The sequence below is a fragment of the Heptranchias perlo genome, chromosome 3, assembly GCF_035084215.1.
Source record: "Heptranchias perlo isolate sHepPer1 chromosome 3, sHepPer1.hap1, whole genome shotgun sequence".
Taxonomy (NCBI): Eukaryota; Metazoa; Chordata; class Chondrichthyes; order Hexanchiformes; family Hexanchidae; genus Heptranchias; species Heptranchias perlo.
Window position 1 is genome coordinate 56,499,140 of NC_090327.1, and position 288,358 is coordinate 56,787,497.

At 43.6% G+C, this 288,358-nt stretch overlaps 3 protein-coding genes across 5 annotated transcripts; 1 reads left to right on the top strand and 2 right to left on the bottom strand.

Annotated features, from left to right (window-relative positions):
- Window positions 1–1,312: 1,312 nt before the first annotated feature.
- On the top strand, window positions 1,313–31,686 carry tatdn1 (TatD DNase domain containing 1). Of its 2 annotated transcripts, XM_067979752.1 has the most exons (12): window positions 1,319–1,401; window positions 2,582–2,647; window positions 4,838–4,887; window positions 5,649–5,712; window positions 9,175–9,318; window positions 11,036–11,078; window positions 12,700–12,785; window positions 16,995–17,035; window positions 18,672–18,748; window positions 25,656–25,726; window positions 26,431–26,557; window positions 30,615–31,686. In XM_067979752.1, exons 1-12 carry the CDS (start codon window positions 1,350–1,352, stop codon window positions 30,715–30,717), a joined length of 924 nt encoding a protein of 307 aa, XP_067835853.1. In that variant the 5' UTR covers window positions 1,319–1,349; the 3' UTR covers window positions 30,718–31,686. The 2 variants fall into 2 exon arrangements, with proteins under 2 accessions (XP_067835854.1, XP_067835853.1); XM_067979753.1 differs by lacking the exon at window positions 4,838–4,887 and having other exon boundaries at window positions 1,313–1,401.
- Window positions 31,687–46,346: 14,660 nt separating this feature from the next.
- Window positions 46,347–85,152, bottom strand: rnf139 (ring finger protein 139). The gene is made up of 2 exons (XM_067979754.1): window positions 84,642–85,152; window positions 46,347–48,546 (listed from the first exon to the last, which is right to left on the bottom strand). Exons 1-2 carry the CDS (start codon window positions 84,802–84,804, stop codon window positions 46,712–46,714), a joined length of 1,998 nt encoding a protein of 665 aa, XP_067835855.1. The 5' UTR covers window positions 84,805–85,152; the 3' UTR covers window positions 46,347–46,711.
- A 20,829-nt stretch (window positions 85,153–105,981) lies between these two features.
- Window positions 105,982–206,414, bottom strand: adcy8 (adenylate cyclase 8 (brain)). 2 transcript variants are annotated; one of them, XM_067979755.1, is made up of 18 exons: window positions 205,064–206,414; window positions 202,815–202,964; window positions 192,779–192,909; window positions 192,090–192,201; window positions 180,877–181,004; window positions 175,608–175,766; window positions 175,204–175,474; window positions 154,525–154,722; window positions 153,919–154,019; window positions 140,972–141,173; window positions 138,668–138,757; window positions 121,098–121,270; window positions 119,287–119,368; window positions 117,669–117,827; window positions 115,609–115,755; window positions 113,642–113,734; window positions 113,401–113,515; window positions 105,982–106,553 (listed from the first exon to the last, which is right to left on the bottom strand). In XM_067979755.1, exons 1-18 carry the CDS (start codon window positions 205,919–205,921, stop codon window positions 106,066–106,068), a joined length of 3,657 nt encoding a protein of 1,218 aa, XP_067835856.1. In that variant the 5' UTR covers window positions 205,922–206,414; the 3' UTR covers window positions 105,982–106,065. The 2 variants fall into 2 exon arrangements, with proteins under 2 accessions (XP_067835856.1, XP_067835857.1); XM_067979756.1 differs by having other exon boundaries at window positions 106,066–106,553; window positions 202,815–202,987; window positions 205,033–206,414.
- Between the last annotated feature and the right edge of the window lie 81,944 nt (window positions 206,415–288,358).

Below are 288,358 nucleotides of genomic sequence, written 5' to 3' on the forward strand. Positions count from 1 at the left end.
ATGTGAAAGTTAACCTCATTCCTATGAATGATGTCACTGTGGAGCAGTATGTAAACAAGGGGAAAAAAGGACCAAGGATGTAAGCTTAGGGCAAACACAATGTGACCATGTAGGGTGGGAAGAAAAACCATTACAGTAGATGTGTTGGTTTTTTTTGGCACAGGTAGGAATAGAACCAAGCCAGAATAATGGCACAAAAGTTGATCATAGAAGAGATATGGTGGAAGAGGATGGAGTGGTTAATTGTGTTGATCACTGAGGGGAGGTCAAAAATGACGAGGGGATAGCACATCACAGTTATAAAGGACGTTGTTGATGAATTTGACTTGGGCAGTCTGCAAAAACATGATTGAAGGGATTTGAAGAGAGAGTAATGGCAGAGGTCGGCGGCGATATACATTCAAGGACTTTAGAGGGGGAAGGGAGATTGGAGATAGTGTGGTATCTGGAGAAGATGGAGGGTTCAAGGTAATATTTCGAGGAAGAGGTCATGATAACAGTTTTGAAAGATGGGAAACGAACCAAAGGGAGGGAGCTATTAACAATTCAGGGAGCATTAGGTTGATGATAGGTAATTGTGTGATGAGGTGTTGAAGTGGAAGGGGGTCAAGAGCACAGGAGATAAATCATGGGGGGGTGGGGAAAGAGAGGAATAGGGGATAAGTTACACAGTAGTATGAGGTTGGCACAATGGAAATCCAGGGAGGGAGAGGAGGCAGCCAAATAGATGGTCTTAATCTTTAAAATTAAGTAATCTAGGAACACCTCACATTTCACGTTGGAGGTAAAGTTGGGAGGAGGAGAGAATGGGGGTCAAAGTAGTTTGTTGTCGACAAGAGGAACTTGGGGTTCCCCTCACCCTCCTGGAGCAATGGAAGGATTTGGACTTGGAGAGGGATCCTAAATCCAGGGCCACAGCTTACCTGACACCAGAGGAAACAAGAATGAGATTCCCTGGAGGAGATAGTATCACTCTACTTCAAAGTCAGTTTCAACCTTAACACATCATTTATACTCCACAGGTTTATGGTCAAAACCACTTGACACCGACGTTAAATATTTGTGAATGCACCATTAAGGAACACACCAAGGAAACATTATCAGATCACACAAACTGACACAGATTGAAAACCGTTTAAATGTAGGACCCACAGTTATTTTTAACAGATAGTTTGCATTTAAACAAGCCACATTTTCAAAGACAAACGAATGGTTGGCCGCTATTTTTACCAAGCCTTGTCCTGGTGTCGGTGCAGTGTTTGTGCTGGTAGATTCTGTGGTTCAAACTGCCCGCCTCCTGGGGTCAGAGGTCGGGGGTTAGTGCTGAGGTGAAGCAGTTCCGGGAGCGGATGGCGGCCCGCTTCCCCGCGGTGCGGAGGTTGGGGACCTTCACCTTTATCGGTGAGTGTTTAACGGAGAGGAATACGGCGCGGCCTTAGGCCGACGATAGCCGCGGGGGGTAAGTTTAATCTCAGTGGGAGTGAGATCCGCGGACGGGCTCCCACCTAAAGCGGCGGAGGCCGGTCTGTGGGCGGGGCTCATTCGGCTTCCAGCTCCTCGGGCCGCTGCCGGTGTCTCCTTCTCGGCGGGGACCCGCCCAGCTGGGACTGTCCCCACCCCACCTGCTAATGATTAGTGACAATCCCACACCCCGGTTCATCCAGCAGAAGGAAACGTCGACATCTCCCCCCCCCCCCCCCAATTACAGCATCAACTGGAGGGTTTCTGTCTTCACTTTGCCTGGAAATTTATTCCAAATATTGATTACTCTTCCTGACATCAGTCCTAAATTCTGCCCTTTACCTGCCCTGCTGCCATGGCTCTTTACCTTAAAGTAATGGTCCAGATCTACTTTTTTTTTTGTTCTCGGGATGTGGGAGACGCTGGCAAGTCCACATTTTCCCCCCCATCTCTCGTTGCCCTTGAGAAGGTGGTGGTGAGCTGCCACCTTGAACCGCTGCAGTCCGTGTGGTGACAGTTCTCCCACGGTGCTGTTAGGAAGGGAGTTCCAGGATTTTGACGCAGCGACGATGAAGGAACGGCGATATATTTCCAAGTCGGGATGATGTGTGACTTGGAGGGGAACGTGCAGGTGGTGTTGTTCCCATGTGCCTGCTGCCCTTGTCCTTCTAGGTGTTGGAGGTCACGGGTTTGGGAGATGCTGTCGAAGAAGCCTTCGGGAAATGTTCTTCTTGATAAGTGCAGAGGTACCTGGGAATGTGCATTGCCAATCAGGTTGCTTCCTATGATGGTACTTAACATTATGGGGGCCAATTCATGAAAATTTAATGACAGCACTTGGAGGATTTTGTCCTCATCTGAGTAATATGTCATCGTTCTAGAACATGTGAGGGAGTCTCATAGAGGCAGTCATGGTACAAAGATAATAGCTCTGAGCACTTTCATTAATCATAATAGGTATTAGACTATTGTGAATGTAAAATAATTGACTTTGATTTTCTCAGTTCTTCCCTTTGCCTTTCAGTGTGTATCCTTTCACTTGTCTATATTTTGTTTTATTGCCTTTTATTTTCCATTGATCTCTAATTTCTTTAATACTTTATTTTATTTTTTTAAACAGATATTGGTATAAATCTGACAGATCCTATGTTTCATGGGATTTATCGTGGTACTCAAAAACATCAAGGTAAGTCTTGACATGTAACCTACAGCATTTTCATGTTACGTTCAAAGAATATGACCATCTAAACCTTTTGTGAAATGCTACTTTTTATGTTTGTGCATAGAAGCCTAATATACTTAAAGTGTTATTTTGATCAGATATTATTGAACCATGAAATTTTATATATAAACAGTAAACTAACCTTTTGGTCCCTTTAATGCTCAATAATACTGGTGGTGAGATAACCAGCTCCAATTTCATATTAGTTTCTTGCCTTGCTAGAAGGAGTACGGTGGTGGGACTATTTAGGATTAAATGTATTTAGTACCATTGGCATAGCTCCAAGAATTGCCACTTTATCAAATGATCAGGGATAAGAATTTTCAGCCACTTAACAGACTTCAATCTTTTTTCCCTTGGGACATGGTTGCCTGTGAACTTTTGTTCTGGTACGTTGGCACCAATGTACTTGGAGCGGCCCCTGGTGGTGGTTAGAGTATCCTAACTCCTTGTATAGGTTTATCTTTAGTAATTCACGCTTATTGGCAAATCCTAACTCGTGTCCAAATGACAAAGTAATAGAACACGACTTGTTTGCTATAGGTTGTTGTTTTTTTTCCAAAGATAATAACCTTCTTCAAATATTCTGCATTACAAAGCAATTTACCAAATTAGGGCAAAATACTGAGAAAATATCAATTTCTTCCAGTATAAAAGACAAATATAAAACATCCTCTTTTAGGTGCCACCTATTTAGCTGCACGATATCAGTTGGATTATTTCTATAAGCTTCTTCCAGATAATCTGGATGTTCAAGAAAACCTACGGTTAGGAGATAATATTGCCCACATTTCCAACATTAATTGTACCAAGTATACCTACTGAATGGACCCCCTCCATATGCTGTTAGGGTATTCACTCACTGGATTCAGAGCTACATTCTTAAAAGAGTCACTGCATTTTGTTTACTGTGCGGAAAAAGTGCACTTGAGGGAGACATACTCGTTTCTTTGCATTTTAATTGTCTCCCAACTGCTCAACTCAGTTCCAGCTGAAGATTGTATAGATAAAAAAGAAAAAATTACAGATGCTGGAAATCTGAAATAAAACCAGAACGCACTGGAAATACACAGCAGATTCATTAGCATCTGAAAAGATAGGCTAATGTCTTGGATATGGACCCTTCATCATCAGAACAGATGAAAGGTCTGCTGTCCACCATTAATCCATGTTTTCATTTTTCAGATGCGTGTATTTGCTCTGTATCTGGATTTATCCTTGCTTAAAATTCTTCTTCGCTCTCCTCTTCACTTCCTGGTTTCTATGTTTTGCTGCTGCATTTCCTCTATCCAGTTCATCCTTTAGATCAAACCCCATTTTATTAGTACATTTTCATGCTTTTTCTTTGCCTATTTACCTACTTAACAGTAACTGCACTTCATATTTATTTATTACATGTGAAGCACTTTGCAACATTTTTGAGACATGATAAGCTGCTACATAAATGCAAGTCCTTCCATTCTTAGCTGCTTCCTCACTACCTGAAAAAAAGAGAGAAAGTAAAGGAGATAAATTCTGAAAGAATTTTGACGTCTGACAGAAGGAGAAAAAGAAGGAAAAGCGAAGATAACAAAATTAGTTTAACTGAGTGTCTAAAGGGTAAAAATTAGAGAGAAAAAATGAACTGGGACAAACTTTAGAAATACAACTCTTCCCTTTGAAAAAACAAAGCAGCGTCCTTAATTTGCAGTTTAAATCTCTGCCGCTCAATGTGTGGCCAAGAATCCAGCTAGCCAGTACGTGGATCCTCCAGTATGTCAAGAAATTATGAGGTCTTTGCTTCTTTTATTACCTGTTGTAAACAATTTTACAACACCAAGTTATAGTCCAGCAATTTTATTTTAAATTCACAAGCTTTCGGAGGCTTCCTCCTTCGTCAGGTAAATTTACCTGACGAAGGAGGAAGCCTCCGAAAGCTTGTGAATTTAAAATAAAATTGCTGGACTATAACTTGGTGTTGTAAAATTGTTTACAATTGTCAACCCCAGTCCATCACCGGCATCTCCACATCTTTTATTACCATAATACTAACTTCATTAGCTCCTGTATTAAAAACATTATTTAATTACCAGGAGCTTGGACAGTGAAAGCACCTGATCACTTGTCTCAAATGAGAAGTTTTAGGACACAGAATCTGTTTGTGCACTCTTACAGATGACTTTTTGGATGTAGTACAGAGAGCTGTCAAAACTGGAGTTCAGAAGGTAAACAAAATTCTGTTTTATGTCAAGGAGAAAAGAGCTTTCCAAATCTTGTTTTTAAATCTTGTTTGTATACTGTTTGAATATTGAAATAGGTTGAGATTGAGTTACCAGATCACTCAGTAAAGTTAAATCAAATCTTGTAGGAATGCACTGAATTTTGAGGTATCTGGACAAAATATGGCTACAGGCCTTGATTGCTAGAACTATACAGTGAGTGACCTGGCAGGAATGAATTGCAGCAGCTGGGACACACATTGTATTTTGGGTATCAAATACCCTGTCCTGCAATATTCTATTTACCATGAAACCGTGGGCTAAGTATCAGCATTTGTTAAAACTTGTGTTGTATTTTTTAACTGTACCTTGTGTAAATGCTCTTTTTCACTGGCAATGCTTGGTGACCTAGTAGTGTGTTGATTCTGAATTGTAATTTGGAATATTTAGCACTTTTGATATACTGCATGCATTATTATGTATTAGATCCTACAGAAAACTAGATCTGAATAATTGTCTGCCATGGAATGCAGTGATCACAGAATTCATAAGAATTGTATTGAAAATAATTCTCCCATCTCCCAATAATTATTCCCCATCTGAGTGTCAGGATAAAACTCTTGTTTACTAAATGTTTTGTTTGTATTCTGCGAGTCATTTGCATGTTTAAGAATACACATTTACCTCCAGATAAATATAAATGGGGAAAATTGTTAAAAGGTATGCATTAAACTTTGTCTTGCCTAATGATTTTTTCTTTTGTTCAGTTCATGATTACAGGAGGCAGTTTGCAAGATAGTACAGATGCACTGGAACTGGCAAAGACAAGTGGTAAGTTAATAAACCTGTTTTGCGTCAATATTTCTTTTGAAAATGAACCAGGGATGCATTAACCTTGCCATAGAATTCAGTGTAAATCTTGTTGCTGATTTAATTTAGTCTTCAGATTTAAGCTGTTCCAAGGAACAGTAGTGTTACTGAAAAAAAGTGTAACAGTTCATTCTTTTGTGGGTTTTGTACTGTGAATTAAAATGTGTTCCTTATGTCCCTACACTTCACTAATTCCACTGTACAGTTACAATTTGGAAAAATATAATGCAACAGAATTGCTGTCTATTTTGAAAGTTTCAAACTTAAATTTTAATATTAAAATGATTAAATTCTGCCTGCTACCTAGCCCAATAGCAACTCAATAAAAACTGAAGAAATTAATTTGAGTAGTGAAATGGTTCAATCATATCATTTTGGTTATATGTTTGCTCAAAAAAAGATTTTCTGTGTGAAATCCATTGTACTGAAATGGAGCGGGTCCTATGGTAGCTTTTTATATACTGAGGGAATGCTGCAGAGATGTTGTCCTTTGGATGAAACTTTAAACTGAGTCTGTCTGATCCGATGATTCAGGTTAAAGATCCCATAGGACTATTCGGAGAAGTATGGAGTTCTAGGAACATAGGAACAGGAGTAGGCCATTCAGCCCCTCGAGCCTGTTCTCCTGACCAACATTCCTCCCTAAACCAACACCAGCAAAAAACAGATAGACTGCTCATTCATCTCATTACTATTATTAGGATCTTGCTGTGAATTAAATTGCTACCTTGTCTACCTACAAAATAGTCACTGCAATTCAAAGTATTTCAATGTAGGGGAATTACCTCAAAGTACTTTAGAGAGACATGATAAGATGCTATATAAATGCACATATTTCTTTTTCTTTCTAATAGCAAAGGTGTGTGTAAGGTACCAGCATATTACTGGACATATGCAGAAGTGCTGCCACTGCTGTTCATTGATAATCTCACCATTATGTTAGTGATGTGATTTCTTTGCTTGAAGGAATATCAGAATGCTATTTGCAGTAAAGAGTATCTACTAGCAAAGTACCATTACAGTATAGTCCTGTGCCTGTGGTGAAACCATTAAGTCACTAATATTTTGTTAAAAGTTGCAAATTCAGATATTCTATTTGGAGAATGATGTGCATTTAAATAAGCACTTCAGTTAAGGATGCAATGTTACTGCTGTTCTCCCATCAATTTGAAGCCGTTTCAACCGTTCATGGATGTGAAAAGTAGCAGTATGAATTCTGTGTTGAGTCCTGACCTGACATCTGAGTGCACTAAGGCAAAATGGTGCAAGACTCACTCTAAAATGGCTCACTCCACCTCCGGTTTGTGTCAGCTGCAGTATAGCACCAGATTGCTGTGAAATTAGATTTCAAAAGTGCCCAGAGGATCTGTTGGACATCCTGGGAACTTTCAAAAGTTTGAATGGAATGTTTTTAGTTTCGAGAAAGCGGGCACAGTGAAATTAAAAATTAGCTTGTTTGCAAAGTGGTACTCTGCACAAGCAACAAATAAAGATCTTCCATACATAAGAAAGAAAGACGTGCATTTATATAGCGCCATTCATGATCTCAGGACATCCCAAAGTGCTTTACAGCTAATGAAGTACTTTTTGAGGTGTTGTAATGTAGCTACATGCAGCGTAGCTAGTAGATACTGGTTTCAGGTTGTTAACTGCCGTACAATGCCAGCCTGAGAACTGGCTAAAATACCCGATTACTTTGTATAATAGTAAAAGACACAAATAGGATGAATAATCTAAATTACTTAGAATTTTAAAAGCTCTTCATACTTAAACAGCTCTCCTTAAAGCTCCAGGAAGCTGCTGAATAACTTTCTGATTACTGATTGTAACACAAGTCTCCAGGAATGTTTTTCATGTAGGCAAGCATTTGTTTTAAGTTGTGAATTGCCAGATCATTGTACAGGGCTTTGGTGAGACCTCACCTGGAGTACTGTGTACAGTTTTGGTCTCCTTATCTAAGGAACGATATACTTGCCTTTAGAGGTGGTGCAATGAAGGTTCACTAGGTTGATTCCTGGGATGAGAGGGTTGTCCTATGAGGAGAGATTGAGTAGAATGGGCCTATAATGTCTGGAGTTCTGAAGAATGAAAGGTGATCTCATTGAAACATATAAGATTCTGAGGGCCTTGACAGGGTAGTTGCTGAGAAGTTGTTCCCCTGGCTGGAGAGTGTAGAACTAGGGGGCATAGTCTCAGGATATTGGGTCTGCCATTTAAGACTGAGATGAGGAGGAATTTCTTCACTCAGAGGGTTGTGAATCTTTGGAATTCTGTACCCCAGGGGGCTGTGGATGCTGAGTCGTTGAGTATATTCAAGGCTGAGATAGTTGGATTTTTGGACTCTAGGGGAATCAAGGGATATGGAGCTCGGGCAGGAAAGTGGCATTGAGGTCGAAGATCAGCCATGATCTGATTGAATGGCAGAGCAGGCTCGAGGGGCCATATGGCTTAGCCCTGCTCCTATTTCTTATGTTCTTATCAAATAGCAACAACGAGCTCAAAAGTTGGTTTTTTTTTAACTGTTTAAGTGAGCCATTTAAATGCCAAGGAAACATTCTTCATAAAAACAAAACCACCCTGCCCATTATGGAAAAAAGATCCACTGTCTGATTGCTTTTGATGTTTGGTTAAGTTTTAATCTTCGAATGTAAAGTCTTAACTCATATTGGTTTATTGGCAAGTTGATTGCAGTTTTATAATTAACATTTCTGCCTTTTTAATAATTCTGCAAAACTTTGTAAGTCTGTCTTTATGGAAGGTAGAATGTTTTAGTATTATTCAATATAATCTTGTTACTGAAGATCTATGTCGGACAATCTACATACACAAAATAACAAAAACGTAAATCTATGTTTTTAATTTGTCCATGTAACAGAAAAATATGCCCAATGTATTCCTCTTTAGGGAATAAATACTCTGTGACACTGAACATTTATCATCAGTCTTTCAAAAAGATCCTGTTTAAATGCCTATTAGATAGGAACAGTATCACCCATTGCTATGTTTAAGTCGGGAAGAGAGGAACAGGAATAGGCAGTTTGGCCCATTGAGCCTCTTCTGCCATTTTGTTTGCTCTTTACAACCACAATTCCCTGTCCTTTCTCCATATCACTAATATCGTAACTTCCCAAGTAAGTATCTATCTCTCTTTTTCTCACAACTCTTTGTTGAAAAAATCTTTCCTGGATTTGCTTTGAACTGATTTAGCTCTATTTTAAGATTATATCTACATATTCCTCACTCTTTTACTAAAGGAGAGTCATTCCTTACATACCTTGTTAATTCCCTTTATTATTTTAAACACCTCGTTGAGATCACCTCTCAACCTCCTTTGCCAGGTTTACATAGTCTCTCCTATAGTCATGGGGTATGGTTTTACCCAAAATTTTCTGATGATTTCTGTTTAATGTCACTGCTTCACAGGTACTTTCTACAGTACAGTTGGTTGTCACCCCACACGCTGTGGAGAATTTGAGCAGAATAATCCAGAGCAGTACCTGTCTGATCTGAAAACACTGGCCACAGAGAACAAAGGGAAAGTGGTGGCCATTGGGGAGTGTGGCTTGGGTAAGTTTAAAAAATGATGCCTGTTACGTCACAGGGTTGTTTTTGCACTGTTTTCTAATGGAAACAGCCCATTTTGCAGTTTCCGTAAGTGGACTAAATGTGAGACTTATGATTTTTTAAAAATTTGTTCATGCGATGTGTGCTTCGCTGGCAAGGCCAGCATTTAATGCCCATCCCTAATTGCCCTTGAGAAGGTGGTGGTGAGCCGCCTTCTTGAACCACTGCAGTCCGAATGGTGAAGGTTCTCCCTCAGTGCTGTTAGGTAGGGAGTTCCAGGATTTTGACCCAGCGACGATGAAGGAACGGCGATATATTTCCAAGTTGGGATGGTGTGTGACTTGGAGGGGAATGTGCAGGTGGTAGTGTTCCCATGTGCCTGCTGCCCTTGTCCTTCTAGGTGGTAGAGGTCGCGGGTTTGGGAGGTGCTGTCGAAGAAGCCTTGGCGAGTTGCTGCAGTGCATCCTGTGGATGGTACACACTGAAGCCATAGTGCGCTGGTGTTGAAGGGAGTGAATGTTTAGGGTGGTGGATGGGGTGCCAATCAAGCAGGCTGCTTTGTCCTGGATGGTGTCGAGCTTCTTGAGTGTTGTTGGAGCTGCACTCATCCAGGCAAGTGGAGAGTATTCCATCACACTCCTGACTTGTGCCTTGTAGATGGTGGAAAGGCTTTGGGGAGTCAAGAGGTGAGTCACTCGCCGCAGAATACCGAGCCTCTGACCTGCTCTTGTAGCCACAGTATTTATGTGGCTGGTCCAGTTAAGTTTCTGGTCAGTGGTGACCCCCAGGATGTTATTGGTGGGGGATTCGGCAATGGTAATGTCGTTGAATGTCAAGGGGAGGTGGTTAGACTCTCTCTTGTTGGAAATGGTCATTGCCTGGCACTTGTCCGGCGTGATTGTTACTTGCCACTTATCAGCCCAAGCCTGAATGTTGTCCAGGTCTTGCTGCATACGGGCACGAACTGCTTCATTATCTGAGGGGTTGCGAATGGAACTGAACACTGTGCAGTCATCAGCAAACATCCCCATTTCTGACCTTATGATGGAGGGAAGGTCATTGATGAAGCAGCTGAAGATGGTTGGGCCTAGGACACTGCCCTGTGGAACTCCTGCAGCAATGTCCTGGGGCTGAGATGATTGGCCTCTAACAACCACTACCATCTTCCTTTGTGCTAGGTATGACTCCAGCCACTGGAGAGTTTTCCCCCTGATTCCCATTGACTTCAATTTTACTAGGGCTCCTTGGTGCCACACTCGGTCAAATGCTGCCTTGATGTCAAGGGCAGTTACTCTCACCTCACCTCTGGAATTCAGCTCTTTTGTCCATGTTTGGACCAAGGCTGTAATGATGTCTGGAGCCGAATGGTTCTGGTGGAACCCAAACTGAGCATCGGTGAGCAGGTTATTGGTGAGTAAATGCTGCTTGATAGCACTGTCGACGACAACTTCCATCACTTTGCTGATAATTGAGAGTAGACTGATGGGGCGATAATTGGCTGGATTGGATTTGTCCTGCTTTTTGTGGACAGGACATACCTGGGCAATTTTCCACATTGTCGGGTAGATGCCAGTGTTGTAGCTGTACTGGAACATTTTGGCTAGAGGCGCGGCTAGTTCTGGAGCACTAGAGTTCTGGAGTTAGGATTTATAATACTAACTTATTGAAAGCTCCCAAATGTTACTTACTGTTCCTTGTTATTTTAACTTTTCTTCTACAGATTTCGACAGATTGGAATTTTGTCCTAAAGAGACTCAACTGAAGTAAGTCATTTCTTTTCCTTTCTCCCACAGTCTACTTGAGCCACAGACATCTTGTTCTCCACCCGTCCCAAATTCCTTTCTGAGCCATAGACTGGAAACACATACTGGTGGCTGGATGTGGCTGCTCCTTTGTTGGACCATCTCCCCACCCTCATCACAGGAAGGCTGAGTTTGGAAATTCAGTGCTGTGGTGAACTGAACTTGTGTCTTCCTACTGTTGTGCAGTGTGTTGATGTTACAATATTCTAAGCTGCCAGAAGCACTGTTACAATTTATTCATTTTTTATGTGAAATGAACTCGCTGTAGTTCACTGAACACTCGCATGGGTAACCATTCCTATCTAATGTTCCTACAGGGATAGTAATGGCCAAATGGTAGTTACAAAGTAATGAGAAGTCTCTGTGCTCAGAGATAGAAATTGCTAGTGGAAGTCCTTAAATCATTTTTGTTATGTCTATTTTTAAATTGTTCTCATGTGCCTGTTGTTTGTGATGATGTGCAGGTAGTCTATTGGTCTCAGCAATTAAATGTGTCCAGATATTTAAGACAGGTATCATGACATAAGTGGTCTCAGTTCTCTTATTTGATTGTATCTTTTCTTCACATTTGCAACTGTTAGGATAATTTGTTCTGTTGGATAATGCAACAACTTCAACTCCATTTGTCAAGAACTTGCATTGAAGCTTTTTTTAAAATTATGATCTTTGATCTAAAATATTTAAAGGTCAGTGATAAACCTTGTGTAGATCTTGGCCAAGTTTAATAGCACATGATGACTTTTGATTAAACAGTACAAAAAAGTATGTCATCACTGGTTTTGTGGGATTTGTTGGGCACCATAATTTCAAGGAATAAAATTGAGATATCCCTTTTACATCAGTAAAACCAGGAATGCAAGCTGCATTCCTTCTTTGAGGTAAAAGAGCAGAAAGAAGTGATTATAAAATAAAGCCCAGAGGAAATCATTATCACTTGGTACGCCAAGTACATATTCTGTACTGACTTAAATAAATTAAGTTACCATGCCAAATTTTAGATAATTCATAGCTCTATGATATGCAAAACAGGTTGGTTAAGAGGATAATGTACGGTAGAAGTGCAATGTCGTAACTAAAGATGTGAAACATAGATCACCAGCTCTTATATGAAAAATTATTCCCTTCATCTTCGTCAGAATTTCTTGTACACAGTGTTTGCTGCTCAGCAGTAATAGCAATCATGCAGATTGGATAAATGAATTGCTGTTAACTGTCCATTCTGACATCAAGAAGTTATTACACCCTAATCCTGGCTAGTTTCCATGTATATAGTGCAAAAGTCAAGCACTTGCTTCATATTAAGCCTATTTGATAAGAGATATTGGCCTAGGCTTTCTGTTTCTGTTCCTCTTCCGTTCCATTCGTTGGGTAGCATCTTTTTCTTTCACCACCCAGCTCAAAACAACTTCTCAAAAACCCTAGGTTACATTAAATTTTACTCTCATATTATCATTGAATAGCATAGGTAAGTTGACATTAACATCTTAATTGGCTGCTATTTTTTTTACATGTTAACTGTTTGTTTATCCTTAATTGGTAAAGCTTATTATTAGAAATAATGAGAATATACTTTTTCTTCCAGATACTTTGAAAAGCAGTTTGACTTGGCAGAAGAAACTAAATTGCCCATGTTTCTACATTGCAGAAATTCACATCCAGAATTTTTAGGTATGATTGAAATGGGTGGCAGTGTTTCTATCAAAATACTAAATCAGGTTCTCCAATAGATAAATGCTTCATGTGGTGTAATACTGAGCCGTACATACTAAAAAGGTTCCAGTTTGATCAATGACGAATTAGCTGATCTCAACTGGGGCAGGAGTGGGATGCTACAATTGACTCAGTGCCCTTCAAGTATAGAGAGAGGAAATATCAGCCATGGTTTCCACTCCCATGTGCTTGCTGACACCCCAGCTGGGCAATGTGTGTGTGGATGTTGGTTGAAGACAAGGAGCAGGCTTGGCTATGATAATAAAATAGTCCACTGTTATGTTTCTGTCCCTCATCCTGGGGTCCAGAGTGGGGCAAGTCATAGGATCTGGTATCACTGGGAGAGCGGTCCTGGGGGTTTGGTGCATTGGGTGCAGTTCTGGGATCAGAGAGGGATTCCAGGGATCTGTGAGTGGGTGAAAAAGTTGTGAGGGGGGGATGGGGGGCTGTAGGGGGGGTGGGTGAGTGGGGTGGGAGTTCTGGGGTCGTCAGGACTTGGGAGAATTGGGGGCTGCAGTCCAGCACTATGGTGGGGGTGGGGGGTGCTGGGACCTGGCAGTGTTAGAGTGGGGGTCAGTTTCTAGTAGCCTTGTGGCGGAAGCAACCCAGGAGAATGAAATTCATCACAGGAACTTACTCTGAGTGTTTTGCAACATGCAACAAGTGTTTAGTGCTATTTTTAGCTTTTCAGTATGTTTATAGTAATGAAAATAAGAATAAATAAAGCTCCCAAAATGCATCTCGGACATTTTTCCCTTTATTTAGTATCCACATTCTGTTGTTAAACTCTCTCCTTCAGCCAGGTGACGTTGATGCTGAAAGGTTAACTATTGTGACCTAATCACTAAAAGTTTACAGAGTGATGATTTACAGTTGATTACTGGAAAATAAATCCATGTATATTATACTTATTTTATTTTAAAATGCAGAGTATCACTCCTGCAGCAAGGTGCCATTAACATTTGTGTAGTAATTAATAATTACAAGGAATTGCTAGACTTTATAGAGGAGGGTATTTCTAGAAATACCATGACATTTGTTGCTGACACCAAGTTATGTACTCAGGTGATTCATGTCAGAAAGGATGATAGCGTTCAAGAGGAACTGGGCAAATTAGGTGCATGGGCAGGTGGATTTTAATAGGAATGTAGAAACATAGGAACAGGAGTAGGCCATTCAGCCCCTCGTGCCTGCTCCGCCATTTGATAAGATCATGGCTGATCTATGATCTAACTCCATATACCTGCCTTTGGCCCATATCCCTTAATACCTTTGGTTGCCAAAAAGCTATCTATCTCAGATTTAAATTTAGCAATTGAGCTAGTATCAATTGCCGTTTGCGGAAGAGAGTTCCAAACTTCTACCACCCTTTGTATGTAGAAATGTTTTCTAATCTCGCTCCTGAAAGGTCTGGCTCTAATTTTTAGACTGTGCCCCCTACTCCTAGAATCCCCAACCAGCGGAAATAGTTTCTCTCTATCCACCCTATCTGTTCCCCTTAATATCTTATAAACCTTCTTAACTCTAGAGAATACAACCCCAATTTGTGTAATCTCTCCTCCTAACTTAACCCTTGAAGTCTGGGTATCATTCTAGTAAACCTACGCTGCACTCCCTCCATGGCCAGTATGTCCTTCCGAAGGTGCAGAGGCCAGAACTGCTTACAGTACTCCAGGTGTGTGGTCTAACCAGGGTTTTGTATAGCTGCAGCATAACTTCTGCCCCCTTGTACACTAGTCCTCTAGATATAAAGGCCACCATTCCATTAGCCTTATTGATTATTTTCTGCACCTGTTCATGACACTTCAATGATCTATGTACCTGAACCCCTAAGTCCCTTTGGATATCCACTGTTTTTAACTTTTTACCATTTAGAAAGTACCCTTTTCTATCCTTTTTTGATCCAAAGTGGATGACCTTACATTTGTCTACATTGAATTCCATTTGCCACAGTTTTGCCCATTCACCTAATCTATCAATATCCCTTTGTAATTTTATGTTTTCATCTACACTGCTTACAATGCCACCAATCTTTGTGTCATCGGCATACTTAGATATGAGACTTTCTATGCCTTCATCTAAGTCGTTAATAAATATTGTGAATAATTGAGGCCCCAAGACAGATCCTTGCGGGACTCCACTAGTCACATCCTGCCAATGTGAGTACCTACCCATTATCCCTACTCTCTGTCGCCTTTCGCTCAGCCAACCTCCTAACCAAGTCTGTACTTTTCCCTCGATTCCATGGGCTTCTATCTTAGCTAACAGTCTCTTATGTGGGACCTTATCAAATGCCTTCTGGAAGTCCATATAAATAACATCCATTGACATTCCCCTGTCCACTACTTTAGTCACCTCTTAATATGGATCGAAGTATAAGGTGATGCGTTAGCAAACTGAGAAAGGAAAGGGATTTGGCTCCAATTATTCACTAATGCTCTGGTCAGCAACAAGTGCCTCATCATCAAGGGGTATGGGGAGAGAGTGGGAATATGGTATTGAGATAGACGATCAGCCATGATCATATTAAATGGCAGAGCAGGCTCGAAGTGCCGAATGGCCTACTCCTGCTCCTATTTTCTATGTTTCTATCCTTGGGGTCCAAAGTGGGGCAAGTCATGGGATCTGGTATCACTGGGAGAGCGGTCCTGGGAGTTTGGTGCATTGGGTGCAGTTCTAGGATCAGAGAATGCTGAGAGGGAGTCCAGGGACCTGTGAGTGGGTGAAAAGGTTGAGGGGGGGTGGGTGAGTGGGGTGGGAGTTCTGGGGTCGTCAGGACTTGGGAGAATTTGGGGCTGCAGTCCGGCACTATGGTGGGGGTGGGGGGGGTGCTGGGACCTGGCAGTATTAGGGTGGGGGTCAGTTTCTAGTAGCCTTGTGCCGGAAGCATCCCAGGAGAATGGGACCCAAACTACTCCGGCTCTTTTGGACCATCAGGTGCCACTTCCATCACCATCCCCACCATGTTCCTTCTCCTCAACCGGTTTGCTACCCTTTTTGTACCCTTGGGCACTCACCCTGCTACTTTCTCAGTGGTGAGCCATTTCCTGTATTTACATTCTTGCCTTAATGCACTTACTGCATTAGTAGTCAGTTTGCCAATTTATACAGTCTTTAATACTAAATATAAATTGCAAAGGACAAACAAAAATGACTTCATAAAATGTACAAATGTTCATCATTAATGCAGTTTCTAAATTTTTATAGACATTTATTCATTTGAGAAATTATCCTTAAGGCCCAAAAAATGGTTCAGAAGAGAAAGCATTTTTAACTGAATTTTTAACCAGAATGAAGAGGGATGTGGTTCTGTCCGTGTGGGATTTTCCTGGATCAGTATAATTTTAACATTTACAGTGGCCTTCCAGCACCGTTTGTGCTCTCTATTGGCAGCTTACCTCGGTGGTGTGGGGGGGGAGGGGGTTGTGGGAGTGGGAGTTGAGGGAACTATGGCATTGCCACAGTGTTTAAGTGGCTCCAGCAGCTTAAAGGGGTAGGCCAGCAAGGAATTGGACGACAGCGCACAATAAGCATGCCTGAGAGTGCTACAGCAGGACCCAGAGTCCCCACATTTTCTGACTTCTCCGTAAAGCTTCTATTTGCCCAAATAAAGGAAAGGAAGTAGCAGAGATCTGGAACAGAGGGAAGTAGACCAACCAAAAGCATGGTACAGGCCAATTGGAAGGAGGTGGCCTTGATGCACCCTGGTCCAATTATCCCCCAGCCTCTAACCCACTCCCCACCTTTCACCTGTATTAATTAGTATTGCTTGTCTTAAATTTTATTGCTTCCTCCTTGGATTATGAGGGTAGGCAAGCTATCTGATCTCGCGCATCTGACTGTGTTGCTGTTTATCTGATCACATGGAGTTTGTTACTGCTACATGCACTGATTTGCTCTTGGTTTTAATTTACTATCTCATCTCTCTGTGAAAGCCTGGCCAAGTTCAAAGAATTTTGGGATCAAACCCACTTGATTTCTTCATCTTAGTCTTTGTTTTCTCTACTATGATTTTTTTTTAAATAAAAAATGTGAAAGTACATTTTTTAAAGAATTGTATAAACAAGCGATTAAATCCTTACTAATGCAAATATCTTAGATTGAGCAAAATGCACTAGACTTGATCTGCAGTAGAATTCTTATCAGTTTCAACTGCTTCATTTGTAGATATAATGAAGAGAAATATGGACAGATGTGTTGGAGGAGTGGTAAGTCTAACTGGAATGCTTATGTCAGTCCATCGGGCCCATTATAGAAATTCAGGAAATTGATTATCACTGTATGCACTTTTTTGTAATATGATCTTATACTACATCTTAATTCAAGAATTGTGTAGAAGTTTCCACATCTCCACACCAATGAGGAGGTTTACTGATTTACTTACGTGATAAATACGTAATTTAAATCAGTAAACCTCCTCATTGGTAGCACAAGTAGCACACACGGGGGTAAATTTTTGTCTTCACTATATGGGCGGTAATGTGGCTGAGTGGACCACTTACCTGTTATAGAAATTAATGGAATGAAAATTGGGAGGGTTCTATAACAAGTGATCCACTCTGGCAGATTATCACCCATGTGTTGATGGTGAAAATTTACCCCCTGGTCTTTGGAACTCAGGAACCATTACATATTAATTATATTCAAAACAAATATTTTTTGGCTAAAGTATGTTAAGTATTGGATCATATAAAAAAGAAAGAACTTGCATTTATATAGCATCTTATTGCCTCCTCAGGATGTCCCAAAGCGCTTTACGACCAATGGAATACTTTTGCATTGAATTCACTTGTTATATAGGCAAACAGCAAGGTCCTGCAAAAAGCAGATAAATTAATGACTAGATAATCTGTTTTTGTTGGTGTTGCTTGAGAGGGGAATGTTGGTCACATCACAGGACGAAGTCCCTGCTCCTCTTTGGTGCCATGGCAGCTTTTACATCAATCTAAGCAGGCAGATGGGGCCTCAGTTTAACATCTCACCATCTCACCTGAAATTCGACACCTCTGACAATACAGCCCCCTGCCCTGTACTGCACTGGAGTCTTGGCCTAAATTTTGTACTCCAATCTGTGGTGGGCTAAAATCCAGAATCTTTTGACATAGATATGTTCTTAAACATGTGTTAAGATCTTTTCTTCCCCCTAAATTTGATATAGGTCTTGACTGGTGTTTTCCACTTCTGCCAGCCCATAATTTCCAAACCCCCCCTCCCCCCCCCAAATTCATTTTAATGGATAGAAAATTGTGGGCTAGCGAACACACAGTAACAAAGCCTCGGGCCTCCTGTCATTTAATTTCTATGTATTGTATTCAATATTCTGATCCTTACCTTTGCTTGTGGCTTTATCTATCTTGTCTGACAAGCTTTTATGCATCTTTCATCACCTATCTACTTTTTTCTCAAGTTCTTGTTTCCCCCAACGATCTTTTATTTTCCCCCCAGTTTCGTCTATTATTGTCATTCTTTATTTTTTTCTCAGTTGATCCTCAGTCTGTCTTGATAGTTTGCATTTTGTTTTTGTTTCCTTATTCTTTAAGCCTTCTCAAATGACATGTATATCACCTGCCTCTTCTATGTGACCTTGTAGAATGCTTAAGTTGTCAAAGCTGAAACTTGATTTGGGCCTCTGTTAATGTGGTCAATAATGTCTTGGTGTGTTAGCTGATTCTGGGAGGGAAGATTTAGAGTAACAAATATTCACATTTATTTTATCATATTATCTATTCTACTTAAAATTATTATTTACCATCTCATGAAAGCCAGCATGTTATAGTTAGTGCATTTTAAAATCAAGAATTATTCAAGGGTGATTTGTAAATTTCACACATCAATTTTCTTTAGGTGCACTCTTTCGATGGTACAAAAGAAGAAGCTGCTGCACTTGTAGAATTGGGTCTCTATGTTGGAATCAATGGCTGGTAAGTTTCAATACACAAATTCAGTAGTAGTTACTGTGAATCTGGGGCCATCATAGTACATAAAGCAGCTGAAGTCGTAAACAGACTGAAGCCAGAGCCTGCTAGTCACGTATCTACTAAGCAGGATCCTGTTAGCTACAGGGATAAGGGGAGTTATTAGGCAACAGCAGAAGGCCTTCGAAGAGGTAGTTGACATCTCTTTGGAGCAATCGAGCTGCTACAAAGGTGAATTCTTATGCAGCACATCATGGGGTCATGAGGGTTATTGGGGAACATAGGAATAAGAGTAGGCCATTCATAAGAACATAAGAAATAGGAGCAGGAATAGGCCGTACGGCCCCTCGAGCCTGCTCCGCCATTCAACAAAATCATGGCTGATATTCTACCTCAACTCCATTTTCCCGCCCTATCCCCATATTCAGACCCTCAAGCCTGTTGCGCCATTCAATTAGATCACAGCTGATCTGTATCTCAATTCCATCTAACTGCCTTGGTTCTGTAACCCTTAATACCCTCGTCTAATAAAATTCTATCAATCTCAGTTTTGAAATTTGGGGGAGAGTTCCAGATTTCCGCTACCCTTTGTGTGAAGAAGTGCTTCCTGATATCACCCCTGAATGGCTTAGCTCTAATTTTAAGGTTTCGCCCCCTTGTTCTGGACTCCCCCTCCAGAGGAAATAGTTTCTCTCTATCTACCCTATCAAATCCTTTAATCATCTTAACCATTTTAATTAGATCATCCCTGATGAAGCAAGATCAGAGGGTTGTGTAATTACATGAAAGTGATCCACCAATCATGGTCAGTCTATTGACAATGACTAACTCTCCAACAGACCTGTGGGGGCATTGTCAGGGTCTGGAGAGAACATTATATTGAAGTGGCATCTGACCCAATAGATCATAGTAAGGACCATCTACGTGGAGGCTGGAAAAGCCAGTGGAGTGCACTAGACACATCGAAGACTTTAATGAACCAATTCAGTGGGACGAAGTAGACTCTTTACTGCACTTCTAGTTAACAGTAGGATGGAGGATTTGGATGATATTCCTTCCAAATTTTTAAAAGCTGCTCTAGATGAGAGCTGGGGTTGGTGTGGTGGTGGGGGGGGGGGGGGGGCGTCAGCAATGGTCTTGGAGAATATAGGAACAAGAGTAGGCCATTTAGCCCCTCGAGCCTGCTCCGCCATTCTATTTTTTTGATTCGTTCATGGGATGTGGGTGTCGCTGGCAAGGCCAGCATTAATTGCCCATCCCTAATAATGTTCTATGAGAACATGGCTGATCTGTGACCTAACTCCATATATTCGCCTTGGCCCCATATCCCTTAACAAGGATTATGGTTAACAAAAATCAATCAATCTCAGATTTAAAATTAACAATTGAGCTAGCATCAAATGCTGTTTGCGGAAGAGCGTTCCAAACTTCTACCACCCTTTGTGTGTAGAAGTGTTTCCTAACCACTCCTGAAAGTCTTGGTTCTTATTTTTAGGCTATGTCCCCTAGTCCTAGACACCCCAACCAGCAGAAATAATTTCTCTTTATCTACCCTATCAGTTCCCCTTAATATCTTGAAAACTTCGATCAAATCACCCCTTAATCTTCTAAATTCCAGGGAATACAACCCTAGTTTGTACAATCTCTCCTTGTAATTTAACCCTTGGAGTCTAGGTATCATTTTAGTAAATCTACGCTGCACTCCCTCCAAGGCCAATATATGCTTCCTAAGGTGCGGTGCCCAGAACTGAACAGAGTACTCCAGGTGTGGTCTAACCTGGGCTTTGTTTTGCTATAGCATAACTTCTACCATCTTGTATTCTAGTCCTCTAGATAAAAAGGCCTTTTTGATTATTTTCTGTACCCGTCCATGACATTTTAATGATCTATATACATGGACCCCTAAGTCTCTTTGGACCTCCACTGTGTTGAGCTTTTCACCATTTAGTAAGTATTCTGATCTATCCTTTTCAGGTCCAAAGTGGATGACCTCACACTTGCCTACATTGAAATCCATTTGCCACAGTTTTGCCCATTCACTTAATCTATTAATATCTCTCTCTAATTTTACGCTTCCATCTACACTGCTTACAATGCTGCCTATCTTTATGTCATCGGCAAACTTGGATATGTGGTTCTCTATCCCATCATCTAAGTCATCAATAAATACAGCGAATAGTTGAGGCCCCAACACAGATCCCTGTGGAATACCACTAGTACTGCCCATTATCCCTACTCTCTGTCTCCTGCCGCTCAGGCAACTTCTTAACCAGGTCAATAATTTGCCCTCAATTCCATGAGCTTCAACTTTAGCTAACAATCTCTTATGAGGGACTTTATCGAATGCTTCTGGATGTCCACATAAACAACATCCATAGTCATTCCCCTGTCCATTACTTTAGTCACCTCTTCAAAAAATTCATTCAGGTTTGTCAGGCATGACCTACCCTTTACAAATCTATGCTGGCTCTCTCTGATCAGCTGAAAATTTTCAAGGTGTTCAGTCATCCTATCCTTAATTATAAACTCTAGTAATTTCCCAACAATAGATGTTAGGTTAACTGGTCTATAATTCCCTGGTTTCCCTCTCACACCTTTCTTAAATAGCAGAGTGACGTGCAATTTTCCAATCTAAAGGAACGGTTCCTGAATCGAGAGAATTTTGGAAGATTATAGTTAGGGCTTCTGCAATGTTCTCACCTACTTCCTTTAAAACCCTGGGATGGAAACCATCTGGTCCTGGGGATTTGTCACTCTTTAATGCCATTATTTTCTTCATTACTGTTAATTTGCTTTTTTTAATTAAGGTCAGTCCCCGTCCCTGATTCAAAATTAGTTTCCTTGGGGTGTCCGGCATGCTACCCTCTTCCTCTACTGTAAATACTGACACAAAGTAATTATTTAACATGTCCGACATTTCCTTATTTTCATTTACAATATCACCATTATCAGTTTTTAAGGGGTCCATGTTGCTTCTGACCATCCTATTTTTTCTAATATAATTGTAAAAATGTTTTGTGTTGATTTTGATATTCCTTGCAAGTTTCTTTTCATACTCCCTTTTTGTGGCTCTTACTATCTGCTTTGTCACCCTTTGCTGTTCTTTGTATCTCTCCTAGTCGTCAGGATCAGTGCTATTTTTTTGCATTTTTGTATGCTTTTTCTTTTAATTTTATGTTGTCCCTTACCTCTTTTGTCGTCCGTGGCTGTTTCTTTTGGCAAGTAGAGCTCTTGCCCCTTAGGGGTATAAACTGGTTTTGTATCACGCTAAATTCTTTTTTAAACACCTCCCACTGATCTTCTGTCGTTTTACCCATTAACAGATTTGCCCAGTTTACTGTGGACAGTCTCTGTCTCATCCCGTTGAAGTTGGCCTTACCTAAATTTAGAATCTTAGTAGCTGTTACGGGTTTCTCCCTTTCAAGCACAATGTTGAACTCGATCATATTATGATCGCTATTAGATAAATGTTCACACACCTTTAGGCTGTTAACTCAATCTGGCTCATTACTTATTATTAAATCTAATATGGTTTGCCCCCTTGTTGGTTCTAGGACATATTGTTACAGAGAGTTGTCCTGAACACACTCAAGAAATTCGCTACCTATCTGACATGAGCTTGTCTGCTTATCCCAATCAATATGAAAGTTGAAAGCCCTCATTAAAACCACTCAGCCTTTGCTATGTGCTTGTCTAATCTCTGCATTTATACTTTCAGGAACCACTGACAACCCTTGGAGTGGCCAATTTGAGGCAATTGAATAGGATTCTGTTTGAAATAATTGGTTGGGTGGTAGGAGACAGAGAGTAGGGATAAAGCGTTTGTTCTCTGATTGGTGGGATGTGAAAGTGGTTTTCCCCAGAGATCTGCTTTTCACCATATATATTAATCACTTAGATAAAGAAATAGAAAGTTGTATATCCAAGTTTGCAGCTGACACTAAACTAGAATGCACAGTAAGTTGATGGGAATTCAACATGAGAAGTGTGAGGTTGTCCACTTTGGATGGCATCATAAGTGTCTGTTCCAGGTATTTCTGAAAGTATTTCAGCACTCCTTTTCCCAAATGATAATGTGTTTAGGCAGAATCACCTGGGGATCTAGTATGCTCTCCTCACCATCTTGAACAATGGGCTAACCAGTGGGATATTGGAGTGGTGCCTCCAAGTGTAGTATTTATGGCCTTGTAGAGTTGTAGAAGGGACCTCAAATGTATTGATTGGAAAATACAAGGGGCATGTGTCCTAGTTGTTGATTCATATCGGTAGATGCAACTTCACCCCGGACACAGTCCATCGGGATTCCGCTGAGAAGGGGTGAAAAGCACTTTAGTCTTATCTATCTTCAACAATAGCAAAATTGTAATAAGCTTGTTGCATATAACGTGTGTCCAATCAGTTCGTCATGGTTCAGAATTCCTAGACATGCAATGGAAGGGTTTCCTCTGCCCAGGTTCAAGGTCCCCATTCAAGATCTCTTCTCTCCCCATTCTATGACTAGTTGCTGTCTCTTCTCCTCTATCCCCATTCCCCAGTTAGCTTCTACCTCCTCGAGCCTCCAATCTGCTGCTGCCTCCTCATCTTTTTCCTCAAGTTCCTGATCAGCCACTTCCCCAATCGGCTAATCTGCAAAGCTCCCACTGTGAGGGCTACCTGTGTACCCTCCTAGCGCAGGGTCTAATTATAATGTAACATATTAAAATATAAATATTTAAAATCCATAACAATAAATAGGAAATAACCCATATGTACCACAGACCAGGATTTAAATCCCTTGAGGATTCTTTTAAAAATTAATATAAAATGTTAAACTAAGAATTTTTACTTTAAAGCTTTTGCCTCCAGGAAAAGCAAATAAGCTAGTACTGAGGAATAAAGGTTTCCTTTCTCTTTAAATGTAATTCATCTGCTAAATATCTATTTGTATTATAAATCTCATGTATGTACGCATTTGTTATTTACAAACTTCGCTTCCTCTCCTCACAATCTTTTTGATCATGCTTATGTCAACATTTAACAATGATATTTCCTATGTAATCAGTTATAGTGGGAATTCCCTTGTAAATAGTCCTGGTGATGCTATAGTTGCAGGCTGTGTCTACTAAGTGACATTGTAGCTCCACCATATCCTGTAACATTGCATCCTCTTGACACGCCATAAGTAGTGCCACGGGAGATCTACGAGTAACATTTAAAAATCTTGCATATAATGCACACTTCCTGAGTCACATTTACTTCCTGTAACACTTTCCCCTCTCACATTTTCCAAATTAAGCCCATATTATTAAAAAAAACGCATATCCACTGACTCGTGAGCAATACCATGGGAGATCTGCTAATATATTTTAAAATCCTATTTTATACTAATAAAAGTAGCCTTTATTGGCAAATAAATGGATTGGATACCAAAAACGCTGGTCTTGTATCACAGTTTCTTGCTTGCTGTCTCTTTTGTCCCATAATTTTTTACTGATTGTTCTCAATGAGGGTAATTAATGTTGGAATGGAACAGTAATAAGAAACTGGACTAACTGCCGTTGCCATGGGACCAATAGCGAGAAACTACAGGATGTCGAGACTATTTTCAAGGATGCTCTTGTCAGTTTATAAATTCTAATGTTTCAAGTAAATTGATCTTTAACAGGAATTATTGTTGCATTATTAACTCTTGAGGATTGGAGCAGCACTTGTGCAGCAAATAAAAACAATTCATTTGATTGACTACTTTTTAACACAAGGTATTGCTTACAATCAGAGATGCGAATCATGCTTGGGAGAAATTATCTTTGTCTTGCAAAATCTGCCATTATATCAGTGGCCTTATTACTTTATTTCAAATGGTTCATCACAGGTTTTAAAGGGTTTACTCAAACAGAGTTTTCAAGAATTTTTCTTATCACACCCGTCCCACAGATTTAAACCCCTTTTTCCTCGAGCTCTGAAAATTAAATGGAAATTCATCTCCTTCCCCCCCCCCCCCCAACTCCTCCATCTTAGCTGATGTTCCCATCCTTATCTGCTTTGCTTTTCAAAATTAAAGGAGAATTTTTCTACTGGTCATCCTCCAGACTGATAGATTTAAGACAATGTCTATTCCAGATGGGGGTGTCAGTATTTTTGAAAGTCCTATGTTAAGACATTTATTTGCACTGATTTTAGATGTTCAAAAGACATCCAATAATTGCAGCCTTAATACTTCATTACACTTTTCATTGTAATAAAAAGACTCCAGTCTTAAATGCACAGCATTTTTTTAAAAAATGCAAAATTCTACACTGCAGGTGGCAGCAAGTATAATAAATGTAAACCGAGGACAGTAATTTACAGCTAAATAGATTGTTAGAATCAGATCCTATTTTCTTTGTAATTAACATTTCTGGTCTTTTAACAAAGATAATCAGTATCTTGTCAGTTAAAGTGAATAAACTCAATCTACCCCAGTTTAATAAAAGCAAACCTTTTAGTATGTGTGGAGTTCAAATTTTCTTCCAGTTTTACTATTTAAAAAATACTTTTTTAATGTCAGAAGCAATTGAAATATTTAAGTTTATGTTATCATGGCTACTTCTGCTCCTGCAGCGCCAATTCTTTTGCTGGTTGAGTTGGTAGGTGTATTTATTGTGAATAATTGACTGATGAGTGACTTCAATGAATTCAAGCAGAATATTGATTGAGTAGATTTGAGTTAATAGAATGATATATGATGGAGAGCATGTAGCATGTGTAGAAATTGAGGAAGGCTGGGACAGAAGGAGTTTAAAAATCAGTAACGTTAATTATATCTATATAATAGCAGCATTCATTAAATTATTTGAAACATTATCCCAGTTAAAATTAAAATCTAGGATATTTGAATAATGGGATTACAGTTCTTAAATACTCATTGTGTTAAGTGCAAACTTGATTCTTTCAGCTCCTTAAAAACAGAATCCAATCTTGAAGCCATGAAATCTATCCCGAGTGAAAGGTTGATGATAGAAACTGGTAAGTTACATTTCTGGAGTTATCCAAGATGTAAAATTTAGATATAGACCAACAATAGAACACTGTTCCTGCACCCACTTCAGAATTGTACCATTTAGTTTATATTGCTTTTCCTCATTCTTCCTGCCAAAATATATCACTTCGCACTTCTTTGCGTTAAATTTCATCAGCCATGTGTCCCCACCAGCCTGTCTATGTCCTCTTGAAGTCTATTGCTATCCTTCTCACTGTTTATTACACTTCCAAGTTTTGTGTCATCTGCAAATTTTGAAATTGTGCCCTGTACACCCATTACTGTACAGTCATTAATATATATCAAAAAAAGCAGTGGTCCTAGTATCGACCCCTGGGGAACACCACTGTATACCTTCCTCCAATCTGAAAAACGACCGTTCACCACTACTCTCTGTTTCCTGTCACTTAGCCAATTTCGTATCCACGCTGCCACTGCCCATTTTATTCCATGGGCATGAATTGCATCTGCATCCTTATGGCTGAATTGAGGCAACCTCACTTCATGTAGGATCTTTATTGCTGGCAGAGAAAGCTCATGAAGGGTTGAAAGCCCATGATGAGTTTAAATCCAGACCCCAGAAGTGAAAGGATAGTGTATTAATAAAAGAGGGTGTCCGGATGAGAAACTAATAGAGAGGATCTTGTTGTCTGTCCTTTCATGTAATTATTTGTTTATATTCTTTGAAAAGACGCACCATGGTGTGGAGTAAAGAACACTCACGCAGGTGCTAAGTTTGTGAAAACAACCTTTCCTACAAAGAAGAAGTGGGAAGAGGGATACTGCCTCAAGGACAGGAATGAACCGTGCCATATTATGTGAGTACCTGTATTAAGAATAGTTCCCACACAGCTGACTCAAATGTTCAACATCTTTTGTGTCCGTGCATTTTGCTGGGACTATCTCTCAAGGTGATTATTGTAAATGAGGGACCATTAGGGACACATTTCCAAGATACAGCACACACTAGAGCTTAGTAATCATAGAATCATAGAAGGGTTATAGCACCAAAGGAGGCCATTTGGCCCATTGAGTCCATGCCAGCTCTATGCAAGAGCAATCCAGCTAGTCCCGCTCCCCTGCCCTATCCCGGTGGCTTTGTAAATTTTTTCCTTTCAAGTACTTATCCAGTTCCTTTTTGAAGGCCATGATTGAATCTGCCTCCACCACCCCCTCAGGCAGTGCATTCCAGATCCTAACCACTTGCTGTGTTTAAAAAAAAAGCTTTTCCTCATGTCACCTTTGGTTCTTTTGCCAATCACCTTAAATCTATGTCCTCTGGTTCTTGATCCTTCCGCAAATGGGAACAGTTTCTCTCTATCTACTCTGTCTGGACCCTTCATGATTTTGAATACCTTTATCAAATCTCCTCTCAAACTTCTCTGTTCCAAGGAGAACAACCCCAGCTTCTCCAGTCAAGAAACAGCTATTCAGCGTGCTCCACTACCCACATTGTATTTTGGTATCCAGTAGTATCACTTTGTTTCCTAGATGGGGAATTGATTTAGTTTTCTTCCCCGTGCATCATCCAAGATAGAATGCAATGCACTAGGCACAATCCTTCCACAAGTTTCTAAATCTACGTGGACAAAAGTTATTTCTTAAGTTTAGCTTATAGCCTCTGTAGCTTAAAATAATTCATAAATTGTCAACCTCTGATCCCAGCAATCAGGTACACAGCTTACAAATTGGGGACACATGCTCAAAAAAGGAGAAACCTTTTTTTTTTGGCTGTGCACACTAATTTTCATGATTTAAACAGGGAATCTATCTATAATACGTTACAAGTATTGTGAACATGTGCACTCCTTCTTTAGCCACCCTTTATTACTTCCTCCTGACATGTTCTTTTTAACCGTACTTGTCTCTCATCTAAACTATACCTATCTAAACTTACTTTGAGTCTTCCCAGCTCCTATTTCCAAGGAAGGTGGTACTGCCTGAGGTATACTTGGCCTTTCACCTCACCTGTCTCCGTCCAGCCCCAACTCCCACCATCACTTCAAGCCCTAACCAGACTGTCCCAGCACTTATCCAGTTTAAAGTTGGTTCCTTGTCACTACAAGAATGCAGCTTTTCTTTGTGGAGACAGGATTGCCTGAATGGGTTCCTTGTATTAGCTTATATAAATGCTGTTTGCCATTTAAATAATTTGGGCTTTTCCAGCTTACAAGGTGGACAAGCATTTACTTTTTAAAAAACATTATGGGGAGAATTTTCCATCATCCTACTTCTCCTCCTCCAACCCCCCCCCCACCCCAGTACTCTCCTGCCACTCCTATCGACCCTGAGCACCCATTTTTTTTATGTTCCCCTAATGCCTCTTGCTACTCCCATCCTCCTGTCCCAAGAGCCTTATCTCCCTCTCCCTGCCACACTCGTTTCTTTCTGCCATGTCGCTGCTTCCAAACTAACTACAGTCCCCACCACTTACACCGTCCCCGTTTATCCTGGACAGCCACCTATATCGGGCAAATGGTGCAAACCATTTGCCATCACAATAGGCGTCCATTACTAAGGCGCCGCTTAAACTGTATTAAGCAGGCCAACTATTTCAGGCTATTTAAGCAGCTGTTTGAGTGCAATTACCAGTCATTAAATCCTTTCAGGCAGCCCCAAGTGACAAAGCCTGCTGAAACTTGAGCTGCATTTACACTACCTGCTGTAGTGGTGAAACTGACCAGATCACTGCGTACGTCAGTCCCATTCAGCTCATCGTAGCTGAGTAAGGTGAAAAATTTCCATCTCACATAGCTTGTCTGTAGCCAGGAATATTTTCCACAAATATAATTATAAGAAATATTAACAATGTAGAAGCTCAGAAATCCTCTTCAGATCACCATCAGCAAATTCCGACTGGAGCGGGAGAGAAATGGAGAGATTGCCTGCAAGAAGCCACTTCCTGACCGCTACTTTGGAGAATCACCTCCATGAGAGAGTGGAGATCTGAACTCAAATCCCAGAGCTGACAGTACTTAATCAACGAGTTAAGTTTTAATTTCTGAAGTTGTGCAAATCTAACCCGATACACCGGCCATTGTGTACAGCGAGCAAACCACGTTCGCACAAACCCGCCCGCTACAAATGGTGGGGACTGTACCTAGCCCTTCCCACTCCATCTTGTCACTCCCACTCCACCCAAGCTTTTCCCCATACTTGCCATTACGGATCCTTCCCCAACAAAATCCCCGTCAATGTGCTTTTCTCAGCCACAGCACACAACCAGATTCCCCCTCTCAATACTCCAAACCCAATTTCCTATCTTCCCCAATGTTCCACACCCTGCCATTGATATCCAAGTGCTCCCACAACTCAAGACACCCCTCCCACCCACTAGCTTAAACATCCACTCCCTCCACCATCTGCAGCAACTCGCCAAGCACCTCCCAAACCCACGACATCCACCACCTAGAAGGACAAGAGCAGCTGGGTCAAAATTTTGGAACTCCCTACCTAACAGCATTGTGGGAGCACCTGTGTACAGTTTTGGTCTCCTTACCTAAAGAAGGATATACTTGTCTTAGAAGGTGGTTCATGAGATTGATTCCTGGGATGAGAGGGTTGTCCTATGAGGAGAGGTTGAGTAGAATGGGCCTATACTCTCTGGAGTTCAGAAGAATGAGAGGTGATCTCATTGAAACATTGAAGATTTAAGCTTGACAGGGTAAATGCTGAGAGGCTGTTTCCCCTGGCAGGAGAGTCTAGAACTAGGGGTCATAGTCTCAAGATAAGGGGCCGGCCATTTAGGACTGAGATGAGGAAAAGTCTCTTCACTCAGAGGATTGTGAATCTTTGGAATTCTCTATCCCAGAGGGCTGTGGATGCTGAGTCGTTGAGTATACTCAAGGCTGAGATCGAATGATTATTGGATGCTAGGGGAATCAAGAGATATGGGGATAGGGCAGGAAAGTGGAGTTGAGGTTGAAGATCAGCCATGATCTTATTGAATGAAGCAGGCTCGAGGGGCTCTATGGCCTACTCCTGCTCCTATTTCTTATATTCTTGTGTTCTAAATGCCGGCCTTGCCAGCAATGCCCACATCCCGAGAATGAATTTTTTGATAAAAAATTGTGCTCTCCTGGAGTTAAGATTAAGATACAGTATTGAAGCAATTTAGATGGATGTCGATTTGAGTGTCTTTGTGTCATCAATTATATCATTATACTCTTGACATTTTGACCGACACCATCAAAACGACAACACTCCTTTATATTTTAAAAAAACCTCAATCAGCACTGTAGTGTTAGTGTTGCAAGTTCTAATCAATAATCAGCTGAATACCAACATGATGAAGTGTGGCAAAGCATCTGAAAACAATCATGACAATGGTATCAATGGTTCAACAGCATTACGTCCAGATTCAACAAACTGTGTGCCAAGGCTGAAAGAGCAAAATTGCAACACTTCATTATGATAAATTCAGTAATCATTTTAAAATCTCAAGCAGTTTGCTGATTGTGGATATAACTGAGTGCCAGTGTTTTCAGGAGTCCCCAGGTCTTCGGTCTCTGCAGATCTGCCCAAGTGCAGTTTGAAGGCCAGTGTAGATAATCTCCCTTGCAGGATATGTAAATTAGGATCAGTTGCATGCAGAAACAGAGACAAAAGTGATGTAGAAGAAGCTTGTGCCAGCTAAACGCAGGAAATGAAGCTATCTATTTCAATGTGTATGAATATTCAGCCAGAAGACAGACCATCAGTTGTGACCAAACTAGCTTTTCAGAAAAATACTGCTGCAGAAACTTTGTAATGTTTCATATAGAACATAAAGAACACAAAATCTGAGTTGGTTTAGAAATATATAGTTTTCCAATATTGACAGTCTCTAATTACCAGTTACATTAGTCCATACTAATATTCATTTTTCCTTAATAGTCAAATATTGGAGATAATGGCTGCAGTGCGAGAAGAGGACACACGTGAACTGAGCAACACCATGTACAATAATACTGTGAAGGTGTTCTTTCCTGATAGTTGATAAGCAAGCATATCATTCTGATCAGTTTATTTTAAAATCAAAACAACTTAACGGGCAGCTGGCAGTGACACCCATCTCCAGGGGTACTACCTAGTTTATTCCATTGTTCAAACTGGATGTTGAACTCAATGCACGAGCTACTATAGAGTCAAAGTGAATTTACCCTCATCCATTATCATACATTTTCTGTTTAAAGTGAATGAACTTTGCACATTTTGATAACAAAGGGAGATCCTTTTGAAAAGTTGCAATTTAGATAGGAGGGAAAATAGACTATGCCTGTGATGCATGGATGGCAGTTTCCCTCCTGTGCCTACCTGAACAAGTTTAAAAAGTCTAATTAAACTGACATAATATTAATTAAAGTACCTTAAAGTGGGATTTTTAAATATATATAATATATATATATATAGTACCTCAATGTATGAAATCAACATATTGTACATTTGCCATATTATTGCATTATAATCCTGATTGCTTATAACTTCGTTGTAATACATCTCTGGCACAGAGATCAGTATTGATTAGATATCTAGCCTTATGTAAAGAATCAAATGGTCAAAGGTATATTACGTGGGCTTGTTTGGTTTGGAGCAGGATGTGTACGTGTGGCATAGTCCAGAACAAACAAGGAACCGCATCACATTAGTATGCAATTCTGTCTGATCAGTTTTTTAGCATATATGGGAAATATATATGTATTACGATCTTAAAATGTATTGCAGTGCCTCATGTTGAGCAGACCTTTGTAATTTGTGTGCATATATGGATGAAGATGTTATGTTACAGTTTTGTTCTAGTGCCCATTGAGATAAAAATACAAATGGTTGAGGAAGATGTGGAACAATGTAGTTATCATGTTGTACAGAATCCATGTTAATGACCCAACATTGGGACAAAATTACTTCTGGAATCTTGATTAATATGATCATTTGTTTGAAAATAAAACTCTTGTGCTTAATTATAAAACATTCTTTTGTGCTCAAAATCTCTTAAAGTTGCATGTACCACATGTTTAATGAAAACTACAGCTGCACTAAGTCACATTTTGAAACAATGTTTTTTTGATATTACAGAAAGGCACTATATAATTGCAAGTTTTATTACATCTTTCACAAATGTCCCGAGGAGCTTCACTTACAATAAATTACTTTGAAGTGCAGTGATGACCAATTACCTTAACGTTGGTGGTAGGAAAGATAATGGAATCCCAAGATGTAATAGAAAAACATCTAGAAACTGCAAATATAATAAAGAATAGTCAGCATGGATTTCAAAAGGGAAGGTCATAGTATCATAGTAGGTATAGCACAGGAGGCGGCCATTCGGCCCATCGTGCCTGTGCTGGCTCTTTGAAAGAGCTATCCAATTAGTCCCATTCCCCTGCTCTTTCCCCATAGCCCTCTAAATTTTTTCTCTTCAAGTATTTATCCAATTTACTTTTGAAAGTTACTATTGAATCTGCTTCCACTACCCTTTCCGGCAGTACATTGCAGATCATTACACTTCTGCGTAAAAAAATGTTTCCTTATGTCGCCTCTGGCTCTTTAGCTGATCACCTTAAATCTGTGTCCTCTGTGTACTTACCCTTCTGCCAATGGGAACAATTTCTCCTTATTTAATCTGTCAAAACCGTTCATAATTTTGTTTTGAAATTCAGAAGTATCAAATGTCTCTTTCAAATGTCCCCTTAACCATCTCTGTTCTAAGAAGAACAACCCCAGCTTCTCCAATCTCTCCACATAACTGAAGTCCCTCATCCCTGGTACCATTCTAGTAAATCTCTTCTGCACCCCATCTAAGGCCTTGACATCCTTCCTAAAGTGCAGTGCCCAGAACTGAACACATTCAATACTCAGGCTGAGGCCTAACCAGTGTTTTATAAAGGTTTAGCATAACTTCCTTTCTTTTCTACTCTATGCCTCTGTTAATAAAAACAGGATCATATATGCTTTTTTAACAGCTTTCTTAACTTGTCCTGCCACTATCAAAGATTTGTGTGTGATCAAACTTGACCTATCTTATTGAATTCTTTGAAGAAGTAACAGAAAGGGTAGACAAGGGTAATGCAGTAGATGTAATATGTTTGGATTTTCAAAAGGCCTTCGGTAAGGTACCGCATAGTAGACTCATGGCTACAGTCAGAACATGTGGAGTTGGGACAGGTAGCAGAATGGACAGCAAGCTGGCTACAAAGCAGAAAACAGGGAGTAGGGGTTAAGGGTAGCAATGCAGATTGGCAAAAAAGTGGGAAGTGGTGTTCTACAAGGATCGGTGCTGGGACCACTGTTGTTCACAGTTTACATAAACGAATTGGACTCGGGAATTGGAAGTACAATTTCAGAATTTGCAGACAACACCAAATTGGGGGGGGGGTGGGTGGTATAATTAATACTGGATGACTGCGACACACTTGGAGCATTGTGAACAGTTCTGGTCTCCATATTATAAAAAGGATACAGAGGCACTGGAGAAGGTGCAAAAAAAAAATTACTAGGATGATCTCAGAACTGAGAGGTCATATCTATCAGGTAAGATTGAACAGGCTCGGGCTCTTTTCTCTAGATAAGAGAAGACTGAGGGGTGACCTGATAAGTCTTTAAGATTATGAAAGGGTTTGATAGGGTAGATGTAGAGAAGATGTTTCCACTTGTGGGGGAGATCAGAACTAGGGGCCATAAATATAAGATAGTCACTGATAAATCGATTAGAGAATTCAGGAGGAACTTCTTTACCCAGAGAGTGGTTAGAATGTGGAACTCGTTACCACAAGGAGTAGTTGAGGCAACTAGTATTGATGCATTTTAGGGGAAGCTAGATAAACACGAGGGAGAAGGGAATAGAAGGATATGCTGATGGGGTTCGATGAAGGGTGGGAGGCGGCTTGTGTGGAGCATGATCACTGGCATAGACCTGTTGGGCCGAAAGGCCTGTTTCTGTGCTTGTACATTCTATGTAAGTCCCTTATTACCCAATACAGCAACCAATTTAGCATGATCCCATGAACAGAAATTGGATGAATGACCAGTTTTTGGTGGTCATGACACCAGAATAATTCCCTGCTCTTCCCATTGTACCATGGGATCCTTAACATCCAACTGAACCACAGAAACAGGCTAACAATGTCTTGGTTTAATGTCTCATTTGAAGGATTACGTCTCTGACAATGCAGTACCACCTAGAAAATGTCCTGGAGTGGATCTTGAACCCATAATCTTTCAACTCAGGTGATCGTGATGCCAACTGAGCCAAGCTGATACTTCTAAATTTGCAGGTTTTTGTGTCTTCTGCACAAGCACTAAACTAGGAGCAAAGAGAGAGTATGAGAATAGATTAGCGGCTAACATAGAAGGGAATCCAAAAGTCTTTTATAAACATAAATAGTAAAATGGAGGTTGGGGCTGATTAGGGACAAAAAAGATCTTGTGGAGGCAGAGGGTATGGCTGAGGTACTAAATGAATACATTGCATCGGTCTTCACTAGAGAAGAGGATGCTGATAATGTAGCAGTAAAGGAGGAGATAATAATGATATTAGGATAAAAATAGAGGAGGTACTTAATAGATTGGCAGTACTCAAAGTAGAAAAGTCACCCTGTCCAGATGGGATGGTTACTGAGGGAAGTAAGGGAGAAATTGCGGAGGCTCTGGCCACAATCTTCCAATCTCGCTGGTCTTTACTAACTCCCTCATAACTGCAGCATGTGGGAATTGGTGGAGGCCAGCGAGATCCTGAGCAACCACATCTGCTGTAAGAGTCTGCAACTCGAGGAACTTTGGCTCAGAGTTGTTGAGCTGGAATCCGAGCTGCAGACATTGCGATGCACCAGGGAGGGGGAGAGTTATCTGGATACTTTGATCCAGGAGGCAGTCACACGCCTTAGGTTAGGTAGTAGTTTAGATCTGGTCAGTGGTCAGAGACCGGAGGATGCGCCTGCGAATCAGGCAGGTATGGCGACCCAGGATGCTGTGATGGGGGAGCCTCAGCCTTTGACCTTGTCCAACAGGTACGAGGTACTTGCTATCTGTGTGGATGAGAACAAAGGCTGCAGGGAGGATGGGCAATTTGACCACGACACCATGGTACAGGAGGCCATTCAAGTGGGGGGAGTAAAAAGAAATGTGGTAGTGGTAGGGGGTAGTATAGTCAGGGGGATAGATACTGTTCTCTGCAGCCGTGACCGGGAGTCCCGAAGGCTGTGTTGCCTGCCCAATGCCAGGGTTAAGATATCTCCTCGCGGCTGGAGAAGAACATGGAGCATAAGGGGAAGGATCCAGTTGTTGTGGTCCACGTAGGAACCAACAACATAGGCAGAACTAGGAATGAGGTTCTGCTGAGGGAATTTGAGGAGCTAGGGTCCAAATTAAAAAGCAGAACCTCGAAGGTAATAATCTTTGGATTACTTCCTGAGCCACGCACAAATTGGCATAGGGTCAAACAGATCAGAGGTAAATTCGTGGCTCAGAGTGGTGTGGAAGACAGGAGTTTCAATTCATGGGGCACTGGCACAAGTACTGGGAAAAGAGGGAGCTGTACCGTTGGGATGGGCTCCCCTTAAACTGGGCTGGGACCAGTGTCCTGGCGAATTGAATAACTAGGGCAGTAGATAGGGCTTCAAACTAAAAAGGTGGGGAGGGGGGTGGGAAGAGGGTTCAGGTAAGGATAATTTTATAAATCTAAAGAGAAAAGTCAAGGCCATAGAGCAGTATAGCGACTTGGGTAAAGATATGCAGAGTGTGTCAGGAAGAGACAGAGTTTAATGGTAATAATCCATCAGTGAATGAGGTCAAATCAGGGAAAAATAGTAAAAAGTTAAAATTAAAGGTGCTTTATCTAAATGCATGAAGCATTCGTAATAATGTAGTCAAATTAATGTCACAAATAGAGATAAATGAGTTTGATCTAGTAACCGTTACTGAGACGTGGTTGCAAGGTGACCAAGGTTGGGAACTAAATGTTCCAGGGTATGTGACTTTTCGAAAAGATAGTCAAAATGGAAAATGGTGGGGTGGGGGGGGAGGTAACCCTGATAATAAAGGATGAGATAAAGGCAGTAGTGAGAAAGGATCTTAGCTCAGAAAACCAGGATGTAGAATCAGTATTGAATCTTAGAAAGGCTACAGCACGGAAGGAGGCCATTCGGCCCATCGAGTCCGTGCCGGCTCTCTGCAAGAACAATCCACCTAGTTCCACTCCCCCACCCTATCCCGGTAGCCCTGCAATTTTTTTCCCTTCAAGTACTTACTAATCCCTTTTGAAAGCCACGATTGAATCTGCCTCCAGAGCTATGAAATATCAAGGGGCAGAAAACACTGGTGGGAGTAGTTTTTGGGCCCCCTAACAGTAGTTATACTGTTGGACAGAGTATTAATCAAGAAATAAGAGGGGCTTGTAACAAAGGTAATGCAATAATCGTGGGGGACTTTAATCTTCATATAGACTGGGCAAATCAAATTGGCAAAAGTAGTTTGGAGGACGAGTTCATGGAATGCATTCGAGACAGTTTCCAAGAACAATACGTCATGGAACCATCCAGGGAACAGGCTATTTTAGATCTTGTCTTGTGCAATGAGACAGGGTTAATTAGTAGTAAGGGATCCACTGGGGAAGAGTGATCATAATATGATAGAATTTCAGATTGAGTTCGAGAGTGACGTACTTAAGTCCGAAGCTAGAGTCTTAAACTTAAAGCTAATTATATAGATATGAGGGGCGAGTTGGCTAAGGTTGATGGGGAAATTAGATTAAAAGATATGACAGTAGATAAGCAATGGCAAACATTTAAAGAAATATTTCATAATTCTTAATGAAGTGCAGCGGAGCACAGAGTGAACACCTCAGAGTTTGGTGAGTGCAGGAGTTCGGTGAAGTGGGGGAAGGAGGTGCTGCTTTGCCTTCCTTTTCCTAACTTTTTCGGCAGAGCGGCGGCGGACCTGAGCAGCAGAAGACTGAGAGTGGGGATAGAAGCAGCAGCAGACCTGCAACAAGAGAAAACTACTGTGCGACATCACAGGTGAGGCAGGAGAGTCCGGGAGGTGAGCACAGTATAAATGGAGAGACCGAGAGTGGGAGGAGAGTCTGAGAGGTGAACGCAGTGTAACTCTAAGGCAAGTCATGGCAGCAGAGCTCGCACCCGTGATATGCTCCTCCTGCACTATGTGGGAAGTCATGGACACTACTAGTGTCCCTGGTGACCATGTGTGCAGGAAGTGTGTCCAGCTGCAGCTACTGGCTAACTGCATTTTGGAGCTGGAGCTGCGGGTGGATTCACTGTGGAGCATCCACGATGCTGAGACTATTGTGGATAGCACGTTCAGTGAGGTGGTCACACCGCAGGTAAAGACTACGCAGGCAGAATGGAAATGGGTGACCGCCAGGCAGAGTAAAAGGACTAGGCAGGTAGAGCAGGAGTCCCCTGGGGCCATCTCCCTCTCAAACAGATATTCTGCTTTGGATACTGTTGGGGGAGATGGCTTATCAGGGGAAAGCAGCAAGAGCCAAGTTCGTGGCACCACGGGTGGTTCTGCTGCACAGGAGGGGAGGAAGAAGAGTGGCAGGGCTATAGTGATAGGGGATTCAATTGTAAGGGGAACAGATAGGCGTTTCTGCGGCCGTAAACGTGACTCCAGGATGGTATGTTGCCTCGCTGGTGCTAGGGTCAAGGATGTCACGGAAAGGCTGCAGGGCATTCTGGAGGGGGAGGGTGAACAGCCAGTAGTCGTGGTCCATATCGGTACCAACAACATAGGTAAAAAAAGGGATGAGGTCCTGCAAGGTGAATTCAAGGAGTTAGGAGATAAATTAAAAAGCAGTACCTCAAAGGTAGTGATCTCAGGATTACTACCAGTGCCACATGCTAGTGAGTATAGGAACAGGAGACTAGACAGGATGAATGCGTGGCTGCAGGGATGGTGTAGGAGGGAGGGATTTAGATTCCTGGGACATTGGGACCGGTTCTGGGGAAGGTGGGACCTGTACAAGCGAGACGGGTTACACCCGAGCAGGACCGGGACCAATGTCCTCGCGGGGGTGTTTACTGGTGCTATTGGGGAGGGTTTAAACTAGAGTGGCAGGGGGATGGGAACCTTAGCAGGGAGTCAGAAGGGAGTAAAGTTGAGAGCAGCAAGAGAGGGGAAGACCCAGGGGAAATTTACAAATAGTACAAACAGTTGTTCAAGAACAAGTGAAAGGGAAAAGCGTAGAGCAGCAGAAAGAAAGTGTACTATAGACACTACAGATAAAGTGAAAACTAGAAGGCGTAAGGCGATTAACCCAGCATCAAAGCTGAAGGTCAGGCTAGGGTGTGTGGCCCAATTAAGAGTTCTACATACAAATGCACAGAGTATAAGGAATAAATTTAATGAACTACAGGTTCAAATTCAAGTTGGAGGGTATGACATGATAGCTATTACTGAGTCATGGCTGCAGGATGGTCAGGATTGGGAACTAAATATACCGGGTTATAAGGTCTACAGGAGAGATAGGGAAAATGGAAGAGGGGGAGGAGTAGCCTTAGTGATTAGAGATGAAATCAATTCAATGATAAAGGAGGATATTACGAGAGGTAAGCAGCCAACAGAGACCTTATGGGTTGAATTGAGAAAAAAGGAAAGGATCTAAGATTATCGTGGGAGTTGTGTATAGGACCCCTGGCAGCAGCTCTGAAGTGCTAGATTGTATAAATGCAGAGATTAGACAAGCGTGTAAGAAAGGCATAGTGGTCTTAATGGGGGACTTTAACCTTCACATAGATTGGGGAAAGCAGACTAGCAACTGTCAGAAAGGTAGTGAATTTCTTGAGTGTGTCCGGGATAGTTTTCTACAGCAGTATGTCCTAGAGGCAACAAGGGGGCAAGCCATACTAGATTTAGTAATGAGTAATGAACCAGATTTAGTTAACAGCTTAACTGTGCGTGAACATCTATCCAATAGCGATCATAACATGACTGAGTTCAATGTAGTGTTTCAAAGGGAAAAAAGTGAGTCAGCTGCGAAGATTCTAGACTTGGGAAAGGCCGACTTCAATGGGATGAGACAGAGACTGTCCACAGTAAACTGGGCAAATCTGTTAATGGGTAAAACGACTGATGATCAGTGGGAAATGTTTAAAGAAACATTTAACGGGATACAGAACCGGTTTATACCCCTGAGGGGCAAGAACTCTACTTGCCAAAAAAACCAGCCATGGACAACTAAAGAGGTAAGGGACAGTAAAAGACATAAGAAAAGGGCATATAAAAAGGCAAAAAATGGCACAGATCCTGGCGAATGGGAAAGGTACAAAGATCAACAAAGGTCACAAAACAGATAGTGAGAGCTACAAAAAGAGAGTATGAAAAGAAACTTGCAAGGGATATCAAAACCAATATGAAGAACTTTTATAGTTATATTAGGAAAAAGAGGGTGGTCAGGAGCAGTGTTGGCCCCTTAAAAACTGAAAGTGGGGATATTGTCATTGACAATGGGGAAATGGCGGACATGTTGAACAATTACTTTGCATCAGTATTTACAGTCGAAAAAGAGGATAGCATGCCGGAAATCCCAAGAAAACTTATATTGAATCGGGGACAGGGACTCGATAAAATTAACATAAGTAAAGCAACAGTAATGAAGAAAATAATAACACTAAAGAGTGACAAATCCCCAGGACCAGATGGTTCCATCCCAGGGTTTAAAAGGAGGTGAGCACATTGCAGATGCCCTAACTATAATCTTTCAAAGTTCTCTAGATTCAGGAACTGTCCCTCTAGATTGGAAAATTGCACATGTCACTCCGCTTTTTAAGAAAGGAGAGGGAAACCGGGGAATTATAGACCAGTTAGCCTAACATCTGTTGCTGACCAGAGCATTAGTGAATAATTGGAGCCAAATCCCTTTCCTTTCTCAGTTTGCTAACGCATCACCTTATACTTCGATCCATATTAAGAGGTGACTAAAGTAGTGGTCAGGGGAATGTCAATTGATGTTATTTATATGGACTTCCAAAAGGCATTTGATAAAGTCCCACATAAGAGACTGTTAGCTAAGTTAGAAGCCCATGGAATCAAGGGAAAAGTACAGACTTGGTTAGGAAATTGGCTGAGTGAAAGGTGGCAGAGAGTAGGGATAATGGGTAAGTATTCACATTGGCAGGATGTGACTAGTGGAGTCCCGCAGGGATCTGTCTTGGGGCCTCAATTATTCACAATATTTATTAACGACTTAGATGAAGGCATAGAAAGTCTCATATCTACGTTTGCCGATGATACAAAGATTGGTGGCATTGTAAGCAGTGTAGATGAAAACATAAAATTACAAAGGGATATTGATAGATTAGGTGAATGGGCAAAACTGTGGCAGATGAAATTCAATGTAGACAAATGTGAGGTCATCCACTTTGGATCAAAAAAGGATAGAACAGGGTACTTTCTAAATGGTAAAAAGTTAAAAACAGTGGATGTCCAAAGGGACTTAGGGGTACAGGTACATAGATCATTGAAGTGTCATGAACAGCTGCAGAAAATAATGGAATGCTGGCCTTTATATCTAGAGGACTAGAGTACAAGGGGGCAGAAGTTATGCTGCAGCTATACAAAACCCTGGTTAGACCGCACCTGGAGTACTGTGAGCAGTTCTGGGCACCACACCTTCGGAAGGAGTGCAGTGTAGGTTTACTAGAATGATACCCGGACTTCAAGGATTAAGTTATGAGGAGAGATTACACCAATTGGGGTTGTATTCTCTAGAGTTTCGAAGGTTAAGGGGTGATCTGATCGAAGTTTATAAGATATTAAGGGGAACAGATAGGGTGGATAGAGAGAAACTATTTCCACTGGTTGGGGATTCTAGGAGTAGGGGGTACAGTCTAAAAATTAGAGCCAGACCTTTCAGGAGTGAGATTAGAAAACATTTCTACACACAAAGGGTGGTGGAAGTTTGGAACTCTCTTCCGCAAACGGCAATTGATACTAGCTCAATTGCTAAATTTAAATATGAGAGATAGCATTTTGGCAACCAAAGGTACTAAGGGATATGGGCCAAAGGCAGGTATATGGAGTTAGATCACAGATCAGCCATGATCTTATCAAATGGCGGAGCAGGCACGAGGGGCTGAATGGCCTACTCCTGTTCCTATGTTCCTACATTCCATTGAGGAATAAAAACTCCATGGAAAAGTGATCCATCCATGGCTAACTAAAGAAGTTAAGGATAGTATTAGTTTAAAAGAGGCTGATAATGTTACCAAGAAGAGTAGTAAGTCTGAGGATTGGGAGAGTTTTAAAAACCAGCTAAGGATGACCAAAAAATTGATAACGAGGGAGAAAATAGAATGAGCGAAAACTAGCAAGAAATATAAGAAGATTGTCAGAGCTTCTACAAGTATGTAAAAAGGAAGAGATTAGCGAAAGTAAATGTGGGTCCCTTAGAGGCTGAGACAGGAAAAATTATAATGTGGAATAAGGAAATGGCAGTGATGTTAAACAAATATTTTGTATCGGTCTTCACTGTAGAATACACAAAGTACCTGGGTACAGAAACATAGTGGTTATGTTACTGGACTAGTAATCCAGAGGCCTAGACTAATCTTCCTGAGTCTTGAGTTCAAATCCTGCCACAGCAGCTGGGGAATTTAAATTCAATTAATTAATTAATTTTAAAAAACTAGTATCAGTAATGGTGGCCATGATCAGATTGTCATAAAAACCCATCTGGTTCACTAATGCCCTTTAGGGAAGGAATCCTGCCATCCTTACCCAGTCTGGCCTATATGTGACTCCAGATCCACAGCAATGTGGTTGGTTCTTAATCGCCCTTTGAAATGGCCTAGCGAGCCACTCAGTTGTTCAAGAAGGCAGCTCACCACCACCTTCTCAAGGGCAATTAGAGATGGGCAATTAAATGCTGGCCTTGCCAGTGATGCCCACATCCCATGAACAAATAAAAAAAGTGAGGAACCAAGGGTCTAATGAGAGTGAGGAACTTAAAATAATTAATATTAGTAAAGGTACTGGAGAAATTAATGGGACTAAAAGTCGACAAATCCCCTGGACCTGATAGCCTACATCTTAGGGGTCTAAAAGTGGTGGATGCATTGGTTGTGATCTTTCAAAAATTACCTAGATTCTAGAACGTGCCAGTGGATTAGAAGGTAGCAAATGTAATCTTGCTATTCAAGAAAGGAAGAAGAGAGAAAACAGGGAACTACAGGTCAGTTAGTCTGACATCAGTAGTTGCAAAGAAATGCTGGAATCCATTATTAAGGACGTAGTTACAATGATTAGGCAGAGTCAACATGAAAGGGAAATTATGTTTGACAAATTTATTAGGTTTTTTGAGGACGTAACTAGCAGGGTAGAAAAAAGGGAACTAGTGGATGTAGTATATTTGAATTCGATAAGGTGCCACACAAAAGGTTGTTACACTCAAAGGGTGGTGTCTGGAACGAGCTGCCAGAGGCAGTAGTAGAGGCGGGTACAATTTTGTCTTTTAAAACGCATTTGGATAGTTACATGGGTAAGATGGGTATAGAGGGATATGGGCCTAATGCAGGCAATTGGGACTAGCTTAGTGGTATAAACTGGGCGACATGGACATGTTTGGCCGAAGGGCCTGTTTCCATGTTGTAAACTTCTATGACTCTATGACAAGGGCTCATGGGGGTAATATATTAGCATGGATAGAGGGTTGGTTAACCAACAGAAAAGAGAGTAGGTATAAACAGGTCATTTTCAGGTTTGCAGGCTGTAACTAATAGGGTGCCGCAAGGATCCGTGCTTGGGTCTCAGCTATTTACAATCTATATTAGTGACTTAGATGAAGGGACTGAGTGTAACGTATCCAAGTTTGGTGACGATACAAAGCTAGGTGGGAAAGTAAGCTGTAAGCAGTGGTATTGGGTGTCCTTGTACATGAATCACAGAAAGATAACATGCAGGTACAGCACGCAATTAGGAAGGCAAAATGGTATGTTGGCCTTTATTGCAAGGGAGTTGGAGTACAAGAGTAAGGAGGTCTTGCTGCAATTGCACAGGGCTTTAGTGAGACCACACCTGGAGTACTGTGTACAGTTTTGGTCTCCTTACCTAAGGAAGGATATACTTGCCTTACAGGTGGTGCAACAAAGGTTCACTAGATTGATTCCTGGGATGAGAGGGTTGTCTTATGAGGAGAGATTGAATAGAATGAGCCTATACTCTTTGGAGTTTAGGAGAGAGATAATCTCAATGAAAAATATAAGATTCTGCGAGGGCTTGACATGGTAGATGCTGAGAGCCTGTTTCCCCTGGCTGGAGTGTCTAGAACTAGGGGGTGTAGTCTCAGGATAAGGTGTCAGCCATTTAGTACATAGATGAGGAGAAATTTCTTCACTCAGGGGGTTGTGAATCTTTGTAATTCTCAACACCGGAGGGCTGTGGATGCTCAGTCATTAAGTGTAGTCAAGGCGGAGATACAGATTTTTGGACACTGAGGGAATCAAGGGATATGGGGATCGGGCAGGAAAGTGGAGTTGAGGTCGAGTATCAGCTATGTTATTGAATGGCAGAGCAGGCTCGAGGGGCCGTATGGCCTACTCCTGCTCCTATTTCTTATCCTCCTTAGATATGGACAGTGCCAGAGAACTGGAGGATTGCAAATATTACACCTTGTTCAAAAAAGGGGAGTGATAAACCTGGCAAGTACAGGCCAGTTAGCCTAAGTTGATGGTGCAGAAACTTTGAGACAATAATCTGGGACAAAATTGATTGGCACTTGGAAAAGCAAGAGCTAATAAATGAAAGTCACACAGATTTGTTAAAGGAAAGTCGTGTTTGACTGATTTAATTGAGTTCTTTGATGGAGAGGGTTGATGAGGGTAGTGCAGCGGTTGATGTGTATATGGACTTTCAAAAGCCGTTTGATAAAAGTACCACATAATAAGACTTATTAGCAAAATTGAAGCCCATGGGATAAAGGGATTGTGGCTGCGTGGATACGTAATTAGCTAAGGGACAGAAAGCAGTGGTGAACAGATGTTTTTCAAACTGGAGGGAAGTGTGCAATGGTGTCCCCTAGGGGTCAGTGTTGGGATCACTGCTCTTTTTAATATATATTAATGACCTGGACTTGGGAGACAGAGTATAATTTCAAAGTTTGCAAATGACACAAAACTTGGAATTGTTGTAAACAATGATAGCAACAGAGTTCAGGAGGACATAGACTGATGAAATGGGCAGACACATGGCAGATGAAATTTAACACAGAAATGTGAAGTGATACATTTTGGTAGGAAGAATGAGGCACAATAGTATCTAAATGATACATTTAAAGGAGTGCAGGAACAGAGAGAGCTGGGAATGTACATACACAAATCTTTGAATGTGGCAGGACAAATTGAGAAGCTGTTAAAAAAGCATTTGGGATCTTTGGTTTTATTAATAAAGGCACAGAGTACAAAAGGAAGTAATACTAAACCTTTACAAAACAGTGGTTAGGCCTCAGCTGGAGTATTGTGTTCAATTCGGGGCACCACACTTTAGGATATCAAGGCCTTAGAGATGGAGCAGACAAGATTTACTGGAATGGTACCAGGGATGAGGGACTCCAGTTGCATACAGACTGGAGAAGCTGGGGTTGTTCTCCTTAGAAGAGGTTAAGAGGAGATTTGATAGAGGTGTTCAAAATCATGAACAGTTTTGAGTGTAAAAAGGAGCAACTGTTTCTAGTGGCAGAAGGGTCCATAACTAGAGGACACAGATTTAAGGTGATTGGCAAAAGAACCAGAGGTGACATGAGGAAACATTTTTTTAAGCACGGAGTTGTTATGTGGAATGAACTGCCTATAAAAGGTGGTGGAAGCAGATTCAATAGTAACTTTCAAAAGTGAATTGGATAAATACTTGAAGGGAAAAAATTTACAGAGCTATGGAGAAAGAGCAGGGGAATGGGACTAATTGGATAGCTCTTTCAAAGAGCCAGTACAGGCACAAAATGAATGGCCTCCTCCTGTGCTGCACCATACTTTTATAGCACATATTGCTTAATTGGACTGCTTGTTTCAGGTATCTGAATCAATATCCTGTTTTTCTTTAAATGGCAGTCTAGATCTAAGCTTTGCTGATAAATAAGCAGTTGTGGGGCAACTTCAACTTTTCAATGAACAAAGCATCCTTGCAAATGTTCAGAGTGTGTTTCTGGAATAAAATTAAAATGCAGCTTCCTGTGATGACTCAATTTTATCTAGTGATTAGTAGAGTCATGTAAGTCAATAAAGTCCCAGGCTGTGATTAGTCAGCCAACGTATTCCAATATTTTTATTGGATTAGGAAGAGGGAAAATTGGCCGGGGTTCTTGCTCCTGATTGCCATCTAGCAATTTGCTAGATATTGCACGTGGCTGTTGAGGAAGGACAAAATTGGGCTCAGTTGTGATATCCCTGCAATTGAACGGCTTGCTGCCATTCACCATTAAGGCTTATAGATGAATAATGGCCTTATGGGTGAGGTATGCCCAAAGGTTGAAGTCAGTACTAATTAAAATTATATGAATAAATAAGGTAGGCTGAAGTAAGCCAACACCAAATGCAAAGTAAAAACCTTTTGTAGTGGCCTGGTAATGTGATTCAATACAAACCAAGACCAGACCTACTTCACTAGTGTGAATTTTTTCATTTTCCACAATTATCGTTATGACCTCTCAGTGAGAAGGAGGACATGGACATGGGAGAACTCTATCATGGTTGAGAGGAGAAAGGGGAAAGTGCAGAAGCACAGGAAATAGGACACAGCTGCTCAAGAATCCTGTTGGCCACTGCAAAGGGACTCAGCTCAGGATAAGAGGTCATTTCAGAGGCTCTGGTGTGGAAAGTAGAGGCATCAGAGCAGGTGCAATAGAGAAACAGAAATGAAGTATTTACAGGAATTTGGGTGAGAGTTAGTGGACCAATCACCATAAATATAGGAAAAGTCAGAGATGGTTAGCTACTTGAAGGTGAGGAATGGGTGGGAATTGGAATCATAGATAATTACATTTTCAAGATCAATGGTATAATACAGGTTTACATGAAATAGCAAATATTATGCATGCAAGTATAGGAGAGACATTTCTTGAGTTGTCATCAAATATTCACCCAAGGCCGGCTTTGCACATTTCCTTTGAGGTTGCTTACAGAACAGCATTGGCAACAGCCTAGGACTAGGGAGAAAAAAAAACCAGGGAGAAACAGCATGTTAATCATTTTTTGTTTTGAAGAGCAATGGGTCTTCCACTGGCTTTGCAGGTCAGATAATCTGGGTACTAACCCTACAGACCAGTAAGGTCACAAAATCAATCCTGTACTGAATTAGTTGATTCCAGTTGAGACAGCAGTGGGGGTTATAATTGGTCTCAGCATCATTAGGCTAAAAGCAGAGGGGCAGAAGCTAGGGTTCCTGCTCTTTGAGCATTATCCAGTGACTTTTGCTGTAAAGTTTGTTGAATAGCTCACTAACATTTGCCTATAACTCAGGATGGGTCACTTCAGAAGAGGAGTGAAAAATAAAACAATAGTATCCATGGCAAGGTCCTTTCTTTAATGTCAAGTTGGCTCCTGAAGCAGCTGGCATTAATTATATCACATGTAACTTAAATTTTCTTTTTATATTAAACACACCCAGCAACTTTATTAGCAAGAATTTTATGTAAGTCAAACTTTTTATTTCATGTACAGTATACACAAATTTTTATGGTTGCACAAGAGGCCAGCAGTTTTTAAAGAGGTAAACAGTACAACAGCAGGTCGTAATAAATAAGTTGGCTGAAAACCATTACTTGCCCATAACCAGTGTCTTTTCACAACTGTTGTGCTTCGTCTATTCTGCACTCCAGTGTTAAGTGGAATGTAGTTCTTCATTTCCTAACCCCTTCTGACCACTGGTCTGACATAACTGAACAATCACCTAAGCAAAAGAAAAATCACTTTCTTCCCTGATGTTTGATTGATGATTTTGGCAGTCATTTTTTAAAAAAGAGTTGCAACATATCTCTACAATCAGCAGCCTCACTCATCACTTGCATCTGTGTCATCATCGAGGTACTCATCCTCTACTCCTGCATTGCCGTTTTGAGTTGCCCACTCTTCTTCATCATACTCAATGCTGTCATTGTCTTCATTGAGATCATTGTCGGCATCAACAGCAGCAGCTGCCACCACCAAGTGTTCCACCACTTGTTGGTGCTGTGGAACATTGCCATTGTTATTAACAAATACTGCGCTTTCACTCTGGTTCTCTTCGATGTACACTCCCTGATGGCACATGGGACATGTGTCCTGAATGTACAACCACTTGCGCAGGCAAAGGGCATGGAAATAATGATTGCAAGGTGTGATGCGTGCTGAAGTGGTGAACTCCTGGTAGCAAATTGCACACACATCACCAATGTCATGCAACCTGTTGCCTCTTACTTCTGGCAGAGAGTTAATTTTCTTAACTGCAGTCCTCCGGTTTATAAATGTTTTCCATCCATTCTTTGCTTGCAAATAAATGTTAAAATAAGCATGTAAGCACATCATACAGGCACGAATTTTACTACCCGATTCAAACATCATTGTGTAAGCTCCATTTCCAAACATTATCACTCCAAAAATGAATTCAATAACATTGCCTGTTGAACGAACATAGTAAATGTAATCATCTAGTTTTTCCCATAACACATTGTAGTATCCATCAATTATAAACAGAGTGTACACAGTGAGGGAAACAATTACTTTTAAGCACAATTCAACACAGAATGCTGTCACAGCAAACAGCCAAGTGTTTAGTGTGTGGACCTGCCACAAGGTGCAGCTGAGTACAATTGGAAGAATGAAAAGGCTAATGGAAACCATAAGTACAGGCAAGTGTCTTCTGAAGGAGGAAACATGGGAGGCACTAAGTGACATCAGCACAGGGTCCGTCATTCCATGGATGAAATGCAGGATTGCAGTCAACAGAAGGCACATGTTTCGACTGAGGCGAACTAGTCTTTCTTCAGGCTCCAGTCCACTCAAACCAGTCTGCAGAGCCAAAATGAAAAATAAAACTGGGGCCACAAACCCCAAGCGTTTATCTTCTTCCTCGGTAGACCCAATGAAGGCCAAGATTCCAAGTCCCAAGTAATGTGCTAATGATGAGATGACTGCACTCATGCCAAGGACAGTCAATGTTGAATCACACCCACTTATTATGAGATTGCAGAGCACTTCCCAGCTGTCACTCCAGGAAATAAAATAGCTTTTGTTCTCTGAATCACCTTGTGTTACTTTAACAACATAAACTAAAATAATGGCTTGTGCCATTAGCCGAGTCAACCAGAAAACCCTCAATACATCAGGAAAACGAATCCTCTTCCATGTGTCCTCCACAATAACTTGTAATCCATATATACGATACATGTGCCTTATCAGCAAATAAACATATCTTATTGTATAATAAAACCATTTTAAATTCAGAGTTATGTAAAATACAGTCTGTGCTGTTATATACATGCCTGAAAAGGCAACTAACAGATTCTGAATGTCTTCTGGTAACTCCAAGGCCAGGCCTAGTATAGGCAGTAAGAAGTTTACCATAGTCAATGCAGAAAACACTGATGGAATGCTGAGTAATGTTGTATACCCAATGCCAAATGTGAGCTGAACTGCAATAAGAGCCAACCACAATGTTGGGCCATTGCGTGGTAACAGCTGCATGCCAAACACCGCAGAGTAGTATGCATTGTAGAAGTCTATGTGGAGCGTGGTGTAGTAGTTCACTAGGACAGAAGTTGCAGCAAGGAGAACAACACAGCCAAACACGTACAGTCTGAAGAGTGCCCTTTGGGATAAAACAAGGACAACACACGAAACTAATAAACCTGAAAAAGATGGGAAAAAATTAATTTCAGAATACATTACATACAATTCCATAAGCCTTTTCACTTGAAATCATTCTTACAAGATATATAGTAGAAACCAGTTATCTGAACACCTTGGGACTAGAAGGGAGTCTGTTAAAATTTACATTGTATATAATCAGAAAATAGCACAACAGGGTAAATAAGACATTGACCCACCTACATATAGGCTAGAACAGTGACCCAAAACAAGACCGCTAATTGGCAAGACCTCCTGTGTACCAAACCCAAATAACTGAACAAATTACTTCAGCTCTCAAAATGGTCTTGTTCCCAAGTCAAGCACAATCACTCAACAACTTGCATTCTAAGAATCATGCTTTCACATACTTAGTGTGTACGAGTGGCCATACTAATAATTGAAGTCCCCCAATATCACTACTCTTTAATTCTTGCATCTTTCTGTAATTTGCCTGCAAATTTGCTCCTCCATCTTCCCCCCCCCCCCCACTATTTGGTGGCCTATAGTGTACACCCAGTAGTGTAACAACTCCTCTATTGTTCCTTAATTCTAATCACATAGATTTTGTCTTTGACCCCTCAACTACATCATCCCTTTCTAGTGCTATAATAGTTTATTTGATCAATACAGCCACCATCCCACCTCCTTTCTTTCCTTCCCTATCTTTCCTGAATTCCACGTAGCCAGGAATAGTCAGTACCTAATCCCACCGCCGCCCCTTGTTTGAGCCAGGTCTCTATTATTGCCACGATATCATAGTCCCTTGTGGCAACTTGAGCCTGCAGCTCACCAACCGTATTTACCACGCCACGCGTATTTACGCACATACACTCCAATCTCATCTCAGATTGCCTTGCTTTTGCCTCCCATCTGATCCCCGTTTCTGAACTATTCTTTATTCTTGTGCCACTTGCCCTTCCCAGTCCTCTGTGCACCTTGTTTCTCCTCTCTGATGTTTCATCCTGGTGCCCATCCCACTGCCAAATTAGTTTAAACCCTCCACCACAGCACGGGTTAACCTCCCCATGATGACATTGGTCCCAGTTGTTGAGGTGCAATCCATCCACCTTGAACAGATCCCTCCTGCCCCAGAACTGGTCCCAATGCCTCCCTCCTGCACCATTGCTCCAGCCACATATTATCCTGTCGTATTCTACTATTCCTATATTCACCAGCACGTGGCACTGGAAGTAATCCAGAGATTACTACCTTTGAGGACCTGCTTTTTAACTTCCTCCCTAACTCCTAAAACTCCTAACAGAATCTCAATCCTTTTCCTTCCTATGTCATTGGTTCCCACGTGGACCATGACTTCTTGCTGTTCCCCTTCCCCCAAAATATTCTGCACCCTCTCAGTGATGTCTTTTGCCCTGGCACCAGAGAGGCAACACACCATGTGGGATTCATGTCGGCGATTGCAGAAACACCTGTCTATTCCCCGACTATCGAATCCCCTATAACAACTGCATTTCTTTTGCTCCCCCACCACCTCGTGCAGCAGAGTCTCCAACAGTGCCATGGATTTGCTCCTGACTGCACTCCCCCTAAGTGTCAACACACTCACTGTTAATTAGCTACCCAAAAAGAGACACATGCTGGCTATGAAACTGTTTATTTATGTACATTTTTGTTGCTCCGAGACAATGTGAACACTCCAGGAGTCCGTTAAAATGGCCAGTGACAAGCATTCTAGGGTCATCAGCAAAGATGGTTTTCATTCAGTGTTAAATCGACAGCCATTCTGTCTTAACTGAACAATGAATGACATATTATTTCTAAGGGCAGGTTACATTTCTAGCCCTTTATGAAAATAGCTTTTTTTTTTATATATTTGTTCATGGGATGTGGGCGTCGCTGGCGAGGCCAGCATTTATTGCCCATCCCTAATTGCCCTCGAGAAGCTTGGCAGACCAAACCCCGACTACACAGGGTCTCAGATACAGAAATGTGTGCAAACCCGTGCAGCCTACAACAGATGGGGCAGTTAGCTTGGGACTAAGTATCTTGAAAGAGCGTCAATAGAATTGCGACTTCGCTATTTCTCATGGAATGAAGAGCATAGGAACTTGAAGGATTTGCTTGTGAAAACTGTATTCTGTTCATTCAAGTACTTTATGTTTTAAAAAAAGTTTAGTTTGCAATTGTGCCTCATCTTGCAAGTGCTTTTCAGTCCACCTTCTATAAAAAGACAGGAGCATTCTCATAACAGCACGTGAGTTTACAGTAGCAACAAGGGATCTATGTTACAATCGCAATGTCACACTATCATTTAAATCTATACCGGACAGTAAAGGGGGCGCTTTGGATCATAAGAGGATGGAAGGCCCACTTACAAGTATATCTGGTGACATAGAGCCCAAGAGAATATTTATCACAGAACCCGGAAAATTTTAAACACCACATATAATTTAATTAACACCTAGAACAAAGCCCACGTATCCCAATTTCCAGAACAATTGACCTGAATGGTCCTGTAGACAATTAGTTTCCAGGGCTCCATTTTGAAATGGGTAAGGAAAGATTAATTCCACCCAACTCTATCTCTACAAAATCCAGAAATCTCCGTACTCTTGTCTGTTACATTCCATGTTTGGAAAGAGGACTTATAAATAGCTGATGGAGAAATGTTTTATTTTTACCAAGCAATGAATCAGCAGCAAAATTCTAAATGTTCTTGACAGTTGTTTCCTATGAACAATGGCCTTTTAAAATCAGCACACACTAGGAATGGGAGAAGAATGCGAGACAGTGCAGAATCCAGATTTAAAATTGTTGAAAATAAAGCAAGTCAAAAGTCACACTGATGGACTACAGTCTACTCCTCGCAATTCAAAGTAACTTAATTCTGATGAAAGGTCATCAACCTGAAATGTTAACTGTTTCTCTTTCCACAGATGCTGCCTGACCTGCTGAGTGTTTCCAGCATTTTGTTTTTATTTTGGATTTCTAAAATCTGCAGTATTTTGTTTTAGTTTAATACAAATTGAAATCATGCAAAAAGCAACTCCCAATGCAAATGTGGCCGTGGATTTTCCACTGGGGTGCTATCAGCAAAATGCACCCAGAATGCACTGGACACTGCACCAGTTTTGCCGAGGTGAAGTTATGCTGAAGTATCCGTGCAAATCATTAGCATAAGCCCGCACATAAAATCTCCCATGAATCAGCACAATCGATTAGTCACTGGAACATGGCATTCAGTAGCATCACAGAGGAGTGGGATTACCAGGAAATGAGCCATTCTTCAACTTTTTAAAACTAACTGAACAGCAGAAGAGCAGGGCAGATCAACTGACTGATTTAATGCCCTTGGTCTTACTTTTCAATTGACTGGTAGGGTGAGTAACGCTGGATTCATGTGACCACAGGTGCCCATGCGCCCGAGAGCCTGGGCATAATGTGATGAACACCCCCAAATGGGTGCAATCGGTGGAAACTCGCCATTCCGACCGGGGCGTGGGCCAGATTTGTAGGCGGAGACTGCTTCGAAGGAAAGGACTTTTGAACCAGCATAAAAGATTGCAGATACTCCAGCGTAAAGTGGTTATGGGCGCAATTCACCTATGCTTAAAGTTCTGCGATCTTTAGCATTATTTCATTTGATTCCACCCAGATTAAGCTGATATCTGGAAAGAAATCATGCGGAAACTCCAGGCCTTGTTTAATTCAATTCAATCATTGGTTAATTTGAATTCCCACCCAAATTGGTCTTGACCAAGAAAATCTGCTGCTTAATTTGAATTAACCTGGTTCAAGCAGGTCAGAACAGCTAACTTTCCTGGGCTACACAACTTCGTCTTGTTGGAAAAGGTAAATGAAATCACCAAAGAATTTGCAGCCAAATACGTTTCCACATCATGGATCAGCTGCTTTAAAAACTGCCCCACAATCAAGCCCAGGTCCAAACATGGGGAGGCTAGCAACTTTTCCACAAACATATAGAAATTTTCTCATTATAAGCTTGAAGGCATTTTTAATGCAGATGAAACTAGCCTATTTTAGAAGCTGCACCCAAGTAGGATGCTAGCTTTCATCAATGAAAAATACTCAGATGCTAAAATAGGCAAAGCAGCAAAGTACTGTCATGGTACTAGCATGATTGGGGAAAGAAAAAGTTGCTAAATTCCAAAAACCCTGATGTTTTCATGGGGTTGTTACTTTGCCCATAACCTACAGAAATAGCAACGGTATGGATGACTGGTGCTTTTTGCAGAGTGGCTACACTTTGACCGAATCATCACATTGTAAGTAAACAATTGTGGCACTCAGTTGATGTGCTTGTGTCTAAAACTAGAATTCACTACCACTGCAAATTCATCCCACCAGCAGAGGAAGCATCCGACAGAGTCAATGATCCCACACAGGAACTGACAACCAACTATGATGCAGTGAACCTGAGTGCATGAATTCTCTGTTACAACTGCCAACAGATGAAGTTTGAATCCACTGTCAGTATTGCTAAGGAAGTCCTGACTTCTAGATTGCTGACCAACTGGCAAATTATTGATACTGTGGAGAAAGATGTTGCTGCGAGTGGAAATAAGGAAGAAACCCAAGCAAGTGGATCCAGCAAGTAGATGGAATGAGGGGAATCAACCCCCATCATGGCCATGGCATGCCAGGAAGCAAACCATCATCACACAGTATTTTATAAAATGACTGAACTTTGCATTGCACAGTGCTCAAGTTTCATTCGCATGTATTTCAATAGTTGCTATAATGCTTTATGGCATTTTTTTAGTGCTTCTATAGTGTTTTGCTGTCCTGTTGCATTAAGATGACAATGCAAACTTTGAGTAAAAAATGACATCAAATTAGCTATTGACTAGAGATTACTATATCAGTAATTTTGAAACCTACAAAAATATAAATACCAAAATTATTTTTTCTTTCCTTCTGGCTCAAGGTTTCAAAGGTTGGCCTGGAAAGATGACATACCATGAGAGGGAAAGCCATGCAGTTATGTCAACACAATTCTCAGATGTATTACGTCCTTGAAATACATTTGACAATGACTCTTCCTGTTCATGTAGGGAGATGCTTGGCCTTAGCTAGAAGTGTACATGTAGCAGTATGGAAGAGATTGGAAAGTTTATCATTGGCTTGGGGTGGATATGGCTTGTGGGGGGGGGGGGGGGGGGGGAGAAGAGAGAAAGAGAAGAAAGAGAAGGAGGATAGGAAAGGGACAAGAAGAGAATTTAAATGAATCTTTCCTTCTACTTATTCATTCATTCTCTAACTATGATACTAAAACAAAGCCCTCAGCCCACTACAGTATTCTATAAGAGTTTTACTAGTTATGCTGCAAGCAAGGAAAGGCCATGAGATTGATCTCTCACTTCACAGGACTGAGTTAGAGAGAATTAAGAAACATGGGTTTCTCAAGTTTGAAGGAGTTGACTGCAGTGAACTTATACACCCACAGAACTGGACAAATGGATGTTTGGAGTAGTGAATTAAAAAACTGGTTCCAAACCAAACAGTGAAATTATTCAGTAAGTGTTTTAGTATGGCTAGTAATATAAAACCATCACTAAAAACAGGTTATGCTGCTGTGTCCTTTAGATCAATTATGGAGTGTATTAGCAATGAATAACAATGTAATGTAATAGTTTCATGTTGAATTCCTCAGTAGCTACTTTCTGATGTGTTTGAACTAGTTTTACAGGATTCAATTTTCTTCTGAGCCGAAGGCATGGAAGATAACACGACACTGTACCTTTTGCAGTACTAGACATCTGATCAACTTCTACCCATTACCTTTGTCTGTCTTTTGCTTACTGATTTGAATACAACTACTGCTTTCATTTATATAGTGCCTTTAATGTAGAAAGTATCCCAAGGTGCTTTGTTGAGGCATCAGAAAAAGGAATGGAAACCAAGCCATGGCAGGACAATTAGAAGAGGGAAGTGTAAGCTTGGTCAAAAATTTTTAAAGGTAGAGAAAGAACTAGAGGGGCAAATGTGCTTCAGGAAGGAATTTCAGAACGTGGGGCCAAGGCAGCTGTAGGTTCTGCCACCAATGATGGGGCAGAGAAGTTGGGCCGGGGGGGGGGGGGGGGAGGGGGGAGGGGGAGGAGAAACACACAGAAGGCTGAAGTGACAGAACTCCAGGGAGCACAAATAGGGCTGATGGTGTATGGAAGTAGGGTGTGGCAAGGCATGAAAGGGTTTGAAGATGAGAATGAGGATTTTATGTTAAAAATGCACTGGGAAGGCATGGAACCAAAGTAGATCAGTGGTAACAACAACAACTTGCATTTATATAGCACCTTTAACGTAGTTAGATGTCCTAAGGCGCTTCACAGGAAAGTTATCAAACTAAATTTGACACCGAGCCACATAAGGAGATATTAGGACAGGTGACCAAAAGCTTCATCATAGAGGTAGGTTTTAAAGGAGCTTCTTAAAGGAGGAGAGAAAGAGAGAGCCGGAGAGGTTACAGGGAGGGAAGTCCAGAGTTTAGGGCCTAGGCAGCAGACAGCACGGCTGCCAACCATGGAACAATGAAAATCAGGGATGCACAAGAAGCCAGAATTGGAGGAGCGCAGAGATTTGCGAGGGTTCTAGGGCTGAAGGAGGTTACAGAGGTGGGGAGGGGTGAGGCCATGGAGGCATTTGAAAACAAGGATGAGTGTTTCAAAACAGAGGCGTTGCTGGACTGGGAGCCAATGTCGATCAGCGAGCATAGGGGCGATGGGTGAATGGGACTTGGTGTGAGTTAGGATATGGGCAGCAGAGCTTTGGATGAGCTCAAGTTTACGGAGGGTGCAAGGTGTAAGGCCGGCCAGGAGAGCATTGGAACAGTCGAATCTAGAGGTAACAAAGGCATGGATGAGGATTCCAGCAGATCAGCTGAAGCAGGGCAGAGACGGGCGATGTTATGAAGGTAGAAGTAGGTGGTCTTGGTGATGGAGCAGATATGGGGTCAGAAGCTCATCTCAGGATCAAATAGGATGTCAAGGCTGCGAATGGTTTGGTTCAGCCTCAGATAGTGGCCTGGGAACGGAGTTTGTGGCAGGGACCAAAGACAGTGGCTTTCATCTTCCCAATGTTTAACTATAGGAAATTTTGCTCATCTAATACTGGATGTCAGACAAGCAGTATGACAAATCAGAGGCAGTGGAGGGGTTGAGAGGGGCGGTGGTGAGGTCGAGCTGGGTGTCATCAGCGTACATGTGGAACCTGATGTTACATTTTCGGATGATATCTCTCAGGGGCAGCATGTAGACGAGAAATAGGAAGTGGCCAAGGATAGATCCTTGGGGGACCCCAGAGAGAACGTGTGGGAGAGGGAAGGGAAGCCACTGCAGGTGATTCTCTGGCTACGACTGGATAGATATGAATGGAGCCAGGCGAGGGCAGTCCCATCCAGCTGGGCGACGGAGAGGTGTTGGAGCAGGATGGTGCAGTCAACCGTGTCAAACGCTGCAGGCAGGTCGAGAAGGATGAGGAGGAATAGTTTACCACAGTCACAGAGGAAGTCATTGGTGACTTTGACTAGGGCCGTTTCAGTGCTGCGCACAGGAGGAAATTTGATTGGAGGAGTTCAAACATGGAATTGCAGGAAAAACGTGCAAGGATTTGGGAGACGACAATACGTTCAGGATTTGAGAGGAAAGGGAGGTTGGAGATGGGATGGTAGTTTGCAGGAACAGTGGGGTCAAGGGCTGTTTTTTTTTTGAGGGAAGGGGTTGGTGATGACAGCAGATTTGAAGGGTAGGCGGTCAGTACCTGAGGAGAGGAAACAGTTAACAATATCAGCTAATGTGGGGGCCAGAAATGGAAGTTGGGTGGTCAGCAGTTTGATCGGAATAGGGTTGAGGGTGCAGAAGGTGGGTCTCATGGACAAGATGAGCTCAAGAGGGCATGAAGGATGATAGGAGAGAAACTAGAAAAAGATGAGAGTTCAGGGCTAGGCAGGTGGGAACCTTAGGGGAAGTTTGGCTTGGTGGGCTAGGAGAAGGGAAGAAAGCAGCAGAGGCAGATGAATGAATAGTCTCAATCTTAATAACAAGAAGTCCATGAGCTCCTGGCACTTGCTGGAGGTGATGGTGGAGAGGGCAGGGGAGAGGGGTTTAAGAGGATGGTTTGTAGTGAAGAGAAGCCGTGGTTATCTTTGCAATCCAGGATAATCCTGGCAGTTTTGGCAGAGGAGAACGGGACCTGATAGTGCTTTGTGGCCCAGCCAGATCTAGCCAGATCTGGCTAAACCAGTTATTTGTCCTCCATAAACGTTCAAGTCTGCGTCCCTTGGACTTAAGGGAGTGGAGACTAGGGCCGTACCGGGGGGGGGGGGGGGGGGGGGGGCACGACCAGGGTAATGGCTTTAATGGTGACAAGGGAACCAAAGGTGGCGGTGAGGGTGTGACTGAGCAGATCGGTAGCTGCAGAAACGTTGTGAATAGTATCAGATACATCACAGAAGGAAGCCCTTTGAAAGAGCTATCCAATTAGTCCTACTCCCCTGCTCTTTCGCCATAGCCCTGCAAATTTGCCCCCTTCAAGTATTTATCCAATTCCCTTTCGAAAGTTACTATTGAATCTGCTTCCAGCACCCTTTCAAGCAGTGCATTCCAGATCGTAACAACTCTGCATTAAAAAAAAAGTTTCCTCGTGTCGCCTCTGGTCCTTTTGCCAATTATCTTAAATCTGTGCCCTCTAGTTACTGACCCTTCCGCCACAGAAAACAGTTTCTTCTTATTTACTCTGTCAAAGCCGTTCATAATTTTGAACACCTCTGTTAAATCATCCCATAAACTTTTCTGCTCTAAGAACAACCACCCCAATTTCTCTAGTCTCTCCATGTAACTGAAGTCTTTCATCCCTGGTACCATTCTAGTAAATCTCCTCTGCATCCTCTCTAAGGCCTTGACATCCTTCCTAAAGTGTGGTGCCCAGAATTGGCCACAATACCCCAGCTGGGGCCTAAACAGTGTTTTATGAATGTTTAGCATAACTTCCTTGCTTTTATACTTATTTATAAACCCAAGGATCCCGTATGCTTTTAGTTCAACTTGTACTGTCACCTTCAAAGACTGGTGTACATACAACTGCGGGTCTCTGTTCCTGCACCCCCTTTAAAATTGCACCATTTAGTTTATATTGCCTCTCCTCATTCTTTCTACTAAAATGAATCATTTCACATTTCTCTGCATTAAATTTCATCTGCCACGTATCTGCCCATTTTACCAGTCTGTCTACATCCTCCTGGAGTCTGTTACTATCCTCCACATTGTTTATTTCATTTCCGAGTTTCATGTCATCTGCAAACTTTGAAATCATACCCTGTATACCCAAGTCCAGGTCACTAATATATATCAAAAAAGAGCAGTGGTCCTAACACTGACCCTTGGGGGACACCACGACACACTTCCCTCCAGTCTGAAAAACAACCGCTCACCACTACTCTCTGCTTTTGTCTCTTAGCCAATTACATATCCACGCAGCCACTGCCCCTTTATCTCATGGGCTTCAATTCTGCTAACAAGTCTATTATGCGGTACTTTATCAAATGCCTTTTGAAAGTCCATATACACATCAACTGCGCTACCCTCATCAACCCTTTCCATTACTTCAAAGACCTCAAGTTATTCAAGCATGATTTGCCTTTAACAAATCCGTGCTGGCTTTCATTTATTAACCCATGCCTTTCCAAGTGCCAATTAATTTTGTCCTAGATTAATGTCTCAAAGATTTCCCACCACCGACATTAGGCTGACTAGCCTGTAGTTGCCAGGTTTATCCTTCTCCCCTTTCTTGAACATGGGTGTAAGATTTGCAATCTTCCAGTCCTTTGGCACCACTCCCATATCCAAGGAGGATTGGAAGATTGTGGCCAGAGCCTCCACAATTTCCACCCGTACTTCCCTCAGCAGCCTAGGATGCATCCCATCTGGACCAGGTAACTTTTCTACTTTGAGCACCACCAACCTTTTAATTACCTCCTCTATTTATTATCTTATCCAATTTCTCTACCACCTCCTCCTTTACTGTGACGCTGGTAGCAAATGGAGGGCCAAAGGCTAGACAGTTCGGAATTTGAAAGTGCTGTTTTAAGTGACTTGCGGGGAGAGTTTTTTCCATGGGCGGACATAGAAGAAAGTGGGGCTGGGAGAGGGAAGGGGAATTGAGTGGAGAGGGATACAATAAAGTGACCAGAGATGACCTTCTCTATGATTGACACTATGAAAGCAGAGAGGCCACATCAGTTGGCAAGGTCATGAGGGTGGCCGTGAATCTGGGTAGGTGAGTTTATATGGAGGGAAGAGAATAAGGGAGGGTAACAGGGCAGTGAACTCAGGAGAGAGGGCATGATCAGTTGAGATTAACGTTGAAATTACCAAGATTGAGAAGTTGCTTGGTGCAGAGGCTGGGGGATGAAAGCAGTGAAGATATTTCGAGAGAAACTTGGCGTGGTTCTTGGGTGGGCAGTAGAGAACGAGGATTTTAAAGGAGAGGTGAGAGGGGTGGAACAAGGAGAGATGCTCAAAAGGAGGAGACTGTGCCAGAGGGGGACAGACCAAACTGTGATTTGATGAAAAGGGCCACACGCCACCTCGGCATCTGGGGGGTGGGGGAGGGGTGGGTGTATAGTGGTGGAAGGTATAGCCAAGCGGGGAGGCTTTATTAAAAAGGTGGAAAGTGTCATCACCCATCAAGGCCAGGATGTCAATGCAATCATCCACAATAAGGTCACAGATGGCAAGGGCCTTGTTCACAAGTGAACGGACATTCTGGAGGGGGATGCAGAGGAGCGGTGATAGCTGATCCGCCGGCAGAGTACACAGGGTTACATTGGGAGGGGTGAAAGGGACGTGAAAGAGGGTGGCAAGATTAGCCCCCAGTGGGTGTGCTGGGCAGGAAGGTCGGTGAGAGCATGATGGGGCAATTGGGGTTGCTGCTTGTAAGGAGGCAATGACTAGTGTCTTGATGGGCCCTTCGGAGGATGTCAAGAAAGGCATAGAGGGAAGATGTAGGCTTATCCAAGAGGGACCCAAGTCTGGGACAGTGGCAGGAGAGTAGGAAGGTCGAGGAGTGAAGGGTTGGGGTAGGGATTTTGGGGGGCAGAGTACCCGAGAGGGGAGAAATAAAAGGAGGCACGACAACAGGAGAGAGGGGGCAAAAAGAAAAAAAGGGAAATAGAAGTGATGGGCTCGGGTCCAGAGTGGCAGCCAAAACACACATGCGAATGGACACAAGGAAACTCAAGTTACATAGGCATGGTTACATAGCAAGATTAGGATAGATATGTCCTAGTAACAAATGGAGAATAGAGAGGAGACAATAGGAGAGAGTCCAAAGTTAAAGTCAGAGGTCCCGTGGAGGGATGAAGTTGACGAAGATAGGGTGGAGTCAGCGGGAGCATCGACGAACTGATGTCCTGGCTCGGAGACAGGTGTGGCGGGCAAGTGAAGCAACAGAAGCCATTTGAAGGGTAGAGACACGGAGGATGCACTGCTAGTGGTATTTCTGGAGAAAAGAGCAGCCAGGAGATGTGCAGAATCGATCGTGGGGCAGAAAAATTGTGGCAAAATTGGAGGTCACCATAATATCCAGAAGCAGCAGAGAAACAGGCTTCGGCCCAGGAGAATAATTTTTGGTCTGGACCCACAGTAGCAAAATAAAGCTGAAAAACCAGTAGGACAGTCATAAATTCAGCAGGTAGCAGCAAAGGTGGGGGATGGGCTGTAAACTAGACAAAGTTACCTTAAAGCTTAAGCAACTGAATACATTAGAGTCACAGCAGCCAAGTCTTACAGTGTAGTCCAGTGGAGTAGCGTAGTCTTGATGGCAGAGAAGTCCAGGAAGTTGGAAGCCAACTTTGAGCAATGTTGTAGTGCTCACTAATGAAAACAAACAGCATGCATGGTCAGGGAATGGGAAGTGGGCCCAGGTAACTTTAAACTTTTTGAACTCGTAGTTAGGGCTAAAATGCACCTACCATTTGAGCCAGTGGAACTTAAACAGTGGAAAAGAGGAGATTGGGGGAGGAAGAGCAAAGGATAGCAACAGATGGCCAAGGATAGAGTTGCATAGCAAAGGAGCTCTCTGGGAAGCTGCCAGCCCAGGAGCCATCTTTACTAGGGTGATGGGCAAGGGAGAAGTGGTTACGGACTTCTGAGTTTAACAAGCTAGAACTTATGGAGGGAGAAGGATGAGATGCCAGGAAACTTTGTTTTGAATGGCTGAATGTTTTTTTTAAATTGCAGAAGACAGTCAAGATTGACTGAGAATGTTCTCACCCTCATGTGATAAATAGTTAGGCAGTCAGCCCTCACAAGTTCTCATCAGAGGCAAGGGAGTATTAGTGTGCTAAAAATGGTACACAACAAAAACTTAACTGTTTGTTTTTTATCCCAAAATTTTAATACTCATTTAGAATCCTAGCTGCAAGACCAAATATTGCTAGAGTTGGATTAATATTTTCTGAAAGCAAATAAGCAAAAAAGACAACTTTTCAACTCCAATACTTAAACATTACATTTTATTTACATTTGCACAGAGCACTAGAAATTGCAAAACTAAAAAGCTCCAGTTACAGACATGCAATGCCTGTGTATACAATTGGTTTCAAATAAGAAACACCAGCAGAAAAATGAAAATGCACAGTAGCACAAAGTGTTTAGAACATTTGTCTAGCAATTCCTGGTGCTTAGCATAACATTCAAAGTTTTCCCCTTGAATAATGTTGCCTAAATGGTATTATTGCTTTTCTTTCCCCACAGATGCTTAGTCTTAATTGTCTGGTAAAACTAACAACAGTAATATTAGAACTAAAAGAAGACAGATGCATTCCCCAAATGCATTGATTCTTTGAAGTAACAGAAAGGGTAGACAATGGTAATGCAGTAGATGTAATATATTTGGATTTTCAAAAGGACTTCGATAAGGTACCACATAGTAGACTCATGACTATGGTCAGAGCATGTGGAGCCAGGGGACAAGTAGCAGAATGAATAGTAAGCTGGCTACAAAACAAAATAAAATCGTTGGACTATAACTTGGTGTTGTAAAATTGTTTACAATTGTCAACCCCAGTCCATCACCGGCATCTCCACATCATACAAAACAGAAAACAGACAGTAGGGTTAAAGGTAGTTATTCAGACTGGCAAAATGACATTCCACAAGGATCGGTGCTGGGACCACTGTTGTTCACCATTTACATGAACGATTTGGACTCAGGAATCGGAAGTACAATTTTAAAATTTGCGGAAGGCACCAAATTGGGTGATACAGTTAATACCGAGGAGGACTGCAACAAAATATAGGAAGACATTAATAAACTTACAGAATGGGCATGTAATTGGCAAATGAATTTCAATATAGCTAAGTGTGAGGTATTAAATTTTGGTAGGAAGAATAAGGGGGCCACATACTGCTTGGATAATAAGAGTCAAAATGGGGTAGAGGAGCAGAGGGATCTGGGACTACGGATACACAAATCACTAAAAGTAGCAACGCAGGTTAATAAGGCCATTAAAAAAAAGCAAAGCAAGCACTGGGGTTCATTTCTGGTTATGTTAAACTTGTATAAAACCTGGTTAGACCACACTGTGAACAGTTCTGGTCTCCATATTATAAAAAGGACATAGAGGCACTGGAAAAGGTTCAAAAAAGATTTACTAGGATGATACCAGAACTGAGAGGTTATACCTATCAGGAAAGATTGAGCTACGTGGGGGTCTTTTTTCGAGAAAAGAGAAGACTAAGGGATGACCTGATAGGTTTTTAAGATAATGAAAGGGTTTGATAGGGTAGACGTACAGAAGATGTTTCCACTTGCGAGCGAGACCATAACTAGGGGCCATAAAGAAAAGAACTAATAAATTCAGTTCCATTCGCAACCCCTCAGATAATGAAGCAGTCCGTCCCCACATGCAGCAAGACCTGAACAACATCCAGGCTTGGGCTGATAAGTGGCAAGTAACATTCATGTCAGACAAGTGCCAGGCAATGACCACCTCCCCATGACATTCAAACAGCATTACCATCGCCGAATCCCCCACCATCAACATCCTGGGGGTCACCATTGACCAGAAACTTAACTGGACCAGCCATATAAATACTGTGGCTACAAGAGCAGGTCAGAGGCTGGGTATTCTGTGGCAAGTGACTCACCTCCTGACTCCCCAAAGCCTTTCCACCATCTACAAGGCACAAGTCAGGAGTGTGATGGAATACTCTCCACTTGCCTGGATGAGTGCAGCTCCAACACCACTCAAGAAGCTCGACACCATCCAGGACAAAGCAGCCCGCTTGATTGGCACCCCATCCACCACCCTAAACGCTCACTCCCTTCACCACCGACGCACCGCGGCTGCAGTGTGTACCATCCACAGGATGCACTGCAGCAACTCACCAAGGCTTCTTCGACAGCACCTCCCAAACCCGCGACCTCTACCACCTAGAAGGACAAGGGCAGCAGGCACATGGGAACACCACTACCTGCACGTTCCCCTCCAAGTCACACACCATCCCGACTTGGAAATATATCGCCGTTCATTCATCGTCGCTGGGTCAAAATCCTGGAACTCCCTTCCTAACAGCACTGTGGGAGAACCTTCACCACACAAACTGCAGCGGTTCAAGGCGGTGGCTCACCACTACCTTCTCAAGGGCAATTAGGGATGGGCAATAAATGCTGGCCTCGCCAGCAATGCCCACATCTCATGAACGAATTTTTTTAAAAATCCAATAGGGAATTCAGTTCCCCGGCCCTAACCGTCTCCTTTTCACCATGGATGGCCAGTCCATCTACGCCTCCATCCTCCACCAGGATGGCCTGCTCCTTCCAGGTGAAACAGCGATTTACTTGTACTACTTTCAATTTAGTAGTGCATTCACTGCTCACGATGTGGTCTCCTCTACATTGGGGAGACCAAATGCAAATTGGGCGATCGCTTTGCTGAACACCTACGCTCAGTCCGCTAGCGTGACCCTGACCTGCCGGTCGTTTGCCATTTTAATTCCTCATCCCACTCCCACACTGACCTCGGCTTCTTACAATGTTCCAATGAAGCTCAATGGAAACTCGAAGAACACCACCTCATCTTTCGATTAGGCACTTTACAACCTTTTGAACTCAACATTGATTTCAATAACTTCAGATCATGACCACTGCTCCCATTTTTTCAGACAGAAATGCTGGTAATGGTTCTGATGTCACCATTTGCAGCTCCTCTAGACCCATCTTTTGTTTCTTTACTTGTCCCATCACCACCCTCCTTGCCTTGCACCATCATCCCTTTCACCATTTAATCACTCCTGTCCCCCACCCAATCATAGACCTTCCCTTCCCTCCCCCCCCCCCCCGCTTTCCCTGGGTCTGTACTTGCTTAAAAACTGTATAATCTTCAATTTCTTCCAGTTCTGACGAAGGGTGATCGACCTGAAATGTTAACTGTTTCTTTCTCTACAGATGCTGCCTAACTCGCTTTTCTGTTTTCTATCAGCGTTTTCTGTTTCTATTTTAGGGAATTCAGGAGAAACTTCTTTACCCAGAGTGTGGTTAGAATGTGGAACTCGCTATCACAAGGAGTAGTTCAAGCGTCTAGCATAGGTGCATTTAAGGGGAAGCTAGATAAACGCACAAGGGAGAAAGGAATAGAAGAACATGCTGATAGGGTTAGATGAAGTAGGGAGGGAGGAAGCGCCCGTGGAGCACAAACACCAGCATGGACCTGTTGGACCGAATGGCCTGTTTCTGTGCTGTACATTCTATGTAATTCTACGTAGATAGCTTGGGTCTAAACATTTAATCCAACCACCTGTATTCATTTCTAGGGATTGACTAGTGAACTCTGCGCAGCTGACAGTGAAATCAGCTTGGACCAGCTCTGACCACAGATTTCTGCTCTTCCTCAAACAACTTCTAAATATATATCACTCACAAAAAATTTTTTTTCCTCCAGCATGGTGGTAAATATTGCAGGTTATCCCATAAGAAACATTCTGTAATCCAAAAGAATAAGGACAAGAACAGAAGGTAATTTCTTCAGCCCAGAGATGAAATGTTGTTCACCTACTGAACCAACTCAATGTTTCTTAGTGTTGAGCAGTGGTTTAGTTAGCAAACAGTGCAGAGGTCAAAGTTTAATTATATTTCAAACTGCAACTCATAACGTAATGCAAATGTTTGGCTTTCTTTTTAAGTGGGATTGTTAGGGCTTTTAAGTCACACGTCAAGAAAATCTGTTGGCTGCTGACTTTCTCTATATTTCAAATACCTGTAACTGTTGTTTCAAAGATTGTTGAAAGAAATTTGCCCAGATTAAACATGCCTGTAGTTATGTGACACCAAGACAAGGAATAGGCACATAATTTTAATCTACTAGCAGATCTCACATGGCATTGCTTAAGTTGTCAGATACAGTGTTTTATAACAATAGAGGTGTTTATGCCATGTAAGGATATCAGGACCACTGACTTAGTGACTGTACAAGTCAAATTCCATTTTTATTAATTGGTATTGAGATTTTTACTGGTGCTTTGGGGGATTAATTCCATGACTCTGCAATATTCCATGTAAGCCATAAATGGGTGGCCTTTATTTTATTCTTTGCCTGTGTATTTAATTTTTATTCTTACCAGCTTTAAAGCTGAGAATACAAAGCAAGATGATATGCAAAATGTACCAATTGTAGTTCTACATGTTATTTAGCAGCACTGGGTAGGGTGAGAGGCATTTAGTTCATTGGAGGACATGGTCTTAGGTTTTGGTAGCACTGTGGTGGGAATCCTAGAGTTTGGCAGCACTGTGGTAATACTGTGAGGATTTGGTAGTGAAAATGATCTTTTAGTAAGGCATCACAGTGGAGGAAGAAACTGGGATTTGACAGAACTAGGGATATCACTGGTGGCTGTATGTTGGTCAGAAATGAGGAGCAGGAAGGCTTGGGCTTGACATTACTGGTTGGCAGCATCCCAGATCTGGCAGCACTGGTTTGTAACTTCCCAAGAGTCATATGCTAACATTAAAATTGGCATTTTGTTATTGAATCTTGGAAGTGTTTGTGTCTTGCAGCTTCTCTTTCCCCTTTGACACAACCTGTGTCTCAAAGGCATTAGTAATTAGAATGGGGGGGGGGGGGGGGGGGACTCTGAACAGGTAATCAGCAACTGTAGAAATCAATGTGGGGGGGGGCAGCAGCAAGGAAGTTTACCTTCCTCCCAGTATCAAATTTCTGCTTAGTGGGGGAGGGAGGAATTTCACTTTATCCACAGCCTTATGTCATTTTAGCAGAGGGGCAGTGTCCTACACTCGGAGAATTTATAGAAACGTCTTGCATTGACACACGATTGGTGCATCAAGACACGATTATCTGGGGTTCCAGCAGGACTAGTGTTTTTGCTAGTTTCAATGGAGATGTGTGAGGTTTTGTCAGGAGATTGCTTTCTAGCAAGAAGGGATGAAGCAGTGAAAATTCAGTGATGAAGTGACAATGGTGATAACCAGGAATCGACTCCAGGAAGCAAGTGCCTTTTTGAGAATTGCTGCCTATAGTTCTGGTTTATGTTGGTTGGGATAATGAATTATTCTGAATTATTTTACTTACAAGATTAGTGATATTCCAAAAATACTTCACTGTCACAGGATAATCTAAAATCCAGGAAGTAGTCATATAATGTTGCAGAGCCACATATTGCAATCCAGTAGAAACTGCTCAAACATTGGAGGGGAGCCACCCAGTGTCTTTATAGTGGAACTGCATGCCAACGAGGCTAAAACACAGTAATAGTCAAGAGCTTTGCTCCCGACGTTATAGAATCATAGAAAGGTTACAGCACGGAAGGGGGCCATTCGGTCCACTGAGTCCACGCCGGCTCTATGCAAGAGCAATCCAGCTAGTCCCACTCCCCCACCCTATTCCTACAATTTTCTTCCTTTCAAGTACTTATCCAATTCCCCTTTGAAGGCCATGATTGAATCTGCCTCCACCACCCCCTCGGACAGTGCATTCTAGATCCTAATCACTTGCTGTGTAAAAACGGTTTTCCTCATGTCACCTTAAGTTCTTTTGCCAATCACCTTAAATCTATGCCCTCTGGTTCCTGACCCTTCTGCCAATGGGAACAGTTTCTCTCTATCTACTTTGTCTTGACCCATCATGTTTTTGAATACCTCTAGCAAATCCCTTTGCTACCTTCTCTGTTCCAAGGAGAACAACCCCAGCTTCTCCAGTCTATCCAAGTAACTAAAGTCCCTCATCCCTGGAATCATTCTAGTAAATCTCTTCTGCAGCCTCTAAGGCCTTCACATCCTTCCTGAAGTCCAGTGCCCAGAACTGGACACAATACTCCAGTTGTGGCCATACCAGTGTTTTATGAAAGGTTCATCTTTACTTCCTTACTTTTGTGCTCTATGCCTCTATTTATAAAGCCCCATATGCTTTTTTAACCGCTTTCTCAACCTGCCCTGCCACCTGCAATGATTTGTGCACATATACCCCCAGATCTCTGTTCCTTTACCCCTTTTAGAATTGTGCAGTTTAGTTCATATTGCCTCTCATTTTTCCTACCGAAATGCATCACCTTGCATTTTTCTGCATTAAATTTCATCTGCCACGTGTCCGCCCATTCCACCAGCCTCTCAATATCCTCTTGAAGTCTATCACTATCCTCCTCACTGTTCACTACCCTTCCAAGTTTTGTGTCATCTGTAAATTTTGAAATTGTGCCACGTATACCCAAGTTAAAGTCATTAATATATATCAAAAAAAGGCTAAGGCTACCAAGATCACACACAACTACAGGCATAACCAGCACTATAGATACAGGTTGATTCACTCAATTTTTAATATATAACTAGTCAACCTCCTATGGTGTTGCACATGAGTATTCAGGACCGATTTAATTGTTCTCATTTATTGGAGAGGTTTTGGGGTTGAAAGCTCAGCTCAGGTCAAATAGGGGACCAAGGTTGTGAACAGTCCGATTCAGCTTCAGACAGTGGCCAGGGAGGGGGATGGAGTTGGTGGATAGGGAACGGAGTTTGTGGCGGGGGCCGAAGTCAATGGCTTTGGTCTTCCCAATATTTAATTGGAGGAAATTTCTGCTCATCCAATACTGAATGTCAAACAAGTAGCATGCCAAATCAGGCAGTGGAGGGGTCGAGAGAGGTGGTGGTGAGGTGGAGCTGGGTGTCATCAGCATACATTTTGAATTTGATATTGTGTTTGCGGATGATGTCGCCAAAGGGCAGCATGTAGATGAGAAATAGGAAGGGGCCAAGGATAGATCCTTGGGGGACCCCAGTGTGGGAGAGGGAAAAGAAAAGGAGATTTGCTGGTCATGACTGGATAGATAGGAATGGAACCAGGTGAGGGCAGTCCCACCCAGCTGGACAACGGAGGAGAGGCATTGGAGAAGAATGGTGTGGTCAAGTGTCAAAAGCTGCAGACAAGTCGAGAAGGATGAGGAGGGATAGTTCACCACAGTCAGTCATATAGGATGTAATTTGTGACTTTGATAGGGCCGTTTCAGTACTGGGGAAAGGGCGGAAACCTGATTGGAGGGGTTCAAACATGGGAAAGATGGGTATGGATTTGGAAGGCGACAAATTCAAACCAACAAAGGTTTTTATGTTGCTCTTTGTTCCTGGCTAAGGGTTAGTTTTTCTCTTTGCTGTAACAGACTTCTATTTCTCATTCTATTAAGGATTTTTAAAACATTTTTGGTTTAATTTCAGCCTTTCAATTTTTAGATGGAATGGGAGTTGTATTCTCGTGATGGGTTTACCACATTCAGATCAGATATTATAATGTAATGTTAGATTACCAACACAAGTGCAGTTCCAATGGAATGTTGCAACCACACAGCATTTTTAATCTCTAATAGATTTAGAATTCTAAACTAACCAAAGCTAATTTATAACTGAAGTCTTACACCATGTTGTATCCAGTTCAGTGATTTATGGTGACTGATTAAGTCAAATTGCAATTTCTTCTATTGTAATCTGAAATGCGTGAGGATCTGAATTTGAAATGGTCAACTTTTCACTGAAAATTATAAATCAGTGGCCTTTGTTATTATATGTTCCTTTAACTATGTACTCAATTTTTACCCTTTAGTTTTTTGAAGCCTAGGTTACATGGTACAATGGTAGGCAAGATGCATCAGATTGGAGGTAGTACATGGCAGCACTATGGAGGGCTCCTGGGTTTGGAATCACAGAAGAGGTTCCTATGGTTTTTCCAACACTGAAGGAGGAAAATTTGGTTGGAGGAAGGAGGCCGGGGGGGGGGGGGGGGGGGGGGGGTGGAAATGAGCATAGGGTTTCCTTCAGTTGGAAATTCCTGAAGTCTGGCAGCACTGGGAAGCGTACAGAAGGCAGCTGATAATTTTACTACAAAATATTTTTCCATATTTACTGAAGATGCATAACTGCATAATTAAATGTTTTTATAAAATGAATTAAGAAAAGAAAGCACAGGTTATCCAATCAGTGCCTCTTTCTCACCACAATGGATCCTCTTTCTCTGAAATGTATCACACATGTATCATCTTGTAGATTTTTGCAATGAAAAAAAAATAAATCTTTTGCAGACATCCTCCTCAAATTCCAAGATTTCTTTTCAAATGATAACAATGAAGCACGGGTGTTGTTAATCGCACCCTTTCCCTTGTGTTTTTCTGTCTCTCTCTGCTCATTTATGTGATTGGAGTGTGTCTGAATCAAAACCAGACAGATACTTTTTTCTCATGTCCAGCACAAATTGTTTAAGATGACATAATATTAAACAGAAGTCAGAACAAACCTAGATTTTACTAGATCAAAAGGCTTTATTAAACTTACAGTCCCCATTCAAAATAAATGTCTCAAAATTCTAAGAGATATTGGGACCAATACCATTAGTTTGTACCAGGCTTCCATAATTCAGAAGATTTTATGCAAGGCTAGAGCCCTCCAATAACCCTGCCTTGTCAGCTGCTAGCTAAAATAGAAATACACACTAAAGAATCATTGCTGCTAGCCATAGTTATACCTCTATCTTTGCTTTGAAGTCCACAAAGGACGAAAAATCAAGAAGGAATGCTTCACAATTAAATACGGTAACCACAATGCTACCAATAACATATAGGTTTCAAACAGAGACTGCGTGATGACATACCAGCCAAGCACTCCATGCCCATTCAGGATATAGCCACACTGAAAGCATTCCTTAAAGGGACTCCCTGATGGGACAATTTTAAAAGCCACAGACCACTATACAAGTGATTAATAGCTCAGTGATCAATCCTAGTTGTCTAACCTGGATGGCTGAGAGTTTTCTCATATTTGTTCAACACAGTGAAAGAACATCCACTTCTATAACTTGTCTAGTCATGCATATTTTCCCCAAATGTAATTGGAGAAGGACAGAAAAACTTATTTACAGAGACATGAGTCAGATGGAGTCCTGGCCCAGATGCATATTCCATGTGCACTTGCTGCTCTAAGCCTTGCAGTGATCAATTTAAAGTGGGCACAATTCTAGCAAGCTATAAACTTCCACAAAGAAAAATGAAAACAGAGAATCTCTTGTGAAATCAGACACATCTCTGGCCTATCACATTCATGATCCAGTAATATAACCACTATGCTACTGTAATAGTAATCCAGAGATCTGGACTAATAATTCGGAGAATGCGAGTTCAAATCGTACCATGGCAGTTTGAGAATTTGAACTCAGGTTTTAAAAATCTGGAAATATAAAGATGGCATCAGCAGAAGTGATTATTGTAAAAACCCACCTGGATCACTAATGTCATTTAGGGAAGGAAACCTGCTGGCCTGTATGTGACTCCAGTCCCACTGCAATGTGGTAAGCTCTTAACTGTCCTCTGATGTGGCCTAACAAGCCACTCAGTTGAATCAAATCATTACAAAGAACAATAAGAACGCCCTACCCAATAGTATTATTGGAGCAGACCGTTGTGGTTCAAGAAGGATGCCCAACATTTTCTCCGGTTATGGGAAATAAATGACAGCTAGCAATGCACACATCACATGAATGAAATTTTTTAAAAATTCAACAGCAACAACCAGCATTCATATATATTTATATAGCTTCTTTAACATTGGAAATGTCTCAAGGCACTTTACATCAGTCTTATCAGACAGAAATTGACATAGCCAAATAAGGAGATATTAGGAGGGTTGACTAAAAAAGTGATCAAAGAGGCAGGTTTTAAGGAGGGTCTCAAAAAGGAGGAGAGAGGCAGAAAGGTTTGGGGAGGTAATTCCAGAGCTTCAGACCTAGAAGGCTGAAGGTGCCAAATGAAAACGTTAACAATGGCACTCAGACACAAAAATCAATTTTATAGGCAAGTTTATTTTAATCTGAAATATGACATTTTTCAATGTTTGTTAGAAAACTTATTTTGAGCTTGGAGTTGGCAGGCTGAGTTGAAAAAAAGGAAACATTTTTTCAAAAAAGTATTTTGATCAACTTGATTGGTTTGTTGCTGTTTCTTTATCGGAGTTGTTGCTGAGTGCACATTTTTGATGTGTAGTTTTTCTGAACTTCACAACAGTGGTTTTAATTCCAGCTTACTATTTGCTGATTGGTACAGTGTCCACACTATACAATGGCGATCTTTCTCAGTAATCGTTGATTGGTAGATTGGCTATCCATTCTGTTGTGAATATGTAATTTCAGCTAATAAAGTGCAATATTAGAAATTTGAATGAGTTATTGTGATAAAGTGTGACAAAGGAAGTGTGCACATATACACACACAGACAAAGTAAGTTGAAATAGTCTGAAAATGTTTTGCTGCTTTTCCTTAGAACTGCTTTTGCTCTTCTGATCTATCAGTACCAGTGATAGTACTTGAACAACATGTTGGCTTGAAATGTTTTATACTGGACTCTCTTCTGACAGATCTGGTAATGCATCTTGCTTCAACTATGCCTACTGCTCAGTTTCATAAAAATTCTGTCTACTGCAGTCTAAAGCATCCTGAGCCAGCTTTATCTCTGATTCATTTTAGTATCAATTACTCCACTAATCATATAACTGTACCCACTCTTTTGCTGATTCACCAGCTTCCTGTAAATTGCACATAACCTCTATTATTCATTGTTACATCATGATCTCCAAGTCCTTGATGGGGGAAATGAAAGTCTGGTTTCTTTCATTTCATTTGTTGGCTCAATCTTTTAATCAATTAATATTTCTAGCCTAACTCAGTCAATCAAAACTCTTGGCTTTGCTATGTCATCTGACTTCAGGTGGGATCCCCATATCATCTCCATTGCTAAAGCTGCCTCCAAGAAGCTTAGATTGTACCAAGCTCTTCCCTCCCCTCCACCCCCCCCCCCCCCCAACAACTGAAATATACACAGCTGAAGTCCATCCAACACTTGAATACAGCCTCCATATCTGATGAAACTCAGGAAACAAAAAAAAGATGGTCATTGGATAGGCGATCCCACCAACCTCTAGTTTTGAACCTCTCTATTACAATCTTTCTTGTCCATTTCATCAATACCACTGCTAGTGTTCTTTTGAACTTCCTCTCATTCCTCTGAAGCTGCAAATATATGATCCCACATGCTTTTTCTCCTCCCTCTTTCCTTAGTTTTGAAATCAAGATTAATCAGTCTCCTTCTCTCTAACTAACTATTTACAATGATTTTGGCAAAACAATTTCCATCTTCCTGACTGTACCAATAGTGGGACGGTCATATGAATTTTTTTTTGGGGTGGGGAGTGGGAAAGACGACAGCAGTTTTTTCCCCCCCAAAAGAAAAATCATACCTATTATCATCATTTGTTAGCACAGCTATTAAATTACTTTTTAATGGAGCAAACAATCAATGCTTAGTTCTGGTACATTCCTCCTTTTCTCCATTTGGTTTTTTTGCAAGTTCAAATTATCAAAATCAGTGCCCACCTTCACAAATGAAGTAACAGTACAAAACCAAGAGTTAAACATCTAATTTAAGGTCATAAAGCATAGAATCAGAAAAGGTTATCCACCCCATCCAACCAGTTCTGTCCACACGTTCCACTCTTACTCTACACAACCCATTTAGTCTTCCAAGGAAAGCTTTGTAAAGTTTCACACTGAAACTCTCCCACCAAAAGGTAAGTTAAACAAAACTCCAGAATATCCACTTATTCATCCTTGACATGACGTTACCATGATCCTAGCAGCTCAGGAACTACCATGTTTCTCATTACATTCAATCATTTCTATCTGTACTTTTAAATTAATTCTTAATCAAATATTCATCTGGGGCTTTTTAAAAAAAAAATCAACACAGCATTAACTGTTTACCTGGTACTCTAATCTACATATTCCTATAAAATTGATATAGCTCAAATCCACCAATGAGAGCAGCACTGAGGTCAATTCTTTTCTAAACTTCAGTCATGTCAAATTAAAACAGATAAGCTCTATTAAAAAATAGAGCCAGAAATACATTGTAGCAGCAAATTCAAATAGCCTAATAGTTGAGATAGAGTGCTTTAATGAGTAAATAATGATTTTTTAAAAACTCTAGCAGAGATAGGTTAGTAATAATGACTTTGTAATAGTTAATTTTGACAATCAATATTGACGATCATGAAGCTTCACGGTATGCAACTAAGGAGCTCACTATGACAAAAAAGCATGGACGCTCGGATACATTATCTATTCCTCAATATTTAAAAAACAGCAAAAAGAACCTCAGTTCTGAGAGTTTCCCTTCATAACTTAAAACAGCCTCAGCTCCTTGAATTACCTTTAGTCCTCTGCAATGCACCAATGCTGTTTTGAAGTAGGGTACCCAAAACTGCATTTAGTAATTGGCAAGAATTTTGAGTATAGTTTTTCGCAAAAATTTGAATCACGAACTTTAATGAACCTCCCAACAATAATGCACGTGTAAAGGCACAGTATATTCAAATTTAAGGCTTCACAGTATCCACACAAGCCTAGCAGTAGAAAAATCTCTTCAAAATCATAACCTTTAGAAAACAATTTTGAAATCTTAGTTGATTCAAAGCATTTTTCTTTAATGGCAAAATTATTTTGGTTGCACTTTAAAAGAAATTGTTTGACTACATGTCTCACCAAAACCTTTAACATTGACAAATATACTGGACCATGAAGAATAAATTTCTCAACAATTTCTGTGGAAAAATGGTTAAAAGATCTCAAAACTTGACAGCTACACTTGGTCTTGATTCACTGTTTTCAATATCACAGGAAACCAACTAGTAACATATTACAAGTCTCATATCTGCATGCATTCCTGTCAAGTTTCTCCATTATAAATTCCCACGAACAGGTTTATAATGGAATCTGCCTATGTAAATTTGTCACACTGTATTTACAGCCTTCCCTGAGTGTAGTTACTGCAGTGCTATCATGTAATTAAACATGACAAGTTTACATAGGCAGTTTCCATTGTAAGTGTGAACATTCAAATTTATAATGAAAATATAAAAATGGGGACGGAATATATGACTTTAAAATGAGGACAGAATTGCATCTGTGCATCTTAATTTACTTATCCCCCACCCTCTGATCCCATTTCACCTGAAGGTTACGTTGGGTCTTGCAACACCACAGCAGATTAATCTAATTAATTTTTTTAGTCAAATTTCTAACACTAACTTCTGGGGTACACCATTGTTCACATCTCCCAGTCCAAAAAGTAGCATGTTTTATGTCCTTTAGCCATCTTCCTATTCACACTGCAAAACTGCAGTTGATGTAATATACCTTAAATTTGATCAAGCTTACCCACTACAGATGTTAGGTTGACTGGTCTATAGTTACTCAGTTTTCCCCCCTTCTTTCCTCTTGAACAAAGGTGTTACAGTGATATCTCGCTAGTCCTCTGGCACAACTTACAAATCCAAGGATGTATGAAAGTGTGGTCAGAACCTCTGCTATTTCCTCTGACTTCCTTCAACATTCCACCAACATTTCCATTACTACATGTACGCTGACGACGCCCAGCTCTACCTCACAACCATCTCTCTCGACCCCTCTACAGTCTCTGATTTGTTACATTGCTTGTCTGACATCCAGTACTGGATGAGTAGAAATTTCCTCCAACTAAATATTGGGAAGACCGAAGCCATTGTCTTCGGTTCCCTAGCCACTGACTCAATCCCTCTCCCTGGTCATCATCTGAGGCTGAACCAGACCGTTCGCAACCTTGGCGTCCTATTTGACTGAGATGAGCTCCCGACCACATATCCGCTCCATCACTAAGACCGCCTACTTCCACCTCCGTAACATCGCCCGGCTCCGCTCTTGCCTCGGGAATGCTTCAATTTTAAAATTTTCACGCTTGTTTTCAAATCCCTCTGTGGCCTCGCCCCTCCCTATCTCTAATCTCCTCCAGCCCTACAACCCTCCAAGATCTCTGCGTTCCTCCAATTCTGGTCTTTTGCGTACCCTCGATTTTAATCGCTCCACCAGTGGCGGCCGTGCCTTCAGCTGCCTAGGCCCCAAGCTCTGGAATTCCCTCCCTAAAAGCTCTACACCCCTCTCTCTTCCTTTAAGACGCTCCTTAAAACCTACTTCTTTGACCAAGCTTTTGGTCACCTGTCCTAATATCTCCTTATGTGGGTCGGTGTTAAATTTTGTTTGATAACACTCCTGTGAAGCGCTTTGGGACGTTTTACTACATTAAAAGTTGCTGTACTTTTGTATTTATAGTTATATCAAATTGCTCCACCTCTTCCTCTTGTATGCTTCCACTATCACTTTCACTATCACTTTTGGAAAAACTGATGCAAAGTACTCATTTAGTAGCCTCACCACTCCAACCTCTGAGAAGGTTCCTTTTGTCTCTCTAATCCATCCTTCCTTTTAACTGGTTACTTTTTACATCTTTACAAAATCCTTTATTTCACTTTATGCTACCTGTCATACCTTCTTTACACCCCTTTGTAACCTCATGCCTCCCTTCTATTTTTTATACTCCATTTAATTTTCTTTCGTACTAGCTTTAGATGGGGAGTACACCTCAAGTTCCATTCTAATTTTCTCTACGCATCCAATGGACTACAACGTTTAGTACCTTCCATTTATTTCTTGTGTGAATAAGTCCTTCCTCTCTCTCATTTGTGGCTGTACCCTATCTTTCTACAAAAAACAGTAGCAGTTCTTCTTATTCCTTAACTCTCACCAAATAGATTGTTTTTTCAGCACCCCCTATATAATCTTTATGCTCTAGTGCTGTAATGTAATCTTTGAATAATACTGCCATCCATCCTCCCTTTTTCCTTCCAGAGAATTTTGTAACCAGAAATGTTTAATTCCCAGTCCTGACCCAGCTTAAACCAAATCTCCGTTAATGCAATTATATCATACCCTCATAGTAATTTGTGCCTCCATGTCACCAAATTTATGCAAAATATGCTTTGTACATTTACATATATGCAACTCAAACTTGTCCCTGGATGATTAGCAATCTTATTTTTAATTCACCATCTTGATTAACCTTTATTACTTACCTATTTTTTTCCCCATCTTTCCTACCCCTCTTGGTATCCCACTTTGTCTTTTTTTCCCACCCTCATCATATTAATTACACCTCCTCCCAACCCACATATAGCACTACTCTCCCTACACAAGTACGCTGGTTCCAACCCTGTTCAAATGAAATCCACTCATCGCGTATAGACCACTCTTGCCACACTCCCTCCTTTACTAACGGTCGGTTGATAGTGAGGAGGAAAGCTGTAGAGTGCAGGAAGATATCACTGGAATGGTTAGGTGGGAAGAAAAGTGGCAAATGGAATTCAATCCAGAGACATGTGAGGTAACGCATTTGGGGAGGGCAAACAAGTAAAAAGGAGTACACAATAAATGGGAGGATACTGAAGGGTGTAGAGGAAGTGAGGGACCTTGGAGTGCATGTCCACAGATCCCTGAAGGTTGTTAAAGGAAAGTATTGCCATATGCCGCCTTATTAGCCAAGGCACAGAACATAAGAGCAGGGAGGTTATGCTGGAACTGTATAAAACACTGGTTAGGCCACAGCTTGAGTACCGTGTACAGTTCTGGTCACCACATCACAGGAAGGATGTAATTGCATTAAAGAGGGTACAGAGGAGATTTACAAGGATGTTGCCAGGACTGGAGAATTTTAGCTAATAGGAAAGATTGGATAGGCTGGGGTCTTTCTCTTTGGAACAGAGGAAGCTGAGGGGTGATTTAATTGAGGTGTACAAAATTATGAAAGGCCTAAATACAGTGGATAGGGAGGACCTATTTCCTTTGGCAGAGAGGTCAATAACCTGGGGGCATAGATTTAAAGTGATTGGTAGAAGGATTAGAGGGGAGCTGTGGAAATTATTTTTCACCCAGAAGGTGGTAGGGTCTGGAACTCACTGCCTGAGAGGATGGTAGAGGCAGAAACCCTCAACTCATTTAAAAAGTACCTGGATGTGCACCTGAAGTGCCGTGACCGACAAGGCTACGGACCAAGCGCTGGAAAGTGGGATTAGGCTGGATGGCTCATTTTCGGCTGGCACAGACACGATGGGCTGAATGGCCTCCTTCTGTGCAATAAATTTTCTATGATTCTAGGTACCTGGCAGCAGGAATAATTCTGAGATTACTACCCCTGAGGTGCTGCTCTTTTAATCTATCTCCTAATCCCTGAAACACCTTTTTGAAGGACCTCAATTCCAACCCTTCATTAGTTTCAATATGAACCACCACTTCTGGTTGTACCCTATCTCTCTCCAAAATATTTTGTACCAGCTCTAACATCTCACTTACTCTGGCACATGAGAAGCAACACATCATTTGGAACATGAGGACTGTAGCAATTCAAGAAGCCCAAAATCACGTTCTCAAAGGCAACTAGGGATGGGCAGTAAATGCCAACTTTGTCAGTAATGCCCATATCCCCAGAATGAATTAAAAAACTTTCAGCTGTAGTTACAAAGGTACCTGTCTATTCCCTTGAATATGAAATCTCCTATTGCTACTGTGTTACTTCACTTCCCCCACTTTATCAACCACTTGCTCCACAACATTGATTGCCATCATCATTCTTCAAGTTGATGCTAATGGCACTGGTATTCTCTCATTTATCAAGTCAGCACCTAGGAGATCCCTGCATTACCTCCCATCTCCTCTTCCTACCCTGATGGATGGTCCACTTCCATTCCTCACTAACTCACTGTGTCTACAAGGTAAGCACTTTGTGGAATATGCATGCAGGATCCCTTCAGCCTCCCATGCGACAAAATGTTCCAAGCTGGTCCTGAAGCTCACAAACTTTGAGCTTGAGCTCATGCATTCAGAGACACTTCCTACAATCCCGAAACACTACACTTGTGTTTCCCTCCCTCCCTCCTCCTCCTCTAACCAAAAAAAGAGGCACTGTGAGGAGGACAAGCAAGTTGACTAGGAGGAGGATCGAGCTACTGCAGCTGCTGGAGGCACAAAGTCACAGCCAACAGGTAAGTGACTGGCTGGTGACTGGTAAGTAGTTTTTCTTTCCTTTTTTTTGACATTGTAGTTGTTGTTAAGCTAACTTAAGGGTTAAGTCATGGCAGGAGATCCCAGACCCGTGTCATGTTCCTCTTGTGGGATGTGGAAATTCAGGGATCCTTCCTGTGTCCCTGGTTCCTTCACCTGCGGGAAGTGTGTCCAGCTGCAGCTACTGTTTGACCGCTTGACGACTCTGGAGCTGCGGATGGACTCACTTTGGGGCATCCGCGATGCTGAGGAAGTCGTGGATAGCATGTTCAGTGAGTTGGTCACACCACAGATAAAAATTACTGAGGGAGAGAGTGAATGGGTGACCAACAGACAGAGGAAGAGTAGGAAGGCAGTGCAGGGGTCCCCTGCGGTCATCTCCCTCCAAAACAGGTATACAGTTTTGGATACTGTTGGGGGAGATGGCTCACCAGGGGAAGGTGACAGCGGCCAGGTTCATGGCAGCGTGGCTGGCTCTGCTGCACAGGAGGGCAGGAAAAAGAGTGGCAGAGCTATAGTGATAGGGGACTTGATTGTAAGGGGAATAGACAGGCGGTTCTGCGGACGCAACCGAGACTCCAGGATGGTATGTTGCCTCTCTGGTGCAAGGGTCAGGGATGTCGCGGAGCGGCTGCAGGAAATTCTGGAGGGGGAGGGTGAACAGCCAGTTGTCGTGGTGCATATGGGTACCAACGATATAGGTAAAAAACGGGATGAGGTCCTACAAGCTGAATTTAGGGAGTTAGGAGTTAAACTAAAAAGTAGGACCTCAAAAGGTAGTAATCTCAGGATTGCTACCAGTGCCACGGGCTAGTCAGAGTAGGAACGACAGGATAGCTAGGATGAATACGTGGCTTGAGAGATGGTGCAAGAGGGAAGGATTCAAATTCCTGGGCCATTGGAACCGGTTCTGGGGGAGGTGGGACCAGTACAAATTGGACAGTCTGCATCTGGGCAGGACTGGAACCAATGTCCTAGGGGGAGTGTTTGCTAGTGCTGTTGGGGAGGGTTTAAACTAATGTGGCAGGGGGATGGGAACCAATGCAGGAAGTCAGTGGGAAGTAAAGTGGTGACAGAACAAAAGGCAGTAAGGGAGAGTGTACAAAACATGACCGGACAGATGGTCTGAGAAAGCAGGGCAAAGACCAAGGGAAGTCTAGATTAAACTGCATTTATTTCATGCAAGAAGTCTGATGGGCAAGGCAGATGAACTCAGGGCATGGATGGGTACATGGGACTGGGATGTTATAGCTATTACTGAAACATGGCTAAGGGAGGGGCAGGACTGGCAGCTCAATGTTCCAGGGTACAGATGCTATAGGAAAGATAGAGCAGGAGGTAAGAGAGGAGGGGGAGTTGCGTTCTTGATTAGGGAGAACATCACGGCAGTAGTGAGAGGGGATATATCCGAGGGTTCGCCCACTGAGTCTATATGGGTAGAACTGAAAAATAAGAAGGGAGAGATCACTGATAGGATTGTACTAGACCCCCAAATAGTCAACAGGAAATTGAGGAGCAAATATGTAAGGAGATTACAGACAGCTGCAAGAAAAATAGGGTGGTAATAGTAGGGGACTTTAACTTTCCCAACATTGTCTGGGACAGCCATAGCATTAGGGGCTTGGATGGAGAGAAATTTGTTGAGTGTATTCAGGAGGAATTTCTCATTCACTATGTGGATGGCCCGACTAGAGAGGGGGCAAAACTTGACCTCCTCTTGGGAAATAAGGAAGGGCAGGTGACAGAAGTGTTAGTGAGGGATCACTTTGGGACCAGTGATCATAATTCTATTAGTTTTAAGATAGCTATGGAGAAGGATAGGTCTGGCCCAAAAGTTAAAATTCTAAATTGGGGAAAGGCCAATTTTGATGGTATTAGACAGGAACTTCCAGAAGTTGATTGGGAAAGTCTGTTGGCAGGCAAAGGGACGTCTGGTAAGTGGGTGGCTTTCAAAAGTGTGTTAACCAGGGTTCAGGGTAAGCACATTCCTTATAAAGTGAAGGGCAAGGCTGGTAGAAATAGGGAACCTTGGATGACTCAGGAGATTGAGGCCCTAGTCAAAAAGGAGGCATATGACATGCATAGGCAGCTGGGATCAAGTGGATCCCTTGAAGAGTATCGAGATTGCCAGAGTAGAGTTAAGAGAGAAATCAGGAGGGCAAAAAGGGGACATGAGATTGCTTTGGCAGATAAGGCAAAGGAGAATCCAAAGAGCTTCTACAAATACATAAAGGGCAAAAGAGTAACTAGGGAGAGAGTAGGGCCTCTTAAGGATCAACAAGGTCATCTATGTGCGGAACCACAAGAGATGGGTGAGATCCTGAATGAATATTTCACATTGGTATTTACGGTTGAGAAAGGCATGGATGTTAGGGAACTTGGGGAAATAAATAGTGATGTCTTGAGGAGTGTACATATTACAGAGAGGGAGGTGCTGGAAGTCTTAACGCGCATCAAGGTAGGTAAATCTCCGGGACCTGATGAAATGTATCCCAGGACGTTATGGGAGGTTAGGGAGGAAATTGCGCGTCCCCTAGCAGAGATATTTGAATCATCGACAGCTACAGGTGAGGTGCCTGAAGATTGGAGGGTAGCAAATGTTGTGCCTTTGTTTAAGAAGGGCGGCAGGGAAAAGCCTGGGAACTACAGGCCTGTGAGCCTGACATCTGTAGTGGGTAAGTTGTTAGAGGGTATTCTGAGAGACAGGGTCTACAGGCATTTGGAGAGGCAGGGACTGATTAGGAACAGTCAGCATGGTTTTGTGAGAGGAAAATCATGTCTCACGAATTTGATTGAGTTTTTTGAAGGGGTAACCAAGAAGATAGATGAGGGCTGTGCAGTAGACGTGGTCTACATGGACTTCAGCAAAGCCTTTGACAAGGTACCACATGGTAGGTTGTTACACAAGGTTAAATCTCACGGGATCCAAGGTGAGGTAGCCAATTGGATACAAAATTGGATTGACGACAGAAGACAGAGGGTGGTTGTACAGGGTTGTTTTTCAAACTGGAGGCCTGTGACCAGCGGTGTGCCTCAGGGATCGGTGCTGGGTCCGCTGTTATTTGTTATTTATATTAATGATTTGGATGAGAATTTAGGAGGCATGGTTAGTAAGTTTGCAGATGACACCAAGATTGGTGGCATTGTGGACAGTGAAGAAGGTTATCTAGATTGCAACGGGATCTTGATAAATTGGGCCAGTGGGCCGATGAATGGCAGATGGAGTTTAATTTAGATAAATGTGAGGTGATACATTTTGGTAGATCAAATCGGGCCAGGACCTACTCCGTTAATGGTAGGGCGTTGGGGAGAGTTATAGAACAAAGAGATCTAGGAGTACAGGTTCATAGCTCCTTGAAAGTGGAGTCACAGGTGGACAGGGTGGTGAAGGCGGCATTCGGCATGCTTGGTTTCATTGGTCAGAACATTGAATACAGGAGTTGGGATGCTTTGTTGAAGTTGTACAAGACATTAGTAAGGCCACACTTGGAATACTGTGTACAGTTCTGGTCACCCTATTATAGAAAGGATATTATTAAACTAGAAAGAGTGCAGAAAAGATTTACTAGGATGCTACCGGGACTTGATGGTTTGACTTATAGGGAGAGGTTGGATAGACTGAGACTTTTTTCCCTGGAGAGTAGGTGGTTTCGGGGTGATCTTATACAAGTCTATAAAATAATGAGGGGCATAGATAAGGTAGATCGTCAAAATCTTTTCCCAAAGGTAGGGGAGTCTATAACGAGGGGGCATAGATTTAAGGTGAGAGGGGCAATTTTTTCACTCAAAGGGTGGTGAGTGTCTGGAACGAGCTGCCAGAGGCAGTAGTAGAGGCGGGTACAATTTTGTCTTTTAAAAAGCATTTGGACAGTTACATGGGTAAGATGAGTATAGAGGGATATGGGCCAAGTGCAGGCAATTGGGACTAGCTTAGTGGTATAAACTGGGCAACATGACATGTTGGGCCGAAGGGCCTGTTTCCATGTTGTAAACTTCTATGATTCTACACTTGAGGCATTCTAGCCACATGAGTATCCACAACAGACGTTATCATTTGAAATGCACCCAAGATAGGATTTTTTTCCCCACAATCACTCACACTAATAAGCAACATGTACTAACTCAACAGAACTCACTTCTTTCCTCCAAGATGAATTAATCCACAATTATCCTCTTCAATAGAGCTGTAACTCAAGGAGCATACAGGATAAGATAAGGCAAAAAAGGGAAGCTTATATCAGATACCAAGAGCTCAATACTGCAGAAAGCCTAGGAGTATAGAAAGTGCAGGGGTGAAATTAAGAAGGAAATTAGGAAAGTAAAGAGCGCATGAAAAAATATTGGCAAGTAAAATGAAGGAAAACCCAAAAATGTTTTATCAATACATAAAGAGCAAGAGGATAACTAAGGAAAGAGTAGGGCCCTTTAGAGACCAAAAAGTAACCTATGTGTGGAGGTGGAAGATGTGGGAATGGTTCTGAATGAATACTTTGCGTCTGTCTTCACAAAAGAGGGGGACGATATGGAGACTGTAGTTAAGGAAGAGGAGTGTGAAATATTGGATGGGATAAACAGTGAGAGGGGAAGTATTAAGGGGTTTAGCATCTTTGAAAGTAGATAAATCACCAGGCCCGGATGAAATGAATCCCAGGCTGCTAAGAGAAACAAGGGAGGAAATAGCGGAGGCTCTAACCATCATTTTCCAATCCTCCCTGGCTACAGCTGTGGTGCCAGAGGATTGTCAGTCTAACCTGGGTGGTGGGCAAATTATTGGAATCAATTCTGAGGGACAGCATAAATCATTTAGAAAGGCACGGGTTAATCAAGGTCAGTCAGCATGGATTTGTTAAGGGAAGGTAGTGTCTGACTAACTTGATTGAATATTTTGAGCAGGTAACAAGGAGGGTTTTTGAGGGTAACGCATTTGATGTAGTGTACATGGATTTTAGCAAGGCTTATGACAAGGTCCCACATGGCAGGACTGGTCATAAAAGTAAAAGCTCATGGGATCCAAGGGAAAGTGGCTAGTTGGATCCAAAGTTGGCTCAGTGGCAGGAAGCAAAGGGTAATGGTTGATGGGTGTTTTTGCGACTGGCAGTCTGTTTCCAGTGGGTCCTGTAAGGCTCAGTACTAGGTCCCTTGCTTTTTGTGGTATATATTAATGATTTGCACTTGAATTTGTGAAGCTTGATCAAGAAGTTTGCAGATGATACAAAAATTGGCCGTGCGGTTGATAGTGAGGAGGAAAGCTGTAGACTGCAGGAAGATATCAATGGACTGATCAGGTGGGCAGAAAAGTGGCAAATGGAATTCAATCCAGAGAAGTGTGAGGTAATGCATTTGGGGAGGGCAAACAAGGGAAGGGAATACACAATAAATGGGAGGATACAGAGAGTTGTAGAAGAACAAAGAGACCTTGGAGTGCATGTCCACAGGTCCCTGAAGTTAGCAGGACAGGTAGATAAGGTGGTTAAAAAGGCATACGGGATACTTTCCTTTATCAGCCGAGGTGCAGAATATAAGAGCAGGAAGGTTATGCTAGAACTGTATAAAACACTAGTTAGGCCACAGCTTGAGTACAGTGTACAGTTCTGGTCACCACATTACAGGAAACGTGATTGCACTAGAGAGGGTACAAAGGATAGTTACAAGGATGTTGCTAGGGCTGGAGAACTTTAGCTATTTGAAAAGATTGGATAGGCTGGGATTGTTTTCTTTGGAACAAAGGAGGCTGAGGGGAGATTTAATTGAGGTATATAAAATTATGTCAGGACTAGGTAGAGTAGATAGGGAGGACCTATTTCCCTTAGCAGAAGGGTTAGTGACCAGGGGGCACAGATTTAAAGTAATTGGTAGAAGGATAAGATGGGAGCTGAGGAGAATTTTTTTCACCTAGAGGGTGGTGGGTGCCTGGAACTCACTGCCTGAAAGGGTGGCAGAAGCAGAAAACCTTAACTCATTTAAGAAGTACTTGGATGTGCACTTGAATTGCCGTAACTTACAGGGCTACGGACCAAGTGCCGGAAAGTGGGATTAAGCTGGATATCTTTTTCGGCCATTATGGACACGATGGGCCGTATGGCCTCTTCTGTGCCATAACTTTCTATGATTCTAACTCATTCAACAACTCCCTATTAAGAGCTCCAATTAATCCAAAGGAAGCCCCCTCCTCCCATCAGAGTACCAACAAATCTGATGGGGCACTCTGCTCCATTAGTCCTGAATTAATCCGTCAGGTCCTCCATATCCCTTCCCATTAGAGCTTCAACTATTGCAGCTCAGGTTATCAGTAGGGGGAAGAAAAATTCTGATCGAGTCAAATGAAATAAGGACTTGCCTTTCTCCTCCCTCCCCGCCAGATTAGGCCTGCAACTCGTCCATTGACGCCTCCATACACTTTCCCCATAGAGTTGCACCTGACCAAGCAAGAACTCTTCACCCTTCCTCATTAAAGCGGAACTAATCCTGACCAACTACTGCACCCTTCACTCCATTATGTGTTCAACTGATGCAGGAAGACCCATGTCCCCGGTGGGGCTCAGCTGACACCGTCCACAGAAACCCTCCGAACAAGTCACTATCCCGGCCCGCGCCCCTCCGGACTTGTTCTGTAAACTGCAACGGGTTCGGGCCGCCCTGCCTGGCACCGCAATCACTCACCCAGTAACCGCTGCGATACCTGTCGAGCCACCGCGGACAGGGTCTCGTCTCCGTCGTAGTAAGAGTTCAAGATGGCGTCGATGACGAAAATGCAGGGGACCCGCAGGGCCACGTCCAGGACCCCCCGGAGGTGACTCCCCATCGACACCCACTGCGAGGACATTGTCAACGGCCGTGCTGCCGGTCAGTGAAAGTCGGCTGCTCGTTGAAGGAGTCGCGCTGTCGGTCTGCCTGTGTACCGTGTACGCCTCTATCTGGCAGAGCTGTAGGTACCGGTGAGTCAGCTGTCGCCACTCGAGCGCCGCCCGGCCCCCGCCGTCGCTCGCCTCTGCCTTTCCATGGTCGAGCCCGCTCCCTCTCGCTCTCTCCCTCTCCGCACAACACGAAAGGCGGGTCACGCAACCAATCACGTCATAATCGGACTGATGAAGAATCTGAGGCGCAGCTGAGGGAGAGGCGGCGAGTCGCTTCGCGATCGGACGTACGATAGAATGTTCAACCTGCGGGCTGGGGGAGAGGGGGGGGGGGGGTGCACGTCTGTCACGTCACAATCGGACGTACGCAAAGAGGTTTTTTTCTTTTCAGGCGAAATGGTTCGCTCGCACAGCTCGAGTTTGCGCAGACGCGTGGTTTGGGGCTGCTTGTCCTGAACTTCAGGCTGAAGCGGTGTCGAGTGAGCACGTTGACATCGCTCTCTCGTGGTGCTGCTCGATTATTACATGATGTGGAGATGCCGGTGATGGACTGGGGTTGACAATTGAAAACAATTTTACAACACCAAGTTATAGTCCAACAATTTTATTTGAAAATCACAAGCTTTAGGAGGCTTCCTCCTTCCTCAGGTGAATGTCAAGAAATCGTCGAACCTTTGGCATTTATAAATCACAGAACAATACCTGGTGATTACAGATAATCTTTCCAACTGCTCGTTGCCAAGGCAATCAAAGTTTTCAGACAGAGAGGTGTTACCTACAGGGCCACCGAATATACAAACAACCAAAAAAAACAGAGAGGCAGAAACATAGAAACATCCGGAAGGACGAGAAAGACAGCAAATGACCCGTTATATTAAAAACAGATAACTTTTTTTCGCTGGTGGGGTTACGTGTAGCGTGACATGAACCCAAGATCCCGGTTGAGGCCGTCCTCATGGGTGCGGAACTTGGCTATCAATTTCTGCTCAACGATTTTGCGCTGTCGTGTGTCTCGAAGGCCGCCTTGGAGTACGCTTACCCGAAGGTCGGTGGCTGAATGTCCTTGACTGCTGAAGTGTTCCCCGACTGGGAGGGAAACCTCCTGTCTGGCGATTGTTGCGCGGTGTCCGTTCATCCGTTGTCGCAGTGTCTGCATGGTCTCGCCAATGTACCATGCTCTGGGGCATCCTTTCCTGCAACGTATGAGGTAGACAACAGAAGTATGAACCAAGTACCTGGTGGGTGGTGTCCTCTCGTGTGATGGTGGTATCTGTGTCGATGATCTGGCATGTCTTGCAGAGGTTACCGTGGCAGGGTTGTGTGGTGTCGTGGACGCTGTTCTCCTGAAAGCTGGGTAATTTGCTGCGAACGATGGTCTGAGGTTGGGTGGCTGTTTAAAGGCAAATAGTGGAGGTGTGGGGATGGCCATAGCGAGGTGTTCGTCGTCATTGATGACATGTTGAAGGCTGCGGAGAACATGGCGTAGTTTCTCCGCTCCGGGGAAGTACTGGACGACGAAGGGTACTCTGTTGGTTGCGTCCTGTGTTAGTCTCCTGAGGAGGTCTATGCGATTTTTCGCTGTGGCCCGTCGGAACTGTCAATCGATGAGTCGAGCGTCATATCCCGTTCTTACTAGGGCGCCTTTCAGCGTCTGTAGATGTCCATCGCGTTCCTCCTCGTCTGAGCAGACCCTGTGTATTCGCAGGGCCTGTCCATAGGGGATGGCCTCTTTGACGTGGTTAGGGTGGAAGCTGGAAAAGTGGAGCATCGTGAGGTTGTCCGTGGGCTTGCGGTAGAGTGAGGTGCTGAGGTGCCTGTCTTTGATGGAGATTCGTGTGTCCAAGAAAGAAACTGATTCTGAGGAGTAGTCCATGGTGAGCTTGATGGTGGGATGGAACTTGTTGATGTTATCGTGTAGTCTCTTTAGTGATTCTTCGCCGTGGGTCCATAGAAAGAAAATGTCGTCGACGTATCTGGTGTATAGCGTTGGTTGGAGGTCCTGTGCAGTGAAGAAGTCCTGCTCGAACTTGTGCATGAAAATGTTGGCATATTGGGGTGCGAATTTGGTCCCCATGGCTGTTCTGTGTGTTTGGTTAAAGAACTGGTTATCGAAGGTGAAGACATTGTGATCCAGGATGAAGCGGATGAGTTGTAGGATGGCGTCTGAAGATTGGCTGTTGTTGGTGTTGAGTATTGAGTATTGAGTATCAAGACCTTCGATCCAGACCTTCAAAGCATCCTACGCGCTCTCATCCCACGTACTCCCCGCGTGGGAGACTTCTACTGCCTCCCAAAGATACACAAAGCCAACACACCCGGACGTCCTATCGTATCAGGCAACGGAACCCTGTGTGAGAACCTCTCTGGATACATCGAGGGCATCCTGAAACCCATCGTACAGGGAACCCCCAGCTTCTGTCACGACACTACAGACTTCCTACAAAAACTCAGTACCCACGGACCAGTTGAACCAGGAATACTTCTCACCACGATGGACGTCTCGGCACTCTACACCAGTATCCCCCACGATGACGGCATCGCTGCGACAGCATCAATACTCAACACCAACAACAGCCAATCTCCAGACGCCATCCTACAACTCATCCGCTTCATCCTGGATCACAATGTCTTCACCTTCGATAACCAGTTCTTTACCCAAACACACGGAACAGCCATGGGGACCAAATTCGCACCCCAATACGCCAACATCGTTGAGCAGAAATTGATAGCCAAGTTCCGCACCCATGAGGACGGCCTCAACCGGGATCTTGGGTTCATGTCACGCTACACGTAACCCCACCAGTGAACAAAAGTTATCTGTTTTTAATATAACGGGTCATTTGCTGTCTTTCTCTTCCTTCCGGATGTTTCTATGTTTCTGCCTCTCTCTGTTTATTTTTGTTTTTGGTTGTTTGTACATTCGGTGGTCCTGTAGGTAACACCTCTCTGTCTGAAAACTTTGATTGCCTTGGCAACGGGCAGTTGGAAAGATTATCTGTAATCACCAGGTATTGTTCTGTGATTTATAAATGCGAAAGTTTCGAGGATTTCTTGACATTCACCTGAGGAAGGAAGAAGCCTCCGAAAGCTTGTGATTTTCAAATAAAATTGTTGGACTATAACTCGATTATTACAGGCAACTGGAGTCAATAGTTGGTGTAACTTTAGAGTTGTGAAATGATGAAGTGAGAGTTTAAAATGTTTATGAAAATACAGTAATGTAAATAACATCTGAGGATGTGCCAAGTACATTAGGAGTCATGGTTTGGAAAGTAGAAATACATTTTGAAATTAGAAATAAATGGCACATTATACAACTTAAACAAATAAGGCAGTACAACTGCAGAAGGTGAAAATCTGAAATGAAGAGAAAAAGTGCTGGAAACACTGAGCAGGTCAAGCAGCATCTGTGAGGATGAAAATTCACATTTCAGGTGTGGACTGTCAAAATTGGAAGATATTACAGATAAACAGCGTTTTGGAAAAAAAAAACAGAACAAGGAGAAGGGGAAAAGAAACAAACATGCACGAGAAATGAAATAGAGTGACCTGTAAAGTGCTACACCACCCAACTCTCAAGGGAACTCAGCTTTTATACCCTGTCCAATGGATGCCTCCATTCTACAGAAAAAAATGATGTAGCTGTTGCACTGGCAAACTTAAAGGCTGATTTTAATCCTGGCCGTCTATTAGAAATCAGATGGGCAGTTAAAATGGCCACAATGATTTAAGCTGAGGGTAATTAGGGATGGGCAATAAATGCTGGCCTTGCCAGTGACGTCCACATCCCATGAACGAATAAAAAAAAACCTCCAATCCTGCTGCCTTCCCATGAGTTGCAATGTTAACCTGCTCTTTTGAGCAGGCGAGTGGGGTCCTTCTTTAAATATACAGATTGGGCTCCAATGATGTAATCAGGGCCTAATTGCAATTTTAACGGGGTTTGTGCTGGGAGGCTTCCCCACCTAGCCAACCTGGCGGCAAGAGGAGCCAGGGTCAGAAGAAGCCCAGAAAAGTAGGTTAATTTTTTTTTAACTTTCAGGAGTGCTCTTCTGGGCCCCACAAGGGAACCTTGGGCATGGAATCCTCTCCTGCCCTAGGTTTCCCTCACCCTCCCCTGACGCCCACCCAACCCTTCTCCCCACCGTGTACCTGAGTGCCGGGGATCGTTCCTTTGTCCCCTGTGAGGGAGACCAGAACTAGTGGCCATAAATATAAGATAGTCACTAACAAATCCAATAGGGAATTCATTGTCCCCTGGTGGCGGCTTACTGCCGCACCAAATCCCACTCCTGCCTGCCAGCCAGCTAGCACTTCCCACCGATCTTACAAAGAATTACGAAGAATGTACAGCACGGAAACAGGCCATTCGGCCCAACAGGTCCATGCCAGTGTTTGTGCTCCACTTGAGCTTCCTTCCACCCTTCTTCATCTAACCCTACAAACATATCCTTCTATTCCCTTCTCCCTCGTGTGTTTATCTAGCTTCCCTTAAATGCATCTATGCTAGTCGCTTTAACTACTTCTTGTGATAGCGAGTTTCACATTCTTACCACTCTCTGGGTGAAGAAGTTTCTCCTGAATTCCCTTTTGGATTTGTTAGTGACGATCTTATATCTATGGCCCCTAGTTCTGGTCTCCCCCACAAGTGGAAACATTGTCTCTATGTCCACCCTATCAAACCCTTTCATAATCTTAAAGACCTCTATCAGGTCACCCCTCATTCTTTTTTCTAGAGAAAAGAGCCCCAACCTGCTCAATCTTTCCTAATAAATATAACCATAATTTCTGGTATCATCCTAGTAAATCTTCTTTGCATCTTCTCCAGTGCCTCTATATCCTTTTTATAGTGTGGAGACCAGAACTGTTCACAGTTCTCCAAGTGTGGTCTAGGAACATAGGAACAGGAGTAGGCCATTCAGCCCCTCGTACCTGCTCCGCCATTTGATAAGATCATGGCTGATCTGTGATCTAACTCCATATACCTGCCTTTGGCCCATATCCCTTAATACCTTTGGTTGCCAAAAAGCTGTCTATCTCTGATTTAAATTTAGCAATTGAGCTCGTATCAATTGCCGTTTGCAGAAGAGAGTTCCAAACTTCTACAACCCTTTGTGTGTAGAAATGTTTTCTAATCTCGCTCCTGAAAGGTCTGGCTCTAATTTTTAGACTGTGCCCCCTACTCCTAAAATCCCCAACCAGCGGAAATAGTTTCTCTCTATCCACCCTATCTGTTCCCCTTAATATCTTATAAACTTTGATCAGATCACCCCTTAACCTTCGAAACTCTAGAGAATACAACCCCAATTGGTGTAATCTCTCCTCGTAACTTAACCCTTGAAGTCCGGGTATCATTCTAGTAAACCTACGCTGCACTCCCTCCAAGGCCAATATGTCCTTCCGAAGGTGCGGTGCCCAGAACTGCTCACAGTACTCCAGGTGTGGTCTAACCAGGGTTTTGTATAGCTGCAGCATAACCTCTTCCCCCTTGTACTCTAGTCCTCTAGATATAAAGGCCAACATTCCATTTGCCTTCTTGATTATTTTCTACATCTGTTCATGACACTTCAATGATCAATGTACCCGAACCCTAAGTCCCTTTGGACATCCACTGTTTTTAACCAAAGTTCTGTACAAGTTTAGCATAGCTTCTCTGCTTTTCAATTCTATCCCTCTAGAAATGAACCCCAGGGCTTGGTTTGCTTTTTTTATTAACCTGTGTCGCTATTTTTAGTGATTTGTGTATCTGTACCCCTAGGTCCCTCTGCTTCTTTACTCCATTTAGACTCTTATTTTCCAAGGAATATGTGGCCTCCTTACTATTCCCACCTCACACTTATCTATATTGAAATTCATTTGCCAATTACACGCCCATTCTGCAAGTTTATTAATGTCTTCCTTCATTTTGTCGCAGTCCTTCTCAGTATTAACTATTCCCCCAATTTGGTGTGGTCCGCAAATTTTTAAATTGTACTTCTGATTCCCGAGTCCAAATCGTTTATGTAAATATGTGAACAACAGTGGTCCCAGCACCGATCCTTGTGGAACACCACTTCTCATCCTGAGCAGGAGACTGATTGGGCCTATGCAGTTGAGGCCCTGGAGTTAAAATCTCCCAGGCTCACACTGCAGAGGGCTGGATGGTTTGCCATCTGTTTCAGTCTCTGACTTGTTTGATACAAGTGCCTGAGGTGAGATGTCCCATCTGGTGGATTGGAAGAATGCGATGGTATGAAAGCTTCATGCTGCGGCAACATTTCATTCTATGGGAAGAAATGCCCCTATTCCAGATGTTGTCAGCAGGTTGTCCAGCAGCAAATGGTACAACTGTGTGGCAGCCGCTCTTGACGAAGTGAAGTTGGTGAAGTCAGGTCTCCTCTGATATGTCCAGGTACGGTTTTGAAAAGTATACAAATGCGGATCCTGGGGCATTGACGGGTGTGGACCAAGTGCCTCAGATGTCATAGCAACTGATCTTCTTGACCCCTCATGAACTCCTCTAAATCATGTGGAGTACCTACTCTTACCACTTTCTATGGTGCAATTTAAATGCCAACATCAACAAAGAATAATGTTATTTAAAACAGGCATGCCTAGCAAAGACAACTGATGCAGGGAGCAAAATGCAGCAAAAATGTAACTCAAAATGCAAAAGTAAAGGCCCCAAAATTCAGGTGTTAGACAGGGTGGTGAGGGAGTGGGTGGTGGAGGGAGACAGGAATTTGGGATGGAACCCAGCTATCCTGGGATTCTGCCCGGTTTACACTACTCCTTTAAATTCTGTGGGTGGGCCACGGGTGGATCTTCTGCCCGCCACCCCCATGTCAGAGAGCTGTGTCTGGGGAGTTCCTGGGGGGACCCTCAGGAATTTCAAGTCCAAATACTTTTACCAGGAACAAAAACTGCCATTTCCCTTTAAGCAGCAGCGGCGTTAGCACCGTGCAATGGGCCCCGAGCCATATGAGGTGGATCCAGTGATAAACATAGAAACATAGAAAATAGGAGCAGGAGTAGGCCATTCGGCCCTTCGAGCCTGCTCCGCCATTCAATATGACCATGGCTGATCCTCTATCTCAATACCATATTCCCACTCTCCCCATACCTCTTGAGTTTAATGTATTAAATAAGTTTAATCTTGCCCTTATTGATGTAGGGGCTCCAAACCGAACTTTTGCATAGGGCCTCCATGAAGCAAATGCTACATCTGCCTTGTAATGGGCCCATACACCCAGTTACATGAGCGAGGTGCATGCTGAGAGTGGAATCTCACTCAAAGTCAGAATATTCAGCCAGAAGCCTGTTTTAAATAATTTAAATAAGACTCATGCATTTCAGTAACATGGCCTCATTTTTTGATCCCAAACTGACCATTGGGAAATTGTGTGCAATGCAAGTGTGGCATGTGAGATCGGGGCCAGATTTTTTGATCTGTGCCCACTATCAGCAAGGGCCCGCACAGCAGGCAGAGGCATGGAAAGGCAGGGCTTAAATGTCTTCAGCTAATGAATAACTGGAAAGTTTTGAAATTGCAGCAGCTGGCCTGACGCCTGGCAATAAGATACTAATCAGAGGTTAGTTGACATGATGCCAATTTACTACTTTTTGTATGCTAATGAATGTGCAATCTATGTGCTGCTGCTGGTAGAAGTGGTAAGGGTGCAGATTGGTGTTGAGAAAGAAATATTGACAACCACATTTCACAAAATCTGAATTAATTATTTTAATCAATTGGTTTATAAAATATAAAGATGCATTCTAGGGATACAGTCACTGCTACCTTCTCCGGGGTGGGGGGGGGTGAACTATGTTTTTGAAACAAAGTTAATCAAATGTCAAAAATTCATTAAAATCAGAGGAATCAAAAGGGTGACAAGAAAGAAAGTTGATTTTAATGCACAAAAGATCCAAAGCACACTGAGGTGGTTCTTTTTTCTCTTCCGTGCCTAGTGGCACATGAGGCAGTCCATTTCTTCCCCTGCTTTTTACACACAGCAGATCGTACTCTGGTTTGTTTCTACAAAAAAGTCCTTTTTTATGTGGACAGGTCATTTGCCTGACTCACCCACCCCCTACCAGGAGGATCGGCTAGATACAGTGGAGAGGAGCCACTCCACTCCCACCGGGCACGAGTACCCTGTTGGATATCAACCCAGTATTCAAAGGCCACAGCTCTGATCTCCTGCTTGTTAGGTCTACGATGGAGAGGGGCCACTCTGCTCCCATTGGACGCTAGTATCCCGACTGGTGATTCAGTTGCATCACAGAAAGGTACTCAGCAGACTGAAGAAAACCAATGGTAAGCTATTGAAGTTAGTCCCTAAGAGAAAAACCTCATTCCCAGAATCACATTAGTCTGACAAGTTAAAATACACACTTCTGTGAAGCAATCTCCTGGTTCAATAAAAGTTCAATGGAAATGACTGTGTACAACACATACCTTAACAAGCATAGGAATTTGCAATACTCCAATACTCAGTCAGTGCGTGGAAAGTCAGTTGTAAATATTTCACAGTAGCGCTTCACATGCATAATTACTGTGTGCCTTCATGGTGTCTGCAGCAGTTAGTCACCATTTATAGCCCTTCAGTAATGATCCTGCCCCAGAGTATATGAGGACAAGGGAAGACCACTCAATTAAAATGGTTCTGGTGAATATCCAGGCCGCTATAGGCTCCTCTCAGGCCCCCATCAACCCACACAGGCTGGAAATTCTAGTGCTGCTACCATCCAGGGGGCATGCCTGATCCGTCTGTAGAAACAATTTCCTGCCCCTTGTGACTCCCTTAGAAGGGGGTTGATAATATAATTTACTTTTAATTTATAATTAATTGTCTTATGCCAAGTGCTATACAGGTCAGGCAAGCAGGAGCTTGCAGTGTGTAAACTCCCCCCCCCCCCTCCACCACCTGACATGGGGGTCTATGTTTTGGGTAGACAGAGCTTCCACACCAGACTATGTCATCCAGAAGCTACCAGCAAAGGCTATGCCCTGGCCTCCTGCTGGAGTTTTCAAGGCCATTGTGTGATAGCATATGCAAAATTTCATAACGTCCATCTCATCTCCACAACAAAGATGTTTTCCTTTGGCTCTGCATCTATCTATAAAGTCCATGCACATCTCAGAAGACTGGATTGAGGCACAGGTAAGATGGATTGAGGTCATAGGAGGGATTTGTAAACAAAGACAATAATATCAAAATCAACAGGAATGGACAACCACTAGAGGCTAGTGAGGGCAGGGTGATAGGTGAGCAAGAGGGAGTAAGAGATTAGGATACAGTGGTTCTAGATGAGTTAGAGCTTATGTGGGGTGGAGCTCAGGAAGTCACTGAGAAGAGCATTGAAGAAGTCGAGCTTGGAGTTGCCAAAGCCATGGATGAGGGTTTAGGGCCAATGAGGATGAGGTAGGGACAGAGGGGTTCAGCAACGTTGCTCATTGTCAGGTCCAGCCTGAGTGAACAACTGGAGAGTAGCCAGAATCAGGGCAGGAACCAAACAGGTTAGCTTTTGTATTGCCAGTGTTTGGCATAGGCAGTCTGACAGCACCGTAACAGCTGTGGAGAGAAGTGTTGTGGCAGAGAGTAAAAGGTGGGTGGCATACCTATGAAAGCTGACCCCATGTTTACAGATAATTCCAACAAACATCTGCAATTCCACTCCGCTGCCGTAACTGTGAATGAGCCCCGCCACAGAGGAGAACCTGACACCACCAGAGTTTCCAGGGTCAGGGTGGGATCAGGCTAGTTACATAAATCAGTAGGTCACCGTTGGCAGTACTGGTGCATTTTGGGTGCCTGTTGAGGGGGGAGGGGGGAACAAAACGTGGCCCTTGAAAGCTTCATGTTGGTAAAGCCGACAGAACCCGCTTAAAAGTGCAGATAATTTTCCAATCAGCCCCCCCTTGATCGGGGCAGATTTCAAGGTGACAGCCTTTTATTTACAAGGGTGTTCCAGGCCATGAACCCGGTCTGGAACACCGCTATGAGCCCCACTTATGCTACTCCAGTGAATTGGCTGCCAGTATCTTGTTGGCGTCTGGTTCGTTTGGGGCTCATTAGGTGGGTGCAGCGAGAAATCCGGCTGATGGTGGCATCCTGCCGGCTCCATCTCCTTTTACAATGCCAGGCTTTTGGGGCAGTTGATAATTCCCCTGCCCCCACAGGCTCTCCCATGGCCTTCTCTTGGGGGTGGAGACCTGGCAATGTCGGTACCTGTAACCTCATTTTCACTCTCGACTGTCATCTGCTGCTGGAATCTGACCTCAGGTACATTGCGAGTCCCAAGGAAGTTTGGGCCAATGCCACTGAGTGGCAGCATGAAGATTCGGAATAAAAGGGTGGCAAGGATGGAACCTTGGGGGTACCACTTGGGCATGGAGCAGAAGCCATTGTAGGATATGAGTCAGCTACATTGGAATAGACTTGGGAGCAATATTTTTAGAAATTTGTGAACTAGATTGCAGTTTATGGAAAAATATAACATTGTCCTAAATCTTATATACCTAATATGGGAATCAGGGAAAACTCTCCAGTGGCTGGAGTCGTACCTAGCACAAAGGAAGATGGTAGTGGTTGTTGGAGGCCAATCATCTCAGCCCTGCAGGAGTTCCTCAGGGCAGTGTCCTAGGCCCAACTATCTTCAGCTGCTTCATCAATAACCTTCCCTCCATCATAAGGTCAGAAATGGGGATGTTTGCTGATGATTACACAGTGTTCAGTTCCATTCGCAACCCCTCAGATAATGAAGCAGTCCGTGCCCTCATGCAGCAAGACCTGGACGACATCCAGGCTTGAGCTGATAAGTAGCAAGTAACATTCGCGCCAGACAAGTGCCAGGTAGTGACCATCTCCAACAAGAGAGAATCTAACCACCTTCCCTTGACATTCAACGGCATTACCATCGCCGAATCCCCCACCATCAACATCCTGGGGGTCACCATTGACCAGAAACTTAACTGGACCAGCCATATAAATACTGTAACTACAAGAGCAGGTCAGAGGCTGGGTATTCTGCGGCGAGTGACTCACCTCCTGACTCCCCAAAGCCTTTCCACCATCTACAAGACACAAGTCAGGAGTGTGATGGAATACTCTCCACTTGCCTGGATGAGTGCAGCTCCAACAACACTCAAGAAGCTTGACACCATCCAGGACAAAGCAGCCTGCTTGATTGGCACCCCATCCACCACCCTAAACATTCACTCCCTCCACCACTGGCGCAAAGTGGCTGCAGTGTGTACCATCCACAGGATGCAATGCAGCAACTCGCCAAGGCTTCTTCGAAAGCACCTCCCAAACCCACGACCCCTACCACCTAGAAGGACAAGGGCAGCAGGCACATGGGAACAACACCACCTGCACCCCTCCAAGTCACACACCATCCCGACTTGGAAATATATCGCGTTCCTTCATTGTCGCTGGGTCAAAATCCTGGAACTCCCTACCTAACAGCACTGTGGGAGAACCTTCACCACAGGGACTGCAGCAGTTCAAGAAGGCGGCTCACCACCACCTTCTCAAGGGCAATTAGGGATGGGCAGTAAATGCTGGCCTTGCCAGCGACGTCCACATCCTATGAATGAATTTTAAAAAATACCAGCTGCAGTTTAATGTTTCTAGAGCTGCAAATTAAGTACTTGAATGTGTAGTGTGTTTATTTTTTTTTTTATTCGTTCACGGGATGTGGGCGTCGCTGGCAAGGCCGGCATTTATTGCCCATCCCTAATTGCCCTCGAGAAGGTGGTGGGGAGTCCGTGTGGTGACGGTTCTCCCACAGTGCTGTTAGGAAGGGAGTTCCAGGATTTTGACCAAGTGACAATGAAGGAACGGCGATATATTTCCAAGTCGGGATGGTGTGTGACTTGGAGGGGAACGTGCAGGTGGTGTTGTTCCCATGCGCCTGCTGCTCTTGTCCTTCTAGGTGGTAGAGGTTGTGGGTTTGGGAGGTGCTGTCGAAGAAGCCTTGGCGAGTTGCTGCAGTGCATTCTGTGGATGGTGCACACTGCAGCAACTCGCTTTATCTTGGATTGTGTCGAGCTTCTTGAGTGTTGTTGGAGCTGCACTCATCCAGGCAAGTGGAGAGTATTCCATCACACTCCTGACTTGTGCCTCGTAGATGGTGGAAAGGCTTTGGGGAGTCAGGAGGTGAGTCACTCGCCGCAGAATACCCAGCCTCTGACCTGCTCTCGTAGCCACAGTATTTATATGACTGGTCCAGTTAAGTTTCTGGTCAATGGTGACCCCCAGGATGTTGATGGTGGGGGATTCGGCGATGGTAATGCCGTTGAATGTCAAGGGGAGGTGGTTAGACTCTCTCTTGTTGGAGATGGTCATTGCCTGGCACTTATCTGGCGCGAATGTTACTTGCCACTTGTGAGCCCAAGCCTGGATGTTGTCCAGGTCTTGCTGCATGCAGGCTCGGACTGCTTCATTATCTGAGGGGTTGCGAATGGAATGGAACACTGTGCAATCATCAGCGAACATCCCCATTTCTGACCTTATGATGGAGGGAAGGTCATTGATGAAGCAGCTGAAGATGGTTGGGCCTAGGACACTGCCCTGAGGAACACCTGCAGCAATGCCCTGGGGCTGAGATGCTTGGCCTCCAACAACCACTACCATCTTCCTTTGTGCTAGGTATGACTCCAGCCACTGGAGAGTTTTCCCCCTGATTCCCATTGACTTCAATTTTACTAGGGCTCCTTGGTGCCACACTCGGTCAAATGCTGCCTTGATGTCAAGGGCAGTCACTCTCACCTCACCTCTGGAATTCAGCTCTTTTGTCCATGTTTGGACCAAGGTTGTAATGAGGTCTGGAGCTGAGTGATCCTGGCGGAACCCAAACTGAGCATCGGTGAGCAGGTTATTGGTGAGTAAGTGCCGCTTGATAGCACTGTCGACGACACCTTCCATCACTTTGCTGATGATTGAGAGTAGACTGATGGGGCGGTAATTGGCCGGATTGGATTTGTCCTGCTTTTTGTGGACAGGACATACCTGGGCAATTTTCCACATTGTCGGGTAGATGCCAGTGTTGTAGCTGTACTGGAACAGCTTGGCTAGAGGCACAGCTAGTTCTGGAGCACAAGTCTTCAGCACTACAGCTGGGATGTTGTCGGGGCCCATAGCCTTTGCTGTATCCAGTGCACTCAGCCGTTTCTTGATATCACGTGGAGTGAATCGAATTGGCCGAAGACTGGCTCCTGTGATGGTGGGGATATCGGGTGGAGGCCGAGATGGATCATCCACTCGGCACTTCTGGCTGAAGATGGTTGCAAACGCTTCAGCCTTGTCTTTTGCACTCACGTGCTGGACTCCGCCATCATTGAGAATGGGGATGTTTGCAGAGCCTCCTCCTCCTGTTAGTTGTTTAATTGTCCACCACCATTCACGACTGGATGTGGCAGGACTGCAGAGCTTTGATCTGATCCGTTGGTTGTGGAATCGCTTAGCTCTGTCTATAGCATGTTGCTTCCGCTGTTTAGCATGCATGTAGTCCTGAGTTGTAGCTTCACCAGGTTGGCACCTCATTTTTAGGTATGCCTGGTGCTGCTCCTGGCATGCTCTTCTACACTCCTCATTGAACCAGGGTTGATCCCCTGGCTTGTTGGTAATGGTAGAGGGAGGAATATGCCAGGCCATGAGGTTACAGATTGTTCTGGAATACAATTCTGCTGCTGCTGATGGCCCACAGCGCCTCATGGATGCCCAGTTTTGAGCTGCTGGATCTGTTCTGAATCTATCCCATTTAGCACAGTGGTAGTGCCACACAACACGTTGGATGGTGTCCTCAGTGCGAGGACGGGACTTCATCTCCACAAGGACTGTGCGGTGGTCACTCCTACCAATACTGTCATGGACAGATGCATTTGCGACTGGTTGATTGGTGAGGACGAGGTCAAGTAAGTTTTTCCCTCGTGTTGGTTCGCTCACCACCTGCCACAGGCCCAGTCTAGCAGCTATGTCCTTCAGGACTCGGCCAGCTCGGTCAGTAGTGGTGCTACCGAGCCACTCTTGGTGATAGACATTGAAGTCCCCCACCCAGTAGTACATTTTGGTCCCTTGCTACCCTCAGTGCTTCCTCCAAGTGGTGTTCAACATGGAGGAGGACTGATTCATCAGCTGAGGGAGGACGGTAGGTGGTAATCAGCAGGAGGTTTCCTTGCCCATGTTTGACCTGATGCCATGAGATTTCATGGGGTCCAGAGTCAATGTTGAGGACTCCCAGGGCCACTCCCTCCTGACTGTATATCACTGTACCGCCACCTCTGGTGGGTCTGTCCTGCCGGTGGGACAGGACATACCCAGGGATGGTGATGGAAGAGTCTGGGACGTTGGCTGAAAGATATGATTCTGTGAGTATGGCTATGTCAGGCTGTTGCTTGACTCGTCTGTGGGACAGTTCTCCCAATTTTGGCACAAGTCCCCAGATGTTAGTAAGGAGGACCTTGCAGGGTCGACTGGGCTTGGTTTGCCTTTGTCGTGTCCGGTGCCTCGTGGTCCGATGCCGGGTGATCCGTCCGGTTTTATTCTTATGACTTTTCGTAGCGAGATTTTACAACTGAGTGGCTTGCTCGGCCATTTCAGAGGGCAATTAAGAATCAACCACATTGCTGTGGGTCTGGAGTCACATGTAGGCCAGACCGGGTAAGGGCGGCAGGCTTCCTTCCCTAAAGGACATTAGTGAACCAGATGGGTTTTTACGACAATCCGGTAGTTTCATGGCCATCATTGCTGATACTAGTATTTTAATTCCAGATTTTTATTTAATTAATTGAATTTAATTAATTAATTGAATTTAAATTCGCCAGCTGCCGTGGTGGGATTTGAACTCATGACTCTGGATTTTAGTCCAGGCCTCTGGATTAATAGCCCAGTAACATAACCACTATGCTACCGTACCCTTAATGAAGTATGTCTAGAATAGAGCAAGTTTACGTAGTCATGTAATCACATGTAACATTTTTGCAGTTTGAATGCTTTATTGAAACATTTAGAATGCATTTAATTGTTTTGACATTGAGGGCTCGATTTTACCGTCGGGTTTCCTGTGGGTTTCCAGCGGGGGGCCCCGAAAATCCCGATATCCAGGCACGTGACCGGATCGCGCCTCGATCCCGCCCACGTCCGGGTTCCGCGCTGACGTGCGGGGGTGCTTGCGCAGCCCCCGCTGGTGGGAATCCCGCAGGCAATTAAAGCCAGCGGGATGCCACTTGAGTGTATTTACTTTGGTTGTTCAGGTCATTAACTGACCTGATTAAGGGACTGTGTGTGATTTTGGATAAATATGGGACTGTTTCACACACTGGGGGAAACAGTCCCAGTTGAAATGGACGTGTTGCAGTCGTCAGCCTGTGGCAGCTGCAAAGGTCCATTTGACAGGTGGGGTGGGGGGAGACCCTCAGCCATTGCAGGAGGCCGCTCTGTCACTTGGGACAAAGTTTGGCCTCCACCACCCTCCTCCTGATGGTTGAAGTCACCAACCTGCACACTTACGCCGGGGTCCGGAGACATGTACCTACATTGCGGACCCCCTCAGATGTACATCTTGCGGATGGGGGCCGCCGTAGCTGCAGTCATGACCTCCTCGGAGGGCGAACGGCATCACCAGCCTCACCAGCCTCGCCATCCACGCCGTCAACCTCTGACACGTGGAGCTCCACAACAGAGTGCTGTGACGCATCCACCTGCACAGCAGGAGGGAGGGCTACTGCAGAGAGAGATGCGTCGCAGAGGGCACTACCCTCGCCCCACGTTCCACAGACCGAGGCTCAGCCTCCTGTACCTCTCTGAGCAGCAGTGCACACGGAGGCTCAGAGTCACTCGACATGTAGCCGTGGACATCTGCAGCCTCTTTCATGCCGAGCTGCTCCTGGCTGGCCCGTGCACCATCTTCCTACCTGTCGCTGTCAAAGTCACCACTGCCCTCCCGAACTTCTGCTCCACAGCCTTCCAGGCTGCAACCGGGGACATCCCCGATGTCTCTCAGTCGTCTGCGCAGAAGAACCCTGCAAATACACCTACACCCACTCTGCAGTGACACACTGGGTGGCATCAGTTGTGGGTCCTCATAGGGATACCCAGGAGCGGGCATTATTGCACAAACCGGACAGGATTCGCGAAGACATGGCAGTAGTGGTGCCAATATAATGTGTGATGTGAGTTGTTCTTTAATTCAATAGAAGTAAGAACCATGACAATCCCTCGAACACCCTTGTGCATCCCCTTCATGCTCACGACACGTTTGCCTTACGCTGCCTACTGCACATATGTGATGCATGCCCTGTGGCTGCAGCACAGGTGGTGGCAGGTTGAGTGAGGCTGGCCGTGAGAGAGATGCACGAGAGGGTGAGTATGGGATAGAGCCATGAGATTGTATGAGGCTTGGGTTGCGTGGTAGTGGCGGGGTGAGTACTCGCGAGGTGAGTAGGTGCAGGTAAGTTGAGGATGAGGTTTGAGTGGGTATGAGGGGTGATGTGACAGAGTAGTGTTGGCAGTGCCGAAGGAGATGTGGGGTGGGGGCAGTGTTGTGGCAGGCGTAGTGTAGGGGAAAGACTACGTGTTCTCATTGTTGCTGACCTACTGAGGTCATTGGAGCACCTCCTGCACTGTATGCAGGTGGGCGATATGTTGGTGGCGCAGGTGACCCCCTCTGCCACCTCGAGCCAGGCCTTCTTGGTGGCAGAGGTGGGCCGCTTCCTCCCGCCCACCGGGGGGAAGATCTCTGTCCTCCCCCTCCTCCTCACCCCATCTAATGATACCTGGGGTGAGGCATCATTAAACTGGGAGCAGCCTTCCCCCTGGGCTGCTCCATGATGTAATTTTTGCTGTTTGTGGCAGCATCTGTCAGTGGAGGAGTGCCCCTTTAAATAGAGCGCCTCCAGCTGACAGATCTTACTGCGCATGCGCAGCCCGCCCAACGCGCAGATCAGCATCGGGGAACCCGGAGGAGCAGGTAAGTGGATCCAATTAGTAGGTTGCCTGCTACGATCGCGCGGGCAACCCACTAATTTCACCGGGCGCGTTTTCAACGCGCCCGCTGGCCCACCCGCCGAAAACCCGCACCCCTGGTAAAATCGGGCCCTGAGTTTCTGAATCCTTACTCAGCTGCTCAAAGCTTTTAATCTGTTTCATTTGTAAAAAAAAATGTAGTATATTCCGTAGGCTAGTTAGGTTAGACAATTCAGCATTTAAAATCATTGACTTTATTAAATTGCATTGTTCCATCAATTCATTTACTTTGGCGTTCAGCTCTTCCAAGGTGTAAATTTTCAGACCCCCCGAATGGCAATTTTAGTTTTAAAAGCTTTTTAACGCTGATGTACTTTTCCACTGAATTGTGCAGGAAGAGAATGCTGTCTCTCACTTTCACCTTTCAAAGCGTTTTCAGTCATGTTAACAGGATATTTTTTATTATTGCAGAGTAGAAACAACTTCCGACTAGGGTGAATTAAATCACTTGGAAGACTATTGTGCACTAGCAAGTTCAGCTGTTCACTTATATTTTATGGTGCTGATCCATCAGGACCATCAACACACATTTGTATTCCTAATACTTTCAAATGATGGCATTGCATTTCACGGCTTTTTTTTACCTTTTATATCAACAAGTAAGAATTGGACAATAACTCTGCCAGAATGTGTTCACCTGTAAGATCTCTTATCTGCATAAAATAAATGTAGACTATCGATAATATTTTAATGTGCAGGTATCCAGCATTTTAAAAGAAATGCATTTAAAGTCAGTAGTGGATCATTTCAAAGATGCATTGATGAAGGAAAACAATGGGAGGATCCTCACTGGGGTAGAAATTCAACTTGTGCCAGTTTCCGGTGTGAAATGGGTGGTGGACACGTATGAGCATCCAAAGGCGTTGAACTGATACTCGTTTGAAATTGGGCCTCGGGCCTCCTCCACATGAAACCAGTGAGCTGCAGATGCCAATTGGGCATCCTGATGCAGCCCGCCTGTTGGGGCTTCAGTATTTTGGCTAGGTCCTGGGAGGGGTGAAAGTGGGCGAGCCCGGGCCGGCAGCGGCCCGCAATGTTTTTGTAGAGCCAGCAGGAGCACTCCTGATCCTCCTTGGCTCCACAGAAATGAAACTATTAAAAAGTCTGTTTATCTTTTGGTGGGCAGTCTCCAGCAATCTCTTTATGGGCCGCTGGTTAGTAGCTGAAGACCCGAAACAACTGGGCAAAGCATGCTCGGCACATGCTCCGCCCATTTGCTCACCAAATTTGCATCAGGATCTTAAAACGAGCAATAGGACCCCAATTTTCATATTCAAGACACCTAATGCCTGTTTCAGGCAGGTGCCTTGCAGACTTAGCAATTACTGGCTTCCAATTTGGCAGCCGGCGCACTTCCGGGGCAGATCTAGCGCAAGAGATCATGACCCAAAATTCATCCCTCCAGCCTTAATTTTTTGCCCAAAAACGGGAGAAAAATGGTTGAATTTCTCTCTCACTTAATTTTGCTATGATGACCATGTGACGAGTAATTATTGTGACACAGTTACACATTTCAACATGCATCATCACCTCACAGTATTTATCAAAGTTGGTACCCTTACAAAAGTACAAATACCCACATTCAAGCCTAGCCCAAACAGACAGGGGCCACTTTTGGTGCCTGTTACACCCCATAAATGGGTACAGACAGGATGTGATAAACAGAAAAATTAGACGGAACTCTGATTTCTCAGTCGGTTCTGAGGCATGCAGTGGAAGCTCCCTTGCGCAGTAGGTGAGAGCATCATTACTGTTCCCACAGTGCTTTTATTTTGTTCCAGTCATCTGTGCCAGGCTTATTTGCAGGTGAAGGGAAGCTGATAAGGATGGCTCCTGGGAAAGGAAGGCTACACTCTTCAGCTTTGGCTAATGACATGATTCCAGCAGCCATTAACAGAACTTAAGCGCTGATAGAATGAGGTTCATGCTACCACCAGGATCATTATTGAGCAACTTTTGGCATCTTGAAACAGCAATTCAAATATCTGGATCAATCAGGGGGTGTATTGCATTGCAGTACCCACAGGATCTCGAGGATCCTAATTGTCTGTTACATGTTCCACAATTTTGTTCAACAAAGAGATTTAACAATGGATGAGGGGGAGGTCAAACTGGGAACAATCCCAGAGTATGAGTCAGATAGTGGCTATGAGGATGTAGCTCCTGAAATACTAGTGCAGCCAGTTTCACAAGTACTCATATAAAATATATTTAGCTACACACCTGAACTGCCTTTCAGGGAACGTCTCACCACACGTACAAAATAAAGTGGCCCAAATTATCTTTAGCAACACTATCCACTGGACTTCCTCAACCACAATTAGTGCCCAATGCTTTCCTGTGATACCTTATTCTGCACAATTATAAAGAAAGTTTCAGCACAAAGTACAATTCAGTGAAACCAGTTCATTTCCTGCTCTGTGTGATATATGAGCATTGTTAGTGTATTTTTTCACCCTTAATGCTGGTGGATCACGTGCAATGTCTAACCCCCTAACCCATTACGTCATCTAAGTGATTCCCCTATGAAAGGAGTAAGTGTGCTGCCTGGCAATGAGAACCAATTGGGATTCTGGTGGCTTTTGCTTCCTTCTGCTGTTTCTTGTAATGGATGTGCAACTGAGCCAGCCATGTACGATGCTGCAAACTTAGTTTTGTTTCAGTCCCAAGGTCCAAATCATTTTTATATACTGTAAATAGAAATATCCTCAGCACTAATCCCTGTGGCACTATGCCTAGTGAGCCTTTGGCATGACGACACACCTCCATTCACAATCTGCCTCTGGTTTAACCAATTTTTGGGTGAAAATCTGGTATAATGTTCATATGCCCATTTTTCTGATCAGTTACACCCACTTTATGCCCATTAATTGTATGTGGATGATAAAGATTACAGAAAATTCATACTGTTGTTGTTCCAGGTCCCTACTTCCTTTTTGCTTAGCACATAATTTCAAAGGTTTCTGGGCAGGGGTGAAGGGTGGTTTACCACTCCCACCTGGAATAGGTCCAAGTATTTAAATACCATGCTAATAAGGCAGGACTGACACCATCATGCAACCTGCCTCATTTTATTGGGTTTCCACCAGGTAGAGGCCCAAACACAGCACCACTTTATCAAATTGCTGTTTGTGGGACCTTGCTGTGTGCAAATTGGCTGCCACATTTCCCACATTACAACAATGACTACACTTCAAAAGTACTTCATTGGTTGTAAAACACTTTGGGATGTCCTGAGGTCATGAAAGGCGTGATATAAATGCAAATTCTTTCTTTCTTTAAAACTAGTACACAGTGGAGTGTTGTATAAATGCACAGTCAGAAATTTCCTCTTTGTGCTATATGTAAAAAATTGAAAACCCATTTATAAAGAAAAGGTTTATAAACCTTTGTTGTCACATATAGTGCACAGAGGAAATCTTCCTCCAGTTTGTTTCATCAGGCTACTTGATCTTGCAGACATAACAATGAGTCAAATTCTACCCTTACATGATGTCAAAACACGTGCAGTTTCCAGCTGGGAATCACTGGATAGCAATCTGGAGCAGTAAATCTGTATGCTTGTGATAAATGTACCCACTGAACTGTCAAGCTGCTGGAAATAACATTTTGTAATCAATTTTAAAATGTTCCTATTTCTCTCTGCAGCTATCACGGTAAATTAATGTTGTTTCATGGAATCTTAGAATCATACAGCACAGAAGGAGGTCATCATGCCCGTGCTGACTTTTTGAAAGAGCTATCCAATTAATCCCACTCCCTTGCTCTTTCCCCATAGCCCTGCAAATTTGTCAAGTATATATCTAATTCCCTTTTAAAAGTTACTATTGAGTTTGTTTCCACTACACTTTCAGGCATTGCATTCCAGATCGTAACAACTCGTTCTTTAACTCGTTTCTACTTGTTTCATTAACTATATAACTATTTTTAATTTGTAGTAAATTTACAAAAAACCTTTTCTTTGGCTTTTTGTGAGCGTAGGAGTGAAATGCATTAGCTCACCTGTGATAACCGTGTAGATAAGTATTTTTATTGAGTACCGAACAGAGATGTCTCGCCTGAACTTCTGTGATGATGTTGGTTTCTCACTTTCAAAGAAATAGTGTAAACAATGCACACTTTAAAGCACTAGACCAGTTATTAAAAAATTAAACCTTTTTATTTATATATATATATATATATATAAAAGAAATACAAAATTTCAACACAATGAAAATGTTATTATGGCAATTCAGTTTTTTCTGAGCCTTCGACCTGTGTCACCGCTTCAGGTACATTGGAAGTAAGTAATGTCCTTCTGTTGTAGTGTCCCTTAATTATGCCAGAGTTGTTATTTTCATTCAGAATTTGTTTTTGTTTTTGTCTGTTTAAAGACTGTACAAGTCCAAGGACGACAGCAGCTAATGAGTATTGCCCGGTTAGCTTCCTTGGTTGCATGATAAGTGGATTTGGCTGTACTCTTCCCAGAAGAAAATATGTTTTAATCTTCCCTTCTTGTTCACTTATCCCTTTGACATATATTTCACCTCTGTACTCAAAGGCAAATCCTTTGTCCTTCAGGATAAGATATGTATCTTCAGGCACTTGAATTTTGCCACTAATGCCTGTACTATCCATGCGGCTTGCTAAGTTTACAGTTTTACCCCAGATATCGTATTGAGGTTTCTTAGCACCAATAACTCCTGCAACGACTGAGCCATGGCTAATACCTGGAAGTAAATGTGCATTACCAAGTAAATTATTCAGATACTTGAATGCATTAAATCCTGCAGAGGTGCCACTTAATATCATGGCAACTATTAATTAATCACTAACCCCTCCATCCCCCAACCAATTTTCTCCTCCTTTCTCTTGAAGGTACTGACTTATGATGGAGTAAGACTTAAAAGGAGCTAATAGCCTTCCACGAGCCTTGTCAAAGTGGCTATTCTTCATGAGCCCAGTCAGCGAGCATTGGCAGGCTATCCGACCATGGAACATACTAGAGCTGAGCTTGATCTAGTCTTCACCTGATGTTCATACACATGTACTTTCCAGCAGAGATCGATGAACAGTGATCATGAGTAGGAACCTCGGCTGATTTTCTGACCCCCTCTAAAGTCAGGCACTGAGCCCGATTACTGTTCCACTGAGATCAAGAAGTTCAGCACAGACCAGGGATCGAACATAGAACGTTCCTGGTCTGTATTGCTCAGTATCTCAGTGTGCTACTGGGCGGTGCCTGCACTGAGTCATCAGAGGAACTTATTAATGACTATTTAAAGAGAAAAGGGGAAACAAGAAAACCATCATCTACAAATTTCTCACTTAGTATCATTCTCAAGACGCACTAAATATGGTTAAAGTTAATATAAAAACAATAGCAGTATGACAAAATGGAACCTTTACTAAGAATCAATTATTAAATCTTTGTTCTGGAACATATAATAAATGCCTTCAATCTATATATATCAACACATTGATCTCAGAGCATGGAAAGAAATGAATTAAAATAATTTGTAGCACAACACATCCATTAACTTGAATTGATATTATCTTTGGAAACTTTCCAGTAATTATAGCAAAACCCTTTTAATTATGACCAAACAAAACTCAAAAGCACAATTTGCTTTTCAGGAATATCTTAATATTGTCAAAAAGTGTCATGCAGTGCATATTACCTGCCAGTATGTGTCACTGTAATACTTTATGAATGACAGTGTAGGGTGGAACTAAGAATCGAATGTGTGAATGAATGATTTAAAAAACTTTGTATTAGCAAAATTAGCATTGCTAACATGTTTATGTCCGCTGCTAGTGTTTGGCTGAGTGAGAGATCTAAAGACTGTGCAGCCCTTAAGCCACTGCAGAATGCAAAGGAGGGCATAAAATATTTACTTTAACTAATGGTGGATTGAAATTACATTGATCTTACTTGGGGACAAAGGAATGAATACCAGTTGAAGTGAACATTTAAGTGTATGAACGTGGAATAATTAATTAATTACAAGTGGCATTTGATCTTATTAAGTAGTTCATTAGTTTTCATAGAAGTTACTAGTGTTCTTTTGTCAACTTGCTAATAGCAGATTTCCATGTGTTAAACTGAGATGCGTTTTTGAGTTCTGATGAAAGATTAACTCTGTATCTCTCTCCACAGATGCTGCCTGACTTGCTGAGTGTTTCCAGCATTTTCTGTTTTTATGGGCATGATTTTGACCCCGAGCCGGGAAGGGGATGGGGAGGTCAAATTGCGGACGGGAAACCTGGAAATACGGGTTTCCCGGACATCCTTACGATTTTGATGTGAGGACGTCCTTTATTTATTTTTTGTCGGTTTGCCTTCCGACTGGCCAGTCTGATTGACAGGCTGGCCTCAGTCAGACAGGAGAGCAGCCAGGGAGAGGATGTGTTCAGGTAAATCTTCAGTTAAGTCTTTGTTTGTATGGATGGGGGGGGGGGGGGATGTGGGTGCGGGGGGCCTGGGTGGGCATGGGGGCACGGGGCATAGGTTGGCACAGGGCATTAGTTGGCATGGGGGCACCAGTGGGCATGGAGGTCAAGGGGGTAGTCAGTCATGGGGGGAGGAATTGGGGGTCAGTCAAGGGGGGGTGTTGGGATCGGGGGTCATCGCAGGGGGGTCGGAGATCGGTGGGTGTCTGCGATCGTTGGAGGAGTCGGAGATCGTGGGGGAGGTCCGCGATCATTGGGGGGGTTGCTGCAGGTAGGCTTGTTAGGCCTGGGGGAAGCACTCCTGCTCCTCTGGGCCCACAACCTGTGCCAGAAAGGGACTTACCTGTTAGTTTCAGACCTTCTCGCCCTCTTAAGGCCTGGGAATCCCAGCCCCCAAGGGTTGAAATTGGAAACTCTGGAAAAATGGCCAGAATGAGGGGGCAGTCGGTTTCGTCTCACTGGCTGGCTTCCCACAGGTGCAGGGTGCAATTTCTTGCACACACGTGGCAGCCTGAGGACCACCACATGAGCCAGGAGTCTTCATAAACTGAAAAGGCTTTGACTCCATCAATGCACAGCTGGTGTGCTACCACAAGAAGAGATTCATGCAGGTGTGCGCCAGATTCCCTGGCAACTATCATGATGCCTTTATAATGCGCCAGTCCAACATTCCAGACCTCTTCCTACCAGGTGACAGACTTAAGGGCTGCCTTGTTGGAGACAAGGGATACCCCCTGCGACCTTATCTCATGACACCTGTGAGGAACTCCACCAAGAAGGCTCAAGAGCGCTACAACCAGAGCCACATGACCACCAGGTGTGTCATTGAGCAAGCCATCAGCATGTTGAAGATACGCTTCAGGTGCCTGGTTAGGTCTGGAAGCGCTCTTCAGTATTGACCAGCGAGGGTCTCCAGAATCATCGTGATGTGCTGCGTCCTGCACAACATAGTGCAGCGGAGAGGATTAGAGGTGGAGGACAACAAAGGTACTCATCAATCGTCCTCTGATGATGACAACATTGAAGAGGAGGAGAAGGAGGACGATGACCAATATGAAGGTGGGGCACCCATCGCCAGACCAGCCGTGTACATTGCTACCACGGATGCCCTCATAGCTCAAAGGTTCTCTTAGTCAGAGTGGGAAAAAAGGAATATTCAAATACTCCGGCCGGCTCCACCACCATCATCATCACCACCAACCTCCACCCTCTCCTTTGCACAAAACAGTCCTTCAATCACGCATACACCCGTTGCATATCCGCCCAATGGGTCCCATCATCAAGCAAATGAAAGGGCGCACTGGCACTCGGGATGTAATAATGATCAAGACGTGGAAGTAGTACTAATCAATAAATTTTATGTGCCGATATAATAAAAGGAACGTCATAACATAATATTTTGTCAAATGCCCATGCGCATACCCTTGTTGAATTACAATTGTTTTCTCTTACACTTCCTATCACTTTTACGTGATGCAACCCCTGTGGATTCAGCAGAGGTAGTGGCAGGCTGCTCAAATCCCTGCCCTGACTGCTGAGATGCTCTTGGCCTACGACTTCTGGGTTTTAGACCTTGTGAGGGCCAAAGACAGGGCCACCTGCACCTGTGCAGGGGCAGAATCAGCCATCGGGAGAGGAGGCAGTATGTCCAGTACTGGTTGAGGGGAGGACAACAGATGAGATGTGGGAGCGTTTTAAGTCGAGTTCCCACTTCCATGTCCCCTTTCACTAACATCCCTCTCCTGGACCAGCGCCATTTCACTCTGCTGCTGGAGAGCAGCTTGGTGCAGATCAGTGATGCGTTGTAAGACCATGGATAAGGGGGCTAATTTTAACCTCCAAGGATGAGTGGGCTGGAGGTGGGTGGGAAGATAAAAATTGTAAAAATGTAAAACCCTACCCCAACTTGTTTTAACGGAGGCGGGTCGAGGGGCGGGCCACCAACCTGCTCTCAGGAGGTGGGTCAGTCAGTAAAATCTTTTAAGGAGGCTGTGGGCCTTTATTTTAATAGCTTTTTTATTTTTAATTCCTGGGGGGCCGGGATTCCCGGGGCTTCTGATTCTTGTCACGTAAGGAGGCGAGAAAGGCCGCATCATCAAGTAAGTGCCTTTATTGCACTGCTTCTGGGCCAGGAGGAGTAGGAATGTTTCCTCCAGGCCCAACAAGGCTCACCTGCTGCAATCCAACACACTGGATTGGCCAACCCCTCCCCGCCCCCCTCAGATGTCTGACCCCTCCTCCCCTGATGTCCGACGCCCCCATGATGACTCCGACCTTCATCCTCGATGTCCGGCCCCAAGCTCCCGATGTCAGACTTACCTGGCATTTGCTCCCCAGCTACTTTCCCGTCCAACATTCCCACAGCCTGTCAATCTGGCTGGCTATCGCGTGGGAAACATGCAGAAAAAATTTAAAAGACGTCCTTACATCAAAAGTATAAGGATGCCGGGAAACCCACATATCCGGGTTTCCTGTCCGGAAATGCTCCCCATTGCTCTCTCCACGGCTCGGAGTGAAAATCCAGACCAAGGTATCTGTCATCCTGTTTAAGGTGGCAGACATGCTGGCTTCCAAAGTCTGCACAGCCATAGTCATGGCCTGCATACTCATTTGAGAGCCGTGCTTGAAGCTCCACGGAGGCAACCACTCTCTCCATGGCAGACATTCTCGCAATTACGGGCGACAACAATCCACTAGTGTTGGAGTTGGATTCCGCCATCCTCTCCACTATCGTGGAGAGTGTGCGTGGCATGTTTTCCAATACCTCCCAAAGTTTCAGCTGTACCTCAACCATTCTCATTCTCACCGCTGGCCCCCGGGCTTCAGTACCTGTGTCCAGCTGAGCAGAGCTTGGACACAGAGTCTCCACAGCTGCCCCTGCCACCAGTGTCACAAAAGGCATCAAGGGGTATGCTAGACACAAAAGGCATCAAGGGGTATGGGGAGAGGGCGGGAATATTGTATTGAGATAGATGATCAGCCATGATCATATTAAATGGTGGAGCAGGCTCAAAGGGCCGAATGGCCTACTCCTGCTCCTATTTTCTATGTTTCTATGTGTCGGCTCGTGCTCACTTGTGAGTTGTAAATCACCAGGTGAAAACCCAACTAATTGTCTAACAGGACCCACCGAAGTGCTAGTATTTGCACTGGTGCATGGCTATATGCCCTGTGACGATGTACCCTCAGAAGGAATGAGGTCCTATGAGGAATCGTTGTCATGAATCACCTCACATTCTTCCTGTACGTGTGAAGGCCCTGGAAGACAAAAGAAAGTGATATGAATTAGTCCTGGCAAAGTAACAATCTTGCCAATCGCCATATTCAGTCTTCTCATAGTTTATTCAGTCACTGATGAAATAAAGTCATCAAGTGTTTTAAAAATGTTTAAATTCTGTCACCAGGCATCTGTGAGCTCCCAGTCTCTCCATCTCCAATAGAGAGGGATGCAGATGTGCCACTTAGCTGCATGGCGTCCTCCTCTGCATCTGTGTGCATCACCTTATTTGTGGAAGGTCACTTCCAGTCCTTTCCCTCTCCCTTGCATTTTGCGCTCTCCTTCTACAAGGGGTGAAAGAACAGAACTGTGAGTGATTGTAGGTCATGTATTCACCCGATGGATGCAGTGCATTGGGTGAGGGTGACTATCAGACAAATGCATCATATTGCATACGGATTGGGGTGAGTGGAAACGGTGGATGGTAACATGGGGAGGCGAGGAAATGCATAGAAAGTGAAGGATGGTCGCTGCTGAAACTTAAGTGGGTGCGAGGAGTGATGCAATGGAGTATGCTTGGCACGACAGAGTGAGAGGGGGGTGTTGTACACCACAGGATGTAGGTGAATCAGCAACTATACTCACTTTTTCTGACCTGGTCAGGACATTAAAGCGCTTCCTGCATTGCATCCAAGTCTGGGGCACCATGCTCTTGCTGTTCGCCTCCTCAGCCATCTCCAGCCATACCTTCTTGGTCACAGAACCAGGTTTATTCTTCCCATTGCTCGGGGAAATTATTTCCCTCCTGATCCTCACTGCACCCAGCAGTACTTCAAGGGAAGCATCTGTGAATCTGGGAGCTTGCCTTTGCTCTCTGTGAATCCATGGCATCACTTCCTCCTTTCTCCTCTAAATTCTATTTTTGCATTGGCCCTTCGAATAGTAGACTTCAGATCGTGTCAAACAGGTATGCATTGCACCCGCTGCACAGCTTGGAGACGTGAAACCCGGAAGATAAAATGTATTGCTTCAATTAAGTTGCGATTGCAGATTCTGACCCGCTAACTTCATTTCTGGGTTTTGGGTCCGATAAACTTCACCCCTGCTCTCTTCCCAGCTCCAAATTAAAATCCAGGCCCTGGTAACCGAGTAGTATGGCCATGGAGTTATTTGATCACTATTATTTGAAAGGAAGTGGCAATTGACTTTATGGTGAAGGTAGTGATGGTAACTTGTCTGTACAAATCTTTATAGTTTAGTGAAGATGGGGGAAGATTATATGGTCCCATATTGGTGATATTTTCATTCAATTCCTAATAAAATGGTGTAGGAAGGGTATGTGGTCTCTCACTGGTGTTGATACATCTGTCCGATCTGTAGTAGTCTAGTGGAATGCGAAGGTTATGCAGACTCATGGAGGGATGTCCACCTTATACTAAAGAGCTTGTGCTTGAGAATTTGATGAGCTTAAAACATGATTAACCCATTGATGGAAAGTAAGAAATGTAAAATCAAAGAATTTTATAAAAATGTTTTGTTTCAGCAGCGAGTGTTCCAAGCACATCACTTAAATAAAGTTTTTCAGCTTTATAATTAGAATGGCATAAGGGATGAGAGTTTGAATGTTTCTCATGCTATTTGCATGTATGTTAACATTGCTAATATTATCCCAACCTGCTCTAAATTTGTCCTGTGTGTCTGCTGATACCGCAATATCTCTGTATAATATTGTCCATAAAACATTTTGAGCAAACCATTGAACTTTAAACATAAAATGATGAAAAGAGCATCCACATTCATTTTTTAATCTTTTCACACTTTTTGACATTTAAATACTAGTGAAATATGTAGAATTTTCCAGAACAAGTACAACTGAGAATTAACATGCATGTTCAAGTTATACTCACCAATTCGAAGTTCAAAGTTATTGAAGGAATGTTTATTTATTTCCTGTATACTTTCATTTAAAGCAATAGTAAAGTCTGCCAGAGCACACAGATGGTCCCATTTTTCTTCACATTGCTGTAAATGGTAGATGATAAAAGTAAACTTTGATAATGATTATATTAAAAAAAACAATGTATTCATATCTTGTATTTAAAATGTTAGCACTTGTGCCGACACAGTTTAAATAGTTTTCTTTTTTACCTGCTTCTCAGGAGACAAACCCGAAACAGCCATGTAAGTGCTTCCAATTGTTTTAATTTTTTCAATGTCCTGAAATCGCTCTTCACCCAACAACTGCAAGAAGTATTAAGAAGGCAAAACAGTCAAATATAAATGAGCAGATGTACTTGTCCAAAAAAATTGTATTTAGCCTGTTCCGATCAGTTACATCAAGTTACATCGAAACTACAGCACAGAAAGAGGCCGTTCAGCCCAACTGGTCTATACTGATATTTATGCTCCACATGAGCCTCCTCCCTCCTTACTTCATCTAACCCTATCAGCATATCCTACTATTCCTTTCTCCCTCATGTGCTTATCTAGCTTCCCCTTAAATGCATCTTTGCTATTTGCCTCAACTACTCCTTGTGGTAGCACGTTCCACATTCTTACCACTCTTTGCGTAAAGAAGTTTCTCCTGAATTCCCTTTTGGATTTATTAGTGACTATTTTATATTCATAACCTCTAGTTTTGGACTCCCCTTCAAGTAGAAACATTTTCTTTACGTCTATCCTATCAAACCCTTTCATTATCTTAAAGACCTCTATCAGGTCACCCCTCAGTCTTCTCTTTTCTAGAGAACAGAGCCCTAGCCTGCTCAGCCTTTCCTGATAAGTATATCCTCTCAGTTCTGGTATCATCCTTGTGAATCATTTTAACACCCTCTCCAATGCCTCTATATCCTTTCTTTAATATGGAGACCAGAACTGTGCACAGTACTCCCAAGTATGCTCTAATCAAGGATCTATACAAGTTTGACATAACTTCTCTGCTTTTCAATTCTATCCCTTTAGAAATGCACCCCAGTGTTTGATTTGCCTCCCTATCTCTATAACCTCCTTCAGCTCTGCAACCCTCCGCGATCTCTGTGCTCCTCCAATTCTAGCCTCTTGCACATCCCTGATTTTAATTGTTCCACCATTGGCAGCCGTGCCTTTAGCTGCCTAGGCCGTAAACTTTGGAATTCCCTCCCTAAACCTCTCCGCCTTTCTACCTCTCTCTCCTCCTTTAAGACACTCCTTAAAACCTACCTCTTTGATCAAGCTTTTGGTCACCTGTCCTAATACCTCCTTATGTGGCTCGGTTTCAAATTTTGTTTGATAATCGTCCCTATGAAGTGCCTTGAGTCATTTTACTACGTTAAAGGTGCAATAAAAATGCAAGTTGTTGTTGTTGAATTACATTAGCTCAGGTATATCCAAACTGCAGCACATGGAGCACCTGCGGCCCCCAAGCTCTGGCAATCCAACCCTCGAAGCCCAGGCAGCTGAGTTCTTATTTGCGGCTTTGTCCTGTTTAAATTCTATAGGCCTAGAGATTTGGAAAGGGCTAGTCTTATGGCTCTTGCCTCAACTTAATCAGAAAACCAATATCTGTTAGTATCAATAAGTTGAGATATATAAAAATTAACACAAATGTGGATTTAAACTTTATTTTTGGCTTCTGAGGCTTTAATATAGCTGAACTATGTGGCTTACAAAGACATTTAGTTTGGACACTCTGAATTAGCTTATGTTTGAACACTTTGAAGACTGTAGCAGCACCTCTGTACCAAATAAAATTATTGATTGTATGGATCCGCCTGTTATTCCCTTGTGGCCAAGACAGCAGATGGACAATCTTCTCCCAGTGTTCCACCAGTACACTCTGGGGTAGCATTAGGTGGCATGGGACAATGATGTAGGGACAATTCTCTCTCTGATTTCCCCCTAACGCTGTGGTGTTATGTCATACAAAAAGTATAGCCTCGATTTTAAACCTACCCCCCACGCGCCAACAAGAACATGATAAAAATTATGCATAGCCAATCTCCTTTGTGAAAGTAACAGAGGTTTGCCAAATGCTTTTTTATGAAGACAATTCACCTTTATACTTCAAAACCCGGCTAAAAATGTAAAAACACAAGACTGTTAAACTGTGAAGTACATGGCTAGGACTTTAAAGTTACCTCATCAAAATCTGCAATTATTTCATTCAGCAAACGTAAACATTCTACTCCTTGATTATTCATCTCAGTTTGAGAATAGAAGTCAGCAAATCCTGGAATTGAGGCGAACATCACAGCAACAGAGTCGTAAGACTGTGAATAAAGCTCCTAATGAGAAAAACAATAACAGTAATAAAGTAGTAATGAACAATCATCAACTTGTTAGATTTACAGTTTACTTCTGATAACTCAAAGTTGTTTTGTGTTAAAAAAATTGAATTATCCAATAATTTGAATTAAGCAACATGGGAATTCAGCGCTAAAAGTTGAATTATCAGATAATTTGAAATAACCAACTTTGAATTAAGAGAAGTAGAGTATATTATATTTAATTTGCAAAAGATATTCCCAGATTTTGTGCTTATCACTAATCTTAACTATAGGATAGGAAGGAAATGTAAAAGAAGAAATGGTTCCATAATCAGATTCCATAATGATTATCTCACGACACAGGCCCCCACCTACCAGCTTCTGATTTCTCACCAAGGCAAGACAGTCAGTCTGCTCAGTACAAATAACACAGAGGTTTGGCATCTATTCCAGTGCTCGCAGTTTTGTCCTGTTGTCTTATGTAGTAGCTAAAACTGAAGGCGGTAAAATAACAGGTACAAAGGCAGAGGGTCTCCATTACTGAAATCTGCAGAGTGTCCATGTGGAAGTCTTTCCATACAATCACAAACATTACAGATATTTATAATTTGCCCCAGGCTGATTTTGACAAGCATCCTTCAATGCTGTGACAGTATGGAAGTATTTAATTACATTATCCAATTGGTTTTGAACTCCTTCAATATATCCTCTACAGTAAAGAATGACCATTATAGAATCACAGAATCAGTGATGAGAGGACTTCTGGAAACGAATCATTCTTATTTGGCAAAAGTATTTTCCAGAGTCCTCTTCACTGATCTTAATCAAGCCTATCCTCTTTCCCTATTAAAGATCCATGATGTGGAGATGCCGGTGATGGACTGGGGTTGACAATTGTAAACAATTTTACAACACCAAGTTATAGTCCAGCAATTTTATTTTAAATTCACAAGCTTTCGGAGGCTTCCTCCTTTGTCAGGTGAACGATTTTTCACATCGTTCACCTGACGAAGGAGGAAGCCTCTGAAAGCTTGTGAATTTAAAATAAAATTGCTGGACTATAACTTGGTGTTGTAAAATTGTCTATAATTAAAGATCCACAAAGGGGATTTTAACTTCCGGGCAACTGGCCGGCCACCCGAGAGCTTCAGTGAGAAGCCCGCTCCATTTTAAGGGCCGAGCCTCATTAACATAGATGTGTTGAGCTGTACGCCCTGAACGGGCATCCTGATGCAGCTTTCTGGCTCCAGACCAGTGCAATATTGGGCGGCCTAGAGGCGGACTCAGTCACGAGAATTGTAGGTCCGTGGGGGAGGGTTAGCTCGGGGTGGCAACTGCCCACATTATTCTTGTGGTGCACTTCTGATCCTCCTGGCCCCCCAGAAATAATTTTACCTCATTTGACTGCTATTACTGAGGTTTTACTGAGCAGAGCATCCATAGCAGTGCTCCGCCAAATAGGCTGTTAAAAGGCATCAGTGTCCTATGCATGTTATAGGACCTCGATTTGCATGAATTCACAAAGCTCCAGCCTGATTCAGGTGGTTGCCTCGGCCGCCCATGAAAACACCCGAAGGAATATGGCGGCAGATTAGAAGCAAGGCAGTAAGTCCACCGCTATGATTTTAACTCTACTATTGCCTGGATTCTGTTGGATGGAGGGAGTTAAAATTGCCCCTACAAAGTTTACCGTAGGTGGTTAATGCCGTGTTGATATTGATGATATTGAAATTATAAAGGATTCTCACATTTGCTGTATGGAAGAGTTCATGATTGCTAAGTGTGGTGGCTGGTTGGCACATTTATAATCAATGTTTTTTGCATTCATTAAAGTGAATGAGCAGAAAATCATAAGCTGGTGAATGCAGAAGTGGAAAACCCTGGCTATAGATTCAATTAGTTTTAAATTTAGTGTCATTTAATGAACTTACATCATTGTCTCGATCCTTTTCCAAGAAATGGCGTGCAACATGACTTGGTAGAATATTCCGAAGCATATTTTCATTATGTTCTCGTAGCTCCTTCATTTCATTAACTTCCTCTTTTGCCTGTACACGCCAAAGGAAGTCCAGTCTTGCAGTGTATTCCAGCTATTTTTAAAAATTGTAAGTTTTTTGCATGTAGGTTTTATTGAAAAATTCAAGATTTCTCTCATTCTTTGTCAAACTCAATTTATATATTTTGCTTTTTACAAAATCTGTCCAACAACCCCATGACAACATGCAAAGTGAGCATAATGCCATCTTGTTCCTTTTTATGTCTTTTTATATTGTCCAAAGCAATGTTCTACATGGGTCATAATAGGCTTGGTTTGTACACCACACTCTGGGTCTTGTAGTTCTAATTGCAAATTGAAGATTGCAACTCCCAAGAAGCATATTTCTTGTACACACACAGCATGTCCCCAGGCACACTCTAGGTATTATAATTCCACAGGATGAGGGTGAAAATGTGAACTCTCATGATACATTGTATATACATATATACATACATACACATATATATATCTATATATCTATCTATCTATCAGAATTTGTCAACAGCAACTGGAAATTCCCAGAGGTGCAGGTGAAATTTCCAACTTAAGTCCCAGGTTTTAGTCAGAGGGGAATGCTAATGAGGAGAAAACAATTTGCAAGAATTTCTAATATCACATAACCAATTTAATGGGTGAGTTTAGCGATTTTCTTTTCAGAATGTTGTAATTTTTAATGTGTTTCTCATGTTATCAATGTTAGCCTGAAAATGCCATGATCCAGGGGGAGGTAGAACTGGCGTACAATTGCAGCAGAGGACACAATTTGGGGCAGCACCCCGATTCATTGGGTTACCACCCCATTGATGTCAAGTGAAAAATTGAATGAAGGTGGGGGGTAACGGACATGTGCTTTTTAAACCTGTCCCTGTAATATCGCAGAGCAACTTTGGACGCATTCCCTGGCCATCCTGGGAATTCCACCCAGCTCATCCGATTGGCCCACCAGGACCTACGCCTGCCGAGAGACCTACTGAAAGTCCAAAGTGGAAAAAACCCAAAATGATTGAACTCAGAGGGATTGATTATCTTTAAAAAGTTGGCCCTATGTTCTCTGAGATTAATGTAAAAAATAGTGTGGCCAATTTTCTTTGGCCCGATTTTGCCCCCTCATGAATGCCATCACTTCCGCACTCCCAGATCAATTTCCCACCCATATCCATTTTAGATTCACTTAAAATCGGATGGAATGGGATAAGACGATCGGGACTATATGCGACAGCAGACTGCTCTGCTTTGAGGCTGGTGGTGGGACCCAGGGGCCTGTGCCTCCCCCCTACCCACAGAGGTCACCTTTGGCCTGATTACAAAGAAGCACTAACATTGTGGAAATTACAGTCTTTCCAGTTCATGGAAGAAATGTGTTAGTGGTTGGGTAAACTATAATGAAGAAAATATAGATAGGGAATACAATAAATTATTAAGTTCATTACACAATTCTTTTGCTGATTATTTATTTATAAATGAATTCATTGTAATTTCACAGTTAATGAGCCTTTAGAGCTTGTCATTACCTGTTGTCCATGATAAAACACAGCCAAAAGAAACATTGCCATGAGCAGCAGGGAGGTCTCCTTTGTGCCTAGGAAGTCTCTGCTACAAGGATCAAATTGGAACAATAATTAATATTATAAACAACACGCTGCAGAGATCTTGGAGTTACAATTACTGACTTTGTAGCCATGGTTAGACCTTACACATTTTGGCTAAATAAATTAACAATGTAAATGTAGATTACAGCAAAAGAAATTGGCAAAGACAAATCCTTAAGAATAGAGTCTGAGAAGGTTCCTCCAGTCTCCTGCTATAATTCCAGTGAGAGTTTGGCAGGACCCACTGGAAAACTGTGAAGATTCAGTAGCTTGCCATGTAAAGGTCAGAACCTCCACCTGCCCCTTAGAAGGCAAATGCCCTCAGGAGGGAGGACTCAGGGGAAGCGGCTCACTATGCCCGGAGTTCATGCTCCAGTGGTTCAGTCAAGACCTGGCATATCTGTGGAGGCCGGTACGTCCATTAAGGTGTAGCATACGGGCCTCTACATGGGCTGATGTGGGTCCCACCGGTGGGGTCCAGACCAGGAAGCATAACTAGCAGGATCGTGACACGAGGAATTTCGTCCTCTACTTCTTTAGAACCTATTCTCATTTCCAAGCTGCTACTCCATTATCATGCAAAAAATCTTGGGGGATGATTTTTGAATTCCGCCAACACCACCTGTCCGAAGACGATATCAGGAGGCCTGAACCATTTTTGGGTTTGTCCACACATTCTGCCCATTTGTACCTGAAAATTGCAAACAAGATCCCAGAACCACCATAGAACCTCGATTTGTATACTTAAGCGGCCTCCCTCTGAAAACAGGCGGGCAGGCGGCCTGCTCAACCATTTATAAGATTGCCAGACAATTGCATCGAGCAGGCCTTGAGTTTCAATCGGTCACCGTCACCACCGCCACCCCCCCATCAATTTAACTGCCAGCGGTTCATTTTCAGGTCAGAAACGCGCAGCCGGCAATTGAAAATCAATCCCTTAGTCTTTTATTGCTGTTATTCAGGACTAATTGTTATCAACAGTTATTCTATAGAAGCATGTAGAATTAGAAAGCAATTGCTTCATCTTGTATGTCATTTAAACTATTGCAGGGTCCCTGAAACTGATTCTTTAGCCACAGAACTTCTTGCTTCATGCAGAAACTTTTGCAACAGATAAGGCAAATTTTAAATCTTTTAAAAAAAACATGAATGTTTCTTCTGGGCTCTCCTGATGGCTCAGTGGTAAATACACTTTGGGCTGCGGTACTGAACCACACAAGCCTTGAAGGCCCCAGATTTGATTTCTGTTATGAAATGAGTTACCTCATCTCAGGTGGAGCTGGAATACCACAGTTGGTCTTTTTTCTTTAAACTTTCTTTTTTATTAATGTAGTATTTTTTAGGTAAGACTCTCACTTTTTCCATAATTTTATCCCCTTCTTCTTCACTCACCTAGCCTGATACCTGTGTAACCGAGGGGGAGGATATTCAGTCCGCTCCCAGGCTGCCGCCTGAGTCTCCGGCCGCTGGGTGCTAGGAGGTACCAGAGACTGCTCACATATGACTGTCTCCTCCAAATTTCCCTTCATCCTGCTAGGGCATTCTTTAGTTTTTGCTTAGGCCTTTGCCATGCATTAAGGCTCAGGCTATGAACTGAGGGGAGTGGGACTTCATCCATGTCCATTCCTGATCCTGTGCACTGAGCATTAGTGTGCTAAAGCTAAATACTACCATGCTGCCACAAATTAAGTAATGTAATTAGTACTGAGTGAGATAGAATATTAAACACTTACTCTCCATTGTGATGGAAGTTGTCGTATCTAACAAAGAGCGAGCTGTAGATGGTTTCAGTCAGCAGTGAGTAAACTGCTATCATTATCAGCAGCACAGCAAGTTTCAAGATGGAATTCAGACGGAGAAACACTGCACAAGTCACCATCGCTAGCACCCCAGTAAACACAAAATACTGAACAGATAACACATAAGGGTTAGGTTAGAGCTTCAACTACATAAGGGGCAGAGATTCAGAGATTCTGTGAATTTGATGCAGGAATTTTAATGACATAGTTATTCTGGTAACTGCTCTCTTTCTTTTCTAGTTATTCACTGCTTTCTTTTAGGCCTTCCAATACGATAGCAACAACAACAACTTGCATTTATATAGCGCATGAAACAGCATCCTCTATCCAAGAGAGCCAACAGATCACCTTTTCCTTCTTTTTCCTTCCCTCAAAGCTTTAAAAACAATTAAAGTACACGAGAGAGGCACAACAGAAACAGAAACATGTCACCTTGCCCTTTGCCATGGCTATGTATCTGACCTTTATGAGGTGCATAAATTACCCTGGATGACTCAGTGCAATTTGCTCTCTTCCCTGTGGCTGAGTACCCAATCCCTTTTCTGCACTTGCTCCCTGACTCTTCCACTGAAATTATGAAGTGGCTGTATGAGGAATCATGGCATAAGTATGTGTTTTCCATGACTCAGAACGTTAGTACACCAATGCATTATGCACCAGACTGCCAGCCACGTAGTGCAAATTGGAAGTAATCAAAATTGTGCATCCTGTTCAATTTCAGTAAAATAATTATTTAGCAGTCTCAAAATTAGCATGTAAAATGTTGTTTGAAACCTCATTCAATGAAAGTAAAATCAGTGAGGCTGGGGCAGCATGTTCTGAAGGTTTGAGTTATCTCTGTCTCAGGCACACTGAGCAGAGCACCTAAAAATAATTCATATTTGTTTATAGCATATATTGAGTTTTCTTTACTAAATCTGAAGGTCTTTTTCCTTCCCTCAAAGCTTTAAAAACAATTAAAATACATGAGAGAGGCACAACAGAAACATATTACCCTAAAAGAAAGAACTTGCATTGTCATGAGTTCAAATCCCACCACGGCAGCTGGCGAATTTAAATTCAATTAATTAATTAAATTCAATTAATTAAATAAAAATCTGGAATTAAAATACTAGTATCAGTAATGATGGCCATGAAACTACCGGATTGTCGTAAAAACCCATCTGGTTCACTAATGTCCTTTAGGGAAGGAAACCTGCCGTCCTTACCCGGTCTGGCCGATATGTGACTCCAGACCCACAGCAATGTGGTTGATTCTTAATTGCCCTCTGAAATGGCCTAGCAAGCCACTCAGTTGTAAAATCTCGCTACGAAAAGTCATAATAAGAATAAAACTGGACGGACCACCCGGCATCGGACCACCAGGCACCGGACACGACAACGGCAAAACACCAAGCCCAGTCGACCCTGCAAGGTCCTCCTTACTAACATCTGGGGACTTGTGCCAAAATTGGGAGAGCTGTCCCACAGACTAGTCAAGCAACAGCCTGACATAGCCATTCTCACAGAATCATATCTTTCAGCCAACGTCCCAGACTCTTCCATCACCATCCCTGGGTATGTCCTGTCCCACCGGCAGGACAGACCCACCAGAGGTGGCGGTACAGTGATATACAGTCAGGAGGGAGTGGCCCTGGGAGTCCTCAACATTGACTCTGGACCCCATGAAATCTCATGGCATCAGGTCAAACATGGGCAAGGAAACTTCCTGCTGATTACCACCTACCGTCCTCCCTCAGCTGATGAATCAGTCCTCCTCCATGTTGAGCACCACTTGGAGGAAGCACTGAGGGTAGCAAGGGCACAAAATGTACTCTGGGTGGGGGAATTCAATGTCCATCACCAAGAGTGGCTCGGTAGCACCACCACTACTGACCGAGCTGGCCGAGTCCTGAAGGACATAGCTGCTAGACTGGGCCTGTGGCAGGTGGTGAGCGAACCAACACGAGGGAAAAACTTACTTGACCTCGTCCTCACCAATCTACCTGTCGCAAATGCATCTGTCCATGACAGTATTGGTAGGAGTGACCATCGCACAATCCTCGTGGAGATGAAGTCCCGTCTTCGCACTGAGGACACCATCCAACGTGTTGTGTGGCACTACCACTGTGCTAAATGGGATAGATTCAGAATGGATCTAGCAGCTCAAAACTGGGCATCCATGAGGCGCTGTTGGCCATCAGCAGCAGCAGAATTGTATTCCAGCACAATCTGTAACCTCATGGCCCGGCATATTCCTCACTCTACCATTACCAACAAGCCAGGGGATCAACCCTGGTTCAATGAGGAGTGTAGAAGAGCACGCCAGGAGCAGCACCAGGCGTACCTAAAAATGAGGTGCCAACCTGGTGAAGCTACAACTCAGGACTACATGCATGCTAAACAGCGGAAGCAACATGCTATAGACAGAGCTAAGCGATTCCACAACCAACGGATCAGATCAAAGCTCTGCAGTCCTGCCACATCCAGTCGTGAATGGTGGTGGACAATTAAACAACTAACAGGAGGAGGAGGCTCTGCAAACATCCCCATCCTCAATGATGGCAGAGTCCAGCACGTGAGTGCAAAAGACAAGGCTGAAGCGTTTGCAACCATCTTCAGCCAGAAGTGCAGAGTGGATGATCCATCTCAGCCTCCTCCCGATATCCCCACCATCACGGAAGCCAGTCTACGGCCAATTCGATTCACTCCACGTGATATCAAGAAACGGCTGAGTGCACTGGATACAGCAAAGGCTATGGGCCCCGACAACATCCCAGCTGTAGTGCTGAAGACTTGTGCTCCAGAACTAGCTGCGCCTCTAGCCAAGCTGTTCCAGTACAGCTACAACACTGGCATCTACCCGACAATGTGGAAAATTGCCCAGGTATGTCCTGTCCACAAAAAGCAGGACAAATCCAATCCGGCCAATGACCGCCCCATCAGTCCACTCTCAATCATCAGCTAAGTGATGGAAGGTGTCGTCGACAGTGCTATCAAGCGGCACTTACTCACCAATAACCTGCTCACCGACGCTCAGTTTGGGTTCCGCCAGGACCACTCGGCTCCAGACCTCATTACAGCCTTGGTCCAAACATGGACAAAAGAGCTGAATTCCAGAGGTGAGGTGAGAGTGACTGCCCTTGACATCAAGGCAGCATTTGACCGAGTGTGGCACCAAGGAGCCCTAGTAAAATTGAAGTCAATGGGAAACAGGGGGAAAACTCTCCAGTGGCTGGAGTCACACAAAGGAAGATGGTAGTGGTTGTTGGAGGCCAATCATCTCAGCCCCAGGACATTGCTGCAGGAGTTCCTCAGGGCAGTGTCCTAGGCCCAACCATCTTCAGCTGCTTCATCAATGACCTTCCCTCCATCATAAGGTCAGAAATGGGGATGTTCGCTGATGACTGCACAGTGTTCAGTTCCATTCGCAACCCCTCAGATAATGAAGCAGTCCGAGCCCGCATGCAGCAAGACCTGGACAACATCCAGGCTTGGGCTCATAAGTGGCAAGTAACATTCGCACCAGATAAGTGCCAGGCAATGACCATCTCCAACAAGAGAGAGTCTAACCACCTCCCCTTGACATTCAATGGCATTACCATCGCCGAATCCCCCACCATCAACATCCTGGGGGTCACCATTGACCAGAAACTTAACTGGACCAGCCATATAAATACTGTGGCTACGAGAGCAGGTCAGAGGCTGGGTATTCTGCGGCGAGTGACTCACCTCCTGACTCCCCAAAGCCTTTCCACTATCTACAAGGCACAAGTCAGGAGTGTGATGGAATACTCTCCACTTGCCTGGATGAGTGCAGCTCCAACAACACTCAAGAAGCTCGACACCATCCAAGATAAAGCAGCCCGCTTGATTGGCACCCCATCCACCACCCTAAACATTCACTCCCTTCACCTTCTCGAGGGCAATTAGGGATGGGCAATAAATGCTGGCCTTGCCAGCGACGCCCACATCCCGTGAACGAATAAAAAAATTAAAATTATATAGCACCTTTCAGGACCTCAGGATGTCCCAAAACATCTTACAGCCAATTCGGTACTTTTAAAGTGTAGTCACTGTTGTAATGTACCACTTTATCACACTCGCAGGATGCTCAAAAGCATTTCACACCTTTTTTTCTTGGCTCCACTTGGGCCCTTCTCTCCTCTCCCTTCCTCTGCCTGTCACCAGATCTTGCCATCTTTCATTTCTTCCCTCTCAGGTATTTTGATTTTGCCCTCCCCCTCCAATCCGAATCCATCACTACTCCTCTGCCTTCTTATATCCTGCTGCTGTCCCAGGCTTGAATCCCCTTGAATAAGCCTACAGCTTCCCCTTGTGCCTCTCTCAACATTCTCTGAAGGACCATCGAGACACCGGTCACTGCTCCCTTATGAGCAGTAACCCCAACAGCCCAATCCTCTTCTCTTGCTGACCCTCCTGTCAACTATACCCAGTGGAGTTAACCTCACAACCTCCTTCCCGTTCTGCTGACCCCATCCATCACTGCCCCCTGGACTCTGCTGGTCGATCAACAATCATCGCGCCTCTCCACATTTCCCTCAGAATGTCCGTTCACTCATGAATAAGGGTGCTTACCATCCAGGACCTTGATTGTATTAACATCCCGGCTTTGACTTAAACTTCGCACTCAACACTTTCCACTACCATTCCTATCTAAATAACTGTGGTGGTGGTGTGAAACTTATCACCAAGTCACTTCTTGGACTCTGCCCCACTCCTCTAGCACCTCCTCCTTCTTTGAGCATTTCATGCTGTTCGACTCTTCACACTTCTCCTTTAAAACCTTCATTGTCTAAAGCCTCACCAAGCTTCAACCCAAGTTACTCCTTCAGGTATCTTCCTTCATTTCATTCCTTAGCTTCTGCACTGACTGGCTTTTCATCCACGGTTATTTCAATCTCCAACTCAGCAACCCCTGCCCTCTCTTTGAACTCATCGCTCTTCTGTCCCCTCTAAACCTTTCCCTCCACATAAACTCTCCTATCCATATTCCAGTCTTATCATCTCCCGTGGCCTCTCCACCCCGTGGCCTCTCCACCCCGTGGCCTCTCCACCCCGTGGCCTCTCTACCCCTGTGGTCTCAAAGGGTGACAAGGCCATCTCCAACCACTTCCTTGTATCCCTCACCACCCACATCCTCTTACTCCCTTCTAATCCCAATTGCTTCTGGGTCCATCCCTGGGAAAAACTGTCTCCCAAGTCACTTACCATTGCTCCTTCAAGCTGTTTACTGCCTAGCCTTGATCCTCCATTCACCATGTTACCTCTGCTGCTGTTGATTTTCTCAACTTCTCCCTCACCTTCACCTTTGATGCCCTCATTCCCAGTCAAACCTGAGCACATAATCTAAGCTGATACTTCAGTGCAGTACTGGTGAGGCTCTGCACTTTCAGAGGTTCCATCTTTTGGATGAGATGTCAAACTGAGGGCCCATCTGTCTGCTCAAATGGACATAAAAGATCCCATGGCACTATTTAAAGAACAGAAGAGTTCCCAAACTATTATCTAGCCAACATTTATCCCTCAACCAATACCACTAAAACAGATTACCTGGTCATCTATCTCACTGCTGTTTGTGGGACCCTGCTGTGCATAAATTGGCTGCTGCATAACAATTTTGACCACTTCAAAAGTAATTCATTGGCTGTGAAGTGCTTTGGGACGTCCCAAGAACAGGAAAGGCACTATGTAAATACAAGTTCTTTCTTAAAACTTTTACTCTCTCCCATCCTGGTCGTTCCCCCTGGTATGGCCCCCATCCATGGTGCCTAAAGTCCAAGGGGTGCAAGCTTGAGCCTATCTAGCACACAACTGGCTTAATCATCCATCGCTAAATCTAGCTGGACCACATCAAGAGCTACCAGGCTTCACTCTCCTCTGCCAAAAAACACCGTACACTCTAGGATCATCCTAGAGAACAAAGATAACCTCTGGTTTCTTTTCTCCATTAAAAATTATGTCTGTAACCTTGTCCAGCTCTGAACTTTCTGTTCCTCTGATTACAGCCTCTTTTACACCCCCTCCTCCCTTGACCCCACCATTGGCGGCCATTTCTTCAGCTACTTAGACCCCACGCTCTGGATTTCCCTGTCTCATCCCCTCTGCATCTCTCCTTGTTTAAGATCCTCCTTAAAACCTACCTCTTTGACCAAGCTTTTGGTCATCCTTCCTTCTTTGGCTCAGTATCCAATTTTTTTCCTTATGTCGTTCTGAGGCTCTTTGAAATGTTTTTCTGCATTAAAGGTACTATATAAATGCAAATTGCTGTTGTTGAGTTACTGTTGAAGTGCAGTCACTGTTGTGATGTAGCCAAACATGGCAGCCAATTTGCACAGAGCAAAGTCCCACAAACAGTAAATGAGATGAATGACCAGTTACTCTGTTTTTGGTTAAACAACAACAGAAACAACTTGCATTTATATAGCGCTTTAACATAGTAAAACATTCCAGGGTGCTTCACAGGAGTATTATCAAACAATGTTTGACACCGAGCACCATAGGAAATATTAGGGCAGGTAACCAAAAGCTTGGTCAAAGAGGTAGGTTTTAAGGAGCGTCTTAAAGGAGGGGAGAGGTTATAGGGAGGGAATTCCACAGCTTAGGGCCTGGGCAGCTGAAAGCACAGTTGCCAATGGTGGAGCGATGAAAACCAGGGATGCGCAAGAGTCCAGAATTGGAGGAGTGCAGAGATCTCGGAGTGTTGTAAGGCTGGAGGAGGTTACAGAGATAGGGAGGGGCAAGGCCATGGAGGGAATGTTGGCCAGTACACTAGGAAAACACCTTGCTTTTCTTTGAATAGTGCTGTGGGATCTTTTATTCCACCAAGCAGGTATAGGAGTCTCAATATCTCACTTGGAAGATGGCATCGCTGATATTGCGGCACTTCCTCAGTACTGCACTGAAGTACCAATCTAAATTGTGTGCTCAAGACCTGCATTGGGGCTGGGATCCAAATTCTTTTGGGGTAGAAATTGGTTATAGCTCGTTTTCGGACACATAACCAACGCTGCACAGATAGTGTGTGCCACAACCGGGAGGCCTCTGGATCACCTGAAATTGGACCTTGGGTCTTATTTGAGTAATTTGGTAGAGCTGCCGGCGTCAGGCGCGCCTCCAGAGGCTGCTCGCCCATTTTAAGGGGAACAATTTTGGGCCACTTGTCATGCCAGCAGAGTCCATCAGCTATGGAGGGAGGAAATGACAATGGCGGGGGGTGGGCTGCTTAGCCACTGAATATTCCTGAGTGGAGGAGGCCTGTCGCCTGCTCTACTCAGCGTGCCCAATTTAGCAGAGGGGTCCTAAAACAAGCGTAAGGCCCTCATTTACATATGTAAAGGACCTAAGGGGGCTGGTTTTCGACAGTCACCAGGGAGGCCTGAAAAATTGGATGAGCCAACATGGGATCGGACATATTTCAGGCATTCTTGTGGCACAGGGCATTGCCTCCAGAAATTGGTACTTTTTGTGTCCATTTTCCAACTGCAGTGAGGACCAATTTCTCCCCCTCTGACTCAGAAGCAAGACAACTGATCCAAACTCATACTTACAGCAATTCCACAAGATACCATGTTATTGATATATGAACCCTCAGCACAGGCGCATGTGCATTTACAAAGTTATTTTTCTTTCCTGGGGAGAGGGGAAGGAAGCAAGCATATTATTAAGGATGGAGCTCTCCTATTGGCTCTAACAGGGTCCACTGAGATCAGGGGAAACATTTGTAAAATGAATAGATTTATAAAAGCGTATTTTGTGTGAATGAGACTTTACATGGGAGTGCTACATTGGCACAGTGTTTTGGAAGGCCAACATGCTGTGCCGAGGTAAAACATGAGTTTACTGCCATGGTTATCTATTAATAAGTTAGCACTAAATTAGTACTGCTGACCCAACCTTTTATCAACCATGGAACTTGAATGGTATTGTTGTCGTTTGTGACATGGTACACTCAGGACTGAATAAGCTTTACCCATACAAATCTGAAGCTAATGGATTCATTTCCATTACCTCAGGAGTTGCTGCAGCAGCAACCTCTGTACAAAATCTGCATCACAGTCATTTGTAAATAATATTAAAATACACTTTTACATTGGTTGTCAAGTGCTTAGAGATGTCCCGAGGGCATGATAAGGTGCTATATAAATACAATTTCTTTCTTTTAGTGTAATACATTTCTGTTGTGTCTCTCTACAGATCCTCATTTATTTTAGGCTATTTATTTCAAGCTCGGAGGATAGAAAAATGAACACCAAATTTTGTAAAGAAAACTTAATATTTGTGCAGTGAACAAATGTAATATTCAGAAATTATTGAATTGATTCTTTAGAATTTTACAACACCAAGTTATAGTCCAGCAATTTTATTTTAAATTCACAATTTACCTGAGGAAGGAGGAAGTCTCCGAAAGCTTGTGAATTTAAAATAAAATTGCTGGACTATAACTTGGTGTTGTAAAATTGTTTACAATTGTCAACCCCAGTCCATCACCGGCATCTCCACATCATGATTCTTTAGAGGAAGTGGATCAGTTTCATTGGCTTTGAATATTACAGCTTGGAAATTACTGTGAGTGATGTTACAGTAGGATCGCTTAACACACTTGCATCAAATTCCTATGTCCACTATTTCAATGGAGGCATTAACCCATTTATCTTAAATGAGTTATTGCCTCATTAAAATAAAGGAGAGAAGAATTTGATGTCAATGCTTTAAGTGGGAAGTAATTTCCAGGCTTATCTAAATTTAAATAATTATTTATAAGAAACAAATAATTAGAAGTTTATTTCAGGACAGAGGTGCATGTGGACAGTTAGCTGATTTTGCTGAATTACTGGAACATCGATCTCATGGAATGTCATATCATCTGAATCCCTCAATCGGCTATGTAGCATACTGCCAGCTATCTATTAATTCATATTCTATGTAGATTGGGAATAATCAAAGCAATCTCAGTAGTGATAATTTGCACCTTGTGGAATGCAAACAATAATACACAAGTACAAGGGATCCTTTAAATGACAAAGGGGTTGAAAGCCTCATTCTGCCATCTATAACGGTTTGATTTGAATTGAGTTTGGGCAGTTTAAATCAGTTGCCAATGGATTGGAGTCTAAATCACAAAACGGCCTTAGTGAGGTTGAAGGTTGAGGAAGAATAAAAGGTGCTTTGGTCTGCATCTGGCTGCCATTGCAGGAGGGCATAATCAGGTTAGCAGAATGGGCCAATAGGTACCAGATACAGCTCAATGTAGAAAAATATGAACTAATACATTTTGGGAGAAAACAGCAAAAGGAAATATACCCTAAATGGTATGATTCTTAGCAGAATGGAAGTGCACATACATAGCTCTTTAAAGGTGGAAATGCTGGTAGAAAAGGTGAGTAGAAAAGTGTCAATCAGACTCTGGGCCTTATATCTGGGGGCTTTAAATAAAAAAACAAGGACGTAATGTTGAATTTGTACAAGATGTTGGTTGGGTCACAGATTGTGTATTGTGTGCAGTTCTGGGCTTCCATTATAGGAAGGATATCAATGCCATGAAAAAGGTGCAGCAAAGATTCACTAGTGTAAGGTATTGGTTATGAAGAAAAGCAACGATTAATCAGGGCTTTTTTTACTGGAGCAGAGAATGTTAAGGGCAATCTAACAGAGGTTTTCAAAACGATGAATGGTTTTGAGAGGGTAGATAGTGAAAGATTGTTTCCACTGGTTGGTAACCAGTGAGGAATAGATTCGTCATTGTCACTAGAACAACAAAGAGGAAAGTTATGAGAATTTTCTTTTCCACACACAGGGTTATTAGAATTTGGAATGCTTTTCCACAAGTGGCTATAATGGCAGAGACTGTAACATCATTTAAAAGGAATTATATAAGTATCATAGGACACTAAATTGGACTGTGTAGTGCCTGCTGTTTTGGCGCTACACGGCCTCTCCGACATCCAAGATGGCGTCTTGGATGCGCACGCATGTTTCCAGCATGACGTGCGCCGATTGTCATCTTGGTATAGGAGTTAGCGCAGGTGCAGATAATGAATGTTGGAAGCATGCAAAGTAGGGAGAAAATGGCTTCAATCAGTGTGCAACGCTGATTTAAAGTGAAAGACGCAATTTTGGGACTTAACGCTCAAATCAACGCAGTCTTAATCCCAACCATCTGAACGTGTCTTAGAGTGCCTATTTAAAGGGACCATGCAGGATTTACAGGTTAGTGGCTGGATTATTGCTTCTGGCTGCTGAGACATTTGTAACTGTTTTTGGAGGTCTTCTATACTTGAATACTAGGACTAGGGGACATAGCCTAACATTTAGAGCCAGGATGTACAGGAGTGAAGTTACGTAATGCTTCTACATGCAAAGGGTGGGAGAATTTTCGAACGCACTTCTGCAAATGGTAGTTGATGCTAGCTCAATTGTTAATTCTAAATCTGAAATTGATAGATTTCTGTGAACCAAGGGTATTAAGGGATATGGGGCTAAGACGGGCATATGGAGTTAGGTCACAGGTCCACCATGATCTCATTGAATGGCAGAACAGGCTCGAGGGGCTAAATGCCACTGCTACTTGCCGCCTCCTGATATGCACCACCATCTCCTGCAAGAAAGCGGGACGTGTGTCTAGGTGATGTGCCTGTTATGGTTGAATAGCTGCTAGTGTTTGTGGCCTGTGAGTTGTGGGTGGGCAGCTTGCAACAGTGGTAATGTGTAAGGATGAGAGGAAGCATCTGGTTGGAAGAGTTGAGTACTGATGGAAAGAGTTTGTTGGTATGTGGGGGATGGGGGTGTGGTGCGTGGTGCAGTTGGTAGGAGACGCCACTTGACAGTTGACCTCACTCACCTTGACCACTCATGTCAAAGCATTGAACTTCTTCCTGTACTGCATCCATGTTCATGATACTGTGCGCCTGGCATTGACTTCGTCCCCCGCTGCCTCCCACTTTTGGATATATGTCTGGAGGGCCTCTTGCCCCCTCCCCCCACCACCCCTTGCGGATATAGGATGTCCCTCCTTCTGTCCACCTCTTGCACCAAGGTCTCTAGTGCATCAGCAGAGAACCTTGGTGCACGCTCTCTCGCAGGCCTGGTACCAACTCAGATCGGCAGATTGGTGCGGTCTGGCGTGCAGATTGGAGGATGTGGGATTTAGTGGTGCGCAACCTTTATTCAATGTTTTAATATAAATCATCAGTGTGCAAACATAGGGATGGGACCTGCATCTGTGTTTTACGTGTGCGATGTCTGAACTCCGTTCAGACTCCGTGCAGACATTAGACTGTTATTTTCAGCAAATAACAAGTAGCAGCTACCTTTAAGAGATTTCGAAGAAACATCTTCCCTTTTACGAGATTGGTCTCCCCCTGCTGGAGGAAAGTGCAAATTGCATTGATTCCACATGCAAGGCCCGGAATGGAATGCTGATTGCAGGTTAGTACTCAGGCCGGCTGAAACTCGTGTCCTGCCTGCGCAGGGGTCATTTGGCGTGGCGTAATAGCGCATCACGTTACCCGGGCCCAAAAACGACCCTTATCCTATTTTTCCCTCATAGTATCATAGTAGGCACAGCACAGGAGGAGGCCCATTGTTCTTGTGCTGGCTTTTTGACAGAGCTATCCAATTAATCCCATTCCCCTGCTCTTTCCCAATAACCCTGCAAAATTTTTCCCTTCAAGTATTTATCCAATTCCCTTTTGAAAGTTACTATTGAATCTGCTTCCACCACCCTTTCAGGCAGTGCATTCCAGACCATAACAACTTGACGTGTAAAGAAATGTTTCCTCTGGCTCTTTTGCCGATCACCTTAAATCTGTGTCCTCTGGTTACCGACCCTTCTGCCACTGGAAATAGTTTCTCCTTATTTACTCTATCAAAACAGTTCATGATTCTGAACACCTCTATCAAACCTCCATTTAACCTTCTTTGCTCTAAGGAGAACAACCCCAGCTTCTCCAATCTCTCCACATATCTGAAGTCCCTCATCCCTGGGACCATTCAGTAAATCTCTTCTGCACCCTCTCTAAGGCCTTGACATCCTTCCAAAAGTGTGCTGCCCAGAATTGAACACAATACTCTAGCTATGGCCTAACCAGTGTTTTAAATAGGTTTAGCATAACTTCCTTGCTTTTAAACTCCATGCCTCTCTTAATAAAGCCCAGGAACCCATATGTTTTTATAACACCCTTCTGAACTTGCCCTGCCACCTTCAAAGATTTGTGTACATACATCCCCAGGTCTCTCTGTTCCTGCACCCCCTTTCTAATTGTACCATTTAGTTTATATTGCCTCTCCTCATTCTTCCTACTAAAATGTATCACTTCACAATTCTTTGCATTAAATTTCATCTGCCATGCATCTGCCCATTTCACCAGTCTGTCTATGTCCTCCTAAAGTCTGTTACTATCCTCCACATTGTTTACAACATTTCCGAGTTTTGTGTCAGCTGCAAACTTTGAAATTATACTCTGTCTCCCAAGTCCAGGTCATTAATATATATCATAAGGAGCAGTAGTCCTAATACAGTCCCCAGGGGAACACCACTGTATAAGAACATAAGAACATAAGAAATAGGAGCAGGAGTAGGCCAATCGGCCCCTCGAGCCTGCTCCGCCATTCAATAAGATCATGGCTGATCTGATCCTAACCTCAAATCTAAATTCATGTCCAATTTCCTGCCCGCTCCCCGTAACCCCTAATTCCCTTTACTTCTAGGAAACTGTCTATTTCTGTTTTAAATTTATTTAATGATGTAGCTTCCACAGCTTCCTGGGGCAGCAAATTCCACAGACCTACTACCCTCTGAGTGAAGAAGTTTCTCCTCATCTCAGTTTTGAAAGAGCAGCCCCTTATTCTAAGATTATGCCCCCTAGTTCTAGTTTCACCCATCCTTGGGAACATCTTCTAGTTTCACCCATCCTTGGGAATATATACTTCCCTCTAATCTGATAAACAACTGTTCACCACTACTCTCTGCTTTCTGTCCCTTAGCCAATTTTGTATCCATGCTGTCCATTTAATTCCATGGGCTTCAATTTTGCTAACAAGTCCATAATGTGGTACTTTATCAAATGCCTTTTGAAAGTCCATATACACAACATCAACCGTACTACCCTTATCAATCCTCTCGGTTATTTCATCAAAAACTCAATCAAGTTCGTCAAACACGATTTTCCTTTAAAAAAATCCAAGCTGACTCTCATTTATTAGCCCATACTTTTTCAAGTGCCAATTAATTTTGTCCCAGATTATTGTCTCTAAAAGTTTCCCCACTACCGATGTTAGGCTGACTGGCCTGTAATTGCCAAATTTATCCCTCTCCCCTCTTTTGAACAGGGATGTAATCTTTGCAATCCTCCAGTTCTCTGGCACCATCCCCACATCTAAGGAAGTTTGGAAGATTGTGGCCAGTGCCTCCCCAATTTCCACCCTCACTTCCCTCAGTAACCTAGGATGCATCCCATCTGACCGAGTGACTTTTCTACTTTGAGTACTTCCAATCTATTAAGTACCTCCTCTCTATCTAGTTTTATCCTATCCAACATTGCTACTCTTCTCTAGTGAAGACCGATGCATACCCTCTGCCTCCACAAGAAGATCTCCTTTTTTGTCACTAATCGGTCCCACCCTTCCTTTGACTACCTTTTACTATTTATATGTTTATAAAAGACTTTTGGGTTCCCTTCTATGTTAGCCACTAATCTATTCTCATGCTCGCTCTCTGCCCCACTTATTTCCTTTTTTAGATCTCCTCTGTACTTTCTGTATTCAGCCTGGTTTTCTACTGTATTAACCTTATATTCCTCATAAGCTTCCTTTTTCTGTTTCATTTTACTCTATATCTTTAGTCATCCAGGGAGCTCCAGCTTTGGATGCCCTTCCTTTCCCCCTCATAGGGATGTGTCTACTCTGTACCTGAACTATCTCCTTCTTGAAGGCCTCCCATTGTTCAGTTACTGTTTTGCCTATCAATTTTTGATTCCAATCCACCTGGGCAACGTGCCTTTTTAACTCACTGAAACTTGCCCTCCTCCAGTTAAGTATTTTCACATTTAATTGTTCCTTGTCCTTTTCCATAACTTTTCTAAGCCTAATGATATTATGATCACTGTTTCCCAAATGCTCTCTCACTGAATCATGCTCCATCTGCCCCACTTCATTCCCCAGAACTAGATCCAGCACTGTTTCCTTTCTCATTGGGCTGGGAACACACTGTTCAAGAAAGTTGTCTTGTACACATTTCAGAAATTCCTCCCCCTCTTTGCCCTTTACACCGTTAGAGTCCCAGTCTATATTGGGATAATTGAAGTCCTCCATTATCACTACTCTATAGTTATTGCATCTTTCTGTAATTTGCCTGCAAACTTGCTCCTCTATTTCCTTCCCACTATTTGGTGACCCAGATCAATACTGCCACCACCACCCCTCCCCCCCCAACTCCTTTCTTTCCTTCCCTATCCCTCCTGAATACCTTGTAGCCAGGAACATTATGTACTCAATCCTCCCCTGTCTTTGAGCCAGGTTTCTGTTATTGCCACTATATCATAGTCCCATGAGGCGACTTGAGTCTGCAGCTCACCAACCTTATTTACTATGCTACGAGCATTTACGCACATGCACTCCAAACTCATCTTAGACTGTCTCACATTTGTCCCCTGTTTGATCCCTCCTATTTCTGAACTATTCTTTACCCTAGTTCTATTTGTCCTCCTCTTCCTCTGTGCACTTTGTTTCTCCTCTCTAATGTTTCGTCCTAGTGCCTACCCCCTGCCAAATTAGTTTATACCCTCCCCCAAAGCACTAGCGACCCTCCCCACGAATACATTGGTCCCAGCTCTGTTGCGGTGCAACCCTTCCATCTTGAACAGATCCCTCCTGCCCCAGAACTGGTCCCAATGCCCCAGGAATCTGAAGCCCTCCCTCCTGCGTCATTTCTCCAGCCACACATTAACCTGTCTTATCCTACTATTCCTATACTCACTAGTACATGGCACTGGGAGTAATCTAGGGATTACTACCTTTGAGGTGTTGCTTTTTAACTTCCTCCCTAGCTCCTGAAACTCTGACTGCAGGACCTCAACCCTTTTTCTTCCTATGTCATTGGTCCTTTAAGTACCCCAAAGACAGAATCTATTGGGTTGGAATTAAGTATTTGAAAAGGAAGAATGGAATATGTTCCAGGGAAAGGTTGTGGAATTAGAGTAATTAGCTCCAATTAAGAAAGTAACACCAGCATAGATATGATTGGTCAAAGCCACCTTCTGTGCTGTAATTTCTATGATTCTATATCTGATGTTTCTTTAGTTTCCTTCTCTAGTATCTCTCCTATCTCCCCATATGCTCTCTCTGAGCTAATCTTGTCCATGAGATCCACCCCCTGCTTCCTTGACCCCATTTCCACTATACTGCTGACCACCCAACTTCCCTTCCAGGACCCACGGTTAGCTGACATTATAAATGATTCCCACTTCTCAGATACTGTCCCCCTTCCTTCCAAAATCGCCATCATCACCCTCCTCAAAAAAAAAAATCCTCGACCGATCTGTCCTTGCAAACAACTGCCCCATCTTCAACCTCAGCATCCTATTTGACCCTGAGCTGAGCTTTAGACCCCACCTTCTCTCCATCACAAAGAGCGCGTATTTTCATCTCCGTCAGATCGCCCATCTCCTCCACTGTCTCAGCCCATCTGATGCCAAAACCCTCATCCATGTCTTGGTCGCCTCCAGTGTTCGCCTCGCTAGCCTCCCATCCTCCACCCTTCAACATGTTCAAGGACTCTCCAAAGTCCTTGAACATGTTGTCACCTTCGAAATCTGTGCCCATCTTTCCCACGTTTGAATCTCTCAAATCAGGTTTCCATCTCTACCACAGAACTGGATCTGTCCTAATCAAAGTCACAAATGACATCCTCTGTGACTGTGATCATGGTGTATTATCCCTCCTCATCCTTCTCAACCTCTCTGCGGTCTTTGACATTGTTGACCACACCATTCTCCTCCAATGCCTCTGCTCTGTTGTCCAGCTCAATGGGACTGCCCTCTCGGTTCCACTCTTACCAATCCATTTGTAGTCCGAGAATCTCTCTCAATGGCTTCTTTTCCCACCTCACACCGTTACATCTAGAGTCCCCCAAGGATCTATTCTAGGACCCCCCCTGTTCCTCATATACCTGCTGCACCTTGGTGACATCATACATAGAGTCAGGTTCCATATGTATGCCGATGACACCCAGCTCTACCTCTCCATGATCTCTCTTGAGCCCTCCACTGCCTTTGTGTTGTCAGACCGTTTGTCCGACATCCAATTGTCGATGAGCTGCAATTTCTCCAGTTAAATATTGGGAAGGCCAAAGTCATCATCTTCGGCCCCCACCACAAACTCTGAACCCTTCGATTCCATTCCGCTCCCAGCCACTCTCTCAGGTTGAACCAGACTGTTTGCAACCTCAGCATCCTATTTGACCCTGAGCTGAGCTTTAGACCCCACCTTCTCTCCATCACAAAGAGCGCGTATTTTCATCTCCGTAAGATCGCCCATCTCCTCCACTGTCTCAGCCCATCTGATGCCAAAACCCTCATCCATGTCTTGGTCGCCTCCAGTGTTCGCCTCGCTAGCCTCCCATCCTCCACCCTTCATAAACATCAGTTCATCTGAAGCTCTGCTGCCCGTATCCTAACCCACACTAAGTCCCACTCACCCATCACCCCTACATTGGCTCCCGGTCCCCCAATGCCTCAAATTTAATAATGGCCTTGACCCTCCCTATCACTGTAACCTCCTGTAGCCCTACAACCCCCAAGAACTCTGCATTCTTCCAGCTCTGACCTCTTGTACATCTCCCAGTACCTTCGCCCCACTATTGGAGGTGGCCATGCCTTCAGCCATCTACGCCCTAAGCTCTGGAATTCCCTCCCTAAACCTTGACATCTCTCCACTTCCCTCCCCTCCTTTAAGTCTCTGCTTAAAACTCAGCCCTTAGACCAAGGTTTTAGTCACCCCTCCTAATATCTTCTTTGGCTCTGTGTCAATGTTTGACTGATTATGCTCCCGTGAAGCACCTTGGAATGTTTTTCTATATTAGAGGTACTATATAAATGCAAGTTATTGTTATTGCTGATCTGGAAGTGCACAATGCTGACAGTGGATGACAAAGTTGGCAATAAGTGTTCCATCCGCTAGTACTGACATTATTCACTTTGATGAGTACAAAACATCATCCAGTTTACAGGACAAAGTGGGCTAGAAAGATTTTAATTCAAGCTCATCAGTCAGAATAAGAACAACCTCACAATTCATTTCCTCATGAGAAAGATCTTGGCAGTTCATTTTCTCATTGGTACCAGTGAGTTACTGCTTGTGTCTGCAGGGGCAAAAGGCCCAGGTGCATGTTCTTTTTCATTCATACTGCATATAGTCAGACTGTCAAGATTTATCAAAAATACATCTGGTGTACTTAGAAGGTGATTAAATTAAAGATACACATGAATGAAAACAGAGTATTTAAATACCTCTGGATTGAAGCATATGTCTGTACACATGGCAGTGGAGTTGAATGTCTGGTTCTTTATGTTTGTCGATTTATCTGAATCACACCAAAACTGAAAAAGAAGCTCAAATGTCAGGTGGGATATATTAATCATTCACAAATATGATATCTAGTAATTTTAAAATTGATTTGATCTAAATATTTAGCAAAGATATAAAGATATCAAAACACATATTTGATAAGCAATCTGCTAAATACAGGAGTGTATTTTAATCTGTCAATATAGGAGTCATTGCATGACGGTCTGCCACTGTCTATATAACAAAAAAAATTCATGTCTATCAAACATGAAAAGCAGTTTTCTTCACACTGAAATACTTATTTTTTTTAATTTCTAGATAATTATGAGTAAATGGAAGAATTCAGAGCACACTGTTTGACATTTCCCAAATAAGCAATGGGAGGGTGGGATCAACAATACATAAGAATAATACATAGGCTGGGAATTTCCTCGGAGCTGCTCCATCTACGCTGCTGTGATTTTGCCGGAAGTGCAGCTTAAACCCCGTTTACGTGCATAAATGGAGCCGTTGTGAGGAAATTCCCGACCTGAATCTTACTGATCAGGAAAGGCTCAGTGAACTGGAGCTTTTTGTCACTGGAGGAGTGTAGACCTTGAGGGGAAATGACAGATCTTTAAAATGATGAAGGGAATAGATACTGTTCGGATCGATAGATTATTTGAGCTCGATAGGAAGGGGAGGACTAGTGGTTATAAGAAAACATAGTGTTAGGTTAGATGCCAGGAAGTGCTTCTTTTCGATCTCTGGAATAGGTAGCCAGTACGTGCAGTGAGTGTGGATTTGCTACAGACCTTTAAAAGGGAGCTGGATGAGTCCCTACGAGTGGAAGACATCTCGAATTGTAGCAGATGGGGGGGGTGAGAGGTCACTGGTATTATTAGTTATTGCAGTCTCCTGGACACATGCTTGATCATCTTCGGGGGTCAGACACAAATTTCCCAGGGCTTTTTTTCTTAAATTGTCCTAGGGTTTCTATTTTCCGTTTTTTATTTTGTCACTCCCAGGAGATTGCGTGGCTTTGGGGATGAGTTGATGGTGCATGTAGGCTGGATGGACCAGTTTATCTTCCCGATCCTTTTTCCTATGTTTTGTATACATGATATTGAACCCTTGCATTTCTCCTGCCCTCAATGGGGGGAGGGGGGGGGGGGAGGGGGAGAAATACTGGAGAAACCCCTATATTGATGGCTCACAGGAGAAAAATGCCTGTATTAAAAGCTAACATACACATATGAATAAAAATTTGAAACTGCCTGTTCGATTCAGAATATCACAAGGATCTGCTGGAAAGGATGCTTTATGTGACAGCAGGAGGCTTCTTGCCGGAAGGCTTTAGTCATTAAGCCTCTGATCCTTTGAGTCCAAAACTGTCATTCAAGACAAGTAACTTTTTCATGCCAGATTTAAGCTTCAATATCTTAAATATAAAAATAGAGCCCCTCTATTAATTTTTCTGGAACAGAAAATTACAAGACAGAAAGGCAGCAGTACACACTGTTGAAAAGGTGATAATACTTTACATATCATGTGCATATTAAGTATAAAATGGGAGCCCTACATCATTTCCACTGGGGAATTAATACATTTATCCAAAAATCAGTTTAAGGCGAAGTTATTCACTAGATTAGAGGCAATGAAGAATATGTGCAAATTCCTTCTTCTCCCCAGTAAGACTCTGAAGGGAGGGGGGAGGGGAACTCCAATGATCCAGCTGTACAAGGTGGAGTATGCAAGTAATAGTTTTGAAAGAATTAGATTCAAGAAGCAGGTGAGTTCAGGGGAGAATTTCATCCGGAAACTCTCACTGAAACTAGTCATAAAGGATGTTAGCTCTAACTGTGATCTTATCAAAGTTGAGCATCAAATTTTATCCAAATGGTATATTAAAGTAATGAGATGATATGATATAAATCAGAATAACGGTATATTTAATTATGAAAGAGTTGGCCTTAAATTCTATTACATTGTATGTGATTTAGTAGCTTAATATTCTTCAGAAAATTTGTTGAGAAGCTATAGTTTCTCTGCCTTTATAAACATCTCACTCATTTGCTTTACTTTGCTGAGTATTAAAAGTATATCCGACAGCAAATCTTTGGACCTCTATTTCCTTGAAGGTTGGAAAATAAACTTCAATATTAAAAAGACATGGAGCCCGACGATCTTCTATTTAAACCTGTATTAAAGTTACTTAATTTAGACTTATCTCACTAAAAATAGCACAATAATAACCTAATACGTACTATATTTATTATAGCACCAAGAAAGTTTATCATAATGGAGGCAAAAATGATGACATTCCTTGCGAAATGCGTTTCGTTGATCCAGCAGCATGATTTCCGAAGCACTAAAGGTAGACATTTATAATCCTCTGCAGTAGTAATTAACACCAGTGCAGCATGCAACATGATCAGAATGGTAAACTGGATCACCATTGGCATTGTTCTAAAGAGAAAACATAGCAAGGTCATTTGTTTCACCATATACAGTCAAAATATCACTCTAAATAACGTTTCACGTGAAAAACCATCCAACTTACGAACACATGTCCTACTATGAACTGTACTGGTCTGGCCAGACAATAAAGCAAGACAAGCTGAATTTTCACTGGTAGAAATAGAAGTAAAATACTTGGGTGTGTTTTCATGCCTCTGCCGAGCAGGAACAGGGTGGTAGCCTTCCGAAATTCAGGGGATGACATTACCGTTGCTTCAGGCAGGAGCGTAAATGTAACATACAAATCGGAGTCCTTTGACATACATAGACCCCCAATGCAATTTTGTGGTACCAATGGGTGGAGCATACTCTGCCCATTGGAACTAGGTGTGGAGTGGCCTAACCAGCGGTCCTTAAACAGGCCACACAGAAAACTGGAAAAGACAAGTTCTTTCAAAGATTGTTGTGGGTACAGGAAGAGCATTCATGCTCCTCCTAGCACCATAAAAATCTTCCCACCTGCTGCTGCCTCCTCCATGCCCACCTCCTGCAATGGCCTCTCCTCCTTTAAATTATTACTTCCGGCACGGCTCCACGTAGGAGCCACGAATTCCGGCCACCGCCCCCCCCCCCATCCTGGTCGATGAGCTGCCTCTGATCACTAATTCAGCGCTTGCAACTTGTAGTGCATATTGAAATTAGGTCTAGCCATTAAAATGGCTCGGGCCTCTTGGCAAGGACATTAGGCGGCCTGCCTGAAGTTCACCCAAAGTTAATATTGGCCCCAACTATTTTCACCTTTTGGTCACACTAACAAAATTAGAATTCTCAAATGGCTACTGAACAGATTACGTATTGAGGCTGCTATTTCACTGGTATTAGATGAGCTGGCCACTGAGCAGTTAAATTCATCAATGAAACGAAAATTGGGTGGTTTCTATAACGGGCGGACAACCTGCTCGCTCAAATTACCACCCATGTGATGAAGACCAAAATTTTGCCCCACTTGTGGAACTGTTTCTATTAGTGAGAATTTTAGCTATGACAAGATTAGATAGGCTGGGGTTGTTTTCTTTGTTACAGAGAAGGCTGGGGGTTGATTTATTTGAGGTGTACAAAATTATGAGGGGCCTAGATAGAGTGGATAGGAAGGACCTATTTCCATTAGCAGAGAGGTCAATAACCAGGGGGCATAGATTTAAAGTGATTGGTAGAAGGATTAGAAGGGAACTAAGGAAAAATTTTTTTCACCCAGTGGGTGGTGGGGGTCTGGAACGCACTGCCTGAAAGGGTGGTAGAGGCAGAAATCGTCTTCACATTTAAAAAGTACTTGGATGTGCACCTGAAGTGCCGTGACCTACAAGGCTTCGGACCAAGTGCTGGGAAGTAGGATTAGGCTGGGTGGCTCATTTTCGGCCGGCACAGACACGATGGGCCGAATGGCCTCCTTCTGCACCGTAAATTTTCTATGATTCTATGACCCTTAGAATATGCTAAGCTTCTTTTCCTTTGTATCAGTGGTACAGAACCAAATGCTGTCATCATAATGTTTGAACTATTTTTAAACTATTGTCCACCACTGCTTCAGGATCATTGATAAGCTGCCAGTTGGTAGTATGTACATATTTTGGAAGGGAACAAGTGTGCCCACATGAAAACTAATACTCAGCTTTTGTTCCTGCCTCTCCAGAGACACAAATTTAGTTTGTGCCAATGAATCCAGATGGTCTGTTCTTGCCTTATGGCTACTAATGCCTTGCCAGTTTTTCGTCCTGTTCTCAGTGTTTGTGAATCGTTGTTTTTATATGGTAGATAACCACTTCACAACCTCAGCTCTCAGCTCTCAGTGAAGTAAAAATGTCAGTCAGACCTTTCTTGTTTTGAGAGAGGGATGTTACATTTCTATGGTGGGCCTTGCCTTGCCTTACCCATGAACTGGCTGTTTAATATTACTGTCACTTGCATTAGGAAGGCACTAATCTTTGCCCTCTGCCACAAACTGTACCCTTGCCACTAATTCGATCCCCCTCCCTGGCCACTATCTCAGGTTTAAGCAGACAGTTCAGAACCTCGGCATCCTATTTGACCCTGAGCTGAACTTCAAGCCCCATAACCTCTCCATCAAAAGGAGCGCCTACTTCCACTTACATAATATCGCCCGTCCCTGCCTCAGCCCATCTGCTGCTGAAACTCTCATCCATGCCTTTGTCACCTCCAGACTTGACTATTCCAATGCTTTCCTGGCTGGCCTCCCATCCTCAGCTCATCCAAAACTATGCTGCCCAAATCCTAACCTGCACCAATTCCCGCACACCCATCATTCCTGTCGTTGCTGACCTACATTGGATCCTGGTCTTCCAACGGCTCCAACTTAAAATTCTCACCCCCGTGTTTGAATCCCTTCATGGCCTTGCCAACCGCCCCCCCACCACCTCTGTAACCTCCTCCAGCCGTACAACCACCTCCCCCAGGACCCTCCGTTCCCCTGACTCTGGCCTCTTGTGCAACCCTCCTTCCCTTCGCCCCACCATTGACGGCCATGCCTTCAGCCATCTAGGTCCCATGCTTTTTTTTTTTTTTATTCGTTCACGGGATGCGGGCGTCGCTGGCAAGGCCGGCATTTATTGCCCATCCCTAATTGCCCTCGAGAAGGTGGTGGTGAGCCGCCTTCTTGAACCGCTGCAGTCCGTGTGGTGACGGTTCTCCCACAGTGCTGTTAGGAAGGGAGTTCCAGGATTTTGACCCAGCGACAATGAAGGAACGGCGATATATTTCCAAGTCGGGATGGTGTGTGACTTGGAGGGGAACGTGCAGGTGGTGTTGTTCCCATGCGCCTGCTGCCCTTGTCCTTCTAGGTGGTAGAGGTCGCGGGTTTGGGAGGTGCTGTCGAAGAAGCCTTGGCGAGTTGCTGCAGTGCATCCTGTGGATGGTGCACACTGCAGCCACAGTGCGCCGGTGGTGAAGGGAGTGAATGTTTAGGGTGGTGGATGGGGTGCCAATCAAGCGGGCTGCTTTATCTTGGATGGTGTCGAGCTTCTTGAGTGTTGTTGGAGCTGCACTCATCCAGGCAAGTGGAGAGTATTCCATCACACTCCTGACTTGTGCCTTGTAGATGGTGGAAAGCTTTGGGGAGTCAGGAGGTGAGTCACTCGCCGCAGAATACCCAGCCTCTGACCTGCTCTCGTAGCCACAGTATTTATATGGCTGGTCCAGTTAAGTTTCTGGTCAATGGTGACCCCCAGGATGTTGATGGTGGGGGATTCGGCGATGGTAATGCCGTTGAATGTCAAGGGGAGGTGGTTAGACTCTCTCTTGTTGGAGATTGTCATTGCCTGGCACTTATCTGGCGCGAATGTTACTTGCCACTTATCAGCCCAAGCCTGGATGTTGTCCAGGTCTTGCTGCATGCAGGCTCGGACTGCTTCATTATCTGAGGGGTTGCGAATGGAACTGAACACTGTGCAGTCATCAGCGAACATCCCCATTTCTGACCTTATGATGGAGGGAAGGTCATTGATGAAGCAGCTGAAGATGGTTGGGCCTAGGACACTGCCCTGAGGAACTCCTGCAGCAATGCCCTGGGGCTGAGATGATTGGCCTCCAACAACCACTACCATCTTCCTTTGTGCTAGGTATGACTCCAGCCACTGGAGAGTTTTCCCCCTGATTCCCATTGACTTCAATTTTACGAGGGCTCCTTGGTGCCACACTCGGTCAAATGCTGCCTTGATGTCAAGGGCAGTCACTCTCACCTCACCTCTGGAATTCAGCTCTTTTGTCCATGTTTGGACCAAGGCTGTAATGAGGTCTGGAGCCGAGTGGTCCTGGCGGAACCCAAACTGAGCATCGGTGAGCAGGTTATTGGTGAGTAAGTGTCGCTTGATAGCACTGTCGATGACACCTTCCATCACTTTGCTGATGATTGAGAGTAGACTGATGGGGCGGTAATTGGCCGGATTGGATTTGTCCTGCTTTTTGTGGACAGGACATACCTGGGCAATTTTCCACATTGTCGGGTGGATGCCAGTGTTGTAGCTGTACTGGAACAGCTTGGCTAGAGGCGCAGCTAGTTCTGGAGCACAAGTCTTCAGCACTACAGCTGGAATTCCCTCCCTAAACCCCTCCACCTCTGCATCTTCCTCTGCTCATTTAAGACCCTCCTTAAAATCCAACTCGTTGATAAAACTTGCTGTTTGGTGGCATCTCCACCAAAACATTTACATTTTTTTTCTCTCTGTTCTTTTCTTTATATTTGTTCCCAGAATGTGGGTGACATTGGCAAGATCAAATTAACTGCCCATCCTTGGTTGCCCTGAGAAAATCATCATGGGTCTTCTTCTTGAAACGCTGCAGTCCTTGTGATGATGGTGCTCCCACGATGGTGTTAGGTAGGGAACTCCAAGATATTGACCCAGCGATGATGAAGGAATGGTGATATATGTCCAGGTCAGGATGGTACGTGAAGGGTAACTTGGAGGTGATGGTGTTCCTACAACAACGTTGCACTTGTCCATGTCCAAAAGCCCATGGGATCCAAGGGAAAGTGGGAAAAGTGGCTAGTTGGATCCAAAATTGGCTCAGTGGCAGGAATGTGCACCCGTAATGGTTGACGGGTGTTTTTGTGACTGGAAGGTTGTTTCCAGTGGGGTCCCGCAAGGCTCAGTACTAAGTCCCTTGCTTTTTGTGGTATATATTAATGATTTGCACTTGAATGTGGGGGGCTTGATTAAGAAGTTTGCAGATAATATAAAAATTGGCCGTGTGGTTGAAAGCGAGGAGGAAAGCTGTAGATTGCAGAGAAGATATCAATGGACTGGTCAGGTGGGCAGAAAAGTGGCAAATGGAATTCAATCCAGAGAAGTGTGAGGTAATGCATTTGGGGAGGGCAAACAAGGCAAGGGAGTACACAATAAATGGGAGGATACTGAGAGGTGTAGAGGAACAAAGGGACATTGGAGTGCATGTCCACAGATCCCTGAAGGTAGCAGAACAGGTAGATAAGGTGGTTAAAAATTCACATGGGATACTTTCCTTTATTAGCCGAGGCATAGAATATAAGAGCAGGGAGGTTATGCTAGAACTGTATAAAACACTAGTTAGGCCACAGCTTGAGTACTGTGTACAGTTCTGGTCACCACATTACAGGAAAGATGCGGTTGCACTGGAGAGGGTACAGAGGAGATTTACGAGAATGTTGCCAGGACTGGAGAATTTTAGCTATTTGAAAAGATTGGATAGGCTGGGGTTGTTTTCTTTGGAACAAAGGAGGCTGAGGAGAGATTTAATTGAGGTATATAAAATTATGACGGGCCTCGATAGAATGGGTAGGGAGGACCTATTTCCCTTAGCAGAGGGGTCAGTGACCAGGGGGCATAGAATTAAAGTAATTGGTAGGAGGATTAGAGGAGAGCTGAGGAGAAATCTTTCCACCCTGAGGGTGGTGGGAGTCTGGAACTCACTGCCTGAAAGGGTGGTAGAGGCAGAAACCCTCAACTCATTTAAAAAGTACTTGGATGTGCACTTGAAGTGCCGTAACCTACAGGGCTATGTACCAAGTGCTGGAAAGTGGGATTAAGCTGTATAGTTCTTTTTCGGCCAGTACGGACACGGTGGGCTGAGTGGCCTCCTTCTGTGCCGTAACTGTCTATGATTCTATAATTCTATGATTGTCCATCTCAGTGGCACAGATCAGAGGAGAGGGAATTACTGTCAAAGTAAGCTTGGTAAGTTGCTGCAGTGCACCCTATAGATCATACATACTGCAGCCATAGTGCGCTGGTGGTGGAGGGGGTGAATAATGAATCCAGTGGCAGGGGCGCCAGTCAAGCGACCTTTTTCCAGGATGGTGTTGAACTTCTTAAGCCTTGTTGCAGCTGCAACCATCCAGGCGACCGTGATATGTGGGATTTTGTGGACAGTGAGACTGTCCTGGATTGCCACCTCTGCAGGAAATGTCTCTTCCTTGAGACACTTCAGCTCAGAGGCCCTGAGCTGGAGTGTGAGTTAGAGCCGCTCTGACACATAAGGGAGTGGGAGGAATCCTTGGATAGTTTCCACCAGAGTACAGTCACACCTCAGAGGAAAGCATAGGTGCAGGAAGGGGAGAGTGTGACTGTTAGCCAGCAGAGTAGGGGGAATCAATGGGAGATAGAGAAGGAGGTCCAGCAGACACTGGTCCTGTCCAACAGGTACAGTGTACTTGTTATCTGTGAGGATAAGGATGTAGGCTGCGGGGTGAACAGCCAGAATGCTAACCATGGCACCGTGGAGCATGAGGCAGTCCAAGGGGGAAGAGCCAAATAGAAAGGTTGTAGTCATAGGGGATTTGATAATTAGGGGGATAGGTAGCACTCTGCAGTCGCGACCAAGAGTGCTACCAAGTGTTGCCTACCTGGTGCGAAGGTAAAGGATATCTTGGAGCAACTGGAGAGGAACTTGGAAAGGGAGGGGGAAGATCCAGTTGTCGTGGTCCATGTTGGGACCAAGGACATAGGGAAGTAAAGGGAGGAGGTCCTGCTAATAGAATATCAGATGTTAGGATCTAAATTAAAAAACAGGACCTCACAGGTGGTAATCTCGGGATTACTACATGAGCCATGTGGTAATTAGTATAGGGATAGGCAGATCAGGAAGTTGAATGCATAGCTGAAAGATTGGTATGGGAAGCAGGGGTTCCATTTCATGGGACACTGGCACTAGTACTGGGACAGGAAGGAGCTGTACCGTTGTGATGGGCTCCACCTGAACCAGAATGGGACCAGAGTCCTAGCAGAAAGGATAAATAGGGCTGTCGATAGGAGTTTAAACTGGTAAGACAGGGGGTGGGATCTGGTGAAAATAACTTAAGGCTGAAGATAAAAGAAATAGGAGATGAGAGTAAAAGTCAGACCAAGGTAAGGAACAAGGGTAACATAAACGATCAGGGAACAAATACAGTTATAGAACATGAGTACAAAATGACTTAAAAATAAAGTGAGGGGAACAATTATTAAAAACAAATTAAATTGCCTGTAAAGCAATGTGTACAGCATCAGAAACAAAATGGGGGAGCTGGGTGCAATAATTCGCAGCGAGGAGCCAGATATAGTAGGGATAACTGAAACATGGCTACATAAAGAACAGGACTGGCAGTTAAATATTGCAGGATATAACGTATTTAGAAAGGATAGGGAAGCAAGAAGGGGGGAGTGGCTGTACTAATTAGAGATAACATAATGGCAATAGAAAAAAGGGACATAAGTAATAAGATGGGATCCAAATCGATTGAGACAAAGGATAAGATGGGATCGTTCGCGTTAATACGTATATTCTACAGACCACCTAATAGTGGAAGGGAAGTGGAGGAAGAAATATGTAGACAAATCTATGAAATGAGTAAAAAATTGAATAATAATCATGGGAGATTTCAACTATCCCCAAATGAAGTGGCAAAAAGAGGTAGGGAAGGGGGAATGGAGTTTTTACAGTGTGGACATGACTCGTTTATTACCCAGTATGTGAGAAGCCCAACAAGAGAGGAATCACTGCTGGACCTAGTAATGGGAAATGAACCAGAGCAGATGAGAGAAGTAAGCCGAGGGGAACATCTTGGCAATAGCGATCATTACATAATAAGGTTTAAAATAATGATTGAGAAAAACAAAGATCAAAGTAATAGATTGGAAAAAAGCTAATTTTGAGGGATGAGAATGGAACAAGTGAAGGTAAACTGGAAAAAAATGTTGACAGACAAAGAGATAGAACAGCAGTGGGAAATATTCAGGAGATGTTCAGGAAATGTTCAAGAGAAATCTATTCCTCTAAAAATTAAGAACAAACGAGCCAATAATGAAACATCATGGATGAATAAAGAGATCAGGGTAAAATTGAAACTAAAGACAAAGGCATACACTAAGTACATAGACAATAAAGGAGAGGATGACAAAAGGGAATACGAAGAGGTTAGGGAGGATGACAAAAAAACAATTAGGAAAGCAAAGAGGAACTACAAAATTAAACTATCAAGGAATATAAAAGGAAATAGTAAAGTATTCTACAGACACATAAATAACAAAAGAAAAATTGGCATGGGGATAGGGCCAGTAAGGGATGCACAAGATAAACTCACAGGTAATGACAGCGAATATTGAATAGTTATTTTGCCTCAGTATTTACCAGGGAAACTAACAAGGTGGGTATTAGAAGAAGAGATCAAAAAATGTATAAAATGATTTAAGATAGAAAGGGGAGAGATAATTGATAAATTAATCAAACTTAGAGATGATAAAACACGTGGTCTGGATGGATTGCATTCATGCATATTAAAAGAAGTTAGGGAAGAGATAGCAGAGGCACTATTACATAAATATAAAAATTCATTAGAAAAGGGAATAGTGCCAGAGGACTGGCAGACAGCTGATGTTATTCCAGTATTAAAAAGGGAGACAGAACAAGTCCAGGGAAGTATAGATCAGTTAGCTTAATGTCAGGGGTAGGAAAGATAACGGAATCTTTACTCAAAGATGTAATAGAAAAACATCTAGAAAACAAAAATATAATAAAGAGTAGTCAGCGTGGATTTCAGAAGGAAAAGTCATACTTGACCAACCTTACTGAATTCTTTGAAGAAATAACAGAAACAAGACAAGGGTAATGCTGTAAATGTAAGAACATAAGAACATAAGAAATAGGAGCAGCAGCAGTATGGCCCCTCAAGCCTTCTCCGCCATTCAATAAGATCATGGTTGATCTTCAACCTCAACTCCACTTTCCCGCCCGATCCCCATATTCCTTGATTCCCTTCGAGTCCAAAAATCTATCGATCACAGTCTTGAACATATTCAACGACTGAGCATCCACAGAGTAGATAGTGGGGTAGACAATTCCAAAGTTTCACCACCCTCTGAGTGAAGAAATTTCTCCTCATCTCAGTCCTAAATTGCTCACCCCTTATCCTGAGAACATGCCCCCTAGTTAGTTCTAAACTTTCCAGCCAGGAGAAACAGCCACTCAGCATCTACCCTATCAAGCCCTCTAAGAATTTTATACATTTCAATGAGATCACCTTCCATTCTTCTAAACTCCAGAGAATAAAAACCCATTCTTCTCAATCTCTCCCCATAGGACAACCCTCTCATCCCAGGAATCAATCTGGTGAATATTTGTTGCACCGCCTCTAAGGCATATATATCCTTCCTTAGGTAAGGAGACCAAAACTGTACACAATACTCCAGGTGTGGTCTCATCAAAGCCCTGTACAATTGTAGCAAGACTTCCTTACTCTTGTACTCCAACTTTCTTGCAATAAAGGCTAACATACCATTTGCTTTCCTAATTGCTTGCTGTACCTGCATGTTAACTTTCTGTGTTTCGTGTACAAGGACATCCAAATCCCTCTGAACACCAACATTTAATAGTTCCTCACCATTTAAAAAATATTCTATTTTTCAATTCTTCCTACCAAAGTGAATAACCTCACATTTTCCCACATTATACTCCATCTGCCACCTTCTTGCCCACTCACTTAACCTGTCTATATCCCTTTGCAGACTCTGTGTCCTCCTCACAGCTTACTTTCCCACCTAGCTTTGTATCGTCAGCAAACTTGGATGCATTACACGAGGTCCCTTCATCTAAGTCATTAATATAGATTTTAAATAGCCGATAGCAATAGATGTAATATATTTGGATTTTCAACAGGCCTTCAATAAGGTACTGCATTGTAGACTCATGACTAAGATCAGGGCATGTGGAGTCAGGGGACAGGAAGGAATGGATAACAAGCTGGCTACAAAACAGAAAACAGAGAGTAGAGGTTAAGGGTAGCTACTCAGACTGGCAAAAGGTGGGAAGTGGTGTTCCACAGGGATCAGTGCTGGGACCACTGTTCACCATTTACATCAACGATTTGGACTTCAGAATCGGAAGTACAACTTCAAAATTTGCGAATGACACCAAATTGAGGGGTTGTGGTTAATACAAAGGAATAATGTTAAAATGAAAGAAGACATTAATAACCTTGCAGAATGGGCTTGTTGCAAATGAATTTCAATATAGATAAGTGTGAGGTGGTGAATTTTGGAAGGAAGAATAAGGAGGCCACATATTACTTGGATAATAAGTCTAAGAGGGGTAGAGGAGCAAAGAGATCTCGGGGTACAGATACACAAATCACTAAAAGTAGCGACGCAGGTTAATAAGGCCATAAAAAAGGCAAACCAAGCACTAGGGTGCATTTCTAGAGGGATAGAATTGAAAAGCAGAGAAGTTATGTTAAACTTTTATAGAGCGTTGGTTAGACCACAATTGGAGTATTGTGCACAGTTCTGATCTCCATATTATAAAAAGGATATAGACGCATTGGAGAAAGTGCAAAAAAGATTCATAAGGGTGATACCAGAACTGAGAAGATATACTTTTCAGGAAAGACTAAACAGGCTGGGGCTCTTTTCTCTAGAAAAGAGATGGCTGAGGGATGACCTAATAGTGGTCTTTAAGATAATTAAAGGGTTGAGGGGGTAGATGTAAAAACTAGAGGTCATCAATATTAGATAGTCACTAATAAATCCAATAGGGAATTCAGGAGAAACTTCATTACCCAAAGAGTGGTAAGAATGTGGAATGCGCTACCACAAAGAGTAGTTGAGGCAAATAGCGCAGATGCAATTAAGGGGAAGCTAGATAAGCACACGAAGGACAAAGGAACAGAAGGGTATGTTGATAGGCTTCGATGAATAAGGGAGGGAGGAGGTTCATATGGAGCATAAATGCCCGCATAGACCAGTTAGGCTGAATGGTCTGTTACTGTGCTGTAGACTCGATGTAACTCGATGTAACTCGATGTACTCTATCACACTCCTGACTTGAGCCTTGTAGATGACGGAGAAGCTTTGAGGAAATGAGTCAGTTCTTGCAGAGTACCCATCCTCTGCTCCACCTTTGTAGTCATGGTGTTGATATGGCTGGTCCATTAAGGTTCTGATCAGTGGTGACACTGAAGATGTTGCTGGATGGTGACTTGGCAATGTTGGCATCATTGAAGGTCAGAGGGAGGTGGTTGGGCTTTCTCTTGTTTGAGAGGGTAATTACTGGGTACTGTGACATGAATGTCACCTGCCACATCAGCCCAAGCCTGGATGTTGCTCAAGGTCTACTGTAGGCTAGCATAGAATCATAGAAGTTACAACATGGAAACAGGCCCTTCGGCCCAACATGTCCATGTCGCATGGGCTGCTTGATTATTGGAGGAGTTGTGAATGGAGCTGAAATCTGTGGAATCATCAGCGATCAACCCGACTCCTGATCTTATAACAACAACAACTACAATAACTTGCCCTTACATAGTGCCTCTTGTGCATCGCCAATTTTAATCACTCCACCATTGACGCCTGTGCTTTCAGTTGCCTAGGCCCTAAGCTCTGGAATTCCCTCACTAAACCTCTCTACCTCTCCATCCTCCTTTAAGACGGTCCTTAAAACCTACCTCTTTGATCGAGCTCTTGGTCACCTCTTCTAATATCTTCTTATGTGGTTCGGTGTCAAATTTTGTTTGGTAACGCTTCCGTGAAGCGCCCTGGGATGTTTTACTAGGTTAAAGGCACTATATAAATGCAAGTTTTTGTTGTATTCATCTGTTGTATTCACATCTAGATTAATGCTGCGATGAGATCTAGAGTTGAGTAGCTGCCAGTGTCATAGCTCAACTGGAACAGCTTGTGTAAGGGACTTGCTAGCTCTGGTGCACAGATTTTCAGCATCATAACCAGGGTGTAATCAGGGCCCATAACCTTCACTGGGATCGGTGCACTTGGTTGCTTCTTAATGTCACATGGAATGAACCAAATTGACAGGACACTGGCACCTATATTGGCGTGGACCTCGAGAGGAGGCTGAGTAGGATCGTTCATGTGGCAAGATTTGATTGAACATACTTGCAAATACTTCAGCCTTGTCTTTTACACTCACATGCTGGGCTCCACCATGTTTGAGAAGGGGGATGTTCGTGGAGCCTCCTCCTCCTGTTATTTGACTCGTTGTCCACCAGCATCCTTGACTGGATGTGGTAGAGCTACAGAACTTTGCTCTGAGCTGTTCGTTCTGTAGCCTTACCACATCCCATCAAGAATAATGGTAATGATGTCTAATGATTTTGGTCTTTAGCAAGCAGCTTGCTCAATTATAGTTTCACTAGATTGATGCCTTATTCTAAGGTATACCTGGTGCTACTCCTGGCATGCCCTTCAACACTCCCCACTGAATCAGGCTTGGTCTCCGGGTTAAGTGATAATGGACACGAGTGAGAGATGTGCCTGGTCAAGAGGTTACAGAAGGTGATGATATACAAGTCCACTGCTGATGGGGGCCCACAGCATCTCACGAATGCCCAGCTTTGGGCTGTTAGATCTGACCTTAGTCTATCCCAGTTAGCATGGTGGTAATGCCACACTACACTATTTTTTCTTCATACGTACCAGGATTTCTTTTTCTTTTGACTTTGTCATTTCCTTTTTTCTCCATATCTCTTCCTCCTTTTCTATTTTTGGTATATGATTATATGGTTTTTGAGACCTTTTTATTAAAACACTCTGGGCTTGAAAAAAATATTGAATATATTTGCAAAGACACTTTTTGGCTTCTGAATAACATTAAGGCAAATAAATAATAACATTGTCCCCAAAACGTTATGGATCCTAAAATAAAAAGTTCCATGTTACGCCACACCAAGTAGCAAAAAAAATACACAATTCAAGAGGGGACGGCATTTGCTTATATTTACCTTGATGTAGGAAGTAAACTTTGTATTGCTGTGATAAATATAAGAACAATAAAAGCACACACCAGATTTGACTTGAAAACTTCATCTCGCATCTGTGAATACTGGAAGAAAGAAGCACAAAACATTAACAGACTACATTGTGCAGATCCCACAGTGCTTTGCAGTGATTTATCTGTCTCTATGGGGGTTCTGGGAAATTAGCAAGATTTTGCCTACCAGAAGGATGGGTTGTGTCAATTAAAAAAAGAACAATACTAAATATCTAATGGTATTGTCAGGGTTACTTTACAGGGAGCTTTAAAAATGATCTGATAAGTAACCAAATCCAATGGATGAACTATCAAAATAATCAGTATTGAGTAACACATTAAATTACCTTTCTCTTTTAATTATCTTTCCTTTCACAGTTTAACCGTATCTCTCTTCATTTTATTAACCACTTGAAAACTTTTTTGTGTGAAAGGTATACAATAATAGAAATGTTTACTTTTCAAATTCCAAAATTTGAGATTGCATCTACTTTCCTGATAGCTTTTATATCTTTGTATCCACTTAATGTGTCCTTTTTTCTAAGGCTGCCAAAATGTGTATTTGTGGCCCAGCTACCTTTTCCTCCAGGCTGGAGTCTTTAAACATCAGTGAGAAAGGCTTGATATGCTCTCTTCTTAATTTATCCCCACTCCTTAAGTCGATGGTATGTTCTATTCGCTTGTTAATTTCCTCAGGCCCAGACTGGACATGCAAAGCTTGTGCAAGGTGGTTTGGAAGCAGATTTATTGAATTTCTTGTTAGGGCAGCCAGAGTCTAGGGAAAGCACATGCAAACAGAATAAACCCTGCTAGACCTCTGTTCAATTGTATTAGAGTGAATAGTTAAAGGACATGTGACAAGGTGAAGATTATCCGTAACTGAATCTAGAAGAACTATTTTTATAAATTTTAAAAATTTCTTTTACTCCCAGATCCTTGTTCTACAGGTACTGCATCCTCAATATATTGGATTAATAACTTTCACAGCATGTCTGCAATTTATCCACCAAACCACATAAACATCATACAATGTGTCAAAGCTGCCATCATGATCCTAGTAGGTTATTTTAATATTTCAGGGCTGCAGTAAGATTTTGATGTCAAACTTTAAACTAGAAAATGGTTTTAAGTTGTCTCCTTCCCTCTTCAAGGACTCTCCAAGCTAAGAAGTATGAGCCTAGAAATTATATTTCGTAATATTAGCAGACAAATGCTTCTCCTAGAGGGGGAGGAGAAGCTAGGTGTTCCTCTGCCTACTGTTAATGGTAAACAATTTTACAACACCAAGTTATAGTCCAGCAATTTTATTTTAAATTCACAAGCTTTCGGAGATTTTCTCCTTCCTCAGGCAAATGTTTGCCTGAGGAAGGAGAAAATCTCCGAAAGCTTGTGAATTTAAAATAAAATTGCTGGACTATAACTTGGTGTTGTAAAATTGTTTACAATTGTCAACCCCAGTCCATCACCGGCATCTCCACATCATGACTGTTAATGGAGGCATTAACCATTTAATTTAATGGATTAATGCTGCTACTAAAATGGTGGACAAAGGAATGTTATACAAGCACTTTAAGTGTTTGTTGCTAATACTATGTGCTAATTTTAGTAACAAAGTTTACTTTGATTCTATATATTTCTCGAATTTTATTTTCCAATATTTATTGTTACAAATTTACAGAAATCATTTTCGCTGATGGTAAATGGTCGATGGTAAAACAATTAATGTAATTTTGAAACAAAAAATAGTCTATCATAACTCATAGGATTAAAGTTCAAAAGACCAAGAGCTAAATGGTGGAGGGGGGGGGTGGTGGGATTATATACTCCTATCTATGAAAAAGTAAAAATAAGATAAAAAGGAGGAAAATCTTTTACACATTTTAAAAAAGTAATAGTTTGATTTGATGCAAATACCGTATAATTTTCGGTGCGTATGTATCAATCAGACTGATGAAGCTTTTTTTCTATAGCATACTACCTGAAGAATGCAGTGACTGAAACACTATAGAATATTTTAATAGTGGTCATTATTTGTTTGCAAACAGTGCTGTTCAATATATTTATTGGGGCTGAAATTGATCTTCGGCGAAAGGGCAAAATGGGTGATAGCGAATCGGCAGCCGGTTTTCAACAGGTTTGATTTTCTTTTCCATTGAAATCATTGGGTTCTCTGGTTTGATTTAATTTCCTTTTTCCATCATTACTTGCAAAGATGGCAAAACAGCCAGAAAGTACCTTCATATTTTCAGATTAGAAAAGGGAAATTAATGCTTCCCCTCCTTTCCTGGTCCACCCTCTTTAAAATGAACCAGCCAATATTAAGCACACTTCTCCTCCCCCTCTAGGAGAAGCCTGTGCTATGTAATGATATTTTAATATCAAATTTAAATATTTTAATTCATTACTCATAATTTTTCAGTTAATATGAAACCTTCTTTTTGACTGGTCCAAAACAGTGGCTTTAACTTATTAGTATCAATAAGGTTAAATGGTTAATATTCCATGTTTTCATCAGCAAGGAGTTAAAGCTTTGGTAATGTACAACCATCAGCAACATGGAAAGCAAATATAACTAAAGGTATTGACAATTTCTCTTATTATAGAAATAATTTTGCTTCATTTATGGTTAAGAGGCTAAAAGCAGACACACACACTAACAGTGCAGATTACCAAGTGGAAAACCTTGTCAAATGACCTTTAAGCATGTTACAATGCTTAGCAAACATGCACTTTACAAACTCAGTCATGTCTTCAAACCTTTATTTATCAAACATACACTAAAAGTTGAAGCTGCAATATCTCTTTTCATAGGTTTGTAGGAACGGTTTTCTATTTAAATGTTTTTCAGCACCTGGGAAAGAGTGGGCTACCGGAATCTATAGTAAATACAAATGTTGTGGCCATCTCTAGAGGCTGGCAGATTGGAACATTATCATTTCATCTCTAGGCCTTGTGTTTGATTCCAGTCGCAATGGAGATTATACTCTGTTCATTAATTTCTGTTCCCTCTGACTGCTGTGAGAAGTCCCGAGATGAGTCTAAATTGAGGCCCTTGTGGACAAAAGCCCACAGCATTCAAATGGTTTAAAATCTGGAGTTGATTTACACTGATTTAGCAATCAGAAGCTATAAGAACAGAGAGAGTGTGGGAATGGAAATGTGAGACTACAGAAGCAGGAGGTTTTCTAAAGTTGGGATTGAGGCATATTATTAGAGGGAAGATGGAAGATATGCATTATAGCCTTTTAGCTTGTGACATAGCAGTCCTTTCAGTATGATGTATTGAGTGCAAAGTTTAATTCCTGAGCACTGCATTGGAGAGCACATACGTAGAAAGATAAATAATGCAACAGAAAACTTACCAAAGTGGAATAATGCTCCAGTAGTGAAGTAATTCCTTTTAAAAATTACTCGCGTTGCTCTCCATTTGATTATTATGAATGTTTCTCAGCTGGTTCTTATCCTTCTGATGGGTGCACTGTGTGACCATCTATTTAGGTTACCTGCATTTCTAGGATATTGTTTTCCTGCTATGGACTATAGTTAAGTAACACAATAGCTCCTGTGTAAAGTCAGAACGACATCACTTTAATTACTTAAATAAGAATAAATCCAGGGGAAGGGATTTCACGGGAAATAGAAGTCCACTGTGATCTAAAATGCCAATAATCGGCAATTCAAGGTTCATAAGTCAAGGGTGATTTCCCGAGCTTTCATAATATTTCAAGGAAGTCAAACTCAAGTCTGAAAGATGAAAGGAAAATATGATCCGGCAGCCCGTACTTTAACTATCATTTTTTCAAAAAAAACAAGAAACAACTAGAATAGTAAGTTCAAATGGGTATGGAGTACTGGAACTAAAGAAGTACTAAATAGCTGAGAAATATTCACAGCAGGTATAAAGGAGAGAAAGAATACTTCACCCAAGGGGTTTAAGTTCCATTTTTCTTTTCAAACTATGTATGAGCAAGATGGTCTAAGTAATTAAATCAAGTTTTATAGTGTTACTTATAAGCCACTTCAAAAACACCAACAAAATGAGATAATGCAGTTGTTTACTATATTTAAAAAAAAACTTTTTAAAAGAAACAAAATGCCTTTTCTACTCAAAGTAGAAGAGTCACCCAGTTCAGATGGGATGCATTCGAGGTTGCTGAGGGAAGTATGGGTGGAAATTGGGGAGGCTCTGGCCACAATCTTCCAATCCTCCTCAGATATGGGAGCAGTGCCAGAGGACTGGAGGATTGCAATTGTTACACCACTGTTCAAAAAAGGGGAGAGGGATAAACCCGGCAATTACAGGCAGTCAGCCTAATGTCGGTGGTGGGGTAACATGTAGAGATAATAATCCGGGACAAAATTAATTGGCACTTGGAAAAGTAAGGCTAATAAATGAAAGTCAGCACTGATTTGTTAAAAGAAAATCGTGTTTGACTAACTTGATTGAGTTCTTTGATGAAGTAATGAAGAGGGTTGATGAGGGTAGTGTGGTTGATATTGTGTATATGGACTTTCAAAAGGCATTTGATAAAGTACCACATAATAGACATGTTAGCAGATTTAAAGCCCATAGGATTAAAGGGACAGTAGCAACGTGGATACAAAATTGGCTAATGGACAGAAAGCAGAGAGTAGTGGTAAACAGTTGTTTTTCAGACTGGAGGGAAGTATACAGTGGTGTTCCCCAGAGGTCAGTATTAGGACCACTGCTCTTTGATATATATTAATGACCTGGACTTGGGTATAGAGGGAATAATTTCAAAATTTGCAGATGACACGAAACTCAGAAATGTAATAAACAATATGGAGGATAGTAACAGAATTCTGGAGGACATAGACAGGCTGGTGAAATGGGCAGACACATGGCAGATGAAATTTAACAGAGAAGTGTGAATTGATACATTTTGGTAGGAACAATGAGGAGAGGCAACATAAACTGAATGGTACAATTTTAAAGGGGATGCAGGAACAGAGAGACCTGGGGGTACATGTACACAAATCTTTGAAAGTGACAAGACAAGTTCAGAAGGCTGTTAAAAAGCACATGGGATCCTTGGTTTTATTAAAAGAAGCATAGGGGGCTAAATTGGTTAACCCCCGAATCTGGGCGTGGGTATCGCAGTGCGCGATTAACCCCCGCCTGGTGGTTCCGATGCAGGCAACACGTGAGATTCGTGCTGCCTCCTCACTTACCTGATTGTAGCGCAGCAGTCATGCCTAGCTGCAATGTTTTCACTAGCTTCGCACTTCTCATCAGAAGGGGGGCCCAGATATGGCATGAGTTGCTCGCACCTCTTAAAGGCAATCTGCACCTCTTAAAGGCAGCCTGCACCTCTTATGTGCAAAATATAAGATATGGGTCCGCACGGAGTCTGAACAGAGATCAGACATCACACATGTAAAACACAGATGCAGGTTCTGTCCCTATGTGTACAAACTGTTGAGTTATGTTAAAACATTGAATAAAGATTGCGCACTACTAAATCCCACATCCTCCAATCTGCACGCCAGACCTCACCAATCTGCTGATCTGAGTTTGTACTAGGCCTGCAAGAGAGCATGTACCAAGGTTCTCTGCTGATGCACCAGTGCCTTGGTCAAGAGGTGGACTGAAGGAGAGGCATGCTATATCCGCGGTGGGTGGGGGGCAAGAGGCCCTCCAGACATATGCTCAAGAGGCAGTGGGAGGCAGCGTGGGACGAAGTCAATGCCAGGCACATAGCATCATGAACATGGATGCAGTGCAGGAAGAAGTTCAATGCTTTGACATGAGTGGTCAAGGTGAGTGAGGTCAACTGTCAAGTGGCGTCTCCTACCAACTGCACTACTAGCCTCATCCACTGCTCTACGCACTACATCCATCATCACCCGCATACTAACAAACTCTTTCAATCAGATGCTTCCTCTCACTCTCACACGCTTTCACTGTTGCAAGCCGCAGACCCACAGCTCACAGCTCACACACAGGCAGCTATTCAACTATGACAGGCACATCACCCAGACATCCTGCAGGACACTCACCGACACACTTCTCGCTTTCTTGCAGGAGGCAGCAAGTGGCAGTGGCATTTAGCCCCTCGAGTCTGTTTCACCATTCAGTGAGATCACGGTTGATCTGTGACCTAACTCCATATACCTGCCTTAGCCCCATATCCATTAATACCCTTAGTTAACAGAAATCTATCAATCTCAGATTTAAAATTAACAATTGAGCTAGCATCAATTGCCATTTGCAGAAGAGCGTTCCAACCTTCTCCCACCCTTTGCGTGTACAAGCGTTTCCTAACATCAGTAGTGGGGAAAATGCTAGAGTCTATTATAAAGGATGTGATGACAGAACACTTGGAGGGCATTAACGGGATTGGACAAAGTCAGCATGGGTTTATGAAAGGGAAATCATGCTTAACAAATCTATTGGAGTTTTTTGAGGAGGTAACTAGTAGAATAGATAGGGGAGAACCAGTGGATGTGGTGTACTTGGATTTTCAGAAGGCTTTTGATAAGGTCCCACACAAGAGGTTAGTGTGCAAAATTAAAGCACATGGGATTGGGGGGAATATACTGGCATGGATTGAGAATTGGTTGACAGACAGGAACCAGAGAGTAGGAATAAACAAGTCTTTTTCCAGGTGGCAGGCAGTGACTAGTGGGGTACCGCAGGGATCAGTGCTTGGGCCCCAGCTATTCACAATATATATCAATGATTTGGATGAGGGAACTGCATGTAACATTTCCAAGTTTGCAGACGACACAAAGCTGGGGTGGAATGTGAGCTGTGAGGAGGATGCAAAGAGGCTCCAATGTGATTTAGACAAGTTGGGGAGTGGGCAAGAACATGGCAGATGCAGTGTAACGTGGATAAATGTGAGGTTAACCACTTTGGTTGTAAAAACAGAAAGACAGATTATTATCTGAATGGTGATAGATTGGGAAAAGGGGAGGTGCAATGAGACCTGGGTGTCCTTGTACACCAATCGCTGAAAGCGAGCATTCAGGTGCAGCAAGCAGTTAGGAAGGCGAATGGTATGTTGGCGTTCATTGCAAGAGAATTTGAGTACAGGAGCAGGGATGTCTTACTGCAGTTGTACAGGGCCTTGGTGAGACCACATCTGGAGTATTGTGTGCAGTTTTGTTCTCCTTATCTGAGCAAGGATGTCCTTGCCATGGAGGGAGGCAACGAAGATTTACCAGACTGATTTCTGGGATGGCAGGACTGATGTATGAGGAGAGATTGGGTCGACGAGGCCTATATTCACTAGAGTTTAGAAGAATGAGAGATGATCTCATCGAAACATATAAAATTCTAACAGGACTAGACAGACTAGATGCAGGGAGGATGTTCCCGATGGCTGGGGAGTCCAGAACCAGGGGTCACAGTCTCAGGATACGGGGTATGCCATTTAGAACCGAGATGAGGAGAAATTTCTTCATTCAGAGGGTGGTGAACCAGTGGAATTCTCTACCACAGAAGGCAGTGGAGGCCAAGTCATTAAATATATTCAAGAAGGAGATAGATATATTTCTTAATGCTAAAGGGATCAAGGGATATGGGGAAAAAGCGGGAACAGGGTACTGAGTTAGACGATCAGCCATGATCATTTTGAATGGCGGAGCAGGGCTGAAGGGCTGAATGGCCTACTCTTGCTCCTATTTTCTATGTTTCTATGTTTCTAACTTCACTCCTGCAGGTCCTGGCTCTAAATGTTAGACTATGTCCCCATGTCCTAGTATTCAAGTGTAGAAGACCTCCAAAAACAGGTACAAATGCATCAGCAGCCAGAAGCAATAATCCAGCAACTAACCTGTAAATCCTGTATGGTCCCTTTAAATAGCACTTGTGGGGGGTCCTCCAGGCCATCTAAGACTTGTTCAGCTGGTTGTGGTTAATTTAGTGCATTGGCTGGAGCATTGAGTACCAAAATTATATCTATCCCTTTAAATCAGCGCTGCACACTGATCTAATGCATAGTCTCCCTACTTTACACGCTACCGGCATTTGTTATCTGTGCCTGCGCGACCCCCTTTACTAAGTTGGCGTCTGGCGCACGTCATGCTAGAAGCGTGCGCGCGCATTCTGGACGCCAATTTGGGACCTCAGGTGGCCGCGTAGCGCCTAAAAAACGGGCACTATGTGGCCCAATTTATAGTCCATGGAGTACAAAAGCAAGAACGTGATGCTAATCCTTTATAAAACACTGGTTAGGTCTCAGCTGGACTATTGTGTTCACTTCTGCACACCACACTTTAGGAAGGATGTCAAGGCCTTAGAGAGGGTGCAGATGAGATTTACTTGAATGGTACCAGAGATGAGGGACTTCAGTTATGTGGAGAGACTGGAGAAGCTGGGGTTGTTCTCCTTAGAGCATAGAAGATTAATAGGAGATTTGCTAGAAGTGTTCAAAATCATGAACGGTTTTGATAGAGTAAATAAGGAGAAATTGTTTCCAGTGGCAGAAGGGTCCGTAACCAGAGGATACAGATTTAAGGTGATTGGCAAAAGAACCAGAGATGACATGAGGAAACATTTTTTTACACAGAGAGTTGTTAGGATCTGGAATATACTGCCTGAAAGGATGGTGGAAGCAGATTCAATAGTAACTTTCAAAAGGGAATTCGATAAATACTTGATGGGAAAAGATTTACAGGGCAATGGGGAAAGAGCAGGGGAGAGGGACTAATTGGATAGCTCTTTTAAAGAGCCGGCACAGGCATAATGGGCTGAATGGCCTCCTTCTGTGCTGTATCATATTATGACATGATGATAACAACCCAACTTAAAATTTGGAGAGGATACTATTAAGTCAGTTATAACTAATATATAATGTTGTCCTTTGAAGACAAACCTTTAAACATGCATCAGTAGATGACAATTCTGACTGTAGTAATAATTGATTGCAAAGCTGAACATTGTCAGTCACTATATAATAGAAATAATCAACTGAAAGGTATGCAGATTTTAGAAACAATGCAGATGTTTCATTCGTTGTTATGTGATTAAGCATGATCATTAAGTGATTATTGACCAATTATATCAACTGAAAATGTTGCATGCATAGTTCCATGTTATAAATGCACTATCTTGGTTCATTGACAGAGCCCAGCATGCAGATACTGTAATTCCACAGGCACGATCAACACTGCTCTTTGATCAAGCCACCATGAGCAATATGGTAAGAGATCCCATTCCCTCATCAATGTTCCCTTCCTTTCCTCCATTATTCTCAAATGAACCAGCCATCATTAGCAAACTGTTCTTACCCTTCAGAGGGAGCCCAAAAAACATCACTCTCTAATACAATTTTTGATATCATGTGTGATGACTATTTATCCTCATTAATAAAACTAGTTAGCACTGTAACACACATCGGTAAAGACATAAGAACATAAGAAATAGGAGCAGGAGTAGTCCATCCGGCCCCTCGAGCCTGCTCTGCCATTCAACAAAGTCATGGTCTACCTCAATGCCATTTTCCTGCACTATCCCCATATCCCTTGATGCCTTTAATATCTAGAAATCTATCAATCTCTGTTTTGAATGTACTCAATGACTGAGCCTCCACAGCCCTCTAGGGTAGAGAATTCCAAAAATTCACCACCCTCTGAGTGAAGAAATTTCTCCTCATCTGAGTCCTAAATGGTCTACCCCTTATTCTGAGACTGTGACCCCTGGTTCCAGACTCCCCAGCCAAGGGAAACATCTGACGAAGGAGAAAGCCCCCGAAAGCTTGTGATTTTCAAATAAAACTGTTGGACTATAACCTGGTGTTGTAAGATTCCTTACATTCATTTACATTACAGTAGAGTAATTTACAGCTTGGAGCAACTTAAGCCATCTAGTTGTAAATTAGACAAAATATGCTAATTTACCACTTTAGGACCCATTATTGAGCCACTTGACTTTTGGTAGCAGGTGTGACTTATAGCAAACAGACCATAAAGTGTGAACAATAGCATATAAGCCGAACACTGCAGGAGTGAATAACATGTTTCATACAGGTCTAAATATATCAATGCAAAAATTAAAGGAATATAAAAAAAATACTATGAACTTCTTTTAGTTATTGAAATACCTGGGTTGAAATACTAAAAATAAAGGTGTATTTATTCTATAACTGTAGCATTTGTGTGAAGCGGTTTCACTTGTGCTGATGCTGCAGTTATAGTAAATGTAACCTGAATTGGTGTCAGGACCTGACCTGACGTCAGAGTGAAGCGGAGTGGGACTCCCTGGTGGAGAGAATCTCATTCCACTTCACTTTAGTGTCAGTTTGGGCCTTAACTCCTAATTTACATTCCCCAAGTTTAGCACCGGTGTAAATCCAAAACTGTGTCAGACTGATACTAAACTTATAAGGGCCAATTTTCCTCACAGCAGAACTTAGGAATTCTCAGCTCCAAAAATGGCAACATTCCTAAGTGCCACCTCCTCCAGTGGGATCTCCAGACTCTCTACAGTGAAAAGGGCAGTTCTTGAGTATCCTCCAGTCTCTTTCTTTCAACAGCAGTCAGCCTCCACCTAAACAAGCCCTTTAATAGCTGCTGCACTTCAAATTTACCACCTACTCCAGGCGAATCAGCATTATCTGCACATATAAAAATCATGAGGGAGCTTACTCTAATTATGGAAATAATTCGACCCTGCTGAATCCAACAGAGTCAAGATTCCATTCCACCAGCATGGGTGGAGTCAGGAGTGCTGAGTGCTGAGACTGCAACCACTTATATCTCAACCTCACAACACTCAGGAAGTGGATAGACTGGAGAAGCTGGGGTTGTTCTCCTTAGAGCAGAGAAGGTTGAGAGATTTGATAGTGGTATTCAAAATCATGAAGGGTCTGGACAGAGTAGATGGAGAGAAACTGTTCCCATTGGCGGAAGGGTCAAGAAACCGGAGGACATAGATTTAAGGTGATTGGCAAAAGAACCAAAGGGGACATGAGGAAAAACTTTTTACGCAGCGAGTGATTATGATTTGGAATGCACTGCCAGGGGGATGGTGGAGGCAGATTCAATCGTGGCTTTCAAAAGGGAATTGGATAAGTACTTGAAAGGAAAAAATTTGCAAAAGAAAAAAATCTGGGCAAATATTATCTTTTTAATTAAGGTTTCGATAGAATGGGGGAATTGGCTGGTGCTGGATAGTACAGAATCAAAGTAATATTTATAATTAAAGGTTTCACTTGGTGGAATATGTAACAAGAGCAAAATTATTGATAAGATAACAAGGAAAGGGAATTATACTGATCATGTCAGCCCATCAGAAAAAGAGCTCATTTATAAGGAAACAGGTTTATTAACTGAAGTTTATTAATAAGGCCAATTAGATTCTCCTTATATGGAGTTGTATTTTAACTTTTGGTATAATCGTGTAATGCAGAAACATGCGAATTGTCATGTAGTCAGGGTGAGAGAAATGTCTAAAAAGTGGCAGTTTGTAATGAGTATTTGGATTTGTAGAGGTTTGAACAGCCTAAAATATTCCATCTCTCCAGAAGGCAACTCTTCAAATGTGATTTCACAGCTGCCCTCTGGTACTTTGCTCAAGGGGATATTCCATGCATGAACTTAAACTAAATCAGAAGGGAAAACAGTGAAAATGGGCAGTGAGGCCTACTGCTGCTTCACCGACCTGGATTTCACTCCCCCACCCCTGCAGTGACCACTGCTGGCTGCTCCTTTCCCGCCCATCACATGCAAATACCAGCGGGGGAAGGGGGTGGTCAGCCCAGGTTCCTGAACCATTTACCTCCTGCTCCTTGGAATAGCAGGTAAACCATGACAGCAGGCTTGGGATAGCAGTGGGAATGGCCCCACATTGGGGGAAATGGAGGGAGAGGCCTCATAGAGCCTTCCTCTCCTTTCAATTGCTTATTTGCTGAATGCCCAAGGCCTTCAGTTAATGTGCTGGTCTAGTCTTTGGGGCCCGTGGCCCTTTTTATGTGGTTTTTGCCTCTTTGGGCAGTCCTGCTGCAACACTGTCTTGGTTTTCCTGGGGTTCCATTAGCGGGCTTCTGCTTGCTGGCAGTGATCTTGCCATGGACACGCAATGTCGTCCGATCCAAGAAATTGGGTGGTTTTCATGGTAGGGTCAAGTCGACCGGCAGAAGATCAGGAAAATCCAGCCCCGATTATCAATAAGGTGCAAATATGGGAGCATCATAGTCAACTCTGATCCTGTTGTTGCCCAAAATCCACACATGAACGCCATCCAACAGATTCACTGAATAGGGGCTGAAGAGGAAAGAACGAAAAAGGAGGGGAAGATAAGAGTGGGAAGGGAAGTGCTGGAGGAGAGAGAAGGAGAGAAGGAAAGGAGGAGGGGAGGATGAGAGGAGGGAGAGATGGAGAAGAGAGATGAGGGAAAGAGGCAGAGAGGAAGGAAGGAGAGGGAAAGATAAGGAGGGGAATAGGGAAAGAGAAGCAGAAAAGAAAGAGGGAGAGTTGGGGGGGGATTGGTGGAGCGGGGTGGATAAGAAAGGGGAGTTGAGGAAAGGGGAAGTGGAGGAGGAGGAGAATGGGGAAGGGAATTCAAAGGGGAAAAGGGAATATAGGGCAAGGACAGGAATGCAGATGAGGATATTGTGGCAAGCTGTCTAAGCTGAGGGTGGAAATTTATCACTGGGGAAGGTCTCAGGCAACAAAGTAGCTCAGCAGGGAGAAGCCAGGTGACAAGGTGCTTTGGCGGGGGGGGAGGGGATGTCAACCTTAAAATTGCCATGGGGAAAAAGAGCTGAAAAGTTCCTGAATGAGAAATGGATGTTGCTGGGGGGGTTTGTACCAGGCAGAATAATACCTGAACTGCAGAGGTAGGGGGTATCAGTGGCATTGGCAACTCATAACTAAGGGGGAGCAGCAGCTGCAAGTACAAGATGGAATTGAAAGGAAGCCGCATAAGAGGCCAGCGCACAACAGCAGGATGCACAGACTCATCTACCAGTAATTGGAACAAACGTATGGCTGATGAGGGAGGAATTAACTACTACTGTTTAGTCATGGGAGGTGGGTGACTTGAGCACGGGGTACTTTTGCTGCCTGGTGGGGGGTCCTGGACTGTTGCTCAGCGGAGCAGGGAAGAATTTCCTTTCCAAAGATGTGGCAATGTAAGGCAATCTATACTGACCACTCAGCAAGAAGGCATGTTGAAAATTCGGAGGAAACATGAAATGAACAGTTTGTATTTGAAAAGAGAGAGGGCATTTTAAAAAGACCAAACAAACTGGCTAATGAAAGTGCACACTCATTGAATAACTGAGATTTTTAGGACCTCAGAGTCTCTAAGATCAAAAGTATCGGGAGTAGCGCAGCTAAGGAATGGGGAAGAACAGATAAGTGCTGTATCTTTTTGGCGCAGGTTAAGGGATGATCAACAGAGATGAATTGTGAAGTGGGATTAATTTGATGAGGGAGTTGAGTGTTAGTACAGTGGAACTGTCGCATAATTTTAGTTGAGCCCAACTGCAATTAATGGGTCTTATAAGACCCGCACAGCCCCAACTACATGTTGCAGCCACTCACCATTTTTGATGTATAACAGATAGGTATCTATGAAACATGGTCAGAGGCAAATAATGGGGCAGAATTTCAGTTAAAGGAATAAAAGGGATTCCAAAAATAAATAATCCTGTCTCCACAGAAGTATTGCTGGCCGCTGCCAGCTCACCCTCAGCCCCTCCCCCACTCCAAGCATCTATCCATGGGGCCTCTGCCGGCCAACTTTCCTGAGGCAGAAGAGCAACTAGCTGCATCACGACCCCCGATTGGCGTCCGCAGCTCCCCAGTCCAATTCAAATAAGACTGGAGCCTCAAAATCGTGGCCGCCTCTTCGCTGCCAGAATGGGCGACCGGCCAGCTCTCTCCGTCAGTTGGCCCCCGGAAAGTCAAAACAACCCCACTCAGTGTCCAGCTGGTGTGAGATGTCGGCAACATAATTCTTCATGTAAGTGCATGCTATCTGGGAAACTGCCACAGTGTTTTTGTGCTTTGGCGGTTTATTATCTCAGGATTATTCAGCCAGAAGCATGTGTCTAGATGATTGCTCAGTAACCAGGGATATCCCCTGCAACTCTGGTTAATGGCCCCACTCCATCATCCAAGATCAGCAGAGGAGAAAGTGTGCAATGAAGCACTTAGTGCAACAAGAATCCTAATTGAACAGGTTATTGAGATACTGAAGTCTTACTTCAGAGGGTAAATTTTAACTTGCAGCCGGAAGGTAAGTGGGTGGGTCACGATTGAATGAAGCCCATCAATGGTACTTCTGGGTTTTGTGCCCGGCAGGCAGCCTGGTTGACAGGCTGGCTTACTGTCGACCAGGAAGCCGGGAATCGGAGGGAGGGAGGGAGGGATCATAGACTGGGGAGAAGATCCGGGGTAGGGGGGAGGGAGAAGATTGGTGGGGGGAGTCCGGGGAGAAGAATGGGGGGGGGGGGGGTTGCTGAGGAAGAGATCAGGGGGCTGAGAAGAAGTCCAGAGGTTGCTGGAGGTCAGGTGGAGAGTCGGAGGTAGGTGAGGTCCACCATGGTGGGCTGGGAGAGGTCCACCATGGTGGGCTGGGAGGGGTCTACCATCGGTGGGGGGGGGGGGGGGGTTGCATCATCAGGGGCGGGGTGCAGGGGGCTGTCGGCCGATAGCAGGAGTCCTGTCAGCCAGGTGAGCTTGTTGGGCCTGGATGAAGCACTCCTGCTCCTCCGGGCCTACAGGCAGCGCAATTAAGGCACTCACCTCGTGGATCCAGCCCTTCCTGCCTGCTTTCACCTGACATGATTCGGAAGTGATGGGACACCTGAACAGGTAAAGTGAAATCATTTTATTATTCCAATATTAAGTTCCTCAAGTATCTCAATGAGGTACCTTTCAGGAGCGAGATTAGAAAACATTTCTACACACAAAGGATTGTAGAAGTTTGGAACTCTCTTCTGCAAACGGCAATTGATACTAGCTCAATTGCTAAATTTAAATGTGAGATAGATAGCTTTTTGGCAACCAAAGGTATTAAGGGATATGGGCCAAAGGCAGGTATATGGAGTTAGATCACAGATCAGCCATGATCTTATCAAATGGCAGAGCAGGCACGAGGGGCTGAATGGCCTACTCCTGTTCCTATGTTCCTAGGTACATTGCCCTTTTAAGTATCGGCCTGCCAGCTTTAAGTGGGGGTGGGACTTCCTGGTGTCTGCTCGCCACATGTAGGCAATCCTGTCTGTTAAACCCAGAAGCAGGTGTGTTGGAGCCGGGATGCTGTCCCACTCTGAAAACCGAGTATTTTTACTCCCCACCCGCTCCAAACCCACCCATTCTTGGGGGTTAAAATTTACCCCTAGATGTTTGGATATATCTGGGGAAACGTAGTCAATAAGTTAATTGTGAAGTTCAGTGATTATCTTAATGAAGTAATTACTTTAATAAATTATTACATTTAGTTAGTAATTTAATTATAAAATAGGAAGGGTAACTTAGTTATAAAACAGGATGAATTTCCTCCCCCTGCCCTGTCTCCTCTGATATCATGGGCCTTGTTTGGGTTGATAACTCTTCGGCCCCATCCAGGCTCTGACAGAAACTCACAGCCTGGATTGAGACCTAAGGGAACTGCACTCCTGGCCAACTTATGCCAAGAATCGCCACTGGCCCTGTGGAAATTCATGGCGTTATTGTCTAGGTTAACCCATGAAGAATGGCCACTTGTGCGGCGTATAGGAGGGCAAATGGTGTCAATGGAAGATGGACCCCGAGCAGAGCAAGGAGTTAACACCTTGACGAGAAGGAGAGGGAGAGAATTGTCAGGAAAAGAAGGAATAAAAGAAAAAGAAAGGTTACTTGTATGGGGACATTTAAAGTAATTGATCCTAGATTACAAAGGATCACAGACTGTGGCTCTCTTTCTTTTCTTCCTCTGCAATGTGTCTGTCACCTTTGGCAGTATTGACCACTCTATGTTCTTCTCAATGGGAGAAGCACCATCACCTACAAGTTTCCCTCCAAATCACACACCATTCCGACTTGGACACTGTCATTCCTTCGTTATTGCTGGGTCGCCAGCAATTCCCTAACTAACACCTTCATGGGAACACCATCACCACAAGGACTGTAACAGTTGAAGGAGAAGGCCCACCACTACCTTTCAAGGGCAATTAGAAATGAACAATACATGTGGCTTGATCCACATCCTGAGAACAAATGTTTAAAAAAGTATTGGGAGTTTGGTCCTGGGTTTAGAAGCAGTGATCAAGCAGTGGAAGCATTGGGAAAAGTGGTGATGATGTTTGGCAGCATTGAGAAGGGGGTACTAGGGTCTGGCAGGGATGATAATGAGATGCTGATGTATGGCAGCGCTACGGGGGTGGGGGGGAGGCACATCCTGGGGTATGGTCGGAGTGGGAGACAAGCCCAGAGTTGGGAGTAATATGGTGGTGTGCGGGACCATTAGGGAGGGCGTTGTTAACTGTGGGTCTCCTGGGAGAAGGGTTTCCGGGTGCCACTGGTGATAGTTGTTTCTCAGGGGCATGTTAACAGTGTGTGGAAATATATGGGTGTTTGGTATGGGGATGGGAACAATGAGAGGTGTCTCAATGAGAGAGGAGTGGGGGGAAGAAGATGTGGGTGCTCAGGTGGGAGAGTCCAGTTGCTGGAGGAGCGGATTTCTTAAAAAGTTTCCTGAGCAGTAAGGTAAGGAAGCCTGCATTATTTAAAGTACAGCCGAGTATTTATTTAAAAATAACACAGGTTTCCCCAGGTAACTGTGTTCTCAGCCATTGCTTTGAAATGGCTTCCAAATTTTTCACTGCTTTTTAAATGAGTGCTAATTTTAAAAGCTCTAAAGGTTTTGGAAGCTCGTTCCCTGTAGTGGTCGGGATTGTAGCAGCAGTGGGGGAATCATGAGGGAGGTGGCAGCAGGGGGAAGGTAGGATCAGGCCTGTGACCCGGTTTTAGGAGCACAGACAAGTAGCACCACAGCAACACCTATCTTGGAGATGCAACTGTGAGGTCTCATAGATGAGTAAGCAATAGCGCCATCTAACTTGGAGGTTAAGCTTGGAGAACACAAATAGAGGTAAGCATAATGGTTACTGGTTGGCGGCTTCTACCGGCCAGCCCCCCGAAGTCCGCTAGGGAGGAAATTCCACCCTAGAGTTAAATAGCAAAACGTAGAGCAATGTGGGAACCAGACAAATAGAGTTGATTACAGCAAAGGGGTTTCTCTGCAGTATAGGCTGAGGAGTTGGGAGATACAAAACTTAGGGGTTATAGCACTGTCACTGGCTGGAAGGAGCAATTACAGCATGCCAAGTTTACATAGGCAATTTCCATTATAAATGGGGACATAGGAATTTATAATAGGAAAAGTCAGCAGGAAATATGTGTTGTGGTAAGATATTTTTCATATTATGAATTTTTTAAAAAGAAAAATATATAAAATAAAACAGACCTCCTGATAATCACAGTTAATCTGGGGTCTGCAGAATGGTTGTGATGCTTAGCTGCTATCCTGCCCTGTCCTTGTGGAAATCCAGTTAATTGTTGCTGCTTATAATTGTAGCTGGTTTTAGCTGAGGTCAATTAGAGGTCAGTAAATTGCTTGTAAATTTTAGGCTCCAGGTCAAAGGCCGGCTTTCCTTTTTTAAAGATTATTTTGCAACTGTAACAAAGTGTGATACTTTGGAGTGTAATGTCCGGTGTGTAATACTTGGAGTGTGATGGATACAAACTAGCTCCAAAGCATATAAATAGATGAAATTCCTTGCTGAAATACACTGCAGCTCCAAAAGACAAAACTGTACTATTTGTAATTAAAACCCTATTTTCAAGGCTGTACTATGCATTGTGATACATCATGTTAAGCCTCTGTCGGGAAAGCTGTTCGGTCAATGATAACAGATTAACTCTTATTACTGTAGCTATACTGTCATAGTATTATAGATGGTTTAATAATTAAATATCTTATCAGAATTGACCCAAGTGTCAGTGAAGTTTACTGATTTGGAACTGATCCTTTAAATTCCAAATACTAGCATTTCATTTAAGCAAGTTTATTGATCTGCAGTGTTTCCTTCCTAATGCTACACCTATTCTACAGCAAGTGAACCAACATCAGTTGGGTGACATGACTGGGAATGGTGGGGGGGGGGGCGCAGGATCAATGGAGGCTGTCTCGTATTATTATGAAATGGAGGAAGTCAGAATTCCATATATTTATATGCAAACACGTGAACAGAGTGCTGCTTGCAAGCCTTTGGCTGATGTTTTCTTCAGTGGCTGACCACTGCTGACAGGTAAATCTATTTCAGTCCTTTAAAATGGAATGGTACAGTGGGCTGCAAGTTTGTTTTGCAAAGCTTTAATGCAAGCATATTTGAAAAGTGAGCTTCATACCAGCTGCAGTTATACCACACCATAAGGAGAGATGAAGCAAGGCTATCTGTTGGACAGAATCTCAGTCATGCTGATGCCAAACCATCGACATTGGTTTACTGGCCTTTTGACACCAACAGTGAAAATGTTGACCTCTGCCATGTATGTAGCATAATGGCAATGTACAAACTTTAACCAATGTACTGTAAAAGCATAAGAAATTGTATATCATGGCTGACTTTGACCATCTAAAAATTAGAAGTTCAAATCCTGAAAGATCAAGGAGTTCTTTGCCTTCTAGCCTTCAATGATTAGACTATTTTGGAAATATCTCTATTGCTAAGCTCCTTGAGTTGTTACCTGGTTGCTTATTTTTCACTTTTATATAACAACCTTGCACCAAGACACTGCAAATGTCTTAGATGCAATTAGATATTGTGTTGGTGGACTCTAGGTTTCTACGAAAGGATGAGCTAAATGGGGCATCTTATCTTTGAACCATCTTATAAATACACAAATTAAGTCCTTACAGATGTTAGTACATCACTTACAGTTACGTTAACATTAATATCACACCTGGGCACAACACTTTAGGAAGGATGTCAAGGCCTTGTACAGGGTACAGAGGAGGTTTACCAGAGATGAGGGACTTAAGCTATGTGGAGAGATTGGAGAAGCTGTGATTATTCTCCTTAGAACAGAGATGGTTAAGGGGAGACCTAATAGAGGTATTCAAAATAATGAAGGTTTTGATAGAGCAAATAGTGAGAAACTGTTTCCTCTGGCAAGTGGGTCTTCAACACAGTTCCTCAGGTTTTGATGAAATCATTTCTGTTCTATTACAGCTGCTGTGTTCAGGCTGAGAGAGCCTCCATTTTATTTCCCATTGAACTGTCTCCTTAGAGGATCAACTTAAATGTGAATCACTCTCAGTCCATTTCTGCTAAGTCCCTATTGTTTTTCTTCTTGTATAGATTCCTTCTCTTCACTCTCCACCAACTTATCTCCTGTGACCATCTTATCTTCTTTGCTTAAGAGTACATTTCCATGGAATGGACATCAACATTACTCCATAGTTAATGTGGCAGGAAGTACACTGGGGTTATATAGGAAAAGACCCATTTCCAGCCTGAGAACTACTAACTCCCCCTTAGGGAGGCCCAAGTCAATCAGAACTGAGATCTAAACCTCAGTCTCCTAGCAAAGAGGCCAATGCCCTTCATTATAGCTATTGAGGTGGATTTGACACAGCCCTTTCATTGGGTATAAATTGGTTATTTTTGATTTGCAAAATAGCCCTATGAAAACTGAATTTTGATATATCAACACTTTTCTATTAACCATATCTACAAGAATCCATACATTTTACAGCAATATTATGTCCAAGATGGATGTGAAAAATAAAATGGCAAATCTGCAGAATCAATGCTTTGTTTTCTCTCTGATTACAAAATTGCTGGGTTGTATTTCCATCTTAACGAGAAAAACCATTTCAGCTGATCAAACATCTTCATTCTACAGACCTCTGATATATTCTATTTTGGACTACCAATTTAGTCTCCTGAAGAAAAACTACAAATTTGTCCCTGGCCCTTCCCCAAAAGTAAACTTGAAAATGCATCAGGAATTGAACGTGTCATTCAAATTAATTCATGAAAACCCTAAGTATTTGAGACACAATTAATCATACTTGTCAACCTTGAAAATGAGCAAAAACTGACCAACGGCTTCAAAAAGCAACCCTGAATATAGGTCACAAGCTTGTCATAACTTAAGCCGCAGGTGTACATGACTTTAGATTACTTTTAGTGCAGGGGGAAAGAAATCTAAAGTACACAAAAGTGCAGTTTCTAAATGGGAATGTCAGTGCTCAAAGCATGACATTTATTTTCTGAGGGGGGTGTCTGGGGATATGCCGGCCAGAAAATATTGAGTTTTCATACTTTATTTGGTGCACGTCCAGCATTTTGGAATCTATTGTAATTCTACTTTTCAAGCGAAAAATGATTTGGTGGTAAAAAGTATTTATGGAAACGTTAAGTTTGAACATAGAAGTAGTTGTATGGACTTCAATTCAATTGGAAAGAATCCAGTTCCTGCCAGTTGGAATCTAAACTCAACCACATCCACAAAGCTGCTCCACCACCATAACTGTGGCAGATCCGCTGTTGGCCTGTGCTCCCGATCACATTGAGGAATCCAAAGTCATTGTTTGTAAAGAATTGTAAAAGGTTTATCATACACCTTTTAATAAATACAAAAGAGTAGATTTTCCTGATCTTTTTCCCACAGGAAATGTCCATTTCCCCAGGGCACAAAGGTCAGGAAAAGGGGGTAGAGATACATTTCACCGGGTCTCAGTCCCTTTTACGTTGTACTGATATTTGCAGGGTGCACGGGGAGAATTGGGCCTGTGTTTGTAGTACGCGCCTCATTGCCTTGGGGGTGCCCCAATGCAGGGGTCCCCAGTAAAATTTGTGCTATAAGCCCACCCCCAGCATGTAGGGGAAAATAATACACACGAACAAACGACAATAACGGACAGGAAAAGACCCACTGGTCCCTCACAACTGCAATGCCTTTTGCATCACAATATATATACTCCCCCACCCCCTCGCCCCCCCGAAAGCCATGTAATAAATGGATTGCAGGAAGTACATAAGGAAAAATTGCTTTGTATTGGAAAAGCCTGATCACTATCTGGAAGCACTGATACTTACTGGGGAAAACTATTGGTAGTGACATGTGCAAGACTTCACAGGTATGATTTTAGAAAGTAAATGCATGATGATGGTAGCAGGATTTTATGGGAAGATTATCACTTCTACTGATCAGTAAATAACTCCATTACTTGAATTACACTAAATCACAACACCTGAGAAGTTAGATCAGATAAAAGTTGTCTTACGTTCTGTTTTCCAACAATATTATCAAATGGAAGTTCGGGACTCCAGGAACCTTCAGTAAATGTTGTGGCGCTATTGCTTCTGTCACAAGATGTACTGGATTCCTTCATAATGTCTTCAGGCAAAGTCAAAAGGCTTTCTTCTGGTTGCTTTATTAGATACGTTTCAATGTTGTGTTTTCTCAGAAATTCATTTCTCTCTTTTCCGTGCCCTTCTTCTACCTCATAATCACCATTTAAACAATCCAGTGTTGACTTAGAAATGTGAATCCTCCTGCAAACCAGCAGATGAAAGAAAGCACATTCAGATCCCACCAGAAACCTTAATAACAAGAGCATTTGTTTTAAATTTATTATTAGATGAAGAATAAATTGCTTATAGCTTATGTAAAGGTCATGATAATTACCCAGGGATTCCGCCAGACTCTAATTTGTTTGCAATATCAACATCCCAAGACCAGACATCAAATTGCCATTTGCGAAGCCCGAGCACTCCACAAAGCACAGATCCGGAATGTACTCCTATGCGCATGTCAATCTCATGTTTCGTGTGGATTCTCACGTACCTATCCAAACAAAAAGAAACAAAAATCACAGAAATTTTTAAACATTAAAACAAGCTAGCTGCTGTAACATAGGAACATAGAAACAGGAGTAGGCCATTTAGCCCCTCGAGTCTGTTCCGCCATTCAATGAGATCACGGCTGATCTGTGACCTAACTCCATATACCTGCCTTAGCCCCATATACCTTAATACCTTTGGTTAACAAAAATCTATCAATCGCAGATTTAAAATTAACAATTGAGCTAGCATCAACTACCGTTTGCAAAAGAGAGTTCCAAACTTCTATGACCTTTTGCTTATAGAATTGTTTCCTAATTTCCCTCCTGAAAGTCCTGGCTCTAATTTTTAGGCTATGTCCCCCAGTCCTAGACTCCCCAACCAACGGAAATAGTTTCTCTCTATCTACCCTATCAGTTCCCCTTAATATCTTGAAAACTTTGATCAAATCAGCCCGTAATCTTTTAAATTCCAGGGAATACAACCCTAATTTGTGTAATCGCTCCTTGTAATTTAATCCTTGGAGTCCAAGTATCATTCTAGTAAATCTACGCTGCACTCCCTCCAAGGCCAATGTATCCTTCTAAGATGCAGTGCCCAGAACTGAACACAGCACTCCAGGTGTGGTCTAACCAGGGCTTTATATAGCTGTAGAATAACTTCTGCCCCACTGTAGTCTAGTCCTCTATATATAAAGGCTAGCATTCCATTAGCCTTTTTGATTATATTCTGTAGCTGTCCATGACAATTTAATGATCCATGTGCATGGACCCCATAGTCTCTTTGGAACTCCACTGTTTTGAGCTTTTCACCATTTAGAAAGTACACTGATCTATCCATTTTAGGTCCAAAGTGGATGACCTCACACTTGCTTACATTGAAATCCATTTGTCACAATTCTGCCCATTCACTTAATCTATTAATATCTCTCTGTAATTTGATGCTTCCATCTACACTGCTTACAATGCTGCCTATCTTTATGACATCGGCAAACTTGGATATGAGGCGTTCTCTTCTATCATCTAAGTCGTTAATAAATACAATGAATAGTTAAGGCCTCAACACAGATCCCTGTGGGACACCACTAGTCACATTCTGCCAATTTGAGTACCTGCCCATTATCCCTACTCTCTGTCTCCTGCTGCTCAGACAATTTCCTAACCAGGTCAATAATTTGCCCTCAATTCCATGAGCTTCAACTTTAGCTAACAGTTTGTTATGAGAGACTTTATGGAATGCCTTCTGGAAGTCCATATAAACATCATCCATAGACATTCACCTGTCCACTACTTCAAAAAATTCAATCAGGTTCTTCAGGCATGACCTACCCTTTACAAATCTATGCTGGCTCTCTCTGATCAGCTGAAAATTTTCAAGGTGTTCAGTCACTCGATCCTTAATTATGGACTCTAGTAATTTCCTGACAACAGATGTTCGGTTAACTGGTCTATAATTCCCTGGTTTCTCTCTCACCTTTCTTAAATAGCAGAGTGACATATGCAATTTTCCAATCTAAAGGAATGGATCCTGAAAGGTCATACTTGTGAACCTGATTGAATTTTTTGAAGAGGTGACCAAAGTAGTGGATAGGGGAATGTCAATGGATGTTATTTATATGGACTTCCAGAAGGCATTTGATAAGGTCCCACATAAGAGACTGTTAGCTAAGATAGAAGCCCATGGAATCGAGGGAAAAGTACAGACTTGGTTAGGAAGTTGGCTGAGCGAAAGGCGACAGAGAGTAGGGATAATGCGTAGGTACTCACATTGGCAGGATGTGACTAGTGGAGTCCCGCAGGGATCTGCCTTGGGGCCTCAATTATTCACAATATTTATTAACGGCTTAGATGAAGGCATAGACAGTCTCATATCTAAGTTTGCCGATGACACAAAGATTGGTGGCATTGTAAGCAGTGTAGATGAAAACATAAAATTACAAAGCGATATTGATAGATTAGGTGAATGGGCAAAATTGTGGCAAATGGAATTCAATGTCGACAAATGTGAGGTCATCCAGTTTGGATCAAAAAAGGATAGAACAGTGTACTTTCTAAATGGTAAAAAGTTAAAAACAGTGGATGTCCAAAGGGACTTAGGGGTACAGGTACATAGGTCATTGAAGTGTCATGAACAGGTGCAGAAAATAATCAATAAGGCGAATGGAATGCTGGCCTTTATATCTAGAGGACTAGAGTACAAGGGGGCAGAAGTTATGCTGTGGCCATACAAAACCCTGGTTAGACCGCACCTGGAGTACTGTGAGCAGTTCTGGGCACCGCACCTTTGGAAGGACACATTGGCCTTGGAGGGAGTCCAGCGTAGGTTTACTAGAATGATACCCGGACTTCAAGGGTTAAGTTACGTGGAGAGATTGCACAAATTGGGGTTGTATTCTCTAGAGTTTCGAAGGTTAAGGGGTGATCTGATCGAAGTTTATAAAATATTAAGGGGAACAGATAGGGTGGATAGAGAGAAACTATTTCCACTGGTTGTGGATTCTAGGAGTAGGGGGCACAGTCTAAAAATTAGAGCCAGACCTTTCAGGAGCGAGATTAGAAAACATTTCTAAACACATAGGGTGGTAGAAGCTTGGAATTTTCTTCTGCAAATGGCAATTGATACTAGCTCAATTGCTAAATTTAAATCTGAGATAGATAGCTTTTTGGCAACCTTTCTTTGCCTAATCTAGTCCATTCAGATCTATGCAATAAAATAATTTATTACATACTGGGGTCATTTTTAACTTCACCACCTGGGTGGTGACCTGGCGGAGCGGATCGTCCACTCGTTATAGATCCTGTCCGATTTTCATTTTGATTGATTTTAAGTTGAATTTATGTAGCATGTTTAAAATTGAAAACATCCATGGTGCTTCATAGAGAAGGAGAAAAACGGTCACTGAATCTTTGAGAGTGTCTTAGGGGAGGTAACTGAAATCATAGTCAAAAAGATGAGTTTTGAGAAGGTTTTTAAAGACAGGAAGAGAGGCAGCGATACAGAACGGTTTAGGCAGGGAGTTTCAGAAAGTAAGGCCAAGGCGATTGAATGCTGTGCCACCATTGGTGGGGTGGGAGGATGCACGGAGGCCAAGAAGACGGTTTACATATGTGGCTTGGCAAATTAATTTGAATTAACAATAAGTTCTCTTATTGACAAATTGTATAGAACACACCTTTGCAAACAGGAACAGATGCACTGAGCCTCACACTGAATCCAGCTGCCAGGAGTGGTGCCTTGTGGCTACCATTCAAAGCTCAACTAAAGCATCTGATCCTCAAAACTACTACTTTTTTTTGTTGCTTATACTTTCAGATTATTCATTGTTATTTCATGGCAGCTCTGAAACAATGATTGGTTCTCAAACCCAAGAGCCCTGGTCTTGTGGCGCCAGCAGAATCTGTGCTGGGGCTACTGATAGTGTGGACAGGCTCGGGTTAGGAATATAGAAGGATGGCCATGCCTGATTTTGCGAGGTCAGTGCCTCCTACTAATTTTAATAGGCTCCCTGTAAGTAAAATTTCAGCTACATGCAATAGTACTGTGTGTGAAAAAACTGTAACTAAAAGTCTTGCGATGCAAAAAATCTGCCCTCCATAGCAATAAGAATTAATGCACAAAGGAAAAAGCAGAACAAACTAAGTTTTAATAAAAAATCAAACTTTGCAACCAATGTTCAAAACTACTATACAATTTTTAAAAACAGATTTCTATAAATCAGGGCAGCAAAGTATGCGAGCTCGCTACTTTTGTTTACACCTCCAGCGATGCTTCACAAAATTGTAAAGAAATTAATACTAATTAAGATATAACTTGCATTAATATAGGGCCTTTCACAGCCCCAGGATGTCCCAAAGCACTTCACAACCAATGAAGTACCTTTAAAGTGTAGTCATTGTTGTAATGTAGAGAAATGCGCCAGCCAACTAGCACACAGTAAGCTCCCACAAACAGCAATGAGATAAATGACCAGAGAATCTTTTTTTTAGTGATGGTGGTTGAGGGATAAACGTTGGCTAGGATTTGAGGACAACTGCCCTGCTCTTCTTTGAATAATGTCATGGGATCTTTTATCAACCTGAGAGTGCAGATGGGGCCTCAGTTTAATATCTCATGGCAAACGGCAGTACCTCCAGCAGTGCAGCATGTCCCTCAGTATTGCACTGAAATGTCTGCCTAGCGTTCAAATTTCTGGATTGGGGCTTGTACCCATGACCTTTGAACTCAGAAGCAAGAGCACTACCACTGAGCCAAGACTGACACTTTGTAATCATAATGTCATAGTAGGTTCTGCACAGGAGGAGGCCATTCGGCCCATCGTGCCTGTGCCGGCTTTTTGAAACAGCTATCCAATTAGTCCCTTTCTCCTGCTCTTTCCCCATAGCCCCGTAAATTTTTTCCCTTCAAGTGTTTATCTAATTCCCTTTTGAAAGTTACTATTAAATCTGCTTCCACCACCCTTTTAGGCAATGCATTCCAGATCATTACAACTCACTGTGTAAAAAAATGTTTCCTCATGCTGCCTCTGGCTCATTTGCCGATCACCTTAAATCTGTGTCCTCTGGTTACCGACCCTTCTGCCACTGGAAACAGTTTCTCCTTATTTACTGTATCAAAACTGTTGATGATTTTGAACACCTCTATCAAATGTCCCCTTAACCTTCTCTACCTTGCATATATCAAAATGAGAAGGTGAAGAAAACAGATGTTTCATGTTTTATAACTTGTTATATTTGTGTAATAAAAATGTATGTCAATGTTTCTTGCATAATTTAACAAGGGGAATTGTCACTAAATCCACCAGTGGCGGGCTCCGGCTGGAAAACGCAACCCGAACGAACAAGGTTTTTTCAGGATGTTATTGTTGACTGCACATTTAACCAGTGCATCATACCATTTTTATTATTACAAAAATAATGAATCAAAATATTCAATTAATGTTCAGTCTGTTGAAAACCTGAAATCCATTGAAATCACCAATAAAAATCCATATTTAGTAGATTTATTCATTTCAGTAATAATCATCATTAAAAACACAACTTTAAGTGCATTGTATAAGTTTACTGTCTTAAAGCTAGATTTTTAATGAGTTGAGACGTACTTGTTAATTAAATTACCTTATTGTTTTGATCATGTTAAGACCCATTTCGACACAGCAGTGTGCATGGTCTTGACGTGGCTCAGGGAGTCCAGATACACAGTAATAGCAGTCTCCCAGGATCTTAATTCTAAGACAGTGGTACTCCTAAAATGTTATTAAAAATGCATTACTTTAATTAATATACTACATAATTGTGTCAGGTGGAACTTTTTGCATGCACAGTAAAACAAAAAATATTCCTTCTCTTATGGTACACTTATCAAAGCTGCCATTTGCAATACATTTACAGTGAAGAGAAGATTGTTACACATTTTCATACTTTCACATTTATAGAATCATTTGCCAATTATATTTACTGACGCAAAAAACAGAAAACAGTAAATTCTCTTCAGTGATTACACAACTCAGGAGATTAGAGGTCTGGGAAAAAACTCCAGGCGCTTTAAAAAAGCAATCTCAAGCATCCTTTAAATATTACACTTTATCTAGAATTACTGGGCTGCATATGAAGGATTGAAATATATATTTACATTCAAATTTAAATAAGTAAAGTGTTTCCTTTTGCTAAACACTGTGAAACAATGACACAAGAACCATAAAAATGTATCGTTCTGCCTGGAAAATACCATTGCATGGATCGCTGGTAATATACAATGTAAATGACTCTTTAAGCTAGTTGTTGAGTTCTGAGGGGTTTGACCTATTCTAATTAGCTTTACCTCTCCAGAGGGATAGACACATGTGTCAGTTTCATTATAAAATATATTGGAGGTGAAATTGGTCTTTTCCAGTAACACAAAATGGGCTCAGAGCAAATTGGCAGTCCATGTGAAGTCAAAGGAAAAGAAAATGGGCTGCGGTGTAAAACAGGCTGCCAATTTGCTACGTGCCCATCGGCTGAAAGATTTGTAGATGTTATAAAGAATTGTTTCCTTACACAACATGTTAGGTGGAAACTAAGGGTAAAATATTACTGGACCTAGTTTTTAGTAGTGAACCTGATGCAGTATGAGACTGGGGGAAACACCTGGGCAACAGTGACCATAATATTATTAGAATTAATTTGATCAATCAAACCAAGGCAGCTGAAACTGTAATGGTAGTGCCAGATTACAAGAGGGCTAAATTTACAAAGAAGGCAGTCGACCTGAGTAAGATTCATTGTGTGGTCCTACTGAAGAAAGACTGAAGAGAAATGGAATACTTTTAGAATCATCCTTAGGCAGAAGGAAGCCATGCAAGTGCCTAGGATTAAAAGAGAGGCCTATGGCAAAATAAAACTGAATTGGCTAACTGGTCATGTCCAATGATGAATCAAGGGTTTAAGGAAATTAACTCTCAGGAGAACAGAGATAGGTATCAAATTCAGCTGAGGGCAATGGAAACTGCTATCAGAGCAGCCAGAAGGATGTTGGCGAAGAGGATAATGGATAGGTATGGTAGTAATAGTAAGGTCTTTTTCAATTATATCAGTCAGAGAGCCATTAAGGACTGTATTAGGCCATTGAATAATTTCACAGGACAAATTCAGATGGACTCCCAGACTTTGGCAGAGATGTTAAATGATTACTTTGCATCAGTCTTCACTACTGAAGGTAATGCTGGGTTACCAATAATATTGAATAGAGTTGATGCTGTAATTGAATGTATTAAAGTAGATGTGGATGTGGTCCTGGGTAGAATTGGATTTTTCAAAATAAATTGGATGGCTGACCCCGACAGCATTCACTCGAGGATGTTCAAAGAAATGGAAGCTGTGTCCTGCGAACCACTTGCTCGTATATTTAATAGCTCACTGGGGTCTGGGATTGTTCCCATGGACTGGAGAGAGGCCCATGTGATGCCAATGTTTCAAAAGGGCAATAAGTCAGAACCGGGAAATTATAAGCCCATTAGTGTGACTTTATTTAGAGGCAATTTGCTGGAGTTGCTAGAGAAACGCTGCATCTCTTGACAGAGATACCTTGACAGGGAAGGGGTTATTAGAGAGTCACAGCATGGCTTCTGGAAAAGGTGTAAAACAGGCTGCCAATTCGCTACGTGCCCATCGGCTGAAAGATTTGTAGATATTATAAAGAATTGTTTCCTTACACAACATGTTAGGTGGAAACTAAGGGTAAAATGTTACTGGACCTAGTTTTTAGTAGTGAACCTGATGCAGTATGAGACTGGGGGAAACACCTGGGCAACAGGTGTTGAGGAAGTCACATAGCTGGTGAATGTTGTAAATCCGGTCGACATTGTGTATCTAGATTTTTAAAAAGCCTTTGATTAATTGCTGCACAAACGGCTACTAAGTAAGTTGAGTTCTGTGGGATTAGCAGGCAAATTTTGAGTTTGGTAAGGAACTGGTTGCATTCTCATAGATAGAAAGTAACTATTAATGGTAGTGGTTCTGTGTGCGGACCAGTCACTAATGGAGTCCCACAGGGATTGGTGTTAGGCTCCCTGCTGTTCACCATATTCATTAATAAGGCGTTGGGGGAACTATCCACATGTTCACAGATGAGAGAAAGATATGTGTGGGTGTAAGGACCTTAGACGATTAAAATAGATTACAGGCAAATCTAGATGAGTTGGTAGAAATGAGCTCATGTCTGGCAGATGTCTTTTAATATAGATAAATGTAATGTTATGAACTTGGATAAGGATAACAGCAAGCATATATACACCATGCAGGATTGGGTGTTCAAGGCTGCTGAACAGGAAAAGGACCAGGGATTAGATACGGTTGACGACACCATCCTCCTCCAAGGCCTCTCCTCCATCGTCCGGCTGGGTGGGACTGCACTCGCCTGGTTCCATTCTTATCTATCCAGTCATAGCCAGAGAATCACCTGCAATGGCTTCTCTTCCCACTCCCGCACAGTTCCCTCTGGAGTACCCCAAGGATCTATCCTCGGCCCCCTCTTATTTCTCATCTACATGCTGCTCCTCGGCGACATCATCCGAAAACACAATGTCAGGTTCCACATGTATGCTGACGACGCCCAGCTCTACCTCACCACCACCTGCCTCGACCCCTCCACTGTCTCTAATTTGTCACACTGCTTGTCCGGTACTGGATGAGCAAAAATTTCCTCCAACTAAATATTGGGAAGACCGAAGCCATTGTCTTCGGTCCCCGCCACAAACTCCATTCCCTAGCCACTGACTCCATCCCTCTCCCTGGCCACTGATTGAGGCCGAACTAGACCATTCACAACCTTGGCGTCCTATTTGACCCTGAGATCAGCTTCCAACCACATTTCTGCTCCATCAACAAGACCGCCTACTTCCACCTCTGTAACATTGCCCATCTTCGCCCCTGCCTCAGCTCATCTGCTGCTAAAATCCTCATCCGTGCCTTTGTTACCTCTAGACTTTACTATTCCAATGCTCTCCTGACCGGCCTCCGATCTTCCAACCTCCATAAACTTGTGCTCATCCAAAACTCTGCTGTCCGTATCCTAACTCGTACCAAGTCCTATTCACCCATCACCCCCCTGAGCTCGCTGACCTACATTGGCTCCCGGTCCGGGAATGCCTTGATTTTAAAATTCTCATCCTTGTTTTCAAATCCCTCCATGGCCTCGCCTTCCTATCTCTGAAACCTCCTCCAGCCATACAACCCTCCGAGATCTCTGCGCTCCTCCAATTCTTGCCTCTTGCGCATCCCCGATTTTAATCGCTGCAACATTGGCGGACGGGCCTTCAGCTGTGTAGGCCCTAAGTTCTGTAATTCCCTCCCTAAATCTCTCTACCTCTCTCTCCTCCTTTAAGATGGTCCTTAAAACCTACCTCTTTGATCAAGCTTTTGCGGGTCATCTGTCCTAAAATTTCCTTATGTGGCTCGGTGTCAAATTTTGTTTGGTATCACTCCTGTGATGTGCGTTGGGTCGTTTTACTACATTAAGTATGCTATATAAATGCAAGTAGTAGTAGTAGGTAGCATGAGTCACTGAAGGGCCATGATTGGTGCCACAAAGCAATTGTAAATGCAAATAGGGCATTTGGATGTCTTGCCAGGACAATGAAATACAAAACAAGAAATATTATCCTTTCTCTCTGCAAGGTCTTGGTCAGGTCACATCTACAATACTGTGTCCAGTTTTGGTCTTCTCATATGGTGGGTTATATAGAGGCATTGGGAAAGGTTCATAGGAGAGCCATTAGATTGATACCTACTTTAAGGGCCCTCAATAACTAGGATGGTCGAAGAGAGTTGAGCTTTTTACTTTAGAAAAGCATTGACTTCAGGGAGATTTGAGTAAAGTCTTGATAACAATGAAAGGGTATGCTATTTGATTTGGATGGGGTAGGGAGGATCAGGGGACAAATATAAGTTATGAAAGCATAGAACTAGGTTTGATGTTGGGAGGTATTTATTTTTGCAGAGTCATTGGCCTCTGGAATAATTTGCTAGCACATGTAGTGAATGTGGATTCACAGCAAGTATTCAGAAGGAAGCTGAGCGAGTTCCTAAGAGTGACTAATATGTCTACACATAGAAGGCAGGTGGGTCACTGGGGTCGTGTCACATAGTCACTGTAGTCTCCAAGAACCTATTTGATCAGCTTCAGAGGTCAGAGAGGAATATCACAGAGATTTTCCCTGGATTGGCCTAATAGGTTTTTCTGGTTTTTTTTGTCTTTCCAGGAGATTGCATGCGGGTTGTGTGTTGGAGGCGGTGGGGGGGGGTGGGTGGGGTGGGGGAGAGGGGGAGGGCAATAAGGGGGATGGTTTGAAGAAGTTGCACCATTATAAGATAGGACTTGTTTGGTGGACCAGCTGGTCTTTACCTATCCTTTTTTTTCATATGTTTTTATGTTTGCAAATTCCCAGCAGCCTATTTTCTTTTGTAATGTATTTGCATGAATTCCAACTGATTAATATGTACTTTGTAGTGTTCAACTATAAATGCCAGTAGCAAATAAGTAATGTAAATTAACTTAGCTTTAATCATCTTTCAAAGCAATTGTTACAGTATAGCCATGTCCTTTGTCTTTTAAGTCATCCACCTGGCTGTTTTGATTGTCAATTCTGATTATTAGAGGGCTGTGACTGAAGTTGTGAAGAGCTGCATAAACAGGTCCTTCCAGATTATTAGGTGGCCATGATCAACAGGTACACTGATATAATTTAGCCCTCTAAGTACTGACATTGAAGTGCTGGTATTAATCTTGCAACCCTCTGCTGAACCCTATCCAATAATCCGAGTGGTCCTCGCTCAGTTTGGGTTCCGCCAGGACCACTCGGCTCCAGACCTCATTACAGCCTTGGTCCAAACATGGACAAAAGAGCTGAATTCCAGAGGTGAGGTGAGAGTGACTGCCCTTGACATCAAGGCAGCATTTGACCGAGTGTGGCACCAAGGAGCCCTAGTAAAATTGAAGTCAATGGGAATCAGGGGGAAAACTCTCCAGTGGCTGGAGTCATACCTAGCACAAAGGAAGATGGTAGTGGTTGTTGGAGGCCAAGCATCTCAGCCCCAGGGCATTGCTGCAGGAGTTCCTCAGGGCAGTGTCCTAGGCCCAACCATCTTCAGCTGCTTCATCAATGACCTTCCCTCCATCATAAGGTCAGAAATGGGGATGTTCGCTGATGACTGCACAGTGTTCAGTTCCATTCGCAACCCCTCAGATAATGAAGCAGTCCGAGCCCGCATGCAGCAAGACCTGGACAACATCCAGGCTTGGGCTCATAAGTGGCAAGTAACATTCGCGCCAGGTAAGTGCCAGGCAATGACCATCTCCAACAAGAGAGAGTCTAACCACCTCCCCATGACATTCAACGGCATTACCATCGCCGAATCCCCCACCATCAACATCCTTGGGGTCACCATTGACCAGAAACTTAACTGGACCAGCCATATAAATACTGTGGCTACGAGAGCAGGTCAGAGGCTGGGTATTCTGCGGCGAGTGACTCACCTCCTGACTCCCCAAAGCCTTTCCACCATCTACAAGGCACAAGTCAGGAGTGTGATGGAATACTCTCCACTTGCCTGGATGAGTGCAGCTCCAACAACACTCAAGAAGCTCGACACCATCCAAGATAAAGCAGCCCGCTTGATTGGCACCCCATCCACCACCCTAAACATTCACTCCCTTCACCACCGGCGCACAGTGGCTGCAGTGTGCACCATCCACAGGATGCACTGCAGCAACTCGCCAAGGCTTCTTCGACAGCACCTCCCAAACCCGCGACCTCTACCACCTAGAAGGACAAGGGCAGCAGGCGCATGGGAACAACACCACCTGCACGTTCCCCTCCAAGTCACACACCATCCCGACTTGGAAATATATTGCCGTTCCTTCATTGTCGCTGGGTCAAAATCCTGGAACTCCCTTCCTAACAGCACTGTGGGAGAACCGTCACCACACGGACTGCAGCGATTCAAGAAGGCGGCTCACCACCACCTTCTCAAGGGCAATTAGGGATGGGCAATAAATGCCGGCCTTGCCAGCGACGCCCACATCCCGTGAACGAATAAAAAAAAACCATGAATATCACTTTTGAAGTAGGGGCGCAAGAGTGGACACAATTGAAGGAACTTTCAACTTCGGCAGGGGCGTAAAATGGGCGATATCAGATCAGCCGCCTGCTATACACCCCGCCCGATTTTGCTTTCCATTGCAGTCGATGAAGAGAATCGCGTAGCTGATCTGATATCGCCCGTTTTACATGCCATCATCGCTGAAAGTTCCACCCAATACTCAAGATACAGTCTCACCAAGGAAACATAGCATTTTAAAATAGGCTGCTTCGATTTAAATGTTACATCCTTTGCTATACAGCCAAACATTCTGTTTGCTTTCTTTACAACCTGGGAATACTGGGTTGATGATGTTGGTGAATATTCTGAGATCCCTTTCTGGATCTGATCCCTCCATGACATTCCCACTAAGTATGTATTCCATATCTCCTTTTTTTGCCAGATCTTACCACTTTACATTTACCTACATTAAATGCATTTGTCATTTTTCTGTCCATAAACCCAGCATCTTTCTGATTTTGTGCATGGTGATTCTTATTATTTGCCGCTGTTTTTATTTTGGTGTCATTCTCAAACTTAGACAACTTTGAACTGATGTCTGTCTCTAAGTCATTTATGAAAATGATAAATAGCAGTGCTGAAACAATATCAAAAATATATTTGAATAACAAACAATACCAAAAGTCAAGAAATTTGACCTTATGGAGCATCTGTACAATACATTGTACATACAGCTATATTCAGGGACTAAATTAAAGCCATATGTTACAGAATCATAATAACCTATCTACATAAGATAGACTGGTGGCATATGTGCTAATAGGTAGATGAAAGGACGTGCTGACATTTTGACAGATACTTTAATATTATATAATCATTTAATGATTTTTCTATGTTGTCCTTGAACAGGGAGACAATTGCTGTGTTGTCAAAAATGGTTAGAGAATTGACACCAACTACTAAAATAATGAGACTGTTCCCAGATCTCATGAGGCCAGGCAGGAATTGTTGTTTTAAGGCTGCAGTTAAAATACATTACTGAGTTGAGACCAGTGGCTGTATAGCAAAGCATAGCTGCAAGTGTTATACCGTGTTATACCGTGGGCTGTGAATTATATTCTACTCACCATAAGAGAACTCTGCACGCTTCTGCTATCATGCAGGTACAAAGGTTCATCCTTGGCATGTGTTGAGAATGCAGGCAGAAGCATTCACTTTCTCATAACAGTCAAAAGACTCTGCAGTTAGTTTAGAAAGTGCCCAGGAAGTCCAATGGATTGTCTAAGCACTTTTTGAACACAGTTTCACAATAAATTCTGCCAAGCCAAGCGATATGAGATGGCCTTCCTGAGGGTGTCTCGCACCACTTCATTTTAGTGTATTCCGGAGTAGGATTGGATCTTACTGAGTTATGCTGCTATTTTTAAATCAATGAGCATTTGAAACCACTTAGCATCAATCTAAAGACACACATACTCCATCAGCCAATGCCCCAAACCACAACAACAACTTACATTTATATAGCTCCCAAGGCACTTAACAGGAGCGTAATCAAACAAAATTTAACACCGAGCCACATAAAGAGATATTAGGATATGTGGAGGTAGGTTTTAAGGAGCATTTTAAAGAAGGAGAGTGAGGTAGAGAGGCGGAGAGGTTTAGAGAGGGAATTCCAGAACTTAGGGTCTAGGTAGCTGAAGGCATGGCCCCAATGGTAGGACAATGGAAATCGGGAATGCGCAAGAGGGCAGAATTGGAGGAGGGCAGAAATATCAGAGGGATGTATGGCTGGAAGAGGTTACAGAGATAGGGAGGGGTGAGGCCTTGGAGGAATTTGAACACAATTTTAAATTTGAGGCGTTACCGGACCGGGAGCCAATGTTGGTCAGCGAGCACATGGGTGATGGATGAATGGGACTTGGATACGGGCAGCAGAGTTTTGGATGAACTGAAGTTTATGGAGGGTGAAAGGTGGGAGGCTTGCCAAGACCTCACAAACACCTCACGTAATCAGGTATTGATGCTCTAAAGTACACACATGTCACATAGAAAGAAAGATGTTGCATTTTTATTGAGTCTTTTCTGTCCTCAGGATGTTCCAAAGCACTTCGCAGCCAATGACTTGCTTTTGAAGTGTAATTACTCTTGTTAAGTAGGCAAACATGCCAGCAATTTTCTCACAGCAAGGACTCACAAACAGTAATGATGTCAATAAGAGGTACACTGATTTTGGTAATGTTGGTTGATAGATAAATTTTGGCCAGGACACTGGGAGAAATCCCCTGCTCTTCTTTGAATAGTGCCATGAGTTATTTTATGTGCAACTGAGCAGGCAGATGGGTTTAATGTCTCATCTGAAAGACAGTGGAGTCGATATTAACCACCCTCCCATGACAGGCGGGAGTGAGTTGGGGGTGCGGGAGGGGGGGTTAAGAATTTAAAATTGCATAACGCGACCCAAACCCGCCACGTATCTGCCTGGCGCCATTTTTACGGCAGCGTGCCGTGCCAGTGTCCCAAATCGAGAGGCGGGACACCTCATTATAATATTTAAATCAGGCTCCCACAGTACAGCTGGAAGCCTGATCTAAATTTAACGCTGGCCGGCCAGGTTTCCCAGGGCTGGGGTAACCGGACAGCTAAATGGAGACGGGAGCAGCCAGATCAAGCAGTTAAGTGCTTTTTATAGCACTGCTTGTGAGCCAGGAGGAGAAGGAGTGCTCCCCCCTCAAGCAAATCTTCTGCCGAACACGGCCTCTCCTTGCTGCCGCAATCAGATGACCTCCCCCAACCCGCTATCTCTCCCTCCCTCCCGATTGCCATGCTCTGAGTGCCTCTTCTGCCCTGATCTTTTCTGATTGCTGGCGACCATCCCCAACGGTCCCTGGCTGCGGCCCTCTACTGATAAATACTTACAGTAATCACATCAAAAGCTGGCGGCCAGGCAAGAAACGGAATTAAAAAATGCTAATGAGGTCCTGCTGTTAAATTTGGTAGGACTTCCACATTCCTGGGATATCTGGGTTTCTCCCCTACAACCACACTCCCCCACTCCCTCCCCACCTTCCTGTAAATATCAGGGCCAGCATCTCTGAAAATACAGTACTCCCTCTGTACTGCATTGAAGTGTCAAGCTAGATTACATGCTCAAATCTTACTGTGAGGCTTGAACGGAGAGGTAAAAGTGTTAACACTGAGCTAAAAATACTTGATATTCAGATATTAATATCCTAAGATACACATACACTTGATGAATTCAGATTTTGATGCTCACATTCCCTTCCTCTGCAAAAGTAATTTTCATTGCATCTTATTAATCCTTTGAGATCCACACTATAATTGTTGCATTATATCCCAAAATACTAAAATGTGAGAATTTATAAGGCCATCAATAGTATAAAATAGAAACAAAAACAGAAAATTCTGGTAATACACATCAGCATGGTGGGCATAAAAGTTATGTTCAAAATGTTTATCGGTCTTTCCCTTTCAGGTGTTGACTAACCCACTGTGTATTTTCAGCATTTTCTATTTTTGTTTGATTTCCAGCATTCATTATTTTTCTTTTCATCTCTTAAAGAGATATGTCCAATATATATTAAACATTTGGACATATGTTGCGGGGTGAGGGGGGGGGGGTGGCTGGGTGGAGGAATTTAACCTCCATCCAAAGCTGCCGTGAAGTCGGAGGAGTGGCCATGCTGCCTGCCCAAAGCTGGAGTTGGGAACCAGAACCATATTTGGGGAGAAAGGGAAATCGGCCGGCTCCCACTATTAGCCAGACAGCAGGTCCGGTCTGAAGGTGGGGGGGGGGGGGGGGGGGAATAAGTTGATTCCGGGGAACAGTCTGGCAGTAGGCTGGAGTTTTTCTGTGGGCCCAGGAAGATCGCTCCTGCTCTTCCTGGCCCCATAAAAATAAAAAAATTTCCAGCAGTTTTCTAAATGACCTTCCTTTAAGGACTGCTGCTAAGGCCACCCTACACTTGGTACAAATAGGTGGAATGTGTACGGTGTACTCTATGCTCATTTGTACCTGAAAATTGCAATCAGGGTCCTACAATCAGTGTAGGGCTCTAATTTACTTATTTAAGCAGCCTTACACCTGTTTCAAATGGGCAGGTAGGTTGCTCGCCCATTTACAGACCCACCTGAAAATTGCATCAGGCGGGCCTTGGACATCAATGAGGCAGCCAAGGTGCTCCCCCAATTTTCAACAGCCAGCCATCTTTTTTTAGATGAGAAACGGGCAGCTGGCGGTTGGAAATTGCCCCCATATTCTTTATTCTCAAGCTGTGAAATGATAAATAAGAGCTCATCAGCTTTTTTCTAACTTTATTAGTAAATGGAACTTTTCATTTCTATCAAATGTGTGCATTAAGCCCAAGCACATTGTGGACCATGACTTCCTTGTTACATTTAATTGTCGCAGTGAGTTGTGTATTGCCAAAAAGCAACAGAGGTATGTTCAGTGAATTTAGAAAGCAGCACAATTAATGAAACTTTCACAGCATCTATCATTTGAAAATATCCATCAATTAAGAGAATGTTGTAACAAAATGAAGACAAAAACAATAAAAATGAAAGATACCTGTGTTTAAACAATAATCAGAATTTAGTTTATTGCATTTGGCAAGACACAATGATGGACTTAAACCCTCAAGATTCTTTTTGAACTGAGTGTAGCACCAGATTTTACATATCCAATTCAGTTGTAGAGTCTACCCACTGCTTCAATGCTTAATTCAACTTACATGCGCAAGTCGATCAAATCGCGCAAACAGTTCATTCAACATCCTCACCAGTTCCTGCGCAGACAGGGTTGTAGAGAGGTTGGTAAAACCTTTCACGTCTGCAAAGAGAATGCTAAATAAAATATGGAAAATATTGTATTAATATTTCTTTGTTCGGTAAATAGGATAGCTACATTTCAAAGCTTAATGCAGTCAGTTTGAGTTATTTTATTCACATTTTGTTACCACCAGGCTGCTTTTTAGTTCTATTGGAGGTCCATTTCAAAACTTGCCCCTCCCTTATTTCTGGATCTTTCTATCTCTACTGCTGTGAACACGCAGCTGGGAGAGCAGATATTTGGGACTGTACTCTTTATCATGGATTGCATAATTAAAATCTTGAGGACAAGGGACAACCATTTCCACTCCACACTGCCAGCCATCAATGTTGACAGCCCTACTTTACTAACTGTTTAAGCAAGTCTAGAATCTAAAGGGTCATGCAAGCCTCACTAACATGACAGTCAGATATTAAAAGAGTCAGACCATTTTCAATGCACTTTAACTCCTTTGTCACTAATATGCTGGATCATTTTAAAACAGAAAATAAAGAAAGACTGTTGGTTATGATCCTGGCTGGAAGACTTGATCTCTTTGAGAAAGATTTTTTAAAATCAAACAAAGCTTCTAATAGCTAATAGATTTCTTACCTCACATTTTCATAGCGATGTATGTAGATTTTATGAAACTGGTGCTGTAAATGTTCATCTTCCACATTGGACATGTCATTAATCATCTCCAATACAACAAACCGTGGCAAAACTGAAAGAACCAGCCTCTCCTTAATGATGTAAAACAAGCACACAAAACACACGTGGATATCATTAGCAATTATAGGCAATATATTCACAGAGGATTCTTTAGATTTGGAACAAATGTATTTAATATGTAAATACATCCACAACTATCCTTCTCCACCCTCCTCAAGAGTACTAATTCTGGCTGAAAAACCTAACATATCTTTTCTTCAACTTTCACACAATGATTGAAATTCTGCTTTTCTTCTACTCAATACTACTTATTCTTGTAAAAATAATCAGTGTAATGATTGACCTCTTTTTAAATCCCCCATATTTTGAAAATATGTTTGATTCTCTCCCTCTCTTTTGGCATCCCAGACCTATGTATTTCCCAGCAGAGAGGACAGAAATGCTCTTATGATTGTAATCTAGGGTGATTTGTTCTCCCTCTTTATGGGGAAGCACTTGACTTCCAATGTAACTTTGGATGATGGTGTAACACTGGGGATATGGAATTAGTCGCCTGCTGTACGCCACGCCTGATTTTTCTTTCCATTAAAGTCAGTGGAAGAGAAAATCAAGTGGGGTGTATAATGGGCAGCAATTCCATATCATCCATTATACGCTGTTGCCCAAAGTTTTCTTACTCATCGTGTTTTCTTCTGACAACATGGCCAAGATTAGAAACTCACGGGGAGGGGGTATTTTGACTTTGGGTAATTATGTAAAATGGACGATATCGATTCAGCCGCCCTTTATACATCACTCCCAATTTTGACTTCAGTGAAAATGAAAAGCGGGAGAGATGTATAACACGGGGCTGAATCAATATCACCGTTATACACTATTGCCCAAAGTCAAAATTACTCCCACAGTGTGAAGAGCAAGGTCATGAATGTGCATCCTAGGGCTCATGGAGCTCTTAGCCCGGTGGTAAAGTTAAGCCTTACTGTACTTAGCTTTTGATGTGATTACTGTGAGTATTTATCAGCTGTTCTGTATATCTCTGGTTAGAATGCTTTTTTCACCCATTTAGGCCACCTAGATCTCTATTCTGTTATGTACCTATCAAGAACTATGGGTGGATGATACATTGTAGGCCTCATAGTTCCTATGTGAATCAGCACTGTCGTTCCCCTCCCCCTGATTAGGAGTTTTATTGCTAAAGGAAAATACTGTAATACTGTCTAAGCTGCAAGTCAGCAGTGTTGCCACTTTCTCAAGAAAAATAAAAAGAGATGTAATGCAAATTTTGGCAGTCTAAATAAGAGAGCACAGAATACTTTGAACAGAGAAATAAGAAATAGATGAGGAACATTCACAACATCTAAATGAAAAGGTTATTAAATAATATAACAAAAGGAACGGATTCGCCACTGAAATTTAGTTTTCCATTAATAATGTTCTTAATACACCAACATGCACATGAATTTGCATTTCAAAGTAAGGACAGTATTGATAGTATCTCAGCTAAATAATTCTTGCTGTATTATAGATTAAATGAGAAGCAAAGCTGAGTTGTACCTCTCATAAAAATGTAGAATTCTTATCCTTACATATCTTTGCAATTTTAATTGAAGACAAAATAAACTCAGCAGAAGGCCTCATTAACCCTGATAGTTGTGATGATGTACCTTATGTGATGCATTTGCATCTGGCGTGATTGGAGAGAAGGATAAGTGAGCATAATATATATATATATATATATATATTTCTATTCTGTCATGTTCTTATCAAGAGCTACATATATATTTCAGTGAATTTACTTCTTCAGCAACAAAATGTTAACAGATATCCTTTTATGTGACCTTCACAAATTACAGATAGTTTGATTCTATCTGCAAACGTTAATGGTGAATGAATATCAGCATATCATCTTTTTTCATTAGTTTGTAATTGAAAATATCAATCTTTGAGTAATGCTCCAGACTGTCACCCTCCCAACAATTCATAGAATGGACAATTTTTTTAATCAGTTTGAATAAATATTGATGTCAGAACCAAAATGATTTGTGGGGGGGTGTTGAGGGACTGGGTGACACATGCATCAGAACATTAGGGTGTAAATGTGTCTTGGGTGATAGGGCAAAAGGGGTAATAGTAAATCACAGCCTGTTTTGCATACCACACGATTTTCTTTTTCAATCGTGTTTAACTAACTTGATAGAGTTTTTTGATGAGGTAACTGAGAGGATTGATGAGGGCAATGTGGTTGATATTGTGTATATGGACTTTCAAAAGGCATTTGATAAAGTGCCACATAATAGGCTTGTCAGCAAAATTGAAGCCCATGAGTAAAAGGAGCAGTATCAGCACGGATACAAAATTGGCTAAGTGAAAGGAAACCAAGAGTGGTGGTAAAAGGTTGTTTTTCAACTGGAGGAAGGAATACAGTGGTGTTCCCCAGGGGTCAGTACTGGGACCACTGCTTTTTTTGACATATATTAATGACTTGGACTTGGGTGTAAAGGGCACAATGTCAAAATTTGCAGATGACACAAAACTTGGAAGTGTAGTAAACGGTGAGGAGGATAGTGATAGACTTCAAGAGGATATGGACAGGCTGGTGGAATGGACAGACTCATGGCAGATGAAATTTAACACAGAGAAGTGCGAAGTGATATATTTTGGCAGGACGAACGAGGAGAGGCAATATAAACTAAAGGGCACAACTCTAAAGGGGGTGCAGGAACAGAGAGACCTGGGCATATATGTGCACAAATCTTTGAGGGTGGCAGGACAGGTTGAGAAAGTGGTTAAAAAAGCATATGGGATCCTGGGCTTTATAAATAGGGGCACAGAATACAAAAGCAAGGAAGTTATGTTGAACCTTTACAAAACATTGGATTGGCCACAACAGGAATATTGGGCCCGATGTTAGCAGGCCTGCAGGTTCCCGGCGGGGGGGGCTATCGGTGAAATGAGTGCGTCCCCTGCGCGATCACAGGATAATTGAAGTCATTTACCTGTGGTTACGGGTTTTCCGCTGCTCAGCTGCGCGCCGGCGGCCTGCGCAGCGCAGTGACGTCTGAGTGATGGTGGAGCTCTATTTAAAGGGGCAGTCCACCAATGCTCCTCCTGCTGCAAACAAGAAGTAGCACACCATGGAGCACCCCAGGGGTAAGGCTGCCCCACGATTTTCTGACGACTCACTCCAGCTGCTGCTGGACGGGGTAAGGAGGAGGAGGGAGACGTTGTTCCCCAGCGATGGAAGGAAGTGCCCTGCCTCCGCCACCAGGAAGGCATGGGCGGAGGTGGCCGCGGAGGTTAGCAGCAGGGGCAACACCACAAGAACATGGATCCAGTGTCGCAAGAGATTCAATGATCTCACTAGGTCCGGCAAAGTGAGTACACTAACGCATTCTCCCACACTCCGTCTTCCACATCACCTCAAACACCTCACAACCCCTTCTGCACTGCCACCACAGCGCTCCCGCATCAATCCTCACAGCCACTCAACTATCATCCTCACCGTGCCTGCACGTACCCACCGTCCCTGTCCCCATTCGAACACTACCACACACCCCAATCCCCATACAATGGGATGGGCATGTGGCACACGCATCCTCCCATCCATCTCCCACACGCTCAACCCACCCACACCAATGCTTGAAGCGTCTCACAATGCAATCATCACTCAATCACGCATCTGTGTTTTGCCTTGACAGGAGAAGAGATGCAAGAACGCCCGGGAAAGGGCACGCACCGGAGGGGGCCCGCCACATGAGGTGGTTCTAACGCACGCAGAGCTGGACGCCTTGGAGATCAGCCACACGCTGCATTGCCTGTCCGTGGCGGATGGCGAGGCTTGGGCTGCAGAAACGTCCGGTAACGGAAAGCTGACACTCAGCACTCATGATCGCGAATGATCTTAGCATCACTTGGCATCTGCCGCACCTCAACATTTGTCCACATGCCTGATATTGCCCTTTGTGCTCTTGCAGGGCCGTCTGCGAGCGCCGTGTCTGTGGAGGGCGATTCCTCAGAGGACATGCCGGTCTCTGAGGGTCCATCGTCACATATGAGCCAAGCATCCACCAGCGCAGATAAACACACCTCGTGGGTCCCCCTCCTCAATTAGTTGGGATTGCACATGGTGAGTCACCGCGCACATGTGAGCATGAGCAGACCCTGGTGGCAGGGGCAGCCGCGGAGGGTCCGCGTCGGTGGGAGCACTCTTCTCCAGGCTCTGCTCAGCCGGACCCAGATGCTGAACCCAGGGGGCCACTAGTCAAAAGGAGAGTCGTCGAGGGGCACCAGCACATTGCCGAGGTACTGGAATAGGTGCCACGCGCACTCTCCACAATCGCGCAGGTGATGGAGGAGTCCAACTCCTGCATGAGGGCAATGGTGGCACAGGTACAGGAGGGTATCCGCGAGATAGTGTCGCGGGTAGGTGCGGGAACGTCTGCGGTGGAGGAAAGGCTAGCCTCCCTCGAGCGTCACGCACAGCTCAACATTGAGTCCATCCAGGCCCTGACAACGGCTGTTCGGATTCAGGGTGAGCAACATTCTGCCGCCATAAACAGGCTGACAGATACATTAGAGGTGACCTTGCAAGGTGTCACACAGGTCATCCAAACTGCCGTCCAGCAGGGTGGAAGGAGTGATGTGGGCCTAGGGGTAGCACCACGTAGGGGTTCCCGCAAACGTAAGGCTAGGGTGTTATGAACACAAAGGGAATGCACCAGGGTGTATGACAATTTGTTATGTTTTTATTTATAGTCGTTTACTGCACATACACAATAAACACAATTGTTCTCACCACTACTGCCACCTCTTGTCCATTCTTGAGCGGCTTGTGCAATAGGTCCCTTTCGTGGGGCTCATCATGACGACGAACACCTGGTCCCACCCATTGGGTCACACTACAGTGGGTGCAGGAGTAATGGCACCACTCTTCTGTGGAGGGGGCTGGTATGGCCCCTCGTCTGTGCACGTGATGAGGTCTGGACGCCTCAGACAGTCTGATATTAGGAGAACCGTTGACATATGAGTGCCTCCCTGGCCTGACGAGCATCCAGGTGAGCCGATGTTCGGCCCATGGGTCCTTCCTCCTCCTCTTGCTCCTCCTCCTCCTCATCATCATCATCCTCCATATGGGTGGCAGATGTGCATGGGGCCTCCTCCAGCGGCACCCCTCTCTGTTGTGCCATGTTGTGCAGGGCACAGCAGACAACTATAATTCGTCCCACTCTGAGTGGCGCGTATTGGAGCGCTCCCCCAGAACGATCAAGGCACCTGAAGCGCATCTTGAGCACCCCTATAGCCTGCTCAATTGTAGACCTGGTAGCAATGTGGCTGTCATTATATCGACGCTGCGGCTCGGTGATGGGGTTCCTCAGAGTGCAGGGGATATCCCTTGTCGCCGAGGAGCCAGCCGTTGCCGGTGTTGGGTGAGTGGAAGAGGGGCGGGATGGTGGACTCCCTGAGGACGAAGGCATCGTGGCAGCTGCCGGGGTATCTGGCGCACACGTGTAGGAATCTCTGGCGGTGGTCACAGATGAGCTGGGCGTTCATGGAGTGATACCCCTTCCTGTTGATGAACAGTCCTGGCTCATGTGGAGGTGCCCGTATTGCTATGTGGGTGCAATCGATTACACCCTGCACCCGTGGGAAGCCAGCCACAGCATGGAATCCAACCGCCCTCTCCATCTGGCTGCGGTCATCCATGGCAAAGTTGATGTAGTGCGAGGCCCTGTGGAACAACCCATCGGTAACCTGCCTTATGCACTTGTGTGCAGACGACTGACAGACCCCGGTGATGTCCCCGGTGGCACCCTGGAAGGATCTGGAGGCGAAGAAGTTGAGGGCAGTGGTGACTTTGACGGCGACGGGTAAGAAGATGCTGCTTGGTCCATCCGGGAGCAGCTCGTCATTAAGGAGGCTGCAGATGTCGGCGACTACCTGGCGACTGACTCTGAGCCTCCGTATGCACTGCTCCTCGGAGAGGTCCAGGAAGCTGAGCCTCGGTCTGTAGACCCTGTGCCGAGGGTAGTGCCTCCTGCGATGCATCTCTCTCTGCGGTTGCCCTCCCTCCTGCTCTGCAGGTGGATGTGCCACAGCACCATGTTGTGGGGCTCCACGTGTCTGAGGCGGACGGTGTGGCCTGCGAGGCTGCTGAGGCTGGTGATGCTGTTCGTCCTCCGAGGAGGTCAAGGCGACCCCCATCTGGAAGGTGTAGGTCTGAGGGTTGCGGTTCCACGTCGGTGAATCTTCTTGCTAGGAGGAGGGTGGTGGAGGGCAAGCGTTGCCCTATGTGACGGAGTGGCCTCCTGCGTTGGTGAAGGGTCTCCCCCCCCCCCAACCTGTGGAATGCACCTTGGCAGCTGCCACAGGCTGCTGGCTGCAACACGTCCATTTGAAGTGAGAGTGTTTCCCCCAGTATGGGAAACAGTCTCAGTTCAAGGTAAAATCCCACCCTTCCTAATAAAACAGCTGAATCAGGCCTGTAAACGACCTGAACGAGCAAGATAAATACTTACAAGTGGCATCCCGCTGGCTTTAATTGCCTGCGGGATTCCCACCTGCGGGGTCTGCGCACGCATGCCGGCGTGTCCGTGGGGAACCCGGAAGTGGGCGGGTTCGAGAGGGGATCCGGTCCCGCTCCGGGATTCCCCGATTTTCGGGGCCCCCCCGCCGAGAACGCACCTGATAGCGGGTGGTAAAATCAAGCCCATTGTGTCTAATTCTGGGCACCACATTTTAGGAAGGATGTGAAGGCCTTAGAGAGGGTGCAGAAAAGCTTTACTCGAATGGTTCCAGAGATGAGGGACTTCAGTTACATGGATAGACTGGAGAAGCTGGGGTTGTTCTCCTAAGAGCAGAGAAGGTTAAGAGGAGATTTGATAGAAGTGTTCAAAATCATGAAGGGTTTAGATAAAGTAAATAAAGAGAAACTGTTCCCATTGGCAGAAGGGTCGAGAAACAAAGGACACAGATTTAAGGTGATTGGCAAAAGAACCAAAGGCGACATGAGGAAAAACTTTTTTACACAGCAAGTAGTTATGCTGCCTGAAAAGGTGGTGGAAGTAGATTCAATCGTGGCTTTCAAAAAGGAATTGAATAAATACTTGAAGAGAAAAAATTTGCAGGGCTACGGGGAAAGAGCGGGGGAAATGGGACTAACTGGATTGCTCTTACAAAGAGCCAGCATGGGCTGGATGGGCTGAATGGCCTCCTTCTATGTTGTAACCATTCTGTGTTCTGTGACTGACTTCAGTGCAAATGAAAATCGTACGGAGTGCAAAATGGGCTCCTGATTCACTATTGCCCATTTTGCACTATTGCCCATAATGAATTGATACCCTAATGTTCTAATTTATACCCCAAAGTTCTAATTTATGTCCCATTATCTCTTCACCATTGGAACCTAGCTTTGAATCAAGCTGAAACTGATATGATGAAAGTCTCTGGTATCTGATATTTAAACAAAATAAAATAGGAATCTCATCTCCAAAAAAAAACAATCCTCCCCCTGCATTTTTGTCACATGTGATGGTACAGGACTCCCACACACTGGCAGAGTTTCAGGAGATATTGCAATTACAATTCCACACAGGACAAGTTCCTGCAAGAAGTGAAGCACATTTCATATTTGAGCCCCACACATGCACCTTTGAAAAGCTGCCATCAGCAGAAGCCTGGAAGAAGTTTGCCTATTTACTCTGTACATGTTACTGGACAGGGGTAAAAAAAGTGTCCAAAAATAATTTTTTTTTACAAAAGCAGGTTGGTTATTATTATTTGGACAGGGATATGTTTTAATGGAGCTTTGCAAAACACAGAATAACTGTCTGTTGATTAGAAGTGATCACAATCCCGCCATGTATATTTTCTCCTGATGTGTAGGGAGGAGGTAGAATGTAATAAATGGGAGCATAGAATTAGGGAAACAGCTTTAGGGATGCGATCCCAAAATAATGTGCTCATTAACTCCTGCTTCCATTGTATTGTCACCACACAGAATGCATGCACACGTACAGCATGTAATCCCTGGTGGGCACCATATCAAGACACCACCAGCAGGCTGTGAAAGTTTCTATTCTCTCAATGCATCAGTCATTTTGTTCTGAAAAGCACAAAATGATGCTTTGAAAGAGAGTTTGAACCTTAGAAAGAACAAAATGTCAACTATTTGTGACACTACACTTGTCAACATAAGCAGCGTTACATTCTGTTCCAGCATCACTTTAAAAACAGGTTTCCTTTTATATTTCTTTTACACTGCAAAATATTTATTTAAATGTTTCCAGGAAGTTTAATACATCACTGACATATCGTATTTACTGAATAAGTGGTATTAAACTTAATGGATCCATTCCACATGCTTGAAGTGCTACCCTATTAAAGTAAACAACAATTTACTACTGAAGAAGTAGACATGCAAACCTATTGCTAGTGGCATATGGCTATAGTCAAACAGCATCTACACATTCAGGATCTTGATTTGCCAGACTCCAAATTCAGAAGATTTATCTTTAAAGTGACAATATTTCCAAATGGTCAAATGAAAGGCTGAATTTCGCATATATCTTAAGCACCACCTCAGTGATATGTACACACCAGCTTAGGGATCCCGGAGTCAGAGCTCAGTAAGAATAACTGATATCTGGAATTACTATTGTAACAGAATAAACAGTCTGTTCCCAAGTGTTTTTACGGTAGCTTGATTGATACAAAATTATTGTACAATGAGTTGCAGAAGCAACTTGTTTGAGAACACCCACCAAGTAAAGGGAGAGGGGTTCAGTCATCTCTCTTGCAACAGCTGGAATAAAGATTTAGATCTATTTTTGGTTTCTTCATAACTATTTGGAGGTGATTCGAGAAGAAACTGGATGATTGTAATAACTTTGTAACAACAGCAAGGAAGATTCCATTCTGAATGGTAGAGGTCAGTGTGACAACTGCTTGCCGAATACTAGACCCTACTAAAGGAACCTTGTTTATTAAACTCAGAAACAAAGCAGCTTCCTTATATTTTTTTGTGAAACCATGATAACGGTCTAAGGACCACTGCACAGAACACGAGTAATATTGAAAAAATTAGGAGAGAAGACAAGGTAAATCAAGAAGCAGTGATTGCATGTACAATATACATTTGAGTGGTGAAAAATCATGAACTTACTGAAATAAATACTGAATAATAGTTAATAATTAAATTAGTCAACTGTATTTCTGTAATAATCGTTTAAATGCTAATTGCAGAAGTAATCTTAAATTAGTAATTGTGAAACTAAAATCAAATCTGGCATTTACAGATGTCATATTCAGTACGTCATAGATAAGATCCCTAGCGTATGCTAGTTTTATTGAAAACTATTCGGTGTCGTTTGGTTTCCAAAATGTCGGTGGGGATGATTAAAATTAGCCAGAAGTACACAAAAATCTGTTATACCAACATTAACTCGCAATTTGATTTACTGCTGACGAGCGCCACCAAACAAAACTTTAACCTGATCATAAAGGATATTGTAATAGTGTTCATACCCTGACAGGTAGCTTTAGATCTTAATCATTGTGAAATTATTGAATCTACCAGGTTTTCGGAGCTTCAGTTCGTTAATCGTGTTGCACAAATACTGAATAGAAAATCGAGGTAGTTTTCGTTATTACACAGGGTTAGTGTCTGCTGATCCTTTACTATGGTCTATATCTATGATCTCTTTTCAAATACAACTGGAATTATTCATCACTGGTGGTTAATTCTGCAAATTATAGACTCAGAATTCCTTCTGTTTCTCCAGCAAAATTTAAAGCACTAGTTATTGATATCATAGTGCTTAAAATATAAATTTGATCTTTTTGTAGCAAATGACATTTACTTTATTATTTTTTCCACTTGCACACTTTTTAAGTATATTTATTAGACATTGTGTTAAGATTATATTTTGTGGTCAAGAGGCCAAGCCAGTTACGCCTGTGTCGTTGATTCCGCCCTCACCTGTCTCTGATTCTCTGTTTCCAGCCGCAGTCTGGCTTCTATACATCTCCTGGTTTCCAGGAACGCCTGGCGCTGAGCTCGGTCTGCCAGGTAACTGATAAATATCCCGGCCGTGTTCATACACATGAACAACACCGACTGGGCTATCACCTGAAACGGCAAAGACCAAGGCACTTCATTCTTCCCCTAGAAATATTTCATTTCTCTTCGGCGCCGTCTCACCTCCTCAAAATAATAGCAAAGCACAAGGCTGGTCAATACTACCGCTCTGTTTTATTTATAGTGGGGTGAACATGGATTTGCAATACTTTGACTGGCACTGAAATAAAGGACAACATGCCGGAAATACACCGCAAGTCAGTCAGCATCTGTAAAGAGAAAAGACAGGTTAATGTGTGGAGTATAAGACCCTCAGAACTACCACTGGTACTGATGGGATACGTTTACTGTCTTCTTCCCATGTCTTAATAGGTAAGGCCGCCACTAATTTATTGCATAATACAAATTCACTTTAAAATATGTTGCAATTATACAAGCATTTGATGTTTAATTGAAAAGAACTGATGTGGAATTTGTCTTCCGTTTCCATTAAGCGGGAGGGAGCACTGTCATAATGTCAAGTGTTTGATAGACTTCAAGGTACAATAAAAGGTGGTCAATATTTACAGAAAACGAACGAATAGCAGTTGGTAGCCATTGTACACAATATATTTAACCGTATTCTGATCAGAAATCTGAAATAAAAACTGAAAATGCTGGACACACTCAGGTCAGGCAGCTTTGTTTTTCTCTCCGCAGATGCTGCCTGATCTTCTAAGTGTTTCCAGCATTTTCCGTATTCTGACCAGACCTGCCGAGGTATGGTTTGCAAGCGGTTCCTCTCTATAACACCAGACCACTCACCCCGAGGAGCGTTACTGGGGAATGATGCAAACACACACACTCAAGTTTGGGCTCTATTACAGAGTGCATGACTCGAAGCAAGTTACTGACACGATTTAGGCGTATTGACTAAAGAGATACTCTGGCGGTACAGGAACAAGTAACCGCCGATTGTTAGGATTAACTTCAACCTCCGACCGTCAGTTCATCCTTTACACATGTGGAGAAGATGTTGCGGCCTTGGATGGTTTATGGGAGATATATTTTTATACGTATTTTACATACATTATAAAATATCTCTTTCTGATGGGTTTAGTTAATACTTATTTATTAAAGCTTAACTTGTGGACACGTTGATAAAGATAAACATCTATTTCAGGCCGTTTAATGTGCTCGGGGAAACTCGAAGACTTATGAAATGCAATAGTCTCATCTCTAGAGGGAGCCTGATCTCGCCGGTCTGATCAACAGGCTCGGTCTGAAGGCTGGGCTTTAACTACATGTCGGTGAAAGGACAAACGCAAGGGAAAGAGGGGCTAGAACGATAAGTGATGGCGATCCAGAGATCCTTCTTCTATCCTCATAAAAGTAACTACGCAGCAAAACAAAGTGCTTTCTTCTTGATCGTAAGAATATTTGTCAACAATACAATGTCATGAAGATCCCATTTTCTGACCAAGCAACTTTGACTGGGCTATCTGAGCCCACCATCCCACCAACTTCTTGCCTAGAAGTGAGGCACACTGAGCTACCACAGTGAAATGTCCCCACTGCGCAAAATCAGTGATTAAATAAAATATTTTCTCTGTGTTAGTTATCGACCTATATATGAGGCAGTGCCATCGCCAACCGCAAGTTCCCGATGGCTGAAGGTCAGCAGGATTTACAGGTACATTTTTAACCCATCCGACCTGGTGTAGCATGAAGTAGCACACCATATCCTGGGGAGGGAAAATCCTGACAGCAAATCCAAAATACTGCACATCACACTACATTAACATTCATCGGGCATAAATAAAACAGTCAGATATCAGCGCCGGGATAAACAGACTAAGATGAGGACAAAGACTGCTGAAAACAAGTGTAGAAAGATAAGAGAATGAGGGATCTGAACACAGATTCAGTTAATTCCATATCCAGATTACATAGATACAGCTGGGTAAACACTTCACTTATAAAGACAAAAAAACATGCAAGCCAAAGGTGTAGATTGATGGGCTAGGCCGAGATTAAATAAATCGTTTTCCGGCTACATTTATTCTAAATATAAATTGCAAATCGCTCTGCTTAGTTCGTCTGTCAGAAATGTAATGCCGTATTGTATGAATATATCCACATACCGCTTGTGTAAAATGTGCGTGAGCTACCTGGTTTGTGGTTGGGATTGCAGCTCGGGGGATGAGAAACTGCACCAAAACGTGAAGGGTGGAGGTCAGGAAGCCAGCCAAGATCGCCCAGGTCAAGGGCAGAGGAAGCATGCTATAAGTGGCAAAAAGGGTAAAAAGCACGTAACCGATGCCGTCTCCCAACAGTCCGTAGCCGAGGCCAGTGGCCAAAATCTGAGTGGCCATAACCACCCAGGTCACCAGGCCGCTGTACTGCAGGTAACTCTGCGAAGTCGTGTCCTTCTTCACCACCACTAAGGCACAGATAACCACCTCGATGCCGGTGAAAAATCCCAGCAGGATGCCTTTGACTGGGTCCATGGGGGTCGAGGCCAAGGTTAGGTGAAGGATCAGGACGGTTAGTTTGGTCAGCACGTCCAAGATGTTCATCACTACCACTGACTTGCGCCTCTGACCCAAGAAGTAGCGCTGGTAGAGTCGCTCCAGATCCCTGGACTTGAAGGAGTTCTTCAGAGTTGGGAAGATTACCCCTCGGTAGGTATAGCCCCAGTTGAGAAAGAAGTCGGAGTTACTGGGGGCGCAGTCCAGGTGCAGGAAGCCCAGATCGTTGCTAGTGCGCTCAGGGAACACTTTGGTGCTCCCGTTGTTGTGTCCGCTTATGGACACTTTGCCCGCAGATTGCTTCCTTCTGTTGGGACTCCATGAGTCTTCCGAAGATGAGATGGTTTTTGCGCTGGTTTGCTCATTTATGAACCTCTGTTCGGTGATGTGCCGAACAGCGTTTTGCCAAAGCAGTCTTTTAGGTCTCGTTCCTGGAGTCTTGTTAATGGTATAGAGTTCGTCGCTTGCGCTGGAGCATCTAACCTCAGATAATTCCATGATTTTGTATTTCCTTAATAGTAACACACACTATACAATTACCTCGAGCGTCCTTTCAGCTTCCATATTTAGCCAAGGATACTTTGCAACACAGATTAGCGGATGCTGAAACCTCACACGCCTGATTCCAATGATCATACTCACTATTGTTGCTTCCCCCCACTTAATCCGCTAATCGGAAGCCCAAATATTTCTAACCTGGAGATTTTGCATCCCGTCTTTAATGAAAAGTCGAGCCTGGGAAATGAACCTCACTTCCCGGTTCTCGCCTCTGCTCGACTGCGGACAAGAGTAATTGGATTCCCGTCAGAAAGAGCGCCGAACGTCCCATTAAGTAAACACGGTGCTAAAGTACTAAGAGCCAAGTGATTTTCTATGGAGAAAGGAAGCGGGGCGGAAGGCGAGCCATAGAACCGCGCCACAGCTCCAATGGGCGCCCGTGCTGAGAATAGTAGCAAGCGGAGGCAGTCGAGCGGTCCCTGCTTGTCTTATACTTGCTGCTGGCATTAGTGTTGCTGATAGTGTCAGTGCCGGGTATAGAATGGATTAAAACGCGTGCAGAGACTGACAGAGAAACACCGAGGGTGGGGGTGCTGACGTCAACTGCTCTCAGCAAATATGCATGGGGGGTGCAGGAGAGAGACAGAAGAGGAGACAAATAGGGAGAGGGAGTGGAAGGGATGCAAAAAAAGCAGAGATATCAACAGAAACTAATAGGCAAGTAGGCAGACAGAAATGGGACAGGAACAGATATGGAACCAATGTAGATTGTAAAAGAGAGAGGCGGAAATAGTGGCACAAAGAAACAGAGACCGTGAGACAGAGGACCCGAAGAGAGGAGCAGGAAAAGGGACAGAGAAGGAACAAAGATAGTAAAAGTGACCAAGCCACTGGAAGTTAAAGTATGACGGGGAGAAAGAAAGGCAAAAACAATGAAAGTCATCGGCAAACAATACATGGATCTGACTATAAAAATGTACGCCTTTTAAATCGAGATATGAGAGAGCAGGATAAACATCAGAAGGGGCAGAAAATAACAGGAGGAGAGAGCGAGACAAAGAAAATGCAAAAAATGATAGCGAGAATGAGAGGGTTATGGACACAGTCTGAGACAAAGAGAGAGAACAAAGAGGAAATCAGAGATAAGAAAAGATTGCCAGAGAGGAAGGGATTCCACATTACACTAGAGAGGTAAATGAAGAGGAGGAGTAATGGAGAAAGAGTTAAAGGGAAAAAGGAACAGGGACAGAGCTGAGAAATGTAACAAGAGTGAAAAGGAGCAGCGAGTGAGGAGCTACACAGATTGGGAATGGGAGACAAAAGAATGTGAACAAAAATGAAAGTGTGAGCCAGAAACAGGGTCAATGATGAAAAATGAAAGACAATGAAAAAAGGAGAGAGCCACAGTATGAGAAGAGGGCGTGAGAAAAGGACAGAGGCTTGCATTTTAACTATATTCTGAATAGATATTTGTGTACATATCGTGCATGTATTTAATAATATGCACAATTCCCAAATATGTGTGTGTAAAATCTGTATATATTACAGATATTAAAGAGGTAATTATATATAAACCATCTGTACGCTATATTTTTACTTCTAAGCGTTTTACACGTGTGCATACATTGCACATGTATACACTGTATTTTTACATTTCCTTAATATAGAAACATTTTATGCAGACCGCATACGTATTTTCAGAGGACAATGTGTATGCATTGCATATGTATTGTGAATATATGATTACTCCACATGTATCTATCGCTGTATATGTAATTACGATATGTGTATTTGTACATCTGCTCTGTATGTATATGTTGGTACGAATGCAACATTTGTATTTACGTATATAATATTTATGGCTCTGCAATTTGTTCACGTACTTGCTTTTACACCGTGCAAGTTATTAACATATGTGAATCCTTAGGGTTAATCAAACATTGTGCCAATGTCTTCATTAAATGCAGTTTTTCAATCCCCTTCTTTCTCCAGGGAATAAAATATTGGCGACCTCATACAGTGGGGACCATTTACGAGGTTAAAGGATAACTGTAATAAAGGGAAACAAGCGTCAAGGGAACAAATGCTGCCTTTAAGTATTATCTCCATAAAGTATTACAATTGCGTAGATTCATGAATAGAATGGAAGCATGGCGTTTAAAATTGTGTTTAGATCATGCATTAAAAGCCAGAATGGACCAATCTATCAAAGAGTGAACAGGGATGGTCACAAATATTTTCCTAAGAAAAACCCGATAATCTGATTCAGTAAAGGTGTCTCTGCAATCGCTCCAGAGTCACTAGTTCTCCAACCGGCCATCATACACCGACTGTTTCCTTTAGCAGCTCAGCAGCAAAAACTCCAGTAAAATCCCCGCAAATTCAGATAACAGCTTTGTCAGAATAGCAAGGAGGGTCGGAGAAGCAAATTCAGTCCGAGGAATGATGATGAATGGACAGATTTAATCGATGGCTGTCTTCGGAGACTCCATCGCTTTGCTCTTTAACTTCCAAGGATGAGTTGGTTTTCGTGACCAAACTTTCCCAGATATATATTTTTAGGTGGGTCGCGGTTTGTGGTTTTATATAGTAATTAGCATGGAGATAGTCACTTCAACACTGAATATCGATTATTCTTTCTAAAGAGCTTCTCATTAGCTGACTCTCAGCTCTGCAACAAAGTTAGTTATTCGTTTCTGAAATATGAATGAACATTGAATTGACTCTATAGTAAGGTAGTCTGATGGCTCCATGTATTGATGTGCAGTAAAGCATTCGGACTGCAGACGGAATCTTGACCCAGTTCAATTCACACTCATATTCCTGCAGTTGAATTCTATTGAATGAACCACCTATTAGTGATCGTCTGTTTTGAGTATAAGTGTGATATGCTTCAAGTGTTATAATTCTGCAGTTAAAGAAACAAAAGAAAGACATATTTATATAGCGTTTTATTCCTCAGGACGTTTTACAAAACGTTTTACAGTCAATGGAGTACTTTTGAAGTGTAGTCATTGTTGTCATGTAGGAAACACAGCAAGGTCCCACAAACAGCAATGTGATAATGACCAGATAATCTGTTAAGTGATGTTGGTTGTGGGATAAATATTGGCCAGGACAACAGGGATAACTCCCTTGCTCTTCTTCGAATAGTGCCATGGGATCTTTTACTCTTGAGAGGACAGTGGGGGCCTTGGTTTAACATCTCATCTGAAAGATGGCACCTCTGACAGTATAGCATGCCCTCAGTATTGCACTGGAGAGTCAGCCTAGATTTTGTTTCCTTATGTTATTGAATCATGCTAGAACTTAGATTTTCCATTCATCAACAATCACAGATGCTTCAACTTTTCTTTCAGTGACTATACCACATCAGAGTAGGAAGCACTTGATAATAACAGGTGTAAAATTAACACTTTTATTGAGATGTTCTAAAAATATGCTTTCAATGCTTTGTGCAGCTAAACGCTTTTGCTGTGAATATTTTGGCTCATCAGGTAAGTGATGTCAGTGCTGGGAATGGAACAGCTCCATTTATCACTTCAAACTTTCACTAGTTAAGGATAGTTTGACTGGATGTAGAGTAGGTCCCTCTATTCTGTTCCTACAATGCCCTTTAGCTCCAACTTCAGAAGCACAGCCCCACCGGCCCCAGGTTATTTTCTGATTTTGCAGTCAGTGAGATTGCCAAATTAATGTCAATCTGCACCAAATTAGAAGGACTTCAATGCTCTGGGGCATGTCCATTAGGAACTAAGTCGACCACCCTGGTCACCTATTAATCATTGAATGAAATGCAGGGACACTTAGTATCAGACAACCTGCATCATTCAGGCAATTATACTCATCAGACTCTTACCAGGAATATTCCATTGATGCTTTCTGTCTCTATCACCCAGTCAGGCTATCTGTGGCACTATACCTTTGCTAGTTCCACACTGGATACAGCCCCACCTGCGGTAACACCAAAGCCATTGTTGGGGCTTTGTGAACTTTATCAAAGCTGAGAGTCTGGGATCAGCAATGCATTTCTCTTACACATCAAGAAGATATTTATACATTTTAGCCACTTGATTTTTTATAAAACCCTATCTAATTTTAGTTACAATACTACAGGGAGCACTAGCATGGTGGATAAGGGAGTGCCTATGGATGTTGTCTATATGGGGTTACAGAAAGCATTTGCTAAAATTCTGCACAAGAGATAATTAGCAATAATGAGAGCGCACGCAATTAAAGATAACCTTGTGACATGGATTGGTAATTGTTTGGGAGGTAGGAGACAGAGTAGGGATAAAGGGTTAATTCTCTGATTGGCAGGCTGTGACAAGTGGTGTTCTCCAGGGATCTGTACTGGGGCCTCAGCTTTTCACTATATATATTAATGACTTGGATGAAGGAATAGAGAGTTGTATATCCAAATTTGCAGATGACAGTAGGTTAGACGGAACAGTAAGTTGTGTGGATGGGATCAGGAAGCTATAAGGAAGCATAAACAGACTAAGGGAATGGGCAAAACTATGGCAGATGAAGTTCAATGTGGGGCAGTGTGAGGTCATCTACTTTGGATCTGAGAAATTTGAATATTTTCTTAATGGTGAGAGTCTAGGAGCTGCGGAGGAGCAGATGGATAAGGGATGGGGTCCGAGTACAAAAATCACTAAAAGCTAGTGGACAGGTACAAAAATTAATTAAAAAAGGCTAATGGAATGTTGGCTTTTATCTCAAGACGGTTGGAATTCAAAATTAAGGAAATTATACTTCTATGAAGTAATGCTTCATAGAGCTTTGGTCAGACTCTAACCGGAGTATTGCATTCAGTTTTGGACACCAAGGGCCCGATTTTAGCACCCGCTACCGGGTGCGTTCTCGGCGGGGGGGCCCCGAAAATCCCGAAATCCAGGTGCGGGACTGGATCGCGCTTCGATCCCGCCCACTTCCAGGTTCCCCAATGACGCGCCGGCGTGTGCGCGCAGCCCTCGCTGGTGGGAATCCCGCAGGCAATTAAAGCCAGCGGGATGCCACTTGAGAGTATTTACTTTGCTTGTTCAGGTCATTAACTGACCTGATTAAGGGACTGTGTGCGATTTTGGATAAACATGGGACTGTTTCCCACACTGGGGGAAACACTCCCAGTTGAAATGGACGTGTTGCAGCCGTCAGCCTGTGGCAGCTGCAAAGGTCCATTTGACAGGTGGCGGGGGGGAGACCCTCAGCCATTGCAGGAGGCCGCTCTGTCACTTGGGACAAAGTTTGGCCTCCACCACCCTCCTCCTGATGGTCGAAGTCACCAACCTGCACACTTACCCCGGGGTCCGGAGGCATGTACCTACCTTGCGGACCCCCTCAGATATACATCTTGCGGATGGGGGCCGCCGTAGCTGCAGTCATGACCTCCTCGGAGGGCGAACAGCATCACCAGCCTCACCAGCCTCGCCATCCACGCCGTCCACCTCTGACACGTGGAGCTCTACAACAGAGTGCTGTGACACATCCACCTGTACAGCAGGAGGGAGGGCTACCGCAGAGAGAGATGCGTCGCAGAGGGCACTACCCTTGCCACACGTTCCACAGACCGAGGCTCAGCCTCCTGGACCTCTCTGAGCAGCATTGCACACGGAGGCTCAGAGTCAGCCGACATGTAGTCATGGACATCTGCAGCCTCTTTCATGCCGAGCTGCTCCTGGCTGGCCCGTGCACCATCTTCCTACCTGTCGCTGTCAAAGTCACCACTGCCCTCCCGAACTTCTGCTCCACAGCCTTCCAGGCTGCAACCGGAGACATCCCCAATGTCTCTCAGTCGTCTGCGCAGAAGAGCCCTGCAAATACACCTACACCCACTCTGCAGTGACACACTGGGTGGCATCAGTGGTGGGTCCTCATAGGGATACCCAGGAGCGGGCATTATTGCACAAACCGGACAGGATTCGCGAAGACATGGCAGTAGTGGTGCCAATATAATGTGTGATGTGAGTTGTTCTTTAATTCAATAGAAGTAAGAACCATGACAAACCCTCAAACACCCTTGTGCATCCCCTTCATGCTCACGACACGTTTGCCTTACGCTGCCTACTGCACATATGTGATGCATGCCCTGTGGCTGCAGCAGGTGGTGACAGGTTGAGTGAGGCTGGCCGTGAGAGAGATGCACGAGAGGGTGAGTATGGGATAGAGCCATGAGATTGTATGAGGATTGGGTTGCGTGGTAGTGGCGGGGTGAGTTCTCGCGAGGTGAGTAGGTGCAGGTAAGATGAGGATGAGGTTTGAGTGGGTATGAGGGGTGATGTGACAGAGTAGTGTTGGCAGTGCCGAAGGAGATGTGGGGTGGGGGCAGTGTTGTGGCAGACGGAGTGTAGGGGAAAGACTACGTGTTCTCACTATGGCTGACCTACTGAGGTCATTGGAGCGCCTCCTGCACTGTATGCAGGTGGGTGATATGTTGGTGGCGTTGGTGACCTCCTCTGCCACCTTGAGCCAGGCCTTCTTGGTGGCAGAGGCAGGCCGCTTCCTCCCGCCCGCCGGGTGGAAGATCTCTGTCCTCCCCCTCCTCCTCACCCCATCTAATGATACCTGGGGTGAGGCATCATTAAACTGGGAGCAGCCTTCCCCCTGGGCTGCTCCATGCTGTAATTTTTGCTGTTTGTTGCAACATCTGTCAGTGGAGGACTGCCCCTTTAAATAGAGCGCCTCCAGCTGACAGATCTTACTGCGCATGCGCAGCCTGCCCGACGCGCAGATCAGCAGCGGGGAACCCGGAGAAGCAGGTGAGTGAATCCAATTAGTGTGTTGCCTGCTACGATCGCGCGGGCAACCCACTAATTTCACCGGGCGCGTTGAAAACGCGCCCGCTGGCCCACCCGCCGAAAACCCGCACCCCTGGTAAAATCGGGCCCCAAATCTCAGGAAAGATATATTGGCCTTGGAAGGAGTACAGCGCAGATTCACCAGAATGATACTAGGGCTTAAACAGTTAAATTATGAGGACAGGTTGCATAAACGTGGTTTGTGTTCCCTTGAGTTTAGAAGATCGAGGGGTGATCTAATCGAGTTGTTTAAAATGATAACGGGATACAGAGAAATTATTTCCTCTGGTAGGGGATACCAGAACAAGGGGGCATAATCTTAAAATTAGAGCCAGGCCAATTAGAAGTGAAGTCAGGAAGCACATTTTCACACAAAGGGTAGTGAAAATCTGGAACTCGCTCCCCCAAAAGGCAATGAATGCTGGGTCAATTTAAATCATAGAATCATGGAAAGGTTACAGTGCGGAAGGAGGCCCATCGAGTTCACACCGGCTCTATGCAAGTCCAATCCAGCTAGTCTCACTCCCCCGCCTTATTCCCGGAGCCCTGCAAATTATTTCCATTCAAGTACTTATGCAATTCCGTTTAGAAAATCATGATTGAATCTGCCTCCACCACCCCTTCGGGAACTGCATTCCAGATCCTAACCACTCACTGTGTAAAAAAGTTTTTCCTCATGTCATGTCTGTTAGCTAAGATAGAAGCCCATGGAATCGAGGGAAAAGTATGGACTTGGTTAGGAAGTTGGCTGAGCGAAAGGCGACAGAGAGTAGGGATAATGGGTCGGTACTCACATTGGCAGGATATGAATGGTGAAGTCCCGCAGGGAGCTGTCTTGGGGCCTCAATTATTCACAATATTATTAACGACTTAGATGAAGGCATAGAAAGTCTCATATCTAAGTATGCCGATGACACAAAGATTGGTGGCATTGTAGATGAAAACAAAAAATTACAAAGCGATATTGATAGATTAGGTGAATGGGCAAAACTGTGGCAAATGGAATTCAATGTAGACAAATGTGAGGTCATCCACTTTGGATCAAAAAAGGATGTAACAGGGTACTTTCTAAATGGTAAAAAGTTAAAAACAGTGGATATCCAAAGGGACTTAGGGGTTCAGGTACATAGATCATTGAAGTGTCATGAACAGGTGCAGAAAATAATCAATAAGGCTAATGGAATGCTGGCCTTTATATCTAGAGGACTAGAGTACAAGGGGGCAGAAGTTATGCTGCAGCTATACAAAATCCTGGTTAGACCGCACCTGGAGTACTGTGGGCAGTTCTGGGCACCGCACCTTCGGAAGGACATATTGGCCTTGGAGGGAGTGCAGCGTAGGTTTGCTAGAATGATACCTGGACTTCAAGGGTTAAGTTACGAGGAGAGATTGCACAAATTGATGTTGTATTCTCTAGAGTTTCGAAGGTTAAGGGATGATCTGATCGAAGTTTATAAGATATTAAGGGGAACGGATAGGGTGGATAGAGAGAAACTATTTCCGCTGGTTGGGGATTCTAGGAGTAGGGGGCACAGTCTAAAAATTAGAGCCAGACCTTTCAGGAGTGAGATTAGAAAACATTTCTAAACACAAAGGGTGATAGAAGTTTGGAACTCTCTTCCGCAAACGGCAATTGATACTAGCTCAATTGCTAAATTTAAATGTGAGATAGATAGCTTTTTGGCAACCAAAGGTATTAAGGGATATGGGCCAAAGGCAGGTATATGGAGTTAGATCGCAGATCAGCCATGATCTAATCAAATGGCGGAGCAGGCACGAGGGGCTGAATGGCCTACTCCTGTTCCTATGTTCCTATATCACCTTTGGTTCTTCTATCATTTGTTTTAAATCTTTGTCCTCTGATTTTTGACCCTTCCGCCAATGGGAACAGTTTCTCTCTATCTATTCTGTCAAGGCCCTTCACGATTTTAAATACCTCTATCAAATCTCCTCTCAACCTTCTCTGTTCCAAGGAGAATAACCCCAGCTTCTCCAGTCTATCCACGTAACTAAAGTTCCTCATCCCTGGACTCATTCTAGTAAATCTTTTCTGCACCCTCTCTAAGGCCTTCACATCTTTCCTAAGGTGCGGTGCCCAGAACTGGACACAATATCCAGTTGAGATCAAACCAGTGTTCTTTAAAGGTTCACTGTAACGTCCTTGCTTTTGTACTCTATGCCTCTATTTATAAAGCCCAGGATCCCGTATGCTTTTTTAAACGCTTCCTCAACCTGCCCTGCCACTTTCAACTATTTGTGCACATATACCCCCAGATTTCTCTGTTCCTGTACCCCTTTTAGAATTGTGTCCTTTAGTTTATATTGCCTCTCCTCATGCTTTCTACCAAAATGTATCACTTCGCATTTTTCGGCATTAAATTTCATCTGTCACGTGTCCGCCCATTCAGACAGGTGTTACCTGCCAGGTCTCACAGAATATACAAATCATATACAAATTTTTTTATTTTTTTTTTGTTTTTTGTTGTTTTTTTTTTGGTGATTTGTATATTCTGTGAGACCTGGCAGGTAACACCTGTCTGTCTGCACACTGATTGCCTTGGCAACGGGCAGTTGAAAAAACTGTCTGTAATCACCAAGCATTGTTCTGTGAATTATAAATGCGATTTCATCTCGAGGATTTCATTTCCACATCGTTCACCTGACGAAGGAGGAAGCCTCCGAAAGCTTGTGAATTTAAAATAAAATTGCTGGACTATAACTTGGTGTTGTAAAATTGTTTACACATGAAAAGACAGGCATAGCTAGGACCCATATGGGTTCCCAGAGCGACACCTTTTTTTTGAAGGAAGTGAGTGGAGTCAAAGGGGAAGTTGTTCAATGTAAGAACAAGTTCAGCCAAGCGGAGGGGGGTGGTGGTAGATGGGGACTGGTTGGGCCTCCATCCAAGAAAGAAGCGGAGGGCCCGCAAGCCTTCCTGGTGGTGGATGGAGGTGTAGAGAGTCTGGACACCCATGGTGAAAAGGAGACGGTTAGGGCCAGGTAACTAGAAACTGTTAAAGTGGCAGATGAGTCGTGGATGTAGGTCGGTAGAGATTGGACAAGGGGAGAAAAAATCGAGTCGAGATAAGAAGAAATAAGTTCCGTGGGGCAAGAATAGGCTGAAACAATGGGTCTACCAGGGCAGTCCTTTTTGTAGATCTTGGGAAGGAGGTAGAAGCGGGCTGTGCAGGGTTGGGGGTCTATAAGGTTGGAAGCCAGGGGGAAGACCTCCAGAGGGGATGAGGTCAGTGATGGTCTGGGAAACAATGGCTTTATGTTTGGCGGTGGGGTCATGGTCCGGGGGAAGAGGTGTTGGAGAGTTGTAGACTTCCTTTTCTGCAATGTACAGTACAGGGTAATTTTAAGAATTTGTGTTCTTGGTGCAAAACTTACCCTGCAAGGAGGAATTTGTGAATTTGTGATAAGGCTATACTGGAATATAGTGCTTAAAATGTATAACTATCTCCATGACACTGGACATCCTCTAGAAATGGATAGCTGGTCCCATGATTTTCCATCTATTAAAACTAATGAACGGGCATTCGTGGGGGATGCATATCCAAATTCCAGATAGGCTCTCTCACTGTAAGAAGCTCTGTGGCTAGAGTGCAGATTTGTAAAATTACCCCATAAATGTTCACATATGATACAATCTTTCATAAGATGTTATTACCAGTGAAAATACAATACAAAATTATGCTCTCGAGAAGATAGAAGTGAAAAATTATTGTGGTTGTCTGCATAAATGGCAATTTTACAAAATTATATAGAACAAGTATAAATAAAGTGTTAAATGGCCTAGAGAGTACTGTCTGTATTTTGATGATTTGACAGCAAAACATTTTTCCTGTCTTTTTAACTGTAAATATTACTAGTTAGTGAAAATTTTATTTTTGGAACTGTTAAAGCATATTTATAACACAAATGATCCTACACTTATCACTGTAAAATAAAATTGCAACACATGGATTAATACAAAGCAAAATCTACAAAACTGCATCGCACCTAACCAGTTCCTTAAGCTATTAAAACAATTTATAGAAAACAATGGATACCAGGGAGCGATTACAATCGAATAATGTATCAAGGGTTCAGTTACAGTTCTATGCTACAAAAGTGAGGTTAGACTAGATTACAACTGTAATGTGGACCCAGCGATTATAGATTACTGCTTTGAAATTGCTCCATAACAAATTACTGCATTACTTTTTGGTAACTCACTTGACTTTGAAGTGATTTGGTTGGGAGATTACATTTGGCTTTAGATCCCTTTCCCTGCTTTCAGTGGCTGCCAGTGCAGAAACCATTGCTAGAGCAGCCACAATGAAATTCACAATGAAGGATTAATATTTATGAAGTACTTCATTACTGCAAGTTCATCAGGTTTTGTTGTTACCAGTATAAATGCTATTATCCAAGATGGAATTCTTGTGATCAAATAATCATATACCAAATTAAGCTTCAATCCCTTTAAAATCTTTGAATCTGTTTTCCTAATCCAAACAGGAAAATTGCTTTACATATGAACACGAGGATACAGCATTTCTTTTTCTGTATTTCTCTGCTCTTACAATTTATAGGTTGACATCCAGACTCTGTTTGACAGCTTGAGTGCTCTGGGATGTCGTTTTAACATGACCTTGTACAAATTACTGAGCACTATACAAAAGACTGGTTACTTTGCTTACAAATCTGAAAATAAAAAAAAATATTTATAGCTGTAACATCAAAAACATTGTATGTCATAGCAACATACCATATGGGATGGGATGTAAAATATGGAGAATATTTCTACTTATGAACACACTTAATCTCATTCGTAACTGTGTCATGTAAAGGCTGGCAGGTCAGTCCACTCATCAAGGAATTCTTCATATTACATCCCACGGTATCCTTTATTTATTAGATACATGGATAGTATAACCTTAGAAATCACTTTCCATATTTTCACAGTCATGAAACGAGTCATTATGACACCATTAATCTATACCGTGGTTTGGTCAATGGTCCAAAACAAAAACTATCAATACTTCTAAAACATACCAAAACGAGTCATTATTGTGTGATAAACAGAATACTGTATAGTGTAGAATCAAATATGATGAATAGATGGCCAATCATCACTTTTCAGTACTTCCCCTTCTGATCACAATATTTTCAATATAACTAATCAGGATGTAATAATAGAACGTGCATTAATATACCACTTTTCACATCCTCAGAACATCCTAAATTGCTTCACAATCAATGAAGTATTTTTGAAAGGTAGTCATTATTATTTTTTAGGCAAACATGGTAGCCAATTTGTGTACAGCAAGATCCTCAAAAAAGCAACAATATCAATGACCAGTTAAGCTGTTTTTGATGGTGTTGGTTAAGGGATGAATGTTGGCCAGGATACTGGGAGAACTCCTTGCTCTTCCTCAAAATAGTGCCATGGGATTTTTATGTCCACCTGAGCAGGAAGATGGGGCCTTAGTTTAACATCTCATCCAAAAGATGGCACTTGCTGACAGTGCAGCATTCGTCCAGTACTACTTTAATGAATTATTAGCCTCAATTACATGCTCAAGTCCTGAAGTGTGGCTTGAACCCACAACCTTATAACTTAATGGCACAAGTGCTATCAATGGGACAGTTCAAGCTCTTTATCCTGGGTTCTCTTTTATTACAGTTTAATGAGATTTCATTCAATCCAGTCAACTTCTAAAATTTTGATTTAACTGTGCAGTGGTTCCTGGGACAGGGCTTAACACACAGACAATACCAGCAGTGTAAGGGTTTAACAGATTTCAAATATTTCTTAGGGTTGGCAGAATGTTGTCAGTGATCCTGTTGGGACAGCAATTCCCTGGGCAGGGTCACATATGGACAATAGTACCAGTTTAGGGGTTAAGCGGGCCTTAACAGTTTCTCAGGGTTTGTAAAATGATGCCAGTGATCTATCATGCTTAGAATTTACAAAGTTTCCTCACTGGAACAGGAGGTGATATTTGATAAGAAGTTTAGCAATCTAATCTTCTTCCAGTGTTTAATTTTATTTTTATGAGGTGGAGTGGTTAAATTTCTGATTGTTTCCCAATTATCTCCCCCCACCTTCACCTCCTGAGAACAAATTTTTAAAAATGATCTCATTGCTATTTGTGGAATGTTGCAGAATAGTTGTTGTCTTTGTCTATAAAGCACAGTCACTGGACTTTATAAAGTAGTTCATTGTGGGAGTGGAAAGTTGCAAAGGGACATTGATAGATTAGATGAGTAGGAAAAACAGTGGCAGATAGAGTTTAATGAGAGAAAGTGTGAAAGTAAGAAAGATAGATCAGAGTATTTTCTAAATGGCAAGAAAATAGGAACTGTGGATGAGCAGAGAGATTTAGAGGACTAAGTACAGAAATCACTAAAAGCTAGTGGATAGGTGCAAAAAATAATTTAAAAGAATAATGGAATGATTGCCTTTATCTCAAGACGGCTGGAATATAAAGGGGTGGAAGTTGCTACAATTGTACAGAACTCGGGTCAGATACCATCTGGAGTACTGCATTCAGTTCTGGGCACCGCACCTCAGGAACGATATATTGGCCTTGGAGGGGGTGCAGCGCAGATTCATCAGAATGATACTGAGGCTAAAAGGGTTAAATTATGAGGACAGGTTGCATAGACTGGGCTTGTATTCCATTGAGTATAGAAGATTAAGGGGTGATCTAATTGAGGTGTTTAAAATGATTAAAGGATTTGATAGGGTTGATAGCGAAAAACTATTTCTTCTGGTATGAGAATCCAGAACAAGTGGGCAAAACCTTAAAATTAGAGCTAGGCCATTGAGGGGTGATTTCAGAAAGCACTTCTTCACACAAAGGGTAGTGGAAATCTGGAACTCTCTCCCCAAAAAGCTGTTGAGGCTAGGGGTCAATTGAAAATTTCAATACTGAGATTGGTAGATTTTTGTTAGACAAGGGTATTAAGGGTTACGGAACCGAGGTAGGTAGATGGAGTTAAGATACAGATCAGCCATGATCTAATTGAATGGCGGAACAGGCTCGAGGGGCTGAATGACCTAGTGCTGTTCCTACGTCCCTATGTTCCTAAACACAACCCAATCCTGCTCTCACCAGCCACCAGACCTCCTCCCCCCAGTCCAGCAATATAGAGGCAAAGTGTAAAAGCCATTCTCACTGAGACCAGCTATCTCATCTCAGAGTGGGTATCAATTCTTGCTTTGTATGGCTCAGCCACTCACTGGATAAACTTTCTGATTCAGCAGGGCAGCTACACAGGGCTTTAGAAAGGAGCACACAATGTATGCAGTTGTGTTCATATTTGTTTTTCAGGGGCAACAAGCTGTGACTGTACAGTGGTCTGGCTGCATTGAGCTTTCCAATGAAAGCAGTTTGTCTACTCAGGAAATTCATGTCATCGTTATCTCAGTACCAGCAGGAAAATCAATTGAAGGGACTTGGAGCATTGCTCATTCTCATGCTGGTGGCATCATTTTGCTTGTTTATGTGGATAGTTTAAAAAAAATCCTAATCAGGGTCGAGCACAGGTTTGTAAAGAAAGTGACCCAGCTGTGCCTGGAGTTGCAGCAGCAGCGCCTCGACACAGGGTGCTTGAAGAATGAGTTGGTCCAGTAGCATCAGGAGACACTGAGCTGCTGTCAGAGGAGGGAGGTAAGCCAGGAATGAAGTGTGACCTAGCAGAGCTGCCAAAACCAAGGATAACAAGGAAGAGGAGAATATACTCCTGGCAGAAGAGGAATCTGGGGACGTTGAGACAAGGGATTTTGCCGGCTCTGGGAGAGGGGAACTGGGACTAGGAGGGTGGACCAGGTGAGACTGGGGATAATTCACAGTCTGTTGAAATGCAGGAGGAGGAAGAAGAAAAAAAGGAGGCAGAAACTACAGAAATGAATTGGGCATATTACAAAGGAAACTGATAAGGAAATAAGTAAGGAAGAAAACAGAATGAATATTGCAAAGATATAAGCGAAAAGAAAATCCTTCCACTACATCATGAAGATACTCAGAGATCAGGAGGGAATAAAACGGTTGAGCTGGAACTGTAGGAAGCTGTGAGGGGAGAGGGGGTAGCTGTCATTGGGAGGCTGGAGAAATAGTGTATTTTGAACTACGTAAGAACATAAGAACATAAGATATAGGAGCAGGAGTACGCCATATGGCCCCTCGAGCCTGCTCCACCATTCAATCCGATCATGGCTGATCTTCAACCTCAACTTCACTTTCCTCCCTGATTCCCATATCCTTTGATTTCCCCTAGAGTCCAAAAATCTATCGATCTCTGTTTTGAATGTACTCAATGACTGAGCCTCCACAGCCCTCTGGGATAGAGAATTTTAAAGATTCACAACTCTCTGAGTGAAGAAATTCCTCCTCATCTCAGTCTTAAATGGCTGACCCCTTATCCTGTGACTATGCCCTCTAGTTCTAGACTCTCAAGCCAGGGGAAACAACCTCTCAGCATTTACCCTGTCAAGCCCCCTCAGAATCTTATATGTTTCAATGAGATTACCTCTCATTCTTCTAAACTCCAGAGAGTATAGGCCTATTCTACTCAATCTCTCCCCATAGGACAACTCTCTCATCCCAGGAATTAATCTAGTGAACCTTCGTTGCAGCGCCTCTGAGGCAAGTATATCCTTCCTTAGATAAGGAGACCAAAACTGTACATATTAGTCCAGGTGAGGTCTCACCAAAGCCCTGCACAATTGTAGTAAGACTTCCTTACTCTTGTACTCCAACCCCCTTGCAATAAAGGCCAAAATGCCATTTGCTTTCCTAATTGCTTGTTGTACTTCCAAGCTAACTTTTTGTGCTTCTTGTACCGGGACACCCAAGTCTCTCTGGACATCAACATTTAAGAGTATCTTGCCATTTAAAAAATATTCTGTTTCTCTATTCTTCCTACCAAAGTGAATAACCTCACATTTCCCCACATTATACTTCATCTGCCACCTTCTTGCCCACTCACTTAATCTGTCTATATCCCTTTGCAGACTCTTTGTGTCCTCCCCACAGCTTACTTTCCCACCTAGCTTTGTATCATCAGCAAACTTGGATACATTACACTCGGTCCCTTCATCAAAGTCATTAATATAGATTGTAAATAGCTGAGGCCCAAGCACTGATGCTTGCGGTACCCCACTAGTTACAGCCCGTCAACCTGCAAATGACCCGTTTATCCCTACTCTTTGTTTTCTGTCCGTTAACTAGTCATTTATCCATGCTAATATGTTACCCCCAAACCTATGAGCCCTTATCTTGCGTAACAACCTTTTATTTGCCACCTTATTAAATGCCTTTTGAAAATCCAAATATGCTACATCCACTGGTTCCCCTTTATCTACCCTGCTAGTTACATCCCCAAAAAACTCTAATAAATTTGTCAAACACGATTTCCCTTTCATAAAACCATGTTGACTCTGCCTAATCATATTATTATGATTTTCTAAGTGCCCTGTTACCACTTCCTTAATAATGGATTCCAGCATTTTCCCCACAACTGATTTCAGGCTAATTGGCCCGTAGTTCCCTGTTTTCTCTCTCCCTCCTTTTTTGAATAGCGATGTTACATTTGCTACCTTCCAATCCGCTGGGACTGTTCTAGAATCTAGGGAATGTAATACTACCTAACACTAGGGTGATGTACCAATGGTTACAGGTCTGTCACTGGGGGGTAGTGGTGGCAGCTATTTGAGCTGCACGGAAGAGGAGTATTTCTACTTGTATTTACTCATGGAGGTGTTCTTAAAGTGCTATATCCCCTATATATGCGTAGGTTATAGCTCACTTTGGGGTGATTACAGGTTAGCCACAGTTTTGTGGAGTCAGATATGGCCTCAAGCCTTGTTATGAGCCTATTTTATTTTATGTGATGATGTTTGGTGAGGGAAGGATATCCTGTGTACCAAATGTGCTGATACACTTAGCCTGGTAAAGCAGACACTTCCTGGAAGATTGAAAAGAGAGGCCATAGTCAGCCTGTCTGAATTACTTATTTAAAGGTATGGATTCCTTATATTGCATGGTTCGCATAAGTACATTGTGTTGCAGGTTTTAGGAAGGGACGAGATTTTGTAACAATTTGGCAATAGACTCAGTGAGGAGGCAACAGCAGGCAGGAGAAGAGTTCCAAAATTTCAAGAAAGTAAAATGTTCAGAATTTCTAAGTGACCTCTGGTGACTTCTGAGTAAGAATATTTGCAACCGTATAGCAACACTATTCAGAGTGATCTCGGTCCAGCATAAGAACATAAGAAATAGGAGCAGGAGTAGGCCATACGGCCCTTCGAGCCTTCTCTGCCATTCAATCAGATCATTGCTGATCTTCGACCTCAACTCCACTTTCCCGCCCGATCACCATATCCTGAAAGCCGATAAATCCCCAGGGCCTGATAATCTGCATCCCAGAGTACTGATGTGGAGATGCCGGTGATGGACTGGGGTTGACAATTGTAAACAATTTTACAACACCAAGTTATAGTCCAGTAATTTTATTTTAAATTCACAAGCTTTCGGAGGCTACCTCCTTCCTCAGGTGAACATTTCCACATCGTTCACCTGAGGAAGGAGGTAGCCTCCGAAAGCTTGTGAATTTAAAATAAAATTGCTGGACTATAACTTGGTGTTGTAAAATTGTTTACAATTCCCAGAGTACTAAAAGAGGTAGCCATGGAAATAGTGGATGCATTAGTTGTCATCTTCCAAAATTCTATACATTATGGAACAGTTCCCGTAGATTGGAGGGTGGCAAATGTAACCCCACTATTTAAAAAAGGAGAGAGAGAGAAAACAGGGAACTACAGACCGTTTAGCCTAACATCAGTAGTAGGGAAAATGCTAGAGTCTATTATAAAGGATGTGATAACAGGACATTTTGAAAATATCAGTGGGATTAGACAAAGTCAACATGGATTTATGTTTGACAAACCTACTGGAGTTTTTGAGGATGTAACTGGTAGAATAGATAAGGGAGAACCAGTGGATGTGGTTTATTTGGATATTCACAAGGCCTTTGATAAAGTCCCACATAAGAGGTTAGTGTGCAAAATTAAAGCACATGGGATTGATGGTAATATACTGGTATGGAGTGAAAATTAGTTAACAGATAGGAAACAGAGAGTAGGAATAAATGGGCCTTTTTCGGGGTGGCAGGCAGTAACTAGTGGGGTACCACAGGGATCAGTGCTTGGGCCCCAGCTAGTCACAATATATATCAATGATTTGGATGAGGGAACCAAATGTAATATTTCCAAGTTTGCTGATGACACAAAACTAGGTGGGATTGTGAGTTGTGAGGAGGATGCAAAGAGGCTTCAAGGCGATTTAGACAAGTTGAGTGAGTGGGCAAATACATGGCAGATGCAGTATAATGTGGATAAATGTGAAGTTATCCACTTCATAAGGAAAAACAGAAAGGCAGAGTATTATTTAAATGGTGATAGATTGGGGAATGTTGATGTACAAAGGGACCTGGGTGTCCTTGTACACAGTCACTGAAAGCAAACATGCAGGTGCAGCAAGCAGTTAGGAAGGCAAATGGTATGTTGGCCTTCATTACAAGAGGATTTGAGTATAGGAGCAAGGATATCTTACTGCAGTTGTACAGGGCCTTGGTGAGACCACACCTGGAGTATTGAGTGCAGTTTTGGTCTCTTTACCTAAGAAAGGATATACTTGCCATAGAGGGAGTGCAGCAAAGGTTCACCAGACTGATTCCTGGGATGGCAGGACTGTCGTATGAGGAGAGATTGGGTCGACTCGGCCTGTATTCACTCGAGTTTAGAAGAATGAGAGGGGATCTCATTGAAACATATAAAATTCTGACAGGGCTAGACAAACTGGATGCACGGAGGGTGTTTCCCCTGGCTGGGGGGTCCAGAACGAGGGGTCACAGTCTAAGGATATGGAGTAGGACATTTAGGACAGAGATGAGGAGACATTTCTTCACTGAGAGGGTGGTGAACCTGTGGCATTCTCTACCACAGAAGGCTGTGGAGACCAAGTCACTGAATATATTTAAGAAGGAGCTAGATAGATTTCTAGACACAAAAGGCATCAAGGTGTATGGGGAGAGAGCGGGAATATGGTATTGAGATAGAGGATCAACCATGATCATATTGAATGGCGGAGCAGGCTCGAAGGGCCGAATGGCCTACTCCAGCTCCTATTTTCTATGTTTCTGTGTTTCTATCCCTTGATTCCCCTAGAGTCCAAAAATCTATCTATCACAGCATGGCTAGTCATGATGTTCCATTAGGTGTAAACTCATCCCAATAATGTTCTGTCATTAAGGGTTGTGATGGTGGATAGATATCCCAGAGAAGAGGCCTGTATTGCAGATAAACCTGTGATAAAATCCTGATGAAACGACAGCTGGCTTGGAAGCAATTACTAGGAAACTCACTTCTGAAATCCTAACCACTAAAACTGCTGTCGTTTCTCTGGAACAAGACAAGATAGGGAAGATACCAGATTTTTGTAATCTCATGTTACACAGAGAAAGAAGTTTGAATTCCCTTCCCAACACTTGGGATAAGAACGAGCCAGTGTCATGGGAACAAAATACTGCGGATGCTGGAAATCTGAAATAAAAACAGGAAATGCTGGAAATACTCAGCAGGTCAGGCAGCATCTGTGGAGAAAGAAACAGAGTTAACATTTCAGGATGATGATTTTTCGTAAGGACTGGAAGAAGTTAGATTTAACAGTTTATAAGCAAGTACAGAGCGAGGGAAAGAAGTGGGGAGGTCAAGGGGAAGAAAGAACAAAAGGGAAGGTCTGTGATAGGGTGGAGGGCAGGAGCCATTAAATGACAAAAGGGTTGAGAGTGGTAATGGGACAAGTAAAGAAACAAAAGATGGGTCTAGAGGAGCAGTAAATGGCAACAGCAGAACCATTACTAGCACCTGCTGTCTGAAAAAATGGGAGCTGTGGTTATGATCTGAAGTTGTTGAAATGAATGTTGAGTCTGGAAGGTTGTAAAGTGCCTAAATGAAAGATGAGGTGCTGTTCTTCGAGCTTCCATTGAGCTTCATTGGAACAGTGTAAGTGGCCGAGGGCAGAGAGGTCAGAGTTGGATTGAGACGAAGAATTAAAATGGCAAGTGACTGGAAGCTCAGGGTCACCCTTGGAGACTGAGCGGAGATGTTCAGCAAAGTGATCACCCAATCTGCGTTTGGTCTCCCCAATGTAAAGGGGACCACATTGTGAGCAGCGAATACAGTAAACCAAATTGAAAGAAGTACGAGTAAATCGCTGTTTCACCTGGAAGGAGTGTTTGGGGCTCTGGATGGTGAGAAGGGAAGGGGTGAAAGGGGAGGTGTTACATCTCCTGCACTTGCATGGGAAGGTGTCGGGGGAAAGGGATTGGGTGTTGGGGGTGATGGAAGAGTGGACCAGGGTGTCGCAGAGGGAATGGTCCCTTCGGAATGCTGAAAGGGGAGGGGAGGGGAAGATGTGTTTGATGGTGATGGAAATGGGGCGGGTGCAGGAAGTGGCACCGATATAATGTACTGGAAAAAGAGGTGAGGGAGAGGACCTGAGTAGAACACGAACAAGGAATGTTCCATGTATCCCACAAAAAGGCAGGCATAGCTAGGACCCATATGGGTTTCCACAGTGACACCTTTTATTTGGGGGAAGTGAGTGGAGTCAAAGGAGAAGTTGTTCAATGTTGTTCAAGTTATGGGAACATAGGAACAGGAGTAGGCTATTTTGCCCACTGGGCCTGCCCCACCAATGTTTTTCCACTGTTTTCTGCTGGTCCCTTGCTGGTCTTTACCCAGAGTTACAGAGGGAAGCTGGCAGAACCTTTGGGGATTTTAAAGGCTAGTGTGCGCGAGGTCCTAATGCGCTAGGTGCTTCACACCTACATTGTGGAGAGCTGAGCTTGTCAGGTGTGATGTAGGCCTCAGGCATCCATGCCTGATAATATAGGGCCTCAATGCCTGAAGCACCACAACACCTCATGGGCAAGAAAGCACCCCTGTTTCCTTGTGTATGGGGCAGGCAAGCACCAGAGATGCGCCCCAAATGGTACTTGCTCCGACTGGCCCCATGCAAATGAGATGACCTTGCGTTGACCTTGCAAACTCTGGTGGGGTTAATGTCAGAAGGCACTTACGAGTATGATCCGAGAGCAACCGTCAGGATCACCGCCCATGACATTTTGGGGCCCCTGTGTTCAATGCAGTTTACATTGCAGTTCAGTGTAATTGATACAACTGTTTGTTGTTTTCTATGTTACAAGGAGGGATAGTTAAGCCTGTATCTACAGTGTGTCATCGTTTTTGTTCACATCCATTTATTACTTAATAAATCTGCTTCCAGTTTTTAGCCTAAATCACAGTCTGGCAAAGGGTTTACTCTACCACATGTGAGGGCGCATGCTCTAACCAGCTACTGAAATAAAGTGACAAGTATTTTCTGTTTGACCCCTGAAATCATTACAAATTACGTAGATACTGGGCAGAAAAAGGCACACTCTGGGTCAATGAGGACTCGCCTAACGGAATGGTCTGAGATGCTGAATCTGAGAAAAATATCTAGAGCAAAAGTACAGAAACATAATACCACTCTCTTCATTAACGGAAAGAGATTCCGTTTCATGAATATGCAGCAGGCCTGTACCGAATCATGCATATGAATGCCCACCACCCTGGCAGTTGCCAAGATTCATTTGATACCAATCCATGGCACTAGTATTTACCAATATATACCAATATTTCAAGGCTAGGAAGATTAAATAGATAGCTGCTGTAGGACCAAGGATATCCAATACATCCATGGCTACTTACTGTATTGAGCCACCATGGGCAAGACCTGAAGATCAGTCTAATGAGGTACATGTTGCTAACATTTGAGTCTTGGTGACACAAAGGTTCAGTTTCCTGGACTAATCAGGGGGAATGCCACAGTACAGACAGTCAAGGTGTCCAAAATTATTGTTTCCTGCTGAGTATTGCACAACTTTACACTGTACTACGGAGCAAGCAGGAGAAGACAACCAGCAGCAACCAGAGGCAGAAGACAATCTCAAACAGGAGGTAGAAGACTTGTCTGTGCAAGGAACAAGTCACTCAGAAAGAGTTGGACACATAAAGGAAACATTGGGGCTAAAAATTGATGGCCCTTCCGGTGTGGCTGGAATTAGGCTTAGTTTAAGATATGGCGAGTCCTGAACTTCCATTGGAGTTTCCGCAGGGCCTTGTAAGAGACAGAGCCTACACCCATCACAAACAAGATCAGTGGTGTAAGAGACCGGGACTGGGAACAGGGCCTGAGAACATCGAGAGTTCCTGTGTCCTCAGCCTCTCATTCACTACCTGGATTGTAGGCGGCTGGTACATAGGAACATAGGAACAGGAGTAGGCCATTCAGCCCCTCGTGCTGCTCCGCCATTTGATAAGATCATGGCTGATCTGTGATCTAACTCCATATACCTGCCTTTGGCCCATATCCCTTACACTGAGTCAGACCCGGCGTAGTGGCTGCTTTAGTGGTGGGAGTGGGGCCCATTGTGGGGTCCAGGCCTGGGTTAATTCCTAACATAAGAACATAAGAAATAGGAGCAGAAGTAGACCATACGGCCCCTCGAGCCGGCTCCACCATTCAATAAAGTCATGGCTGATCTTTGGCCTCAACTCCACTTTCCTGCCTGATCCCCATATCCCTTGATTCCCCTAGAGTCCAAAAATCTATCGGTCTCAGCCTTGAATACATTCAATAAATCAGCATCCACAACCCTCTGTGGTAGAAAATCCCAAAGAGTCACAACCTTCTGAGTGAAGAAATTCCTCCTCATCTCAGTCTTAAATGGCCAACCCCTTATCCTGAGACTATGTCCCCTAGTTCTAGACTCGCCAGCCAGGGGAAACAACCTCTCAGCATCTATCCTGTCAAGCCCCCTCAGAATCTTATCAGTTTCAATGAGACCACCTCTCATTCTTCTAAACTCCAGAGAATATAGGCCAATTCTACTTAATCTCTCCTCATAGGACAATCCTCTCATCCCAGAAATCAATCTAGTGAACCTTCGTTGCACCACCTCCAAGGCAAGTATATCCTTCCTTAGGTAAGGAGACCAAAACTGTGCACAGTACTCCAGATGTGGTCTCATCAAAGCACTGTACAATTGTAGCAAGACTTCCTTACTCTTGTACTCCAACCCCCTTGCAATAAAGGCCAACATGCCATTTGCCTTCCTAATTGCCTGCTGTACCTGCATACTAACTTTCTATGTTTCTTGTACTAGCTTCTTTTGGTGGGCAGGTGCCTCAGATGCTCCCCTAGTGGCACAGATGCCTGCCCATCAAATTCAAATGAAGGGACCTTCCTCAACCCCACAAACTTTGGCAGGGTTAGCCCAAAGGTCTTGGGTGGGTGGCATTTATATCACAATGCAGCATTTTCGATTCTCAGCTTGGATCTATCTCTCACAAAACCATGCTGACCTTTCCAAATCAGCTTACACTTTTTCAAGTTCTCCCTTACTCTGACCCCAATAATGGATTCTAGACATTTTATCATTACTGACGGTTAACTTATTTGGGCTGTAGTTACTTGATTTGCCTCTTCTTTTTTTAAATAATAATGTAATGTTTGCTATCAGGTACTATCCAATGAGCTTTAAATGATTATTACGGAATATTAATGAAAGACCTTTTAATGCAGCAATACAAATTTGCAATATTTGGATATATTATGGTGTGGTCCTAGTTTTGCTTACAGCTATTCCAATGACAATATTTTGGTATTGAGGGGATGGTTTGATCCCAGAAAGATTCCTGAGAGGTCCATTGGATTCAAGAACTGTGAGGATGATGCAACTAGTGTGAAGGGAAGCTGAAACTGCATTATAGGGCTCGATTTTGGCGTCGTGTTTCCGGCGGGTTCCCAGCGGGGTGGCCCCGAAAATCCCAATATCCGGTCACGTGACCGGATCGCGACGAAATCCCGGCCACTTCCGGGTACCGCGCTGACGTGCGGGGCTGCGCGCGCAAGCCCCACTGGTGGGAATCCCGCAGGCAATTAAAGCCAGCGGGGTTCCACTTGAGAGTACTTACCTTGCTTGTTGTGGTCATTTAATGAGCTGAATCAGCTGTCAAAAGAGGAAGTGTGGGATTTTAGGTTCAAGGCAGTGAGTTTCACACACTGGGGGAAACAGTCCCTCCTGAACCAGGCGTGTTGCAGCCTGCAGCCTGTGGCAGGTGCCAAGGTGCACTCCACGGGGGAGAGCCCTCACCCACGCAGGAGGCCACCGCGTCACGTAGGGCAACCCCTGCCCTCCACCACCCCCCGCCAAGCCAGAGGACAGACCGACACGAAACCGCAGCTCCAGTCCGAGGAAACACCCACCTACCCTGCACAACCCCTCACACCAACACCTGCCAGATGGGTGGTGCGTTGACATCGTCGGAGGACGAACAGGATGACCAGCCCCAGCAGCCTCGCAGTCCACGCCATCCGCCTCGGAGACGTGGGGCCCCCCAACACGGTGCGGTGGCACACCCACCTGCACAGCAGGAGGGAGGGCAACCGCAGAGAGAGATGCGTCGCAGGAGGCACTACCCTCCGCACAGGGTGTACAGAGCGAGGCTCAGCTTCATGGACCTCTCCGAGGAGCAGTGCATACGGAGGCTCAGAGTCAATCGCCAGGTCGTCACCGACATCTGCAGCCTCCTTAACGACGAGCTGCTCCCTGATGGACCAAGCAGCATCTTCTTACCTGTCGCCGTCAAAGTCACCACTGCCCTCAACTTCTTCGCAGCCGGTTCCTTCCAGGGTGCCACCGGGGACATCACCGGGGTCTGTCAGTCCTCTGCACACAAGTGCATAAGACAGGTCACCGATGGGTTGTTCCGCAGGGCCTCGCACTACATCAACTTCGCCATGGACGAGCGCAGCCAGATGGAGAGGGCGGTTGGATTCCATGCCATGGCCGGCTTCCCACGGGTGCAGGGTGTAATCGACTGCACCCACATCGCAATACGGGCACCTCCGCATGAGCCAGGGCTGTTCATCAACAGGAAGGGGTATCACTCCATGAACGCCCAGCTCATCTGTGACCACCGCCAGAGATTCCTACACGTGTGCGCCAGATACCCCGGCAGCTGCCACGATGCCTTCGTCCTCAGGGAGTCCGCCGTCCCGCCCATCCTGCAGGCACCCAACGCGACAAGGGGTATCCCCTACACACGTGGCTCATGACACCTCTGAGGAACCCCATCACCGAGCCGGAGTGTCGGTACAATGACAGCCACACTGCTACCAGGTCTACAATTGAGCAGACCATAGGGCTTCTCAAGATGCGCTTCAGGTGCCTTGATCGTTCTGGGGGAGCGCTGCAATACACACCATTCAGAGTGGGACGAATCATAGTTGTCTGCTGTGACCTGCACAACATGGCCCAACAGAGGGGGGTGCCGCTGGAGGAGGCCCCATCCACACCCACCACCCACATTGAGGACGGCGAGGGGGAGGAGGAGGAGGAGGAGGAAGAGGAGGAGGAGGCGGAGGAGGAGGACGCGCCAGAGGATAGTGGACGACCCATGCGCCGAACCACGACTCACCGGGATGGTCGCCGGGCCAGGGAGGCACTCATACGTCAATGGTTCTCCTAGAGTCAGACACTGCGAGGCGCTCGCATCTCCTCACCTGCACATGCGAGCGGCCATACCAGCCCCCTCCACTGAAGAGTGCTGCCAGTAATCCTGCACCCACAGCAGTGTGCCCAATGGGCGGCAGCAGGTGTTCGCCGTCATGATGGCCTCCACGGAACGCAACTACTGCACAAGCCGCGGAAGAATGGACGAGAGGTGGCAGGAGTGGTGAGAATAGAGTATTTAATATCTCCAATGTGACATGATATAAAAAAAATGTACAAATTAATAGACACCCTGGTGTATTCCCTTTGTGATTATAACGCCTTTGCATTTCTTTTCCGGGTACCCCTACGTGGTGCTACCCCTGTGGCTCCAGCAGAGGTAGTGGCAGGTTGCTCGTGTTCTCGCCTTGACCGGGTACATGCTTTTGGCGGACGGCCCCTGGGTTTCGGTGCCCGTGAGGGCACCTCCACAGACTGCTCCTCCTGCACCGGGGCAGGGGCAGACTCGGCCACCTGGAGAGGAGGCACCATTGCGGGTACTGGTTGAGAGGTGGGCGACGGGTGGGATGTGGGGGCGCCTTGAGAAGCGTCCCCGCTTCCATGTCCCCGGTCACCATCATCCCTCTCGTGGCCTCGGCCCACATCACCCCTTCCACCCTGCTGGACGGCAGTTTGGATGGCATGTGTGAGGCCTTGCAAGGCCACCCCTAGTGTATCCGTCAGCCTGTTTATGGCGGCGGAATGTTGCTCACCCTGAATCCGTACAGACGTTGTCAGGGCCTGCAAGGACTCGATCTGGAGCTGTGCGTGACGCTCGAGGGAGGCCAGCCTGTCCTCCACCGCAGACAGTCCCGCACCTACCCGCGACACTGTGTCGCCGGTACCCTCCTGTGCCTGCGCCACCAATGCCCGCATGCAGGAGGTGGACTCCTCCATCGCCTGCGCTATTGTGGACAATGCGCGCGGCACCTCTCCCAGTACCTCAGCAATTAGCTGGTGCCCCTCGACGACTCTCCTTTTCACTGGTGGCCCCCTGGGTTCAGCATCTGGGTCCGGCTGAGCAGAGCCTGGAGATGAGTGCTCCCTCCGTCGCGGACCCTCCGCGGCTGCCCCTGCCACCAGGGTCTGCTCATGCTCACTCGTGCGCGGTGACTCACCAAGTGCTACCCCAACTAGTTGGCGAGGGGGACCCACCGAGGTGCGTGTCTCTGCGCTGGTGGATGGTTGGCTCTGATGTGACGATGCACCCTCAGAGACCGCCATGTCCTCTGAGGAATCGCCCTCCTCGATCGCTTCACACACAGACGGACCTGCAAGAGAACAGAGGGCACTTTGAGGCATGTGGACCAACTTGACAGTGCGCCTGATGGCAGGTGATGATACGGTCACTCGCGATCATGGGTGTTGAGTGTCAGCTTTCCCTTACCGGCCGTTTCGGCAGCGACACACTCGCCATCGGCCACCGACAGGCAATGTCGCGTGCGGGCGAGGTCGAGCGCCTCCACCTCGGCGTCGGTGAGCTCCACCACTTGCGGCGGTCCACCTCCGGTGCGTGCCCTTTCGCGATTGTTCTTGCTCCTCTTCTCCTGTGAAGGCAAAACACAGATGTGTGAGTGGGTGCGTCTTGCATCGTGAGACGCATCGAGCATCGGTGTGGTTGGGTTGAGCGTGGCGCAGATGGATGGGAGGATGCGTGTGCCACGTGCCCATCCCATTGCATGGGGATTGGGGTGTGTGGTAGTGTTCGGGTGGGGTCAGGGACGGTGGGTACTTGCGTGCACGGCAAGGATGGTGAATGAGTGGCTGTGAGGATTGCTGATGGAGCGCAGTGGTGGCTGTGCAGGAGGGGTTGTGATCTGTTTGGCGTGATGGTGGGGACGGGATGTGGGAGGGTGCGTTGGTGTACTCACCTTGCCAGACCTAGTCAGGTCATTGAAGCGCTTGCGGCACTGCTCCCAAGTCCTTGGGGTGTTGCCCCTGCTGCTCACCTCCGCCGCCACCTCTGCCCATGCCTTCCTGGTGGCGGCGGCAGGGAACTTGCGTCCATCCTCCGGGAAGAGCGTGTCCCTCCTCCTCCTCACGCCCTCCAGCATCAGCTGCAGCGCTAGGTCGGAAAAACGGGGCGCAGCCTTTCCCCTTGGCTGAGCCATCGTCAGAAACCTACTGATTGCAGCAGGAGGGGCTTTGGGAGACTGCCCCTTTAAGTGGAGCTCCTACATCGCGTCGACGGCACTGCGCATGCGCAGCCGGCCGGCACGCAGCTGGGGAGCGGAGAACCCGGAAGCAGGGCTTAATCGGTCCAATTATCCCGCGATCGCGTGGGGGACGCACGCGATTAGCCGTCCGCGTTTTCCACGCTTCCGGAGGACCACCCGCTGGGAACCCGCAGGCCTGCTAAATTCGAGCCCATAGTCTCTGTATAGTCTCTGTCTCAGTGTGACAAGAAGATGAATGAATGAACCAGAGCTCCCCTTTGTAGAATTCTGAATAACATCATACAATGTTGGAGGCAAAATATTCTATTGTGAGAACAATGCCAGTGGAAATTTTGATTTTCATTCATAGCAGACAACTGACATGGATTCCATTAGAATCATGATCTGTTTACTACGTGCATCATGAGATGGCTAGTCAGGTTGAAATACATGCTGGTTATATTGACTTCACTGAAGCTTTGAACTCACAGGTCTTGGTTGTCTGAATTGTTTTTGTGGTAATTAATAGCTTGGCGTATAGGGAAGAACTGCATGCAAGGACAAGCAAAGGTAATAATGAAGGTTCACTAGATTGATTCCTGGGATCAGGGTTGTTGTCCTATGAGGAGAGATTAGGTAGAATTGGCCTATATTCTCTGGAGTTTAGAAGAATGAGAGGTGATCTCATTGAAACTGATAAGATTCTGAGGGGGCTTGTCAGGGTAGATGCTCAGAGGTTGTTTCCTGGCTGGCGAGTCTAGAACTAGGGGACATAGTCTCAGGATAAGGGGTTGGCCATTTAAGACTGAGATGAGGAGGAATTTCTTCACTCAGAGGGCTGTGACTCTTTGGAATTTTCTACCACAGAGGACTGTGGACGCTGAGTCATTGAATATATTCAAGGCTGAGACCCATAGATTTTTGGACTCTAGGGGAATCAAGGGATATGGGGATCAGTCACACATCTAAACAGTTGTCCCCTAAAAGCCTTGGCCTGGAATTTTACTCTGAGCCGTGGACAGCAGGGGGAGGGTGTTGGGGTGGGGGGTGGTGGGGGCATTTCCGGATGGGAAATCCGGAAGCATGGGTTTCCCAGATGTCCTGACCGTTTTGACGTCAGGATGTCCTTTTAAACCTTTTCAGCAGGTTTTCCGCCCGACAGCCAGTCAGAATGATAGGCTAGCAGCCTGTCGGACGGGAAAGCATCCGAGGAGCAGATGCCAGATAAGTCTGACATTGGGGGGGGCTTGGGGCTGGACGTTGGGAGAGGGGGGTCGGAAACGTTGGGGGGGCGGGGCAGTGGAAGACATCAGGGGAGGGAATCGGAGACATCGGGGGGGGTTGGAGACATCGGGGGTGGGGGGGGGTCAGAGACACCAGGAGTGGAACATTGTGAGGGGGGAGTTCAGAGACATCGGAGGGGGCCGTGGATAGATCAGGGAGGGTCAGACATGGAGGGCAGGGGGGGGGGGGGGTTGGCCGATTGCAAGGTTCCGATCGCGGCAGGTGGCTTGTTGGGCCTTGAGGAAACACTCCTGCTCCTCTTGGCCCACAAGCAGTGCAATAATGGCACTCACCTAATGATCCAGCCCTTCTCGCCTCCTCTCACGCAGTGTGAATCAGAAGCCTCGGGAATCAATGAAGTGTCAGTTATTCATGCATATAGATGGGAAATGCAACAGTGATATCAGTGTGGCTAATTCCAAATATTACAGAGTCAAAACATTCATTCAATTTCTGGACCTTGTATTTCTTAACCATAGGGTAGGTTTACCAAATGACAGCTATTGTTCGTTACCCAATACTTTGTTTCAGAGAAGTACACTTTGTTCAGGATGAAGGCAGGGAGTCTGAGCTCCAGGGTACTTACATGTGTGACTTCAATGGCTTTGAAGAATTCGAGCCAGAGCTGTGGAGATGAAATGCAAGGTGGATAAATGTTCCATGGAAGATCATCCAGATACTATTATTCTGTCATTGTAACACCTGAATGCATTTTTATTTACTACAACCAATGCCACTGTATCAGTCTTCAGGAACCACTGGAGGCTGCTACCAAAAAAGTAAGTAAAACATTTTTTACTTACCTGAATGTGGAGCCAGAAGTGCTCCTCCTAACTCCACATTAAAACTGCGACCATCTCTCACCCCCCCATCCAGTGCCGATCTCCTACTCCGAAACCATGGACACCAGTAGAGATTAAATATAACAGCTCATCTAGAGCAGTCATTAAGGGCGTTGAAACAATGATTCCACTGCCTGGACTGGTCTGGTACAGTACAGCCCTGAGAAAGTATCAAGGATAATGCTGCCTCCTGCATAACTTTTCCCTGCAGCAGGGAGAGCTACTTTTGGCAACAGATGAAGAGGAGGAAGCTGGAGGATGCAGCAGCGACAAGAGGTCTGCATCATCAGTTTAGAACCAGAGTCAGAGCTGTATGCCAGCCAAAGTTATACTGCACTAAAGTATCATCCTAGATTAGATTATGTGCTCAAGTCTCTAGAGTGGGGTTTGAACCCACATTCTTCTGACCCAGAGGTGAGAGTGCTACCACTGAGCCAAGGCTGATACCTTGGGAGAGGAAGAAGTAGCATGCTATGAACAAGATGGGAAGGCGGTAATGAGCAAGAAAGTGGCTCTAGTGTGAAATGTGAAAACAGCAGAAGAGTGACATGCTTTCCAGTTGCTATCAGGTAAAAGATGAATGCAGAATTGAAATCAATGGAATGAAAATTGGGAGGGTCTATAAAGGCCGGGCGATTCACTCTGCCAGATTCCTGCCCAGGTGGTGAAGACGAAAGTCAATCCCTATATTTCTTACATGCACAAGATGATAAAAGAAAGTATTAGTGGTAGGAACCAGATACTGGAAGAGAGCTGTAAAGTATTAAATACAAACTGTTTGGAGCTAGGAGTTCTTTTGCCTTATGCTTACAATATGTTGAATGGGTCATTGAATTAATTATACAGTCTACCGTCCATTTCCATTTATGATGATGCTGTAGAGAGGATTTTATACAAAATCTCTGCTTGCAAGCTTGTCCCGACTAGAGGTTTTAAAAGATAAAACACAAGTCACAAGGGAGAGATTATGGCAAAAGTGCATTTAGGATTACGTGGCAACTCAGATGAGTAGAGTTCTCCTTTCATGTGGTTCAATCAATGTGCTGGGTGACAGGGCAGTGGCTCAGACTTTAATCCTTTGGACCACACTATATTACAAACTTGTATTTTGTATAATCCTAGGAATGCTGCAGAAAATCAGTATATCTTACATACGCCAACATATGGCAGATAATTTATTTGCTTTGCTCTTGTATGGAGAAATTCCAGTATCCCATGTTTGTAAGATGTGGGATTTTAAGAGACTTTTATGACTTCTCAGCAGGGGGCTGTCAAATATCATGGTTTATTTTCACCAGAGTTTTTTTGGTAGGAGCTTTGGGAACAGCCTGAGATTTACAAGGTTAAAGTACTTTAACCTTGAACCCAGAAAATTGTTACACGGTCAAAGTTACCTCTTAGCTTAATATATTAACAATTTTGTTTTTCATAAGAACATTAGAAAACATGAAATGAGAAAAGCTCATCACCCTTTCAAGCCCACTCCCTCTGTGGGTATTGTATAATTTGCTCTATCATGGACTCTACCCTACTCCATTTAATCTCCTGAGGGAAGGTTCTGTATAAATATTTCCTGAGCCCCAATGATAATCAAGTAAAATTCCAAAATAGGAATATTCATCAATCTCCACAACACTGCTATTCACCTTGGTTAATGCCCTCTACAGTCAACATTCTCTCCACTTTCCCTTTCCATCTCCAAAAGTTGTAGACCTAAGTATCCTCTTGATTACCACAGAAGATCCCTATTCCTAAAGGCTCCAATCAGTTCTAATTTGTTATATTGTTATACTTTAAAAAAAATCAACCATCATCAGAGTACATTCTCTGCATCAGATGAATTCAATAGGCCAAGAAAGGGTGGGGGTGAGGAATGACAATAAAGCTGGCTGCAGACAAGATCCCAGGTTCAATTCCCAGTGCGTGTTGCGTTGCTGATCTCAGCCTGGGTGGCCGTGGGATACTGCAATTGACCTCAGCAACCCTGAGTTAGGGAGTGGAAAATCAGCCGGGGTTCATGCTCCTGATTACTAATTCTGCTGGAAATATGCATATGTGGGTGTTGGCAAGGACAGCTTTCAGCTTCACCTGAATGCACCCCGACAGTTGAAGAGCCTGCTAACATTCATTGCCAAGGCTCACACATGGGTGAGATACTGAAGGGCAATTGGCCACGTGGGACTGTACCCCAGCAATAGGTTAACATCATCGGGAGAAAATGAGGGGAGAAAAGAAAAACAAATCCTAAGGTCCTTTGACTACCCTGTTGCTACATCAATCACATTATTAGTATTAGATTTTTAATACGACATAGCAGAAGGTACAACATAATTTGTACATCGTGACAACTGTAATGAAACATTCTGTAGATCTGTTTTAACGTTTGTGAAGCTGAGCTGACTGGAATTGTTCGAACCCATTCATTAGCACAGACGCTGGCATTTGTGTGGCTGCTGATTGATGAGCCGATTTCATTTTGCTATTTGATTTCTTAGCTTTATATCAGGCTCACATCAGTCAGTGTTTCTAAAGCTGAAACTCATGTTGATGCCGTGTAATGTTTTGCTAGAATTCTAACATTATGGTGTATGTTATGAAATAAAAAGAAAGAACTTTTACATAGAATTACATAGAATTTACAGCACAGAAACAGGCCATTCGGCCCAGTTGGTCTGTGCTGGTGTTTATGCTCCACACTCCTCCCACCCTACTTCATCTAACCCTATCTGCATATCCGTCTATTCCTTTCTCCCTCATGTACTTAACTAGCTTCCCCTTAAATGCAAATATGCTATTCGGTTTAACTACTCCTTGTGGTAGCAAGTTCCACATTCTAACCACTCTCTGGGTAAAGAAGTTTCTCCTGAATTCTTCATTGGATCTTATATTTATGTCCCCTAGTTTTGAACTCCCCCACAAGTGGAAATATCTTCTCTACCAAACCCATTCATAATGCTAAAGACCTTTTTTCATATTTATTCGTTCATGGGATGTGGGTGTTGCTGGCGAGGCCAGCATTTATTGCCCATCCCTAATTGCCCTTGAGAAGGTGTTGGTGAGCCGCCTTCTTGAACCGCTGCAGTCCGTGTGGTGAAGGTTCTCCCACAGTGCTGTTAGGAAGGGAGTTCCAGGATTTTGACCCAGCGACGATGAAGAAACGGCCATATATTTCCAAGTCGGGATGGTGTGTGACTTGGAGGGGGAACGTGCAGGTGCTGTTGTTCCCATGTACCTGCTGCCCTTGTCCTTCTGGGTCGTAGAGGTTGCGGGTTTGGGAGCTGCTGTCAAAGAAGCCTTGGTGAGTTGCTGCAGTGCATCCTTTGGATGGTACACACTGCAGCTGCGGTGCGCCGATGGTGAAGGGAGTGAATGTTTCGGGTGGTGGATGGGATGCCAATCAAGCGGGCTGCTTTGTCCTGGATGGTGTCAAGCTTCTTGAGTGTTGTTGGAGCTGCACTCATCCAGGCAAGTGGAGAGTATTCCATCACACTCCTGACTTGTGCCATGTAGATGGTGGAAAGGCTTTGGGGAGTCAAGAGGTGAGTCACTCGCCGCAGAATACCCAGCCTCTGACCTGCTCTCGTAGCCACAGTATTTATATGGCTGATCCAGTTAAGTTTCTGGTCAATGGTGACCCCCAGGATGTTGATGGTGGGGATTCGGCAATGGTTGAATGTCAAGGGGAGGTGGTTAGACTCTCTCTTGTTGGAGATGGTCATTGCCTGGCACTTGTCTGGCCCGAATGTTACTTGCCACTTATCAGCCCAAGCCTGGATGTTGTCCAGGTCTTGCTGCATGCGGGCTTGGACTGTTTCATTATTTGAGGGGTTGCAAATGGAACTGAACACTGTGCAATCATCCCCATTTCTGACATTATGATGGAGGGAAGGTCATTGATGAAGCAGCTGAAGATGGTTGGGCCTAGGACACTGCCCTGAGGAACTCCTGCAGCAAAGCCCTGGGGCTGAGATGATTGGCCTCCAACAACCACTCCAACAACCTCTATTAGGCCCTCCCTTTTCTAGAGAAAAGAGCCCCAGCCTGTTCAGTCTTTCCTGATAGTTATAACCTCTCAATTCTGGTATCATCTTTGTAAATCTTTTTTGCACCTTCCCCAATGCCTCAACATCCTTTTTGAAATATGGTGACCAGAACTGTACACAGTACTCCAAGTCTGGTCTAACCAAGTTTCTATACAACTTTAACATAACCTCCCTATTTTTCAATTCTATTCCTCTGGAAACTTGCATTTATATAGCACCTTTCATGTCCTCAGGGCATTCCAAAGCACTTCACAACCAATGAATTACTTTTGAAATCTTGTCACTGTTGTTATGTAGGCAAATGTGGGAGTGAATTTGCACACAGCAAAGTCCCACAAACAGTAGTGAGATTGATGACTGGTTCATCTATTTTGATGGCATTGGTTGAGGAATAAATGTTGGCCAGCACACTTGGCGAACTCCTCTGCTCTCTTTCAAATAGTGTCATTTAAAGATGGAGATATGTTGGATAATTTTACAAAGTCATATTTAATTTTAATGAACAGGAAATCTTGGGATGGGTGTCTGAATTTCTGAACCTCTGGTAAATGAGACCTACCGGAAATGTGATTTCATAAAATTGGTGCTGATTCAGTTGTGATGGATTTTTAAACTACATTTATGACAATTTCCAAGACTTACAGTAAAAGAAGTATTGGAGCATTTTTGTCACCTCACCACAGAACTCCAGTGTATGCCCTCTCTCACATGTTGTTTTGAGAATTAGTTCCATCACAAATCACAGCATTGGCTTCAGATGTTTGTGACCTCTTGTAAAACAATTGTAAAGGAATCGGTAGGCTTGTAACTGAATGAATTAAATCCACACATGCACACTTTACAGCAGCAATTATTGGCTAATGATCAGCAGTAGGAACCCTGGCTGAGATTAATTATTTCAGAGCAGACCAGGAATCAAACTTGGAACATTCCTGGTCTGTATGGCCCAGTATTACACAGTGTATTTATTTATAAGTTATCAGTAGGTATATTTTCTACTGTCCCTGGTGCCCAGAGATGCTAGAGCATTGGAGATAGTTAAAATTTAAAAAGCCAGTGTTTCCTTACTGTAAATGAGTAATTTTGTTTCTTTAAATCTTCAGATTGGCCAACTTACATTGCAGCCCAGCCTTGTTGTTAATTCCCTGACCCCCTTGAGGCAGGTACCCCAGTTTCACTGTAAATGGCATGAGCACCTGCTGTAAGCATGCAAATATTCCTCCCTAACCCTAGAATTTGGCACAGGTTCAGGGATGCATCCATGGGGTGAGTGAAAGTCCTGCCCCACCCCAGATCTATCCTAAAAGGCCTTTGCTGGAAGTTCAACCCAATAGTCTTGACATGTTAAAGGAGCACCCACATACTAACAGACATGTACCCATCCTGTACGATATCTTTGACGTTAGCATCATGCAATTAGGTTGTGTTACAATGATTTCATGTATGAAGCTCTTTGAAGATGTGAGTACGACCAGGTTTTCACTTGTAGGTTACAGCTTGAATGTGTGCCCTGCTAGAATATGGGTATGCTTGTGTCAAAGGGAGAATAGGCACGTTGACTTTCGACTGTGAATCTAGCTGGTTACAATAGACACTCTGCCCTGCAAATTCTTGGGGCCAAGCTCCACTGGCGTTAATGCAAATCTGAGGCAGGTCATTGGTATCTGAAAGGGTGCATTGGTGGTGCCTGACCACCTTATAAGGTGGAGTGCTGCCTTGTTGCTCCTCCTGAAGTCCCTTTGAGGCCTAAATGGACTGAAGAAAAAAGTTGTTTTTAAAAGTCTTTGGCTCCCACTGGGGCAGTTGACTAGAAAAGGTCATTAATCCTTTCTGATTTAATTGGAATGTGCATTGTTGTCTAGGTCCATGAATGCATCTTAATTGTCTCAGTATCTTTAATAGAGTATAGATGCAGAACTATGATGTGTAGAAGGATATGTGCAGCAAAATAGGAATGGTTGCCCAGTGCTCCTTCTTAAACACGTGGGTCCTAATCTAACCTTATCCCTGTGACTTCTGGAGATACACCCAGGACGCCAGGCTGTGAAATGGCCCAATGTGTTTCTGAAGAAGCCAGAAGGCTCTTCACCTCTTGTGGTGAGTAACCCTGATAACGTGAAGAGTCGATTGTCTACTAGAGCACAGAAAGGTGGACTTAAGAAATGCTTGCAATCCCTCCTGCAAAGCTCTGCTGTAGGCACGGAGAATCGGCCACAGAGGTCAGCATTCCCCATTTACCGTGCTCCTGATTTTCTGGTGATTAATATTAATCACTAGAAAATAGGAAGTGCTGCGAGTTGAAGGTGCTGACCTCTTCACCTGATTAAACCTTCTGTTGAGCAAGGCTCCACACCAGGAGCCTTGCCTTATAAAATGTACCCTATGTCTTCATCAGCAAGGCTGCTACGCCTCATGGTGGCTGACTCTTGATGCACTTCAGACTTTCAGACATCAGGCTGGAGAAGCCTTCCTTGATTGCATTACCTTTGTCCTTCAGGCCCCTTGAGGTGTTGGATACTCATTCATGGCATTTAGACTTTGCTGTGAAGAGTTCCCCATGGTACCAAAATTGATATATCACACAAGCGGGCTATCGTCTCTTACTCAAAGGGGTTCACTAAGGGATCTACTTCCTCAGATATGTCCGGAGAGGTTCTGAGGCCTCTCTGAAGCCTTTCTGAAGACTCATCTAGTGTCAGTCCCTCACCAATAGCACAGTTACCTTCATCAAGTGAGATCAACTGTACCTCCCTATCCTGTCAATTAGATGATTCCATGCCACAAAAATGTATGGAACAGAACCACTCCTCTTCATGTTCTTCCGTCTTTTTGCTCTTGGAGGCACCAGTGACCAGATTTGTGGACCGATCATCTGTGAAGACAGCATATGGGACTCGATAAATATTATGGTGCAATCATGGCAGTATATGCATGAATGCCTTTCTTTACTGCTTGGATGCTGTTATACTTACCACAGACCTACAATGCTAAACACATGGCACGTACAAAGGCATGTACATACCTTTGTGGGGTTGTGGGCTATCTACTTTTGGAGGGGGGGAGGTGGTGGGCTGGTTGAACCCACTTCTATAAAGGCCCTGCAGCTGATGAACTCAAACAGGTGAACCTCCAGAGCAGTAGAGTCTTCTCCAAGAAAGATCCCCTCCAGTGCCACTTCTGGCTCTGATATTGTAAGTGAGCTTGAGCAAGAAAAAGCAAAATACTTGGATTTAACAAATAGCATTGATAAAGGAAGATGCACTGATGTTACTCTTTTATCTGCATGACGGAGTCAGAGTTTAACACTTTCGAATCCAAACACAACATACCATTCATTCAAATTATGCTTAGGGTATGCCAGTTTGTTCACATAATTTCAAACACAGGATGAACGTATTTCTTGGCCATATAATTTCTATCTCTCCAGTTCCAGAAACTCACCTCCCATATTGGACAGTCTTTATTGTCTTCATGTATATGCATTTAGAATAGTAGTCAGGTTGAATATTCCCCAAATGTGGGGGGTTTGCATTATTTATAGTCCCTTTACACATTAATTTCAACTGTCATGTCATATTTGCATCATGTTGTGATGACATCAGTGGCACCTAATTTATGAATTCGCATTCCGGAAGCCAAGCTTTGCCTGCCTGAAATGAATATCGTTAATTCGGGTATGCACACTTCACGACTTTACTCTTAATATTCCTCTCTTTCAAGCATCTAATTCCTTTTTAAAGAAAACAATAATAGGATTTGGCAGAGTCAACATGGATTTATGAAAGGGAAATCATGTTTGAGAAAACCCATTGGAGTTCTTTGAGGATGTAACTAGTAGAATAGAAAAGGGGGAACCAGTGGATGTGGTGTATTTGGATTTTCAGAAGGCTTTCGATAAGGTCCCAAACAGGAGGTTGGTGAACAAAGTTAGAGCTCATGGGATTGGGGGTAATTTATTGGCATGGATTGAGAATTGGTTAACAGACAGAAAATAGAGAGTAGGAATAAACAGGTCTTTTTCAGGTTGGCAGATGTGACTAGTGGGGTACCGCAGGGATCAGTGCTTGGACCCCACCTATTCACAATCTATATCAAGGATTTGGATGAGGGGACCAAATGTAATATTTCCAAGTTTGAAGATGACACAAAACTAGGTGGGAATGTGAGTTGTGAGGAGGATGCAAAGAGGCTTCAAGGAGATACAGAGAGGCTAAGTGAGTGGGCAACAACATGGCAGATGGAATATAATGTAGAAAAATGTGAAATTATCCACTTTGGTAGGAAAACAAATGCAGAGTATTTTTTAAATGGTGAGAGATTGGGAAATGTTGATGTTCAAAGGGACCTGGGCACCCTTGTATATGAGTTACTGAAAGCTAACACGCAGGTGCATCAAGCAATTAGGAAGGTAAATGGTATGTTGGCCTTTATTACAAGATTATTTGAGTACAGGAGTAAAGATGTCTTACTGTAATTATATAGGGCCTTGGTGAAACCGCACCTGGAGTATTATGTACAATTTTGGTCTCCTTACCTAAGAAAGGATATACTTGCCTTAGAGGGAGTGCAGCAAAGGTTTACCAGACTGGTTCCTGGGATTGCGGGATTGTCGTATGAGGAGAGATTGAGTAGACTGGGCCTGTATTCTCTAGAGTTTAGAAGAATGAGAGGTGATCTCATTGAAACATACAAAATTCTTACAGGGCTCGACAGGGTAGATGCAGGGAGCTTGTTTCCCCTGGCTGGAGAGTCTAGAACCAGGGGGCACAGCCTCAGAATAAGGGGTAGGCCATTTAGGACTCAGATGAGGAGAAATTTCTTCACTCAGAGGGTGGTGAACCTTTGGAATTCTCTACCCCAGAGGGCTGTGGAGACTCAGTCATTGAGTACATTCAAAACAGAGATCGATAGATTTCTAGATATTAAAGGCATCAAGGGATATGGGGATGGTGCAGGAAAATGGCTTTGAGGTAGAAGATCAGCCATGACCTTGTTGAATGGCAGAGCAGACTCTTGGGGCCGGATGGATTACTCCTGCTCCTATTTCTTTTGTTCTTATGTTTTTAAAAGTGATTAAAGATTGATACCAGCTGAAAATGTGAGATTTCACCCAGAAGAATGATAGCAGTAATAAGCCTGAAAAAATTGGGATATTAGTGTCCTGGAAACCAGAAGTGGAAAAAATACAGAAAATCTTAATAGCTAAGAGCTTGACACTTGTGGGAAGTTCTGCCAGTGGGTTTGCACCCACTAGAAACTGAGTTGAGACCATATCAAACTGACTTAATTTATAAACTAAGAACCAGGTGAGAGTTTTATGCCATCAGTCTGTTCTGGACTCAAGGTTAGGACTTGAGTGAAAGACCAACATGTTAACTGACTGTTCACCCTATATCCCATCCAGCACATGTTAATTCTCCACAGGGGACCTCTTAATATTGCATTAATTAGGGTGGAAACTGTAAATTGAAGCTGTATTTAAGTTTCTACCAGACACTGCACGGTTGCTATGGAGGTTAGGAAAGAACCAGTGTGACGGTAATCAGTGGTAGCATTGGATGATGGGTGACATTAATGAATGCCACATGTTGCAGTTTTGTTAGGTTGATGCTGCAATTACCTCACATACCTATCAAAATGTTCAGTTTCAATACTAGAAAGCAGATGTTTTTTAATAGTTTTAGACAATGGAGACATAAAACAAATGAGACATCCCATATATCTGCCTGAATCTTCAATTCTAAATTACCCATGCATCTACTTAGCGCAGCTGTGTTTAAAGCTTTGTGACATAATTGAATGCATCTTGGGAGGACTGCAAGATGTATAATTAGGAATTACCTCACCAGTGAAGTGTTGCATCTAGACTCATGCAGCAAAGGTGGGTAACGATGATGGCACAACAGGCACTCCAATGAGATTAGGTAAAGCCATTTGAAAATTGTCAGAAAAATACAGTAGGACAGACTAATTGAGCAAAATAATTTTATATAGTGTAATTTTCTTAACTCATAAATGCTACCATCATCATTCTGAACACAGCTAGTGAAGAAGGTTATCTTAGAATCTGGGAAGAGAATGCTTTTCTGAAGTGCTTCACTGTAATTAGACCTGTCATGTTCTTTCCAGGTACATAAATAGACAGATTACCCTCCCAAAGAGCTGTTGCTCTTGGCAAATTGTTTATGTTTGTGTGGGAGACATAACTAGAGTTGCATGAAAACTTAATCATATAATAAATATTTAAAGACATTGTATCATTGTTCCCAGGACATTTTTTACAGGGAAAGAAGAAATAACATTTTAAAAAAGGTATAATTTGTAGTGTTAATGGGATGGGATTTTTGGGCTAGCTATATTAATACTTTTGCAATGGATGTGCAATGATTCAAAATCTGCAGTACAACTCAGAAGTCAAATCAGTGATTGGACTTGTGACTGCAATAGAGCCAAGAGGTGTGAGGCCTTGTGTCCACTGCATTATAACTGTAGGCAAATATAAAGCCAAATTTTAAAAACTTTTCTGAGACTTAGCACAGTGTCCTTTAGATCCAATTGATAAGAATATGTAAAATGGTGAAAGAGGGAAAGAAGAGACATGGATCATATTAAACTAAGGCAAGTAAATATACTATAAAGGAGGTTATGATGAACCTTTATAAAACAATGGTTCAACCACAACTGGAGTATTGTGTCCAGTTCTGGGCAACACACTTTAGGAAAGATGTGAAGACCTTAGAGAGGGTGCAGAAGAGATTTACTAGAATGATTCCAGGGATGAGGGACTTCAGGTACGTGCATAGACTGGAGAAGCTGGGATTCTTCTCCTTAGAGCAGAGAAGGTTGAGAGGAGATTTGATGAAGATTCTGGATAGAGTAGATAGAGTGAAACTGTTGCCATTGGCGGAGGGGTCAAGAACCAGAGGACATAGATATAAGGTGATTGGCAAAAGAACCAAAGGCAGCATGATAAAAAAGTTTTTTACACAGCACGAGCGGTTGTGATCTGGAATGCACTGCCTGTTGGAGGTAGATTCAATCATGGCTTTCATAAGGGAATTGGATAAGTACTTGAAGGGAAAGAAATTGCAAGGCTACGGGGATAGGGAGGGGGAGTGGGATTAGCTGGATTGCTCTTGCAGAGAGCTGGCACGAACTCGACGGGCTGAATGGCCTCCCTCCATGCTGTAACCATTCTATGATTCTATATACAATTAATCTGGTATATAGAATCATAGAATCATAGAATGGTTACAGCATGGAGGGAGGCCATTCAGCCCGTCGAGTTCCTGGCACCAGCCTAGCATCTTTATCAATTGAAAGGGATTCTACTCCCTCAACTTACAGCTGGATTGCGACCACAGACAGCGCGTCATGCAGGTCTGTACCAGTATCCTGGTGCATTCAGTGCTAACAAAAATACTTGTTACAAGAGTAAGAATTCCTCTGGTTGTACATTAGGGGCATTATAAATATGCTAGTGAAGATTTCATCTGTTTGGTATTTCTAGTTAAATTATAAATGAGTTCTTGTAGAAATAATGATAGCTGCAGCAGCTAGAGGTTGTAGCCCTATCACTTGTTTTCTGCACTGTGAAAATTTACTTTAGGAACACTGATGTTCTGCTGTTAATTTATTACCCACTACTAATTAATACCAATTAAATGCTTGATCAGGGCTACTAACACTGTTTGGGCTGTATTCCATTGGATGAAATTAACTTTTGACAGTCCTCTTGCTCTGCACTGAGTTTGTTACTTTATCTCTGGCAAAGGTAAAGATCCTTCCGGTGAGCATAGCTGTTGTAATTACTGCTGCTTTACATCTGAAGAGTAATGGTTACTAATGAGCATGTTCTGATATCATTTAGCCTCCACAGAACAGGCATAGACAGCATGATATTTCAATTAGTGGCAACATATATTATGTATTACGATGTAGATGTCTGTGCTTACTGTGCCTATTACTATTACAGATTGCATGTGCAGAACTGTGTTGATCTAAAAAGGTGTTTTTTGTGCAGAATTTCTGTGCCACAAATGGGTAGGTCAGATGAATTTACTGGATTGGTTCTGGTGCTCTTTTTTCAACTTACCTCTAGTGGCTGTGTTCCTTGGGGGTGTCGCACAGGCCAGTGGCTGTGAACTGCCCCTACTTACTCCATGGGATGTAGCAGCCACCAACCCAAGAACTTCCTGAGAGTTTTCTGCCACAATATCCAAGGATTCAAAGGTCTGTTCCATTGACATGTTTGCTGGGTTTGGCGTTGGCACAAGCCCACCACCAGCATGAGAGTCAATTGTCAAACCCTGACTACTGTTATGCCTCATACTGCAATGCATAGGCTCGCAAGAAGCACTGTCCTGCTGCAGCACAGAACTCCTGTAATTACTCCTGGAGAATAGACTGCAGTTGAACTCCTAAAGAATGGAAGCTAGCACTTAATTGCTTTTTGCACTGCCTCCCAAGGCTTCTAAAGCAGCATGTGAGATGCACGCACCGTGCTTCTGGTCTCACTTACTGAAGCTGCTGCAACAAGTGCCACTTGCAACACTAACAGCACCTGAAAACTCAAGTTCAAGATGCCTTTCCTGATCTCTTTACCCATGTCATTAAGGCTGCTTGAGATCTGGGACACAGTGAGGCAGGAAACTGACGGGATCAGATTGGCTGTGCGTTTTATACCCCTCCCCCTCCCAATTTTACTTTTGAAAGTAAAATCGAGCAGGGTGTAAAACGGGTGGCCAATCAGACCCCATCAGTTTCCCGTTGGCCAGGTTAGGTTTAAATTACCCCCAGTCTCTTTCAGAGCACCCAGCCTTTCCCTTACACTTCTCATTATAGTCAAATTGAGTGGACTCCCATTATGCATATGGGCCAGCACATCTATTTGAGTCTGATGAGAGGTCTACATGCCCGAACATGTCAGCAGAGGCTTCTGAGAAACTGGGCCTTTGTTCAGCATTTGAGCCTATTGGAAGAATCCTAATGCTTCACTAGCAGTACCTTTCTCTTTGTGATGTGGAGATGCCGGTGATGGACTGGGGTTGACAATTGTAAACAATTTTTTTTTCAACAACATTTTTTTTCACATCGTTCACCTGACGAAGGGGGAAGCCTCCGAAAGCTTGTGAATTTAAAATAAAATTGCTGGACTATAACTTGGTGTTGTAAAATTGTTTACAATTTCTCTTTGTGAGTCAACCCTCTACCACATTGCTAACCTGTGCAGTTGGTGATATCTCCAGTGTTCATAAAATGTGGAGGGGGAAAGCGCATCTTGCTTATCTTCTTCTTGTTCCTGGGAGTGGCCAGTGACCAGGCTTCTCAACCCTTCACTTGTGAAAAGAGTACATGGGACAACACAAATGATGGCCAGCGCAGTATTCTTAATATACAGTTGTGGCAGAACATAGAAGAAGCAAATAATTCCATTTTAACAAAGGATGCTGATAAAGGAAGGTGCACAGAAATTGTTGTTTTATCTACGGGATTGAGCTAGGGTTGACATTTCATCATCACAGAAAAACAAGTATCAATCATGACCTGTATGTGAAACAAGTTTAATGTTATACGCTGTGACCTCTTGGCTCTGAAATTGTGCCTCCCTCTGCTGTGCTAACATCGGCTGGTAACATTTTCATTAGTTAATTAGCAGTTAAGCCATTTGAGAAATGTCACGGATAAGTTTGCATTAATATTAATGTTAAAGTTGTGAAAGATTTCTCCAGTGTACAACACAAGATTTTAAATGGAGGAACAGTAACATTCATTTACCCAAAGACAGGACACAAGAAAGCAAAAGCAAAAACATACCTGTTTATTTCTTAAAATCTTGGGTGTTGATCTGTGATAGCACTAAACTTTTGAAAAAAACTATCTTTCTACAATAAAATTTTCCAATTTTTTAAGTGAATGCTTATCGTTTTGCAATTGTGTCAATGTGAAGAATGCCAAGAGGTGGCTGTGCTTTGTAAAGTGTCAAAAAATTAAACATGACTAACACATAAATACTTTACACCTGTTAATTCAAATTATTTTTCCACCGTGAAGAATGTGAAAATGAGCCAGAAGGCTCATAATTAAAATTGACTGCGGAAAAACTACAGACCTGTGGGGGAAATGGCACCTGGAACATACGCAACAGGTTTAATGTCCTCCAGGCATTCAGAACACAACACAAACCATAGGATTTCCGTCAATGACTGTATATTTTACCAGTCTCAATTCCTGATGCTCAGCTGTTGCTTGATAATGAGGTGCTATTTTTATTTCTCTTTATACCACTCTCGCATGCCAAGTTGAAAGATGGTGATTTGCAGTTTATGCGCAGTTGGTGCAGCAAATTATAATTTGTGGGTTTGAGCACTATTTGGAAAATGTTGCAATTTTTATGTGACCGCTTGAGAGGTAAAGTTAACATGTTTAATGTTGTGAAATTATCTTTATTTGAACCAAGAACCATACCTGATTGATGCATTTATGAATTCCTTCAATAAAACATGTCTTGAAGTGAGTTACAAGCTGTGGGGGACCCAGCACAATTTCTTTCAATCCTTCCAGGAATGAATTAGGTCAAATTCATGAGATATTTGCCCCTTTTACAGTTGTCACCAGCTGCACCATATTGCATTGTTACCTAATATCAAAAAAGGATTTGTATATTATAATATTCTACATTGCCTATTGCAATCTACTGAAGTGTTACCTCTAAAAATCACCAGGAGCTGCTGTATATATAAAGAATATATATGACAACAACTTTGAATGCTTGTTAATATCAATGAGAAGATGGATGGCTTTTAAGTTTAACCTAATGTGACAATTGCTTGGTTTCTGGTGATGTCACCATTTCCTGCTATTTGCTGAGTCTGTGTGTTATTTAAATCATTGTCAGTGCTCTTGACATTTTAATTCAGATAATGGAGTTGACGACCTAGAATTATGACGATATAAATTTACATAGCAATTATACAGTTAATCAGTTTGATTTCATCATAACCACACTTCTTCTCATACCGTTAAGGCTATTGTGACATAAGCAGATGCCATTGTACGCAGTGTCGGGGGCTATCTTGCATTGGAAGAAAAACATTAACCTTGGGTAGTGTTAAACTGCTTTTACTTTTTAGCCTGGACATTGAGAGAGTGAGTTAGCTATAATGTGCAATTGGTCTTCCTGTAAACTGGCTACACTGTGGGAGCCCAACATTCAGAGCTGGCTTTGATGTTTTAACCAAGCACAGGCATGAAATAGCGACGTGTGGAAATAGCAGTGTTGCAATAATGATGGGAAAAGTTTGAGCGTGCTGGTGTCCCAAGGGAATGTCATGATGTTATCACTGAACTGCAGCTACTGCAACAGCAACAGTGCTTTTACTTACCCTAATAAAGCAGGAGACAGCTGGGAAGACACAGTGAAAAATGGGTTCAATAAGATCCAGCCGGTTTATGTTAATGTAGCTACTGGCTGCAGGAGACATGCGGGGGCGTAAAATGGGTGGTAGCGGATCAGCCGATCATTACACAGCTCACCAGATTTTTATTTCTATTAAAGTCAGCGTTGTCTATAACAGATGTCCAATCTGCTACCTCCCATTTTGTGCCTCTGCTGAAGTTGAATTTCACTTCCATGCACTTCTGGGGAGTAATTTTAACCCCCAAGAATGGGTGGGTTGGGGGCGGGTGGGAGGTTGAAGTACCAGCTTTTTGGAGCGGGTCCGCATCCCGGCTCCAACGCGCCCACTTCCAGGTTTCTGTTTTTCCTTCCGAAGTGGATAACTTCACATTTATCCACATTATACTGCATCTGCCATGTATTTGCCCACTCACTCAACTTGTCTAAATCGCCTTGAAGCCTCTTTGCATCCTCCTCACAACTCACGATCCCACCTAGTTTTGTGTTGTCAGCAAACTTGGAAATATTACATTTGGTTCCCTCATCCAAATCATTGATATATATTGTGAATAGCTGGGGCCCAAGCACTGATCCCTGTGGTACCCCACTAGTCACTGCCTGCCACCCTGAAAAAGACCCGTTTATTCCTACTCTCTGTTTCCTGTCTGTTAACCAATTTTCAATCCATGCCAGTATATTACCCCCAATCCCATGTGCTTTAATTTTGCACACTAACCTCTTATGTGGGACTTTATCAAAGGCCTTCTGAAAATCCAGATAAACCACATCCACTGGTTCTCCCTTATCTATTCTACCAGTTACATCCTCAAAAATTCCAGTAGGTTTGTCAAACATGATTTCCCTTTCATAAATCCATGTTGAATTTGTCTAATCCCACTGATATTTTCTAAGTGTCCTGTTATCACATCATTTATAATAAACTCTAGCATTTTCCTACTACTGATGTTAGGCTAACCGATCTGTAGTTCCCAGTTTTCTCTCTCCATCCTTTTTTAAATAGTGGGGTTACATTTGCCACCTTCCAATCTGCAGGAACTGTTCCATAATCTATAGAATTTTAGAAGATGACAACTAATACATCCACTATTTCCATGGCTGCCTCTTTTAGTACTCTGGGATGCAGATTATCAGGTCCTGGGGATTTATCGGCTTTCAGTCCCATTAATTTCTCCAGCACTATTTTTTTACCAATACTAATTTTCTTTAATTCCTCCTCCTCACTAGTCCCTTGGTTCCCTTGCATTTCTGGGAAGTTATTTGTGTCCTCTTCCATGAAGACAGAATCAAAGTATTTGTTTAATTGCTCTGCCATTTCCTTGTTCCCCATTATAAATTCTCCCGTTTCTGACTGTAAGGGACCAACATTTGTCTTCACTAATCTTTTTCTTTTTACATACTTGTAGAAGCTTTTACATTCACTTTTATGTTCCTTGCAAGTTTACTCTCATACTCTATTTTTCCCCTCTTAATCTCTTTGTTCTTTTTTGCTGAATTCTAAACTGCTCCCAATCCTCAGGCTTGCTACATTTTCTGGCAACTTTATATGACTCCTCTTTGGATCTAATACTGTCCTTAATTTCTTTTGTTAGCCATGGTTGAGCTGCTTTTCCTTTTGTGTTTTTGTGCCAGAAAGGAATGTATAATTGTTGCAATTCATGCATTCGTTCCGTAAATGTTAGGATTGGGGGGGACGCAATGGATCTACTCCACAGTACATCTGAGGAGGAGGAAAATGAAGATGGGGATCCCATCGCCAGAGCAGCTGTGCACATAACTGCCCGTGATGCCAGGGATGCCCTCATCTCTAACAGGTTCTCATAATGAGATATGCAAATTGAAGACTTTGAAATATTCAGTCCACCTGGAACAACCACTACCATCAGCACCAACCACCACCCCCACCCCCGCACAAAACAGTACTTCAACCATGCATACACCCAATACACACGCGCCCAGTGGGTGTCATCATGTTTTGGCATTCATGTGAAGCACATGAAAGGGCAAATTCACAAAAGGGTCTCAATAATGGCCAAGACATGGTAGTGGTGGTGATAATGATTAAATTTAGTGTGCCATAACAAAAAAATATATAAATTAACAGCTCATCAAACACCTTTATGCATACCCTTTGTGAATTACAATTGCTTAGCCTTTATCTTTCTACTGCTTCTATGTGGTGCATCCTCTATGGCTTCAGCAGAGGTATTGGCAGGTTGTTCAGATCCCTGCCCTGACTGCTGAGATGCTCTCGGCCTACGACCTTTGTGTTTTGGAGTCCATGAGGGCCCTGCCAAAGACTGCTCCAACTGCACCTGCGCAGAGGCAGACACGGCCTTCGGGGGAGAAGGCAACATCGTGGGTACTGTTTGAGAAAGGAGCAACGGGTGAGACGTGGGGGCGCTTTGAGTGGAGTCCCCACTTCCATGTCTCCTTTCGCAATCATCTGTCTCCCGGGCCAGCACAACATCACTGGCCAGCAGGTTGGTGAGCAGATTTGCTGTGTTGTAAGGCCAAGGCTAAAGTATCTGTCTGCCTGTCTGGCATCCAGAATCCGCACGGCCATTGTCCTTCATGGACTCATTTGAGAGCTGTGCTCGAAGCTCAATGGAGGCTACCATTCTCTCCATCGCAGACATTCTCGCACTTCCTTGTGCCACCAATCCACTAGAGATGGAGTTGGACTCTTCCATCCTCTCTGCTATTGTGGAGAGTGTGCAGGGCACTTATTCCATTACCTCGCAAAGCTGCTGCACCTCTATCTTTCTCCTTCTCAACGATGGCCCCTGGGGTTCATCATCTGTGTCCAGCTGAGCAGTGGTCTCTCCACAGTTGTCTCTGCCACCAGTGTCTGCTCGTGCTCACTTGTGAGTGCTGAATCACCAGGTGACAACCCAGCTAACTGTCTAACAGGACCCACCAAAGTGTGAGTATCAGCGCTGGTGTACGGCTGTATGTCCTGTGACGGTGCACCCTCAGAAGGAATGAGCTCCTCTGAAGAATTGCTTTCTTCAATTTCTGCTGATTTCTCCTGAAGACATGAAGGCCCTGGAAAAAATTAGAAAGTGATATTAATGATTAATCACAAAAGTGACAATCTTTCCAATGCCCGTACTGAGGTCTGGCACAATTATACCATTGGTAAAATCAATTCATCATGTGAAAGATGTTAAAGTTCTGTCACCAGTCATCTGCAGATTGCCAGTCTCTCCATCTCTGATGGATAGGCATGTGATGGTCCGACTTATTTCCGTGGCCTCCTTCTCCACATCTGTCACCTCCACTATGTGGTGGGCCACCTCCAGTTCTGCTCCTCTCCCTTGCCTTTTGCGCTCTCTTTGACAAGGGGAGAAAGAACAGACCTATGAGTGACTGAAGGTGACATACTGACCCTATGGATGCATTGCTTTGGGTGAGGCTGACCAGGAAAGAGAAGCATCAGAGGGTGACTATCAGACAGATTCATCAGGATTGGGGTGAGTGGCAGTGGTGGGTGAATAATTGGGCAGTTGCATAGAAAGTGAAGAATGGTTGCTGCTGCTAACACATAACTGGGTGTGAGGAGTTATGGGATGAGGTAGGTGTGCCAACACAGAGTGACGGGAGTCGGGGGGAGATGTTGAACAACACAGGATGTGAGTGAATCAGCAACTGTACTCACTTTTCCTGACCTGGTTAGGTCATTAAAATGCTTTCTGCCCTGCATCTAAGACCTGGGCACCAGGCTCCTGCTGCTCACCTCTTCTGCCACTTCCAGCCAAGCATTTCTGGTTACAGAGCCAGGTTTCTTCCTGCAATCCATTAGAAACATTACCTCCCTCCTGGTTCTCACTGCAGCCAGCAGTGCATCCAGGGAGGCATCATTAAATCTCGGGGCATTCTTTGCTTTCCTGGACTCCATTTCTCCTTTCTCCTTCAAAATCCATTCTTGGACTGGCCCTTTAAATAGTGGGCTTTAAATTGCTTCATTCTGGTGCGCAATAGGCCCGTTGCGCAACTTGAAGATGCGAAACCCGGAAGCAAAGATAATTGCCTGCAATCGAGTTGTGATTGTAGATTTAAATATGCACACCTGACTTCCAGGATCCCCACGTGCAAATCCATCCACCAGCTGAATTCCCAGCTCCAAGTTAAAATTCAGGCCCTGGAGTTTGTGGCCAAAGAGCAATATAAAAGCAACTTCAGTCTCTAATTTCAATACATCATGACAGGACGTTAGAGTAGCCTTTGAAGATCAAAAACAAAGAAATGTTAAAGATGTCAGGTCAGATTTTCCTCTTGATTGCAAAAGTGGTGGAACTTCTGTGACGTGGGATTTCGACCCATCTCATTCTTGCATCCCTGACCCTGGACAATTTACCTTAAGGTTTTTCAGGCGAAAGGACAAAGGAAATCTAACAAGAAGTGGAATGATTGAGTAGAATAGGCCTACACTGTCTGGAGTTTAGAAGAATGAGAGGTGATCTCATTGAAACATATAAGATTCTGAGGGGGTTTGACAGGGTAAATGCTGAGAGGTTGTTCCCCTGGCTGGAGAGGCTAGAACTAGGGGGCATAGTCTCAGGATAAGGGGTCAACTGTTTAAGACTGAGATGAGGAGGAATTTCTTCACTCAGAGGGTTGTGAATCTTTAGAATTCTCTACCCTAGAGGGATGTAGATGCTGAGTCATTGAATATATTCAAGGCTGAGATAGACAGATTTTTGGACTCTAGGGGAATCGAGGGATATGGGGATCGGGCGGGAAAGTGGAGATGAGGTCAAAGATCAGCCATGATCTGATTGAATGGGGGAGCAGGCTTGAGGGGCTGTGTGGCCTGCTCCTGCTCCTATTTCTTACGTTCTTATGTTCTTAAATAGTAACTATGGTACCAATTTTAAAAATCCCATTGTACTGATCTAGCTGAAATTCATATGAAAAGATATAGGGGCTATTTATAATGGCCCAATGCCGATGAGCTGCAACAGGATGCTGGTTCAGGGCGTGGAGTTTGCCAGTGGTGGGGAAATGAGGCCCAGGCTTCAGAATGGCTCGGGCCTGCTGCCGACAGGAATAGGCAGGCAGCTGATACGCTTCCCTGGTTGATCGCCTGAAAGTTAAAACCTACCCTATAATAAAACATATGTTATAACATGATGCCAGATGGAGCCTGTATCTATCGTGTCCCCATTGGTGCTGAAATTCTTTTGAGGGTGTAGAAATGTGGCAGGGTGGGATTTACACCCCCACTTTAGCCTGCTAGTGACCACATCTCAAATCCAGGGGTGCTGCTATTTTAATATTGGGGAGAGATACCCCGAGCCTACAGAGGTGCAACAGAGGTACCCACCCTGTGTTCATCGCTGGAAACTCGGAGTGGTACCCTGCTGCTCTGAGGAGGGAAGCCCAAAACCCTTACCGGGACAAAAGTTGAAACAAAAAAAAAATCATTATTCTCCACATGGAACGGTGGGGATTGACTATGCTCAGCCTTTTACTTCTTTGGGGCCTTGAGAAGGCTTACAATGGAATCCATGTCTGCTCATCAGACATGAGATCCAATGGATCAAACAGGAGTGAGTTGGGCAAAATTCCTGGGGTAGCACAAGAATGTCTCCAGATAAGCCTCAAAATTAGTACAGTGGCTTCTAAAGTGCCCCTACACTCCCCTTCCCGGTGCACAATTTGTGGCGGTGTTTAAGTGGGATGGAAATCCAACGGACACGAGTTGCACTCTAACTCAGCTCATCTGCTGCTGAAACCCTCACCCATGCCTTTGTTACCTCTAGTCTCGACTATTCCAATGTTCTCCTGACCGACCTCCCAACTTGCATCCTCCGTAAACTTTAGGTCATCCAAAACTTTGCTGTCTGTATCCTAACTCACACCAAGTCCCCTTCTCCCATCACCCCTGTGCTCACTGACCTATACTGGCTCTCGGTCTGGTAACATCTTGATTTTAAAATTCTTATCCATGTTTTCAAATCCTTCCATAGCCTCGCCCCTCCCTATCTCTGTAACCTCTGGCCCTACAAACCTCCACGATCTCTGCGCTCCTCCAATTCTTGCCCCTTGCACAGCCCCAATTTTAATCACGCCACCATTGGCGGCCGTGCCTTCAGCTGCCTAGGCCTTAAGCCCTGGAACTCCCTCCCTAAACTTGTCCACCTCTCTACCTCTCTCTCCTCCTTAAGATGTTGCTGAAAACCTACCTCTTTAAACAAGGTTTCTTCATCTGTCCTGATATCTCCTTACGTGGCTCAGTGTCAACTGTTTTTTGATAATCGCTCCTTTGTAGCGTCTTAGGAAGTTTTACTACGTTAAAGGCGCTATATAAATCCAAGTTGTTGTTAAAAAGTTAGTTATTTACAATTAATTGTATTGTTAATAATAATCCATCACGGCAGTTAAACACAAATGGTATGTCTTCATTTTAACTATGACCCTCACTGATGTTTATGCTAAGACTCAAAAGCACAAAGGCCTTATAGATGCAGTAAGGGAGGCTCATGTGAATCCTGGCTAAAAATTCTCTTAAAGAGACAGCTGCTGCTCCAATTTGCTTGGGCATGATTTTAGCATGGAGCCGGATGGGTAGATGTTCTTGTGGGAAACCCGGAAGCGAATTGAGTGCGTCCCAATCTGTGATCGCAACTCAATTGAAGGCAATTACTTTTGCTTCCAGGTTTCCTGCACGGCAGCCAGCCACATTGACAGGGTGGCTGCTTGTTGGGAGGGAACGCCGCCGGGAACCAGAGAAGAAAGAGGGAGGGAGAGATTCTGGGCCGTGGATGACATAGGGGGGAGAAGATCAGAGCCATGCAGAAGGTCGGAGGTCGGCAGAAGATCGGAGCCACGCAGAAGGTCAAAGGTCGGCAGAAGGTCGGAGCCACGCAGAAGTTCAGAGGTTGGAAGGAATCGGCGCCACTCAGAAGAATGGAGGTCAGGAGGAATCGCAGGTAGGGTGCAGGTTTGGCCTTTGGGGGAGGGGGGGTTGGACTTCGGCGGGGGCGTCAGACATCGGTGGTGAGATTCAGACATCAGGAGGAGTCAGACATCGGGGGGGGGGGGTTCCTATATGGGGGGGGGGTTCGGACATCAGGGGAGGGTCAGACATCGGTGGTGAGGTTTAGACATCGGGGGGGTCTCGTACATGGGAGGAGTTCGTTCATGGGGGGGGGGTTTGGACATGGGTGGTTCGGACATTGGGGGATGGTTTGGACATCGGGGGGGGGTCGGACACTGGGGGTGTCTCCTTTCGGGGAGGTGACGTCAGCCGATCGTGGGGGTCCGATTGCGGCAGGTAGTTTGTTGGGCATTGATGAAGCAGTCCTGCTCCTCCTGGGCCACATGCTGTGCTATAAAGGCATTTATCTCATGGATCCGGCCCTACTTGCCTCCTTTCACCTGGCGTGATTCAAGAGTCGCGGAAAATCCGTCCTGAAGGCATTAAATTTAAAGCTGAGTAACATTCAATAGAAAAAAAGCAACCTTAACTATTTCAATGAAGTAAATTGCCCCGTTAATGATCTACCCGCCGGCATTAAGTGGCAACGGGACTTCCACATTCAACCTGGAAGTTGGTTGGAGCCGGGTTGTGGTGGCGCTTGAAAAACCAGGGATTTTGACCACCCACCTGCCCCCAACCCACCTGTATTTAGGGGTTAAAATTACCCCCCTTATCTTAGCTTAACTATGTTATATGGAGCATCATCTTCAGTTGAAGAATGACTATAGCATCTACAGGTAAATAATCTACCTCTTGGTGTTTCTGTAAGAAGTGAAGACCAGTTCATATCGGCTTTAGAAAATGACTGCCAGAGCACTTAAATAATACATGATGAAAAGAGTAATCGAACATAGCTGCATTAAAGCACAGTGGTCAGGTGACAACCTGAGGATTATCGTAATTCTTTTGGCTGCGTAAAATATAACAAAAGAGGCAGTGATAGCGAGAGCTGAGCTGCATTTAAATGATTAGCCAGGAACATTGTGAAATATTGACTTGTGGCACGTTTTTTAATTGAGTTTGAAGAATGAACAAATGAGTTGTAGAGATACACAAGTTAAAAGAATTGCTAGATAGATAATCCTTACCATTTTTATTTATTTTAATAATGTAGATCCAAATAAATAGGAACATAGGAATATAGGAACAGGAGTAGGCCATTTAGCCCCTTGAGCCTGTTCCGCCATTCAATGAGATCATTGCTGATCTGTGACCTAACTCCATATACCCGCCCCATATCTCTTAATACCTTTGGTTAACAAAAATCTATCAACCTCAGATTTAAAATTGACAATTGAGCTAGCATCAACCACCGTTTGCGGAAGAGAGTTCCAAACTTTCAAATGCAATGTTCAAGCCTCTAAATAGTGAATTTCTGTACATTCATACAAAGTTTGGTTATATCACATCTTCAATACTTATTCTGTTGAGTATTATAAAGAAGAAGAATATTTACTGAATCCCAAATATAAGAGAATTGTGTAAAAAAATTCTCAGATTGTTTTGGAGGCACGTGTGCTACCAAAGTCCTCACAGGGTTGAATATGAACTTTTTCAGATGCAATCTCAGTCCTGAGGAGCAATTTTAACCCCCAAGAACCAGTGGGTTGGGGGCGGGTGGGAGGTTAAAATTGCAGGTTGTTAAACCGCAATCTGGCTCCAACACGCCCACTTCTGGGTTTAACGTGGGCATGTTTGGATGCGCACGAGGAATGCACTGGACGAGTTCACGTTCCCAATTAGTGTCGGCGGGTGTGTATTTAGCGTGGCACTTAACATCATTAAGAAACGTTAAGTAACATACTTTTAATTGATTGATAATCACCTTTAAATGTAATGCCTCCAGTACGGCTTTCCTGGGGCTGGTGACTCTCGTGAGGTAAAAGGAGGCGAGAAGAGCCAGTTCATTCAGGTAACTGCTTTTATTGCACTGCTTGTGGGCCATGAGGAGCAGGAGTGTTTCCGCCAGGCCCAATAAGCTTACCTGCCACGATCGGACCCCCACAATCGGCTGATTCCACCCGATGTCAGAGCCCTCCCATCGCCGAGTTATCACTATCTCCCCCCACCCGCGATCACCAAGTTCTCAACTCCCCCACCCGCGATCACCAAGTTCTCAACTCCCCCACTGCGATCGCCGAGTTCTCAACTCCCCCCCCCCGCGATCGCCGAGTTCTCACCATCCCCCCCGCGATCGCCGAGTTTTCAACCCCCCCCCCGCGATTGCCGAGTTTTCAACCCCCCCCCCGCGATTGCCGAGTTTTCAACCCCCCCTCCGCGATTGCCGAGTTTTCAACTCCCCCCCCCCCCCCGCGATCGCCAAGTTCTCAACTCCCCCACCCGCGATCGCCGAGTTCTCAACTCCCCCCCCCCCCCCGCGATTGCCAAGTTCTCAACTCCCCCACCCGCGATTGCTGAGTTCTCACCATCCCCCCCATGATTGCCGAGTTCTCACCATCCCCCCCGCAATCGCCGAGTTGTCACCATCCCCCCAGTGATTGCCGAGTTCTCACGTCTCCCCTGTGATTGCTGAGTTCTCACCCCCCCCCCATGATTGCCGAGTTCTCACCATCCCCCCCACCGTGATCTCCAAGTTGTCACCTTCCCCCCAGCGATTGCCGAGTTCTCACCTCCCCCACCTGCGATCGCTGAGTTCTTATCAACTTGATTCCTCTGTGAGTCACAAATCTTGTATGCAGTGGTATGTCCGTTATTGAAATTGAAATATGTTTTCAGATTTGCTGTTGGCTGCTGTGCAGAAATAAAATCAGTGAGGTGTTACTGCAATAAATCTGTATAATTGGTGCATTTTTAGGCAGCAAAGCTGTACTTTCTCCTTATTTCACAGAACTGAAGCAGTAAGCATGGGTTTTATTTTACCACAAATGCCAACGGTAAACATGAACCTGTACTTTTAAAAAATGCTAATGAATTATATAAGCTTCATGTCTGTAACAAAAAGCAGATCACCCACGTTTCCCTTAAGTATGCTGTTAATATATTTATTGTATAACTGCTGTTAATTTCAGGGCTTTTAGTATTATCTCTCTCATAGTAACATTAGGAACAGGAGTTGGCCATTCAGGTCTTTGGGCTCTCAGTAGTCTAAAACCTATTTCTCTAAGTAGATCCCGACAGTTTGAAGATCCTTTTCCATATTCTTCTGTTGAAAGAGATGCTTCCTGAAGGCTAATAATGACCCTATTCATAGTAATTTGCTCACTGGATTTAACATAGGCCGTGAAATTATTCTGAGCTTCTCCTGCTCAGCTGGTGTTATTTCACCAGAAGTGCGGTGAAAACTGGCAAAGTGAGGGCAGCTTTGAGGACTTTCTCGGCCAAAGTGTCATATCATTACTGAATTATCTCCAAAATGGCTAGTATTACCATACAGACCAAAGGTTTATAAACTAATACAACTAATAACTTTCTTTACATATAAATATTAAAGTGAAGTATAATTGGCTGATTCTAAAAGAGCAATACAAAATAACATAACCAAACGAGGGAAATCTGAAATAAATTAATTACCCTTAGCAAGAATGGTTTCAATTTAGTTCAAAAGTCTCTTAAAGTAGACTTTGATAATAATTCCAAGAATCATCGCATATACGGTTTCAAAAGAATTCTCTGATTCTTCGATAAAAGTTGTTTTTAACTCCCTACATATCATAACCAACTCTTCTGGGGATTCTGAGGTTTTTTTCCCATATAAAATTAAATAATATTTCTTGCAACTTGCTACAGCAAATCAAGCAATACTTCATGCGTGTATCCAATTGAAAACAGTCGACGTATGCAAAACTTTTCAGTGACATTGTAGATCAATGGTGCTATTTACAAAAGGGAAAATAACTGAGGTACATAATACAGAGCCGGATTAAGAATTATTGGGTCCCTGAGTGCCAAGAACATTTGGGGCTCCACTGCTCCCCTTGCACAACACCCCCCTCCTTGGATATAAAACCTGCTGCTGCTAAAAGGGGAAGAGGCAGCACTGGAAGAAGCAAGAAATATAGAAGACAGTGATGGCAGCCAGAACAAGAGGAGAGCTGCCAAGTAAGTTGGACCCGAAATTCCTCCTAGCAGAGATAAATAACAGGAGGGATGTGCTATTTAGCATCCTCTGCACTTTGGGAGATAGGTTGCAGCGGCAGTGAGTGCTGCCTCCTTGACCCCTCACCTACCAACACCGGCACTCCTTTACAGTGTCAGAAGAAGTTCAGTGACCTCACCAGAGTGGCCAAGGTAAGATACCTCTTCCCTCTGACCTTTCCTTGCAGTCCCTTTATATGTGTGGCATTCCTTCTGTTATCCTCATGGTGCTCTAGGGCTGCACTCCGAACCTCTGATCTCTTCTGCCCATTCTGTGTCACCTGTTACCTACAGTGTGCTACACATGAATAACTCTCCCTAACTTAACATATTTTTTTCTTAATTTTTGTCCCTAACCTGATGTGTCAAACTGTTGTAATAAAAGATTCTGCCCAGTCTTCACTGTAATACATATGACATATTCACTCAGGAGAAGGAGATCCATAATCACCAGGAATCCCAAGCCACGCATAACGGTTCCCACCGACAATAAACTGATCCCTCATTAAGAAGAAGCCTCGGAGATCCTGGGGAACCATGCAGCTGAAATTATCGGGGAAGGAGATGTAGGAGGGTCAGTGGCAGCTACAGGTTTGTCTGAAGCATCCCGAGCACACCTGTATAATGGTTTGGGAGTGCAAACAGATTAGCAAGAAACATGATTGGGACTCTTCAAAAGCTACAGAGGAACTGCCATGGTAATCGCATAACATTATAATATCTCATTTTCTTTTCCTCTAGATAACCCAAAGCATTTTGCCACTGAGGAAGAGGTGATCAGTCTTCCAACTCTGCTCAATCAGCCATTACTTACCTTTTCTCTCTCAATCATCAGCCCAGAGAGATATAGTTGTGGGGGGTGGGGGGTGGTGGTGCAGGGCGGTGGGGGGAGGTGTAGATAGTTCCAATGAGGGATGTTCACTTTGTGAGGCACAACACATGCAAATGCTGGGGGAGTCAGAAGAGAAGGTGGGATCTGACAGTGGGGAGTGGAGGTTCTGCAGAAGACAGGCCCTGGCTGCAGACTCATAGCTCTGTGATCCTGCTCTAAAAAGAAGGATGCTGAATAATGAAGCATTGAGGACCATCTCAGAGGACCTGAGACAGTAGGAGTCACAGGGGTGTCATATGTCATTCTCAGTGTCAATATCTGAGAAAGATTCAACGCAATGTAGCATTACCTGGAGTAAATCGTAGGACCATGAACATCTGCATTCATCCCCCTGACAGAGAGGCTTTCGGACCAATCAGTGTATCCAACAAAGATGCTATGACATTGGCCTTCAAGCCTTGGAGGACCGTGTGGCGAGAACGATGGCAACCAGTTCCGAGAGATTTGGGAAACCACCTCTCAGAGTCTGCAGGATCAGGTCCATCTTCCTTCTAATCAGTGGGTACTCAGATCCATGACCCAGCACAAACAACCTGGCTAGAATCAACCCTCTAGCTGCCATTCTCTCTCCTGGTAACAGTTCATGTGACCTTTCTAGCCAGTTCCCTCAGATGCCTGCTCATGTATCTATCAGGATACAGGACAAGGCTGCCCATGCACCTGCAGTGGCAACAGTCTGCTGAAGAGTGCTCCTGGGAATCAGAAGCCCTGAGATGAGGGTGACCTTGGCCCCGAGGTTCATGATATCATTGAGCAACCAAGCACCATTGGCATCCCTGGTTCTCAGATAGTGGCATGGTTTGTAGACTCTGGTGGACAGGTACCTCCCAGTTGGTCTTCTCCTTTGGTGGACCCTTGTCCCATGTGCCTCTCTGATTTCCTTTACCTCCAGCTCCTGTTCTGTCTTCATTAGAAGGACATATAAAGAAATGCCCATAATGGTAAGGTTCCATGCTGGAGGTAGAGAAGCAAAAGATTTCCCTGCCTGTAATTGCTGAGAGGCAGCTTGCAGAATCCTTTCTTAGCAGCACAGCCAAGAAAAGATTTTTCTAATCATTTCAGTCAAAGCTGATGTTTCAGACAATGTTTGTGAACATTCAAAGCCTCTGAACTCAACCGGTTCCTGATTTGACAAGTCATGCAGGTAACTTTCCCCCCTTTATTAGAAGCTTAACTTAAGTCAGGTGCAATTCTGGTGTAAATGGCCGAATTTCTGGGACAGCAGCTTTGACCCTCTTTATCCAGTCATTTACAAACATGCATCATTTTGTGGCCAGGCATGACTTCTGTCAGTAGCCCTTTCTACTGGAATTCAGCATGAAATTTAGAATAGGTGTAAATCTGGCATATCTGACTTACACAACTCTCTTACATCAGAACTACACTCAAAGATAATTGCAGATTCGGTCCTCCGTGTGCAATGAAGAAAATAATCCCACGGTCCCCAGACTGCATGTCTGATATAAATATACATATTCTGTCATTGGCAATAAAGCTAACTAGAAATTTAGGATTCGTTACCATTATTAACATCAAGGCTTTTCACAAATAGTTTTATGTAGTCCAATGAAGGTGTACTGACTAGACTGGCATGCAGTATGCTTTTAAAATCTACACATATAGTCTTCTGGGGAAGAGGGGAAGTCTCAGTTTTGAACCACAATATACTTTTCAATTATTATTAAGCTACAAAATTCTCTAATTCTTTATCGGTTTCAATTATTTACACTGAGATGCTACATTAAAATTAACAAAATGAATGTTTTTCCAATAATAGTGAAGTGACCTCATCATCAATGCAATATTGTGCGAATGGTGCTTTAATTTTTTTTATTATTCATTCATGGGATGTGGGCATCGCTGGCAAGACCAGCATTTATTGCCCATCCCGAACAGCGACGAAGAAGGAACGACGATATATATCCAAGTCGGGATGGTGTGTGACTTGGAGGGGAACGTGCAGGTGGTGTTGTTCCCATGTGCCTGCTGCTCTTGTCCTTCTAGGTGGTAGAAGTTGCGGGTTTGGGAGGTGCTGTCGAGGAAGCCTTGGCGAGTTGCTGCAGTGCATCCTGTGGATGGTACACACTGCAGCCACAGTGCGCCGGTGGTGAAGGGAGTGAATGTTTAGGGTGGTGGATGGGGTGCCAATCAAGTGGGCTGCTTTGTCCTGGATGGTGTCGAGCTTCTTGAGTGTTGTTGGAGCTGCACTCATCCAAGCAAGTGGAGGGTATTCCATCACACTGCTGACTTGTGCCTTGTAGATGGTGGAAAGACTTTGGGGAGTCTGGAGGTGAGTCACTCGTCGCAGAATGCCCAGCCTCTGACTTGCTCTTGTGGCCACAGTATTTATGTGGCTGGTCCAGTTAATTTTCTGGTCAATGGTGACCCCCAGGATGTTGATGGTGGGGGATTCGGCGATGGTAATGCCGTTGAATGTCAAGGGGAGGTGGTTAGACTCTCTCTTGTTGGAGATGGTCATTGCCTGGCACTTGTCTGGAGCGAATATTACTTGCCACTTATCAGCCTAAGCCTGGATGTTGTCCAGGTCTTGCTGCATGCGGGCACGGAATGCTTCATTATCTGAAGGGTTGCGAATGGAACTGAACACTGTGCAATCATCAGCAAACATCCCATTTCTGACCTTATGATGGAGGGAAGGTCATTGATGAAACAGCTGAAAATGGTTGGGCCAAGGACACTGCCCTGAGGAACTCCAGCAGCAATGCCCTGGGGCTGAGATGATTGGCCTCCAACAACCACTACCATCTTCCTTTGTGCTAGGTATGACACCAGCCACTGGAGAGTTTTCCCCCTGATTCCCATTGACTTCAATTTTATTAGGGCTCCTTCGTGCCACACTCAGTCAAATGCTGCCTTGATGTCAAGGGCAGTCACTCTCACCTTACCTCTGGAATTCAGCTCTTTTGTCCATGTTTGGACCAAGGCTGTAATGAGGTCTGGAGCCGAATGGTCCTGGTGGAACCCAAACTGAGCATCAGTGAGCAGGTTATTGGTGAGTAAGTGCCGCTGGATAGCACTGTCGATGACACCTTCCATCACTTTGCTGATGATTGAGAGTAGACTGATGGGGCGGTAATTGGCCGGATTGGATTTGTCCTGTTTTTTGTGGACAGGACATACCTGGGCAATTTTCCACATTTTCGGGTAGATGCCAGTGTTGTAGCTGTACTGGAACAGTTTGGCTAGAGGCACGGCTAGTTCTGGAACACAAGTCTTCAGTGCTACAGTTGAGATGTTGTCGGGGCCCATAGCCTTTGTTGTATCCAGTGCGCTCAGCCCTTTCTTGATATCACGTGGAGTGAATCGAATTGGCTGAAGACTGGCTTCTGTGGTGGTGGGGATATTGGGAGGAGGCCGAGATGGATCATCCACTCGGCACTTCTGGCTGAAGATGGTTTCAAACACTTCAGCCTTGTCTTTTGCACTCACGTGTTGGACTCTGCCATCATTGAGGATGGGGATGTTCATGGAGCCTCCTCCTCCCGTTTGTTGTTTAATTGTCCACCACCATTCTGACTGGATGTGGCAGGACTGCAGAGCTTTGATCTGATCCGTTGGCTGTGGAATCGCTTAGCTCTGTCTATAGCATGTTGCTTCCGCTGTTTAGCATGCATGTAGTCCTGTGTTGTAGCTTCAACAGGTTGGCACCTCATTTTTAGGTACGCGTGGCGCTGCTCCTGGCATGCTCTTCTACACTCCTCATTGAACCAGGGTTGATCCCCTGGCTTGTTGGTAATGGTAGAGTGAGGAATATGATGGGCCATGAGGTTACAGGTTATGCTGGAATACAATTTTGCTGCTGCTGATGGCCCACAGCGCCTCATGGTTGCTCAGTTTTGAGCTGCTAGATCTGTTCTGAATCTATCGCATTTAGCACGGTGGTAGTGCCACACAACACGTTCGATGGTGTCCTCAATGTGAAGACGGGACTTCGTCACCACGAGGACTGTGCGGTGGTCACTCCAACCAATACTGTCATTGACACATGCATCTGCGACAGGTGGATTGGTGAGGATGAGGTCAAGTAGGTTTTTCCCTCATGTTGGTTCGCTCACCACCTGCCACAGGCCCAGTCTGGCAGCTATGTCCTTTGGGACTTGGCCAGCTCGGTCAGTAGTAGTGCTACCGAGCCACTCTTGGTGATGGATTTTGAAGTCCCCCACCCAGAGTACATTCTGTGCCCTTGCTACCCTCTGTGCTTCCTCCACGGGTGCTCAACATGGAGGAGGTCTGATTCAACAGCTGAGGGAGGGCGGTAGGTGGTAATCAGCAGGAGGTTTCCCTGCCCATGTTTGACCTGATGCCATGAGATTTCATGGGGTCCAGAGTCAATGTTGAGGACTCCCAGGGCCACTCCCTCCTGACTGTATACCACTGTGCCATCACCGCTGGTGGGTCAGGACATACCCAGGCATAGTGATGGAAGAGTCTGGGACGTTGGCTGAAAGGTGTGATTCTGTGAGTATGGCTATGTCAGGCTGTTGCTTGTCTAGTCCGTGGTACAACTCTCCTAATTTTGCCACAAGTCCCCAGGTGTTAGTGAGGAGAACTTTGCAGGGTCGACTGGGCTTGGTTTGCCTTTATCGTGTCCGGTGCCCAACGGTCCGATGCCGGGTGGTCCGTCCGGTTTTATTCTTATTGTAATAAGAATCTTAATAAATCAATGCAAAATCAAAAGTTATTATATTTCATTCCTGGATCATATCTATGAATTTGAATACGTGGACCTGATTTTCCACTCAAATTATGCCAGCTCCCTGCTGACCCTGTTGCTTCCTGCTTTTCCTACCAGAAGTGACGGGAGACGTACAATATATTTGCCCATTTATAGGTCGGCATATTGTAATAATATGTAGATGGTGAAAATACAGCATCCAACATATTTCCCATCATTTGTGCCATTGCAACACTGATGATCAATTGCAAAGCCTTTGGCACCAAATTTAAAAAAAATAGTTTTTGAATATATACCGGCAGCACTGTGCTGCCTTCAGTGGTACTCTTCAATGTCCCAGCCATTCTCCAGCCCCATTCCATGCGGACTCCTCAGTAGAGGCCAGGGAGTTTGCGAAAGTTATGCAAATAACCTTGATGCTGGAAAATTGGCTGAGATCAAAGTTGCATCTTTGTGGCTGGCAGAAGTGCTGTCAGGCCAAAGATGCACTCCAATTTCACTAAAGTGCAAAATCTAGGCCATAGTGTTCAGATCTGTGTGTGCAGAGGAAGATATGAGGTCCAAGTTCTGCAGCACTGGTTTAATCTCTCGTGCTTCACTGACTCTCTCCAGTAGATGGGGTTGTACAGTGAGATTGTGTGAAAAACTAGCCAAGCACTCGAATGCACCAACATCTTCACCATTTTTACATCTCAGTAACATTGTTCAGATACACGGCAACAGCTGGACAGCAGCATGTCATAAAGCAATAAAGGGTTCAAATGAGACTAAAGCTGGTACGGCTGACCAACATCATCAGAACCCAAGTACCATACTGCCTTGGAACACTGTCCTAGATGTGTTATTATTCATAACATATTTATATAAAACAAAAATGCCTGGTGAAGAAATTTGGAGGAATTCAAGCTCAGAAAAACATTTGAAATAAAACAAAAAATGCTGAAAATACACAGCAGGTTGATTAGCACCTGAAAGAAAAAGATAGGTTAACATTTCCAGTTTAACTCTTCATTAGAACAGGACTCTGATGAAGGGTTGAACTCGACAAATTAGGTTACCTTTCTGTTTCTGACAAACTTACTGTGCACTTTCAGCACTGTCTATTTCTTTTTTTTGATTTGCAACATTCATTGTTTTCTTATGACTTGAGCAGTGAATTCTCTGAGCTATGTGGATCGAATATGATTGAAGTGCAGCAGTGGTTCAAGCTGCAGTGGTCTGATATCACATGACTTCAACTGCAATTTTTCCACGCAAGCAATTTTCTGTGTGTTTTATACTGACTTAGTGCCACTTGGCAAAATAACAGGCTTGACATGAAAATGTGACTATACATTGTTAATACAAAGTTGTAGTTAGAATGTAGATTTAACATAGTCAGGAAACAGATGCAATCAACATAAGTAATGCTGCAGTTTCTGACATTATTAAGCTTTCACACCACCTCTGCTATGTATCACATTTAGACTAGGCTTTTATATAACCTAAAAAATGCTAAACCTTCATTTTCTTTGTAAAGTAGACAGAATTTCCTGTATACATTGCGTGCGTACTTGCACAGTACGTACGCACAATTATGCATCATTGAACACTACATATTCTACTTCTGTTATGTACATACCATTTGTTTTATGACAAGCTCAATCTGAGACTAAGGACTGTGTAATCTGTACATTCATATAATTCCAAGGATATGGCAAAGGCAGGACAGTTTGTGCTATTTGCCAACTGCAACTCCTTGCATTTTATTGCATTTCTAGTGTTCTCAGTGGACATCAATGGAACATTAACATTTTGCAATAACTTTACAGAAAAAATTAAAGCATATGTTGATATAGCACAGTGTTAGCCACCCTTTGTATGAATACATCAATGACAGCAAGACCCATAGAATGAACAGGATAACAGGGTGCCATGGCTGGGTGAACTTTCCAGAAGTCAACAATTGCATTTTGAAAGGCAGCCTTTGAATGGAAACAGAATGAAGAACTAACATGGAGGGAGAAAAAATGACACTGAAAACAGAAGTGATAATGACAGTTTGCCATTATGTAGCAACTTTAGCCCAGTGAACATGCCCAGGAGCTTAAGAAAGGAGAAAAAAACATTAAAGAATTCATTCCGCAATTCTATGCCCCCAGTATGGTGCCTCGTTTGACAGGAGCCACTGTGTTACAGCTCTATCTCCGACCGTGGCCCCTAATAGCAAGGCTCCATCCTGGGTTCACTGAATTTGCTCTTAAAATAAAACCGTTTGCTCAAAGCAACTGATAAATTGGTAAGGTGTTAGCTGTGGCTTAGTGGTAGTACTTTTGCCTCTGAGTCAGGAGGTTGTGGGTTCAAGTCCCACTCCAGACACTTGTGCACAAAATCTAGGCTGACATTCCAATGCAGTACTGAAGGAGTGCTGCATTATCTTTCAGATGAGAAGTTAAACTGAGGTCCCGTCTGCCCTCTCTAGTGGACTTAAAAGATCCCATGGCACTATTTCAAAGAAGAACAGGGGAGTTCTCCAGGTGTCCTGGCCAATATTTATCCCTCAACCACCATCACTAAAACGGATTATCTGGTCATTTTCACATTGTTGTTTGTGGGAACTTACTGTGCGCAAATTGGCTCTCACGTTTCCTACACTACAACAATGACTAAACTTCAAAAGTACTTCATTGGCTGTAATGCGCTTTGGGACGTGCTGAGGTCGTGAAAAGCGTAATATAAATAAAGATAAATCTAATTTTTTTTTATGAGAGACAATTTTCCAATTTAAAAACAGGACTGAGGAATATCAATTGTAATGTTTGCTGGTATAGTGCTGGGTGATCTTGCAGAATTTCCCATGGCCTCATAGTGTATTCACAGGGAGAGCCCATTCCCATTGAGCCTGCCAGTGGGAACTCATTGTTAGTGGGTGGGTGGTAAATAGCACGTAGCTGAAAATGTTAAAGTTTGGGACCCCCAGGATCCAGGATCAATAACAGAACTATACTGTCTGCTTGGCAGAAATAGGCAGACAGAGTGAACAACTAAAGAATGTGGGAGCAGGTGAGGATAAAGCTGGGCTACATACACTAATCACTTTTAGGAATTAAAGTTTTGTTGTACTTTATTGCAACTGTAACCAGAAAGTTTTGTTGGGATGGCGTAGAATTAGGTATTAGCAGATTAAAGGATAGGTGTCCAAGATAGCCGAGTTAGTACCGAGGTCAATGTAGCTCAATGAAGTCATATTGGGCCACAGCATTGTACACATGTAGTGGAGACCATTAGTACATTGAGCAGACATGGCACTCTGAATGGACCTCCTCCATCTCCACCTACTTCATTGTTAGGCTCCGCTTGGTGGCAAGGTTGTGGATCATGCTGCAGACTACAATATTTTTGGAGATCCTGTTGCCCTGCGATGCCCCATCAAGAACCATCTGTGTTCCACCCATGTGGTTAGACGTATGTTGTCTGTGCAGCGCTGATACTGGGCCACAAAACAGGTCCAGTCAAATTTCTACCCCATCGTGTTCTTCTGCATTCCCCACAACCTAGTTATTCCAATAGGCACCCACATGGAGCTCCCAGAGCAATGGCTTCATTAATGAACAGGTAGAGGATGTTGCTGTGAAGCCTGAGGAAGCAGAGGATGCAGCAGGAGAAGCACATTTGGCATCTGCAAGAGCTATTGGCCAAACCTTGATAAATGACACCTTCTCCTAATCACCCGTTACGCCCTTCCCAGTGCCGCTGCGCTCTACATCTCCCCTTATCCCTAGAGTAAATGACAATTCTCAACATAAATACCACCATTTCTATCTGTCAACTAGACCACTCCTCTGCAATGCACATTATTCCCCAGGCATACAAATGAAACACTGTGCACACGCAGCAACTCTGGAACCAAAATATGTTGTAGAATCATAGAATGGTCACAGCAGGGAAGGAGGTCATTCGGCCCATCAAGTCCATGCTGGCTCTCTGCAAGAGCAATCCAGTTAGTCCCACTTCCCTGCCCCATCCCCGTAGCTCTGCAAATTTTTTCCCTCAAGTACTTATCCAGTTCCCTTTTAAAAGCCACGATTGAATCTGCCTCCACCACCCCCTCAGGCAGTGCATTCCAGATCATAACCACTTGCTGTGTAAAAAAGTTTTTTCTCCTGTCGCCTTTGGTTCTTTTGCCAATCACCTTAAATCTATGTCCTCTGGTTCTTGACCCTTCCGCCAATGGGAACAGTTCCTCTCTATCTACTCTGTATAGACCCTTCATGATTTTGAATACCTTTATCAAATCTCTTCTCAACCTTCTCTGCTCTAAGGAGAATAACCCCAGCTTCTCCAATCTATGCACGTAACTGAAGTCCCTCATCCCTGGAATCATTCCAGTAAATCTCTTCTGCACCCTCTCTAAGGCCTTCATGGACACAATACTCCAGTTGTGGCCGAACAAGTGTTTTATAAAGGTTCATCATAACCTCCTTGCTCAGGATCCTGTATGCTTTTTTCACCGCTTTCTCAACCTGCCCTGCTACCTTCAACGATTTGTGCACAGATACCCCCAGAACTCTCTGTTCCTGTACCCCTTTTAGAATTGTGCCCCCTAGTTTATATTGCCTCTCCTCGTTCTTCCTACCGAAATGTATCACTTCATACTTTTCTGCCTTAAATTTCATCTGCCACATGTCCGCCCATTCCACCAGCCTGTCTATGTCCTCTTGAAGTCTATCACTACCTTCCTCACTGTTCACTACACTTCCAAGTTTTGTGTCATCTGCAAATTTTGAAGTTGTGCCCTGTACACCCAAATCCAAGTCATTAATAAATATCAATAAAAGCAATGGTCCCAGTACTGACCCTGGGGAATACCACTGTGTACCTCCCTCCAGTCCGAAAAACAACCGTTCACCAATACTCTGTTTCCTATTACTTAGCCAATTTCGTATCCATGCTGCCACTGCCTCTTTTATACCATGGGCTTCAACTTTGATGACAAGACTATTATGCAGCATTTTATTTCCCAGAATGTGATGTGTCTCAGATTCTACTCTCTGCTACCACAGTGCTTCCTCTTCCTAACAGTCTGTGTGTGTTGTACTTATGATGATGTTTCATCTCGGTACGACCCCCATGGCTGGAGCCTGTGAGGTATATTTGTATGTTCGTAGGTCGCTGGATGTTGAGTGTGTCTGAGAGGCTCGTAGGATTGAGCATGGCCCTGGGATGCTCCTGCTCCTCTGTAGCTCCAAGGGCACATGTGAAGTCTTCAGCTGGGATAACGGAATGTTGTGTATGTGTTGCCTTCAGGAGAGACAACAGCATCCATTGTTAGTTCCAGCCTGCCCCTACTTCTGTGTTATTGTGCTCAATGACCTATGAGTCAGTAGTGATATTGCTGAAGTCCCAATGAATGGTTCTCAAAATTAGACCAATTGACCAGCAACCGTTGATGTTCTGAAAGCATCTTTCTTTTTAAATGGATCATGATCCTTGCCATCATCAGCTCTGGATGGATGCTTATGCTCCCCTTATGGAGCCTCCATCTGCGTCTGCTCATGTGCTCTTTGGTTCACTCATTGTACTGCCCTGAGCCTCACCAGATAAATCCCTCAGGGCGAATGAACCTGAGTTGCTGCTTGGCAGAGTGTGATTGAGTGATGGGGTGCCGGGTAAATTACTGATGATTCCAAGTTCCAGCTCATCTGCCACCTTTGCATTCCAATTTGTTGGCAAGCAGCCTGCACTGAAGTGCTGGTGTCAAACTGCTGGTCAATGCATGCTTTGGTCTAAGTGATTGAGTCACTGAATAGGAAGGAAAGAGAAAGAAGGACAAACCCTGAGTTGGGGCTATGCCTCCTCCTCTTCCATCTCCTGTTGTGTAGTCCAAACCCATGCTTTGGATTAGGAGAGACAACTTCTCTAAAGCTTCACCAAGCCTCCTCTGATCGTGTTCAGCTCCCTGCTGTCTTCTTCTACAAAAGTAAAATCATGTATTGAGTAACTAACTTGAGTGCCTTCAGCAAAGAAATAAAGAAAGAACTTGTATTTATATAGCACTTTTCACAACCTCAGGACGTCCCAAAGTGCTTTCCAACTAATGAAATATTTTTGAAGTGTAGTCACAGTTGTAATGTAGGAAACACGACAGCCAATTTGCGCACAGCAAGGTCTCACAAACAGCAATGAAATAAATGACCAGATAAAGGGCCGGAACTTGCTCTGACTGGCGTGGCAAGGCTCTCCGCACATCCTGCTGATAAAAAGTACGAATACACTCACTGCGTAGGCCACGACGTCCATTTGCTTAATTTTGAAATCTTCTGCAGTGGTGCACTCTGAGATCAGCGCAGGCCATGTGCACATGCAAAGACTGTGAGAATGCAAGCCCCGCCCACAAGCAGGCAAGTAATATTCATTTAAAGTGACATTCCCTGTGTTAGTCTAAATAAAAATTTAACATAATAACATACCTTATAAAAGGGCAAGGAAATGATTTGTAATGTACTGAAACGTACAGAAATTAAAAGTAAAAAAAAAATTTTTACCTTTTCATCAATCTTTTTAATGATCAATTTTACAATTTAATTTTTTGATGTTTGATGTTTTGCAGTCACTATAAGTCTCCGCGCTTTTAAAAAGTAGCGTAGGACTGGTACTTTCATGGGTACCTTCTCATGGCATGAGTATCTTCGTTCCAGCTGGACAGATGGGTAAGTTTACAGATGTTTGCTGATTGTGTTGATTGTAGTGTAGGTGGTCCTTTAATTCGGAACTGTTAAAACGCTGGTGAACCAATTGGAACAAGTTCGTGATTTTGGGGTTTTACTGCACATGTGCGCAATCGCGAACTTACTCCGATGGATTCGGTGGCAGTTGGGATAGACGCCATTACGAAGCAGCGTCCAAGGTAAGTAATTTCCAGGACACTCTGTTTTAGTGATGTTGGTTGAGGGATAAATATTGGTCAGGAGGAGAAGTGCTTCAGGCAGTCTTTTCAGAATCTTTAGAGCTCTCTGCGGTGAATGACAGAGAAAATAGAGCAGTCCAGCAATGACATCTGCTCAGGCATGCAAGAGGGTTTTAGAAATCTGCAGAGCACCGTGAAGTGAGTGACAATTCCAGGACAATCTGCGAGGGAACCCCTGAAAACAGAGTGCCCAAGCACAAATGCAGTTTTCTTGGCCAGCATTGTGTCTGCTGCCACTAGGGCTAAGTAAAAGGAGCAGAGGCCTGGCATCACGGGTCTATGCCACCTTTTTTTCTCCCTTGCATCTAGAAGCTGAGCATTTCCCAGGTATATAGTGCACAAAATTGGCCCTGATGTCTGGCTAGGTATGCAAAGAAGGGGCCAGGCCATTCAATTCAAACCAGTGTTGTGGGTTTTGTGTAAATATGTGATTTGCAAAGTGCTTTGAGACATCCCAAGCACGTGAAAGTGCTATACAAATACAAGTTGCTCTTCCTTCTTGTTGTTCATTTATTCATGGAGCTCATAATGTCTTTTAGGGTCTGGTAGGAGCAAAGAGGTATGATGTGTAGTGAGGTTCTAAGCTATGTCTGCATTAAGTGATTGGACTTGTTCTCAGGGTGAGGGAAATGCAGTAATGATAGTAGTGACAAAATCAAGATATTTAAACAGACGAGAATGCTTTATTAATACAAATCTCTCTTGCATCTGGCAAGGAAGAATCCTCCAAATGATGCTTCTCATGAGTATGTGTACCATACTGCTCTGCCTCCAAAGCAGCTAGGACCATCTGCTCTGGGATCTCCATGTTCAGGACATTTTGAATTGCAAAGTTGTGGAGGGCACAGCACGCTACCATTATGTGGCAGACATGTTCAGAAGCATATAGCAGTACACCTTCAGATCTGTCTAGGTGGCAAAATCTACCCTTCAGAACCATGATAGTTCTCTCAATGACGACGTGAGTTGATAAATGAGCCTTGTAGCACCCTTCAGCTTCTGTTCTTGTCATTCGTCATTGATCCATGGTAGAAAGGGATAAGCCTGGTCATCTAAAAGATATCCAGACTCTTGGCTGTTTTCCATGAATAGATCAGGGAGGCTGGAATTCCTCAGCACAATGCTGTCATGACAACTACCGGCAAATTTGGCATTCACATGCAGAATTCTTTGGAAATGGTCACAGACTACTCGCAAATTAGTCAAGTGTAGGATTGTTCTGGATAAGAACATAAGAACATAAGAAATAGGAACAGGAGTAGTCCATAAGGCTCCTTGAGCCTGCTCCACCATTCAATAAGATCATGGCTGATCTTCTACCTCAACTCCACTTTCCCAACCTATCCTCATGACCCTGGATTCCCTTCGTATCCAAAGATCTATCGATATCAGCCTTGAATATACTCAATGACTGAGCGTCCACAGGGGTAGAGAATTCCAAAGGTTCACAACCAACTGAGTGAAATTTTTTTTCGTCATTTCAGTTCCAAATAGCCGAGCCCATTTCCTGAGACTGGGACCCCTGGTTCAAGACTCTCCAGCCAGGGGAAACAGCTTCTCAGCATCTACCCTGTCAAGCCTTCTAAGAATTTTATACATTTTAATGAGATCACCTCTCATTCTTCTGTATTCCAGAGAATATAGGCCCATTCTTCTCAATCTCTCCTCATAGGGCAACCCTCTCATCCCAGTAATCAATCTAGTGAACCTTCGTTGCACCCCCTCTAAGGCAAGTATATCCTTCCTCAGGTAAGGAGACCAAAAATATGCACAGTACTCCAGGTGTGGACTCATCAAGGCCCTATATAATTACAGCAAGACTTCCTTAATCTCATACTCCAACCTCCTTGCAATAAAGGCCAACATAGCATTTGTCTACCTAATTGCTTGCTTTACTTGCATGTTAACTTTCTGTGATTTGTGTACAAGAACACCTAAATCCCTTTGAATACCAACATTTACTAATCTCTCACCTTTTAAAAAATATCCTGCTTCTCTATTTTTCCTACCAAACTAAGGAACCATCTTCAGCCGAAGTGCCGAGTGGATGATCCATCTCGGCCTCCTCCCGATATCCCCACCATCAAAGAAGCCAGTCTTCAGCCGATTCACTCCACATGATATCAAGAAACGGCTGAGTGCACTGGATACAGCAAAGGCTATGGGCCCCGACAACAAACTGGCTGTAGTGCTGAAGGCTTGTGCTCCAGAACTAGGTGCGCCTCTAGCCAAGCTGTTTCAGTACAGCTACCGCCCCATCAGTCTACTCTCAATCATCAGCAAAGTGATGGAAGGTGTCATCGACAGTGCTATCAAGCGGCACTTACTCATCAATAACCTGCTCACTGATGCTCAGTTTGGGTTCCGCCAGGACCACTCGGCTCCAGACCTCATTACAGCCTTGGTCCAAACATGGACAAAACAGCTGAATTCCAGAGGTGAGGTGAGAGTGACTGCCCTTGACATCGAGGCAGCATTTGACTGAGTGTGACACCAAGGAGCCCTAGTAAAATTGAAGTCAGTGGGAATCAGGGGGAAAACTCTCCAGTGGCTGGAGTCATACCTATCACAAAGAAAGATGGTAGTGGTTGTTGGAGGCCAATCATCTCAGCCCCAGGACATTGCTGCAGGAGTTCCTCAGGGCAGTGTCCTAGGCCCAACCATCTTCAGCTGCTTCATCAATGACCTTCCCTCCGTCATAAGGTCAGAAATGGGAATGTTCGCTGATGATTGCACAGTGTTCAGTACCATTCGCAACCCCTCAAAAAATAATGAAGCAGTCCGTGCCCGCATGCAACAAGACCTGGACAACTTCCAGGCTTAGACTGATAAGTGGCAAGTAACATTCGTGCCAGACAAGTGCCAGGCAATGACCATCTCCAAAAAGAGAGAGTCTAACCACCTTCCCTTGACATTCAACGGCATTACCATCGCCGAATCCCTCACCATCAACATCCTGGGGGCCACCATTGACCAGAAACGTAACTGGACCAGCCATATAAATACTGTGGCTACAAGAGCAGGTCAGAGGCTGGGTATTCTGTGGCGAGTGACTCACCTCCTGACTCCCCAAAGCCTTTCCACCATCTACAAGGCACAAGTCAGGAGTGTGATGGAATACTCTCCACTTGCCTGGCTGAGTGCAGCTCCAACAACACTCAAGAAGCTCGACACCATCCAGGACAAAGCAGCCCACTTGATTAGCACCCCATCCACCATCCTAAACATTCACTCCCTTCACCACCGGCGCACTGTGGCTGTAGTGTGTACCATCCACAGGATGCACTGCAGCAACTCACCAAGGCTTCTTCGACAGCACCTCCACCACCTAGAAGGACAAGAGCAGCAGGCACATGGGAACACCACCACCTGCACATTCCCCTCCAAGTCACACACCATCCCGACTTCGAAATATATCGCCGTTCCTTGATCGTCGCTGGGTCAAAATCCTGGAACTCCATTCCTAACAGCACTTTGGGAGAACCTTCACCACACGGACTGCAGCGGTTCAAGAAAGCGGCTCCCCACCACCTTCTCAAGGGCAATTAGGGATGGGCAATAAATGCCGGCCTCGCCAGCGACGCCCACATCCCATGAACGAATTTTTAAAAAATTCTCATTTTCCCACATTATGCTCCATCTGCCACCTTCTTGCCCAATCACTTAACCTGTCTATATCCCTTTGCAGCCTCTTTGTATCCTGCTCACAGCTTACTTTCTCACCTAGTTTTGTATCGTTAGCAAACTTGGATACATTATACTGGGTCCCCTCATCTAAGTCATTGACATAGATGATAAATAGCTGAGGCCCAAGCACTGATCCTTGCGGTATTCCATTAGTTACAACCTGCCAACCCAAAAATGACCCATTTATTCCTACTCTCTTTTCTGTCCTTCAATCCATGCTAATATATTACCCCAATCCTACGCGCCCTAATCTTGTGTAACAACCTCTTGTGTGGCACCTTATCGAATGCCTTTTGAAAATCCAATTATACTACATCTACTGGTTCCTCCTTTATCTACTCTGCTAGTTACACCCTCAAAAAACTCTAATAGATTTCTCAAACATGATTTCCCTTTCACAAAACCATGTTGACTCTCTCTAATCGTATTATGCTTTTCTAAGTGCCCTGTTACCACCTACCCAATAATAGATTCAAGGATTTTCCCTACAACTGATGTCAGGCTAACTGGCCTATAGTTTCCTGTTTTTTCTCTCTCTCTCCTTTCTTGAATAGTAGGGTTACATTTGCTACCTTCCAATCCATGGGGACCGTTCTAGAATCTAGGGAATTCTGGAAGATCAAAATCAATGCATCCACTATCTCTGCAGCCACCTCTTTTAAAACCCTAGGATGTAGGCCATCAGGTCCAGGGCATTTGTCGGCTTTTAGTCCCATTAATATCTCTAGTACTTTTTCTTTACTAGTATTAATTACTTTAAGTTCCTCACTCTCATTAGACCCTTGATTCCCCACTATTTCCGATATGTTTTTAATGACTTCTATTGTGAAGACAGAAACAAAATATTTGTTTAACATCTCTGTCATTTCCTTATCCCCCATTATAATTTCTCCTGTCTCTGCCTCTAAGGGACCCACGTTTACTTTCGCTAATCTCTTACTTTTTACATACTTGTAGAAGCTCTTACAATATGTTTTTATATTTCTCGCTAGTTTACTCTCATATTCTATTTTCTCCCTCTTTATCAATTTCTTGGTCATCCTGTGCTGATTTCTAAAACCTTCCCAAACCTTAGGCTTACTACTCTTTTTGGCAACATTGTAAGCCTCTTCTCTTAATCTGATACTATCCTTAACTTCTCTAGTTAGCCATGGTTGGACCACCTTTCCAGTGGAGTTTTTATTCCTCAAGGGAATGTACATTAGTTGAGAATGATGAATTATTTCTTTAAATGTTTGCCATTGCTTATCTACCGTCATATCTTTTAATCTAATTTCCCAATCTACCTCGTACCTACGTAATTGGCTTTGTTTAAATTTAAGACACTAGTTTTGCACTTAACTACATCGCTCTCAAACTCAATATGAAATTCTATCATATTATGATCACTCTTCCCCAGAGGATCCTTTACTATAAGATTACTAATTAACCCTGTCTCATTACAAAATACCACGTCCAAAATAGCCCCTTCCGTAGTTGGTTTCTCAACATATTGTTCTAGAAAACTGTCTCAAATGGACTTGTCCTCCAAACTATTTTTGCCAATTTGGTTTGCCCAGTCTATATGAAGATTAAAGTCTCCCACGATTATTACATTACCCTTGTTACATGCTCCTCTAGTTTCTTGATTTATACTCTGTCCAACTGTATAACTACTGTTAGGGGGCCTATAAACTACTCCCACCAGTGTTTTCTGCCCCTTATTATTTCTTAGCTCCACCCATACTTTTTAAAAATTTGTTCATGGGATGTGGGCATCGCTGGCGAGGCTGGCATTTATTGCCCATCCCTAATTGCCCTTGAGAAGGTGGTGGTGAGCCGCCTTCTTGAACCGCTGCAGTCCGTGTGGTAACGGTTCTCCCACAGTGCTGTTAGGAAGGGAGTTCCAGGATTTTGACCCAGCGACAATGAAGGAACGGCGATATATTTCCAAGTCGGGATGGTGTGTGACTTGGTGGGGAACGTGCAGGTGGTGTTGTTCCCATGTGCCTGCTGCTCTTGTCCTTCTAGGTGGTAGAGGTCGCGGGTTTGGGAGGTGCTGTCGAAGAAGGCTTGGCGAGTTGCTGCAATGCATCCTGTGGATGGTACACACTGCAGCCACTGTGCACCGGTGGTGAAGGGAGTGAATGTTTAGGGTGGTGGATGGGGTGCCAATCAAGCGGGCTGCTTTATCTTGGATGGTGTCGAGCTTCTTGAGTGTTGTTGGAGCTGCACTCATCCAGGCAAGTGGAGAGTATTCCATCACACTCCTGACTTGTGCCTTATAGATGGTGGAAAGGCTTTGGGGAGTCAGGAGGTGAGTCACTCGCCACAGAATACCCAGCCTCTGACCTGCTCTTGTAGCCACAGTATTTATATGGCTGGTCCAGTTAAGTTTCTGGTCAATGGTGACCCCCAGGATGTTGATGGTGGGGGATTCGGCGATGGTAATGCCGTTGAATGTCAAGGGGAGGTGGTTAGACTCTCTCTTGTTGGAGATGGTCATTGCCTGGCACTTATCTGGCACGAATGTTACTTGCCACTTATCAGCCCAAGCCTGGATGTTGTCCAGGTCTTGCTGCTACACTGATTCTACATCCTGATTTTCTGAGCTAAGATCCTTTCTCACTACTGCCTTCATCTCACTCTTTATTATCAGGGCTACCCCTCCCCCCCTCCTTTTCCATTCTGCCTATCTTTTCTAAAAGTCAAGTATCCTGAAATATTTAGTTCCCAACCTTGGTCACCTTGCAACCACATCTCAGCAATGGCTACTAGATGGAGGTATGAATTAATGCGGGCCGAGTGGCCTTTCTCATCCTGAAATATCTTTGAAAAGAAGAGTGTGGTATACAGTTCTGTTTAGAAAGTTCAAAGGCTTAATTGTTAGATCTAGCAGTGTAATGTGAGTGCGATATATTACACCTTGACCATTAGGGATACCAGCAACATGATAAAACTATATTGCATATTCATGCTGCTGCCACCTTGTGTTCATGCCAAACTGCATGATTTCCCCAGATTTCATCAATATTATATGTGACCTGACAAATGCATGGAAAATGCTCAGATGGAACCCTGGCTGAAGTTGAGAAGGTCTCTCATTATTGCTTGAAAGGAGCTACTGGCAAAAAAGAATGCTGTGGTGATTTTGACAGGTACTGGCAGAACTGTTCAGGCAGATGGTCTTGGCTGCAGGCCTTCTTGCAGCAGCTGGCAGTTTTCAACATGCTCTTCAATGAACCTCACTCTTCTCACGCAGAGCTACTCACTGAAATCTTCATAAGATCTGTGTGGCCTATAGATCAAATGGGAAAATAATATCTGCTGGGTTGCATCGTCCTCAGATACTGCCACATGCTCCTTTTCATCCTTCCAATTTCCTCTTCCTCCTTCTCCATTGATACATCAAACAAAGGAATCTTTACAGGGAAACCCATTTGGGAAAAAAACCTTTTAATCTGGATGGAGGGTGAACATTTCCCAGAGGCCTGATAAACACTCAATCATTCAGATGCACGTATATCACCACCCAAAAAAAATTCTTAAAAATATTATGTGTCCAGCTATAACCCCAAATAGCTTCTCCAAGCTGCAAATAGGAAACACGTCCTCTAGTATCAGGTGCACCCCCTTTATCTTTGCTTTACTTACACTGGGTTCAATGGGAGTGTAGTTCATGGATTTTGGCCTAGCACCACTAACCTCATAATTTGCATCCATTTAAATGAGCTTCCACGTAAAAGAACAGGCAGAGAAAATGGAGGCCGCAAGCCGGACCAGTAATTATACCACTAGCAAAAACAGGGTGGAGAATCGGTGTGAATGGGTCCTGTCCCAGTTGATAGCCCAGAAAATATCATTGTGCCATCGACACAGTGATAAAACACTGGAAGTGGTGAGCAAATTCATAGGAACATAGGAACAGGAGTAGGCCATTCAGCCCCTCGTGCCTGCTCCGCCATTTGATAAGATCATGGCTGATCTGTGATCTAACTCCATATACCTGCCTTTGGCCCATATCCCTTAATACCTTTGGTTGCCAAAAAGCTATCTATCTCACATTTAAATTTAGCAATTGAGCTAGTATCAATTGCCGTTTGCGGAAGAGAGTTCCAAACTTCTACCACCCTTTGTGTGTAGAAATGTTTTCTAATCTCACTCCTGAAAGGTCTGGCTCTAATTTTTAGACTGTGCCCCCACTCCTAAAATCCCCAACCAGCGGAAATAGTTTCTCTCTATCCACCCTATCTGTTCCCCTTAATATCTTATAAACTTTGATCAGATCACCCCTTAACCTTCGAAACTCGAGAGAATACAACCCCAATTTGTGTAATCGCTCCTCGTAACTTAACCCTTGAAGTCCGGGTATCATTCTAGTAAATCTACGCTGCACTCCCTCCAAGGCCAATATGTCCTTCTGAAGGTGCGGTGCCCAGAACTGCTCTCAGTACTCCAGGTGTGGTCTAACCAGGGTTTTGTATAGCTAATTCAGGGCTAATTAATATACAGTAGGTTGCATTCATTTAATTTAGATATCATGTTGCTGGATTAATTTATTAAATAAGTTGCTTGATTATACATTTCAATTACTGACAGGAAATATCTTATTCAAGATTTAAAAATCTGTACCATTGGGATTTGCCTTATCTGTGTGCTCAGAGAGCTGCACAGGACAGCACCTTGATTAATTTCCACTCTGAGTTACTCTTTTTTTAAGTTGAAGAAATAAATTGCTTTTTATTATAGAATCCGGTGATATGTGTATAAACATGAGATTTTAGGAAAGGTTTGGGTATATACTTTTGGAGTAGTGATTTATCAACAAATCTTCCAATGCTCTCTTATTTTTGAAGTGATTATTTCAACAGTCAACCACTCACTTCAACACAGTCAAATGTTATCCACATTTCTGATATGCATAAACATCTCATTACTTTATTTTCTGGCATATTTTGTATCGGGTACAATAGCATAGTGGTTATGTTACTGGACTAGTAATCCAGAGGCCTGGACTAATAATCCAGAGTTCATGAGTTCAAATCCCGCCACGGAATTTAAGTTCAATTAAATAAAAAAAATCTGGAATCTAGGTTGTCGTAAAAACCCATCTGGGTTCACTAACGCCCTCTAGGGAAGGAAACCTGCCGTCCTTACCCAGTCTTGCCTATGTGTGATTCCAGACCCACAGAAAATGTGGTCGATTCTTAATCGCCTTCTGAAATGGCCCAGTAAACCACTCAGTTGTAAAATTTAGCTACGAAAAGTCATAATAAGAATAAAACCGTACGGACCACTAGGCACCAGACAGGACAAAGGCAAACCAAGCCCACTCGATCTTGCAAAGTTCTCCTCACGAACATCTGGGACTTGTGCCTAAATTGGGAGAGCTGTCCCATAGACTTCGTCAAACAACAGCCTGACATAGCCATACTCACAGAATCATAACTTTCAGCCAACATCCCTGACTCTTCAATCACGATCCCTGGGTATGGACCGACCCACCAGAGGTGGTGGTACGGTGATTTACAGTCAGGAGGGAGTGGCCCTGGGAGTCCTCAACATTGATTCTGGACCCCATGAAATCTCATGGCATCAGGTCAAACATGGGCAAGGAAACCTCCTGCTGATTACCACCTACCGCCCTCCCTCAGCTGATAAATCAGTCCTCCTCCATGTTGAACGCCACTTGGAGGAAGCACTGAAGGTAGCAAGGGCACAGAATGTACTCTGGGTGGGGGACTTCAATGTCCATTACCAAGAGTGGCTCGGTAGCACCGCTACTGTCCGGGTCCTGAAGGACACAGCTGCCAGACTGGGCCTACGGCAGGTGGTGAGCAAACCAACACAAGGGAAAAACCTACTTGACCTCGTCCTCACCAATCTACGTGTCGCAGATGCATCTGTCTATGATAGTATTGGTAGGAGTAACCACCACACAGTCCTCGTGGAGATGAAGTCCTGTCTTCGCACTGAGGACACCATCCAACATGTTGTGTGGCACTACCACCGTGCTAAATGGGATAGATTCAGAACCGATCGAGCAACTCAAAACTGGGCATCCATGAGGTGCTGTGGGCTATCAGCAACAGCAGAATTGTATTCCAGCACAATCTGTAACCTCATGGCCTGGCATATTCCTCACTCTACCATTACCAACAAGCCAGGGGATCAACCCTGGTTCAATGAGGAGTGTAGAAGAGCATGCCAGGAACAGCACCAGGCGTACCTAAAAATGAGGTGCCTACCTGGTGAAACTACAACACAGGACTGCATGAATGCTAAACAGCATGCTATAGACAGAGCTAAGCGATTCCACAACCAACGGATCAGATCAAAGCTCTGCAGTCCTGCCACATCCAGTCGTGAATGGTGGTGGACAATTAAACAACTAACGGGAGGAGGTGGAGGCTCTGTAAACATCCCCATCCTCAATGATGGCAGAGTCCAGCACGTAAGTGCAAAAGACAAGGCTGAAGTGTTTGCAACCATCTTCAGCCAGAAGTGCCGAGTAGATGATCCATCTCGGCCTCCTCCCGATATCCCCACCATCACAGAAGCCAGTCTTCAGACAATTCGATTCACTCCACGTGATATCAAGAAACGGCTGAGTGCACTGGATACAACAAAGGCTATGGGCCCCGAAAACATCCCGGCTGTAATGCTGAAGACTTGTGCTCCAGAACTAGCTGCACCTCTAGCCAAGCTGTTCCAGTACAGCTACAACACTGGCATCTACCCAACAATGTGGAAAATTGCCCAGGTATGTCCTGTCCACAAAAAGCAGGACAAATCCAATCGGGCCAATTACCGCCCCATCAGTCTACTCTCAATCATCAGCAAAGTGATGGAAGGTGTTGTTGACAGTGCTATCAAGCGGCACTTACTCACCAATAACCTGCTCACTGATGCTCAGTTTGGGTTCTGCCAGGACCACTCGGCTCCAGACCACATTACAGCCTTGGTCCAAACATGGACAAAAGAGCTGAATTCTAGAGGTGAGGTGAGAGTGACTGCCCTTGACATCAAGGCAGCATTTGACCCAGTGTGGCACCAAGGAATCCTAGTAAAATTGAAGTCAATGGGAATCTGGGGCAAAACTCTCCAGTGGCTGGAGTCATACCTAGCAGAAAGGAAGATGGTAGTGGTTGTTGGAGGCCAATCATCTCAGCCCCAGGACATTGCTGCAGGAGTTCCTCAGGGCAGTGTCCTAGGCCCAACCATCTTCAGCTGCTTCATCAATGACCTTCCCTCCATCATAAGGTCAGAAATGGGGATGTTCGCTGATGTCTGTATAGTGTTTAGTTCCATTCGCAACCCCTCAGATAATGAAGCAGTCCGTGCCCGCATGCAGCAAGACCTGGACAACATCCAGGCTTGGGCTGATAAGTGGCAAGTAACATTTGCGCCAGACAAGTGCCAGGCAATGACCATCTTCAACAAGGGCAGCAGGCACATGGGAACAACACCACCTGCACGTTCCCCTCCAAGTCACACACCATCCCGATGCCCACATCCCATGAACGAATAAAAAAAACAAGAAAGAATCTAACCATCTCCCCTTGACATTCAATGGCATTACCATCGCTGAATCCCCCACCATCAACATCCTGGGGGTCACCATTGACCAGAAACTTAACTGGACTAGGTCAGAGGCTGGGTATTCTCTGGTGAGTGACTCACCTCCTGACTCCCCAAAGCCTTTCCACCATCTACAAGGCACAAGTCAGGGTGTGATGGAATACTCTCCACTTGCCTGGATGAGTGCAGCTTCAACACCACTCAAGAAGCTTGACACCATCCAGGACAAAGCAGCCCGCTTGATTGGCACCGCATCCACTACCTTAAACATTCACTCCCTTCGCCACCGATAGCTCTTTCAAAGAGCCGGCACAGGCACGATGGGCCAAATGACCTCCTTCTGTGCTGTATCATTCTATGATTCTATGATTTTATGGTTCGAGCTTTATCTGGAAGACATTGAACGCCATGTTATCAGGTACTTACCTTCACAATTTGCACCAGAAAAAAAATAACTTTCGTCAATAGGGAGAGATCGAGAATGCAGTAGTTTTCAACTGAAGAGTGACAGTTAATCAGATATTGCAACACTTAAGGCAGGGGATGTATAAAATGTTGATATATCTGGTATAAGCTACCTAGAATGGAGGGGGAAGGGAGTAAATCTGCCCCAATGATAGGTTGTTTTGAATCTCGGTTGTTTGGATTTAAATTTCAACTGTCACTGTGGGAGTGAACTGCTTACAGCCAGAGCTCAAACTAATTTTTAAAATCGTTACGCAAAGTTAAGCCTGTTAGAGATATTTCAGCTGTTTACTGCAAACATGATAATTGGTATGGCAGGAAGGGATTATAAATTGTACTATGGAGTAGCTGAGAGGGGAGTGGAGCTCTACCTTACACCCACGGCAGAATATGCAAACCTGTGATATCAGGCTCTGGTAGCTCCAAATGAGAAATTTAAATTAATAACAGGATCTCGAGGAGGCCTGTGACAAGTATCCGAAGGGAAGCCCTACCAGTAGACAGGCCCAATTTGCAACAGGGCATCAGACACACTTATTGGTATCAATCGCTGAGAGAAACTAGTTGTTAGAAATGGCAATTGCCATTGTGGTCGTCACTGCTGTGTCAGGTATAAGTAGGGCAAAGGGTAAGAAGCAGACTATGTTAACAAAAATAAAGCACAGTTTCAAAGTGACAGGCTGAATTAGATGTTGGCATATAAGGAAATGGGGAGGAGGCATCAGACCTAGATACTCTCCTCAATCCTTAATATCTGGAAGGCTGAATCTTGCAAGTGGTCACATTTTGCCAAGGGGAAATTTTGATAGGGAAGAAAATTCTTCCAATTGTTTAAAGAGAAGAAAAGAAAGAAAGACTTGCATTTATATCACGCCTTTCACAACCTCAGGACGTCCCAAAGTGCTTTATAGCCAATGAAGTACTTTTGAAGTGTAGTCACTGTTGTAATGTTCTTACGCCCTGGCAGAGATGACTTCATCCCACAGGAAATCCTAGCTAGAAAACAATGGCCTGAGGACTTGCTGCCCACATTTGTGTGCTCCATCATAGCACGGTTCAGAAGCTTGCAGACTTGTATCAAATCTCAGTAATTCTGAGAAAGTTTATTCTGAAATACCAAATTATAATGAGGTCTGTACATATCGCAACCATACTAAGTTGGTATTACAAGCACATTAGCAGATATGGGATGCTGGACAGAGGAACATTCCGATGAATGTCGATATCTCCGGCAGGACTGCAGCAGCTGAAATTTCCACACCTGCCCACATTAAAATACAACTCCACAGAAACATTTAAGAGGAAGAGTTAATTATAGCCTGCAAAGCTACTGATGGGAAAGAGCAATGACTACTTTTAGGAGTTTCCAGGGAGAGGGGACCAATACAAAACTGCCACAAACAAATCAGATCTGACAGAACAACACAATTCAAATTTATTTGCCACCTTCAAGGATAGGTTCCAATGTTCCAAGGTTGATCAGACCATATGTAGGCCCAGGCCTTGTAATGGTGAACTCTATGGGCATGATTTTCATTCAGAGTCGGGTACCCCACGCGTCCACAGATATTCGTGTGGGGAACCCGGAAGCGAATTGAGTGAACGCAATCTGTGATCGCACCTCAATTGAAGGTGAGCACTTGAGCTTCCGGGTTTCCCATGCACCAGGCAGTCAGATTGACAGGCTGGATGCCTGTTGGCAGTGAAAGGAGCAGCAAATCAGCGAGGTGGGTGGGAGGGAGAGAGAGATCAAGGGCACTGCAAAAAATCGGAGTGGTGGGGTGGTGGGGGGTCGTGGACGGCATCGGGGGAGTCCAGCCAGCATCGACGATCAGGGGGTTTAGCCAGCAACGACAGCGGGACGGTCAGCCACATCGTAGATCGGGGGGGAGGGTCAGCCAGCG

Coding starts and splice junctions, on each gene's coding strand:
- rnf139 (XM_067979754.1), bottom strand. CDS start 84,804: ATGTCCTCGCAGTGGGTGTCGATGGGGAGTCACCTCCGGGGGGTCCTG. Junction 48,547..84,641: donor GGTATCGCAGCGGTTACTGG/GTGAGTGATTGC, acceptor CATCTTTTTCAG/GTTTATTAGTTTCGTGTGTT.
- tatdn1 (XM_067979752.1), top strand. CDS start 1,350: ATGGCGGCCCGCTTCCCCGCGGTGCGGAGGTTGGGGACCTTCACCTTT. Junction 5,713..9,174: donor GGAACTGGCAAAGACAAGTG/GTAAGTTAATAA, acceptor ACTGCTTCACAG/GTACTTTCTACAGTACAGTT. Junction 9,319..11,035: donor CATTGGGGAGTGTGGCTTGG/GTAAGTTTAAAA, acceptor TTTCTTCTACAG/ATTTCGACAGATTGGAATTT.
- adcy8 (XM_067979756.1), bottom strand. CDS start 205,921: ATGGAATTATCTGAGGTTAGATGCTCCAGCGCAAGCGACGAACTCTAT. Junction 202,988..205,032: donor ACATTTTACACAAGCGGTAT/GTGGATATATTC, acceptor GGAAGAATGAAG/TGCCTTGGTCTTTGCCGTTT. Junction 117,828..119,286: donor TGTTTTATCATGGACAACAG/GTAATGACAAGC, acceptor TTTTAAAAATAG/CTGGAATACACTGCAAGACT.